General features: G+C 39.5%; 2 protein-coding genes and 1 pseudogene across 10 annotated transcripts, besides 11 other annotated features; 2 read left to right on the top strand and 1 right to left on the bottom strand.

Annotated features, from left to right (window-relative positions):
- On the bottom strand, positions 36,503–101,217 carry SLC25A24P1 (SLC25A24 pseudogene 1; annotated as a pseudogene).
- Positions 38,731–38,908: a silencer, noted in NCBI's record as "fragment chr1:108878070-108878247 (GRCh37/hg19 assembly coordinates)". NCBI's record gives its function as "represses an EF-1alpha promoter that drives an FKBP-Casp9 reporter gene in an ReSE screen in HepG2 liver carcinoma cells {active_cell/tissue: HepG2}" and the evidence as "EXISTENCE:reporter gene assay evidence [ECO:0000049][PMID:32094911]".
- Positions 100,826–101,325: an enhancer, noted in NCBI's record as "H3K27ac hESC enhancer chr1:108815653-108816152 (GRCh37/hg19 assembly coordinates)". NCBI's record gives its function as "activates a minimal SCP1, AML or CMV promoter by ChIP-STARR-seq in primed H9 embryonic stem cells {active_cell/tissue: H9 hESC(primed)}" and the evidence as "EXISTENCE:reporter gene assay evidence [ECO:0000049][PMID:30033119]".
- Positions 101,326–101,827: an enhancer, noted in NCBI's record as "H3K27ac hESC enhancer chr1:108815151-108815652 (GRCh37/hg19 assembly coordinates)". NCBI's record gives its function as "activates a minimal SCP1, AML or CMV promoter by ChIP-STARR-seq in primed H9 embryonic stem cells {active_cell/tissue: H9 hESC(primed)}" and the evidence as "EXISTENCE:reporter gene assay evidence [ECO:0000049][PMID:30033119]".
- On the top strand, positions 101,443–151,892 carry NBPF4 (NBPF member 4). Of its 8 annotated transcripts, XM_047446896.1 has the most exons (21): positions 101,443–101,552; positions 111,566–112,825; positions 114,061–114,138; positions 115,074–115,114; positions 126,675–126,681; positions 127,651–127,754; positions 130,302–130,457; positions 130,560–130,772; positions 132,183–132,282; positions 133,192–133,406; positions 134,450–134,528; positions 135,397–135,608; positions 137,018–137,069; positions 137,947–138,086; positions 139,069–139,120; positions 139,945–140,114; positions 141,145–141,196; positions 141,928–142,100; positions 145,200–145,436; positions 147,463–147,677; positions 150,610–151,892. In XM_047446896.1, the coding sequence occupies exons 6-21, from the start codon at positions 127,736–127,738 to the stop codon at positions 150,649–150,651; spliced, it is 2,127 nt and encodes a 708-aa protein (XP_047302852.1). In that variant the 5' UTR covers positions 101,443–101,552; positions 111,566–112,825; positions 114,061–114,138; positions 115,074–115,114; positions 126,675–126,681; positions 127,651–127,735; the 3' UTR covers positions 150,652–151,892. The 8 variants fall into 8 exon arrangements, with proteins under 8 accessions (XP_047302852.1, XP_047302851.1, XP_047302850.1 ...); XM_047446895.1 differs by lacking the exon at positions 114,061–114,138 and having other exon boundaries at positions 126,675–127,754; XM_047446894.1 differs by lacking the exons at positions 114,061–114,138; positions 115,074–115,114 and having other exon boundaries at positions 126,675–127,754.
- Positions 111,753–112,271: an enhancer, noted in NCBI's record as "H3K27ac-H3K4me1 hESC enhancer chr1:108804707-108805225 (GRCh37/hg19 assembly coordinates)". NCBI's record gives its function as "activates a minimal SCP1, AML or CMV promoter by ChIP-STARR-seq in primed H9 embryonic stem cells {active_cell/tissue: H9 hESC(primed)}" and the evidence as "EXISTENCE:reporter gene assay evidence [ECO:0000049][PMID:30033119]".
- Positions 173,795–174,089: an enhancer, noted in NCBI's record as "tiled region #7876; HepG2 Activating DNase unmatched - State 1:Tss, and K562 Activating DNase unmatched - State 1:Tss". NCBI's record gives its function as "activates a minimal TATA promoter and a strong SV40 promoter by Sharpr-MPRA in HepG2 and K562 cells {active_cell/tissue: HepG2 | K562}" and the evidence as "EXISTENCE:reporter gene assay evidence [ECO:0000049][PMID:27701403]".
- Positions 173,795–174,229: a biological region, named in NCBI's record as "Sharpr-MPRA regulatory region 7876".
- Positions 173,890–174,229: a silencer, noted in NCBI's record as "silent region_1133". NCBI's record gives its function as "represses an Ori minimal core promoter by ATAC-STARR-seq in GM12878 lymphoblastoid cells {active_cell/tissue: GM12878}" and the evidence as "EXISTENCE:reporter gene assay evidence [ECO:0000049][PMID:35858748]".
- On the top strand, positions 174,013–240,313 carry SLC25A24 (solute carrier family 25 member 24). 2 transcript variants are annotated; one of them, NM_013386.5, is made up of 10 exons: positions 174,013–174,400; positions 188,402–188,528; positions 192,328–192,415; positions 213,063–213,174; positions 216,736–216,894; positions 219,221–219,373; positions 225,970–226,077; positions 230,646–230,813; positions 235,148–235,298; positions 237,519–240,313. In NM_013386.5, exons 1-10 carry the CDS (start codon positions 174,218–174,220, stop codon positions 237,701–237,703), a joined length of 1,434 nt encoding a protein of 477 aa, NP_037518.3. In that variant the 5' UTR covers positions 174,013–174,217; the 3' UTR covers positions 237,704–240,313. The 2 variants fall into 2 exon arrangements, with proteins under 2 accessions (NP_037518.3, NP_998816.1); NM_213651.3 differs by lacking the exon at positions 174,013–174,400 and adding an exon at positions 181,521–181,860.
- Positions 214,022–214,960: an enhancer, noted in NCBI's record as "NANOG-H3K27ac hESC enhancer chr1:108702018-108702956 (GRCh37/hg19 assembly coordinates)". NCBI's record gives its function as "activates a minimal SCP1, AML or CMV promoter by ChIP-STARR-seq in naive and primed H9 embryonic stem cells {active_cell/tissue: H9 hESC(naive and primed)}" and the evidence as "EXISTENCE:reporter gene assay evidence [ECO:0000049][PMID:30033119]".
- Positions 248,487–248,626: a silencer, noted in NCBI's record as "fragment chr1:108668352-108668491 (GRCh37/hg19 assembly coordinates)". NCBI's record gives its function as "represses an EF-1alpha promoter that drives an FKBP-Casp9 reporter gene in an ReSE screen in phorbol 12-myristate 13-acetate-treated (for megakaryocytic differentiation) K562 erythroleukemia cells {active_cell/tissue: K562(+PMA)}" and the evidence as "EXISTENCE:reporter gene assay evidence [ECO:0000049][PMID:32094911]".
- Positions 252,130–252,629: an enhancer, noted in NCBI's record as "H3K4me1 hESC enhancer chr1:108664349-108664848 (GRCh37/hg19 assembly coordinates)". NCBI's record gives its function as "activates a minimal SCP1, AML or CMV promoter by ChIP-STARR-seq in primed H9 embryonic stem cells {active_cell/tissue: H9 hESC(primed)}" and the evidence as "EXISTENCE:reporter gene assay evidence [ECO:0000049][PMID:30033119]".
- Positions 252,630–253,131: an enhancer, noted in NCBI's record as "H3K4me1 hESC enhancer chr1:108663847-108664348 (GRCh37/hg19 assembly coordinates)". NCBI's record gives its function as "activates a minimal SCP1, AML or CMV promoter by ChIP-STARR-seq in primed H9 embryonic stem cells {active_cell/tissue: H9 hESC(primed)}" and the evidence as "EXISTENCE:reporter gene assay evidence [ECO:0000049][PMID:30033119]".

Below are 265,826 nucleotides of genomic sequence, written 5' to 3'. Positions count from 1 at the left end.
TTCTTCACTTTAAAAATGATAAAACTGCAGGTTCACAAAGTTACTGGTTTACTTGAGGTCACACAGGGATGCATTTTGAGCACTGCCAATAAAAGGAATCACAATAATTATTCAGTAATTATTTATAGAATCCATGTAATTCAATAAATAAACATAATTATTTATTGACCAATTCATACTAGGCATTTTGTTCAAAACTGTACACATACTTGGATATCATATTTTCATCATAATCCTTAAGGCAATGTTATTATCCATAAGAAACAGGTAAGAAACCTGAAGAAGAGGGATAGCAAATCATGTATTTGGCTATATTTCTATTTTTTGGTTTCTGTGATGCTGGAAGAATGACCAGAATGAGTCATGGGAAGAGCATTCATTCCTGTGTCATTTTCCAGGACAGAGGTGTGCCCTCCTTCAGCATTGGGACCGAAATTCAGAAGTGCCTGCAATCTTGCTTTAACAGTGTGGGAAATAACCTCTATTACCTGGAATTTCACTGGAACTTTGGAATATACAAGAGAAATATGAGACTTGGGTCTTCCCTTGGCTGTATTTAATGCACTATTCTATTGAGTACCAATGATTCTCATTAAGACTTTTGCCTTTTTATAACTTTTCTTTCTGACACAGAATGTCAGGTCTCTGAGACACCAGAGAATAGATAAATTTATAGCCTTTGCTACATCTCAAAGCACTGTCATTACACAGTGTAGGTGGAGGATGGTGCGGGCTGCTGAGAAGCACGCTTTCCGCTGGGATTGATCCAGTCCTCTTCCTTCACTTCCACATGAATGCTGGGTAGTCCATGGTCACACTCATCACACCCTGAACTCAGATACAATATATATTTTATGTATAGATACAATATATATTTTATGGAGAAGATTTTACTCTTAGCTCTATTTAAAATGAATAAATCTAAGCACTGGTTTAGGTTTTATGCCCTGGACTTGCTATTTTTTCTGATTTCTGTTTTGAGATTAAATTCTCATGTAGATAGAAAAATGCTTCTTATTACTTATAAGAGCAAATTAGTTATTGATTTGAGTTTCTGAAGTCGAAGCACAAACTTTTGTTTTTAATCTTTGTCTGACCCCATCAGTGCCACTCATTGTCTCTCAGAATGACCTGGCCGTGATCCTGCACTTACCCTCATCCTGCTGAACCATTTCCACGCACTGTCCAATTCCATCAGTGATCTGGGCTCTTCCCAAAGCTCCTTGAAATGGGTCCAGGTCTCAGGATGTCAGACACCTTCCAGACACAAAAGTAACCCATACTGTAGAGAGCGCAGCTGGGTTCCCACCTCCCTGAAGTTGGCAGGGATGTCCTAGGGCAGGAAGGAAGGCTTTCCCTTTTTAGCGGGTCTTTTCTTCATGTCTCAGTGCCTCTGATCTAGTGAACACGACTGTCCTGAATGTGAAAGAACTTGCTAAATTTCTGGTTTATTTTTAGGTGGCTAGAACAGATTTATAAGACTTCCTTACCCATGTCTGCTGAAGTTTGAATTCTTAGTAGTAGGATTTTGTTTTTTTTCCTTGTAAGGTAAGCAGCTTGCAGAAGACTGGCCTTGTTGCTGGACAAAAAGATGTAAACTTAATTTCTACTCAAAGCAAGCTTGAATTTGAAACTAGGGCTTCCACTGTTCCAAAGTTGGACTGTCACTGCCTCAGGCATGTGTCCCGAAGGGCTCGTGTCTCTGCCGTAGTCAGGATAAAGATAAGATGGAGCCCAGCAAGCCAGGTCTCCTTCACTTCTAGGTTCCCCCAAGAGATTTCTCTGCTTTAGAGACTGCATTGAATATATTCTTGTTCTGCTTTTGTGTTTGGGCTTTGGAATGATGTGATGCAGCTCAATGGTTCCTACCCCCAAGTTGATCAGAGTAAGAAACACCTGGAAGGTCAGTGCAAATACAGGTTCAGTGTCCTCCTTGCAGGGATTCTGATTCAGCGTGCTCAGGTGGGGCCTGGAATGTGTTTGTTAACATGACTCAGATGTGCAGTCAGTTTGGGGACCCTCTGATACCACGGACCTTACAGTTTATGGGATGATTCTGTTTTGCTGATGAAGAAACCAAGGCACAGAGAGTCTGTAACTCACCCAAGTTCCCTTTGCTGTAAGTACTGGAGCCAGATCTCAGGTAGATTCCCCCTCCTACAAGCCCCATTCCAAGTTCTCCAATTCAGTTGTGTGGTTCTTTCCAAGTAGGTGTTTCTCTCCCCTGTACCTCATTTCTGCCCCCCGCCTCAAAAAAAGTTTTTGAATTTAATTTGTTTTATCTAATACATTTCCTCTAGACATGCTGTCAGCAACCTATTCTGGCCACTTACTATGTGACATGCCTCTTTGTGAGACAGGGTCTCATTCTGTTACTCAGGCTGAAGTGCAGTAGTGATTACTGCTCACTGCTACCTGAAACTTCCAGGCTCAAGCGATCCTCCTGTCCGAACTTCAGAAGTAGCTGGAACTCTATGCACACATCACTATCTTGGCTAAGTTTTTTAATGTTTTGTAGAGATGAGGTGATGCTATGTTTCTCAGGCTGCTCTCAAACTTCTGGCCTCAAACCATCCTCCCACCTAGGCCTCCAAAATTGCTGGGATTACAGGAGTGAGCCACTGAACCTGGCCTTAAAAAGCCTTTTTTTTTTTCTTTCTTAATAAAAATACAGGACATGGAGGTGTGGAAAGATACCTCTCTTTATTACTGTTGCTATTATTACTTCTAAAGTATAATTCATATATCACAAAAGTCACCATTTTTATGCATACCATTCAGCGTCTTTTACTATATTCCGAAGGTTTTGCAACCATCACCACTACCTAATTTCAGAATACTTCAGCAATGCTGGAAAGCATTCCTGTACTTACTGGCAGTCACTCTCCAATTACCCCGTTTTTGCAGTCCCTGACAAACACTAATCTACCTTCTCTATATATAGATATATTTGATCTGGGCATTTCCTGTATATGGAATAATGCAACATTGCCTTTTGCATCTGCATCTCTTACTTAGCACAATGTTCTCAAGGTTCATCCTTGTTGTAGCATGCAGCAGTACTTCAATCCTTTTTGTGGCCAAATGATATTCCATTTTATAGTTATACCACATTTTGTTTACCTGTTCATCAACTGATGGTGGTTTGGGATGTTTCCACTTTTTCACTATTATGAATAATGCTGCTATGAACATTTTTGTACATGTTTTTGAGTGAATATTTGATTTTAATTTTCTTGGTTATATACCTAGGAGTGCCATTGCTGCATCATATATGACTTTATGTTTAAGTTTTTGAGGAACCGACAGACTGTTTTCCAATCTCAGTGGCTACAGCATTTTACATTCCCACTAGTAATATATGAGAATTCCATTTTCTCCATAACTTTCCAAACATATGTTGTGTTTTTTTTAAAGTCACCCTTGTGGGTCTGAAGTGGTATTTCATTTTGATTTAAGTTTACATTTTCCTAATGAGGAAAAACATTGAACCTCTCCGTATGTGCTTGTTGGCCATTTGTATGTATCATTTACAGAAATGTCTATTCAAACTTTTTTCCCATTTTTAAATTGTCTTTTTTGCTCACTTATATGAATTCTTTATATACTGTAGATACTAGACCTTTGTTAGGTATATGATTTGCAAATAGTTCTCCCATTACATGGATTATCTTTTCACTTCCTTGACAGAGTCCTTGGAAGCATGAAAGATTTTTTATTTTAATGAAGTCCATTTATCTTTCTATTTTGGTGTTGCTTGTGCCTACTTAAGCAGTGTCTAATCCAGAATCACAAAGATTTATACCTATGTTTTCTTCAAGACATCGCTTTTGGAATGAGAACTTTCCTGGGTTTTAGTGGAGGACAGACATTGTTTATTTATGCCTCTTGTCTATTACTGATATTTCCCCTGATTGGTACTGATATGCCCACCACCCCTCCAGGGAGCATCCCGTGGCCTGGAACAGAGCTCTGGGGACTGGCATCCTTCCACTGACTTTGATGCTGATGACAGCCCTGATCGTGTGATTCAGCTGGCCTTAACCCGACCCACGTGCACGTATTCCTCAGCACATCTAGAGCTGAAGTCGAGAGCCTCTGTGGGAACGCTTGGCAGCCCATGCTGTTCTAAGGCTGGAGCAGAATTTCTTAGTCTATTCCAGGTAGACAGGCCTGCAGGGGGTCCAACCCCTACAAGCCCCTCTGTCTGGAATAGACTGCTTTCATCTCTGATGTTAGAAAGCAGACCTGTTTCAGGGTTTGGGGAAGGTTGTTCGATATGAACTGGGTCCTCTCTAATTATTTTTACTGTATGTGTGACTTCTTCCTAGAAAGAATGGAAGAATGTTTATGTTAGAACATTTTATCTATTCTTTGTCAATTGTTGTTTGTCTGCAATTTTAAAGTAGATAAAGGATAGCTCAATGTAAATATATTCTTAATAATTAACTATGGTTGATGTCCACTGCCATGAGATCATATTCACTTCTACATATGATCTATTACTTAGGAATTATCCTGCTCCTGATGAGAAAACAGACTCAGAAAGATTACAAAATTACCTAGGCCACAAGTCTAGTGGGGAGAAGAATAAGAATTAGAAACTAGTTTCTTTTGGCCTTCAAAGCTAACCTCATACCATTAGATTGAACTGAATGACAATACTTTCGCTATAATAAGTCTCAGAGTTTGTGGTTCTGCATTGTGTTTCCAAGGAAACAGGGTGTCACTTTAATATTATTTCAAACTTTTAAATGTCAAACTCTTTTTTTAAATAAAACTTTTTTGTGTTTGTTCTATTCCATTGTTTTTGTTTTTCTTTTTTTCTCAAGTGATCCCTATTATTTATCTGCTGAATATTTGTTACCTATCTTCTGTCAATTTTTATTTTTTGAGTGTTTGCCATCTGTCACTTTGTTTTATGCTACCAGCTATTCACTAAGATATAATTTGCATGGAGTAAACTACAAAAAACCTAAGGGTACAGACTTATGACTTTTAATATAATTATACCTTATATAATAACACCCACATCAAGAGAGGGAACATTTTCCTCTATGCCAAAAAGTTCTGACGTGCTCCTTGCCAGTCAATACTCATCCCCCAAATGAAGAATATATTCTAAATTTTGTCACTATCTTAGTCCTTTTGTCCCTTTGCGTTGCTATAAAGGAATACAAGAGGCTGGGTCATTTATAAAGAAAAGAGATGTATTTCGCTCATAGTTCTGTAGGCTGCAGAAGAAGAATGGCACCAACAACTGCTCTTAATGAGGGCCTGAGGCTGCTTCCCCACCCTGCAGAAGATGAAAGGGAACCAGTGTGTGCAAAGATCATATGGTGAAAGAGGAAGCAAAAGAGAGAGGAAAAGCTCAAGACTCTTTTTAATAAGCAGTTCTTGCAGGAACTAATAGAATGAGAATTCACTCACTACCTTCTCCCAGGGAGGGGATTAATCTATTCACGGGGGATCCACTCCCATAACCCAAACACCTCCCATTAAGCCCCACCTCCAACATTGGGGATCAAATTTAAACATGAGATTGGGAGGGGACAAATATCTAAACTATAGCAGCCACAACTGATTAATTTTGCTTATTTTTGTGCTTCATAACAATGAAATCATTCAGTATCTTCTCTTGTTTTGACTTCTCTTAATCAGTTGGATATATCAGTATGCTACCAATTTGTTTGTGTTTTTCTTTCATTTCATTTTGTTTTGACCTAGTAATATCCTATTTATTGCATAATTATCACACAATTTCATATCCATTTTTGTGATGGTAGACAGGTTTACTTGTTGGCTCTTATGCATAAGTAACTGAATATTCTTATACACTTCTTTCTGTGAATATACATACTCATTTCTCCTTGGTATCGATAGCTAGGGATGGAATTTCTTGGTGAAAGGCTGAAAACGGACACAGAGTTTTGCAAAATGATTATATTATTTTACATTTCTATGAAAAACGTAGGCTATTTCCAGTCGTTCTACATTCCTACACACTTAATATTTTCAGTCTTTTAAATTTTAGCCATTCTACCAGATGTGTAGGGATATTTTGGTTTTCACATGCTTATTGGTCATTTGGATATCTTCTTATGTAAAGCACCTTTTCAAATTTTTCCACTCATTGATACACTGGGTTGTTTATCATTTTCTTTGTGATCTATTGGAGTTATTTATATATTTTGAATGAGTCCATTGTTTCATATATGTACATGTGAAGCGTTGAAGTTGAGACCCTCTCTGAGAATGCCTGGCAGTCCATGCTGTTCTAAGGCCAGAGTGGACTTCCTCACCCCATGCCAAACAGAGGGGACCATAGAGGTTGGACCCACTCAAGACTAATATATATATATATATATATATATATATATATATATATATATATATATATATATAAATATATATATATATTAATATATATAAATGTATTTATTTGCAACATGCATATATGTTGCAGATAATTATTCTTGGTCTCCAGATAGGTTTTGCCTTGTTAAACACTAACCTATAATAAGCAGAAGCTTTTTAAAAATGAAGTACAATTTAACTGATTTCTTATTGTGGTCAGTGCTACAGTCTAAGAAATATTTTCTGGTCTAAGAAATATTTTCCTATGTCAAGTTCATGAAAATAGTTTGTATTTTTTCCTTTAGAAGGTTTCTAATTCTAACTTTCACATCTTAAGTTAATTTCAATGTATGGTAGAAAGTGGCTGTTACTATTAACTTTTTAAAACAACAAATATTATTTCACTCGGAAACTTTCTATTGAAAAGTCTCTCATTTCCCCAATGAAGGGCATTGGTGTCTTTGTTTCTAAAAAATTTAAATAACTGTACATAGGGGGTGTATTTTTTGAATCTGTATTCTTTTACTTTATTTATGTATACTTACACCCGTACCATAGCTTCTAAATTATTGTTGCTCTAAAATGAGTTTTGAAATCTAGTAGAGTAAGTCTTCCAACTTTTTCAAGACCAACTTGCCTATTCTAGATTATTTGATTTTCAAATACATTTTTAAATTAGCATTTACATTTCTTTAAAACTCCTACTAGAATTATTAATCAGAATTATGTTGATGTGATATCCTCACAAAATTGAGTCTTCCAATCCATGAACATGATATACATTTCTCTATTTACTCTTCTTTAATTTCTCTCACCAATAGCTTTCAGGGGCTTTGAATCTGCTTCATTATATGCATTCTTAAGCATGCAATGATTTTCGACATTAATCTCTATTATGTTTTATTGAATTTCATGTTCTATCTGGTAATTGCTAGTATGGAGATATTAAGATTATTAAGTCAATGTTATAAAGGTATAAATTAAGTACAATAGACTGCAGCACTTTAAAATGTATAATTAAATGCATATTTACAAATGTATACACAAATGGAACAACTGCTATAATCAAGACATGGGAATTTCCATAAGCCTAAAGTTTCTTGTAAGGCTTTGCAGTTCATCACTCTTTCAACCCTCCACCCCAGGGAGCAAGTGTCACGTTAGGTCAGTTTGCATTTTTAACCATTTTCTGTAAATGAAATTAGACCTGTGTTCTTTTGTGTCTGCCTTCTTTCATGCATCATATTAATCCATCTGTATAAGTATTTTCATCAACTGTTAATACGCTGTAATTACTGAGTAGTATTCCTTTGTGTGGCTACACCATGCTTGTTTCCTAGGCTGACTAAGAATCCCTAAGCCTAGTTGTGAAGGTGACCGCATCTACCTTTAAACAAGGGGCTGGCAACTTAGCTCACACCCGGCCAATCAGGTAGTAAAGAGAGCTCACTAAAATGCTAATTAGGCAAAAACAGGAGGTAAAGAAATAAGCAATCATCTATTGCCTGAGAGCACAGTGGGAGGGACAATGATCGGGATATAAACCCAGGCATTCGAGCCAGCAACAGCTACCCTCTTTGGATCCCCTCCCTTTGTAGGGAGCTCTGTTTTCACTCTATTAAATCTTGCAACTGCACACTCTTCTAGTCCGTGTTTGTTACAGCTCCAGCTGAGCTTTCACTCACTGTCCACCACTGATGTTTGCCACCATCGCAGACCCACCGCTGACTTCCATCCCTCCGGATCCAGCAGGGAGTCTGCTTTGCTCCTGATCCAGCGAGGCACCCATTGCTGCTCCCTAATGGGCTAAAGGCTTGCCATTGTTCCTGCATGGCTAAGTGCCTGGGTTCATCCTAATCGAGCTGAACACTAGTCACTGGGTTCCACGGTTCTCTTCCATGACCCACAGCTTCTAATAGAGCTATAACACTCACTGCATGGCCCAAGATTCCATTCCTTGGAATCCATGAGGCCAAGAACACCAGGTCAGAGAACACAAGGCTTGCCACCATCTTGGAAGTGGCCCACCACCATCTTGGGAGCTCTGGGAGCAAGGACCCCCCGACTCCCTGCCCCCCCCACCCCCCATAACAGAAAGACTGCCCATCTGATTTGTATGTGTTTAAACTTAGAAGAAACTGTTATCCAGATTTTTAAAGAAGTCAGACCATTTTTCATTCCCACAAGGGTAAGACTTCCAAGTGCTTTATATCCTTACCAACATGTGTTATTTTCAGCCTTTTTAACTTTATTGTTCTCATAGATATGTAATGGTATCTCATCATTGTATTGACTGATCTCCCAGATGACTAAAGAGTTGAGCATCTTTGCATGTGCTAATTGACCATTCACGTAACTTCTTTTCTGAAGTATCTACTCAAGTCTTTTGCGAAATCATTTCATTGTGCTGTTTATATTATCAGACTGCATTATATACATACTATTAAAAAATCCTTTGTTGGATATAAATATAGTATCTCCTATATTGTGGCTTCTTTTTAAGTTCTCCTAATGTTCCCTATTTTGGAGGTAAAGATAGATAATCATCAAAAAGGTGATTATATATATACATATAACTATATTCATGTCTAAGAATCATTAAACATATATGTAAGGATCTATTTCTGAATTCTCTCTTCTCTTCCATTGATATATGTTCTATTTTTTCCAACAATACACATGATCTTTATTTCCATAGCTGTATAGCTTCTCCTGATGGTGTAAAACATTCCTTCAGCTTCTCAGACTGCAGCAACCCTTTCCAGTGTTGACCTGCATCCTCTGTGTGTGAAAGGAAAAGGAGGTGACAGGACATGGGGGAGTGGGAGCAGAAAGAGGAAGGAGGAGTGGTGACAAAAAGGCTGAAGGACAGAATGAGGAGGAAGGGAGGAGTGGGAGGCAGGATGAGCAGGACCAGGAGAGGAAGAGGACCAGAGCCTGAATACCAAGGAATCCATATTCTCAGCCCCAGAAGGCAACCCTGTCTCTCTGGAACTCCACTAACCTCATCCTGGACACACACACAGACACACACACACACACACACACACACACACACACACACACACACAGAGTTCTCTGATCCTCCAGCCACCTTTCTTTCTCTAAGAAGAGCCTCTCACCCTTCCTCCCATTCCTCATCCTGGGGATTCTTTCCTTTTCCACTGGGTCTTCCAGGACTGGTTCACATCCTTCACCTGCAGCCAAACCCTTGCCTTGTGGTTCTGGAGAGTCCAGAGCAGTGAAAGCTCTCAGGAAAAGGAAGTGCAGGGCACGTGAGGTCACAGGGTCACCCCGCAGAATCTGAGTGCAGTTGTCCAAGGTCAGATATCAAACTTTTTCCAAAGAAAATCAAAGAAGATCCTTGATCCAGGTCATTCTTTCTTGTGGACAATTAAGCTATGAAACCATAAACTTATGACCAAGTTTCTTTCTGAAGACCAAGATCAGCCTAAACAAGGGTAGAGCAGGTGTGGATGCAGATTACAGAAACTGAGCACTGAGCAAAACCTGGGCTGCTCCCACAAAGGCCCATGTAAAAGCTGCCTAGGCCACTGTCTAAGAAACCTTCTGAGGCAGTTCCAAGATGGCCGAATAGGAACAGCTCCTGGCTACAGCTCCCAGTGCAAGCGATGGAGAAGATGGGTGATTTCTGCATTTCCAACTGAGGTACCGGGTTCATTTCACTGGGGCTTGTCGGACAGTGGGTGCAGGACAGTGGGTGCAGCGCACTGAGTGTGAGCTGAAGCAGAGCAAGACATGGCCTCACCTGGGAAGCGCAAGGGGTCAGGGAATTCCCTTTCATAGCCCAGCAAAGCTGTGACAGATGGCACCTGGAAAATCAGGTCACTCCCACACTAATACTGCACTTTTCCAATGGTCTTAGCAAACGGCCCACCAGGAGATTATATCCTGCGCCTGGCTCGGAGGGTCCCACGCCCACGGAGCCTCACTCATTGCTAGCACAGCAGTCTGAGATTGAACTGCAAGGTGGCAGTGAGGCTGGGGGAGGGGCGCCCACCATTGCTGAGGCTTGAGTAGGTAAACAAAGGGGCCGGGAAGCTGGAACTGGGTGGAGCCCACCGCAGCTCAAGAAGGCCTGCCTGCCTCTGTAGACTCCACCTCTGGGGGCAGGGCATAGCTGAACAAAAGGCAGCAGAAACCTCTGCGTACTTAAATGTCCCTGTCTGACAGCTTTGAAGAGAGTAGTGGTTCTCCCAGCACAGAGTTTGAGATCTGAGAATGGACAGACTGCCTCCTCAAGTGGGTCCCTGACCCCTGAGTAGCCTAACTGGGAGGCACCCCCCAGTAGGGGCAGACTGACACCTCACACAGCCGGGTACCCCTCTGAGATGAAACTTCCAGAGGAACGATCAGACATCAACATTTGCTGATACCCAGGCAAACAGGGTCTGGAGTGAACCTCCAGCCAACTCCAACAGACCTGCACTTGAGGGTCCTGACTGTTAGAAGGAAAACTAACAAACAGAAAGGACATCTGCACCAAAACCCCATCTGTACGTCACCATCATCAAAGACCAAAGGTAGATAAAACCACCAAGAAGGGGAAAAAACAGGACAGAAAAACTGAAAATTCTAAAAATCAGAGCACCTCTCCTCCTCCAAAGGAAAGCAGCTCCTCACCAGCAACAGAACAAAGCTGGATGGAGAATGACTTTGACGAGTTGAGAGAAGAAGGCTTCAGATGATCAAACTTCTCCGAGCTAAAGGAGGAAGTTTGAACCCATCTCAAAGAAGTTAAAAATCTTGAAAAAAGATTAGATGAGTGGCTAACTAGAATAACCAATGCAGAGAAGTCCTTAAAGGACCTGATGGAGCTGAAAACCATGGCACGAGAACTACATGATGAATGCACAAGCTTCAGTAGCCAATTCGATCAACTGGAAGAAAGGCTATCAGTGACTGAAGATCAAATGAATGAAATGAGGCGAGAAGATAAGTTTAGAGAAAAAAGAATAAAAAGAAACAAACAAAGCCTCCAAGAAATATGGGAATATGTGAAAAGACCAAATCTACATCTGATTGGTGTACCTGAAAGTGACGGGGAGAATGGAACCAAGTTGGAAAACACTCTACAGGATATTATCCAGGAGAACTTCCCTAACCTAGCAAGGGAGGCCAACATTCAAATTCAGGAAATACAGAAAATGCCACAAAGATACTCCTCGAGAAGAGCAACTCCAAGACACATAATTGTCAGATTCACCAAAGTTGAAATGAAGGAAAAAATGTTAAGGGCAGCCAGAGAGAAAGGTCGGGTTACCCACAAAGGGAAGCCTATCAGACTAACAGCTGATCTCTCGGCAGAAACTCTACAAGCCAGAAGAGAGTGGGGGCCAATATTCAACATTCTTAAAGAAAAGAATTTTCAACCCAGAATTTCATATCCAGCCAAACTAAGCTTCATAAGTGAAGGAGAAATAAAATCCTTTACAGACAAGCAAATGCTGAGAGATTTTGTCACCACCAGGCCTGCCCTATAAGAGCTCCTGAAGGAAGCACTAAACATGGAAAGGAACAACTGGTACCAGCCACTGCAAAAGCATGCCAAATTGTAAAGACCATCGATGCTAGGAAGAAACTGCATCAACAAACAAGCAAAATAGCCAGTTAACATCATAATGACAGGATCAAATTCATACATAACAATATTAACCTTAAATGTAAATGGGCTAAATGCTCCAATTAAAAGACACAGACTGACAAATTGGATAAAGAGTCAAGACCCATCAGTGTGCTGTATTCAGGAAACCCATCTCATGTGCAGAGACACACATAGGCTCAAAATTAAGGGATGGAGGAAGATCTACCAAGCAAATGGAAAACAAAAAAAGGCAGGGTTGCAATCCTAGTCTCTGATAAAACAGACTTTAAACCAACAGAGATCAAAAGAGACAAAGAAGGCCATTACATAATGGTAAAGGGATCAATTCAACAAGAAGAGCTAACTATCCTAAATATATATGCACCCAATACAGGAGCACCCAGATTCATAAAGCAAGTCCTTAGAGACCTACAAAGAGACTTGGACTCCCGCACAATAATAATGGGAGACTTTAACACCCCATTGTCAACATTAGACAGATCAACGAGACAGAAAGTTAAAAAGGATATCCAGGAATTGAATTCAGCTCTGCACCAAGCAGACCTAATAGGCATCTACAGAACTCTCCACCACAAATCAACAGAATATACATTCTTCTCAGCACCACAATGCAGCTATTCCAAAATTGACCACATAGTTGGAAGTAAAGCACTCCTCAGCAAATGTAAAGGAACAGAAATTATAACAAACTGTCTCTCAGACCACAGTGCAATCAAACTAGAACTCAGAATTAAGAAACTCACTTAAAACCAGTCAATTACATGGAAACTGAACAACCTGCTCCTGAATGACTACTGGGTACATAATGAAATGAAGGTAGAAATAAAGATGTTCTTTGAAACCAACGAGAACAAAGACACAACATACCAGAGTCTCTGGGACACATTTAAAGCAGTGTGTAGAGGGAAATTTATAGCACTAAATGCCCACAAGAGAAAGCAGGAAAGATCTAAAATTGACACCCTAACATCACAATTAAAAGAACTAGTGACAAGAGCAAACACATTCAAAAGCTAGCAGAAGGCAAGAAATAACTAAGATCAGAGTAGAACTGAAGGAGATAGACACGAAAAACCCTTCAAAAAATCAATGAATCCAGGAGTTGGTTTTTTGAAAAGATCAACAAAATTGATAGACTGCTAGCAAGACTAATAAAGAGGAAAAGAGAGAAGAATCAAATGGACGCAATAAAAAATGATAAAGGGGCTATCACCACCAATCCCAAAGAAATACAAACTACCATCAGAGAATACTATAAACACCTATATGCAAATAAACTAGAAAATCTAGAAGAAATGGATAAATTCCTGAACACATACACCCTCCCAAGAGTAAGCCAGGAAGAAGTTGAATCTCTGAATAGATCAATGACAGGCTCTGAAATTGACGCAATAATTAATAGCTTACCAACCAAAAGAAGTCCAGGACCAGATGGATTCACAGCCGAATTCTACCAGAGGTACAAGGAGGAGATGGTACCATTCCTTCTGAAACTACTCCAATCAATAGAAAAAGAGGGAATCCTCCCTAACTCATTTTATGAGGCCAGCATCATCCTGATACCAAAGCCTGGCAGAGACACGACAAAAAAAGAGAATTTTAGACCAATATCCCTGATGAACACCGATGCAAAAATCCTCAATAAAATACTGGCAAACCGAATCCAGCAGCACATCAAAAAGCTTATCCAGCATGATCAAGGGGGGTTCATCCCTGGGATGCAAGGCTGGTTCAACATATGCAAATCAATAAACATAATCCAGCATATAAACCGAACCAAAGACAAAAACCACATGATTATCTCAATAGATGCAGAAAAGTCCTTCGACAAAATTCAACAACGCTTCATGCTAAAAACTCTCAATAAATTACGTATTGATGGGACGTATCTCAAAATAATAAGAGCTATTTATGACAAACCCAAAGCCAATATCATACTGAATGGGCAAAAACTGGAAGCATTCCTTTTGAAAACTGGCACAAGACAGGGATGCCCTCTCTCACTACTCCTATTCAACATAGTGTTGAAAGTTCTGGCCAGGGCAATCAGGAAGGAGAAAGAAATAAACGGTATTCAATTAGGAAAAGAGGAAGTCAAATTGTCTCTGTTTGCAGATGACATGACTGTATATCTAGAAAACCCCATTGTCTCAGCCCAAAATCTCCTCAAGCTGATAAGCAACTTCAGCAAAGTCTCAGGATACAAAGTCAATGTGCAAAAATCACAAGCATTCTTATACACCAATAACAGACAAACAGAGAGCCAAATCATGAGTGAACTCCCATTCACTATTGCTTCAAAGAGAGTAAAATACCTAGGAATCCAACTTACAAGGGATGTGAAGGACCTCTTCAAGGAGAACTACAAACTACTGCTCAACGAAATAAAAGAGGACACAAACAAATGGAAGAACATTCCATGCTCATGGATAGGACAAATCAATATTGTGAAAATGGCCATACTGCCCAAGGTAATTTATAGATTCAATGCCATCCCCATCAAGCTACCAGTGACTTTCTTCACAGAATTGGAAAAAAACTACTTCAAAGTTCATATGGAACCAAAAAAGAGCCCGCATTGCCAAGTCAATCCTAAGCCAAAAGAACAAAGCTGGAGGCATCACGCTACCTGACTTCAAACTATACTACAAGGCTACAGTAACCAAACCAGCATGGTACTGGTACCAAAACAGAGATATAGACCAATGGAACAGAACAGAGCCCTCAGAAATAATACCACACATCTACAACTATCTATCTGATCTTTGACAAACCTGACAAAAATAAGAAATGGGGAAAGGATTCCCTATTTAAAAAATGGTGCTGGGAAAACTGGCTAGCCATATGTAGAAAGCTGAAACTGGATCCCTTCCTTACACCTTATACAAAAATTAATTCAAGATGGATTAAAGACTTAAATGTTAGACCTAAAACCATGAAAACCCTAGAAGAAAACCTAGGCAATACCATTCAGTACATAGGCATGGGCAAGGACTTCATATCTAAAACACCAAAAGCAATGGCAACAAAAGCCAAAATTGACAAATGGGATCTAATTGAACTAAAGAGCTTCTGCACAGGAAAAGAAACTACCATCAGAGTGAACAGGCAACCTACAGAATGGGAGAAAATTTTTGCAATCTACTCATCTGACAAAGGGCTAATATCCAGAATCTACAATGAACTCCAACAAATTTACAAAAAAAAAAACAAACAACCCCATCAACAAGTGGGCGAAGGATATGAAGAGACACTTCTCAAAAGAAGACATTTATGCAGCTAACAGACACATGAAAAAATGCTCATCATCACTGGCCATCAGAGAAATGCAAATCAAAACCACAATGAGATATCATCTCACACCAGTTAGAATGGTGATCATTAAAAAGTCAGGAAACAACAGGTGCTGGAGAGGATGTGGAGAAACAGGAAGACTTTTACACTGTTGGTGGGACTGTAAACTAGTTCAACCATTGTGGAAGTCAGTGTGGCGATTCCTCAGGGATCTAGAACTAGAAATATCATTTGACCCAGCCATCCCATTACTGGGTATATATCCAAAGGATTATAAATCATGCTGCTATAAAGACACATGCACACATATGTTTATTGCGGCACTACTCACAACAACAGAGACTTGGAACCCATCCAAATGTCCAATAGTGATAGACTGGATTAAGAAAATGTGGCACATATACACCATGGAATACTGTGCAGCCATAAAAAATGATATGTTCATGTTCTTTGTAGGGACATGGATGAAGCTGGAAACCATCATTCTCAGCAAACTATCCCAAGGACAAAAAAACCAAACACTGCATGTTCTCACTCATAGGTGGGAATTGGACAATGAGAACACTTGGACACAGGAAGGGGAACATCACACACAGGGGCTTGTTGTCAGGTGGGGAAGGGGAGAAGGATAGCATTTGGAGATATACCCATTGTAAATGACGAGTTAATGGGTGCAGCACACCAACATGGCACATGTATACATACGTAACAAACCTGCACGTTGTGTACATGTACCCTAGAACTTAAAGTATAATAAAATATATATATATATATATATATATATATATATATATATATATATATATAAAAGAAACCTTCTGTATTAGTGAACTCAGGCTGCCATCACAAAATACCATCAAAAGGGTGGTTCGAAAAGCAGAAATGTACTGTTTCAGAATTCTGGATTCTAAACGTTCAAGATCAAGATTGGATACCAGTGAGAGCTCTCTTCCCAGCTTGTAGATGCACACAGACTCTGTGTCCCCACATGGCCTTCTCACTGTGTGTGATTTGTGGGAGGAGGAGTGGTGTGAACAAGCTCCCTGAGTTTCCTCTTAGAAGGACACTAATCCTATCAGATCAGGGCCCCATGCTTATGATCTCACTAATCTTAATCACTTCCTTAAAGGCCTTGTCACTATGTAAATCACCCTGAGGTTAGGCCTTCAACATGTACGCTCTGGAAGGCTGTAAACCTTCAGTTCTGGCTGCTCCTCAGCCTGCTCCCCACATTTAGATATCAGCAGCTCCCAGCTCTGTGGGAGCCTCACAGGCACTGGATCATCAGGTTCTTCTCCCTCAGAGTTTCTCCTCCTCTCTCTGATTCAGATCCCTCTGCAGTGGCACTTGCATGGTCTTTCTTTATATTTTCCCCCTTCCTTGCATTCTTTTCTTCTTTCTGTTTTCCTTCTATGTAATTCTATACTTGTAACATTAAGGCATTTGTCAAATGAAGAGACCACCTCATAATTTCTGCATTAATAAACACAAGTCTGAATTTATTGCTTCTTAAAGGGAGGGAGCTATGCTGATCACTCAGTCTCTCTGAGACTGGACTTAGAATTTGTGGAAAGTGTGGAGTTCAGAGACTGGTTAAGGGCACAGACATCAGTGAGCTGGTGTTGATTGGTTGGCACTCAGAGCTGCTCATTGGACAGAGTTGCTTTCAACTGGCTTACTTTCAGAAGTGAGGGGCAAGCACTGACTGAGGGGCTTGCAGAAATATGTTCACCAAGGTGAGTGGCTGTGGTAGGCAGAGTAAACTCCCCTAAAGGGTTGCTGCTACCTCTATTAGTAAGAGGAATTGGATTTCACTCTCCTGCCTGGTAAAACAAAGAAAAAAATAAAACGGACAAAATATATGAAAAGAATATTTTCAAAATTACGGACATCAGGCGAAAAAGGACATCAGGCAAAAAAGTAATCCCTGAAGAAAGGCCCCAAACAGGTGAGCCCTATAATTGCTCTAACTTACTGCCTTGAGAGGGTTTCCAACTTAGGCACAGGGAGGGGAAAGTGAAGAGGAGCTCAGTGAGCCTTTTGAGTTGAGGACACTGAGCTGAGAGTCCAGGGAAGCCAAGATAGCAATGAGTCCATAGAGAGAGTAGCGGGGTGGAGCGAGCTGTGGAAAGTAAATCAGAAAGAACTGCAGAACATGACCCAGCATGCAGCATAGTGCTGATCCACATGAGGATGCCACTCAGGTTCAGAGGAAAAACCATTTGAAAAGATTAGAGAGAATAGTGCCTGGAACTCATACAGAGCTAGAATCATGCCTATTTCCCAAAGGATGACTGAAAAAAAGGCCTCATAATTCACAAGGCATAGAGTAGCGAACTCAGGAAGGTTTTGTCTCAGTAGTAAGAACTAATTGCCCCTAGACTGAGTACTGCTGTGGACCTCTTGAAACAAATTGTAAAAGCAAGACTTGAAATGATCAAACTGTTTGACAGCAACTTGACTGCCTTCCTGAACAAAACTCAAAGTTATAGGGACACAAAAATATGCAGCAACCAACAAAGTAAAATTCACAGTGTCTGGTTTTCTATCAAACTTTTGAGCCACACTAAAACAGGGAAATGACCATAATGAAGGGATAAATCAATCATGTTAAACTGACTCAGAGCTGACACAGGTGTAAGAATTACCAGAAAAGAACATTAAATCAGTTTTTATAACTGTATACTGTACATCCCCCAAATTAAGTAGACAAAAAAAAAAGATATAAAAATATTCAAGCTAACATTAAGAAAGAAAAACTGGGGCTTGGTGCTGTGGCTCATGCCTATAATTCCAGCATTTTGGGAGGCCTATGCAGGAGGATCACTTGAGCCCAGGAGTTCAAGACCAGCCTGGGAAACATAGTAAGACCCCATCTCTACAAAAACTAAAAAGAAATAAATAAAAACTGTGATATGTGAGAGGAAATGTCCTGCAAGGGATTAACAGAAAATTAGAAAATAAAGAAAAAAATATTGTAAATGTTAAGGCATAGCAAAGAAAAGTAGCCAAAAAGAAATACTGAGAAAAAAAAATAAAGGGAAAAGCATCAATGAGCTGTGGAGCAATTCAGCTGACCTCATATGTGGGTGATTAGAGTCCATCAAAGACAAACACAGTGATGGCAGAAAAACTCTTGGAAGAAATAATAATCCAAAACTCACCAAGCGAGGTGTGGTGGTACGTGCCTGTGGTCTCAGCTATTCAAAAGGTTGAGGCAGGAGGATCAGTTAAGCCCAGGAGTTTGAGAACAGCCTGGGCAATGTAGCAAGATCCTGTCCCAAGGGGGAAACAACCCCCCAAAAAACAAAAATGTAATCTTACCAAATGTAATAAGAACTATAAATCCACATATCCAGAAAGCTCACTAGAGCTTTCAAGCACTAGAAATATGAAGAAATGACATCAAGGCATATCAAAAATTGCTCAATGATGATTAAAAACATCTTAAAAGAAACCAGAGGAAAAACACGCCTTATCTACGCTGGAACAAACATATTTAAGGATGACATCAGATCTGTCACCAGCAACAATGCACACAAGAATACAGAGGAGTCACATCTTTAAATACCCACAGACTAAAATTGCCCACATAGAATTCTATACGCTGCAAAATTAGCTTTCAAAAAACAAAGGTGAAATAAAGATACATTCAAAAATATAAAATGTGAAAGAATTCATCACCAGCAGACCTGTGCTCCAAAAATGTTAAAGGACATCCTTCCTACAGAAGGAAAAAGGTATGAGATGGAAATCTGGGTGTCCACAAAACAATGTCAAGCACTAGAAATGGTAACACGTGAACAAATACACACATTTCATTTTCTTATTTGTTAAAACTCTTTAAAAGAAAATTGAGGCCCTGAGCAGTGGCTCATGCTGATAATCCCAGCACTTTGGGAGGCCGGAGCAGGTGGCTTGCTTGAGGCCAGGAATTTGAGACCAGCCTGGGCAACATGGTGAAACCCTGTCTCTACTAAAATACAAAAATTACACAGACATGGTGGTGTGCACCTGTAGTCCCAGATACTTGGATGAGGTACAAGAATAATTTGAACCCAGGAGCCAGAGGTTGCAGTGAGTTGAGATTGCACCACTGCACTCCATCCTGGGAAACAGCAAGACTCCTCAAAAAAAAAAAAAAAAGGAAAATAAAAAGAAAATCGATTGTATAAACAATAATAGCAATGGATTGTGGAATTTTTTAATTTTTAAAAAATTTTTATTTTTTTATTTCAATAGGCTTTTTGGGGAACAGGTGGTGTTTGGTTAAATGGACAAGTTCTTTAATAATTACTTCCAAGCTTGTGGTGTACCCATAAACTGAGCAGTGTACACTGTACCCAAAGTGCAATCTTTTATCCCTCACCACTTCTCATCCTTTCCTCCCAGTCCCCAAATTCCATTATATCATTATTTTGCCTTTCTGTCCTCATAGCGTAGCTCCCACTTATAAGAGGGAACATACTATGTTTGGTTTTCCATTCCCGAGTTACTTCACTCAGAAAAAATGTCTCCAACCCCATCCAGGTTGCTGCAAATGCCTTTATTTCATTCCTTTTATGGCTGAGTAGCATTCCATGGTGTGTGTGTGTGTGTGTGTGTATCACATTTTCTTTATCCACTCATTGACTGAGGGACATTTGGGCTGGTTCCATATCTTTGCAATAATCAAATTATGCCACTATAGACATGCATGTGCAAGTGTCTTTTTCATATAATGAGTTCTTTTCCTCTGGGCAGATACTCAGTAGTGGGATTCCTGGATCAAATGATAGATCTACTTTTAGTTCATTAGGGAATCTCCATACTGTTTTCCATACTGGTTGAACTAGTTTACATTCCCACTAACAGTGTATAAGTATTCCCTTTTCACCACATCCAGGCCAACATCCATTATTTTTTGACTTTTTAATTATGGCCATGCTTGCAGGAGTAAGGCGGTATTGCATTGTGGTTTTGATTTGCGTTTCCCTGATATTTAGTGATGTTGAGCAATTTTCACATTTGTTAGCTATTTGTATACATATTTTGAGAATTGTCTATTCATGTCCTTAGCCCACTTTTTGATGGGATTTTTTTTCTTGCTGATTTGAGTTCCTTGTAGATTCCTAAAATTCATATGGAGCCATAAAGAGCCCACCTAGCCAAAGCAAGATGAAGCAAAACAAAAACAAAACAGGAGGCATCATATTATCTGACTTCAAACTACACTAAAAGCTCTTAGTCACCAAAATAGCATGGTACTGGTATAAATATAGGCACATAGACCAATGAAACAGAATAGAGAACCCAGAAATAAAGCCAAATACTTACAGCAACTTGACCTTTGACAAAACAAACAAAAACATAAAATGGGGAAAAACACCGTATTCAACAAATGGTGCTGAGAAAATTGGCAAGCCACATGTAGAAGAATAAAACTGGATCCTCATCTCTCACCTTATACAAAAATCAGCTCAAGATGGATAAAAGACTTAAATCTAAGACCTAAAACCATAAAAGTTCTAGAAGATAATATCAGAAAAATGCTTCTAGACAATGGCTTAGGCAAAGACTTCATGACCGAGTACCCAAAAGCAAATGCAACAAAACCAAAGATAAATAGATGGGATTTAATTGAACTAAAAACCTTCTGCACAGCAAAATAAATAGCACAGTAAACAGACAACTCACAAAGTGGGAGAAAATCTTCACAAACTATGCATCTGACAAAGGACTAACAACCAGAATCTACAAGGAACTCAAACAAATCAGCAAGAAAAAACAAATAATTCCATCAAAAAGTGGGCTAAGCAACATTCAAATTCAGGAAATACAGATAACACCACTAAGATACTCCTCAAGAAGCGCAACCCCAAGACACATAATCATCAGATTCTCCAAGGTTGAAATGAAGGAAAAAATGTTAAGTGCAGCTGGAGAGAAAGGTCAGGTTACCCACAAAGGGAAGACCACCAGACTAACAGTGGATCCCTCTGCAGAAACCCTACAAGCCAGAAGAGAGTGGGGGCCAATATTCAACATTCTTAGAGAAAAGAATTTTCAACCCAGAATTTCATATCCAGCCAAGCTAAGCTTCATAAGTGAAGGAGAAATAAAATCCTTTCCCAACAAGCAAATGCTGAGGGATTTTGTCAACATCAGGCCTGCTTTACAAGAGCTCCTGAAGGAAGCACTAAATATGGAAAGGAGAAACCATTACCAGCCACTTTGAAAACACACCAAAATATAAAGATCAATGACACTATGAAGAAACTGCATCAACTAATGTGCAAAATAACCAGCTAGCATCATGATGACAGAATCAAATTCATACATAACAATATTAACCTAAAATGTAAATAGGCTAAACACCCCAATTAAAAGATGCAGATTGGCAAATCAGATAGAGTCAAGACCTGTCGGTGTGCTGTATTCAGGAGACCCATCTCATATGCAAAGACACCCATAGGTTCAAAAAAAAAAAAAGATGGAAGAATATTTACAAAGCAAATGGAAAGCAAAAGAAAGCAGGGGTTGCAATTCTAGTCTCTGATAAAACAGACTTTAAACCAACAAAGATCAAAAAAGACAAAGAAGGGCATTACATAATGGTAAAGGGATCAATGGAACAAGAAGAGCTAACTATCGTAAATAAATATGCATCCAATACAGGAGCACCCAGATTCATAAAACAAGTTCTTAGAGACCTACAAAGAGACTTAGACTCCCACACAATAATAGTGAGAGAATTTAACACCCCACTGTCAATATTAGACAGATCAACGAGACAGAAAATGAACAAGGATATTCAGGACTTGAACTCAGCTCTGGACTAAGTGGACCCAATAGACATCTACAGAACTCTCCATCACAAATCAACAGAATATACATTCTTCTCAGCAGCACATAGCACTTATTCTAAAATTGACCACATAATTGGAAGTAAAACACTCCTCAGCAAATGCAAAAGAATGGTAATCATAACAAACAGTCTCTCAGACCACAGTGCAGTCAAATTAGAACTCAAGATTAAGAAGCCCACTCAAAACAGCAAAACTACATGGAAACTGAACAACCTGCTCCTCAACAACTACGGGGTAAATAACAAAATTAAGGCAAAAATAATGTTCTTTGAAACCAATGAGAACAAAGAGACAATGTACCAGAATCTCTGAAACACAGCTAAAGCAGTGTTTAGAGGGAAATTTATAGCACTAAATGCCCACACAAGAAAGCAGAAAAGATCTAAAGTCGACGCCCTAACATCACAATTAAAAGAACTAGAGAAGAAAGAGCAAACAAATTCAAAAGCTAGCAGAAGACAAGAAATAATTAAGACCAGAGCAGAACTGAAGAAGATAGAGACACGAAAAGCCCTTCAAAAATTCAGTGAATCCAGGAGCTGGTTTTTTGAGAAGATTAACAAAATAGGCTGCTAGCCAGACTAATAAAGAAAAGAGAGAAGATTCAAATAGACACAACAAAAAATGATAAAGGGGATATCACCACTGATCCCACAGAAATACAAACTATCATCAGAGAATACTATAAACACCTCTATGCAAATAAACCAGAAAGTCTAGAAGAAATGAATAAATTCCTGGACACATACATACACACGCCCCCTCAAGACTAAACCAGGAAGAAGTCAAATCCCTGAATAGACCAATAACAAGTTCTCAAATTGAGGCAGTAATAGCCTACCAACCAAAAAAAGTCCAGGACCAGACAGACTCATGCCAAATACTACCAGAGGTACAAAGAGGAGCTGGTACTATTCCTTCTGAAACTATTCCATACAGTAGAAAAAGAGGGACTCCTCCCTAACTCATTTTATGAGGCCAGCATCATCCTGATAGCAAAACCTGGCAGAGACACAACAAAAAAGAAAATTTCAGGCCAGTATTCCTGATGAATATCCATGCAAAAATCTTCAATAAAATACTGGCAAACTGAATCCAGCAGCACATAAATAAGCTTATCCACCACAATCAAATCAGCTTCATCCTAGGATGCAAGGCTGGTTCAACATAGGCAAATCAATAAATGTAATCCTTCACATAAACAGAACCAATGACAAAAGCTACATTGCTACATTATTATCTCAATAGATGCAGAAAAGGCCTTCAATAAAATTCAACACCTTCATGCTAAAAACTCTCAGTATTGCGGCACTATTCACAATAGCAAAGACTTGGAACCAACCCAAATGTCCAACAATGATAGACTGGATTAAGAAAATGTGGCACATATACACCATGGAATACTATGCAGCCATAAAAAATGATGAGTTCATGTCCTTTGTAGGGACACGGATGAAATTGGAAATCATTCTCAGTAAAATAGCGCAAGAACAAAAAACCAAACACCGCATATTCTCACTCATAGGTGGGAATTGAACAATGAGAACGCATGGACACAGGAAGGGGAACATCACACTCTGGGGACTGTTGTGGGGTGGGGGGAGGGGGGAGGGATAGCTTTAGGAGATATACCTAATGCTAAATGACGAGTTAATGGGTGCAGCACACCAGCATGGCACACGTATACATATGTAACCAACCTGCACATTGTGCACATGTACCCTAAAACTTAAAGTATAATAATAATAAAATAAAAAATAAAAAGAAAAATAAAAACTCTCAGTAAACTAGGTATTGATGGAACCTATCTCAAAATAATAAGAGCTATTTATGACAAACCCATAGCCAATATCATACTGAGTGGGCAAAAGCTGGAAGCATTTCATTTGAAAACCAGTGTAAGACAAGGGTACCTTCTCTCACCACTCCTATTCAACATAGTATGGGAAGTTCTGGCCAGGCCAATCAGGCAAGAGAAAGAAATAAATCGTATTCAAATAGGAAGACAGGCAGTCAAATTGTCTGTTTGCAGATGACATGATTGTATATTTAGAAAACCGCATCATCTCAGCCCCAAAACTCCTTAAGCTGATAAGCAACTTCAACAAAGTCTCAGGATAAAAAATCAATGTGCAAAAATCACAAGCATTCCTGCACACCAATAATAGACAAGCAGAGAGCCAAATCATGCATGAACTCTCATTCACAATTGCTACCAAGAAAACAAAATATCTAGGAATACAACTTATAAGGGACTTGAAGGACCTCTTCAAGGAGAACTACAAACCACTGCTCAAGGAAATAAGAGAGGACACAAACGAATGGAAAAACATTCCATGCTCATGGATAGGAAGAATCAATGTTATGAAAATGGCCACACTACTCGAAGTAATTTATAGATTCATTTCTATTCCCACCAAGCTACCATTGACTTTCTTCACATAACTAGAAAAAATGACTTTAAATTTTATTTGGAACCAAAAAAAGAGCCTGTACAGCCAAGACAATCCTAAGCAAAAAGAACAAAGCTGGAGGCATCATGCTACGTGACTTCACACAAGGCTACAGTAAGCAAAACAGCATGGTACTAGTACCAAAACAGATATATAGACCACTGGAACAGAACAGAGGCCTCAGAAATAACACCACACATATACAACCATCTGATCTTCGACAAACCTGACAAAACAAGCAATGAGTAAAGGATTCCCTGTTTAATAAATGGTGCTAGGAAAACTGGCTAGCCATATGCAGAAAACAGAAACTGGACCCTTTCCTTACATCTTATACAAAAATTAACTCAAGATTGATTAAATACTTAAATCTGAAACCTAAAACCATAAAAACCCTAAAAGAAAACCTACGCTGGCATTTAGGACACTGGCATGGGCAAAGACCTAACGACTAACACACCAAAAGCAATGGCAACAAAAGCCAAAATTGACCAATGGGATCTAATGAAACTAAAAAGCTTCTGTTCTGAAAAAAAAAAAAAAAAACAACAACAAAAAACAAAAAACTATCATCAGAGTGAATAGCCAACCTACAGAATGTGAGAAAATTTTTGCAGTCTATCCATCTGACAAAGGTCTAATATCCAGAATCTACAAGGAAGTTAAACAAATTTACAAGAAAAAAACAAACAACCTCATCAAAAGTGGCCGAAGGATATGAACAGACACTCGTCAAAAGAAGACGTTTATATGGCCAACAAACATGAAAAAAAGCTCATCATTACTGGTCATTAAAGAAATGCAAATCAGGCCGGACAAGGTGGCTCACGCCTGTAATCCCAGCACTTTGGGAGGCTGAGGCAGGCGGATCACGAGGTCAGGAGATCGAGACCATGCTGGCTAACAAGGTGAAACCCCGTCTCTACTAAACAAAATACAAAAAATTGGCTGGGCATGGTGGCGGGCGCCTGTAGTCCCAGCTACTAGGGAGGCTGAGGCAGGAGAATAGCGTGAACCCAGGAGGCGGAGCTTGCAGTGAGCCGAGATCACACCACTGCACTCCAGCCTGGGTGACAGAGCAAGACTCTGTCTCAAAAAAAAAAAAAAAAAGAAAAGAAAAAGCAATGCAAATCGAAGCTACAATGAGATACAATCTCATGCCAGTTAGAATGGTGATTATTAAAAAGTCAGGAAACAACAGATGCTGGCAAGGATATGGAGAAATAGGAACGCTTTTACACTGTTGGTGGGAGTATAAATTAGGTCAACCATTGTGGAAGACAGTGTAGTGATTCCTCAAAGATCTGGAACCAGAAATACCATTTGACCCAGCAATCCCATTACTGGGTATATACCCAAAGGATTATAAATCATTCTACTATAAAGACACATTGGCACGTATGTTTATTGCAGCACTATTTACAATAGCAAAGACTTGGAACCCACCCAAACGTCCATCAATGATAAATTAGATAAAGAAAATGTGGCACATATTCACCATGGAATACTATGCAGTCATAAAAAAGAATGAGTGCATTTCCTTTGCAGGGACATGGATGAAGCTGGAAACCATCATTCTCAGCAAACTAATGCAGGAACAGAAAACCAAACACTGCATGTTCTCACTTATAAGTAGGAGTTGAACAATGAGAACACATGGACACAGGGAGGAGAACATCACACACCGGGGCTTGTCAGGGGGTTGGGGGAAAGTGGAAGGAGAGCATTAGGACAAATACCTAATGCATGCAGGGCTTAAAATCTAGATTATGGGTTGACAAGTGCAGCAAACCACCTGGGCACATGTATACCCATGTAACAAACCTGCTTGTTCAGCACATGTATGCCAGAACTTAAAGTAAAATTTTAGAAAAGTGGGCCAAGGACATGAATAGGCAATTCTCAAAAGAAAATAAACACATGACCAGGAAACATATGAAAAAATGCTCTCAACATCACTAATTATCAGGGAAATGCAAACCAAAACCATAATGTGATACAACCTTACTCCTGTAAGAATGGCCGTAATTTTAAAAATCAAAAAATTATAGATGTTGGCTTGAATTTGGTGAAAAGTGAGCACTTTTTACACTGTTGGTGGGAATGTAAACGAGTACAACCACTGTGGAAAACAGCGTGGAGATTCCTTAAAGAACGAAAAGTAGATCTACCATTTGATCCAGCAACCCTCCTACTGCGTGTTTAGCCAGAGGAAAAGAAGTCATTATATGAAAAAGACACTTTCACACTCATGTTTATAGTAGCACAGTTTTCAATTGCAAAAATAGGGAACCAGCTCAAGTGCCCATCAATCAACAAGTGTATAAAGAAAATGTGGTTTATGTATACCATGGGATACTACTCAGCCATAAAAATGAACAAAATAATGGCATTCACAGCAACCTGGATGGAGTTGGAGACTATTATTCTAAGTGAAGTAACTCAGTAATGGAAAACCAAACATTGTAAGTTCTCACTCATAAGTTGGAGCTAAGCTACGAGGATACAAAGGCATGTGAATAATATAATGAACTTTGGGGACTCCAGGAAAAGGGAGAGGAAGGGGGAGGGATAAAAGACTACACATTGGGTACAATGTACAATGCTTGGGCAATGGGTGCACCACAATCCTGGAAATCACCACTAAAAAACTTCTCCCTGTAACCAAACACCTCCTGTTCTCCAAAAGTTATTGAAATAAAATAATTTTAAAAAGGGGAAATTAGAAATTGCTTTGAACTGAAGGAAGGTGAAAACCTGAAAATGGAGAAGGGGGATTTATAGCATTAAAAGCCTATATTTATAAAGCCTATATTTATAAAAGCCCATAAAAATTTAAAAATTATTTCAAATCAGTGATTTCTGCTTCTACCACAAGAACCTGGAAGAATAAATTAATCTCAAAGTAAGAAGAAAATAAATTACAAAGATAAAGATGGAAATCAATGAAATAGTGTTGTGGGTAGAGAGTATGTTCTCATTTTGTACTATTAGTATATAGCAAAAGTTCATAGCAGTTTTTCTCTCTGCTGCCTTCTGTTAACCAAAAGGTTGCTGGGTCAGACCACACAAGAAACAAATCTCCTCAAATCCCACCAAAGATTTTTGAGCAGCTTCTGTTTTGAGCAACCCCCTCATTCTGCAGCCCTCACTTCTTCCCCATGATTTTTTCCTTTTGTCACCCAAAATGTCCGCAGAGCTTCTTCCAACAAACTGACTCTCCCCAGACCTTTATATGGTGCAACTGGTCTCCTTGCACTACCTGAGAGGCAGAGGCTGCCTTCATTTACCACATCTACTATCTGGATTCTGCGGGAGCTAGCAGGGCCAGAGACTGAAAGCCCAGGAACCCCTTCCTCAAGCATGTGACATCGGAGTCACCACCTGCTCTAAGTAACCATCTGCTGTTGACTCAGATTGTTGCACCTCAACATGCAGTGATCGTCACAGGATCACAGGACACCCAACCCTTTGATTCAGCACTTTCCTGTCCTTACTTTCATATCAGATTTTTATATAATGAAATGGACCCATTGTAAATATATGACTCAATTTATATAGAGTGTCTCAACCAGTACCATAATACACTTTTAGAACATTACCTTTACCTTCCCAATTTTTTCCAGTGCTCTTGTAGCGAATCCTACTGTCTCCTCCAGCCCCAACAAAACAATTAATCCGTTTTCTGCCTACAAATGTCAATCTTTCTGGACATATTACATAAATGGCATCAGACCATAGGCAGTCTTTTGTGACTAGCATCTTTCATTTAGCCTAGTGTTTTATGATTCATCCAGGCTGTAGCATGTATCAGATTTCTCTGCTTGTTAATTGCTGACTAGAATTCCATTGTGCAGATAATACCACATTTTATTTATTCATATAACAGTGATGGACATTTGTTTCCAGGTTTTGCTATCATGAATAACACTGCAACGAACATTTCAGAACAAGTTTTTGGTGGACATATGTTCTTGTTTCTCTCAGATTTCTAAGTGTGAAATAGCTGGGTTATATGGTAAACTTATGTTTAACTTTTTTTTTTTTTTTTTTTTTTTGTTGAGATGGAGTCTCACTCTGTCGCCCAGGCTGGAGTGAAGTGGCGCGATCTCGGCTCACTGCAAGCTCCGTCTCCCGGGTTCACGCCATACTCCTGCCTCAGCCTCCCGAGTAGCAGGGACTACAGGTGCCTGCCACCACGCCTGGCTAATTTTTTGTATTTTTTTTTTTTTTTTTTTAGTAGAAACGGGGTTTCACCGTGTTAGCCAGGATGGTCTCGATCTCCTGACCTCGTGATCCGCCCGTCTCGGCCTCCCAGAGTGCTGGGATTACAGGCCTGAGCCACCGCGCCCAGCCGTTTAACTTCTTAAGAAGCTGCCAAAGTGGATTTCAAAGTACTTCTATCATTTTACATTGTTACCAGCAATATACGAAGGTTCCGGTTCTCCACCTTCTCAGCAAACTTGCTGTTCTCTTAATTTTTTTTTCTTTTTTATCATAGCTACACTAGTGAGTGTAAAGTGGTATCTTATGTTGTTTTTATTTGCATTTTCCACTGACTAATGATATTCAGCACCTTTTCATGTGGCAATTACCCGTATATATGCCTTTAGAAAAACACAGCGTTAGACTAATGGTTTTACTTCATGTAGTCACTGCATTATTTCATTCTCTTCTTCATTTTTGTATTTTGTTTTTTATATTTGTTATGTATTACTTCTCAAAAGCTCTAAGGATCTTCCATTGCTGATTATGCTAAAATTTAAGAGTGATTAAGGGGAACCGATTAATATGTTTTTTCATTTTTAAAAAAATAAAGTAAAATTTTAACATTCCTTTGATCATTCATCACTACATGTTATGGCTTAGTCTTTTTCTTATGTGGACTTATTTTTAATAGACAATATATCTTCTCTTGAGTAACCTTTACTTTTCCAAATCAACATTATGCAAAATTATATATATACACATCATATGTACACACATATATACATATATATACACACAGATATGTCTGTGCATGTGTGTGTTTCATCCGATGCACGATGGAAGACAGTAGCAACATTAGTTTTGTACAGAGTTTTCAATTTAGAGAAAAAATATGTCATGTGGGTTAAAATTTTATTTTATATTTCCTTTTCAACTTTTATTTTCGGTTCAGGCAGTACATGTGCAGGTTTGTTACATGAGTAAGTTGTGTGTCAGTGGGGTTTGGTATACAAATGTTTTTGTCACCCAATTAGTGAGAATAGTATTTGATAGGTATTTTTTCCACCCCCACCCTCCTCCGACCCTCCACCCTCCTCCTACCCTCCACCCTCAAATAGACTCTGTTGTCTATTTTTCCTTTGTTTCCACGTGTACTCAATGTTTAGCTCCCACTTATAAATGAGAACGTGCGGTATTTGGTTTCCTGTTCCTGCATTGATTTGCTTAAGACCTTCGTCTATGTTGCTGCAAAGGATATGTTTATGCCTTTAAAAAAAAAAGGCATAGTATGTTATGGCTGCATAGTAGTCCATGGTGTTTATGTATCACATTTTCTTTACCCAGCCCACCACTGATGGGCATCTAGGCTAATTCCATTTCTTTGCTATTGTGAATAGTGCTGTGATGAACATATGAGTGCATGTGTCTTTTTGGAAGAACAATTTATATTCCTATGAGTATATACCCAGTGATGAGATTGCTGGTTTGAATGGTAGTTCTATTTTAAGTTGCTGGAGAAATCTCCAAACTAATTTACACAGTGGCTGAACTAAGTTATATTCCCACTAGCAGTGTTTAAGTGTTCAATTTTCTCTGCAACCTCACCAACATCTGTTATTTTCTGACTTTTAATAATTGCCATTCTGACTGGTATGAGATGGTAGCTCATTGTGGGTTTGATTTGCATTTCTTTGATGATTAGTGATGTTAAGCATTTTTTCGTATGCTTGTGGGCCACATATATGTCTTCTTTTGAGAAGCCTTTGTTCACCTTGTTTGCCCAGTTTTTAATGGGGTTGTTGGTTTTTGCTTGTTGATTTAAGTTCCTTATAGATTGTGGATATTATATCCTCGTCAGATGCATAGTTTGCAATTATTTTCTCCTTTCTGTAGGTTGTCTATGTACTCTGTTGATAGTTTCTTTTATTATGCAGAAGCAATTTAGTTTACTTACATTGTACTTGTCTGTTTTTTCATTGCTGCTGTTGTTGTTGTAATTGCTTTTGGAAACTTAGGCATGAAATCTTTGCCAAGGCCTATGTTCAGAATGGTACTTCCTAGGTTTTCCTCTAGAGTTTTTATAGGTTTAGGTCTTACATTTAAATCTCTAATTCATTTTACATTGATATTTGTATGGTGAAAGGAAGGGATTCAGTTTTAATCTGCATATGGCTATAGCCAGTTATCTCAGTGCCCTTTATTGAACAGGGAGTCCTTTTCCCATTGCATGTTACTGTCAGCTTTGTCAAAGATCAGATTGTTATAAGTGTCATGCTTTATTTCTGTGTTCTCAAACCTGTTTCATTGGTCTATGTGTCTGTTTTTGTACCAGCACCATGCTGTTTTGGTTACTGCAGCCTTGTAGTACAGTTTCAAGTTAGATAGTGTGATGCCTCTGGCTTTGTTCTTTTTGCTTATGATTGTTTTGGCTTTAGGCTCCTTTTTGGATCCATATGAATTTTACAATATTTTTGTCTAATTCTGTGAAAAATGATGTCGGTAGTTTGTTAGCAATAGCGTTGAATCTACAAATTGCTTTATGCAATATGGGCATTTTGACAATATTGATTCTTCCTATCCGTGAGCATGGAATGTTTTTCCACTTCTTTGTGTTGTCTCTGATTTATTTCAGCAGTGTTTTGTAATCTAGTTGTAGAGATCTTTCTACTCCCTGGTTAGCTGCATTCCCAGGTATTTACTTCCTTTTGTTGCTATTGTGCGTGGGATTGCCTTCTTGATTTGGAGCTCAACTTGGACGTTATTGTGTATAGAAATACTACTGATTTTTGTATATCAATTTCGTACCCTGAAACTTGACTGAAGTCATTTACCAGTTCTAGGAGCATTTGGGCAAAGACTATGGGGTTTTCTAGGTATAGAATCATATTGTCTGCAGAGAGAGAGTCTGACTTTCTATCTTTCTATATTAATGCCTTATTTTCTTCCACTTGTGTGATTTCTCTGTCTAGGGCTTCCAGTCCTGTCTCTACTACCGTGTAGATGAATATGAATAATTTCATATTCATCCAAAGTAAGCTCCATAGTGAAGGAGAAGTAAAATCCTTTTCAGACATGAAAATGTTAAGGAAATTCATTACCACCAGACCTGCCTTACAAGATGTCTTTAGGGAAGTGTTAAACATGGAAGCAAACAAATGTCACCTGCCACCACAAAAACACGCTTAAGTACACAGCCAATGACACTATATTCTACCGTGTTAGCCAGGATGGTCTCGATCTCCTGACCTCGTGATCCGCCCACCTCAACCTTCTAAAGTGCTGGGATTACAGGCCTGAGCCACCACGCTCGACGGATTGGTAAATTTTTTATTACTGATTAAATTTTGGAACTCATTACTGGTCTGTTCAGGATTTCTGTATCTTCGTGATCCAGTATGGTGTGTATATTCCCAGGATTCATCCCTTTCTTCTAGATTTTCTATTTTGTGTGCACAGAGATATTCATAATAGTCTCAGATGGATTTTTGTATTTCAATGAGGTCGTCAGTGATGTCACCTCTGTCATTTCTGATTGTGTTTATCTGGATCTTCACTCTATTTTTCTTCATTAACCTAACTAGCACTCTATTCATTTTATTTACTCTTTCACAAAACCAATTTTGGTTTTGTTGATCTATGGATTTTCACATCTGAATTTCACTCAGTTGAGCTCTGGTTGTGGTTGTTTCTTTTTTCTGTTAGCTTTGGGGTTGCTCTTGTTTTTCTAGTTCCTCTAGGTGTAAGGTTGTTAATTTCAGATCTTTCTAACTCCTTGGTGTAGGCATTTAGTGTATAAACTTTCATCACTGCTTTAGCTGTGCTCAGAGGTTCTCATATATGTTTGTTTTCATTAGTTTGAAGGAATTTTTTTAAATTTCTACCTTAATTTCATTCCTTACCCAACGCATTCGGGAGCAAGTTGTTTAATTTCCATGTAATTATATGGTTTTGAGAGATCTTCATGGTATTGTTTTCAATATTTATTGCACTGTGCTCTGACAGTGTGGTAGGTACAAGTTTTCTAGTTTAATTAGGTCCCACTTATTTATTTATTTAAGTCCCATTTATTTATTTCTCTTTTAGTTGCATTTGCTTTTGGGGTCTTAGTCATGAATTCTTTGCCTACAGCAATGTCCAGAAGAGTTTTTCCTAGGTTGTCTTCCATAATTTTTATCATTTCACACCTTAAAGTCTTTGTCCATTTTGAGTTGATTTTTATATAAGGTGAGAGATAGGCTCTGCCTTCATAAATGGATTAATGCCATTATCACAGGAGAGGGTCCTTATAAAAGGGGGTGTTTGGCTTGCTTTTCTCCCTCTCTCTCACAAACCAGTGTGATGCCTTTGCCATGTTATAACATAGCAAGACAACCTTCACCAGAGACAGTCCCTCAGCCTTGGACTTCCCAGCCTCCAGAATCATAAGCCAAGTAAATTTCTGTTCTTACAAATTACACAGGCCAGGCATGGGGGCTTATGCCTGTAATCCCAACACTTTGGGAGGCCAAGGCGGGCAGATCACAAGGTCAGGAGTTTAAGACAAGCCTGGCCAATATGGTGAAACCCCGTCTCTACTAAAAATACAAAAATTAGCCGGGCGTGGTGGCACACACCTGTAGTCCCAGCTACTGTGGAGGCTGAGGCAGGAGAATCGCTTGGACCTGGGTGGCGGAGGCTGCGGTGAGCCGAGATCATACCACTGCACTCCAGCCTGGGCAGCAGAGCAAGACTCCATCTCAAAAATAAATAAATAAATAAATGAATAAATAAATAACACAGTCTGTGGTATTCTGCTATAACAGCATAAAAAAAGACTAGGACAAGGACTCATAGTTGCTTTTTGAGTTCTGCAAAGGTTTATAACCCTCCTTTAGCATATTATGACCAATATGCTATGACTTTCTCGGCTGCTTTCTTTAAAATAAATGGGTCAATAAACTAATTTTTAAAATATGCAGTCTGAGCAGAGTGAGAGTATCAAAACATCCAGCAGTGCCTTCAGAAACACGGGCTCTGCATGAAACTAGGGAAGTGGGCACTCTACTACAGTACTCTAGAGATCTGAGGGCTTACTGTTTTGCTTCTGTGGACTGCAAATACATTCCTGAAAGGATTCTGTACTTGTCCAGAGAGTTCTTTATCTTTCTGGATGAGGTGCAGATTTCTTGGAGTCAAAAATTTCAATAGGCACTTAATCCCAACCATCTCCCAGATGACAACTGCTATGGTCTTCTTTATATTTAATTCCTAGCCAAAAATCTTAATCACATAATATAACATTCTACTACGCTCTTCTGGTGGTCTCTGGCTTAATTTAGCTCAAGTTCCACAATTTTCTCCACTCTCCTACTTTAGGTCTCAGGTCCTCTTCCCTTGTATACAAGGTTCCTAACTCTTCTCACCTTAATTGGGATGGGCCTGAGTGAAACACAGTAACCCAGGGGCCATGAGACAGAATTTTACTAATTTGTGTCACAGGCCTGCAAGGTAACCCATGGGGAGGCTGATCTTTAAACTGTGCTATCTGAGAAACCACACAGAAATGTGCCTCTGTGTTAAACTCAACTTCTGATACCACAGATCTTATAATATTATCCAGTTATTTTCTCTCCAATGCTTAGAAAGAATTGCTGGCATTTCTTCTTGATTCATTCTAGATTCAAGTCTCAGTGTTCATGTTACATTGTGATAACCATTTTTACATAAAGGTTATCTGTCAAGCGTTCTCAGTACTTAAGAGCAAGAAGAGTATCAGTCAGGCTTGGACTCAAAGAGAACTGAGAGGCTGCACACTAAGAATGTGGGCTAAATCATCATTTTTAAAGTTTTTTACAAAATATCCAAGTCACAGCCAAGATTATGGCTGACAGCAGGATCTTACGCAAAATGAAGGCCCTGAAGGTGAGAAATGAGCACAATCCTTCATAAAGGGGGAAATGTTAGGAGATTTGCTTAGGGCACTTACCTCTCTAAACTTAGTTTCTTCATTTGAAAATCAGGATAATAATCTCAACCTAGTAGAGTTGATAGAATTAAGCAAGAGAATCTTTAAAAGTGCTTTGAAAGGGTACTTGGCACATATCAGGCACTTAATAAATTTTAATTTTCTAATTTCAAAAAAGACAGATTAGACTTTGACCTCGATACAATAATCAAAAAGCCTAGACTTCTACCTACTCTAAAGAGAAGTCTTTTACTTAGAAGCCAGCATTTTCTAACTAGATCTATGGTAATAATGTCTGAATTGATCTCCTTGGCTCTATTATCTCCTTTTTTTTTTTTTTAACTAGATGGATTCTTGCTCTGCTGCCCAGGCTGGAGTGCAGCGGCACAATCATAGCTCACTGCAGCCTCTAACTATTGGGCTCAAGTGATTCTCCTGCCTCAGCCTCCCAGGTAGCTGGGACTCCACACATGTGCCACCATGCTAATTTTTTATATTTTTTTTGTAGAGGCAGAGTCTCACTTTGTTGACCGGGCTGATCATGAACTCCTAGCCTCATGTGATCCTCCCATCTAAGCCTCTCAAAGCATTTGGTCTACAGGTGTGAGCCACCACACCTGGCCCTATCTCTTCTTTCAATGGTTTCATTCTATTGTCAAAGTTACCTTCTTACACTAGAGAATGTTATTAGCATATATAATCCAAAGCCCCTATTGCCAACCTACAGCAGTAGCCTTGTAGCTCACTATATCTTCCTATATACTATACATTTTCAAATGACCAGGTTACTTGCAATCTTCCCAATGTTCCATGAACTCCATTTTCATGTTACTGTTCAAGTTGTTTCATCAACTTGGAATGCTTTTTAAAACAACTACTGCCATCACTCAAATTTCTTACACACCCATTCCCCCAGGGTTCACATAAGATTTACCTTTCTCTCTTCTGTTGATCTGTGGCTTAATTTAGCTCAAGTTTCACAGTTCTTTCCACTCTCCTACTTTAGTTCTCAGCTCCTCTCCCCTTGTATGCAAGGTTCCCAACTCTTCCCACCTTAACTGGGATGGGCCTGACTAAAATATTCCTCAAAAGTATCTTCTTCTCTTTGTTCTAATTCCACATCAGTCTTCTTATTACCTATTAGGTTTCCAAGTAGTTTGACACTAGGAAACAGTGTGCCCTGGAGAAGGGATGAAAGTTCTTTGGTTAATGGAAAGTATTAAACACCACTATAAATTAATGGGTTTGCTTTGTGATCTATATCTCAATCCTGTGAGCAATTTTTGTTAATCTAGTACCAAAAAACTGATCATTTTAAGGAAATTAATGAGGTCAAACTTTTGGGCCATCAAGGCTAAAAATCAAAGCCTGGACTTCAGTCAGTTGAGCCAGGCGTCCTTCATTTGAGGCCTGTTAGTGTCCAATCAGCCCATTACCACTGTCTCTCCACTCATTTATTTAATCCCAGGAAAGAATATAATTTTTTTTATAAAAGTGAAGAGAAGATATTTAGGGCATCAACGCTGAAGTAAGAATTGCTTCAACAACTATAAGATAATGGATTTAATATATAAAATTCTTTCACTTGAATGTTTTCAACCAGAAGATAAATAAAATTTGTCCAGTGTTGGATTTGTTATCAATGCCAACTTCCTTATATAAGCTGAAAATATCAAGAATTAAAATGAACCAACAGTGTTCACATTTACAAATAAAAAGGCCCGGAGATGTAAGAAAGATGTTATCGTTATTCCATCTAAAATGTGATAGAAGGAATTAGAAACCAATTTTCCATTTTGCTTAAGTAAAAGAAACAGACTCCAAATTATTTGCTATAACATCAATTTTAAATGCACTGATTTTTCTGTTAGTGTATAAAGCATTTTCAAGCTCAGCTTTTTTAAAATAAGTTTTCAAATGTAAAAACGTTTTCAAAGATAAACTCCTATAACTGACCAAATGTTTTATGTTACATTCAAATCAAATCAAGAACAAATTTTAAATTAGGATTCAAGGGAGAGTAGTAGAAAATGTAAATAGTATTCTTTGGATATTAAATATTTTAACTTATTCAAGAACTTTATAAAAATTATTATTTAATTTATGTATTTTGTAATAATGAAAAAATATTTTAACAATTATCTGACATTTCTTTCCTCTTAGGAAAAGATAACATCTCTTTATAACACAGGTATTATCTTACAATTAAGTGATTACAATGACAACAATTTTATATATCACTTCCAGGTTAATCCAAAAAGTGGCTTCACTTTCTCATAGGCCACACAGCCAACGCCTACTGCAGGAAGCACCTTTATGATGTTTGAGGTGAAACCCCTGTAAAATCCCAATTTTCCTTCTTTGGTATATATTTCTTGAATGAGCTGAATCATAGAAGTTGTTTTTCCTTTTTCCACTGGGGCTATAAATTGGAAAAAAGTATAATTCAATATTTAATATTTATAAATTAAGAAAATCCAATGATAAATGGGAATTTACAGAGATTGAAATTACTTCAGAATATACCTCTCTCCCTACCTGTAGAATGTCTTGTGCTGTTCAATATGGTACCCACTGGACACATGCAGCTATTTAAATTTAAATTAATTAAAATTAAATAAAACTAAGAATTCATTGCCTCAGTTGCACTGGTAACAATCCCAAGTATTCACTTGGGAATAGTGACTATCATACTGAATAGCACAGATATAAAATATTTCCACCATCACAGAAAGTTCTATCAAACAACACTTGAAAGTCTTTCATGAGGGACCTCAAAGGAATATTTGGAATTGGATTTGACACAAATAGTTAGAGAGGAAAGGATGGGTGATGGGATGGATAGAGAGATTCTCCACCTGGAGAATGTAAATTAAAACCAAAAATCTAACTAAAAAGACAAGAAGAAGGAGAATGTAAAATAATATCACTTAACACATGACCTTTAAACAGTTTAGTCAAGAAGATAACAATAGGATTGTGTGGGGGTTTTTGCCTTCTTGAAAAGTGATAAAGATATTTTCTTAAAAACTAAATTCCTAACATTTCACTAAGACAAAACAGATATCCTCCCTTTTCTTAATATCTCTTCCTTAAGTAAATTGGAAAAAAAATTGAGTTCAATTCCACAAATGTATTAAGTTCCAGTTGCAGAATATGACAATAATAACAGAACTAGGGTAAAATTACACGATCATATGGAATAACTGTTTATTTGAAAAAACTATAATCTTTTCTATTGTTCTGCATGGTACTTTCTAATTGTAAACTCCTTAAAGAGATCATTAGTAACTGAAGAAAATGTGGAGAATTCCAAACAATACTTTGAGAGGAAATAAAATCTAAAATGCACAAAAAGCTTTAGTCAGTAAAATAATAAATTCGGGATTCTTGCTTATCAATTCTACAGTTTTTGTCTTTGAAGTCATTAATTTATACTCATTTAAAACATAATTTTAAACTTATTATTCATTCTTTTAAAAAAAAAAAAAACTCACCTGAAGCCTGCATGCGAGTTCTAATAAGGTTCACAGAGAAACTGGCTAACTGACCACAAGTATTAGACAATGTACTACATCCCACCAAAATCATTATCCCAGGATTCACAGAGTTTCCTGCATAATTTTCTAGCCAAAAATTCTTCAAAATCTGGCAGAAAAGAGAGTAGTAAATATATTACTGCACAAATACTATGAAATAGAAAACAAAACCTACTACTATGCAACTCTAAATGGAATAAAGTTTTAGTAAGGTGGGGGCTATCCCTGTAGTTTTTTTTTTGTTTTGTTTTGTTCTGTTTGTTTGTTTGTTTGTTTTGTGAAACAGAGTCTTGCTCTGTCGCCCAGGCTGGAGTGCAGTGGCGCAATCTCAGCTCCATCTCCCGGGTTCACGCCATTCTCCGGCCTCAGCCTCCTGAGTAGCTGGGACTACAGGCGCCCACCATCATGCCCGGCTAAATTTTTTGTATTTTTAGTAGAGACGGGGTTTTACCGTGTTAGCCAGGATGGTCTCGATCTCCTGACCTTGTGATCTGCCTGCCTCAGCCTCCCAAAGTTCTGGGATTACAGGCGTGAGCCACCGCGCCCGGCCTCTATTCCTGTAGTCTTATCAGGGACAGGGAGAACTAATGTTTTCAAACCAACATATTCATACAGCCTCAGTTTGAGTTCCCCTGCGTTTTGTTTTGGGTTTTGGTGTTTTTGTTTGTTTGTTTTTGTTTTTTTGTTTTGGGGGGGGGGTTGCTTTGCTTGTTCTTTGGTTTGTAATTATATTCAAACAAAAACCTGGAGATTCTCACAGGGATCAACACAATATTTTAGAGAGGAAGACTACACAATCCACTCCAGGTTAACAAAATCACATTTTCTCAACTTTTAAGAGTCCTCTTTCCCTATTTTCTTTTTCTTGCATAAAAGTGACTGGAAGAAATTAAGAAATATTGAGTTTAAAACATCACTAAGTGCTTCCAGAACTGTTTATTTATTAAAGGACAGCAACTTTACCATTATGCACTGCAATGATTACTACAAAATGTATAATTTGATGCTTTTGAAAAAATAAATTTTGAAATGTCTTTACTCAGTATGCACTTATTACAGTCATGTAACAATACAAAGAGAGATGTGTAATGGCATCTGGCAAATGTGTAAAGCAGAAGATACTGAACCATAGAAATCAAAGAATGAAGGCAGCCCAACACAAACAGCAGCAACAAACTTATTGTAATAAGATCATAGATGCAAGAAAACAAAAAGAAAAATAAATGCCTGCTATAATATTCAATACTTTAAACATCTACGAAAATATAAGTGTACTTGTAAAAGTGCTAAAGGAAGTTATCTGTCTTTCACTTGATGATGACACCACTTGCCAAAAATTCCACTGGGCTTGTATCTAGAGAACTGTCCTTCCTCCACTGAGAATGAATTTATTCTAATCACACACCTTCACCTGGTTCTTATGACAAAATGGTATATATATTGCTAAGATGCTCTTCCTGAAACAGATGTATGGCCATAGAAATGAAATGATCAGTTGAAAGGGGAGTAAGCTGGCATCCTGCCTCTGCATTACACTATCAGCTTTTTTGTCCTATCTCCATCCTGCCTTTCTTCCTCAAGCCACAATTACTCCTATCCTCCATTCTCATTTTTACAGCTGTGTGATAATATCTCAGCTTTCACAGTCTTACTTATACAACAGATTTTTCTGGGCAGTTAAAAAACCTGAATCCTAGGCCTCTCCTCAGGATAATTTTTAAAAAATTTTAAATCTATTTATTTATTTTGAGACCAAGTTATGAGACTGGCCAATTTTTGTATTTTTGGTCAAGATGGGATTTCACTATGTTACCAAGGCTGGTCTCAAACTCCTGGGCTCAAGGGATCCAACCCCCTCAGCCTCCTGAAGTGCTGGAATTATAGGCCTGAGCCACCGCACTCCACCTCCTCGGGATAATTAAATGAGAATATCTCAGGATGTGGCCCAAGAATCCTATTTTTTAAAGATCCATATGTATGTGATTCTGATATGCATCCAGGATTGAGAACCACTGTTTTATCAGAACTTAACATTATTATTACCAAAAACTGATTCACAAAAAAAACCAAATAAAAAATTATTACTAGAATACCAGATATGTAACATATAAAATGAAAAATCAAATAAAACCATTCAATTCACTCTTTGTCAGAAGCTGTTTTAATGAAAAGTCATTTATAACCATATTTCTACAATAAAAATTGTTGTTCCATATTTGCAAATCTAACATATAATTGTCATATTATGAGAATAAACTCACCTCATAAACAGCAAGATCTATGCCGGCATAAGGTACAATGCCTAGCAAGTTAGGAGTATAACCTTTGAAAAAGGATCTGACACCTTCTTGTTTTAGAAGCTTCTTGCCACAATCAATAATCCCTGAATACTCTCCAGTTTTACCTATAGCCAGTCTGGTCTTTAGTACCTAAATGTGAAAGAATATAAGAAAGATATATTGATCAGATTCACCCATCTTATTTAGCAATCCAGGGATTTGCATTATCTCATGATGTTTATAAATCAGAGAAATCATAAAAGAAAACAATTGTAAACATGATTGTAACTTCTCAATAACTGGCTCTTACTTATGAACAACTGATACAGTACAGAGATATTTTAAAATTATTCAAGCAGGAAAATAAAATCAATCCCAGTGTCTTTGAGTGATATATCCATGCAAATTCCTTTAATGTGCCGAAAGGCAACATGTTCTGAAATAAATTCATCATTGCTTCGGAAAAAAGAAAACAGCCAAAATTCAAGGTAAAACATATATGGTCATGTTAAAATAAAGAACCAGTATGAATAAAACATTCTACATATGCTTAAAGTACATACTCTGGTAACTATTTTAACAGTGAGGCCCATAGACTGCAATTTTATATAACTTGGGCTCATTCTGTGCTCATAAAGTATTGATATTCCAGAAGCTATAAGGACAATAGTAGGCCCAGGTAGGCTGTATATGATCAATATTCCTATGCACAATTTCATTCTCCTGATAGAGTCTCACTCCTTGTCATCTTAATTCTATTAATTTAAAGGTGCTTTATACATGCTTGGAGAAATGGCTCTCTAAAACAGCCAGGACATGTACCTCTCGTATCTAAAATAAAAGCTAAAATTTTTTTTAAGTATAAACTTTGTCTTGATTGAGAAAACTGTGTATCTTGACGGGGCTGCCTCTGAGTGGTCAGTAGGAAGCCTTTTGTTTTATGGACTTCTCTGCGGAACTAGACACGTTGGGTAGTCCCATTTTTAAAACTCTATCCTCTCCAGGGCAGTGCACTCTCCTCTTACCCAAGTAAATCTTTTCTGTCTGCTTCACTGGCATGTTTTTCTCCTCTCACTCCCTAAATTAAGGCCTTCTCAAAAGTCATCTTCTCAGCATTTTTTAAATCATTACTTTTTCATAGGCAATCTCCTGGCCTCAAATAACACCTCTCTCAGGTGACACACCAACACTTGAAATCTTAAGTCTCAGTATCACATTTGCAACGGCCTACTGAAAATCATAACTTGGTGGTCCCATCAACAGCTCAGTTTAAATACGCATAAATCTGAACTCATCACCTCTCTTGAGTCTGGCTCACTTCCTCCCGTTCTCTACCTGTTTTCAAGATGTAACTCAGATGCAACTCTCCTAAACACTCAGGCACAGGACCCAAATAGAACTTCGCCCTCTTCCTTTCCCCTGCTTTCTACTTTTCGAGTTGACAGTTCTCAAGACAGCTCTATCATGAGTTAATTTCCCCTAGTCACCATCATATTTCGAACTCTTATTATCAGTTCCCCGAATGATGGTAATATCTTGCATCTGGTCTTCCCATCTTTCTAGTCTTTTTTGCTGTGTTGCCCAGGCTGGAGTACAATGGTGCAATCATGGTTCACTGAAACCTTCACTTCCTGACAGAAGAGTGATCCTCCCACCTCAGCCTTCCGAGTAGCTGGTGCTACAGGCACACTTCATCACACCTGGCTAATTTTTGTATTTTTTGTAGAGATGAGGTTTCACCATGTTGCCCAGGCTGGTCTCGAACTCCTGGGCTCAGGCAAACCACCTGCCTCACCCTCACAAAGTGCTGGGATTACAGGCATAAGCCACCACACCCAGCCTCTATTCATGTCTTTCATGAGATCCCCAGCTTGAAATAATTTCTCCCCTTCTCAATTTCCATAGCACTTCATATTGATCTTTCTATAATTTATCATTTTTATTTTAGATTATTATTGATGTGCATGTTTTATTTCCCCTTCTAGACTACAAGCTACATGGCCAAAAATCCCTGTATGACTCTTCTCTCGATCCTGCATAGCGCCTAGCAAAATACCTTAAACTTAGTAGGTGTACAATACAAATTTACTCACTGAATGAATAAGTGATTCTATCAATCAATCAATCAATCAACAAAATTGTTTATCTTCTTGGTTCATATACAGTAATACCTGTGTCCTAAACAACAACCATAAAATCTACTGAGGCTGACTTTTTTTTTTTTTTTACAGACATGCACCACCATGCCTTGCTAATTTTTGTATTTTTAGTAGAGGTGGGGTTTCACCACGTTGCCCAAGCTGGTCTCAAATTCCCGAATCAGGTGATCCACCCACCTTGGCCTCCCAAAGTGCCAGGATTATAGGCGTGAGCTACTGTGCCTGACCACCAACTCACTCTTGATATAAGATTTTAATCCTATGGCTATAAAGCTGCTTATTGTACAAAATACTTACCTGAGATTCATTTATAAAAAGTTATAATTTGCATTAAAAGTATGACTTTAGTTAAAATTTTATAATACATACCTCCATGGGGTAAATACAGGTCTGGGCAGTTACACCAGCCAATGAGCCAAATATAAATCTTTCAAGAATTCCTAAATGAACACCATCAAAACTAAGCAATTTCTTATACTGTATAAAAAAATTGAAATGTATAATATTAGTGAAACAAGATATATATTGTTTCTATATTTATGACATTAATTAATTAGTAGTATAAAATTATATTTAAAAGTATACTAGATACCCAATATTAGCACAACCTAGCAGAATTCCTTTCATTTTTATGCAATTGATTATCTAAGATAATAAGTAAAGCCCTTTCATTTAGTCTCGCTTCCTTTTTTTGGTAGAATAAGTTGACAATATTAAATCACTTTATGCATATTTATGAATGTTCTATTACATAAGAGGCATATAAATGACACAAATGAGACGGAGATCATATCTTTTATCGCTTTTCAGCACCACACTTTACATACAGAAAGCACTCAATATTGTTTAGTTACTGGATAGTCAGGAATAGTAACTTAATGTGAGAGCCTTTTTATTTTTATTTTTAGAGAAACACTTTACTCCTTAGCCTAAGTAATAGCTAGTATATCACAAGAACACATGTGGAGAAAAAGAAAATGTAAATCTAACCTTTAGATAAGGCTTCACAGGAACTAAAGTCAACTTTCATTGAGATTAAAACTGGAAAACCACTTAGAATCCAAGATAGCTCTAGTAAGCATATTCTTTATAATGAATACTAGATATAATATTCCTTTTATTCATTTATATGTCTTCCTTTTAGTAACAGGGCTGACTCGGCTACACATTACATTTCCTTTTTCTCCTTCTTAGATAGGTTATGTGGCTAGGTGTCTAATTTTGGCTAATGAGCTATGAGGGGAAGTTGCATATACAAATTCTGAGACATCACCTTAAAGACACTTGTCTTTCCTCTACCTAGGAAATGGTAAAGACAGGTACAACCTTTGAAGCCAAATTGTATTGAAAATGGCAGAGCTGTAATGTTAACCCTGGATCACTTGCCTCTATCTTATTGAAGTTACTGTATTTTGGAATCTTTTTGTTACAATAGCTTAGAATAAACCCTAACAAGTATAGAAATTTGTTCATGGATATAGGGTGCTGCCATAACTGAAAGCTAAAATATGTGGCACTTGCTTTATTGTTAGGAAAGGACACAGACATTACAGGCTAAGAAGGTGATGACCTTTTTGATGTTTTATGGAAATGCTTGACTGAACTGCCTCCTGTGATAATTTTGAAGGTAGACTGTGTGAGCCTGAAGTTCTAGGAAACCTCACTGTAAAATCTCAGAATGTTGTTAGTGTTGTTTGCTCCTTGCTGCTTTAAGGAAGATCTATGAGACAATGCTAAAACATTGCTCTAATTTATGCCCCAAGGCCTTCTCCAAAGCCACTTTACAAGCAGAAGTGGGAGGAATAGAGCTCTGCTAAGGGAGCTTTCTTTGCCTGGATTGAGAGTCAAGAAACATGGCACTTCAGATTTGAAAGGCACCTGCTTCTGTAACCCAACAGAAGAAAATAAGGTTATACTAAAGAGCTTGGCTATCTGCAAAAATCAGATGTTGCTATAATAATCTCAAAGATCACTGACCACAGATCACTGTAACAGACATAATACTAATAGATTCTTGCAGGACAAGTCCTTTGATGACCTTGACAACCAAGCTCTTCCCTTTCTTGCTTGTAGTTCTCAAGAATAACTGTAGAATGTGCTGGAAATGCAACATCCTGAGATAGGGGTAACTGGCCAGACTAGCCTGGGCTCAGTCACCAAGCCTCCTAAAACAGGATATTCTACAGCACTAGCCCACATGCCAAGTTGCCCCTGAATATAAAACCCAGAGCTGAGTGCCTTTCAGAGTCTCTCAGCTGCAGTGTAACATGGGACACATGTAGACAAGACTCCATCCACCCTGGATGGACTTCCTGAGCTTTGGGGGACTGGCTTGCCATGAATTCTACGCTACTGTTGGCCCTTACTGCCTATCTATGAGTAATAAAGTTCCTTCGCTTAATTTATTGTGTGTGTTCTGTCTCACCAGAACCATGCAAGTGGTAGAGTAACCAATGCACAGTGAACCTGCTTCACAACCCTGAGACAAGGCATTGGAGGTGATGCTAGAACATATTGGTAGGGGACTGAGGATGTGAGAAAGGGAATAGCGAAAGCTGATAAAGTATGTGTTACTAAGCAAGCTGCAATGATATGCAACTGGGGCTTAATCTTGTTAAGAACTTCTGGGGAATAATATAGACCATAGACTTCAGAATTATCCTACCCAAGTGAACAAGGGCATTAGGGTATTCATCTACTAATGCCCATCACTTATTAGTGAAAGCTGCTCCCAGGGGCCTTCATTCCCTATCATTTCCAGCCTGCCATTTCCAGAAACAGAACAGGCTCCAGAGGCCAGAGGAAGACCTTAGGCAAATAGATTTTAGATGCTGGAAGGTAAAAGTCAGGTCACCTTTCACTGATATGGTAAAGCCCAAGGATACATAGGTGAGCACTTATATATATGGTATTTTACTGCATAGTGGTAACAGTGAATGGGGTAATGATAGCAAACAAAAAGAGAGAAGAACAAAGCAACTAAAAGTTCAGATTCCTCAGGGATAAAAGCCCATGTTACCCACCAAACAAAAAACTAGCCAAAGTACTGGCCAAATGAGATAACAAATATCAAGTATAGCTTTGAGAACAGTTACAATAGTATTGGTTATAATTCCCTCCTGTTGGGTAGAGGAAACAGCATATGAGAAGGACCTGAAATAAAAAGGAGCATAGTGTACTAGAATAAGTGAAAAAAAAGCCAGTTTGGCTGCAAAGAAGAATGAAAGTGAAGAAGAGGGCAGAGGCCAAGTCATTTTGCACCTTGCTAGTCAAAATAAGGATTTTAGATGTTGCAATTAAGAGAAATGAGTGACCAGTGGAGGGTTTTAAGGTAGAGAGATGACATAACCAGATTTATCTTTTTAAGAGACTACTCTGGTAGCAGTGTGAAAAATGGATTGGAGATATGAAGATACCAGTTGGGAATCTATGGCAGTAGTCCAGGCAAAAGATGACTGGCCAGCAATACTGATTAAGAGATAAGAAATAATAGATTTCTGGATGTGTTAGCAAGATGGTGGACTAAAAGGTCTCAACATTAGTCCCCCACAAAAACAATGTTTAAACTACCTACCGATTAAAATAGCTTTGAGAGAGCTCCAGAGTACAATGAAGGAGCTGCAACAACCCAATGGAGCACAAAGCTGAGACTGACCACAAAGGAAAACACAGGAAGCATTTTACCTTTGTCACCCTAACTCTCAGTCCTGTCCAGCTCTGCACCAAGAGAGATCTCCCAGGTCATAACTGCCCTCTGGTGGGAGGAAACAAGAGCAGAAAGACCCCAGCAGCCTTCACCACCAAGGACTACCACAGCCTTTGCCAGTGCTTCCCTCAGCTGACAGCTGCCTGAAGTACACATTTCTGTGCCCCACAACCAGAAAGTGCTGCCACTGTGCCCCGTCCAGGCCAGAGCCATGTACTATCCAGCACATACCCCCATACCCCAGCTCGGCAACTGTTCCACTCATGCCTGCATTCCAAACATTAGCACCACCACTGCCCCACACATACTTGTGCCTCAGATTCCGATAACACACAGACAGTTTGTGTGTTCTACACTCCAGATCTAGGCACCACTGCCACTCTGTGTGTCCTGGACAATGGCACCACCACCACTATGAGTACCCTTGTATCCCAGACCCTAGTACAAAGAGGGATCCTCTCAACCACAACTTCTCCCCATGAGTGAAAAGGAGAGAAGGGCATGCCAGCAGCCTTCACCACAGAGGACCTAATCAGCCCTCACTGTCACTGCAGGCACCTTTAACCTTGGTCGCCAGGGACCACTGCAGTCTTTGCTGATGTGGACCTAAGCTGATGGAGATGCCTGCAGTCTATGCTGCTATACTTCCCCTTTAACCAAAGCTGCCGCACTCCAGCCATCCACACCCTCACACCTACCTGCAGACGATGGTTTTCCCCCACCAAAGCCAGTCTGTAAAGCCTAGAAGTGACTCTTCCTTCAAATGTTTAAATGCAAACACAAAGTTACAAAGAACACAGGAAGAAATCATGGAAACTTTTCATCACCAAAAGAATATAATAATTTTCTAGTAACTGGACCCAAAGAGATGGAGATCTACAAATTGCCTGACAAATAACCCAAAGTAATTGTTTTAAAGAAGTTCAGCAAGCTAGAGAAACATATGTCAACTTGAAGACAGGTCATTTGAAATTATCCAGAAGAGAAAAAAGAAAAAAGAATGAAAAAAGAAATTCTATGGAATTTATGGGACACCGTCAAGCAAATCAATATATGCATTATGGAAGTTCCAGAAGGAGAAGAGAGATAAAAGGGGAGAAGAGAGATAAAAGGGAAGTAGAGAGCTTATTTAAAGAAACAATGGCCGAAAACTTGCCAAATCTTGAAAGGGAAATGGACATCCAGGCTCCTGAAACTCAAAGATTCCCCAAACAGGATCAACCCAAAGAGGAATACACTAAGACACTTTAGGATCAAATTAAATTGCCAAGGTGAAAAACAAAGAGAATTCTGAAAGCAGTAAAAGAAAAGTGACTCATCATATATAAGGTGACCCTTATAAAACTATTAGTTAATTTCTCAGCTAAAAGATGTATAACAGCAAAGTGTGGAATGATACAGTCAAAGCACTAAAGAAGAAAAACTCTGTCAATCAATAATACTATACCTGGAAAAATTACACTTTAAAATGAAAGACAGATAAAATATTTCCCAGGCAAACAAAAACTGAGGGAGTTTGTCAACACTATACCTGTTGTACAGAAATGCTTAAGAGAATTCCTCAAATTGAAAAGAAAATATGCCAAACAGCAATGCAAAAACATGTGTAACAATAAATCTCACAGGAAAAGGTAAATATATAGACAAATATATATTAATGTAACATTGTAATGGGGATGCACAAATTACTTTAAGTGTAATATGAAAGTTAAAAATATAAAAATTTGTTAGCAAAATAAACTATCAACAGATCAACAACAGATCAATAGAGTAAACAAACAACCTAGAGAATGGGAAAAAATTTTTGCAAACCACACATCTGACAAAGGTCTAATATCCAGCATCTATAAGGAACTTAAATAAATTTACAAGAAAAAAAAAAACAAACCACCCCATAAAAAAGTGGGCAAAGGACATGAACAGATACTTCTCAAAAGAAGATATACATGTGGCCAACAAGCATATGAAAAAAACAACTCAACATTATTCATCATTAGAGAAACGATCAAAACACAATGAGATACCATCTCACACCAGTCAGAATGACCATTATTAAAAAGTCAAAAAATAACAGATGCTGGCAAGATTGTGGAGAAAAAGGAACACTTACACTGTGGGTGGGAGTGTAAATTAGTTCAAGCATTATGGAAGACAGTGTGGTGATTCCTCAAAGACCTAAAGATAGAAATGCCATTTGACCCAGCAATCCCATTACTGGGTATATACCTAAGGGAATATAAATCATTCTGTTACGAAGACACATGCACACATATGTTCATGGCAGCACTATTCACAATAGTCAAGACATGGAATCAACCTAAATCCCCATCAATGATAGACGGGATAAACAAAATGTGGTACATATACACCCTGGAATACTATGCAGCCATAAAAAAGAATGAGATCATGTCCTTTTCAGGAACATGGATGGAGGAGGTGGAGGACATTATCCTTAGGAAACTAATGCAGGAACAGAAAACCAAATACTACATGTTCTCACTTATAAGTGGGAGCTAAATGATGAGAACACATGGAAACATAGAGGGGAACCCCAGTGTTCCCCTCTGGGAACCTGGGGCCTATTAGAAGGTAGAAGGTAGGAGGAGGGAGAGAATCAGAAAAAATAACTAATAGACACTAGGCTTAACACCTGGGTGACGAAATAATCTGCACAACAAGCCCCCATGACACACATTTACCTATGTAACAAACCTGCACATGTGCCCCTGAAGGTAAATGTTCAAAAAAAAATAAAAAATAAAAACTTTTTAAAAATTAAAAAAGTTGTTAATGAATACACAATACAAAAAGTATCAAACTCTGATTATAAGAACACAGAATGAGAGAGGGAAGTAAAGTGTAGAGTTTTTGTATGTGACTGAAGTTAAGTTGTATCAACTTAAAATAGATTATTACAATTACAAATATTTTATGCAAGTCTCAAAGTAACCACAAAAGAAAAACTCTGATACACAAATGACAAAGTGAAAAGAGTCAAAACAAATCATTGCAAAAAAAATCATAAAATAACCAAGAAAGACAGGAAGAGAAGAAAACAACTGCAAAACAGAAAACAATTAACAAGATGGCAATAGTAAGTTTTTACCTATTAATAATCACTTTAAAGGTAAATGCATTAAACTCACCAATCAAGAAACATACAGTGGCTGAATGGATACAAGAGACCCACTTTATATATATACATATGTTGGGTTTTTTTTCTCTTATTTTCGAGATAAGGTCATCTTCCTCTGTCATCCAGGCTGGAGTGCAATGGTATGATCATAGCTCACTGCAGCCTCGAACTCCTGAGCTCAAGTGATCCTCTTGCCTCAGCCTCCTGAGTAGCTAGGACTACAGGAAGGGCTTTTTTTTCTTTTTGTAGAGATGGAGGGGTCTCACTATGTTGTCCAGGATGGTCTTGAACTCCTGGCCTCAAGTGACCCTCCTGCCTCCGTCTCCAAAAGCACTGAGATTACAGGTGTGAGCCACCATGTCTGACCTCACTTTATATTTAAAGACACATATGGGGTGAAAGTGAAGGGATAGAAAAAGACAGTTCATGCAAACAGTAACCAAAAGAAAGCATGCATGGCTATACTTAGACAAAATAGACATCTCCAGACACAAAGAATGACACTATATAATGATAAAAGGAGTGATTGAACAGGAAGATATAACAAATATAAATATATGTGCACCCAACATCAGAGTTCCTAAATATATAAAGTAAATATTGACAAAACCGAAGGGAAAGATAGCAATGCAATAATAGTAGGGAACTTTAATACCCCACTTTCAGTCATGGATAGAACCCCCAGACAGAATATCAATAAAGAAACAGGTGATTTAAACAACAAATAAACCGAATGGACCTAACAACCATATATAGAACTTACCACCCAACAGCAGCAGTAGAATACTCATTCTTCTCAAGCATACATGAAACATTCTCCAGTACAGACCACATGTTAGGTCACAAAACAAGTCTTAACAAATTTAAGAAAAGTAAAGTCATTCCAAGTATCTTTTATGACCACAATGGAATAACACTGGAAAATAATAAGCAACAAGAAAATGAAAAAAATTCACAATATATGCATACTAATCAACATACTCTTGAACAACTAATAAGTTGTTTCAAAAGCAATTTAAATTCCAATTTCTTTCTTTTTTTTTTTTCTTTGAGATGGAGTTTCGCTCTTGTCGCCCAGGCTGGAATGCAGTGGTGCAATCTTGGCTCACGGCACCTCCACTTCCAGGGTTCAAGCAATTCTCCTGCCTCAGCCTCCCAAGTAGCTGGGATTACAGGCGCCCGCCACCACGCCCGGCTAATTTTTTGTATTTTTAGTAGAGACGGGATTTCGCCATGTTGGCTAGGCTGATCTCAAACTCCTGACCTCAGGTGATCTGCCCACCTCGGCCTCCCAAAGTGCTGGGATTGTAGGCGTGAGCCACCGCGACCAGCCAAACCCCAGTTTCTAGAAGGAAACCAAAAGAGAATTTTAAACATATCTTGAAGAAAAAAAAAACTACAAGATATCAAACCTTACAGGATGCAGCAAAAGTAGTACTAAGAGGGAATTCTATAGCAATACATGCCTGGATTAAAAAAAAAAAAAAGATCTCAAGGAAGCAACCTAATATGAAGAAACTAGCAAAAGAAAAACAAACTAATCCCAAAATTAACATAAAGAAGGAACTCATAGAGATTAGAGAGTAGAAATAAATCAAATAGAGAATAGAAAGGCAATAAAAGAAATCAATAAAGCTGAGTTGCTGTTGCTGTAGTTGTTGGTTTTTTGTTTGTTTTTGAAGATAAACAAAACTGACAAAACCATAGCTAGACTAAGGAAAAAAAGAGAGAAGGCTTAAATAACCAAAATTATAAATAGGCCGGGCTTGGTGGCTCACGCCTCTACTCCTAGCACTTTGGGAGGCCAAGGAGGGCGGATTACCTGAGGTCAGGAGTTCAAGACCAGCCTGGCCAAAATGGTGAAACCCCATCTCTATTAAAAATACAAAAAGTTAGCCAGGCATGGGGGCGGGCACCTGTAATCCCAGCTACTCCAGAGGCTGAAGCAGGAGAATTGCTTGAACTCGGGAGGCGGAGGTAGCAGTGAGCCGAGACCGTGCCATTGCACTCCAGCCTGGGTGACAGAGCGAGACTCCATCTCAAAAAAAAAAAAAAATAGTGGCCGGGCGCCGTGGCTCATGCTTGTAATCCCAGCACTTTGGGAGGCCAAGGTGGGCGGATCACGAGATCAGGAGATCGAGACCATCCTGGCTAACACAGTGAAACCCGGTCTCTACTAAAAATACAAAAAAATTAGCCGAGCGTGGTAGCACGAGCCTGTATTCCCAGCTCACGGGAGGCTGAGGGAGGAGGATCACTTGAACTCGGGAGGCAGAGATTGCAGTGAGCTGAGATGGTGCCACTGCACTCCAGCCTGGGTGACAGAGCAAGACTCTGTCTCAAAAAAATAATAAAAATAAAATAAAATTAGAAATAAAAAGGAGCATTATGTTACAAAAATAAGGATTATAAGAGACTTATAAGGCTTGTAAGAATTATATGCCAACAGATTGAATAACTTGAGAGAAACTGATATATTCCTAGGAAAATACAATCTACCAAAACTGAATGAAGAAGAAATAGAAAGCCTGAACATACCAATAACAAAAAGGAGATTGAATCAGTAATCAAAAACTTCCCAACAAAGAAAAGCCAAGGGCCAGATGACTTCATGGACAACTTCTACCAAACATTCAAATAATTAATACCAATCCTTCTCAAACACTTCCAAAAAGTGGAAGAAGAGGGAACACTCCCAAATTTATTTTATGAGGACAGCATCATGCTGATTCTAAACCAGACAAAGATAACACAAAAAAAGAAAACTACAGGCCAATATCCCTAATGAACACAGATACAAAAATCCTTCATAAAGTACTAGCGAACTGAATTCAACAGCACATTAAAAGGATCACACACTATGACCAAGTGGGATTCATCCCTGGGGTGCAAAGATGGTTCAGTATACTCAAACAATCAATGTGATACAACACAATAACAAAATGAAAGGAAAAAAACACACATAATCATCTCAATAGATGCAGAAAGAGCATTATTTAACATTCACTTATAATTAAAATGCTCAGCAAAATAGGCATAGATGGAACTTACCTCAACACAATAAAGTCCATATATTAAAAGTCCACAGCTAACGTCATAATAAATGGGAAAAAATTGAAAGCTTTCCCTCTAACATCCAGTATAAGGCAAGGATGCCCACTCTTACTACTTCAACATAGTACTGAAATCCTAGTTGAAGCAATTAGGCAAGAAAAAGAAAAGACATAACTAAAGAAAGAAGTAAAATTATCTCTGTTTTTGATGACATGGTCATATATATGGAAAATTCTAAAGACTCATCTCCCCAAAAATGTTGTAATAAACCAATTCAGTAAATTTTCAGGATAGAAAAATCACCATACAAAATTCACTAGCATTTCTGTACACAAACAATGAACTATCTGGAAAGGAAATTAAGAAAATAATAATCTTTAATCTTTTTGCCATTCACAATAGCACAAAAGATTAAAATATGTAGGAACAAACTTAATCAAAGAGGTTAAAGACTTGTACACTGAAAATTATAAAACATTGATGAAGGAAATTAAAGAAGACACAGATAAATAGAAAGACATCCATGTCCAATGATTGAAAGAATTAACATTGTTCAAATGTCTATACTACCCAAAGCTATCTACAAATTCAATGCAATCCCCAAAAATTCCAATGTTATTCCTTCTATAGAAATTTTTTAAAAATCCTAAAATTCATCTGAAACCACAAAAGACCCTGAATAGACAAATCAGTCTTGCGCAAGAGGAACAAAGCTGGGAACATAACCACTTTCCAATTTCAAAACATACTAATTATAAAGCTATAATAACCAAAGGAGGATGGTAGTAAAGACAGACAACTAGACCAATGGAACAGAAGAGAAAGCCTAGAAATAAACCCATTTATCTACAGTCAACTGACCTTTGATAAGATGCCAAACACATGGAATGGGGAAAAGATAGTCTCTTCAACAAACAGTGTTGGAAAAATTGGATATTCACATGTAGAAGAAAGAGACCCTTATGTCACACCATATACAAAAACCAACTAAAAATGGATTAAAAACTTAAACATCAGGCCTAAAACAATACCACTACTAGAAGGAAACATAGGGGAAAAGCTTCTTGACATTCATCTGGGCGATGATTTTTCAGATATGATACCAAAGCATAGGTAGCAAAAGCAAAAATAAACAAGAGCAATTACATCAAACTAAATATCTTCTGCATAGCAAAGGAAATAACTGGCAGAGTGAAAAGGCATCCTACAGAATGGGAGAAAATATTTGCAAATCATATTTCTGATAAGAGTTTAGTATGCAAAATAGGTAAGGAACTCACGCAACTCAATAGCAAAAGAAACAAACTGATTGTAAAATAAACAAAGAACTTGAGTAGACGTTTCTTCAAAGAAGACATACAAATGGCCAACAGGTATATGAAAAGCTCCTTAACATCACTAATAATCAGGGAAATGCAAGCCAAAACCACAGAGAAATCACCTCACACCTTTTAGAAGGACTACTATCAGAAAGACAGAAGATAACAAGTGTTGACCAAAAAAAATGTGAATTAAAAAAAGAATTCTTATACACTCATGATGGGATATAAATTGCTATATCCATATAAAGAACAATATGTAGGTTCCTCAAAAAATTAAAAACAGAACTACCTGATGATCCAGCAATCACACTTCTGGGTATATATCCAAAGGAAATGAAATCAGTATCTCAAAGGGATAATTGCACTCCCATGTTCATTTCAGCATTATTCACAATAGCCAAGATATGCAGGCAACCTAAATGCCCATTGATGAATAAATGGTTAAAGAAAATGTGGTATATAATGGAATATTACAACGGAATACATACAATCCATATGATGGAATATTATTTAGTCTTTAAAAAGAAGTAAATCCTGCCACTTATAACAGGGATGAACCTGGAGGACATTATGCTAAGTGAAATAAACCAGATACAGAAAGACAAATACTATACAATCTTACTTATATGTGGGATCTAAAATAGTCAAACTCATAGAAGCAGAAAGTAGAATGGTGATTGCAAGGGCCTGGGAGGAGGGAGAAATGGGGAGATGTTGGTCAAAGAGTACAAAGTTTCAGTTATTCAAAGTGAATCAGTTCTGGAGATTTAATGTACAACATTGTGAATATGGTTAACAGTAATGTATTGTACCCTTGAAATTTGCTAAGAGAATAGATCTTAAAGGTTCTCATCACACATTTCCAAAAAGACGCTGGTAACCATGTGAAATGATGGGTATGTTAATTAGCTTGATTTTGATGATTACCTCACAATGTATAGGTATATCAAATCATCAAGTTGTATACCTTAAATATACTATTTTTAATTGTCAGTTATACCTCAATAAAGCTATAGGGGGAAAGAACAGGCAAAAAAAAGATATAAGAAATAATAATAATAAAAATAAATAAAAGAAAGAAGTAATAGCATCCCTTGATGCCAAATAATTAGTTTGTATTTTTTTCAAGCTACAAGTTTACAAGGAAATTTCTTACCCTTCATGGTGACATTTCTAAAATGGTTTGTGTAAAGAAAAGAGTTAATACAGCAGGACTAAAACTGCTACCTTTAGAAAAGACTGCCTGCAAAGTTGGCCCTTGGCTGGTATTTGGTAACTTGGATTTGGGAAGGGTTCCCATCATTCCCTGATAAGAATGGCTCGCTGTGCCTAAACTTTTTATGCAAGCAATATTATTTGAGCTGAATATCTGCTTTCCTTGTAGGAGTCTGAAATATTGGAACATGCCATGCAGAGAGTACTTATGTGAGCAATCCCAGTGAAACTTTGGGCACTAAGTCTCTAATGGGATAGACATTTCATGTGTTATTATAACTAATTGCTGGAGGATTTAAGCGTGTGGCATGTGACTCTACAGGACACTTGAAAGCTTACATCTGGTTTCCTCTGGTCTTCACCCTATGCACTTTTTCTCTTTGGAAATTTTGCTCGTATCCTTTCACTGTAATGAATTAGAGCCACAAGTGTGACTATACACTGAGTCCTGTGAGTTCTCCTAGCAAATCACTGAACCTGGGGGTGGTTTTGCAGACCCTGACAGTCTAAAGTATCTGTTAATTTTTTAGACATTCTAACCATTTTTCCAGCTTAACACATGACAGTTGACATTCACATTTGCCACACATTTCCATGGGTTATGTTTTATGTACAATTCCATGCATGCCAGTATAAGGCCCTCTTTTCTCTCCTAGTTGCAAGTAAGTAAAAGTGCCCATTATGTTAAAAATATAGTCTTGTCTATTACAAAAAATAGAAATGTGTATAAATGCTTGTGTCAGATATTGTTCTAGGCACTTTATATACATGTTAATTCATTTAATTCCCACAACAACCCTAATCATTATTTCTTCTATTTTAAGTTAAGGAACATGTAAGAAAACTGAAGCACACAGAGGTTAAGAAGCTTGCTGTATTTTGCATAGCTAGCAAGTGGTAGAGCTAGGATTTGAACTTAGAAAGCCTGGTTCCAGTACCAGACCTTAAGTACTACCTTATAAAATCTCCCTTTTGAGTAAATCACTCATAAACTTTGGTATTTAACTACTATTAATCATAATTTACAACAAATCTCAGTTAACCATTTTAAGCCACACTGATATGTCCTACCAGTCTGACTGAGAACCTGTACTCTAACATAGTATTAGAAACATTGTCCCAAGGTAGGAGAACTGGGACCAAGGACAGGATTCTAACTGTGACTGTATTGCCAACTAAATGTGTAACTTCAAGTAACTTATCCTCTCTTGCCTCAGTTTTTACATCTATAAAATGATGACACTAGGCTCTTAGTAACACTCACTGATGTGCTGTCACTATTCTGGGAATGATGCTATGGTCCCTATTCTAAACAAGCATAATATTTTTCTGGAAGACATTGTTTAAAATATAGGTTTTAAAAAAGAGGACACAAACTGGTTAAGTGGCAGAGGCTGCTAGTGGTATCCCAAGAATCAATCTTCCTTTTTTCCTAAGAAACAAAAATCTACAGTTGTACCTATTGTTTCCCAGTTAAAGACTATATACTTAGATTCCTCTTCAACTAGATGTGTTCATGTGTCCAAGTTTTGGTTAATAATATATAAGCATAAGTATTGTATGTCACTTTGGGGAAGTGTCCTGCATGGAATGGGACATGCCCTTCTTTGCTTCTTCCCCTAGTTGTTACCTGAAACTTAGATGTCATTGCTGGAGTTCCAGCTCAGACTCATGGAGACAAGGATCATACCCTACAGAGGGTAGACAGTGAGCTGGTTGCAAGTGAGTTTCTTTTCACCTTCAAGGCACTTCCATACCAGTCCTAAATTCCCTATCCTCGGACTTTGTGAGAAAGAAAGAAAGTTCTATCTTATTTATGTCACTATTGTTTGGGGTTTTCTGTCACATGCATCTAAACCTAATTCTAGTTTACATAAGTGGTACAGGCAATAAATATACTAGGGCAGAAAGAACAGACACCAAAATAGGTTACTTCTCAGGAAGGGAAACACTTTAGTTCTTGAAATAATTTCGATATGTTAGAAGGAGAAAAAGGGTAACTCAATTAGAAAGAAAGTGTGAGCAAAATCAAGGAGATAGGAAAAGCACAACTTGTTAAGGTATAAGAAAAAGATTCTCTTACTTGAAAAGCAGTATTTGTCAAGCAGCAGTACTGGACATGTTAAGTAGGGATAAATTATGGTAAGTTTTAATGCTGGGATAAGAACTTTATAGAGGGTCCGAGAAGTAAAATAAAATCTCTATTACAACTTAAAATATTACAGCTTATTTTACCTGACCCCACACAACACTCCTCTCATGATAAGATGCTCTGCTATGGGTTAAGGAAAAAACCTGAGTCTTCAAGAAAAATCTAGGGAAGTGGAAAGTGGGTTAACCAGAGAAGGTAGGGCTTCTAGACAGTGAGGAAACAAATGAGATTATATTAATAAATAAAATTGGGCAGGAGCAACTTCTGTTTTTTGCATCTTATGTGGCATTTCTTTCATTCTCTTTTTCCCCATAAGGTGGCGTGCCCTTGGAAAGCTATCAGGAATCAGGATGTGTCCTAAGGGAGCAGAAGTATGAAATGGGCTGCTTCAGTCTGACTCTAGTCAAGTTTGGCACTAAATAGAGAAAAGGGTGTCCTTTGTTGCAGATTTTTGATCCACTCCAGCTCATCAGGGTTGAAGACAAGAAAGAAATTTGAAGCCAAAGTCCTGTTAGTAGTAAACAGTACATTTATCTGGAGTGCCCTTTATGCCACCTGTGTATCACCATAAATAGCGAGGATGACATACTGATGATTTAGGGTCCAGGCCATTTTTTTCCATCTGTGCCTTACCTCACAAATAACAACGCACATATTCCTAGTAATAATCATGAATACACAAACTGGTATGCTTCTTTTATACTTTGCAACAGTTTTCTTTTCTTTTTTTTTTTTTTTTTAAAGAAACAGGGTCTCACTCTGTCACCCAGGTTGGATTGCAGCTGCACAATTACAGCCCACTGCAGCCTCAAACTCCTAGGTCCAAGCAATCCTCCCACCTCAGCCTCCCAAGTAGCTGGGAATACAGGAGTGTGCCTCCACATCTGGCTAATTTTATTTTTATTTTTTGTAGAGACAAGATCTCACTATGTTGCCTAGGCTGGTCTCGAATTCCTGGGCCCAAATGATCCTCTCACCTCAGCCTCCCAAAGTGCTGGGATTATAGATGTGAGCCAATGTGCCTGGCCTAAATTGATATTGCATTTAGATAAACACTTCTTAAATTTCAACATCTAGTTTTGATAGAATGTAAGGTCTAGAAGGCCAAAGACAGTATCTATCTTGCTCTTTCATGTATTCCCAAACATAAGACCTAGATAGCCCATGGTAGGCACACAATAAATATTTAAATCTATGAAACTGCCAGAGTTCAAAACCTATTGAAAACAATATTTTATAGCTCTACATGCTGCCTGATATCACTTTAAATTCATGACTACTGACTTCAACTGTACCTTTGCCACCAGAAATCTTATTTTGTTTCCTCAATCCATTTACTCTCCCACTCTCCTAGAAGACTATTTCATACCTTCTGTTTCTTCAAACATCCAACATGTCCTTGCTTCCCATTTCATGGAAGAAATTGAAGCACTAGGAAAAATGCTTCCACAAACCTGCTACGACTGTGTCCACATAGTAGCACTTCTCCTATAACTATGGATAAAATGCTTAACCAAGGCCAAACCCTTCCATGAGCATTAGCTCCCATCTCCTGTCACTCACTCAAAGATTAAGGACAATCCCCTACCAACACTCCCCTCCTTTCCTATATTATCACTTATACCCCCTCCAGTGGATTATTCCCCTAAGCATACAAACATCACTTCTTCAATTTCTAGAAAAACATTCTCTTAATCCCATACCTCCTTCAGTTACCATTGCATTTCCCTTCTTCTCATCACAGCAAAACTCCTTGAAAGAGTTGTCAATTTCTATCTCCAGTTTCTATCCTCTGTTTTCCCCATAGCCATTGTCACCACCTGGCATACCATGTATTTCACTTCTTTAGTTATTGTCTCCTCCTATCTATATTCCAATACAAATCTGAAAAAGGAAGTCAGGTTTTTGTTTGTTTGTTTGGTTGGTTGGTTGGTTTCCTGTTTTATTTGCTATGGCATTTCCGTTACCTAGAAGAGAAACTGGACACATCAGTTATTCAAGAAAAATTAGTTAATAAAAGAAATACTTGCTGAATGAGTAAGCCAATCCCTGTTTAAGTAAGAGATGTATGTTTTTAAGATATGCATGCATTACAACTAAGTCCAGAGTCCTACTCATCTATCTATTTGCTTTTCAACTGTTTGGGTTGGAAAAGGATATGATCATTGTTTAATATTTTCTTAAAATGTTGAGGTTCTGGTGACCTTATAAACAAGAGTCTATAAAATAAGCACTTTAATGCTATATGCTATAAAAATGTTTAAAGAAAGGAGAATTACTATAAGATTTTACAGTGAAGATGGAAAACTTGAGAGACACACAGAGCACTCTTGGACTCTTATGTGACACTAATATTTTATAATATTTGAAAATAGACATATTTCAAAGTGAATAATCTAAATGAGCTTAACAAATTTTAAAATTAAGTGCATTTTTTAATCTCTTCATCACTTGACTAAATTAAGATGTTGATCCTCTATTCATTAACAAACGAACTGAAATTTCTGTAAAATTTTCAAATTTTTCAAAGAAAAAATCAATGATGAAATGTTTTGTGAAGACTTCGCACACTGTGACATTGAAATTAAAAGATTTACTAATAGATATCAGTTATGATAATATAGAGTAATTCATGGAACTTCTCTTGTAAACAATAGTAATATGAAAACACAAAAAATCAAATGAGAATGCACAAAGTCATTAACATTTACATTGAAACCTACTGCTTGTGCACACTCCAGTTTTCTCTTTCATGAGAGTCTGAATTTTTGAAAATTAAATTTAAAACCTGATTTTTGTTTAAAATTCTACAGACAAAAACGTTTTACCTGTTCATAGGCCCCAACCTTGAGTGCTGTCTCTGGTGCAATTTTTAAAACATTTACACCATTTCCTCACCAAAGGGAAAAAATCCCTCCTTCTTTCACCAACTGCTCAAGGCCACTAATCAATCTCATTTTCCTTGACTTTAAACTATGAACCTATAAATAAATAGCACATTTATTTACTTTTCAATTCATTTTACTGGCTTTATGGCATTGGTATTGCTATTGCTAATAAAAATAAATATACATATACGCATAAATTCATGATTTTCAAGATATTTTTAATTTTCCCTCAGAGACATCTAAAACTAATATATTAATATTTCTTGTCACGAAATACATACTTTAATTAATCTGACACATCAAAGAGAAAAGGACAACTTAAAAAAACAGAAATAACTTAATTACCAGGGAATTTGAGCATAAACAAGATGCGTTGATGGTACAAATATGTTACAAGATTATTAAAGAGTACATTGAAATATGCAACGAGAAAAGGATAAATGAAAATACATCGAACTTTCAACAGTGGATATTCCTGGGTGGCAAGGTGTTATGGGTTAATATGTGTCTCCCAAAATTCATATGTTGAAGTCCTAACCCTCATTCCCTCAGAATGTGACCTAGAGATAGGGTCTTTAACAAGTTAAAGTGACATCATTAGGGTGTGCCCTACTCTGACTGGCATCCTTATGAAAGGAAATTTGGACACTGAGACATGACACACACAGAGAGGAAACAATGTGAAGAGACAGAGAAGACTGCCTTCTGCAAGTCAAGGAAAGAGACCTGGAACAGATTATTCCTCGCACCCCTCAAAAGGAGCCAACCCTGCCAACACCTTGATTTTTGACTTCTAGCCTCCAGAACCAAGACAATAAGTTTCTGTTATTTAAGCCAGTCAGTTTATGGAACTTTGTTGTAGCATCCCTAACAACCTCATACATGAGGAGTACAGGTCATTTTAACGTCTTCCTTTATCCTTTTCTGTGTTTTCCCATTTTTCTAGTGTGCTATCTTACAATAAGAAAAAAATGCTATTTTTAAGAAAGTACAGTTAAAACATTAATTAAAATGCCCTTCTGTCTATAAAGTAAGAGAAAAATCATGGGAGAACAAGGCAAAATGAACATTCTCTTCTGTGGGTAGAACAAATTTAGAAAAAAATTCAGTAAAATATTTACAGCCTTAAAAATGTTCATATCATTACTTAAACCAGGAATTTTTCAATCAAATAATCTTAACTAGGAAAAAGATTAATAAAGAATGGTGTTCATCATAAAATTATGAATAATTGCTTTAAAAAAAGGAGGATTAAAAACCACCTACGTGTCTATGGATCAGAAAAAGTGATTAAAGTATCAAAAATTCCAACCCAGGGCTCTCTGACTGTAAAGTCTCTGCTCAGGAATCATATTAAATTACCTCTGACCACAACACATATGTCTTCCTCTGTTTCACAGAATTCTTTTCCAGTTGTGTGAAGCTCACACAATAATACCTCTATCAATAGAGTGGACAAGTTCTAATGAACCCATTTCACTGTCAAATATAAGGATAAATGAAAGCCATGAGACCCAACCTAGAACAGCATAAAAGGGCAGCGACTCTTTCCTGCTTTCCGTTCCTTCCTTTGCTTCTCATTATAGTACTCTCCTCACCCCACTTCAAACTCGCTTGTATCTATCATCTTCCCTCCTCTTTTTTCCCCTATTTTCCTTTTCTTTTTTATGTTTCTGTCTCCCATCCTCTTCCTACTTTTCTCTATCCACCTCCCTTACCCCTTTCTCTTTTTTCACTCTTTTCAGGTCTCCCTATTTGCCCCCTCCCTAATCCACTGACTCATTTCCATCCCCTCAGAGAACTGAGTGCCCTTACCCTGTGTCCTTACAATAGCCACAAATACAATTTTCTATCTTGTACACGGTGATTATGTGCAATTAATTGACAACTATTGTTTTCAATATTATCATCACCATCACATAGATATGTTGTTTGTGTCTCTGTAAGGTCCTGGAGTATAAGAAATATGCTTTTTCATCTTTGTATTTCTAGCACCTAGCATATGATGGGCGCACGACAAATACATTGTCTTTATTTTTCCTCTTGGTCCCATTCCTGTGTTTCTCATCTCCCTACATGTCTCCATCTCTGTGTAGCACTGTATCATGTCTGTATATTTCTCCTTTAAATTTCATTATTTAATTTTCTGACAGGCCCAGTTACTGAGGAAGCTGTTTTATATTTCCACCTGCAACACAGAATTTTCAGCTCCTGCTCTTACCTAAGGACTGACTGAACTGAGTCACCTATCTGAAAAGAATATAGATCACAGATGGAATCAAACATGCGGAAGGATGATGGGTTATGTGTCTTACCATCTAATGCCATTCAAAGTATGTTCCCTACACTTAGCCCACTGAATTAAAGGTTTATCTCCATGGGATGCATTAACCAGAATCTCAACCTATATTTATGTAAGAAATATTAGGCATGGGGGGAATAGTATTTACTCCCCTTGGTGCTCCCACAGTACTATGTGTATCATCTGTCTGGGTAGATAGCACTTATATCACATTTTATTATTACCTATCTAACTAACTATTGTCCAAGAGAGCTTGTAAATTCTCTAAGGACAAAAACTATGTCTAACATTTTCCTATAGTCCCTAATGCCTATTAAAGCAGCTAGTACATAATTGGCCCTAAATAAATATATGTGGAATTAATGAAGTCTTTTCCCTTGCAAAACCTATCCTTCTAACAACCTATATTTTCCATAAATGATATATTTATATAAGTTTAATTCCTAATTAAGATAAATCATTTTTTAGAATGAGACAGAAGTATAAACTAAATAGTTCTTAAACATGTGACACTAAAGTTATTACACAATTAATTCACATTGTATAATAACTGTTCATAATGCATTACTAAAATGTCACCAACATTACCGAAAAGCAAAAGATAGTAAAACACCCACATATGTGAATTTAATTTGAAATTTAAGTTAATTAGGTTGTGGATGATTAATTTTTATATCCTTGCAGAGAAAGTATTCAGCAAATATCAAACTTTAATTGTGGATTCTACTTATGATAATTAACACATTAAGCCATGCACTATTTTATAACTACTGTTGACAATCCATTATTCAATGAAATAAATGTAATTAAACAAAATATAATAATAGACTCTAAACTTATTTTCTGCCTCTTGGAAATATTTTTAGTAATTAAATGGTAGAATAGAACCATGCTATTATGTTGGTGCCAGGGTTAGAGATAACCAATACAAAGTCTAATGGTATCTTCTCATTTCTTTCATAAATTTAGTTCCATTTTTGAAAAAAATTCTAATAGAGTGGTTCTATTATTATTTAAAATAAAAATTAACTTGAATACACAGTAGCTTCTTTAAGAAAATTAAGAAATCTTTTAATATTGAAAATTAGCATTTACATTTTCAGGAAAATGTAAAATTTTAATGAGAAGTAGTATATGAGAAAACATTTTTTTAAAACCTTTTTTGAAAGCTGCCAAAGACTTTTCAAGTTACTTTAACTCTTAAAGGGTAGGTAAGGCGAGCAAAAAACCTGCATCATGACTTTCAAGCGGTCTAAAGGTGCCGTGCATGTCCGTGCAACCGCACTAGCTATTCCTGCTGACACCAAACGCTTCCACCAATCTCCAGACTGCTTTTCTTGTTCGGTAAATTCATCTGGAATAGCTATACTCTCTCCTATATCAATTAACTGATAAATAGGAAGAATTATTAGACAATAAACAAAAGTGTAAACACTTGATAAATTATAAGGATAGCTTTCTACAAGGAGCAAAGATAACTTTTTACAAGGACCAAAAATCCAAAGATTTTTTTCATGCCACTTCCTGTTACTGAAGATCAACAATTTTCTTAGCACCTGTACTACATCAAGTGATTTTTAATAATGCATTGACATATAGATTTAATGTAAAATCAATTAAATTAGAGCAATTATTAATTTAAAATTCTCAAACTATTTAGTTAATCTGTTCTCTGAAAAATGTAAACCCTGAGTACAGGGATTACATACCAGCCACTCATCACAATGTCTGCCACATACTAGGCAAGGAATAAATAATAAATATTCCTTGCTTTATTTCAAATTCTCTCAAACTCCTTTAATTACTTAAACCTAAGTCAAAATTCAAGAGTAGCATCTTATATGATTTGATTAAATTTCTTTATTATTTGCATTGACTCCTTCTTCAAATGTCAGTTTCCTTTTTAAAAGTCTATACTCTAACCACTTTTGCATTTTACTTTATTTTCAGTGATCATACTTGCTTATGACAAGATGATCACTTTTTTCTAAATGATGAGGCAATGTGGTTTAGTGCAGAAGTTAGTTTCTGCCCTCTAGGAATTTACAGAGTAATAAAAGAGATAGGAAAGGAAAAAAAGCAATTATAATACAGAGAAAATAAGTAAAATAACAAGGGTAGCAAATAAAGGTGTCTTAAGAAGACAGTATAGAGGCTGGAGGCAAAGCAAGAAGGCAGAAGACTCTACCCATCATCCCCCTGCAAGGACACCAATTCAACAATTATCTACCCAAATAAAACACCTTCATAAGAACTAAAAATCAGATGAGCCCTCATAGTAACTGATTTCAGCTTTGTATCACTGAACGAGGCAGTGAAGAGATAGAACAAACAGCCTTAAATCGCTGGCACCATCCCTGCTACACCCCAACAGTGGTGGCAAGGTACGGGGAGTGTCTCTGGGCACTGGGGGAGGGAGAGCACAGCAATTGTGAGGCATTAAACTCAGTGCTGTCCTGTTAAAGAAGAAAGGAAAAGTGAACTGAACTCAGCGGACACCCACCCATGGAAGAAATAAGATGTATGTGTGTGCAAGTGTGTGTGTGTGTGTGTGTGTGTGTATGTGTGCATATGTGTTTTTGAGACAGGGTCTTACTCTGTTGCCCAGGCTGGAGTGCAGTGGTGTGATCATGGCTGACTGCAGCCTCGATCTCCCTGGGCTCAGGTGATCCTTCCACTTCAGCCTCCCAAGTAGCTGGGACCATAGGCATGCGCCACCACAAGGCTAATTTTTGTATTTTAGTAGAGATGGGGTTTCACCACGTTGCCCAGGCTGGTCTCAAACTCCTGGACTCAAGCAATACTCCCATCTTGGGCTCCCAAAGTGCTGGGATTACAGGTGTGAGCAACTATGCCCAGCCAGAGAGAGCATTTAAACCAGCCCTAGCCAGAGGAGAACTATTAATACCAGTGGTACAAACTTGAGTTCCCACAAACCTTACCACCATTAGGCCACGCTGCACTGGGTCTCTAAGTAAACTGGAAACACAGTGTAGACCATAAGGACTTCAATTGCTAGGTGAATCCTAGTGCTGAACTGGGCCCAGAGACAGGACTAGGGGAAATCTCAAGACCTACTCAGACAGCAGCTGAGGTGGCTAAGGGAGGGCTGACATCGTCCAACCCCTAACCCCAGGCTGCACATCTTATGGCACCAAAAGAGACCCCTTCCTTCCACCTGAGAAGAGGAGAGGGAAGAGTGGGGAGGACTTTATCCTGCATCTTGAATACTAGCTCAGCCACAGGAGGATAGGGCACCACTCAGAGTTGCAAGGCTCCTGTTCCAGGCCCTACCTCCTGGATGACATTTCTAGACACACCCTTGGCCAGAAGAGAATCTGTTGCCTTGAAGGGTAGGACTCGGTCCTGGCAGCATTCATCACATGCTAACTGAAGAACCCCTAGGCCCTGAATAACCAGTAGTGATACCCAAGAACTATGTCAAGAGCCTTAGGTAAGCCTATGAGACTTCAGGTGAGACTGAGTATATTACAAGCTGTGGTGGGTACAAGGCAAAACTCCTTCTGCTTGAAAAAAGCATAGGGAAAAGTAAAGGAAACTTAGGCACCGGCATGGCCACAGTGGGGGAAGGGGGTAGAGCACTAAATGGGCTCTTTAGGCCCCTGATTCCAAGACTTGACTCTTGGATGGCATTTCTTGACCTGCTGTGGACCAGAGCTGACCTGAAAGATCAGGCAGCATTCACCACAAGTGGACTTAAGAGACCTTGGGCCTTAAGAGAAAACTGGCAGTAGTCTGGCAGTATCCCAGTATTCCCCATGGCCTGTAGTGGTGGTGGCCTTTGGAAAGGGGAGGGAAGAGTGGGAAAGACTGTATCTTGTGGTTTCACCGCTTTAGGTGGCTCAAAACAGAAAAGAGACTTTGTTAGTTTGGGGAAAAGTAAAGGAAGAGAAGAAGAGTCTCTTCCTGGTAATCCAGAGAATTCTCCTGGATCTTGTCCAAGACCATTAAGGCAGTACCTCTATGAGTGTGCAAGAACCACAGGCTTACTGGGTTTTGGGTGCCCTCTAAAACAGATACAGCTTAGATCACAACACTCAAGTTCTTTCAAATAACTGGAAAGCCTTCCCAAGAAGAACAGGTACAAACCAGCCTAGACAGTGAAGACTATAATGAAAACCTAACTTTTCAATGCTGAGACACCAAAGAACATCTGCTGGCATCAACACCATTCAGAAAAACACAACCTCACCAAATGAACTAAATAAGGCACCAAAGACCAATCCAGAAGAAACAGATATGTGACCTTTCAGACACAGAATTCAAAATAATTTTCAGGAAACTCAAAGAAATTCAAGATAACACAGGGAAGGAATTCAGAATTCTATCAGACGAATTTAACAAAGAGATTAAAATAATTAAAATGAATCAAGAAGAAATTCTGGAGCTAAAAAATGCAACTGGCATACTGAAGAATGGATCAGAGTCTTTTAATAGCAGAATTGGTCAAGCCGAAGAATTAGTGAGCTTGAAGACAGGCTATTTGAAAACACAAAGAAGAAACAAAACGAAAAAAAAAAAAAGAATAAAAAACAATGGAGCATGCCTATAGAATCTAGAAAAATAGCCTCAAATGGGCAAATCTGAGTTATTGGCCTTAAAAGAGGAGATAGAGATAGGAATAGAAAGTTTATTCAAAGCAATAATATCAGAGAACTTCTCAAACATAGAGAAAGATATCAATATCCATGTACAAGAAGGTTCTAGAACACCAAGCAGATTTAACCCAAAGAAAATTACCTCAAGGCATTTAATGATCAAAATCACAAAGATCAAGGATAAAGATCCTAAAAGCAGCAAGAGAAAAGAAGCAAATACTGTACAATGAAGCTCCAATATGTCTGGCAGCAGACTTTTCAGTGAAAATCTTACAGGCCAGTAGAGAGTGGCATAACATTTTTTGTTTATTTGTTTTTTTGAGATGGAGTCTCGCTCTGTTGCCCAGGCTGGAGTGCAGTGGCGTGATCTCGGCTCACTGCAAGCTCTCCCTCCCGGGTTCACACCATTCTCCTGCCTCAGCCTCCTGAGTAGCTGCAACTACAGGTGCCCGGAGAGTGGCATGACATGTTTAAAGTGCTGAAAGAAAATAACTTTTACCCTAGAATAATATATATAGCAAAAATATCCTTCAAACGTGAAGGAGAAATACTTTCCCAGACAAACAAAAAGCTAAAGGATCATCAATACCAGACCTGTTCTACACAAAAGGATAAAAGGAGTACTCCAGTCAGAAAGAAAAGGACATTAATAAGCAATCAAATCATCTGAAGGTACAAAACTAACTGGTAGTAGTAAGCGCACAGAAAAACACAGAATGGTACGACACTGTAATTGTGGTGTGTAAACTATTCTTATCTTTAGAAAAACTAAATCATCAACCAATCAAAAATAACTACAACAACTTTACAAGTCATAGACAATACAATAAGACATAAAGAGACACAAAAAAAGTTAAAAAGTGGAGGCATGAAGTTATAGAGTTGTATTAGTTTTCTTTTTGCATATTTGTTTATGCAAACTGTTAAGTTCTTATCAGGTTAAAATAGTGGGTTATAAAATAATATTTTCAAGCCTCATGGTAACCTCAAACATAAAAACAGAATGGATACATAAAAAAATTAAAACCAAGAAACTAAATCATATTACTAGAAGAGATAACCTTCACTAAAGATAGGAAGTAAAGAAAGAAGGATGAGAAAATCACAAAACAACCAGAAAACAAATAACAAAACAGCAGGAGTAACTCCTTACTTATCAATAATAACATTGAATGTAAATAGACTAAACTCTCCAATCAAAAGACATAGAGTGGCTAAATGGATGAAAACACAAGACCCATTAACCTGTTGCCCACAAGAAACACACTTCGCCTATAAAGACACACATAGACTGAAAATAAAGGGATGGAAAAAGACATTCCATGCCAACGGAAACCAAAAAAGAGCAGAAGTAGCTATACTTATATCAGACAAAATGACTTCAAGTCAAAAGCTGTAAGACACAAAAAATGTCATTATAATGATAAAGGCGTCAATTCAGCAAAAGGATATAACAATTGTATATATAAATATATGCACCCAACACTGGAGCACCCATATATATATAAAGAAAATATTATTAGAGCTAAAGAGAAAGAGAGGCCCCAATACAATAATAGCTAGACTTCAACATCCCACTTTCTCATTGGACAGATCTTCCAGACTGAAAATCAATAAAGAGGCACTGCTCTCATGAAAAAATAGAGAGGGTGAGTAAATAAAGCACCTTCAACTGAAACATCCAGGTACACACATTGAGATTCATCAAGAAAACAACTCAACCCATGGAGAATGAAGAAAAGCAACGCAAGATGACCACCCACCCAGGAGTGACATGGAGCCAATGGAGCCTCCCCTGCCCAGGAAAGTGGCGAGTGAATGCGTGACCCTGAGAACCCATGCTTCTCTCACAGATCTTTGCAACACTTGGGTCAGGAGATCCCTTCATGAACTCACTCCAACAGAGCTTGCAGTCTGACACACTGAGCTACATGGAGTCTTGGCAAAGCAGCTGCTGAGGCATACACAGAGCCACAGGAACTTCAGATACCCAAGCTTCCTGGTGAATGCAGCTGCAACTCCAGCAAAGTGGGAGGCTGGACCCCTCTACATACCCCTAAGGAAAGGGACTGAATCTATGGGGCTGAGCAGCAAAGGTCTGCAGGTCCTGCTTCCATGGCACCTCACAGGATAAGACACACTAGCTTAGAACTCCAGCCCGCCACCAGTAGCAGTGTTATATTTCCCTGACATGGATCTCCCAGACGGAGGGGTGGGCCACGATCTTTGCTGTTTTGCAGGCTTAGCCATTGTTGCCTTCAATGCAGCTACCCTACGAAAAAGTGGCCAGACGGCTACTTTTTACATGGATACCTAACCCCACTTTTCCTAATTGAGTAGGACCTCCTAACTGGAGTCACCAGCTACCCTCACCTGTATTTTCCAGCTGGCAGTGGTTCCCAGCCTCCCTGGGATGGAACTCACAAGCAGACAGACCACCATCTTTGCTGTTTCACAGCCTAAGCTGTTGTTACCTTCAGGCTCTAGGACTGACTAGTGACTAGTGACTGGAGCAGGTCCCCCAGCATGGTGCAGCAGCTCTGTGGAGAAGCAGCCAGATCGCTTTTACATGAGGGTCCTGGATACCACTTCTCTTCACTGGGCAGAATCTCCTGATGGAGGTCTCTAACAACCTCCACTGGTGTTTTCCAGCCAGCAATAGTTTCAAACCGCCCTGAGATGGAGCTCCCAGAGGAATGGATGCACTCCCACCCTTGCTGTTTCTCAGCCTTAGCCATTGCTGCCTTTGGGATTTAGAGAGTCCAAAGAGACTAGAGACTGGAATGGAGCCCCATCACAGTACAACTGCTCATAAAAAGCAGCCAGACTGTTTATTCACATGGGTCCCCAATCTTGTTCCTCCTCACTAAGCAGAACCTCCCAACCGAGATATCTATCCACCCCGCTGGTGTTTTCCAGCTGACAGCAGCTTCAAAAGTCTGTGGGACAAAACTCCCAGAGGGAGGGCTGGGCTGCCATCTTTGCTGTTTTGCAGCCTTCACTGTTGATACCTTCAGCTGCTGAAAAATCTGAGGTGGTTATGGACTGGAGTGAACCCCCAAGAGACTGCAGCAGCCCTAGGAAAAAGTGGCCAAACTCTTTATTATGTGGGTCCCCAATCCTGTACCTCCTCACTAGACAGGTCCTCCCAGACTGGGTCTCTAACCACCCCTGCTGGGTCTATCAAGCCAGTGGCAGCTATGCAACTCACTGAGACAAAGCTCCCAGTGAGAAGAGTGGGATGCCATCTTTGCTGTCTCCAGGCCCTGGAGAGTCCACAGGAACCATGGCGTGGTTTGGACCCCTAGCACAGAGCACTCATCTGAAAGAAAGGTGGCCAGACTTTTCTCCATGCAGGTCCCAGTCCTCACTTTTACTCACTGGACAGGGGCACCCAACCTGGGGTTCCAAAACAATCCCCCTGCCTCCACCTGACCACTTCAATCAGTGGCAGCCCAGCAGTTAAAGGAACACTCACACACAGACACACAGAGATGGGGAAAAAACCAATGCAAGAACTCCGGCAACTCAAATGGCCAGAGTATCTTATGTCCTCCAAATCACTGCACTAGTTTTCCAACAGGCATTCTTAACCAGGAAGAACTGGCTGAAATGACAGAAATACAATTTGGACTATAGATAAAAATTATTGACATTCAGGAGAATGGCAAAACCCAGTCCAAAAACACTATAGAAACAATAGAGGAGCTGACAAATAAAATAGCAAGGAAAAAAAACCCTAATTGACTTCATAGAGCTGAAAAACACACTACAAGAATTTCACAATGCAGTCACAAGTATTAACAGCAGAATAGACTAACCAGAGGAAAGAATCTCAACAGGTGAACACTGGCTCTCTGAAATAAGACAGACAAAAATAAAGAAAAAAGAATGAAAGGGAACAAACAAAACCTCTGAAAAATATCGAATTTTGCAAAGAGGCCAAATCTATGAATCATTGTCATCCCTGAAAGAGGAGGAGAGAAAGCAGCAACTTAGAAAACATATTTCAGGATATCATATATTAACACTTACCCAACCTCACTAGAGAGTCCAAAGTTCAAATACAGGAAATGCAGAGAACCCCTACAAGATACTACACAAAAGATCATCCCCAAAACACATAATCATTAGATTTTCCAAGGTCAAAATGAAAGGCAAAATGTTAAAGGCGGCTAGAAAGAAAGGGCAGGTTGCCTACAAATGGAAAACCCCATCAAGCTAACAGCAGACCTCTCAGCAGAAACCCTACAATCCAGAAGAGATTAGGGGCCCATATTTACCATTCTTTAAAAAAAAAAAATCTTCAACCAAAAATTTCATATCTAGCCACATTTAGCCTCATAAGTGAAGAAGAAAAAAGATCCTTCCCAGACAAGCAAATGTTGAGAGAATTCATTACCACCAGATCTGCCTTACAAGAGCTCCTAAAAATCACACAAAATATAGAAAGGAAAGATGATTACCACTGAAATACCCAAACCAGACACTACAAAGCAACCACACAAACAAGTCTGCATAACAACCACCTAACAACGTGATGACAGGATCAAATCCCCACATATCAATACTAAATGTAAATCAGCAATACTTGAATGTAAATGGGCTAAATGTCCCAATTAAAACACACAGAGTAACAAGCTGGATAAAAGAGCAAGACCTAATGGTATGCTATCTTCAGGAGATCCATCTCACATGGCATGAGATCCATCTCACACCAAGAGGTTCAAAGTAAAGTGATGAAGGAAAATCTATCAAGCAAATGGAAATCAAAAAAAGCAGGGGTTACAATCTTAATTTTAGACAAAACAGACTTTAAATCAACAAAGATAAAAAAAGACAAGAACATTACATAATGGAAAAGGGTTCAGTTCAACAAGAAGATCTAATTATACTAAATATACATGCATCTGACACAGGAGCTCCCAGATTCATAAAGCAAGTTCTTAGAGACCTATGAAGAGACTTAGACTCCCACACAATAATAGTGGGAGACCTCAACACTTCACTGACAGTGTTAGACAGATCATCAAGGCAGAAAATTAACAAAGATACTCAGGACCTGAACTCAGCAATTGACCAAATGGACTTAACAGACATCTACAGAATGCTCCATCAAAAAAACAACAGAATATATATTCTTCTCATTGCCACATGGTACATACTCTAAAATCGACCACACAATTGGACGTAAAACAATCCTCAGGAAATTTTTAAAAACCAAAATTATACCATCCACACTCTCAGATCTCAGGCTACAGAACAATAAAAATAGAATATGAAGAAAATTGCTCAATCCCATACATTTACATGGAAATTAAATAACCTGCCCTTGAATGACTTTTGGGAAAATAATGAAATTAAGGCAGAAATCAAGAAGTTCTCTGAAACTGATGGGAACAAAGATACAACATACCAGAATCTCTGCAACATACCTAAGGCAGTGTTAAGAGGGAAATTTACAGCATTAAATGCCCACACCAAAAAGTTACAAAGATCTCAAATTAACCACCTAAAATCACAACTAGAAGAAATAGAGAAGCAAGAGCAAACTAACCCCAAAGTTAGCAGAAGACAAGAAACAACCAAAATCAGAGCTGAACTGAAAGAGACTGAGACACGAAAAACCATACAAAAGACCAACAAATCCAGGCGTTGGATTTTTGAAAAAATTACTAATATAGATAGACCACTAGTCAGTCTAATAAAGAAAAAGAGAGAAGACCCAAATAAACACAATTAGAAATTACCAAGGGGATGTTACCACTGACTCCACAGAAATACAAACAACCATGGAGATTACTGCAAACACCTCTAGGCACACAAACTAGAAAACCTAGAAGAGATGGATGAATTCCAGGACAGACATACATGCTCAAGACTGAACCAGGAAGAAATGGATTCCCTGAACAGGCCAATAACAAGCTCTGAAACTGAAATTAAATCATTAATACATAGCTTTCCAACCCCCAGCTGCCCAAAAAAGCCTAGGACCAGAAGGATTCACAGTCAAATTCTCCCAGATGTACAAAGAAGAGCTGGTACTATCCTTACTGAAACTTTTCCAAAAAATTGAGAAAGAGGGATTCCTCCTGAACTCATTCTAGGAAGGCAGCATCTTCCCAATACCAAAACCTGGCAGAGACACAATAATAAAAGAAAACATCAGGCCAATAACCTTGATGAAAACGATGCAAAAATCCGCAACAAAATACTTGCAAATGGCCAGGCACAGTGGCTCATGCCTGTAATTCCAGCATTTGGGGAGGCCAAGGTGAGCAAATCACTTGAGCTCAAGAGTTTGAAACCAACCTGGACAACATGGCAAAACCCCATCTCTACCCACTCACCCCCCCAAAAAAAATATAAAAACTTAGCCAGGTACAGTGGCACACACCTATGGTCCAAGGTACTCAGGAGGCTGAGGTAGGAAAATTGCTTGAGCCCAGGAGGACAAGGCTGCAGTGAGCCAAGATCACACCACTGCACTCCAGCCTGGGTGACAGAGTAAGACTCTGTCTCTAAAACTATATATATATTTGCAAACTGAATCCAGCAGCACATCAAAAAGCTAATCCACCGTGATCAAGTAGGCTTTATCCCTGGGACGCAAGGTTGGTTCGATATATGCAAATCCATAAATATGATTCATCATATAAACAGAACTAAACACAAAAACCACATGATTATCTCAACAGATGCAGCAAAGGCATTTGACAAAATCCACCATTGTTTCACGTTAAAAACTCTCAATAAACTAGGTATAGAAGAAACATACTTTAAAATACAAAGTATTGCACTTGTACAAAGAAGAGCTGGTATCATTCCTGCTAAAATGATAAGAGCCACCTATGACAAACCTACAGCCAACATCATACTGAATGGGCAAAATCTGGAACCATAGCCCTTGAAAACTGACACAAGACAAAGATACCCTCCCTCGCCACTCCTATTCAACATTGTATTGGAAATCCTGGCCAGAGCAATGAGGCAAGAGAAAGAAATCAAGGGCTTCCAAATAGGAAGAGGGAAAGTCAAACTATCCCTGTTTGTAGATGACATGATTCTATATATAAAAAACCCAAAAGTCTCAGCCTAAAAGCTCCTTGAGCTGATAAACAACTTTGGCAAAGTCTTAGGATACAGAATAAATGTACAAAAATCACTAGCATTTCTGTACCCCAACAGCATCCAAACCAATAGTGGAATCAGTAATGAAATGCCATTCTCAACTGCCACAAAAAGAACAAAATACCCAGGAATATAGCTAACCAGGGAGGTGAAAGATCTCTACAATTAGACTGCTCAAAGAAATGAGATGACACAAACAAATAGAAAAACATTCATTCTCATGGATAGGAAGCATCAGTCTTGTTAAAATGGCTATACTGCCCAAAGCAATTTATAGATTCAATGCTGTTCAGTCAAACTACCAATGACATTCTTCCAATGTCAAACTACCAATGACAGAACTAGAGAAAAACTATTTTAAAATTCATATGGAACCAAAAAAGAGCCTACATAGCCAAGACAATCCTAAGCAAAAAGTACAAAGCTAGAGGCATCACATTACCCAACTTCAAACTATGCTACTGGGCTCTTGTAACCAAACAGCAAGACACTGGTACAAAAACAGACATACAGACCAAGGGAACAGAATAGAGAGCCCAGAAATAAGGATACACACCTACAACTATCCTGATCTTTGAAAAAGTTGACAAAAACAAGCAATGAGGAAAGGACTCCCTATTCAATAGATGGTGCTGGGATAACTGGCTAGCCATGTGCAGAAGATTGAAACTGGATCCCTTCTTTGCACCGTATACAAAAATCAACTTGAGATGAATTAAAGATTTTAAATGTAAAACATAAAACTATAAAAATCCTGGAAGATAGCCTAAGAAATACCATTCTGGATATAGGAAAGGGCAAAGATTTCATGATGAAGACACCAAAAGCAATCGCAACAAAAGCAAAAATTGACAAATGGGATCTAACTAAACTAAAGAGCTTCAGCACAGCAAAAGAAACTATCAACAGAGTAAACAGACAACCTACAGAATGGGAAAAAGTATTTGCAAACTATACATCTGACAAAGGTCTAATATCTATCATCTATGAGGAACTTAAATTTACAAGAAAAAAAATATAACTTCATTAAAAAGTGGACAAAGGACATGAACAGGCACTTTTCAAAAGAAGACATACACATGGCCAACAAGCATATGAAAAAATGTTCAATATCAATAATATGGTTTGACAGTGTCCCTACCCAAATGTCAACTTGAATTGTATCTCCCAGAATTCCCATGTGTTCTGGAAGAGACCCAGGTGGAGGTAATTGAATCATGGGGGCTGGTCGTTCCTGTGCTATTCTTGTGATATTGAATAAGTCTCACAAGATCTGATGGGTTTATCAGGGGTTTCCACTTTTGCTTCTTCCTCATTTTCTCTTGCCATTGCCATGTAAGAAGTGCCTTTCACCTCCCACCATGATTCTGAGGCCTCTCCAGCCATGTGGAACTGTAAATCCAATTAAACCTCTTTTTCTTCTCAGTCTTGGGTATGTCTTTATCAGCAGTGTGAAAAAGCACTAATACAATAAATTGGTACCAGTAGAGTGGGGCATTGCTGAAAATATACCTAAAAATGTGGAAACAACTTTGGAACTGGGTAACAGGCAGAGATTGGAACAGTTTGGAGGGCTCAGAAGAAGATAAGAAAATGTGGGGAAATTTGGAACTTCCTATAGACTTTTTGAATGGCTTTGCCCAAAATGCTGATAGTGATATGGACAATAAGGTCCAGGCTGAGGTGATCTCAGATAGAGATGAAGAATTTTTTGGGAACTGGAGTAAAGGTGACTCTTGTTATGTATTAGCAAAAAGACTGGAGGCATTGTGCCCCTGCCCTAGAGATTTCTGGAACTTTGAACTTGAGAGAGATGATTTAGGGTATCTGATGGAAGAAATTTCTAAGCAGCAAAGCATTCAAGAGGTGACTTGGGTGCTGTTAAAGGCATTCAGCTTTATAAGGGAAGCAGCACATAAAAGTTTGAAAATTTGCAGCCTGACTATGCGATAGAAAAGAAAACCCCATTTTCTTGGGAGAAATCCAAGCCAGCTGCAGAAATTTGCATAAGTAGCAAGGAGCCTAATGTTAATCCCCAAGACCATGGGAAAAATGTCTGCAGGCCATGGCAGAGACATTCAAGGCAGCCCCTCCCATCACAGGCCTGGAGGCCCAGAAGGAAAAACTGGCTTCCTGGGCCAGGCCCAGGGTCCCCATGCTGCATGCAGCCTAGAGACTTAGTGACCTGTGTCCCAGCTGCTCCAGCCATGATTGAAATGGGCCAATATACAGCTCAGGCTGTGGCTTCAGAAGGTGGAAGCCCCAAGCCTTGGCAGCTTCCATGTGGTGTTGAGCCTGCGGGTGCACAGAAGTCAAGAACTGAGGTTTGGGAACTTCTACCTAGATTTCAGAAGATGTATCGAAACGCCTGGATGCCCAGGCAAAAGTTTGCTGCAGGGGCAGAGCCCTCACAGAGAACCTCTGCTAGGGCACTGTAGGAGGGAAATGTGGGGTTGGAGCCCCCAAACCGAGTCCCTACTAAGGCACTGCCTAGTGGAGCTGTGAGAAGACAGCTACTGTCCTCCAGACCCCAGAATGGTGGATGCACTGACAGCTTGCACTGTGTGCCTGCGAAAGCCATAGACACTCAATGCCAGCCCATGAAAGCAGCTGGGAAGGAAGTTATATCCTGCAAAGCCACAGGGGCTGAGCTGCCCAAGACCATGGGAACCCACCTCTTACATCAGCATGACCTGGATGTGAGACCTGGAGTCAAAGAAGATCATTTTGGAGTTTTAAAATTTGACCGCCTCACTGGATTTTGGACTTACATGGGCCCTATAACCCATTTGCTTTGGTCAATTTCTCTGATTTGGAACAGCTGTATTTACCCAATACCTGTACCTCCATTGTATCCAGGAAGTAATTAGTTTGCTTTTGATGTTACAGGCTCATAGGCGGAATGGACTTGCCTTTTCTCAGATGAGACTTTGGACTGTGGACTTGTGGGTTAACGCTAAAATGTTAAGATTTTGGGGGACTATTGAGAAGGCATGATTGGTTTTGAAATGTGAGGACATGAGATTTGGAGGCACCAGGGGCAGAATGATATGGTTTGGCTGTTTCTCTACCCAAATCTCAATTTGAATTGTATCTCCCAGAATTTCTATGTGTTGTGTGAGGGACCCTGGGGGAGGTAATTGAATCATGGGGGCTGGTCCTTCCCGTGCTATTCTCATGATAGTGAATAAGTCTCACAAGATTTGATGGGTTTATTAAGGGTTTTTGCTTGTGCTTCTTCCTCATTTTGTCTTGCCACCACCATGTAAGAAGTGCCTTTCACTTCCTGCCATGATTCTGAGGCCTCCCCAGCCATGTAGAACTCCAAGTCCAATTAAACCTTTTTCTTCCCAGTCTCGGGTATGTCTTTATCAGCAGTGTGAAAATGGACTAATACAATCACCAATCATTAGAGAAATGAAAATCAAAACCATAATGAGATGCCATCTCACATCAGTCAGAATGGCTATAATTAAAAAAAATAACAGATGCTGGTGAGGTTGTGGAGAAGAGAGAATGCTTATACACTGCTGGTGGGAATGTAAATTAGTTCAACCATTGTGGAAAGCAGTGTGGCAATTCCTCAAAGAACTTAAAACAGAACTACCATTCAACTCAGCAATCCCATTACTGGGTATATGCCCAAAAAAATATAATCATTCTAAGACACATGCACATGTATGTTCACTGCAGTGCTATGCACAATAGCAAAGACATGGAAACAACCTAAATGCCCATCAAGGGCAGACTGGATAAAGAAAATGTGGTACATATATATCATGGAATACTATGCAGCCCTAAAAAAAGAACAAAATCATGTTCTTTACAGAAATATGGATGTTGCTGGAGGCCAATATCCTTAGCAAACTAATGCAGGAAAAGAAAACTAAATACCTCACGTTCTCACTTATAAATGGAAGCTAAATAATAAGAACCAGTGGGCACTAACGGGACAACAGATACTGGAGCCTGCTTGAGGAAGGAGAGTGGGAGAAGGAAAAATAACTATTGGGTACTATCTTAGTACCTGGGTCACAATATGGTCTCTACACCATACCCCCATGACAATAGTTTGCCTATATTAAAAAACCTGCACATATACCCCTGAACCTAAAATAAAATTTTAAAAAAAGAAATCCATAACTCCTGTAAAAAGAAAGACCACAAACTGAACCTCTACTACATTATCTATTAGGATTAATAGGTAGACAAATCAAGAATTTAAATACACATAATAAATATAATAAACATTCTCCAAAATATTGGAGCTATATTGCATATTATTCACAAAATGCAGGCATTAAGGTATAAAGAAGAACCAAGTAGAAATATTAGACATGAAATATATAATAATAAAACCTACCGATGGAATAAATAGCCGAATGACTACAGCCAAAGAATGGTCAAGTAAAGGAACTCTCCCAGAAAACATCAGGCAGGAAGAAAGGCACAGAGATTAGAAATGAAAAGGTAAGAGACTGTGAAGATAGAACAAGAAAGGTTAACTTCTATGTAAGTCTTTAAAAAGTAGAAAAAATAAATGTCAAGAAAATATAAGAATAATAACCAAGAATTTTCCAGAATTGGAGAGAGATGAAGCACCTCATATTGGAAGGGCTCAGAAAAAATATTTGAGAAAAGCTTACCTAAATGTATTATATACATTATATATATACACATATTATATATACACATTACATATATATTATAAATACATTATATATACATTATACATATACATATATACATTATATACATACATTATAAATATATAGTTTTGTTGTTGTTGTTTTGTTTTGTTTTCTTTTTTTTGAGACAAGGTCTCACTCCCATCACCTAGGCTGGAGTGCAGTGGCACTATCATCGCTCACTTCAGCATTGACTTCCCTGGCTCAGATGATTCTCCCACTTCCCCCTTCTGACCCTCCTGACCACCAGGCCTGGGTAATTTTTGTATTTTTTTGATGGGGGTGGGGTTTCGGCATGCTGCTCAGGCTGGCCTCCAACTCCTGAGCCCAAGAGATCTGCCCACCTTGGCCTCCCAAAGTGCTGGTATTACAGGTGTAAGCCACCACTCCTGACCATCCAAATGCATTGTAATGAAATTTTAAAACATCAAAGACAAGGAGAGAAAAAGTTTTTTAAGTGTTCTGAGATAAAGAACAAATCAGCTGACCCTTGAACAACACAGGTTTGAACTGTGTAGGTCCACTTATACAAAGATTTTTTGCAATAAATACAGTTGGCCCTCTGTATCTGTGGGTTTGTGTCTACAACCAAACAGACTGAAACTACAGTATTCATAAGATGTGCAATTTGCTAATACCAAAGGCTGACTTTTCATATACCAGGTTCTACCAAGGCAACTTCGGGACTAGAGTATGCACAGATTTTGGTATTGACAGCAGGTGTTGGGGTGGAGAGTGGGATCCTGGAACCAATGCCCGTGGATACCTAGGGACGACTGTACAAACAAGAATCCAATTGAGGTCATACGATGTAAGAAGGCAATGCAATAATATTTTCAAACCAATCAATTAAAGAAACTTTTAATCTAGAATTTTAAACAAAAATACCGGGCTGGGTGCGGTGGCTCACGCCTGTAATCCCAGGACTTTGGGAGGCCGAGGTGGGCGGATCACGAGGTCAGGAGATCGAGACCATCCTGGCTAACATGGTGAAACCCCGTCTCTATTAAAACTACAAAAAATTAGCCAGGCGCGGTGGCGGGCGCCCATAGTCCCAGCTACTCAGGAGGCCGAGGCAGGAGAATGGCGTGAACCTGGGAGGCGGAGCTTGCAGTGAGCTGAGATAGTGCCACTGCAGTCCGGCCTGGGTGAAGGAGTGAGACTCCGTCTCAAAAACAAAAAAAAACAAAAAAAAAAATCACCTAAAAGCAAACATACAAGAACAGTATCTATTGAATATCTCAGCAGACTTAGCGCCCAAAGACCCTCTTTGAAAACACTCTTGGAAGAGGCACTCCAGCAAAGAGAGAAATAAACCCAGAAGAACATTAGAAGATAAATGAGAAGTAAAGATAAATAAAGTAAGCTAAAATTTATTATTTTTTTAAAAAAGGCAAATATACACACCATACAAACGCAACTATATCCAATAAAATCCACTAAAATTCTAGATAATACCAAGGAAATATGGGTTATGGCAAAAAACAAATGGAAGTAAGAGTACATTGAAGTACACCTATATTGTTTAGGAGAAGATACAGATTGAACTTCAGAAGAAAAACCATCATGAGAGATTGTTAAAAGGAACAACTAATCAAAAAGATATAAAATTTATGAACATATATACACGTTAACCACACAGGCTCAAAATATTTTCAGCAACAACCAGTGGAACTACAGGAAGAAATAAATTAGCAACTATACTTGCTAATTTTAAAATATTCTTCTCAGAATTTTATAGATCAAACAGAATAAAAATTATAATGCATATAAAATAATAAGGTTTAGCTTAATTGATTTATATAGAAATTTACATCCAACAAGCAAAAAATATACATTATTTTTTAGGACACATGCATAGAACATATTTTTTAAAACTGACCATTTAATAGGCAACAAATGAAGCCACAATAAATTCCCAGGAATCTATATCATACCCTCTATAATTCCTGACTATATTTCAATATCATACATAACAAAAGGATGTCTTTAAAAGAAAACCCTCAGCCAGAAAATTATGCACACACATAAAATAAAGATATTACCTAATTAATCCTAGGATTAAAGAGGAAATCTCAGGGAGAAGTTGTAAAATAAATGGTGCCTGAATGACAATAAAAACACTATATATCAAAATATATATGGTATCAGTTGGACCTAGGAAAGAAAAACTCATAGAATACAGGTACTAGTAGTTTGAAAAAAACATAAAATACATCCTTCAGAAAACATGAAATGGTGAAAACATGGAAGCACTCTGTATTAGTTAGGGCTCTCCAGAAAGACAAAACCAATAGGATGGATGGATGGATAGATATAAGATAGATAGATAGATAGATAGATAGATAGATAGATAGATAGATAGATAGAGTTTATTACAGGAATTCATTCATTGGGCTCATGCAATTATGGAGGCTGAGAAGTCCAAGGTTGAGGGGACACATCTGTGAGAGCCTGCTCGCTGATGGGGACTTTCTGCAAATTACCATTCTTGTAGGTCAAAAATAGTTGGATATCAGAAATTTCCTATAGTTCAACTAATAGATAGCTATCATTATTCTCATTTTACTGAAGAAATTGAAGCACAGAGAGATTCAATAACTTGCCCAAGTTACACAGACAATCATTGTCAATGTTATAATTTGAGCCTAGGAAGTGTAGTTTCAGAGTCTGTCTCTCAACCAGTATGCTATACTGCACTGCTTCTTGGAAATTATCTCCATGGATGCAAAAAAGTTATTTAATAAATCTCATCACCGATTTATCATTAAAAAATATGTATCTGACTGAAAGTAAAGAGCAGTTGCCCAGGGATAGGTGGAAGAGTAGAGATTAACTGTAAACATGTACCAGGAATTTTGGGGATAATGGAAATGTTCTAAAAATGGATTATGGTGATTGTTGTACTGTTCTCTTAATTTACTAAAATAATTGAATTTATTTGCACTCTTAAAATGGGTGAATTTTATGTTATATAAATATATTTAAATAATTATATTTTTAAAATTCTGAAAACTTCCTTAGTTTGCTAATAATTATAAGAACAACAACATAGCAAGCATCATACTTAATAGAAGAAATTTTAGAAGCATTTAAAAAAATGCTTCATGAATAAGAAATAATGATTGCCATCCCTGCTGCTATCTAACACAGTACTGAAGATTCTAGCCAAAGATATAAGCTAAAAAGAATTGTTTTCATATGGGAACTAAAATAAAAGAAATAATATTGTTATTAAAAGAATATGGTCATAAACAAGGAAAAACAAAAGTATTAGGTGGCAAATTGTTATAATAAATAAGAGAGTTCAGCAAAGTACCAGATAGAAGATCAACTTACAAAAAGGAGTTTCTCAAAGCAGAAATAATCAAGTGGAAAATTTAATAGGAAAGAAGATACATTCACAAAAGTGGCAAAATCTATACAGCATCTAAGATTTAACCTAACAAAGAGGACAGAAGACCATTTCAGGGAAAAAAATGTAACCTCTGTTAAATAATATAACAAGAAATCTGAATAGAGATAATTTGATCATGTTTGTGGATAGAGTAACTTAAAATTATGAAGATACCTGTTTTACCCAAATTATTCTATAAATTCACTGCTGCAATGGACTGAATGTTTGTGTCCTGCTTCACCGTCAGTTCAAATGTTGAAACCCTCATCCCAGTGTGATGGTATTTGGAGGTGGGGTCTTTGAAAAATAATTACATCAGAAGCCTTCATAAGAAGCCAGACAGCTAGCTAGCTACCTTTCCATACTGTATGAGGATGGCAAGAAGACGGCTCTCTGTCAGCCAGGAAAAGGGCATTCCCCAAGAACCCAACCATGCTGGCAACCTGATCTAGGACTTCCAGCTTTCAGAACTCTGAAAAATAAATGCCTGAACTTTAAGTAGCCCAGTACATATAGCAGCATGAACTGGCTAAGACAGAAATTGGTACTGAGAAATGAGGCACTGCAATAACAAGTACATGAAAGTGTGGAAGCAATCTTGGAAGTGGGTAATGGGTAGAGGCTGCAAGAATTGTGAAGTACATGCTAGAAAATGTCAATGTTGCCATGACGGGATTTTAAAGGCAATTGTGATTATGGCTCAGAAATAAAAGAGGAGAGCTGTACAGAAAGCTTCTGTCTTCTTAAGACAGTACATAATTATGAACCATGTTAGTAGAAATATGGATAGTAGAGGCCATTCATGACAAAGCCTCAAATGGAAATGATGAAACATGTTATTAGAAACTAGAGGAAAGCCCATCCTTGTTATAAAGTGGTAAAAAACTTGGCTGAATTGTGTTTATGTTCTAGTGTTTTGTGGAATGTAGAACTTGTAAGTGATGAAACTGGATACTTAGTGGAGGAAATTTCTAGGCAAAGTGTTGAAGGAGTGGCTTACTTCTTCCCGATCACTTATAGAAAAAGGTAAGAGAGAAATAAGTTGAAGATGGAATCATTAAGCAAAAAGGAACCAGAACTTAAATATTTGAAAATTTCTGAACTGTTAATGTTACGAAAAAATTTTTAAAAAGCATGTTCAGAAGAGAACACTAAGGGTGTGGTGAACTAACCACTTGAAAAGGAGATTCGTGTAAGTGTGAACCATGGACTTCATCAGCCATCTCAACAGAAACCAGGAACAGAGATGGGGCAATTCTAGCAGAAATGCCAGCTGAGACTAAAGGAAAGAGAGAAAATAGGATACAATTAAGGAAGACCATCAGACTTCTTAGAACTTCAGGACTACAGGACTCAACCACTGAGCAGAAAACATGCACTATCCAAAACAAGAGAAGAAGGACCCCAAAGGAGATTCAGAAATCCACAGAGCTGCCACTTCCACCATTGGCCCAGAGTGCCATGGGCTGAGCCAGAGAATGGGGCTGCCTCCACCTCAGTTTCAAACGGTGGGACCAACACGCAGCAGAGCCATGGGGCAGGGCTGTTGGGACCCACTGGGACACCACCCCCACTGGGCAGAGGTATAAAAGAGGAACCATTGCCACCATGAGTCCAGAGAGTAGAACATCAAAATGATTATTCTTGAGCCTTAAGATCTCACAGAGCTTGCCTTGCTATTAACTTGCCTAGGACCCATTTTTCCTTTCCTTCTTTCCTCTTTCTCCCTTTTGGAATGGGAATGTCTCTCCTATTCCTGTATATTTTGGAAGCACATAAATTGCTTACTTTCACAGGTTCACAGCTGGAGAGGAATTTGCCTCAGGATGAATTGTACTTCAAATCTTACCTATATCCAATTTATGTGATATTTAGATGAGACATTGTACTTCAGACTTTTAAAGTTAATGCCAGAACAAGTTAAGTATTTGGGGGCTGTTGGAATGGAATGGGTTTATTTTGCATGTGAGAAGAACATGAATTTGGGGGAGCCAGGGGCAGAATGCAATGAATGAAACGTATGTCTCCAAATTCATATATTGAAATCCTAATCGAAATGTGATGATATTTGGAGTTGCGGCCTTTGGGAGATAATTAGGTCATGAGAGTGGATCCACTATAATTGGAATTAGTGCCCTTAAAAGATGACACCAGAGGTCTAGCTAGCTCTCTTTCCACTATGTGAGGGAATAGAAAGAAGACAGCCCTCTGTACACCAGGAAAAGTGCACTCACCAAGAACCTGACTATATCAGCACCCTGATCTCAAATTTCTAACCTCCAGAACTGTGAGAAATAAATGTTTGTTGTTTAAATCACCTAGACCATGGTAATTTTTTATAGCAGCCCAAACCAAGACAAACGTAATTGCAATCAAGTTTCTAAAAATATACAGTTGAAATTAAGAAAATCAAAAATTCAGTTGAAATTAAGAAAATCTAAAATCTAAAATAAAAGTTCTTCTTTAAAAAAAAAAAACTAGGCTAATTTTGATAAGAAAGATCCTTTCCCCATTGCTTGTTTTTGTCAGGTTGCTGAAGATCAGATGGTTGTAGACGTGTGGTGTTATTTCTGAGGCCTCTGCCCTGTTCCATTGGTCTATATATCTGTTTTGCTATCAGTACCATGCTGTTTTGATTAGTGTAGCCTTGTAGTATAGTTTGAAGTCATGTAGTGTGAGGACTCCAGCTTTGTTCTTTTTGCTTAGAATTGTCTTGGCTATACAGGCTCTTTTTTGGTTCCATATGAACTTTAAAGTAGTTTTTTCTAGTTTGGTGAAGAAAGTCAATGGTAGCTTGATGGGAATAGCATTGAATCTATAAATTACTTTGGGCAGTATGGCCATTTTCATGACATTGATTCTTCCTATCCATGAGCATGGAATGTTTTTCCATTCGTTTGTGTCCTCTCTTATTCCCTTCAGCAGTGGTTTGTAGTTCTCCTTGAAGAGGTCCTTCACGTTCCTTATAAGTTGTATTCCTAGGTATTTTATTTTCTTTGTAGCAATTCTGAATTGGAGTTCACTCATGATTTGGCTCTCTGTTTGTCTGTTATTGGTGTATAGGAATGCTTGTGATGCTTGCACATTGAATTTGTATCCTGAGATTTTGCTGAAGTTGCTTGTCAGCTTAAGGAGTTTTGGGGCTGAGACGATGGAGTTTTCTAAATATACAATCATGTCATCTGCAAACAGAGACAATTTGACTTCCCCTCTTCCTATTTGAATACCTCTTATTTCTTTCTCTTGCCTGATTGCCCTGGTCAGAACTTCCAGTACTATGTTGAATAGGAGTGGTGAGAGAGGGCATCCTTGTCTTGTGCTGTTTTTCAAAGGGAATGCTTCCAGCTTATGCCCATTGAGTATAATAATGGCTATGGGTTTGAAATAAATAGCTCTTATTATTTTGAGATATGCTCCATCAACATCTAGTTTATTAAGAGGTTTTAGCATGAAGTGGTGTTGAATTTTATTGAAGGCCTTTTCTGCATCTATTGAGATAATCATGTGGTTTTTGTCATTGGTTCTGTTTATGTGATGGATTACATTTATTGATTTCTGTATGTTAAACCAGCCTTGCATCCCAAGGATGAAGCCGACTTGATCGTGGTGGATAAGCTTTTTGATGTGCTGCTGGATTTGGTTTTCCAGTATTTTACTGAGGATTTTCACATCAATGTTCATCAAATATATTGGCCTGAAATTTTCTTTTTTTGTTGTGTGTCTGCCAGGTTTTGGTATCAGGATGATGCTGGCCTCATAAAATGAGTTAGGGAGGATTCTGTCTTTTTCTATTGTTTGGAATAGTTTCAGAAGGAATGGTACCAGCTCCTCTTTGTACCTCTGGTAGAATTTGGCTGTGAATCCATCTGGTCCTGGGCTTTTTTTGGTTGGTAGGCTATTAATTACTGCCTCAATTTCATAACTTGTTATTGGTCTATTCAGGAATTCGACTTCTTCCTGGTTTAGTCTTGGGAGGGTGTATGTGTCCAGGAATTTAACCATTTCTTCTAGATTTTCTAGTTCATTTGCATAGAGGTGTTTATAACATTCTCTGATGGCAGTTTGTATTTCTGTGGGGTCCATGGTGATATCCCCCTTATCACTCTTTATTGTGTCTATTTGATTGTTCTCTCTTTTCTTCTTTATTAGTCTGGCTACTATTCTATCTACTTTGTTAATCTTTTCAAAAAACAGCTCCTGGATTCATTGATTTTTTGAAGAGTTTTTTGTGTCTCTATCTCCTTCAGTTCTGCTCTGATCTTAATTATTTCTTCTCTTCTGCTAGCTTTTGAATTTGTTTGCTCTTGCTTCTTTAGGATCCCCTATTTAATAAATGCTGCTGGAAAAACTGGCTAACCATATGCAGAAAACTCAAACTGTTACACCTTATACAAAAATTAACTCAAGATGGATTAAAGACTTAAACGTAAAACCTAAAATCATAAAAACCCTAGAAGAAAACCTGGGTAATACCATTCAGGACATAGGCATGAGCAAAGACTTTATGACTGAAACACTAAAAGCAATTGCAACGAAAGGCTAAATTTACAAATGGGATCTCATTAAACTAAAGATCTTCTGCTCAGCAAAAGAAACTATCATCAGAGTGAGCAGGCAACCTACAGAATAGGAGAAAACTTTTGAAATCTATCCATCTGACAAAGGTCTAATATCCAGAATCTACAAGGAACTTAAACAAATTTACAAGAAAAAAACAACCACATCAAAAACTGGGCAAAGGATATAAACAGACACTTCTCAAAATAAGACATTTATGCTGCCAACAAAGATATGAAAACAAGCTCATCCTCACTGATCATTAGAGAAATGCAAATCAAAACCACAATGAGATAGCATCTCACGCCAGTTAGAATGGAGATCATTAAAAAATCAGAAAACAACATGCTGGAGAGGATGTGAAGAAACAGGAACGCTTTTACACTGTTGGTGGGACTGTAAATTAGTTCAACCATTGCAGAAGACAGTGTGGAGATTCCTCAAGGGTCTAGAAGCAGAAATACCATTTGACACATCAATCTCATTACTGGGTATATACCCATGCACACGTATGTTTATTGCAGCACGGTTCACAATAGCAAAGACTTGGAATCAACCCAAATGCCCACCAATGATAGACTGGATAAAGAAAATGTGGCACATATACACCATGGAATACTATGCAGCCATAAAAAATAATGAGTTCATGTCCTTTGCAGGGACATAGACGAATCTGGAAACCATCATTCTCAGCAAACTAACACAGGAACAGAAAACCAATCACCACATGTTCTCACTCATAAGTGGAAGCTGAACAATGAGAACACATGGACACAGGGAGGGAAACATCACACACCAGGGCCTGTCAGGGGGTGGGGGGCAAGGAGGGGGAGAGCATTAGGACAAATACCTAATGCATGCAGGGCTTAAAACCCAGGTAATGGGTTGATGGGTGCAGCAAACCACCATGGCACATGTATACCTGTGTAACAAACCTGCACATTCTGCACATGTATCCCAGAAATTGAAGCATAATAAATAAATAAATAAATAAAATGAATAAATTTTTTTAAAGATAAGAAAAATCAGTGAGGGAAGGGGGACAAAGAGGAAGTATTTACTTTACCAGGTCAGTATTATACTACACAACCATAGTCATAAAGACAGTTCAATATTGGCATTAAAAAAGAAAACAATGGAACAGAAAAGGAAGCTCAAGAAAATATCCAAGTATTTATGGAAGCTTGATGTGTGAGAAAGGTGGCATCACAAATGAATGTGAAAAGAATTCAATGTTTAGTAGGGTATACTGGGAAAATTCCCTCTACATATAAAAATAATAAAATCAGAGCCCTGCTTTTAATCATGTAGAAATGTGAACTAACAGATGCATTAAAGGCCTAAATGTAAAAGCAGAAACCATAGAACTAATAGAAGATACAGAACGTCTTTGTGACCAAGAGGTAGGAAAGTACTTCTTAATAAGATACCAAAATTGTAAACCATTACATATTTTGTGGATTTACTCACCAAAAATCAAATATTTCTGTTCAACCAGGAATATCATGGACAAAACAAAGAAACAACAGACAAATGGCATACTAGAAAAAATATGTGCACGTCAAAGTACAACAAAGATTACTATCTAAGATAAATATGTAACTCTTATGAAACATTAGGGACATGATAGAAAATCCATAAAAAACTAGATAAAGCATATAAACAGACAATTCATAGAAAAGAACATGTGAATGTCTAATATTCCTATGAAGAGATGTTCAAAATGTACTAGGAATCAAGGAAATGCAGGTTAAAACAATGAAATTCTACTTTATGCCCAACAGAACAGCAAATGCTATAAAACTGAATAATACCAAGTAATAAACAATACATAAAGAAATGGGAACCTTCATACATTGCTGGCAGGAGTGTGAATTGCTACGGCTAGCCATTCTGGAAAAAAATTACGGCAATATTTCATGAAATTAAAACAAAATTGAAACTGGATACCTTAGTAGTTGTAAAAGGTACAAATGCACATTCCCTATGATGGAAAACTGGGTGAAATTCTCTAAGGTACATAAAATGAAAGCATTTTTTATGGGTGAAGTTGGAGAAAAAACTAGATGTCCATTTCTTGGGGAATAGACAAGGAAGAAGTGATAAGTGCATACTATGAGTATGTTAGGAGCAATAAATTAGATAAGCATATAACATCAAGGACAAATCATAAAGTCAGAAATCAGATGTGGTCTCTAGCACAATACTAGCTATACAAATCAAAAACACATGTGTGAAACAATACTACATGCTCCCTAAGAATATGCAAATATATAAATCCAAGAACACAGATGAAACATATCAGATAGAATAAGTGCCTATCGTAACAACTAACATTTATTGAACACTTATGTGCTTAGCCCTGTTTTAAATCTACTAACTAATGTACTAATTTAATTCTCAAAACATTTATCATTTTTATCCCTACTGTATAACTGAGGAAAATGATGCACAGAGAGGTTGATAGAGCAAGTGGGTGGTAGATGTGGAATTCAAGCCTAGGCAGTCCAGAGCCTGTGCTCTTTGCTTCCCCTATGTTCTCTGTGGAGAGGAGGCAAAAACTCAGGAGGGTAAATGAGAATAGTATGCCATGAATAAATAATTAACCCCCACACCTGAGATCTGCTAAAGGAAACAAAGTCTTCAATTACAGGATCTCCTTATTACAACTCCAAGTCAAGGGCTTATATAAAATGAGCAGGCAGATTATTAAATATTTGACCCTTTCTGGTTCTAAAATTTTCAAATCCTAATATTTGACTTTATGTTTTCTATGATAGAAGACCCAATCAGATACAGCATATCTGTGAAAAAAGAAAAATATATTATTTTTCACTTTTCTAGGGCAATCTAAATACTATGTCATAGAAATTAATTCTTAACACAAAGTAGGCACTTTCAGCAGGTAGATTATGATTTTAAGTTCTAGATTTTGGCAAACAAAGAAACTGGTTGCTCTGTTTATACACACAATACTAATACCACTAGCTAAATTAGCAGAACATTATTAGGGGGGAAATATTGTAACTTTAGCCCCTGAGGCTGCAAGTATTGTAGGGGTTATGTTATCATAACAGCTATGACATTTAGAGCAAAATAAAAACAAAGTAAAATACAAAGTAATCTTACAGTAGAATGCTTCCAGAAATGAATCATTTCAGTGATATTTGTTGCAGGATGCAGTAAAAAGTAGTACTTCCATTCATCCCAGTCTACTGTCATTGATCCATCACTATCCATGCTGAAATTTAAAAAAAAAGAAAATAGTACTTGTAACATTTATATCAAAGTTAGCACCACTATAAAAATAAATACTTCTTAAATATTTATTGTTGGAGTCACTCCTTTGGACTTTGTGAAATGACTGTATTTTCATATTGTTATTTAAGTGGACTTTATTTTTTAAGTAGTTTCAGATTTTCAGAAAAATTGAGACGATAACACAGAGAGTCCCATATGTCCCCACACTCAGTTTCCCCATTGGTAACATTTCACATTATTATTGTTATAATTAATGAACCAATATAGCTACATTATTATTCACTAAAGTCCATACTTTATTCAGAGTTTCTTAGTTTTTAACTAATGTCCTCTTTTTGTTTTAGGATCCCAGCTGAAATGGCACATTCTATTTGTCATCACATCTCCTTAGGCTCCTCTTGGCTATGATAGTTTCTCTTTCCCTGTTTTTGATAACCTTGATAGCTTCAAGGAGTGCTGATCAGGTAATTGGCAGAATGCCCCTCTAGTGGAATTTATTCCATATTGCTTTTTAATTATTTACTTGTATGTATTTCTCCCATATTTTCCTATGATGTTTTGAAGGGAAAGACCAAGTCATCTGTGTATCTCCAACACTTAGCATTCAATAAATATCTGTTGAGTGAATAAATAAATGGGTGAAAAGTGAATAAAACTGATTGAAGGGTAATTTTATGTCTTTTGGCTCTTCAAATATTATTTTTACTTCTTATCCTCTTCTCCCTATTTATAGCTTTTTAATCAAGTTTAAAACAACCTTTTATTTATGAATTTAAAGAGAAGACTCACTTTTTACCATGGAAAATTTAGGATTTACTCAATTTTTAAGCCTCTCAATTTTTTTTAAAAAAGGATCAGAAGTTGTTTCATTGTGTCTGACTAAAAGGTGGAATTAGTGAAATGCTTTTTAAGTAGCATTCTTGTAAATACAAATTCTAAAAAACAAATTCCATCCTGCCAACGAAAAGATTAGTACAATTTCCAGTTCTAGCCAAGACAAAATAGTGGCTATAGAACTTAGATTGCCACTGTAAACCAATCTGAAACTGGACACAATATATGAAAAATTGTTTTCAGGCATTGGTCTACAAACAGGACAGGGTTGTGATACTTAGAGAAGGAAACCGAGAAGTTGAGCTCTCCACTGATTCTCGTTTCCTGCTGGGGACACTCCAAATTGTAGCATAGATAAGTAGAAGCCTAAATAAAGAACAGGTGGGTAGAATAAACAAAGATTGGAGCTCAGGGCTGCTGAGAGGGCAGGATTTTCAGGTCAAATTTTGGACAGTGTTCCAGAAACTATACCGGTAACCTTGAATCTTTGGCTGAATACTAAGCTACACTTGACTCCATCAGCCTGACAAAAATAGCTGCTGGAGGACTGTGAGTTTATAGAAATTCAGTAGCTGAGCAATATTGGAGTCCAAAAAATAAAGCAAAGATGGAAGTGAGGGCAAGAAACATTACATACAGGAGGAACTGAAAAAAGCAACCACTGACATCAGAGTCAGCTCTTGATAGCAGACACCTTTTTTTTTTTTTTGAGACAGAGTTTGGCTCTTGTCGCCAAGCCCAAGCTGGAGTACAGTGGCACAATCTTGGCTCACTGTAACCTCCACCTCACAGGTTCAAGCGATTCTCCTGCCTCAGCCTCCTGAGTAGCTGAGATTACAGGCACCCGCCACCACACCCAGCTAATTTTTGTATTTTTAGTAGAGACAGGGTTTCACCATGTTGGCCAGGCTGGTTTTGAACTCTTGACCTCAGGTAATCCACCTGCCTCGGCCTCCCAAAGTGCTGGGATTACAGGCATGAGCCTCTGCGCCTGGCCGATAGTAGACATCTTTAGTGATAACTTCAAAGTGCTGAAAGAAAAAAAACTGTCAACCTAGAATGCAATTGCAATAAAAATAACCTTCAAAAATGAAGGTGATATAAAGACATTTTCAGGTAAACTAAATATTCCCTACAAAATTCACCTGTGGGCAATGTGCACCGCTTCAATCTGCTTTGCCTTATGACACTACATTGTAATCATCTGGAATTATCTACTAGCCTGAAACCCTCAAGTGGGGACTTTGGCTTGTTCACAACTGCATCTTTTGTAGCTGGAGCTATGACTGACATTTATAAAAGTTCTATAAATAAATTTTGAATAAATCATTGAGATCAGGAATTCATAATTTATCTTAGAGTATGATTCAGCAGGGTATTTCCAATTTTCCAAAAACAGTATAGCAACATATAAGTTTGTGAGTAAAGGCTTATAAAATATCACTTGTCATATCAATGAAAAAATCCATAGATTGACAACACTCCCAAGTTTTTATCAAACTTGTCCTGTTATTTCTTTTTTTAAAAAAGCTTTTTTTAATTTTAAGAAAGCTTATTTCTTGTTTAATTACTTATGAATACAGAACATATTCTGTATGATTCCAGTTCTTTATTAAAATCTTTTGCATTTCCTTTATGACCCAATGTATGGGCAATTCTTATAAACGCCCTATGTGTGCTTTAGGAAACACATATTCTTCAGTTTTTGAGTGCAATATTCTATGTATGTTTGCCAGGTAAAGGTTAGTGATGGTATTGCTATATTTAATCTTTAATGGTTAAATCTATACAAATTAGGAACTAGCTTGGGTCCCAAGACAGCTAGTCTTTCTGCCCAGCCTCAGAGGCTCCCAGTGACCCCAACCAGGCAGGGAGATGCCTACCTCTACCCATTTCAAAGAAGCAAAGGGACACGACCAGCTTGACTACGTAAGTCAAGCAGCAGCCATACCCTACCAAAAGCCCATCCCATGGATTCACCCTTAAAGGGAAATAATCCTCAATCATGCATTTCTAAGGAGCATTGCCCCTAGTCCCACCTATCACGAGCAGCAACTCTGCTTAAACTCAGAGCCCAGCTTATGGTCCTGCCCAACTAAAGAACCCAAATAGTGAAATTGTTCATTAAAAAAATACACTGTGACTGGCCTGACCAGAAGCCATCACAGTACTGCCTGATAGCAGAGCCCAGCCAGTGGTCTCATCAGATAGTGCAGCCCAGCCAGTATCTGATACCAGATGTTGATATCAGATGACATCAGAGCAAAGGCAGCATCTCAGCCAACTAGAGAACCCACAACAAGTTCTGCCTGCCAGGGGTCATCACCAGCTGGTCCTTCCAGAATCACAGGCTGGACTAAATAGTGAAGATTTATCCCTGCCTCAAAACAACTTTAAAGGACAGAAGAGAGGCTGCCTTGCAAATATGCAGATAACAATACAAGAACACAAGGATTACAGAAAATCAAGGAATCATAACACCTCCAAAAGAAAGTAATAAAGTGCCAATGATAGACCCCAAAGAAAAGGAGATCTATGAAATTACTGACAAAGAATTCAAAATAATCCTCTAAAAGATCAACATAAAAGTATACAAATATAACATTTAATGAAATTTGGCAAAACAATACACAAAGTGAGAAGCTCAACGATGAAATAAAAACATTAAAAAGAATCAAGTAGAAATCCTAGAGATGAAGAATACAATGACTGGACTGAAAAATTCGGTAAAAATTATTAACCACAGATTCTATCTTTCTTCTGATAGAATCAATGGGCCAAAAAATAGAAAATTTGAAATTATCCAGTCAGAGGAACAAAAAGACAAAAGACTGAAAAAGAATGAAGAAAACCTACAGGAACTATGGGATACCATCAAAAGATCAAACCTGGCCAGGTGTGGTGGCTCACACCTGTAATCCCAGCACTTTGGGAGGCCAAGGCGGGTGGATCACGAGGTCAGGAGATTGAGACCATCCTGGCTACCACGGTAAAACCCTGTCTCTACTAAAAATACTAAAAAATTAGTTGGGCATGGTGGTGGGTGCCTGTAGTCCCAGCTACTTGGGAGGCTGAGGCAGGAGAATGGTGTGAACCCAGAGGCAGAGTTTGCAGTGAGCCAAGATCGCACCACTGCACTCCAGTATGGGCGACACAGCGAGACTCTGTCTCAAAAAAAAAAAAAAAAAAAAAAAAATCAAACCTTTGCATAATAGGATAAAGGGCAAGAATTATGTATTTAAAGATACATTGGCTAAAGACTTCCCTAATTGGGGATAGATGCCAACATCCAGATATAGGAAACACAGAGATGTTCAATCAAATTCAACTCAAAGAAGAGTTCACCAAGACACATAGTAATCAAACCACCAAAAATCAAAGACAAAAAATTCTGAGAGCAGCAAAAGATAAGAAACATATCACGTAAAAAGGAGTGCCAATACAACTATCAGTAGATTTCTCAGCAGAAACCCTACAGGCCAGGAGACAGTGAGATGATACATTCAAAGTGCTAAAGAAAAAAAAACTGCCAACCAAGAATACTTTATCTGCAAAACTGTCATTCAGAAATGAGGCATAAAAACTTTCCCAGAAAAAAGCTAAGGGAGTTCATTATCATGAGACCTGCTTTGCAAGGATTGCTAAAGGGAGTTATTTAAGCTGAAACAAAAGGCTGGTAATTAATGACACGAAACAAATGAAAGCACTAAGCTAAATGGTGTAAGTAACACAGATACATATTTAGAATATTCTGGGAATGTAATGGTGACAAAGCAATTTTATCCCTGGTGCAAGGGTTAAAAGAAAACTATTAATAACTGTAGCTAAAATAAATTGTCGAAAGAAACACATTATAAAATGACATAAATTCTGACATCAAAAGCATAAAATATGGGGAAGGGGCCATAAAAGTACTTTGCTATGTACAAAGTTGAGTTGTTATCAGCTTGAAATAGGCTATTACAAGTATAAGATGCTCTATGTAGGCCTCATGGTAACCACAAATCAAAAATCTTTAGCAGAAGGACAAAACAAAAATAGAAAGCATTCAAAGCATTCCACTACAGAAAAATATCAAACAATAAAGGAAGATAGCAAGAGAAGGAGAGAGAAACAAAGTAACTACAAAACAAGCAGAAAACAATTCACAAAATGGTAGTATTAAGTCCTTACCTATCAAAAATTACCTCGAATGTAAATGTATTAAATAACTGAATAGAAAGATATAGAGTGATAAATGGATTTTAAACGTCCTGTTTTTTTTAAAGAAATTTTTTAAATCGAATGCTGTGTACAAAAGACTCTTCTTACTTTTTTTTTTTTTTTTTTTTTTTTTTGAGACGGAGTCTCGCTCTGTCGCCCAGGCTGGAGTGCAGTGGCGGGATCTCGGCTCACTGCAAGCTCCGCCTCCCGGGTTCACGCCATTCTCCTGCCTCAGCCTCCCGAGTAGCTGGGACTACAGGCGCCCGCCACTACGCCCGGCTAATTTTTTGTATTTTTAGTAGAGACGGGGTTTCACCGTTTTAGCCGGGATGGTCTCGATCTCCTGACCTCGTGATCCGCCCGCCTCGGCCTCCCAAAGTGCTGGGATTACAGGCGTGAGCCACCGCGCCCGGCCGACTCTTCTTACTTTTAAGGACACATATAATTGAAACTATTTTGGAAAACAAGAGAGCAGGGATAGCTAAACTTATTTAAGACAAAATAGATTTTAAGTCAAAAATTGTAAAAAGAGACAAAGTAACACATTATATAATGACACAGGACTCAATTCATCAAGAGAACAGAACAGCTATAAATATGTACTCACCCAACACTAGACCATGATTTATAAATTATAGGATCTGGAGGGAGAGATATTGCAATATGATAATACTCAGGAGCTTCAATACCCCAGTTTCAACAATGGATATCTAATCTAGAAAGAAAATTAGTAAGGAAAGATTGGACTTGACCAACATTTTCAACCAAATGAACCTAACAGACAAATATGAAACCTTTCATCCAACAGAAACAGAATACACATACTTCTCAAGGGCACACAGAACATTTTCCAAGACAGATCATGTTAGGGCACAAAACAAGCCTCAGCAAATGTAAGAAGACTGAAATAGTATCAAATCTCTTCTGACCAAAATGCCATTAAACCAGAAATAAATAGCAACAGGAATTTTGGAAAATTCACAGATCCATAGAAACTGAACAGGCCCTAAACAACAAACGAGTCAATGAAGAAATTAAAAGGAAAATTTTAAAAATATCTTGAAACAAACTAAAATGGAAATACAACATACCAAAACTTGTGGGATACAGCAAAAGCAGTTCTAAAAGTGAAATTTACAGCAATAAATCCCTAGATAAAAAAAGAAGAAACATCTCAAATAATTAACCTAATGTTACACCTAAAGGAACTAGAAAAAGAACAAACTAAATGAAAAGTTAGCAAAGAAAAAAAAAGAAATATTAAAAATCAAAGCAGAAATAAATGAAAGGCCAGGCGTGGTGGCTCACCCCTATAATCCTAGCACTTTGGGAGGCTGAAGCAGGCAGATCACTTGAGGTAAGGAGTGCAAGACCAGCCTGGCCAACATTGTGAAACCCTGTCTCTACTAAAAATACAAAAATTACCTGGTGTGGTGGCACACGCCTGTCATCCCAGCTACTCAGGAGGCAGAGGCAGGAGAATCACTTGAACCCGCGAGGTGGAGGTTGCAGTGAGTCGAGGTCACACCACTATCCACCACTTTCCCTCTGATGCATCACTAATTACTTTAAACCTAAGTGGATTAAACTCTCCAACCAAAAGATAGAGATTAGCAGAAAAATGAGAAAATGGTCCAACTATCTGCTGTTTATAAGAAACTCACTTAAGAGCCAAAGACACAAATACATTGAAAGTAAAAGAATGAAAAAAAATTCCATGCAAATGGTAACCAAAAGAGACCACTGATAGCTATACTAATATGAGATAAAACAGACTTTAAACTAAAAAAAAAAAAAATGAGATAAAGGACATTATATAATGATAAAAGTTTCAATACATCAAGAAGATACAATAATTACAAATATTTTTTGCATATAACAGGCCATCAAAACATATAAAGCAAAAATTGGAAGAATAGAAGGGAGAAATAGTTAGTTCTACAATATTAGTTGAAGAATTCAATACCCCAAACTGAATAATGAATAGAATAACCAAACAGAAGATAAGTAAGGAAACAGAGAATTTGAACACCATAAACCATCTAGATCTAACAGGCATATACAGAATATACTATACAACAGGAAAAAAATACACACTCTTCTCAGTAACACAGAGGACATTCTCCAGAAAAGATCATACTCTAGGTCACAAAACAAGTCTTAATAAATTTTAAAAGACTGAAATCATGCCAAGTATCTTTTCTTACCACAGTGGATGAAACCGGAAATCAATGACAAAATTAAAACTGGAAAGTTCATAAATGGGTAGAAATTAAATAACACACTCTTGAAAAACTATGGGTCAAAGAAAAAATAAGAAAAATTAGAAAATATCTTTAGACAAATGAAATCAAAAGTACAAGATACCAAAACTTACGAGATATGGCAAAAAGCTGTACTAAGAGAGAAGTTTACAGAGATAAATGCTTACATTTAAAAACAACAAAAAAAAGAATAAAGATCTCAAATCAGCAACCTAACTTTACAACTTAAGGAACTAAAAAAAAAGAGCAAATTAAATCCAAAACTAGCAGGCAGAAAAAATAAAGATTAGAACAGATATAGATGAAATGAGAAAAGAAATATAATAGAGAAAAACAACTAAATCATAAGTTAGTTCCTCAAAAAGATCAACAAAATCGGCAAACCTTTAGGTGGATGGACTAAGAAAAAAGAAAGAAACAAGAGTCAAATTACTAACATCAGAAATGAAAGTGGGGACATAACTACTGATTCTATGGATATAAAAAGGATTATAAGAGAGTACAATACACTATATGCCAACAAATTGGTTACCCTGGATGAAATAGAAAATTCCTAGAAACACAAAACCTACCAAGACTAAATTATGAAGAAATAGAAAATCTGAATAGTCTATAACTAATGAGGAGGTTGAATCAGTAATCAAGAATCTCCCAATTAAAAAAAAAAAAAGAAAAGCCCAGGATCTGATAGCTTCACTGCTAAATTCTATGATTTAAAAACTAACCCCACTACTTCTCAAACATTTCCAAATAAACTTTTAAAATTTGATTCATCCTATGAGGCCAGTATATACCCTATGAGGCCTATGAGGCCCAATACCAAAGCCATACAAAGACACTACAAGAAAAGAAAATTACAGACCAATGTCTCTCATGAACACTAATACAAGAATCCTCCAAAAAAATGATAGCAAACTGAATTTATTAGGTTAAAAAGGTTATACACCATCCTCAAGTGATATTTATTCCTGGAATACAAGGAGGGTTCAACATTTTAAAAAATCAATCAGTGTAATACATAACATTAACAGAATGATGGCAAAAAACACAAACATCGCAATTGATGCAGTAAAAGCATTTGACAAAAGTCAACAACCTTTCATGATAAAAGCACTCAACAAACTAGGAATACAAGAAAACTATCCTCAATATGATAAAAATCGTATGTGAAAAACCTACAATGAACATCATACACAATAGTGAAAGACTAAGAGCTTTTTTCTCTAAGATTAGAAATAGGCAAGTATGCCCACTTTCATCACTTCATTCAACGTAGTACTGGAAGTTCTAATCAGAGCAATTAGGTTAGAAAAAGAAATAAAAGCCATCCAATTTGGAAAGCAAGAAGTAAAATTATCCCTTTTTCAGATGATATGACTTTATATTTAGAAAATCCTAAAGACCCACCCCCCACACACACACACAAAATGTTAGAATAAACAAATTCAGCAAAGTGGCAAGATGCAAAGTCAACACAAAAAAATCAGTTGCATTTCTATACCTATATGCTAACAATAATTAATCCGAAAAGGAAATTAAGGAAACAATGCCATTAAAGCATCAAAAGAATAAAGCACTTAGGAATTAACCTAACCAAGAAGGTAAAAGACTTATGCAATGAAAACTATAACACATTTCTGAAACAAATTAAAGAAAACATAAATAAATGGAAAGATGTCCCACGTTCATGGGCTGGAAGACTTAATATTGTTAAGATGTCTATACTACCCAAAACAATTTACAGATTCAGTGCAATCCCTACCAAAATCCCAATGATGAATTTGCAGAAGTAGAAAAACCCATACTAAAATTCACATGGAATCTCAAGGGACCCCAAATAGCCAAAACAATTCTGAAAAAGAAGAACAAAGCAGGAGGACTCACTTCTTGATTTCAAAACTTACTGCAAAACAAGAGTGATTAAAACAGTGTGCTACTAACATAAAGACAGAAATATACACCAGTGGAATAGAATAGAGAGCCAAGAAATAAACACTTAGGCATATGTGCTCAAATAATTTTTGACAACAGTGCAAAGACCATTCAATAGGGAAAAGACAGTTTTTTCAACAAATGAAGCTGGGAAAACTGAATATCTGCATGCAAAAGAATGACATTGGACCCTTAATTAACACCCTATTAAAAATTAATTCAAAAAGGATCTATGACCTACATGTAACTCTTAAAATTATGAAACTTTAGAGAAGACGACACAGGGCAAAATCTTCTCGACAATGGATTTGGCATTGATTTCTTAGACATGACATCAAAGGTACAGGCAACCAAAACACGACAAATTGGACTTCATGAAAATTTAAAACTTTGTGCATCAAAAGTAAAAAGGAGACTCATAAAACCGAAGTAAACATTTGCAAATCATATATATAATAAGGGGTTCATATACAAACTATACAGAAAACTCCTAAAAATCAACAACAAAAAAAAACCTAATTTGAAAATGAACAAAGAACTTGGACATTTCTCCAAAGAAGTTATACAAATGGCTACTAAGCACATGTAAAGATGCCCAGCATCACTAAAGAGGAGTCCAGATGGTTTGGACTTCTAGCAACAACCAAAAAAAAAAAAATCTCACCAATAAAGAGCTTTACAGTCTTCAGACCTAACTCCTAAAATTCAATAGGAGTTATATCTGAAGACTGCTAAGCATTGACAGAAAATAAATAAAATAATTTTTTTCTCTTGATATTCTGAAACTTCCATCTAAATAGTTTAAAAATAATCAAGTCAAGACTGGCCTAGAGAAGGAAGGTATTCCTAATTTAGATGAGGTTCTAAAACAATCAGCTGAAGTGTACACCCATGGATCAAAGTCTGACTTCCCCTAGACCTTGGTGTGGATGTCAGAAAGAGAATAGCTCTGGGGCTCTTATCTGTGCCTGTCGTTTGGAGACGACCCTGAAGCACACTGCCCTGGGCAGAGAAACCCCTAAGAAAAGAGATGTTCCTTTACTTCTGCACAAAGGCTAACATGGCGCCTGACGTTGTGTGCTGGTTCCATAAATTTTGAACGAGTCACCAGAAACAGCATCTCCCCAAAAGCCCCCTGAAGGTCTTTGTCACTACGGAAAGTGGCTTTTTTTTTTTTTTTTTTTTTTTTTGAGATGGAATCTCGCTCTGTCGCCTGGGCTGGAGCGCAATGGTGCTATCTCGGCTCACTGCAACTTCCGCCTTCCGGGTTCAAGCGATTTTCCTGCCTCAGCCTCCGGAGTAGCTGGGATTACAGGCGCGCGCCACCACGCTCGGCTAATTTTTGTATTTGTTTAGTAGAGACGGGGGTTTCACCATGTTGGCCAGGCTGGTCTCGAATGCCTGACCTCAGGCGATCCACCCGCCTGGGCCTCCCAAAGTGCTGAGATTACAGGCGTGAGACACCGCGCCCGGCCGGAAAGTGGCTATTTTAAGAAGATTGAGAACATGTTTCGTTGGGTCGCATTATTCTGCGTGACGAGGCTCACAGAGGAGAACCCCACCCTTACTCCAAAGGCCTTTGAAAGCAGCTCTGGAAAGGGCAGGGTTTGCTTCTCCCTCTGCCCAACGTCTCCCCAGGCTGCCTGTGCCACCTTCCGGTCTCACCTCCTCGGAGTTGGGGTCAAACGCGGAGCTCCAGTTTCTCAGCCCCTCCTGGAGCTCAATGATGTCCACCACGCCGTCCCCATTGCAATCCAGGTCTTCGAAGAGGATCCCGTAGCGTAAGTAGTCATCGTTATCCTGGCAGGCCACCGCCTCCAGCACGAAGCCCTGCATCCAGAGCAGCATGGCTGGGTCCAGAGGCTGCGGGGACCACTCGGCCACCCAGCCAGCACCGCAGCACTCGCCGCCGCCTCCTCGACGCCTGGCTGCGCAAGGCAGGGGGTCCCGGCCGTCCGCCAGCTTCTGCAACTGTCTAGCGGAGCCGCCGCAGTTCGGAGCCCACGCGGGCCAAGCCACCCGCGCCTGCGGGCTCTTGGGCGCCACGGAAAGGCTGCGCCACCTTGTGGGACCTCTGGCCGAGGCGCCACGCGACAGTTGAGACGCCAGATGTGAGTTGAGGTGCCAGACGTGAGTTGAGGTGCCAGACGTGGCGGCGTTGGGTACCCAGGACCCTCGGACGGGTAGGTCGACGGGGGAACCAAGGGACGTTTGGGGAAAGGGAGCGCATTCCCCAGCAGGCTTGAAAGGGCACTCGCGGGTGTTTAAGATTCTCGCGGTACAGACTCAGTTCCTGCCGGAAGTCACTGCTGCGGGAGATGTGGCATGGAGTGAGCTGCTCAGACTCGCTCTTATGCCAGCATCCAGTACTCTGGTGCCACCCTTCCTCCCAGGACGACCTGCACCTGGGGGTCAGGACCCCGGCGACCCCCAAAAGAGGTCTAAAGAGGGAAGGCCTCCTGAGGAGCCTCTGCCCTGTCCCTGTCTCTTCCCTCCTTACCGGCCTAGCCCATGTTGGCAAACCTATTTTGGCCATACTGGGATTAGACTTTTCATGTTCTTATATGACCTTTTTCCAGTTAATTGGATTGGGTGCAGAAATACTTCTATCTCTATTAATAAAAGAAAAATAAAAATAAATAATAACTAAAGGGAAGATACATACAGATTAAAATTAGAACATGTCTCCAAATCCAGAAATATGAAACACACATCATAACAGTTCCAATTTATATGCCACATTTCTATTCATAAATTTTGTTCTAAAATAAAGAGAAAAAATAAATAGCAAAATACTTTAAAGTAGATCTGAAGCATTCAAAGTATTTTTTGGTATGCATTTATTTTAAATCAATCTCTGATTTTTATTATCTATAGGGCTATTAAGGGATCCAGTTGCCGTTTATTTTTCCTCTATATTTTAGAAGTTCGTATAAACAAATTTAATTTCTAATTCCTTGTTAATTATGAGGCATGATAACACATACTAATTTATCAAGATGTGCTTTATATTAGTCACATTTATGTGAACTTTAGGAGTTGATTATATTTAAGTTTCAAATCTTTCTAGTAATCCTATTAAGAAAAAAAGGGAGAATCTAACTAAAAATTGACTTTGGTTACTCAAATTTATGTTAATTGTGCATTTATATTCATTTCAATTTTTAGAAAATTTAACAACTTAATCCCATCATTAATCATTTATTAAGTACCCTATCCCAACCTGAGAAAATTAAATTTCTCTAATTTCACAGCAAATTCAAACATGGCATTTAACAAGAGGGAAAAAATGGTATCAAATATTCTTCTGAATTTTAACACTTTACAGTGAGAGCAGATTTTAACTACATTTTAATAACCTTGAGAAGTATGTTACAACCCCAAATATTAAAGTAACTCAAAATCTTTAATTTATAAAATGGCAGAAATATCTGTGTCCTGAAAAACTGGAAAAATGGACTGATCTAATGTATTACTAGTTGTTTGGTATATTATAAATTATATAATTATAGTTACATTTATTAAATCACAATTTTAGAACCCATCTAATCTTTATAATGTAGCTATACATAGACATCTTAAAATATCTTTGGCCTAGTCTCTTTCAACATAAATTGAAAAGATAGAGGCAAAAAAAGTAGGGATGGATGAGAATACTATTCATCCTTCATGTAAGTTTAAGACTGTAAAGGGAAGTTCCAGTCAGCCTTTGTTCTAGTAGATCGGAGCTTGAAAGTAAAGTATAAAGTACATAGAGAAAAAAAGAAAAACTCAGTCTTTTTTAACACAGATTTAAGTATAAGAGCTCACACATTTTTCTGAATTACTTTGGTCACGTTGGTGATTTCGTGTAATGTTTAAATATTAAAAAAAAAAGCAAGCGTAGCTAAAAATGTCTGTATCTCTAAATAAGAGTGCTCAGAAAAGGAATAAGAGGTCACCATTATTCCATTGACAACACTGGTAGGAGACTGAGGTATTCTGATGCCATGAAATTCTGTTTAGGACTTTCTATTTTGTTTTGTCTATTTTAGAGAAAGAAAAGGAGCCCAAACTTGACTGTTTTGCTATGAATTATAGTTTTAAATGCGTGAGTTTTCTATTAGTGCTTTCAAACATTTTAAATGTTCGCATATGGCAAGGAGAGGTGAAAAAATAAAAATAAATTTAAAATGCACATAAAGCACTAAAATGTTAGCTTTTTAAAATACAAAGTAGAGAATTCAGGAAAACTTCAAAATATTCCAACTGTTTAATATGAAATACTAGGTTAATTATATACTTAGGTTATATTCTGTATTATAAATTGCATTCTAATCCACTTAAATGCAAATTTCTATGACTGTTCATTAAAATTTGGAGAAATATAAATAGATTTTATGAATGTTGAAGATTTTAATTCACCAATAAATTAATAAACTGTTTCTTGTTTACTTAAAATTCAATATTTAATTTGTAAGTTTACCTCTTGGGAAAATGGATATAGCATCTTTTCATACAGACCTTTTGCAAATTAAGGAAAAAGCCAAGACATTTTCATGTTTATAAACAAGTGTCCAGATAATGACGGTTCAAGATTTCATTTCTGCTTTTTATTTTTGAGACGGAGTTTCACTCTGGTTGCCCAGGCTGGAGTGCAGTGGCACAATCTCGGCTCACCGCAACCTCTGCCTCCTGGGTTCAAGCGATTCTCCTGCCTCAGCCTCCTGAGTAGCTGAGATTACAGGCGTGTGCCACCATGCCTGGCTAATTTTGTATTTTTAGTAGAGATGGGGTTTCTCCATGTTGGTCAGGCTGGTCTTGAACTCCCGACCTCAGGTAATCCGCCCACCTCAGCCTTCCAAAGTGCCGAGATTACAGGCGTGAGCCACCATGCCCGGCCTCAAGATTTCGTTTGTAAAATATTCCCCAAGAGCGGTTTTGCTGATTCATAAACCACACAGTTTACAACACACTGAAGTAAGAAACTTTATGAAATATGGAGTCATGCCTCTGGAAAATCCTGTCACTCCACTCCTTTTATAAATTTAAGAAAATAAGCTGATCATATTTAGCTGTGGGACTCATATCATGGCTAGAGAATTCAAGGAAAGGGAAAAGTCCAATTAATTTGATATTTTAGCTTTCTTTTAAATAGTAAGCTAAAACTTGCTAAAACAGATAATAAAATAAAATTAATTAAATTACTTCACAAGGATCCCCAAGGGAAAATCTCTGGTTAATTACACTTTATAGTCGGAGGCTCTCATGGAACTATGTGATGATCATCACTATTTAATTTTCATTCCTTTTAGGAACAAAGTCAGTCCACTAATGGTGAAATCTACTTATAATTATTGTGGAGTTACAATTTTAAAAATTCTCTAGGCATACACAGATACCTTCATTCAACCTCTCATGTCTTAAGAACATCTCAAATTCAGAAACAAAAAAAAATATGTTTCTCATTCCATGTTTCACTTTTCAGGGAATGGCTGCACCATTCATATAGCTTCTGAAACTGAAAACCTGGAATGTATCCATGACATTTCCCTCTCCTTCATCTTACACATCTAAACCATCACCTACCAGTTTCACTCTCCAAGTTTCTCTCAAATCCATCCACTTATCTTCATGTCCACTGCCACACCTTCTGTCTCCAAACTACCATCATCTCTTGCCTAGACTGTTGTGATTACCCTCCTCTTTCCATTTTTTTCTCTATCCTTTAACCAGAGTAAACTTCCAACAATGCAAATCTGATACTTTCCTTCTTCAGTAATTTCCCATTATGCTTAAAGACAGTATCATCTGACCTCTGTTTCCTCCTCCCAACTCACCTGTACCACTCTTGCTTTCTGTACTCCAGCCATACAAGCTACTTTTCAGTTTCTCAAAGTGTCCCATTCTTCTTCCTTCTTCAGGCTCATTACACATGCTTTCCCCTTTGCATGAAAGTCATTCCCTGTTCTTTGCTCATTTAACTCCACCTCAGTCTTCAGCTCTCAGTTCAGTATTTTTCTCTGTTCATATATTTTTTAAGAAACTCTTTCCAGAACTTCCTCATTTCCCCTATTAATGGCCCTCAGAGAACCCTATTTTTCCTCTGTAGCTATAATCGCAGTTTATAACTATATATTTGTATAAATGTTTAATTAATTTCTGTCTTCCCTACTAGACTATCAATTCTATAACAGCAGGGTCTCTGTTTGCTCACCCGAACCCCATGTGTTTGGCACATTGCACAGTACCTGGCTACCTTAAATTCTCAAATTACAATAGCTAGTATTTTTCTTTCTAATCTTTATATTTTGCTAGCATTTTTCTCTCTAATCTTTATATTATATTCCCAAAGTTGATGTAGCTAAATAGAGTGAAATCAATAGACAATTGAAAAGTAAGTCTTTCACTGTTTTAGTCTAAACATTCTGTTCCCCCCTCCCACCCACCCCTACAAGAAATTAAATAACTCCTTTAAAATGTAGAGAAGATCCCTTGAAAATTTAGAAAATATTTACTTGCCATGGAATTTCTTGGAAAATGTTCTATTGCTATATGCGTCTTTTTGTTTTTTTAATCAGAAACTAGTAACATCCCCTCCAGTTTTTATAGTTTTGTAATTAAATTGGAAACTTTCTTACTTTTTTCTAATGTTGAACTTACTTTGCCCATTGATTTTCTCCCAACTTATTATGAAAACTGTAAACTCTAAAAAGGATGGCACAATGAACATTTATATATTCACCACCTATAAAATTTAACATTTTGCCATAATTACATTTTGTCTCTCTCCATTCTACTTAAACATATATATAAATGTGTGTGTGTCTATCTGAGCCATTTGAAAGTAAGTTACAGATATGATGACACTTAACCATAAAGTACTTGGACATATCCTAAAAACAAGGAGATTAGCTTACATAACCACAATGCCATAATTATATTTTAGAAATTTAAAAATAATTCTCTATTACTTGAGATGCTAAGGCAGGAGGATCACTTGAGCTCCAGAGTTTGAAGCCAGCCTGGGCAACATAGCAAAGCCCTGTCTCTTTAAAAATAAATAAATAAATAAATAAACAAACAAACAAATAACCTCTATACCATCAATACTTATTCTATATTCAAATTTTCCCAATTGTCCCCAAAATGCCATTTACAGATTTTTTCAAACTAATATCCAAATAAATTTACCCATTGCCCTTACTATGTTTATTCTCTTAATCAAGACTAGTAACAGTCCACCACCAACACTGTTTTTTCCACAACAATGACTTTTTGAAGAACCCAGCTCAACTGTCTTGTAGAATATTCCACAATCATGATTTGTTTGATTGTTTCTTAATGGTATTGTTTAACTTGTTCCTCCATCACCTGTATTTTCTACAGTTCTAAAGACATGGTCAGATTCTAGTAAAAAAATCTGGGCAAAAATACTTCATAGGAGAGGCTATGAAATTTGCTGTCTCCTCAGTTTAATAACATCTTTGTTTTCTTTCTAAAATATTTACCATCTGTCCTGTAACTTGGACCCTATTCACCTAAGCTGAAATTTGTTAAATATCTAAGAAAAAAAAACAGGGTGAATGAAGTTCTTATGTCAATGTACTTTTCTTCTCTCTCTTTGTTTTTCTTGCATTGTTTGCTCTCCCATTGTTTGTTCTCCCATAACTTGAAGCAGTGACTTTCTTCCTTATTACTAGCAATAAGGAAGGACATCTTATAATAATAAAAGGGTCAATCCTAAATTTATGTACACATAATAATATAGCTTCAAAATACATAATGCTAAAGTGGCAAACGTAGAGGAGTAATAGGGAAATCCACAATCATGGTTAGAGATTTAAACATACCTTTTTCAGTAGCCAGTAAGACAAGCAGACAAAAAAATTAATAGGAATCTAAAACATTTGAATAACACATTTAACTAATTGATCTTATAGAACACATATATAGAACACAAAATACAACTTCAAAATCCATTTATTTGAAAGAACAGAAATCATACAAAGCACATTCTGATGGCAGTGCAATTAAAACAGGAGTTCACCGTCAGGAAGGTAATTGGAAAAATCCCCAAATGTTTGTAAATTCAGCAATATATTTCTACATAACTGATGGGTGAAGAAGAAATCACAATGGAAACTGGACATTTTGAAATAAACAATAATGAAAACATTACATATCAAAATTTATTGAGTGTAGGGAAAGCAGAACTTAGAGGGAAATTAAAACTTTAAATTAATATACTAGAAAAGAAAAAAAAAGTCAATTATTTAAGACAGGGATTGGCAACCTTTTTCTGTTACTGTCCAGATAATAAATATTTTAGGCTCCGCAGGCCATGTGATCTCTCGCAGTTACTCAACTCTGCCCTTGTAGCCATAGACAATACAAAAACAAATGGAAGTGGCTGTGTTACAATTAAATTCAATTTACAGAAATAGGTGGCAGGTCAGATTTGGCCCTCAGGCCAAAGTTTGCCAACCCATGACCTAAACTTCAAACCCAGGAAACTAAACAGGAAAATAAACAGAAAGAAAGGAGGATGAAATAGTAAAGATAGGAGTAGAAACTAATGAAACAGGCCAGGTATGGTGGCTCACACATGTAGTCCCAGCAATTTGGGAGGCTGGGCAGGCAGATCACTTGAGGTCAGGAGTTCAAGACCAGTCTGGTCAACAAGGTAAAAAATTAGCCAGGCATGGTAGTGCATGCCTGTAGTCACAGCTACTTGGGAGGCTGAGGTACATGAATCCCCCATATCATTTCTGATTGTGTTTATTTGAATTTTCTCTCTTTTCATCTTTATTAGTCTTGCTAGTGGTCTATTTTATTGCCTTTTTTTTTTTTTCCAAAAAACCAGCTCCTAGATTTGTTGATTTTTTGAAGGGTTTTTCATGTTTCTATCTCCTTCAGTTTCACTTTGAGCTTCATTATTTCTTTTCTTTTTTTTTTAAATTATTATTATACTTTAAGTTTGAGGGTACATGTGCACAATGTGCAGGTTAGTTACATATGTATACATGTGCCATGCTGGTGTGCTGCACCCATTAACTCGTCATTTAGCATTAGGTATATCTGCTAAAACTATCCCTCCCCCCTTCCCCCACCCCACAACAGTCCCCAGAGTGTGATGTTCCCCTTCCTGTGTCCATGTGTTCTAATTGTTCAATTCCCACCTATGAGTGAGAATATGCAATGTTTGGTTTTTTGTTCTTGTGATAGTTTACTGAGAATGATGATTTCCAATTTCATCCATGTCCCTACAAAGGACATGAACTCATCCTTTTTTATGGCTGCATAGTATTCCATGGTGTATATCTGCCACATTTTCTTAATCCAGTCTATCATTGTTGGACATTTGGGTTGGTTCCAAGTCTTTGCTATTGTGAATAGTGCCGCAGTAAACATATGTGTGCAAGCGTCTTTATAGCAGCATGATTTATAGTCCTTTGGGTATATACCCAGTAATGGCATGGCTGGGTCAAATGGTATTTCTAGTTCTAGATCCCTGAGGAATCGCCACACTGACTTCCACAAGGGTTGAACTAGTTTACAGTCCCACCAACAGTGTAAAAGTGTTCCTATTTCTCCACATCCTCTCCAACACCTGTTGTTTCCTGACTTTTTAATGATTGCCATTCTAACTGGTGTGAGATGGTATCTCATTGTGGTTTTGATTGAACTTCTCTGATGGCCAGTGATGGTGAGCATTTTTTCATGTGTTTTTTGGCTGCATAAATGTCTTCTTTTGAGAAGTGTCTGTTCATGTCCTTCGCCCACTTTTTGACAGTGTTGTTTGTTTTTTTCTTGTAAATTTGTTTGAGTTCATTGTGGATTCTGGATATTAGCCCTTTGTCAGATGAGTAGGTTGCAAAAATTTTCTCCCATTTTGGAGGTTGCCTGTTCACTCTGACGGTAGTTTCTTTTGCTGTGCAGAAGCTCTTTAGTTTAATTAGATCCGAGCTTCATTATTTCTTGTCTTCTGCTAGCTCTGCGGTTTGTTTGCTCTTGGTTCTCTAGTTCTTTTAGTTGTACTGTTAGGCTGTCAATTTGAGATCTTTCTAGCTTTTTGATGTGGGCATTTAGTGCTATAAATGTCTCTCTTAACACTGCTTTTGCTGCACCCCAGAGGTTCTGGTACGTTGTCTCTTTGTTCCCATTGGTTTCAAAGAACTTCCTGATTTCTGGCTTAATTTCATTATATACCCAGGAGTCATTCAGGAGCATATTGTTCAATTTCCATGTAGTCGTGTGGTTTTGAGTGGGCTTCTTAATCTTGAGTTCTAATTTGATTGCACTGTGGTCTTAGAGACTGTTTGTTATTATTTCAGTTCTTTTTGCATTTGATGAGGAGTGTTTTACTTCCAATTATGTGATCAATTTTCGATTAAGTGCCATGTGACACCAAAAAAAATGTATATTCTGTTGTTTTGGGTGGAGAGTTCTGTAGATATCTATCAGGTCCACTTGGTCTAGAGCTGAGTTCAAGTCTTGAATATATTTGTAAATGTTCTGTCTCAATGATCTGTGTAATATTGACAGTGGGGTATTAAAGTTTCCCACTATTATTGTGTGGGGGTCTAAGTCTCTTTGTAGGTCTTTAAGAACTTGTTTTATGAATCTGGGTGCTCCTGTATTGGGTGCATGTATATTTAGGATAGTTAGCTCTTCCTGTTGAATAGATCCATTTACCATTATGTAATGCCCTTCTTTGTCTTTTTTGACCTTTGTTGGTTTAAAGTTTTTTCTGTCAGAAACTAGGATTGCAACCCCTGTTTTTTTTTTCTGCTTTCCATTTGCTTGGTAAATTTTCCTCCATCCCTTAACTTTGAGTCTGTGTTCATCTTTGCACATGAGATATGTCTCTTGAATACAGCATACCGATGAGTCTTGTCTTTGTATCCAACTTGCCATTCTGTGTCTTTTAATTGGGGGCATTTAGCTCATTTACACTTAAGGTTAATATTGTTATGTGTGAATTTGAACCTGTCATCATGATACTGGCTGGTTAATTTTGCAGACTTGTTAATGTAGTTGTTTCATAATGTCACTGATCTGTGTACTTCAGTGTGTTTTTGTGTGTGATTTTGCTATCCATGTTTAGTACTTCCTTCAGGAGCTCTTGCAAGGCAGGCCTGGTGGTGATGAAATCCCTCAGCATTTTCTTGTCTGAAAAAGATTTTATTTCTCCTTTGCTTATGAAGATTTGTTTGGTCTGATATGAAATTCTGGGTTGGCATTTCTTTTCTTTAAGAATCTTGAATATTGGACCCCAATCTTGTCTGGCTGGTAGAGTTTCTGCTGAGAGGTCCGCTGTTAGTCTGATGGGCTTCCCTTTGTACGTGACCTGGCCTTTCTTTCTGGCTGCCGTTAACATTTTTTCCTTCATTTCAACCTTGGAGAACCTGATGATTATGTGCCTTGGGGTAGATCTTTTTGTGGAGTATCTTACTGGGGTTCTCTGGATTTCCCTGATTTGAATATTGGCTTGTCTTGTTAGGTTGGGGAAGTTCTCCTGGATCATATACTGAAGTGCGTTTTCCAACTCGGTTCCATTCTCCCCAACTCTTTCAGGTACTCCAATCAGTCATAGGTTCCATCTTTTTACATACTCCCATAGTTCTCATAGGTTTTGTTTGTTCCTTTTCGTTCTTTTTTCTCTAATTTTGTCTGCCTGCCTTATTTCAGCAAGATAGTCTTCAAGGTCTGATATCTTCTCTTCCACTTGGTTGTTTTGGCTACAGATGCTTGTGTTTGCATCATAAAGTTCTTGTGCTGTGTTTTTCAGCTTCATCAGGTCATTTATGTTCCTTTCTAAACTGGTTATTTTAGCTAATACCTCCTGTAATCTTTTATCATGGTTCTTAGCTTCTTGCGTTGGGTTAGAACATAATCCTTTGGCTCAGTGAAATTCATTATTACCCACTTTCAGAAACCTGCTTCTGTCAGTTCATCAGTCTCAGCTTCAGCCCTGTTCTGTGCCCTTACTGGAGAAGTGTTGAGATCGTTTGGAACAAAAGAGGCATTCTGGCTTTTGAAATTTTCAGTGTTTTCGCATTGGTTTTTCCTCATCTTCATGGTTTTGTCTACCTGTGATCTTTGAAGCTGTTGACCTTTGGATGTGGTTTTTGTGGGGTCTTTTGTGTTGATGTTGTTGTTGTTGTTACTTTCTGTTGGTTTTTCTTCTAACAGTCAGGCCTCTCTTCTGCAGGTCTGCTGCGGCTTGCTGGGGGTCCACTCCAGACCCTGTTCGCCTGGGTATCACCAGTGGAGTTTGCAGAACAGCAAAGATTGCTGCTTGCTCCTTCCTCCAGAAGCTTCTTCCCACAGTGGCATCAACCTGATTGATGTCAGCCGGAACTCTCCTGCATGAGGTGTCTGGCGACCCCTGATGGGAAGTCTCACCCAGTCAAGAAGCACGGGACTGGAAGGGGGACCTCCTTACGGAGGCAGACTGACTGTCCCTTAGCAGAGCTGGTGCACTGTATTGGAGGAATAACCCTCCTTGGGATCAGCTGGTCTCTTCAGAGCCAGCAGGCAGGAAAGATTAAGTCTGCTGAACCTCGGACCATGGCCGCCGCTCCCCCGAGGTGCTCTGTCCCAGGGAGATTAGAGTTCTTGTCTGTAAGCCCCTGACTGTAGCTACTGGAATTCCTGCAGGGATGCCCTCCAGGTGAGGAGGGATGGCTTCGGGTCCCACCTAGGAAGCAGTCTGGCCACGATCTGCAACAGCCACTTTGCTGCGTTGTGGGGAATTCCACCCAGTCCAAACCTCCTAGTCTCCTTAGCACTGTCAGGGGAAAACCTCCAACTAAAGCCTCAGTAATGACGGTCGCCCCTCCCCCTGGGAACTGAGTTGTCCCAGGCGGACTCCAGACTGCTGTGCCGGCAGCGGGGATTTCAAGCCAGTGGTTCTTAGCTTGCGGGGTTTCCGTGGGAGTGGGACCCTCTGAGCGAGACCACTTGGCTCCCTGGCTACAGCCCCCTTTCCACAGAAGTGGACATTTCTCCTGCCTCACTGGAGTTCCAGGTGCTGCCGGAGTATGTAAAAATTCCTGCAGCTCAGTGCCTGCCCAAACAGCCGCCGACGGGAGCAGCTGTCATTGGTCTGCCCAGTTTTGTATTTGAGACCCAGGGCACTGGTGGTTGTAGGCTCCCGAGGGGATCTGCTGATCTGTGGATTGCAAAAATCTGTGGGAAAAGCTTAGTACCCTTGGTGGGTAGCACTGTCCCTCACCACTTCCCTTGGCTGGGGAGGGAGGTCCCCCTGCCCTGTGCAGTTCCTGGGTGAAGCAATACCCTGCTTCTTCTCGCTCTCTGTGGGTCATGCCGACCATCTAGTCAGTCCCAGTGAGATGAACTGGGTATCTCAGTTGGAAATGCAGAAATCACCCACATTCCTCGTTCCTCTCGCTGGCAGCTGCAGACCAGAGCTGCTTCTAGTCGGCAGTCTTGGCCCCTCCCCGCCGAGGTAAGTTTAATAAGTCTTCTAAATTTGTCCTTGCCATAATGATCAGTGATGATCTGTCTTTTAATAAGTTAAATGCTTTCCAGACTTCAAGACTCTCACCCACATCAAAAATAAAATTATATATCGGCCATATTACCAGGATTTTAGAATGTTGTATTTTATCCTCTAATTATAGGTCAAATAACTAAGGTAGAAAGGAGTAAAGCAACTTCCATGTATGTAGTGAGGATGTTGGGGGGTCTGGGACTAAAATTCTGCCTTGGGATTCCCAAGAGGTTGGTGATTATGATTTTTGTACTCTTAGACACAAAATAAAATAACATTCTGTTTTGTTCCTCTGCTTACCCTATTCAGTTCTCTAAACTACAAAATCTCTGCTTATCAAAATAAGTTGGATTGTCAATTTGTTGAGCTCAGCAAATGCATTTCCTGAGCCCTTGTGAGTAAAGCTCTGTGCTGGTTACACTGCGTAACTAGTGATACAGAGGATGAGTAGAGCATTCTTTCCTGAAAAGAGCTTAAGATTTCTGTGCCCAGGTCAGCTTGGGTTGCCTGTAAGTGAGAAAATTGACAGCCAACACCCACAGGCTTATTCTGATAAAATGGGAGATGATAATAAATGGTGGGGTTTTTTTCTTTTTCTATTTTCTTTTTTTTCGAGATGATGTCTTGCCACGTTCCCCAGGCTGGTCTTACCTCCTGGGCTCAGGCATTCTTCCCTCCTTGGCCTCCCACAGTGCTGGGATTACAGCGTGAGCCACACACCTGGCCTTGTGAATGGTGGTTCTGTCAAGACTGGGCTTTCAACCTCCCAAGGATTCTGGTCAAACAGCCTCAGGAGAATCTTCTGCAGAGAGTGTCTGCCTGCCAACTGTCAGAGCTGAGTGTCACAGAATCTTGGCATGGGTCTCCTCCCTCTGTTCCATTTCACAGATTACATGTTGTTAGTAGGAACATCACCAGAAGGAGCATGAGGATGTTCCTTCTAAGAACTAGGAAAGATATAATAATGCTGCTGGCTGGGCTATTTTAAAAAAGTAATCAAGGGCCTTCTCAGAAAGTGATTTTAGGAACTATAATGCATAGATGGGATCAATTATAGTGTAAGAACTGAAAAATTATTGCACTGAACAGCACCTAACAGCTTCTGGAGAAAACATATTTCCCAACTGACCCTGATGATGGACTTAAATACCAAAAAACAGAGAGAACCACTAACTTCCATTGTCTTGCAGAAACAGGAGAACCTTAATGCACTTAAAGCTGGAAAAATGTCTCTGCCTCTAAGGCCATGCAGTGAAACAGATTGCATGGTAGGTGACATAGGCAGGGGCAGAATGGAGTTTATGACAATGGCCATAAGATGATGAAAAAAATTATTTGGGGCCTTTGAAGCAGCAGATGAGCTGGCTCAGAGGAAAGTTGCACAACTGTAGAAAAACAACTTTTGCAAAATTTTCCTCCACTCAGTGGGCACTACATACTTATTCTAGGATTTGCATTCATTCTTTCACAGACTGTTTACTTATTGGCTTGGGCCTACAATGACTTTTCTGAGAGAGGTGAGGGATTAGCACAACAGCACACACACGCCTGAAAGAAATAGTGAATTTCTAATTTTCAGATTTTAGTCTCTGACCTAACCAAAGAATTGACCATTGTAGATTTTATCTATTAATAATATTAATGATGCTCACAAATATGAAGATTTAAGTACATCTTATGATAATAAGAGATGCTTTCAAAAAAAAGAAATGGTAGAACTGTAGTCCAGGGATGTTAATAAAAGTGGCAAATAACATTACATCATCTTTTTTAAAAAAGAAGATGAGGTCTCACTGTGTTGTCCAGGCTCATCTCAAACTCCCAGACTCCAGTGATCCTCCTGCCTCAGCCTCCCAAAGTGCTGGAATCACAAGCTTGAGCCATCACCTTCAGCCCATATCATCTTAACATCCAATAGGAACAGGTAAAAGAAGGAAGAAGGCTGACAACCCAGTGTACAGAATCATATGTAATAATGAAACTGTTGATTGGTTATAAATCAGCAGAATTAAATCTATGTTTATACTGGCCCTTGGGTTCTGTCGTAGAGGCAGAACATGGAGAAATAAAAAACTGGAGTAGAAGATAAATTCATTTGAGTAACTAGACTTTATAGATAAACATTTGAGAAAACACCTTTAAAGCTGTTTGTGAGCCATGTTTTACATAATGACAAATGAATGCTTTTGTTTTTTTGTGACAGTCAACTGACCCACTGGGAATGTGACCTTGTGAATCACCCAGGTGAGCAAGCTTAACATGATTGGATGTAAACCTAGGTCAATAACTAAAGAGATACTCAAATGTGCTACACGTGTCAATTGTGACATAACAAACTGAAGGCCATTCATTCTCCCTTGAGGGAATGAAGCTGATAGTGCAAGGGACTGCAGATACTACTGCAGAATCAGGGTCCTGATGCTCACATACTGAAGTGAGTGGACTCCTACTTCAGATGTGTAATAGGATCTACTGTCTCCTAAGGCTGAGTATCCCACAAAGAAATCCCCTCAGCCCAACATTATTAGTTATTTTAAAGCTTTTGGTCTCATTTTATAATAGATCACATCAGAAATAAGACTAGTCAGGATCAGGTACAAACTCATGATAACTTGATAGATATATCATTGAAGACCATCCCAAAGTCTCTGATACTACATAATGCTGGGATACATTATTGAATACTAAATTTTAAAATAAGGGATAACATTGCAGATAAACAGACACGCACATGGGAAGCCTCATCAACTGCATGAGCACTCTTAAGGAAAACCTATTGATGAACATACAGAACATTTCACATGCATTGGTCCACAAGGTACACACTCTGCCCAGCCTGAAAACTGAATATAGGTTGGGACGTTCCTCTTCCTTGGGCTGATGATAAAGCTCCAAGTAAAATGAAAAAGATTCTTTTCACCTGGTAAATACGCAGGACCCCCACCCCCCGAAAGATATTGTCACTGCCAAATGTAACTTCAGTCTGAAAAGCATTTGTTTCTAGCAGGATACAACGTCAATATACAAAAATCAATTCTATTTTATGTAATTCCAATGCACAATTGAAATGTAAAAAGCAATACCACTTACAATAGTGTCAACTGTATAAAATGCATAGGGATAAATCTGACTGCAAATTATAAAATGTTTCACAGAGAACATAATGAATACCTAAAAACTAGAGAGAAATTCTTTGTTCATGGGTCAAGAGACTTAATATTGTTGAGGTGTTACTTTTCCCCAATCTGATCTATAAATTCAATGCAATTCCACTCAAAATCTCAGCGAGCATCTTTGGTAGAAAGTGATCAGCTGATTCCAAAATTAATATGAACTAGCATAATCAAAATGCTACTAAAATGAAGAACAAACTTGGAGGACTAGCTCTACCTGATTTAAAGAACTATTATAAAGTTATAGTAATCAAAACAGAATGGTGTTGGGATATGATCTCACACCTGTAATCCTAGCACTTTGGGAGGCCGAGGTGGGTGGATTGCCTGAACTCAGGAGTTCGAGACCAGCCTGGGCAACATGGTGAAACCTCGTCTCTACTAAAAGCACGAAAACTTAGCCGGGCATGGTGATGCACTCCTGTAATTCCAACTACTTGGGAGGCTGAGGCACAAGAATCACTTGAACCCAGGAAGTGATCACACCACTTCACTCCAGCCTGAGTGACAGAATGAGGCTCTGTCTCAAAAAAAAAAAAAAAAAAAAAAAGAAAAGAAAAGAAAAAAAGATTGATAAAATAGGAACAAAATACACAGTCCAAAAATAAACCAATGCATATATGGATAAAAAGATATTTGACAAACATGAAAAAGAAAAATATTTAAAAATGTATGTACTTTCAACAAATGGTAGAGGATTTTCTTTTAACAAATGGGTATGACATCTATATGTGTATAAAAATAAGTAAAAAATCAGATTCGTGTGTCACTCCATATATAAAAATTAGTGTGTACCAGAGGCTGGGAATGAGAGTGGGGAGAGGGTAGAAGTTGGTTAATGGGTACAAAAATACAGTTAGGTTGAAGGAGTAAGTTCTAGTATTCAATAGGGTAGCAGGGAGACTACTGTTAACAATAATTTGTTGTATATTTTTAAAAATAGCTATAATAATTGGAGTGTGTGTAACACAAAGAAAAGATAAAAGTTTGAGGTGATAGATATCCTAATTACCCTGATTTGGTCATTACACATTATACACATTTATCAAATTATCACACATACCCCCAAAAGATGTACAACTACTATACATCAATTAAAATATGAATGAAAAGTAGATCATGAACACATTTATGATGATTGAAATCACATCAAGTATTTTTTCTGAGCACAATAGTAAGAAACTAAAAATCTACAGAAGGAAAACTGGAAAATTTCACATATACATGGAAATTAAATAACATGCTTTTGAACAGCTGATGGGTCAAAGAACAAATCAAAAGGGAAATTTAAAATATCTTGAGACAAACAAGAATGAAAACAAACATAATGGAACCTCCGGAAACAGCAAAAGCAGCTCTAAGAGGCAAGTTTGTAATGATAAATGCCTACATTGGCTGGGCACAGTGGCTCATGCATGTAATCCCAGCACTTTGGGAGGCCAAGGTAGGCACATCACTTGAGGTCAGGAGTTCAAGACCACCCTCACCAACATGGTGAAACCCCATCTCTACCAAAATGTACAAAAATTAGCCCAGCATGGTGGCACGCACGTGTAATCCCAGCTACTCAGGGAGGCTGAGGCAGGAGAATTGCTTGAACCAAGGAGGTAGAAGTTGCAGTGAGCCAAGATTGTGCCACTGCACTCCAGCCTGTGCAATGGAGTGAGACCCTGGGAAGGAAGGAAAGGAAGGAAGGAAGGGAGGGAGGGAGGGAGGGAGGGAGAGAGGGAGGGAGGGGAGGGGAGGAGAGGGAGGGCAGGGGAGGGGAGGGGAGGGGAGGGGAGGGAGAGAAAGAGAAAGGGAGAAAAAAGAAAGAAAGAAAGAGAAAAAGGAAGGAAGGAAGGAAGAGACCCACATTAAGAAAGAAGGTCTCTAATAAGTAACCTAACATTATACCTCAAATAACTAGGAAAAGAATGAAATAAAGTTATCAAAAGGAAGGAAATAATAAAAATCAAAGCAGGAGCAACTCAACCAAAGAATAGAAAAACTAGAAAAATTGACAAAACTGAGTTAATTTTTTGAAAAAATAAACAAAATTGACAAACTTTTAACTAGACTAAGAAAAAAAGAGAAGAGTCAAATAAATAGCATCAGAAATGAAGTGGAGGTATTTCAGCAGATGTGTCAGAAATAAAAAGTATCATAAGGAACTATTATGAGCAACTATATAGCAACAAATTGGATAACCTAGAGAAAATAGATAAATTCCTAGACACATACAACCTACCCAGATTCAATCAAAAAATAATAGAAAGCCTGAACAGACCAATAACAAATAAAAAGATTGAAGCAGTAACTATAAACCTCCCAAAAAAAACAAAAGCCAGGACCAGGACTCAGGACCAAATGGCTTCACAGTTGAACTCTACTAAAAATTAAAAAAAGAATTAATGCATTTCTTCTTAAGCTCTTCTCAAAGATAGAAGTAGAGAGAATACTTCCAAAATCATTTTATGAGGCTAGCATTACTCTGATACCAAAGCCAAAGACACCAGAAGAAAATAAAACTACAGGCTAATATCTCTGATGAACATAGATGCAAAATTCCTCAGTAAAATACTACCAACCCAAATTCAACAACACATCAAAAAGGATATATGTCTTAACCAAGTGGAGTTTATCCCTGGGCTGTAAGTTTGGTGTAGTATATGCAAATCAATGTGATACAGAATGAAAGATGAAAACCACATGATCACCTCAGTAGCTCCAGAGAAAGCAGATGACAAACCTCAACATCCTTTCATGAGAAAAACTCTCAACAAATAAGGCATAGATGAAAATTTCTTCAACATCATAAAGGCCACTTATGAGAAGCCCACAGTTAACATGATACTCAATCAAGAAAAACTGAAAGCTTTTCCTGTAAGATCCAGTCCAAGTCAAGGATTCCCACTCTCACCACTTCCATTCAACATGGTACTGGAAGTACTAGCAAAAGCAACCAGGAAAGAAAAAGAAATTAAAAGATTCAAATTGGAAAGGAAGAAATGAAATTATCACTGTTTGCAGATAATATGATCCTATATGTAGAAACCTCTAAAGACTCTGCAAGAAAACCCTGTTAGAACTAATAAATGAATTCAGTAAAGTTGTAGGATATAAAATCAACTAATAAAAATCAGTTGCATTTCTGTACACCAATAATGACCTATTCAATAAAAAATTTTAAATCCTATTTATGATAATATTAAAAAGAATAAAATCAGCAATAAGTTTAACCAAGGAGGCAAAGATCTATACACTGAAAATTATAAAATGTTGTTAAAAGAAATTGAAGGTACAAATAAATGGAAAGGAATCCCATGTTTATGGTATGGAAGAATAAATATTGTTAAAATGTTCATACTGCCCTAAAGTGATCTACAAATTCAAGGCAATCCCTATCAAAATTCCAATAGCATTTTTCACAGAAATAGAAAAAAAACTCTAAATTTGTATGGATCTGCCAAAAAACCAGAATAGACACAGCAGTCCTGAGGAAGAAAAGCAGAGTTGAAGGGATCATACTAGCTAGTTTCAAATTATATTACAAAGTTATAGTAATCAAAACTGTATGGGACTGGCATTAAAATAGACACATAGACCAGGAACAGAATAGATAGCCCAGAAATAAACCCAAGTACATACAGTCAACTACTTTTTGACCATGCCCCCAATAACATACAATGAGGAAAGGATAGTCTCTTCAATAAATGGTGTTGGGAAAACTGGATATCCACATGCAAAAGAATGAAATTGGACTCATATACAAAATACACAAAAATCAACTCAAAATGGATTAAATACTTATGTGTAAGACAAAATCATAAAACTCCAAGAAGAAAACAAAGGGGAAAGGCTCCTTGACATTGGTCTTGGCAATGACTTTTGTGGGGTGGGGGTTGGGGGTGCAGGGGGATAGGACACCAAAAGCAATAACAAACAAATGGGACCAGCTGGGCATGGTGGCTCACACCTGTAATCCCAGCACTTTGGAAGGCCGAGGCGGGTGGATCACCTGAGGTCAGGAGGATGAGACCAGCCTGGCCAATATGACGAAGGCCCATCTCTACTGAAAATACAAAAAAATTAGCCAGGCATGGTGGTGGGAGCCTGTAATCCTAGCTATTCGGGAGGCTGAAGCAGGAGAATCGCTTGAACCCGGAAAGTGGAGGTAGCAGTGAGCCAAGATTGCACCACTGCACTCCAGCCTGGGCAACAAGAGCAAAACTCCGCCAAAAAAAAAAAAAAAAAAAAGGACCACATCAAACCAAATAGCTTCTGCACAGCAAAGGCAACAATCAACAACATGAAAAGGCAGCCTATGGATTTGGAGAAAATATTTGCAAGCCATATATCTGTTAAGGAGTTTCTATCCAAAATATAAGGAACTCATAGAACTCAATCACCAAATAAATAAAAAATAGACAAAGGACCTGAATAGATATTTCTCCAAAGAGAGCAAACAGATGGCCAGCACATATATGAAAAGTTGCTCAATATCACTAATCATCAGGGAAATGCCAGTCAAAATCACAGTGAGATATCACCTCACACTTGTTAGGTTGGCAATTGTATAAAAGACAAAGAGAAGTGTTGGCAAGGGTGTGTAGAAAAGGAAACACTTGTACACTGGTGGAAATGTAAACTGGTACATTCCTTATGGAGAAGAGCATGGAGTTTTCTCAAAAAGTTAAAAATATGACCCAGCAATCCCTCTTCTGAGTATATATCCAAAAGAAATGAGATCAGCACCTACTAGAGATACCTGCACTCTCATGTCCATTGCAGCATTACTTACAATAGCCAAGATATGGAAACAACTTAAATGTCCATCACAAATGGTGTTTTTACTTACATGTAAGAATGTGCAGTATTTGGTTTTCTGTTTCTGCATTAATTCGCCTAGGAGCATGGTATGTTTTTCTATATGTTTGTCTTGTCTCTGATTTCCTTCCACAGTGTTTTGGAATCCTTGTTGTAGAGATCTTTCACTTCCCTGGTTAGCTGTATTCCTAGGCATTTTATTCTCTTTGTGGCTATTGTGAATGGGGTTGCATCCCTGATTTGGCTCTCAGCTTGGATGTTACTGATGTATACAAATGCTACTACTTTTGTACATTGATTTTATATCCTGAAACTTTACTGAAGTTGCTTAGCAGTTCTAGCCTTTGGGGAAAGACATTCAGTCAGCTACATTTGACCATGCTCCCAATAACACACAATGAAGAAAGGATAGTCTTGGGCAAAAAAAATGGAGTGTTCTAGATATAGAATTAAATCATCAGCAAAGAGACATAGTTTGACTTCCTCTGTTTGTATTTCAATGCCTTTTATTTCTTTCATTTGCCTGATTGCTCTGGCTAGGACTTCCAGTACCATGTTGCATAGGAATGGTAAGAGTGGGCATTCTTGTAGAAGTTAGAAAGAGCTCAAATGAACAATCTATGAATCAACAACTCTGTGCTGAAATAAAAAAAGAAAAAAATTAACAACCTAACATTAGACCAAGGGGAACTAGAAAAAGAAGAGCAAACCAACCCCAAAGCTAGCAGAAGAAAAGAAAACCAAAATCAGAGCTGAACTGAATAAAATTGAGATGTGAAAATGCATACAACAGCTCAACAAATCCAGAAAAAAAAAAAACTGGAAGAAATGGGTGAATTCCTGGAAACGTACATTCTCCCAAGATTGAACCAGAAAAAAGCTGAAATCCTGGAACAGACCATAAGGAGTTCTAAATTGAATTGGTAATAAAAAACCAACCAACCAGAAAAAGGCCCAGAACAGGTGGATTCATTGCTGAATTCTTATATAATAAAGAGCTGGTAACAATTCTACTGAAATTATTCCAAACAACTGAGGAGGAAGGACTCTACCCTAACTCCTATCAGGAGGCCAGCCTCATTCTGATACCAAAACCTGGCAGAGACACACAACATTAAAAAAAAACTTCAAGCCAATATGCCTGATGAACATAGAGACACAAAACTCCTCAACAAAATACTAGCAAATCCAACCCAGCAGCACACCAAAAGCCAATGCACCATGAAGAAGTAGGCTTCATTCCTGGGATGCAAGGTTGGTTCAACATATGTTATGTGATTCATCACGTAAATTGAACTAAAACTGAAAACAACATGATTATCTCAATAGATGCAGAAAAGGCTTTTGATAAAATTCAACATCCCTTCATGTTAAAACTCCCAACAAACTAGACACCAAAGGAACATACCTCAAAATAATAAGTGCTATCTATGACAAACCCACAGCCAACATCATACGGAATGGGCAAAAGCTGGAAGCATTTCCCCTAAGAACTGGTAAAAGAACAAAACAATAAATTACGCTTCAATAATACTTTTAAAAAATTGCTCTTCAAAGGCATTGGTAAGAGAATGAAAAGACAAGCCACACTTAGGTAGAAAATATTTGGAAATTATGTATCCGATAGAGGACCTCTGTCTGCAACACTAAGGGAACTCTCAAAATTTATTAATAAACAGGCAATCAAATTTTCAAATGAATAAAAGATTTGTAGAGATATTCCACAAGGAAGATATATGGAAGGCACATAACAATATGACAAGATATTCAATATCATTAGTCACTAGGAAAATGCAAATTTAAACCACTGTATACCAAGTAAAATGACTGAAGTTAAAAGAATCACCGTTCCACATATTGGCAAAGATATATGGAAACAAAAACACTCATACACTGTTGATGGGAATGTGAAATTTTACAAGCATGTTATAAAACAGTTTGGCAGCTTCTTAAAATAGTAAACCTGTACGTATCATATGATACTGCTATTTCACTCAAATGAAAGGAAAGGATATGTCCATACAAATTCGTTGATAAAAGCTTTAGTTTTAAAACCAGAGCCATCCAAATCTATGAACAGGTGAATAAATAAAATAAACTGTGATATAACCATCACATGGAATATTAGCAATATAGCAGAGTGATCTATTAATACACATGACAACAAAGCTACATCTCAAAATAATTATTCTGAATTAAAAAATGAAACCAAAATAATGTACATAGTATATAATTCTATTTATAGAAAACTTGAGAAAATTTAAATTAATCTATTATGACAGAAAGCCAACCAGTGGTTGTCTGAGGTGTGGGGAGAAAGGTGAGGGAGGAATTACTACGTAAACAAGGACACTTTGGAAGTGGTAGATATATCCACTATCTTTTTTGTTTGTTTGTTTTTTGACACAGGGTCTGGTTCTATCACCCAGACTGGAGTGCAGTGGCACACTCTTGGCTCACTGCAACCTCTGTCTCCTGGGCTCAAGCCATCCTCCCAACTCAGCCTCCCAAGTAGCTGGGACTACAAGCACATGCCGCCACGCCTGGCTAATTTTTGTATATTTTTTAGACACAGGGTTTCACTACGTTTCCCAGGCTGGTCTTGAACTCTGAGCTCAAGCAATCCACCTGCCTTGGCCTCCCAAAGTGCTGGGATTACAGGCATGAGCCACCATGCCCGGCCTGTATTTACTAATCCTGATTGCAGATGTGTACTATGCTCAAACTTTTTAAATTATACACTTTAATTATGTGCAGTTTTTTGCATGTAAGTTATATATCAATATAATTGCTAAAAGTTTAAAACATTATTTTAAAACTGCCATAGCTTGATTTAATACATCTTTTTATATTTTAAAAAACTGATAAAATTCTGTATATTATCAGGACAAAAGAGAAAAAGCATATGATTACCCTGACATACACAGAAAAAGCGTTTGGCAAATTGAAAACTTTTTTCATCATTAACAAAAACAAACTCTCAACTTGGTAAGAACAGAAGGCAACACTTCCAACCCTGCAAGGGCAGATTTGAAAAACCCACAGGTAACATTAATAAGATTGAATGCTTTCTATTAAATAGCGAAAAAGGTAGAATATCTGCTGTTACTCTTTCAATCCAGCATTAAACTAGAGATGTTATCCGATGCAATAAAGTAAGAACATAAATAAACAGAAACATTGAAAAGATTGAAAAGAAAGAATTGAAGCTGTCTAGAATTGAAGCTGTCTTTATTCACGGATCATGATTATGTATGTAAACAATTCCAGAAATCTACAAAAATATACCAAAACTATTAAGCGAGTTTGGCAATGTTGCAGAATATAAGTTCAATATAAATAGTCTGTTGTATTTCTGTATATTAGCAATGAGTGTTTGGAAAATAAAATAAAAATACAATTTCATTTAAAGTAACATCTAAATACGTGATGTGCTTAGAAATAAATTCAAGAAAATTTATGTAAGGCCAGTACACTGAAAACTACAAAACATTGCTTTGAGAAATTAGATATATATATAAACAAACTAAATTGGTGGGGAGATAAACCTTGTCACGGATCAGAAGAGCTGTTATAGTTAAAAAGTCAGTTCTTCCCAAATTGATCTCCAGATGCAATGCAATTCTAACAAAAAATTCCAACAGGCAATTTGGTAGAAATTTACAAGCTGATTTATATGAAAATGTCAGTGATCAAGAATAATAAGAGAGCAATATTATAAAAGAACAATGGTGAATGAATTCACTACCTATTTCCAGATTTACTATACAGCTATGGAAATCAAGACCATGTGTATTGTTGAAAAAAATAGAACATATATCAATGGAAGAGAAAAGAGAACTCAGAAATAGACCCTTACATATATGTCTAATAAATTATTCTTAGACGTGAATATAGTTATATGTATATATACATAATCACCTGTTTGATGATTTCTATCTTTATCTCCAAAACAGGGAACATTAAGAGAACATAAAAAGAAGCCACAATATAGGAGAAATTATATTTATCTCCAACAAAAGATTTTTTAATGGTATATATATAATGCAGTCTGATAAGATAAACAGCACAATGAAACAATTTCTCAAAAGACTTGAATAGATACTTCAGAAAAGAAGATATATGAAGGGTCAATTTGCAAATGAAATGATGCTCAACTCTTTAGTCATCAGGGAGATCAATCAATACAATGCTGAGATACCATTACATGTCCATGAGAATGGCTAAAATTAAAAAGACTGAAAATACCACATGTTGGTGAGGATATAAAGTACTTGGAAGTCCTATACTTGTGGAAATGAAAAATGGTACAACTCCTTTGAAAATCTGGCTAACAGTTTCTTATAAGACTAAACATGTACAGATCAAATGGACAGTCCTTGCACTCCTAGGAATTTACACTCTATGTCCACACAATGATCTGTATGTGGATGCTCATGATACTTTATGCATTATAGCCCAAACCTAGAATGACACAAATGTCCAATAACAAGTGAATGTATAAACAAACATGGTGTAGCCACACAAAGGAATACTACTCAGCAATTACAAGGCATTAACTGTTGACGAAAATGCTCACATGGATGGATTTTCAAATTAATATGATGCATGAAAGAAGGCAGATGCAAAAGAACACAGGTATAATTTCATTTATAGAAAATGGTGAAAAAGGCACTGCCAGAAAGTGACAGTGGCTCCTTGAACCTGAGGGTTGAAATACTGATTAACTGCAAAGGGTTACAAGAAATTTTGGGCTTATGGAAATTCCTATATCTTGATTATGGCAGTAGTTCCATTAGTGTATACATTTGTGAACATGCATTGGATTACATAGTTTAAAGTGGTGCAGTCTATTGTACTTAATAAATACCTTTATAAAGTTTATTTAATCATCTTAATTTCTCCATACTAGCAATTAGCTGCTAGAAAATGAAATTCAATAAAACATAATAGAGATTAATATCCAAAATCATTACATATTTAAGAATACATATAATGAAGCAGGTACAAAGCCCCTGAAAGCTATTGGTGAGAGAAATTAAAGAAGACTAAATAGAGAAATATATATTACATTCATGGATTGGAAGATTCAATTTTGTTAAGATATTACATCAACATAATTCTGACTAATGTTTCCAGTAGGAATTTTTAGAGAAATGTAAAAGCTAATTTCAAAATGTATTTGAAAATCAAAAAAGCTAGAACAGGCAAGTTGGTCTTGAAGAAGCAGTAAGTTGTAGGAGTTATTCTGCTGGATTTCAAAACTCATTTAGAGCTACAATAATTTAAAAACTATAGTACTAGTGTAAGTATATAGAAGTATATCAAGATAAAAAGAATACAGACTCAAACATTATGCTCACATATATACAGTTATTTAAAGTTTTTAAAAACAAACACGCCAGTGCCTCTCATTGGGGAAATGAAAGACTTTTCAATAAAAAGTTCTTGAGTGAAAGAAGTTTAAGACCAGCCTGAGCAACACAGCAAGACCTTGTCTCTACAAAAAATTAAAAAAAAAAAATAGCCAGAAATGGTGATGTGTGCCTAGAGTTCGAACTACTTGGAAAGCTGAGGCAGGAGGATCACTTGTGCCCAGGATTTGGGTATGCAGTGAGCACTCCAGCCTAGATGACAGAACGAGAACCTGTCTCAAAAAAAAAAAAAAAAAAGCATCTCACACTCATAGTAAGTGGCCAGAACATAATGCTGACTGCATGTTGTGAGGAAATGTATTAAATGAAACAAATTGAATTCAAGAAGGTTTTTTGTTTGTTTGTTTGTTTTGTTTTTTAATGTGTGTTTGTTTGTTTGTTTTGCAGAAATGAGGTACAGGGGAGAGAAACACCTACTTGGAAAGCACCGAAACAACTGAATTGGAAAATGTGGAAAGGGGATTGGGGGAGGGGACTCTTTCTGAGATCTGGCTCCAGTACTAACAGCAAAGGGAACTTGGGCAAGTTACAGACTCTCTGTGCCTTGGTTTTGTCATCAGCAAAACAGAATCATCCCATAAACTGTAAGGTCCGTGGTATCAGAGGGTCCCCAGTCTGACTGCACATCTAAGTCGTTAACAAACACATTCCAGGCCCCAACTGAGCGCACTGAATCAGAATCCCTGCAAGGAGGACAATGATCTTGTATTTGCACTGACCTTCCAGATGTTTCTTACTCTGATCAACTTGGGGGTAGGAACCATTGAGCTGCATCACATCATTCCAAAGCCCAAACACAGAAGCAGAACAAGAATATATTCAATGCATTCTCTAAAGTGGAGAAAACTGTTGAGGGAACCTAGAAGTGAAGGAAACCTGGCTTGCTGGGCTCCATCTTAACTTTATCCTGAGTACGGCAGAGACAGGAGCACTTTGGGACACATGCCTGAGGTAGTGACAGTCCAACATTGAAACAGTGGAAGCCCTAGTTTCAAATTCAAACTTGCTTTGAGTAGAAATTAAGTTTACATCTTTTTGCATAGCAACAGGGCCAGTTTTCTCCAAGCTGCTCAATTTACAAGAAAAGAAATCATATGGCTAAGAATTCAAACTTCAGCAGACATGGGTAAACAAGGAACTCTTACAAATCTATTCTAGCAACCTAACAAGAAACCAGAAATTTAGCAAGTTCTTTCCCGCTCAGGACAATTGTGTTCACTAGATCAGAGGCACTGAGACATGAAGAAAAGACCCGCTAAAAAGGGAAAGCCTTCCTTCCTGCCCTAGGACATCCCTGCCAACTTCAGGGAGGTGGGAACCCAGCTGCGCTCTCTACAGTATGGGTTACTTTTGTGTCTGGAAGGTGTCTGACATCCTGAGACCTGGACCCATTTCAAGGAGCTTTGGGAAGAGCCCAGATCACTGATGGAATTGGACAGTGCGTGGAAATGGTTCAGCAGGACGAGGGTAAGTGCAGGATCACGGCCAGGTCATTCTGAGAGACAATGAGTGGCACTGATGGGGTCAGACAAAGATTAAAAACAAAAGTTTGTGCTTCGACTTCAGAAACTCAATAACTAATTTGCTCTTATAAGTAATAAGCATTTTTCTATCTACATGAGAATTTAATCTCAAAACAGAAATCAGAAAAAATATCAAGTCCAGGGCATAAAACCTAAACCAGTGCTTAGATTATTCATTTTAAATAGAGCTAAGAGTAAAATCTTCTCCATAAAATACATATTGTATCTATACATAAAATATATGTTGTATCTGAGTTCAGGGTGTGATGAGTGTGACCATGGACTACCCAGCATTCATGTGGAAGTGAAGGAAGAGGACTGGATCAATCCCAGTGGAAAGCATGCCTCTCAGCAGCCCACACCATCCTCCACCTACACTGTGTAATGACAGTGCTTTGAGATGTAGCAAAGGCTGTAAATTTATCTATTCTCTGGTGTCTCAGAGACCTGACATTCTGTGTCAGAAAGAAAAGTTATAAAAAGGCAAAAGTCTTAATGAGAATCATTGGTACTCAATAGAATAGTGAATTAAATACAGCCAGGGGAAGACCCAAGTCTCATATTTCTCTGTATATTCCAAAGTTCCAGTGAAATTCCAGGTAATAGAGGTTATTTCCCACACTGTTAAAGCAAGGTTGCAGACACTTCTGAATTTCGGTCCCAATGCTGAAGGAGGGCACACCTCTGTCCTGGAAAATGACACAGGAATGAATGCTATTCCCATGACTCATTCTGGTCATTCTTCCAGCATCACAGAAACCAAAAAATAGAAATATAGCCAAATACATGATTTGCTATCCCTCTTCTTCAGGTTTCTTACCTGTTTCTTATGGATAATAACATTGCCTTAAGGATTATGATGAAAATATGATATCCAAGTATGTGTACAGTTTTGAACAAAATGCCTAGTATGAATTGGTCAATAAATAATTATTTTTATTTATTGAATTACATGGATTCTATAAATAATTACTGAATAATTATTGTGATTCCTTTTATTGGCAGTGCTCAAAATGCATCCCTGTGTGACCTCAAGTAAACCAGTAACTTTGTGAACCTGCAGTTTTATCATTTTTAAAGTGAAGAAACTAGACAGATTTTCATTCTGACACAGAATGTCAGGTCTTTGAGACACCAGAGAATAGATAAATTTATAGCCTTTGCTACATCTCAAAGCACTGTCACTACACAGTGTAGGTGGAGGATGGTGCGGGCTGCTGAGAGGTGCGCTTTCCACTGGGATTGATCCAGTCCTCCTCCTTCACTTCCACATGAATGCTGCGTAGCCCGTGGTCACACTCATCACACCCTCAACTCAGGCAAGTCCAGCAGCCACACTTAGGAGACCTGGGCTACAGGACAATCTCCCAAGTCCTAGCCTCACAAGACCTAGTTGAAGATGGAAGCTGAGAAAGTGAGGAGGTGGTTTGGGGGAGCACACTCCCCTACTCATCCCTCTCATCTCAAACTCACCTTCTACTGCACAGGAACACTGAGGATCACCAACCACCCGTGACCATGAGCTTGATCTTGCCAGGTTCGGTTAGTGGAATGCAACCACACATCAACAGTGTTAGAGCAACTCTATATGTGTGTGTATATATATATATATATATATATATATATATATATATATATATATATCTCCAACAATATTCCCTGAGAAGCGTTCAATGCCCTGTTCTTTTCAATATATGGGAAAACTAAAAACAACAAAATACCATCAGGTTTACAAGACTTCCCAAGATAGATGGTCACACATGTTTTCAGGGGATATATACAAATGATTTTGATCACTTGATACCTTGAAAAGAGCTATTTTGGGACGAGAATGATATTCGTAAGTGACAAGTATGAAACGAGTGTTCAGTGACATTAAAAAAGCAAACCGACCCACACATAGAGGAAGAGCTTTGGACGTAGGGATGTGAAACTGGTCTTAAGTGTAATGAAAAGCCAAGATGCTGCCCCAGTAAGAGAAAAGAAATCAACATAACAATGGGATGCAGCAAGAATACTGAGACAGGGTAGAAAATCTTTTTTAAAAGTGAATTATTCCTTCATTTTCAGTCGATACAGAAAAAACTGCAGAAGACCCAGAGGGATATCATAGCAGACTAAAAGTTTGCTATCTTTCACTTGTGGAAAAGCATTAAGATCATTTTACCTTAAAAAGAAGGTGAGGTGACTTGATGACTACCACTAAGAAAATATAACCTTCTGGAAAACTATCCCTACCTTGATGATTTTATACACACAAGAGATGAACAATGAGGAATATGCTTATATGTATTGAGAAAGAGGTGGGCCTGTAGCATTGTCACAAGGGTGCACAAATACTGAGAGTGACTGCTGAAGAAATGGTCCCCATCAGTGACCCTCAGGTGAGACCAGGGGGCCTAGTGTTTCAGCACAGCCTGGGCAATTGGAATGCAGGGTTTCTAAGATTCCATGACACCCCCACCTTCTAATTCTGTTATTGCAACTGCAGACCGTTACCTGGTACGCTGGCTGCTACCTCCCTCACTCTTGTCAGAGTCGGAGCTACAGGCAGTGCCTTCAGCTCTGAGCTCAGGCATCCCGGTCCCTGTTTTTGCGGTTAAGGACTCTAAAGTGTTGTGTCGTGTTCATCAACTTTTTCTCAACTGTAAGTTAACAATTCCAGTAATTGTCATCTCTCAGTCCTGATTAAACCTAATTGATTTCACTATTTTTTGACCCATCATGTGTCTGGGTTTCTTCTCCCCAGTCCCTGGCTCTACCTCTTCTGCCACAAACGTCAGCATGGTGGTATCTGCCGACCCTTTGTCCAGCGAGAGGGCAGAGATGAACATCCTAGAAATCAACCAGGAATTGCGCTCGCAGCTGGCAGAGAGCAATCAGCAGTTCCGAGACCTCAAAGAGAAATTCCTTATAACTCAAGCTACTGCCTACTCCCTGGCCAACCAGCTGAAGAAATACAGTAAGTTCTATAGATTCACAATGATGAACGTGATGAATGATCACCTGTGTTCTGAGAAACTGAACAGTCTTTTCATCGAAATTAATTTCATCCTTCCCATACTTCTAGGAAAATAGAAGTGGATGTTTTAACCTCATTTTGTTAAACATGGAAAACAGAGGCACAAAGTATTTAGCAACTTTTCCACATTGGCAGTCTGGTGTGAGGTGGGACTAGACTTAAAATCCTACTTATTGTCTTCTGACACAGGCACAGAACCACCTGTTTTCCTCAGTAAGAGGCTAAATCATGTTTATGAGAATCCTCTCTGTACCATATAAGATTCTACAGACAAGTAACATCTAGTCTGTTGGTCTAAATGTCTGGGACTAATGAACTTCCATTCAGTTCAAGCTTCTTTGAGGCCCAATAGGCAAAGCTCCATCCAGAGGACCCTGGGGGAAACATGGCAACTGTACAGAGTACCCACTCTAAGGAGCTTAAAGAGGAGACTGCCCCTAACAGAAACTGTGATATCTGTGACACCCTTCAAAGCAGGGAGTGTCCCAGTGAGAGGGAAGTGCTGCTTCCTGGGGCACAGGCTCTTATTCCTGAAGAGGAAGAAAGATGGCACATGAGACATTGTAGAGGTAGCAGTGTAGTGTGCAGAGCAGGGACCCTGGGCCAGTCTCCTGGGCTCCATCCAAGTTGCCTATCTTCTCTGTGCCTCAGTTTCCTCATCTGCTCATTGAGTACTATAATAATACCTACCTCTGTAAATTACTGCAATGAATTACATGACCTATTTCTTGTAAATTTCCTAGAACAGTTCTTGGAACAGAGTAAACACTATCTATTAGTTCTTCATTCTACTATTTCTAACTTAATTCAAACTTTAGTAGTATTTGGGCATATTTCTACTATAGCCTCACGGTCTTGTGCCTCATATTTTATGCAATTATATCCAGATATGATTTTTTAAATGTTTGACATATTCGCACTTGAAATTCCCAGTACAAGGGAAACTTTGGGTCCCATAGTCCTAGGGCCTTCCTGACTGTATAGAAAATCACTACTTCATGCACCAGTGCAGTGTTTTACAGGAGAGGCCGCAAGGCTTGGGAAAGTGGCCCAGGATTCAGAGTCAGACCTCAGGGGCTGTGAATTCTGACTCCGCCTTCTTCCAGGTGAATCATCTTGTCAAGTTACTTGATGTGCCCTTGTGTTTCTTTCTCCCCATCCCTGAGTTGGGGAGTATCAGATGCCAGAAAGTTGGGAGGTTGATAAATAAAGATGTGGAAATGCCTGCCTGGAGCCTGGTACTGGAGCTGCTTTCGTCCTTGGGATGGATGCTGCCGCCTGCCCTATAGACAGTGACCCCAGCAGCATGTCCCACCTTCCACTGAGGCAGGCGTGTCTGTCTTTTCTCAGAGTGTGAAGAGTACAAAGACATCATAGACTCTGTGCTGAGGGATGAACTGCAGTCCATGGAGAAGCTGGCAGAGAAGCTCAGGCAAGCTGAGGAGCTCAGGTGAGCGGGCCCCACTGGGGGCAGGCAGATGGGCAGGGGTGTGAATCTCTGAAGTGCAGCAACTCAGCTGGGAGAACTAAGAGCTGAGCTGGGCCAGGACAACGGCAGGCATTTACATGGCAGGCACGTGTCACACAAATATTTATAAAACAGAGAACAGTCATCTTAGTAAGTTATGGGTTGTAGTTGTTTCTTAAGCCTTGTTTTCTCTTCTTAAAACCACTGATTGTTGAGGTAAAATTTGCATAACACAAAATAAACCAAAAAAAGTGAACCACTCAGAAGCATTTAGGATACTCAGAATGGTGTGCGATCACCACCACCTTTACTCTTAGTCAGAATCACCTCTTGACTGACTGTGGCGTTTCATTTGTTCAATCAATATTGCCTTCTTAACACTGTCATTCTTTTCTTCTTTCATCTTTCCAATTCACCCCATCTGCACCTGGCCACATTTCTGTGCATGGCTTTGTATCTAGTCACTGCAAGATGCGCTATGTGAATTTTCACATAGAGATGCCCATGGCCAAAGTGAGGAACTGAAAGGACATCCTTGTGGAACTGATTTAGGAAGACACTAACTTTTGTTTACAGAAGAAAAAGATGAATGGAACATCTGCGAGGATATTACAGAAGCAGTCTCTCATATATCAGAAGGCTGTGTGTGTGTGTGTTTGTATATATATGTGTGTGTATGTTTGTATATATGTATGTGTGTGTGTGTGTGTGTGTGTATATATATATATATATATTCTTCTTTCTCTTGGCCACAGACATTTCCCCAAACATGTTCTGACCTTCTGCTTGGAGGTCTCCTTGAGGACATTCTCAGAGAAACCTCTGTTGCGGTATTAGAACTGATCACTCATCCCTTTCCATTATTAAATGTTCTCTACTATCTCACCTTAGGCAGTATAAAGCCCTGGTTCACTCTCAGGCAAAAGAGCTGACCCAGTTACGGGAGAAGTTACGGGAAGGGAGAGATGCCTCCCGCTGGCTGAACAAGCATCTGAAAACCCTCCTCACTCCTGATGACCCTGACAAGTCCCAGGGTCAGGACCTCCGAGAGCAGCTGGCTGAGGGGCACAGGCTGGCAGAGCACCTTGTTCACAAGCTGAGCCCAGGTAAGGTGGCCATGGGCCCTGATGACACACAGCTTCAGGCTTATGAAAGTCCCCAGACCTCCACACCTCCACAATGACAATTGTATGGGTAGTGTTTCTTTCCAGTAAACTTTTGTGGCCACGACATGATCAGAATTTCTTGGGTGGGAGCAGAGATGGGAAACCCATGGGGTGGAGGTTACAGAATGGCAAATGTATCCTCCTTTCTTGATGGAATGTGGTCTTTAGAGCAAGAGGCAACATCCGTCCAGTTTTAAAGAACAGGAAGGAGGCTGTGACAGGAAGCAGCTTTTAGAGTGAAAGGAGCCCTGGACTAAGAATGAATGTTCCCAGGATCTATCTTCAGCAATGTCTTTAGCAACTGTGGGCAACTGATTAATTTATCCTTCCTGGGTTTCTGTCTCTAAATCTGTAAAAGCAAACAAATTGTCTCTTGCATTCAAATGTGGGAACACTTATGACTATATTTCACAATGAGATAAAGCCCCTTGCTGTGTGGTGTTGGAGAAGGCACTTGATGTGGTGGCATTTGGTGGTAGGAAGTGGTTTAGACTGGAGCACTCCCCATGGAGAGATTGTCCCCGGTTAACACAGTGGAAGCCACTTGGAGGGCCCATGAAGTCCCTAATGTATGGAATACTGTGGGACAAGGTTGTTTGTCCTGTTCGAAGAGAAAGATATAGGTTCTAAATGCGAACTGTGACAGGATACAGAGCCTGTGCGTGGGAATCAGATCTGTGGCAGGATTGGGGAGACAGCTGCTGAAGTTCAGAGAGAGGCTGGGCAAGCCTCCAGTGATATGAAGAGGAAAAGGTCTTTTCAATATTTGGCCACATCTTGATGGTGACCCTCCAGATCAGAAACACATTGCCTCATGGATCAGGAAAACATGCCAGGGCATTTTTTTAGAGATAAAACATGAGAGCTTTCAGCACAGTGTGGACTTATACATGTAGATGTTTATGTCCCTGTGCACATAGGGCTCACTGTGCTTGCAGTGGGTGAAATGGGAAATATTTCAATGGACACATCTGTATTTGCAGAAAATGATGAAGATGAAGATGAGGATGAAGACGACAAAGACGAGGAGGTTGAGAAAGTACAGGAATCACCTGCCCCCAGGTAACATTGAATAATCAGGAGCGGGTAATGGGTGGTAAAATATGAAAAAGGTCTCAGAAAGAATAAAAGGGAGGTGAAGGTAGTCACAGATTCCAGAGGCAGGATAAAGAAAGCTGCAGAGTGCACTGATTTCATGTGCTCACCCAACAAGGAAATAGCCCCATTAACGTGCTTGTCCATTGTCTTCCTGGTGCCTGTAAGCATGACCCTAGATGAACTCACCATCCCTAGGGACTTCCTGCACACACAGAGGAGACCTGTTCTCCCCTGTAGTGAAAGCCAGGATGAGATGTAAAGCTGCTTTCTACACTGTTGTCTTTAGGTTCTTTTTAGGAAAGATAAATAGCAGAGAGGCAACAAGCAGAGGAAATAGGAAGCACCTAGCAAAGTTGAACACAAAGTACAGTACCTAGACAAAAAAATTTACATTTCATGTCACAATATTAAAATTTTAAAAAAACTAGAAGGCACACCATCTCTGAAGTCTACAATGGCTCAAATGCCTGTATAGCCATGGCCACAGTATGTTAACTACAACCCAGCTTAGACACACCATGTGGCAGCTGTTTTTGGTTCTCTGTGTGTGCTGTCAAGACTGTACCATACAGGGACAGCTGAGTCTTCCTCCTCCTCAGCTCCTATCTGCCCAGTGCAATGATCACTAGCTGCTGTCTTCCTCTCTGGTTCCCATGGCAGCCACGCTCTGTTGCAGACAGAAAAGGATTGCCTGTTCCCTCTTAAAAGGAACCTCTCCTTTGCATTCTGGGACCACTCTCTTAAGCCTCCTTTCAAAACCACCTAGGACTTCTTGGGGTGCAATGCCTTTTGGATTAATCTTCTGTCATCTCTATCCCACTGGGCTCATCAGAGAGGTGCAGAAGACTGAAGAAAAGGAAGTCCCTCAGGACTCACTGGAGGAATGTGCTGTCACTTGTTCAAATAGTCACAACCCTTCTAACTCCAACCAGCCTCACAGGAGCACCAAAATCACATTTAAGGAACACGAAGTCGACTCTGCTCTGGTTGTAGAGAGTGAACACCCTCATGATGAAGAGGAGGAAGCTCTAAACATTCCCCCAGGTAGCCTCTCTATTCTTTGTCCCTCCTAGCTCTGTCTAGGCTGAGGAAGATCAATTCTGAGGACAGACTGTATACATACATATTGGTTTGAATCACAAAGTATAGTGGAGCCGGGGGCGGTGGCTCCCACCTATAATCCCAGCACTTTGGGAGGCCCAGGCGGGTGAATCACTTGAGTTCAGGAGTTCAAGACCAGCTTGGGAAATGTGATGAAACCCGTCTTTACAAAAAACATGAAAAACTAGCCAGGCATGGTGGTGCGTGCCTGTCATCCCAACTACCCAGGCAGCAGAGGCGGGAGAATCACCTGAGCCCAGGAAGTAAAGGCTGCAGTGAGCCACAATTGCACTCCAGCCTGAGTGACAGAGTGAGGCTGTGTCTCAAAAAAAGAAAAAGAAAGAAACAGAGAGAGAGAGAGGAGAGAGAGAGAGAGAAAGAGAGGAAAGAAAGAAAAAGAAAGAAAGAAAGAAAAAGAAAGAAAGGGAGAGAAGGAAAAGAAAAGAAAGAAAGAAAGAGAGAAACTATGATAGAATATTAAACACAGTTATGTGAGGGTCAGAGAACATTCCTCTCCTCCTAGGCCCATGGCATGGACTTTGTCTTCCTGGCCCCAATATTAGCATACTGGACCACAGGCAGGTGTGACAAAGTCATAGCCACCTGTGTACAGGAGGTATCTGTCAGGCCTCCTGGCTCGGTTCCTATGTCTCTTGTCACATGCAATAATGATTTGTGTCCCTGAACAATGTCCATGGAGTTTCTATGCCTGTCACAGGCGACTGACAGTCTTGCCTATGTAATTGGAGATGTGTCTCTGGATTCACTGTTCTCGGCCCCAGGCTTGGTCTCCTTTAGGTCAGCTTGTCCCAGCTAAGCAGTCACCTTGAAAGCAGGACATAAACACTTCTACCTTTATCTTGCTTATAAGTTTCCCTAAACGAGGCTGGGCCCTGAGTTCTTCACCCCATGAGCGGTCAATGTTTCTGTGTAGCACCGCAGACTCTTTTTTATGCAAGGATTGTTAGAATTTATCCATCAGTTCAGTCTCCTATACAAATTTCTCTAACCATTCGTTGACCATGATATATGATGAGATAAATCAGTATTGCAACAACACTTCTGGAGAGTGGTTAGGGCAATTTTTGAAAATCTTGGGGAAAAAGTTTTGTTTAATTGTTTGCACAGACTTAGGTCAGAGGATAGGTGATTATGATCTACCAGATGAGGGAGATTTTGTCCTATGGGTCTGGAAAGCAGGCACATCTACTTCTGAAAATAAGTCAGAATGATCCTGTCAAAATGTCACATTCTTACACTGAGGATATTTATGTTCTTGTGCTATGACTGGACACTTATTTGCTCTTGTGTGATTTCCTTACTGTGACCTGCTCTTCTGAATTTGTTTACAGAAAATCAAAATGACCATGAGGAGGAGGAGGGGAAAGCGCCAGTGCCCCCCAGGTAACTGTGGATTTGTGGGCTGTTAGTTCAATAGTGACATCTGGACACCACGGATCAAGGGAAAATAGGAAGTGACGAATAGAACTGTCTCATCCATTCATCCAAGTGCAAATTGCCCCTTTAACAATGTTGTCTTCTTTATTGTGGTACTTGAATAGGTTTCAATTTCTTAATCCCTCTCAAGCATAGGAACCGACAATCACTTGAACCAGGTGAACTGACCAACCTCAGGGATTTCCTGATCTCACCTGTGGTCTCCCATGTGGCTAATCCAGGGTGAGATGCATATATGCTTTCTGTATGTTTTGTGACAGCATGTTGGCAAGTATTTGAATGCAATCGAGAAAATTAAAAATAAAAATTTCATATTATGTCAAAATATTGAAAAAAAAGGGGGACCTTAAAAACACAGGATCTGTGCGTTGGGAATGCCTCAAGAGCTGTGTTCACTTGGATGCTGCATGTAATGTCAACGCAATTTGTGTAAAGGAAGTGAAGTCCCAGCTTAGTTCTCAGTGCTGCAAGTCATGATGCTTGATGCTAGCTTACAGGGAGAGTCTGGGTCCTCCTGCAGCCGCTCGTTTGTGGCAAGTGCACTGAGCACCTGCTGCTCATGTTTGCTCTGTCTCCAGGACAGTCACACTCCACCCCACATTTAGAAGGATAGATTTTTCTCTCTTGGAGGAGACCCTCCTTTGCTTTCTGTGACCACACCCTTTGTGTCCTATCAAATCACCTGAGATACTATGGTGTTGAATCTGTCTTGGTCTAACCTTCTGTCGTTCTATCCTACCTGGCTCATCAGAAAGCTGCAGGATTCTGAAGAGAAGGGAGTCCTGCAGGACTTGCCAGAGAAATGTGTTTTGTCTCATTCTAGACACCATGACAAGTCCAACTCTTACCGGCATCGTGAAGTCTCTTTCTTGGCATTGGATGAACAGAAAGTTTGCTCCGCTCAGGATGTTGCCAGGGATTACTCCAATCCCAAATGGGATGAAACCTCACTTGGCTTCCTCGGTAGGCTCCCTATTGTTTGTACCCCAGATTTGTCCATAGTGACGGATGTCATACCTTCAGGAAGACTCTATGCTTATATACTGGTTAGAACCAGGCTCTAGGATTGAGTTTGAAGGAAGGCATCCTATAAGTCAGAGTTGTGCTCCATTCTAGTCCAAAACCACACATTGTCTTTCATCATTGCCCCATTGGCAGATCACTGTACCCAAGGTTGACCTGACAAATTCATACCCACCTCTGCAGCCTGGGTGCAGGGTGTATCTACCAGTCCTCCTGATTTAGATTTAATCTGTCATCTCACATGAAATCTAATTTTCCCTCCCAAACAACCTGAGTTTCTCTGCCTGTCCAAGGCCACTGGCAGCCTTATCGATATTCTTGGAGCTGTCATTTCCCTCGTTCACTTCTCTCAGGCTAGACTCCCTCCCCTTTTAGTAGGCTTGTCTTAGCTAAGAAGTCTCTGAGTACCAGAACATGAACACCACTATTAAATTTTGTATGTTTCTCTGAAAGGAGGCCGGGCCCTGGAACTCCCTGCCATATGAAAGGCCAATGTTTCCATGTAGCATTAGAGATTCTTTTGATTTAATCTGTCCCTCTAAATGCAAATTCTACAAAAACACTGACAACAGCTTATCAGAAGGAAACATGCTGAATACTGCAGTAACCTGCTAAGAAGCATTAAAGTAGATCCCCAGGATCTGTTAGTAAACAGGATATGGTTAACAGTTTGCTGTGACTCAAGACAGAAGGGACTGTGATGATGACCTGTCAGATCAGGGAGATTTGCTCCATGACTCAGGAAAGCAAACCTAGTGACTTCTCACAAGGCTCACCCTGAGACCTCCTGGAAAGTTTCTCTCACAATAGCCTGTTCTCGCACTGCGTGTATTTATGCCCCTATGTAGATTTGGACACAAGGTTGTGCATGTGTGAATGTGATCAGGTTCACCTGGCTGGTCTTCTCTTAATTTATTTACAGAAAAGCAAAGTGATCTTGAAGAGGTGAAAGGACAAGAAACAGTTGCTCCCAGGTAATTGAGAAAAATCAGGGGCTGTCTATTCAGGGGTGATATCTGTGAAACTCATCTCCACAGAAAACCAGAAAGTCCTGAATATACCTAATTCATCCCTTCAGCCAACCGGAAATGATCTTTTTTAACCATGTTTTACATTTTCATTGTGAAACTTTTAATGTTTGCATTTCTTATTAACTTCTTAAGTTCAGTACATCAAACCACTTGACCTTGTGAACAACTAATCAGTCACACAGATTTCCTTAAAGTAAGTATACTCTTCTTATGGTGTCAACCAGCCTGAGATGCATATCTGCTTTCTGCTGGTTTTGCATTAGCACAGTGGTGAGCATTTCAAGGCAAGGAAATTAGGTAGAAAAAAATTATTGTTATACCATGCACAATATTGAGAGAAAGAGGACTTGATGCCATGCGATTTCGGGGATACGATTATGCCTCAAAACCTATGTTTACTTGGCCACTACACATAAAATTTAACATCATTTAAAAGAAAGGAATGAAACCACTGTTATAGGACATGATATTCAGTAAGTCACGACTCTACCATACAGAGAGACTCAGTCTCCTTCCTCAGAAAATCATAATCTGGCTACTTTGCTGAGCACCTGATGCTTCTCTCTCTCTCATCTCTCTCTTTCCCTCTCTCTGTATTGCAACCTACCCATGGCAACCACACTGTGCCCACCAAGAAGAGGAGAATATTTAACTGTTTAATGGGTTGACCCATTTGTTTTCTGCGATCACTCCCTCATGCCTCACGTGAAATCCAGCTAGGGCTCTGAAACTCCTTGGATTAATCTTTAGTCCTTCTTACCCTACAGGCTCAGCAGGGGACCGCTGAGAGTGGACAAGCATGAAATCCCCCAGGAGTCACTGGATGGATGTTGCTTGACTCCTTCCATCCTTCCTGACCTGACTCCCTCCTACCACCCTTATTGGAGCACTTTGTACTCTTTTGAAGACAAGCAAGTCAGCTTGGCTCTTGTAGACAGTGAGTACTCCATTGTGAACATGATAAATCTCCAATTGGTGTCCCAGGTAGACTCCGTAATCCTTGCACTTCACATCCCTGGCTGGACTGAGATGTGTCATTGGTGTGGGCGTGACTCACAGACACAGGATGATTTGCATCAGCATCAAAAATCAAGTTGGAAGCACAGACAGGGGTGGGTCAGTGAGCTTTGCTCTCTTCCTCATCTCAGACCATGCCTGTGTCACCCTGCGCCCACTGTCACGACATTGACAAATTCACACCAACCTATGCAGCACGTGCCCAACAGGTGTCTGTCAGGCCTCTTAATCTGAATAAGATTTGTCTTGCCAGCTATCGTGTTCCTTACAAGTTCCTTTCCCCAACCATGTCCTGTGAGATTCTATGCCTGCCCAACGCCTGTGGCATTTTTGTCTACTTTTCATTAAAGATATTACCCAGGTTTCAAAGAACCTAGCCTCATTCTCTATGTCTTTGATGTTATCCTGTTTTAGCTGAGCAGTCCATTACCTTTTGTTATGTTTCTAGAAACAAGATTGGGCCTTGTCACTCCTAGATGTCACGAATAGCCAATGTCTCTTTGTATTGAACCAAAGATTCATTTTCATTCAAGGGTCTGTAGATTCCCTCCTACATTCTAGTTTCAGTGTCTAAAATCCTTGTAACCATGAACAACGTGAGTATTTGATGATTGAAAGCTGAATATTGCAGTTTTCCTTCTAGAAAGCAGCTGGGGTATTTGCCTTCAACTGGTGTGAAAAATTTGCATAACTGTTTGCACAAAATCAGGACAGATGATGTTGGGATAATGATCTACCAGAACAGGGAGATTGCATTCCTAGGCCCAGGGAAGAAAACCAAGGCATCTCTCTCATGACAGGACCTCAGGCCTCCTGGAATATTTCTCTCACAGTGTCCTGTTCTCCCACTGAGGAAACTGACATTTCTATGTTAGGATTGCACAGTGGATTGTTTATGTGTGTAGGAGAACCTGCTTAATCTGTCTGTCCCTTTGTGAATTTATTTACAGAAATTAAAAAGGATCAAGAGGAGATAGAAGACCAAAGCCCACCATGCCCCAGGTAACTCTGAGGAATCCTGAACAGTTAATTCAGTGTTGATATCTGGAGTCTCAGATGCAGGGAAAATCAGAGTGTGCTGAATATACCTGTTCCATCTGTTCAGCCAACCATGAAATGCCATATTCATAAGGTTGACTCTTTTCATTGTACACCTGTATTTCTAGTTCCTCCTTATTAATTCCTTTCAATTCGTCTAATCTGCATTCAGTTGACTCTGTTGAACTGATCACTCACAGACATTTTCTGCAGTCCCCTTTTCTGTCCTTTTTGCTTAAAGTGAAGTTGAGTTGCACATCTGATGTCTGCCTCTTTGGCATTACCATGTTTGCAAGTATTCGATAGCAGGGAAGTGAATGAAAATAAATCATGCCATGCTACAATGTTGAGAACAAGAGCTGTTGAGGATACAGGAACTCTGTGAAGACTCAAGAGCCTGTATTCATTTGGCCACTGACGCTAATTTCAACAAAATGGATGCAAAAGTGCCGAATGCACTGTGTCCTGGCAGTTCCCCGCAGGGATCACTCCATCTGCTTCCTCCCCAGCTCATTGCCTGCCCAGTGCACTGAGAGCCTGTCGTGCTCTGTCTCCTACTCGAGACAGGGAAGGATGGTTGTATCTCTCTCAGGGGAATGTACTTTGCTTCCTCTGGGCCTTCCTAAGGGCCTCCCTATAGAACCAGCTGGGTGTTGGTTCTCTCTGGTGTTTATCTTCTGTCTTCTTTACCCCAGGCTCAGCCAGGAGCTGCCAGAGGTGAAGGAGCAGGAAGTCCCAGAGGACTCTGTGAATGAAGTTTACTTGACTCCCTCAGTTCACCATGACGTGTCTGACTGCCACCAGCCTTATAGCAGCACCTTGTCCTCATTGGAGGATCAGCTTGCCTGCTCTGCTCTGGATGTAGCCTGTGAGTACTTCACCCTGGAGATCACAAAGCTCCACTGTCCTCCCAGGCAGCCTCTGTATGTTTTGTTTCCTGCAACTTGTGCAGCTGAGACAGACCATCTCTGCAGCAGGCTCTATACACTGAGCTTGTTTTGAATCTGGCTCTTGGATCCAGTTTTAAGCACAGACATCCACTGGGTAGAACTTCCTCTTCTCCTGTTCCAAGTGCCTCCTCTGTCACCTGGCTCCTTCTCACAGGAGCAGGCTTTGGCTATCAAAACAGGCCAGAGAAGGGAGTGGTGAGGGCTTATGGCAAATTCCTGGCCACAGTAGCTCAGCTGGAGAAATTTATGTAACAGCCCTCCTTCTTTAAGATAGGGCATCTCTCTTTTCTGAAATTATCTTGCTAATTCCATGTCTTTATCTCTTCTCTGGCCATCCACATATGTTGGGAGTTTTGCCCAATTATTTGGAGGCCTGTTTCATGATTCCTGTGTCCCAAGCTAGATTCTCTTCTTCAGGGATCCCCAGCCCTGGGGCCATGGGCCATTATGGGTCCATGACCTGTTAGGAACTGGGCCGCAGAGCAGGAGGTGAGCGGTGGGAGAGCATTTCAGCCTGGATCCCACCTCCTGTCAGATCAGCAGTGGCATTAGATTCTCACAGGAGCTCGAACTCTATTGTGAATTGTGCATGCCAGCAATCTAGATTGTGTTTTCCTTACGAGAATCTAATGCCTGATGATCTGTCACTGTCTCCCAGTAACTGTCACCCCCAGGTGAGACCATCTAGTTGCAAGAAAACAATCTTAGGGCTCCCACTGATTCTGCATTATGGTGAGTTGTATAATTATTTCATTATATATTCCAATATAATGTTTATAGAAATGAAGTGCACAGTAAATGGAATGTGCTTGAATCATCCCAAAACCATCCCCCCCAACCTGGTGCCTGAAAAATGGTCTTCCATGAAACCAGTCCCGGGTGCCAAAAAGATTTGGGACTGCGGCTCTACTTCCTCTGAGGTGTCTTCCCTCCACTGACGCAGTCCAGCGACCCTTCCTTTATGTGTGGCCGGGCTTGCATCCTCTGCAGAGCTCCAGTGGTTTTCTCCATGTGTGGGTTTGTAGTGTCAATCAAGTTTTGGTCTCAGTGCTCTATTCTCATGAAAACCATCGACAACTAGTGTCCCTCATGAGGCTCTGGCCTAACCGATGAGCAAAGCAGAGTGGTTCCTGTCCCCATGAGGTCCAGAAAACCCTTCCTCTGAGCAATCGCCCCTTGAGATAGCAGCTTCACAGGATGTGTAAAAAGAAAATCCAATTTTCATTTCTTCTTGCTCATTCTCTTTTTTTTTTACTTCAATTCTGGGAATTTCATGTGGATTGTTGGGGGTTTTACCCATTACATTATCTTCTAGTAAGAGCAAGGAACTCTGTGATGTCCCCCAGTATATTGGATTATGTTGTAACGAGATTAGCAAAAATGCCAGGTGTGTTGATTCATGCCTGTAATTCCAGCACTTTGGGAGGCTAAGGAGGTGGATCGCATGAGCTCAGGAGTTTGAGACCAGTGTGGGTAACATGGTGAAACCGTATCTGTAAAAAAAAATTAGCAGAGTATGGGGGTACACACCTGTAGTCCCAGCTTTTTGGGAGGCTGAGGTGGAAGGATCACCTGAGCCTGGTTAGTTGAGGCTGCAGTGAGCCATGATTGCACCACTGCACTCCAGCCTGAGCAACAAAGTGAGACCCTGTGTCACACACACACAAAGAAAGAAACTAGCAACAAAAATGTTGGCCTCTATTCTATTTTGGTAAGTGCCTTTCATACTGGGACCAGCCCCTTTCCCATTTTGCATTTCTCCCTGAGTTTCAAAAAAGCAAATGCTTTTCTAGCATCACAGTGATTCATGAAACAATTAGGATACACACTGACCTTGCAAGTGCCTTTCATACTGGGACCAGCCCCTTTCCCATTTTGCATTTCTCCCTGAGTTTCAAAAAAGCAAATGCTTTTCTAGCATCACAGTGATTCATGAAACAATTAGAATACACACTGACCTTGCACCTGCTGTATGCCCTGCCCCTTTGCAAGCAAGCTCTGTCCTGCTATAAACCATTCAGGGATCAAGGGACACGCCCAAGTGGGCAGTGGCATCTCCATGTTGGAGCTGAGAACAATGAGGCATTTTTAAGAAAACTTAGAAAACCTTGGAGAGAATGAAGATGTGGAGAGGGGAGGAGAGAGAGGAGCCCCACAGCAACGTGGATCCAGTCTGCAGGCCCCGTCCCCATCTTGAGACCGACCTGGACTGGCGTGAGGTCATTGGAAGTCTTTTCTTAGTCCACTCAGAACGTGTATTCCTCTCCCTGTGGAAATGGAAACAATTTGTTTAAGGGGTGCCACCCGAACCCCACTGGAGGAGTGGGTAATGTGAGGATCGTGTCCTGTGTTGCCTTCCTAAGGAACCGCACATGCTGATCTGTAGCACTTGTGGCCCCTGAATTTGCAGGAAGGGACTGGTCCCTCTCCTACATTGCCTATGTCTGCTGACACCCACTATATGGCAAGAGGATGGATATGTGTGGGTAGGGGGTCAAACCATTATAGTCAATGGGAAATTCAAAATGTCCCCGAACCCAGAAAAGTTTGCCTCACTTAGCGTTTGGTCTGTAGCATCCCAGCCCCCTTTTTCGTGGTTCTTTCTCAAAGCCTCGCAGCTCTAACCCTTGACCCGTTCTTACACCCCTGTGTGTGGAGAAAAATAACCATTCCTCTCCTGTGCTCTGAGGCCTCTCTAGAACTTTCCCTCTGGGCACAGGAAAGAGATGAATAGTAACAGAATAATCGGGATGGTCTTGTTAGACAATCCAAAGCCCTCTGGGCTGAAGCAGAGGTTTTTCACCTCAGGGACACCCCAGCCTGGGCCCCTACCGTGTCAGCGTCCCCAGGCACAGGCAGGAGAGGTGACGTCACCTGCATTTACATGATGTCTGTCTGTGTGGCGTGGGTCACTGGGTGGCTTTACTGAGAGCAGGGACATCAGGGATGGGTGTTCTGGGATGACTTAACAAAGGGAAAACTGAGATTGTTCCTACTGAAGCCCCTTCTCCTTTCAGCCCCCACCGAGGCGGCCTGTCCCCAAGGGACTTGGAGTGGAGACTTGAGCCACCACCAGTCAGAGGTGCAAGTTTCACAGGCACAGCTGGAACCAAGCACCCTGGTGCCCAGTTGTCTGCGACTACAGCTGGATCAAGGGTTCCACTGTGGGAACGGCTTGGCCCAGCGGGGCCTTTCCTCCACCACCTGCAGCTTCTCAGCCAATGCTGATTCTGGGAACCAATGGCCCTTCCAAGGTAGGGAAGGAAACGGCGTCATGAAGCTCTAATCCAGGTGTTGGTGGTCACGACGGTGCTGTGGGTGGAGGAGAGAATGGGGCCTCCCATGCTTCCTCAGGGTCAAGTTGAAATCCATGATGCTCCAACCCAGTGAGGTGAGCAAAGGCCTGGAGCTTAGGACCGAATCTGCTCTCAGGACCTGGGTTTGCCACTTTCTGCTTGTTGACTTTGGCCAAGGTTTTTGTCTTTTTGCTCTTTATATCTCTGTTCCCTCATCTAAGATACCTGAAGAATAATATCTACCTGCAATCATAATTTCCAAAGGGCCTGATTCCATAAGAATTGCCCAATAAACCTATGAGTAGGTGTTATCTAATCCTTTTATCTTTCTGCTAAATTTACACTTAGCAAGTGACTTCACGGACGATGTCTCCTCTGAGGTAGAGCAGTTATGAAGATCTCTGCTTTCTAGGACCCCTCTTCCTTTCCTTTCTCACACAGACTCCTCTGCCAGTTTTCTTCCTCTCCTTCTCCATCCCTCATGAAGCCAATTTTCCCCTGTCAGGCACTTTCAATAACAACCTATGAGGCACATTGAGTAACAGTGTAAATCCTGGGCCCACACTCAGTCTCCTGACATGTCCAGCTGCTTCTGCTGTTTTTTCTGCTTTTTTTTGAAATAAAAGGGCAACTTTCACATGGAAAGTGTTCACATCAGTCTCTTTTATGAAATTCCATTTAGTTCACATTCTCCACTCATGTCCGTGGCCATGTCCTCGGTTTCTGTCTCACAGGGATCCATTTCTGCTCAGATTACCTTAAAATCCTGGGTCGTGTTCATTCTCACTCTCCATCCCACTCAATATCTCCTCCTGGAGCCCCTGGGGCTGCCTGGTGCTCATCTGTCAGGCGATGCCCTCAGCTGAGGAATGAGGGAACCCCTGTCCTCAGGGGGAGGGAGGGTTGCGTGAGATAATGAGCACCATCTGGGCCAGTGGAGAGGACACATGGAAGGTGCTCCGGGAGTGTCGGGGGATGTGCAGTCCCTGACACGTGCCATGATAACTTATTTAGACTGATTTCTTAGCACTGAACTCTCTTTTGCTTCTCTGTGGATTCTCACACCCCCAGCCAAGACTCACCCCACTGGCTCAGACACACTCCCTCTTGCTCACTTTCCCTGGAGTCCAGAGCCTGAACCAGGCTCCAGGTAAGAGGACAGAGTGAACGCCTTTCGTTTCATTAACACTTTCCTTCACCTGGTGATTTCTCCCTGCTGTCTACCAGGTCATTTGTTTCTCCCATACCTATTCTTTCTCATTCTTCTCATGTCTCCAATTATTTTTCCAATTTCGATGGACCAGAATAGTGACTCTACTCTTACATTCAATCCCTCCCAAATCCCTATATTTTTTTTCTTTAAATTAATGTGTACAGATACATGCATTTGTATCATTTGTCCTATTACGTGTGACTATGTATATCTGGTGTGTATGCTATATAGGGTGTATATATATATGCAGTAGATCATATAATGATGCAACTTTTGTAAATTCTCTAGGTTTAGTCTTCCTGGTTCTTTCCTCTCATCAGTTGCTGTCACCTATGTCTGGTCTCACCTCTGTGCCACATGGGCTGCCACCCTGCCAGGCCCTTCCATTCCCATCTCCTGTTTGAACCCAGTTCTTATTTAACTTTGATTTTTGTAATCTCTTCTCTCCCCAAAGCATAGCCTACATACAGTGTTATTTCCTTGCCTTTGCCTTATCTACCTGGAAGCTATTTGTGTTTCTGAATCCTATGTTTCTGGAATATTTTTGTGACTTGGCAGTGCCTTTGGATCCTGGCAATCTTGTCGTTACTGAGTAATGTAGGAAAGATCAACAAAAAAGAAAGTATTAAAGTGACTCTATCGGCTTCCCCTCACCCTTTGGACTTTCTTGTCCAAGGCTCTTTCCTGATTTGATGTCCTCTGGGTGGAAGAGAAAGTTACGGTAAGATCATGGATGGCAGCGGATCCCATTGGCTGTGGTTTTCTTTTCAGAGCTGGTTTTAGAGCCCTCTCTGGGGATGAAGAACCCTCCCCAGCTGGAAGATGATGCACTTGAAGGCTCAGCAAGCAACACACAAGGGCGTCAAGTCACTGGCCGGATTCGTGCCTCCCTTGTCCTGATACTGAAGACCATCAGAAGAAGACTCCCGTTCAGCAAGTGGAGACTGGCATTCAGATTCGCTGGCCCGCATGCTGAGAGCGCAGAGGTAATCACATCTATGGCTGATAGCTGCACTCACTTCTTATTTCTCCGTCTATGGTGACAGCTCATTCTCTCACTGCTTTTTCTCTCCCATTTGTTCTCTCCAACAGCTGCTCTAACCTCTGTCTGGTCTTAGCTCTGTGTCCCATGGGCTCCCACCCTGACTGGCCCTTTCTCTACCCATCTCCTCTTTACTCTCTGAACTCTGCTCTATTCCTTTTTCTGCTGTCTTGAGAGTCCCTCTCATGGCCACAGGAGAGCCAGGCCTCCTTGTCCCCATCCAAGTACATAGTTTAAGCTGCTGAACACAGGGTTGTTTGCCCGGAATCACACACTCCTTTGGGAAATTTACCTTTCCTTGCTGCATCCCCAACTCCATTGCCTCTTTCTGCAGAAGTCATTGCTTTAATACATCATTTACATGAAGATTTTCCTCTTGAGTCTTCTTTTGAGCAACACAACTAATTCAACTCTTAATCATCACTTGTTCCTCTGAATGAGAAGTGTTAAAACTAAGCACTAAGAGCCCCTCTAGGAAACTAAACTAGAACCAGGGTCACAGGTGGGAGTTCCCTACTGGCCTGGAGTCAGGTTTGTCTTTAGCCCCAGATGTGCAGCTTAGTGCCAACGTGGATGGAGTTGCCAGGGTCTCAGTGTTCTCACCTCATGGACTCACTTGAGCTGATGTTAACTGGGGAACATTTATGACATTCTAAAGGGACATCACTCCAAAAGTACATGCAGAGGGCAGGACTTGAAAACTGCATACATCATGAGGTACGTCATTCTAACCTCTCTCCTTTTTATTCTCATTTCCACTTTTCAAGTCCAGTTAAGGGTCTGAAATGCAAGTCAGATGAATCTTGAGGCCATTGTATATGAGAGAGCATTTTATGAATTAACTTTGAGAAAAGTGACTCCAGGACCAGCTTTATGCATACACTAGATGACAGGAATCTGTCTACAGGACAGTCTTTGCTTCGGTGCAGCCCAATTGATAAGACAGAGATTTAACTGAAATTGTCAGAGAGAAGGCTAAAATCCATGGAACCACTGGGAACAAAGCCAGTCATGAGATAAACGGGGAAAGGAAAGAAAATGATGGGAAATTGGGCTGGTCCATTTAGTATCTCTAAATCCTGCTGCCATGTAATAAGCACCCGGTGAGATTTCAATTAAGATGAATGCCTTCAACTTACACTTAGAGATGCTCACTTACATGGCCTGGGGTGTGGTCTGAGCATCTGTAGTTTCAAAATGCTCCCATGTGATTCTAATATGTGGCTAAAGACGAGAAGGACCCCTGGTCTACTATGACCTCAGGTTACCAACATGGAAGTGCCACATATGTGTGGCTACTCCACAGAAAAGGCTGAGCCTCTATCAGACTTTGATGGGATCTGTATTCCCCTCTCAATAGTACTCTTCGTATAGCATAGAAAAAAATCAAGAAGAAAAACAAGAAAATTAATAGATTAGACTTTTAGCCTCTGCTTGAAGCACACTTGCTGAATTTTGAATACAAGATAAGTAAGAAATAGTCATGATATTAACACCTAATGTACGGAAATAATACCTGCCATATTACATATAGTGGAATTCAGTATTTTCTTTTGCATTTTAAAATAAAACTTCCAGTTTACATTTCCCCACACCCATTTTATAGCCCACCAATGGTCTCACCACTGCAATGTGAAAATTTTACTTTTGGTCAATTATTGTCCTTCTGCAAAATCCCCAAAGAGAACTCATTGGTCCCCCTGTCCTGAAGAGCATACAATAACAAATTAAGACTGAAATGCTGCACGAGATTGTATATGAATACTTCTTCATGCCTCTCTTCACACTGGCATAAAATATTAAAAAGAAACCTTTCTCATAATGTACTTGGGGAAAACAATAAGCGGGACGGGAGACTGTAGTAAAACACAAACTAATCCTTTTCACTTTGTACTTCAGAGTTTTCTTGGTCTAGATATTGAGAATATTTCTAGAAATGCCTTAAGGTGGAACCGGATGTGGAATCAACTTCAGGGCATTAGGGAAAATAAGTTGGGCCATGGTTACAGTCCCTTTTCTCACTTTGCTAACTCCATTTTGAGTCTCTTTTTTTAAACTCCCTTTCTTTCCTGATGACCTTTGGACAAAAACTTATAATTATATATATTTTTTATTTTTTTTAACCAACCAAAGAAACAGCAGCACCATCATATTTATCTGTAAAACCTTATTCCTGTCCTAGCCAAGGTGACCCAACCACCACTCATGACTGTTGAGACCTCCAGATTGGAGCCTTTCCTCTCGCTTTCTCCAATCTTTATTGAAAGGCCTTAGTGGGTGGATTCTAATTCCTGGGTTGTCAATAGCAAGTCATGTGGCCTTAGTTCCATCTTACCCCTGTGGCATCACTACTCCTCTGTTGTAAAATGTGGACCTGGACGTGGATGTTGTCTGAGGTTTCTGCTGCTTCTCATATCCAGGGTTCTTCCCATGGCCCTCCCGCTCCTCCCTAGAAGACTAGGACATGGAGTTGTAAGGGGGTGGGTTTCTCTGCAGAGGCTCCTGTCCTTCTGCTCCCCTCTGTTTCTTGGCATGCATGATTGATGCTGAGTACATGCTCACTGGGAGGAAAAGCCCTCACTCTGCTCCAGACAGAGGGGATCAGGAGGAAAGGGGATGATGTTGCCCACTGCTGGTTGGGCATAGGTGGGGTCCTTATATCCTGCACCCCAGGCTGACTGGAAGTTCAGGAGTGTTTTCTTCTCACTTGTGGATGGTGCTTCCCCCTTCTGACAGCCCAGGACTCACCCTTCAGCTCATCCTCCCAGCAGGAGATCCCAGTGAGATATCACTGCTTAGCAATCCCTCCAGACTCAGCCATCAGGTGGACCTGACAAAAATGCTCATTTGATTTTTTTTCTCTCTCTCCCCTACAGATACCAAATACTGCTGGAAGGACGCAAAGGATGGCAGGATGAAAGAATGTCACAAAAAGCAGCTTTTCCACTTGATAAAAACAACTAAAACAGCAAAGCAAGTTTAAGTCCAAACACAATACTGCAGGGGTCCTTCACTGAGGATTGAATTTCAGACACAGAATACTCTTGATGACTTCAAGCCACTATGCTCCTTTGATTTGAGAAGCCACATTCCATCCCCCTCCAATTGTGATCAATACCTAGGGAGACCAATGCCCAGATGGACAAATAGCATTGACCGGCGTTAGCCCTGTTTCTCAATTCCCATCGTGTAGAGAACAGGAGTCCGCAGCTGCTGGCAGGAGACAGCATGTCAGCCGGGACTCTGCCAGGGCAGAGTATGAGCAATGCCATGTTCTTGCTGAAAACGCTTAGCCTGAGTTTCATAGGCGGTAACCCTCAGATAACTGCAGAATGTAGAACATTGAACAGGACAACTGACCTGTCTCCTTCAAACAGTCCATGTCACCACCAAGAACACAACAAAAAGGAGAAGAGACATTTTGAGTTCAAAAAGAGTAAAAAGCCTATGCAGCTTATGCTTTTTTAGTCATTTTGAACCCAAAACATCTCCTCATCTTTTTGTTGTTGTCATTGATGGTGGTGACATGGACTTGTTTGTGGAGGACAGGTCAGCTGTCTGGCTCAATGGTCTACATTCTGAAGTTATCTGAAAATGTCGTCATGATTAAATTCAGCCTAAACATTTTGCCAGGAACTCTGCAGAGTCCATGCTGTGAGCTTCCTACCTCAGCCCATCTGCAGGCAGAGAAGGCCCAGTGTGTCCATCCCCAGTGCGGTGATACTAGGATGGTCACTTGGTTAAGGAGGGGTCTAGGAGCTCTGTCCCTTGTAAAGACATCTTATTTGTAAGTAATTTGGAAAGTGGTTTGAAATAGTATAAATATCCTGTATTCTAGTGATCTTCTTCAGAACATTTTATCACCAATTAATCACCCCGTCTGTGTCAGTTATTATATTTAAGTTTGTACATTGAAAATTGTCTATCTCAAAATCTTACCTTATACTTGCTTTTGCTGGCATTCTTTGTAAAAAAGATCATTCCCTGCCCAAATTTTAACTTTCATCCAAAATTAATTTTAATTTCTTTTTGCTGGCATTCTGTTGTGAAAAAGAATATTCTCTGCCCCAATTATAACTTTCATCCAAAATTAATTTTAGTCCATCAGTTAAAATTTTAAATTTTAAATCTGTTTAATTAAAACATTTCTTGCCTCTCACTCTGGACTATTGGATTTTTTACATATAATGTTTTAAGCTTTTATTATTATGATTGATTTTGGCGGATAAGAATTTAGATTAATAAAAACATTCTTATTTCCTTGTTTATGTTCAAAACTCTTCCATGTTCTAGTCTACGTTTACCGTATGTGGTAGATTGTATTTCCTGTATTTCTTTGTTGATGTTATTTGTTTTCTTTTTGTGTTTGTGTAAGTGTGCGTGCTTTTTGTTTGTTATTTAGGAAGAGTTGTATAGCTCCCATTTAACATTGCACTGAAAAGGTTTTAACGTCACTAATCCCCTTTTAACTTGACACATTTCCACTGTTTGGTTTATACATTTTAAATTATTTCTTTGAATGTCAAATTTTTACCACTATGACAATCAAAGACATCATTTTCCTCTTCTCTAACCTCATTACCTACCATTTCTTATTTTTTATTTTAACCCAAACATAAAGTGACAGCCTATGTGACACCTTGGTTTTTGGTTGAGATCTACATTTAAATATGTTGATGCACATGAGCTGTTCAAAAGTGTGTCCTAAGCATCACTTGTTGAGTGGAATTTATCCTTAACAGAGTCCTCATGAGGGAATCAGGTCTCGCTGAGTTTTACCTACTTAATCATAAACTTTTCCCAATGTCCTGATACATGGATTGCATCACTGGATATAAGGTACTTGCCAAAAATGACTTTTGCTTGGGATTTTAGGAAATATTGTCTGGCTTTGGGGGACAGGCCTGTGTGCTCTCAGTCTGGGGTTCTATTTTGTTCAACCAGGACCTTTAATTTCTGCCAGTTACTTCATTCATTCTCTTCACCACAAGTCTCCAGAGGATGCTCCCTTTGTCCAGGCCTCCCCGTCTCCCAGCGATTCTGCCCTTTGAAGATTGGCCCCTCTGGTCCTCTGCACTGTGAAGCCCCTGCCTTTCAATTCCCCAGTAGCAGGGTTCTGACCCACCAGGTCTCAGGCCTGATCTGTGTTTCTCCACACTCGCTTTCTGAGAAAGGTTTTACCTGTGTTTTGTCATTAACAGGCCCTCGCTGCTGTGCTGGCCTCTATTTGCATGGTGTTTCCTGCTCCCTGTGCTGTTATGTGGCTCCCAGACCTGGCTAAATAAAATCACTTGGGGTCCCCAGTGTTCCCTAGCCCTGGTTGGGGGCAGGATTATGGGTGGTATTTTGGACTCTGTGTTAATCCCTAGGGCTTTGAAGTGTATGTGGAGAAATTCAGCTATTATTCTAACCTACTTCTTTAAATGCAGAACCTCAGCAGTATAAAAAAGGAGACAGAACCCTATACTAGAACATCCTCATAATCACTGGCCAGCTTCAACAATTATCATCGAATGGCTGAGCTTTACAAAATCCAATCCTTCCTACCTACCTATGAAGTGTGTGTGTGTGTCTATATGTATATATTAATATATATGTATGTATATGTATATGGCATATATGTGTGTGTGTATATACGCACAGTTTAGACATGAGATTCTGGAGGCTGAAATTCCCAAGATGGAAAGGGGGATACCCAGGAAAGTATTTCCTTCTTATTAGGCCTTTTACTTCTCCTCTGGCCTTTGGTTGATTGGTTGGGGCCCACTCACCTTAGGGAGGGCAATCTGCTTCACGTAGACTGCCTATTCCTGTGTTAATGTCATCCAGAACCCACCTCCAGTACAAACACAGAATAACATAGGAACGAATGTCCTGGCACCCTGGGGCTCAGTCACAGTGACACACAACCATCACACAAGTTCTTTGTCATATTACTGATTTCCACATTCTTCTCTCAATCTGTAGGATGTCTTTTTATTCTATGAATAGTGTCCTGTGCTGACCAAGAATTTTTAATTTGTATAAAGTTGAATTTACCAATGTTTTCTTTAATAGTTTTGTTGATGTGATAACTAAGAATACTTAGCTTAACTCCACATCATGAAGATTTTCTCTTATGCTTTCTACTGTAAGTTCTCTAGTTTTGCAGTTTACATTTAGTTCTGTAATTAATTTTGATTTAATTGTTGTGCATGTATGGAGGTTTAAGTGGATTTTTAAAATCGTTGTTTAGTTTTTTCCTTCAACTTTTAAGTTCAGGGGTACATGTGGAGGATGTGCAGGTGTGTTACATAGATGAACATGTGCCATGTGGTTTGCTGCACAGATCATCTCATCACTTAAGTGTTAAGCCCAACATCTATTAGCTACTATTCCCAATGCTCTCCCTCCCCCCTCCCCCATCCCTCACTTCTGACAGGCTGGGGCCAGTGTGTGTTGTTCCTCCCATGTGTCCATGTGATATCATCATTCAGCTACCACTTATAAGTGAGAACATGTGGTGTTCGGTTTTCTGTTCCTGCATTAGTTTGCTGAGGATAATGGCTTCTAACTTCAACTGTGTCCCTGCAAAAGACATGATCTCGTTCCTTTTTATGGCTGCATAGTATTCCATGATGTATATGTACCACATTTTCTTTATCCAGTCTATCATTGATGGGCAATGAAAACCATAAACCCCAAATATCCCAGAAAAATAGTGTATCCTAAGGACAAGAAACATGAAGAAAACTACACCAAGGAACACCATACTCAAATTGATCAAAACCAGTGATGAACAGAAAATCCTAAGAGGAATAAAAGGAGAAAAAACACATTACACACAGAGGAGTAAATGTAAGGATGACATTCAATTTCTTATCAGAACCATTACAAACTAGAAGTTTGCAATAGTTTTTAAATACTGAAAAAAAGCACAAGCAATCAAAACTGACATCTGAATAGACTTCTAAAACTAAAGAGATTGAATTAGCAATCAAAAAAACTACATGCCAACAAAAGCCTGGGCCCAGACGGATTCACTGCTAAATCCTACCAAATATCTAAAGAAGAGTTGATAACAACTTTTCACAAACTCTTCCAAAAATACAGGAGAGAACACTTCCCAGCTTATTCTACGAGGCCAGTATTACTCCAACACTGAAACCAAAGACATCACAAGAAAACTACAAATGAGTATCGTCTTTAAATACGGACACAAAATCCTCAACAAAATATTAGCAAACTGAATCCGGTAACATCTGCAAAAATTATACATCATGACCAAGTGGGATTTATCCCAGGGATAGAAGGTTAGTTTAACATCTGAAAACCAATTAAGGTAGCATCAGTAGAAAATAAACCAAAACTAATGTGATAATCTCAATAGACATGGGAAAGGCATATGGCAAAATTCAGTATTCTTTCAACAAACAAGGAATAGAAGGGAACTTCCTCAACCTGATAGAGGACATCTGTGAGAAAACTTCAGCTAACATCATGTTTAGTGGTGACAGACTGAATGCTTTCACCTTTAGATTAGGAATAATACAAAGATGTCCACTCTCACCACTTGTATTCAATGTTGTACTGGAGATAGTAGCCAGGACAATTAGGTAAGAGAATGAAATAAAAGGTATCCAGATTGGAACAGAATAAGTTAAACTACCTTTATTTGCAGATGTTATGTTCTTATATGTAGAAAACCTCAAGGAACGTACTAAAATACTACTAGAATTAATAAATTCATCAGGGTTACAGGACATGAGGTCAGTACTTAACAATAAATTGTGTTTCAGATTTTCAGATTAGGGATACTCAACTTATACACTTAAGTCTCTGGACAGTGAAATCATGAGTATTTTTTCTTCTGTGATCTCCTACATTTTCTATATGGTAAATACGTGCCAGTTTCATAATCAGAAATGAAATTACAAAGATCATTTAAAAACAGCAAAAGAAATTGGTATGAAGGAGATAAATTTAAGGTCGCTGAAAAAATCATTCTACTATAACCCAGTTAGCTAATGTAGTTTCTTTGTTTTTAAGATTAATTGCTTAGACAGCATGTAATCAGAATAAAACAGGTGTATTTTAATCTATTTTTAAAATTTAGTAATTTTATAATAGTTGATTTTCTTAGTCACCACTACTTTCATAAATAACCTTTGTTCTTCAAGGTGGAGCATGGTTAATATTTCCATGCAAGCAAAATGTTGTTTATAATGCTGTTCATTGATGCATCCTGTCGGGTCGCAAAAGGCTACCTGGAATTTGTGAAAGATGTTTGGTGGGTAGCAGGAAGTTGTGAGGTTTAACAAATAAATTTGGCTAAATAAAATTCTGATGGGTGCACATAGTAGCCAGTACTCCAATTCATTCATGTGCATTCTGGATTACTGCAGCCACGTCATAATTAGGGTGGTAATGACTTAATAAACCAAATAATTGAATGGGCTGGTGGCTCACACCTGTAATCCCAGCATTTTGGGAAGCCAAGGCGGGCGGATCACTTCAGGACAGGAGCTCGAGACCAGCCTGGCCAACATAGTGAAACCCAGTCTCTACTAAAAATACAAAAATTAACTGGGCGCGGTGACGCATACCTGTAATTCCCACTACTTAGGAGGCTGAGGCATGAGAATCACTTGAGTCCAGGAGGCAGAGGTGGCAATGTGCCAAGATTGCTCCATCGCACTCCAGCCTGGGCGACAGAGCAAGATTCTGTCTTGAAAAAAATAATACTGATAATCCAAATCGTTTTTCAGATTCAGCGATACAAATGAAGAACGATGGTCTTCATTTCTGTACTTCTATTTTTGGTAGCACTGTTATTGTTTTTAGACCAATATACCTTTTTTTAAATTAAAAAAGATCGTTTTAGAGTCGGTGTCTCACTCTGTCACCCAGCCTGGAATGCAGAGATGTGATCGTGACTCACTGCAGCCTCAAACTCCTGGGCTCAAATGATCCTGTCACCTCAGCCTCCTGAGTAGCTGGGACTACCAGGCATATGCCACCAAATCTGGCCAGCTTATGCTTATTTTTAAACATTTTTTCTTAAGAGAAGACATAATGACATTTAGTGTGATAGTATATTCTAAACAATTTATGATGATGATTTTTGATCCTCAAACACATGTTATTACTTCCAGTATAATTCTTCTGTCTGCAGAAGAGTGAGGACAAAAGATATTGCTCTCTTCCACCAATAATAGTATTCTTGAGTTAATGGAGTGCTTTAGAGTGTAGTGTGTGTATCTCATGATTCTTTCAATATTCTTTGGAGGATGGCAGAGCAGGCATTATGAATTTGGACTTGTACATAAGGAAACTGGAACTTAGAGATTTTCAGTTAATTTGCTAGAAGATGAAGATGTCTAAGAGAAGGAAATGTGAACTAAGATGATATTTAGAAAGGACAAGGTGGTTGGAACCAGACAAACAGGGATATGAGTCATGATTCTGTCATTTGGGAAAGTCACTCAATCTCACTGATAATCACTTTTCACATACGTAAAAAAAGGTATTAAGTCCAACTTTGAGGAAATGTTATAAGACTTAAATAAGAATAATACATGTTAAGCATCTAGAATTTAGGATGTTTCTTTAACAGCTATCTCCGTTCATTTCTCTTAAATATCTTCATGTTTAGGAGACAGTTGTAGCTGAATATTTTAAGTCTGGAAACAAGCATGACTGGCAGATGCAATTATAGACAATTTTAACTGTGATTCCCCGGGTCACTTTGAATTTCTTCTGTGGGATAAATTCTTCCCTTGCTCTAGATGAAAGGGCAACTCCTATAACTTACCACTTCCAGTTAATGAAAGCTTCTTCCAAAAAGGAATTCATATGTTAGACCCAGGGTGGTCATCAAACCTTTAACCTCAATTTCAAGCTAAAACTTCTCCCTGCACTCAGGCCAGCTCAGACCAAAAGCCTGCAGTGGAGAAAGTGGATGTGTTTGCCTTTTTCTTTTTTCTCCGTCTAGGATTCTTCCTTCTCTAGCTCGCTAACCACATCAGAGTCACAATAGGATAGCGAGGAGAGGAAGCGGGCAGTTAGCAGGTTCTTACTTGACACTAATATAGTTGTGAGTAGCCCTATGTTCTCTGCCCTGAGAGCTTTTAAAGCCCTCTCTTTCTCTTATGGGTCTGTTTTGTGAGTTATGTGGAGACTCCCTACCCCACCTGTTACTATGGATCTCTCATGTAGTTGCTTAGTGGGGATCATGTACTCTCCCCCTGGCTGGTCACTTACGTCTCCTTTTTCAGGTGCTAGACATCTGATGGTGCCTCAACATTTTTTCCCCTGCTGAAATCTGTATTTCTTCCAGAAATCCCTTTCAGAAAAAAATCTAAGACAACCCCACCCTGGCTGTCTTGCACAGCTCGCATCTGGTACAGGAGAAAAATTCACATATTCTTTGTTTCAACAAACTCTGAGCAAGTAACTTGCCCAAGGCAGCAGCTTCTCTTTCACTTTATTGTGAGAACTGTTAGCTGACATTTCTTAATTATATTTGCTGTGTCCTCAAAACCCATGATACTTGCATCAAACTTTGTGTCTGTCATGAAGAGGGGATAAGAAATGTGGTATATACATGCAATAGAATATGATTGCGCTTTTAAAAAGAAAGGAATTCTGACATGTTACAAATGAATGAAACTTGAGGACATTATGCTAAATAAAATATGCCTGTCACAAAAGGACCAATGTATGATTTACTTATATGAGGTACTTAGAGTAGTGAAATTCATAAATAGAGTAGAATGGTGGTTGCCAGGGGCTTCCAGGAGGGAGGAATAAGAAGTTACTCTTAATGGGTACAAAGTTTCCATTTTGTAAGATGAAGAGTTCTGGAGTTTGGTTGCACTAGTTTGAATGTACTTTATGCCACTGAACTGTACACTTAAAAACGGTTAAGACGGTAAATATTATGTTATGTGCATTTTACCACAATTAAGAAATAAGGCCAGGCATGGTGGCTTATGCCTGTAATCCAGGCAGTTTGGAAACCCAAGGAGGGAGGATTCCTTGAACCCAGGAGTTTGAGATCAGACGGGGCAAAATAGTGAGACCCAGTGTTTACAAAAAAAATTAAAAATTAGTTGAGCATCGTGGTGTACGTCTGTAGTCCTAGCTACTCGGGAGGCTGAGGCAGGAGGATCACTTGAGCCCAGGAGTTTGAGGCTGCAGTGAGCCATGATTATGCCATTGCACTTCAACCTGGGCAACCCCGTCTCAATAAAATAAAGCAAGAAAAGAAAAGAAAACTAACTTTAACCATCTCAGTCCATTTTTGCAGCTTAAAGTCACATTATACACTTCAGGCTTAAATAGATTACTGAGTCATGGATAAATCATTCACAGGAATCATAAAAGTCCTGACTCAATATGAACCTTTAATTTTATTATTGGTGGAAGGATGCTGATGTAATCGATTTTGCAATATATAATATAATTTTAAAAGATAAATGTATTACATTTCTTTTGTTGTTTTTTCATTATATTGTAGTGCACAGTGAGTGAATATGGACAGAGAATATTTTTTAAAACAAAAAACGTGTTACACTCAGGTTTAAAATCATATTTTAGTTCTGTATCATTTGTTGGTGTACTTCAAGGATCTATAACTGCAGTGATGTACTTTCAAAAAGTAAAGATCCACTTATTTTTCTTTCCTCTTACCTCCTCCTGCCTGCATTCACCTTTCAGCTTTCATAATCTATCCGAGAGCCATTCTTCAGCTTTAAGTTACAGCACCCTCTACTGAGCTGTTAGCAACATTACATTGTGGCCGTTTTTCTTTTTTCTTTTTTTTTTGACACAATAAATTTTATTGTTTCCATAATAATAGGCTCTGGACAAAGACAATGGAGACAATGACAACACATTTAATCTCCTATAACAAATTAATCTGTTACAAATTTCCAGTGGCTCAACATATTAAAATGCAAAATATATAAAGAGAAAAACAAGAAATATAAATATTGAGATTTTTACAGTATAATGAAATGTCCTTTAAATAAAGTTTGTTGTAACTGTGTATGTAATTCTGACAGTAATTCAAAACACAAAATCACACATTTTCCCTAACTTCCCACGATCTGGATCTGGGGATTGCAATACTACAGAAATATGCAAAAGTAAGTTTAGTGCTCAGAGATAAATAATTTTCCTTATTTCAATGCATCAATGTGCAAACATTTCAATTCAAAAAAGCCAATCACTGCTATATGCAGATAAATAAAACAGATTTGACAACACTTTAATAATCAAACCCAACACTATAAAAAATAATGTGTGCGCGTGCATGTACATGTGTGTGCATGTGTGTAGGCAATGCCCATTTTAGAAAAAAGGTGTCTTGATGAAAATGATTTTGAAAATAGTCACTGATACACATTATATACAAAACCTTTTATATAAAAAATTAAACTATTTTCAATGAAATTCCATGTTCACATCCTATCTGAAAACTGTAATAGAATCATAAATAGGTCTACTAATGGTTTCTCTCTGAAATCATGGCTAAGGCACTTCTTTTTCCAAGGGTTTTCTTATATATCCGCCTGATGTCACTAATACTAATGTAGTCAAGTATACAGATGCAACCTGACATGCCTATGCATTATTACCTGGAGCTCTGTTCACTGTTATAATGGGAGAATTTACAGTTTCTACAAAGAATATTTTTCTTTTTAAAATTATACTGGTTTCTGTATTCCAAATTAAGCACTTACTTAAGACATTAAGTTTTTCCATTAGTGGTTGCCTTTCTTTCAGAAGCAAAATATAATTTTCAAAATAATATTTTGAAAATGCACTACAGAGATGAACTCTCTGCAAATCCAATTGCTCTCAAACTATTTGAAACTTATTACAATTATACATTTACAGCCACATTACTGCAAAGATACAAGTAGTCATGAGTTTGAAGATACAGTCAGACTTTAATGTAAAGGACATTCAGTTTTTGGGTATATTTAGCAGAAAAGCACGAAAGAAAATAGCAAAAAGTTCTACTTTAAAAATGAGTAATAGACACTTTAAAATAAGAAATGTGCATTTAAAATTTTTCTCTGCAGAGTGTGTTAGCTGTTAAAATGAATGTTAGGGGAGCAATTTTTAGAGATTCTTAGGTTAATTGTTATTGATATGACCCAAATTTCTTCTAGCTATAAAACCCTTTAAGTGTGATAAAATTATTTCCTGTATCCCCTGACTAGATGATATGCTGTAGGAAGACTGAGAATTTTGTTGGTTTTCTTTACTGCTGCATCCCCTATATGAAGATCTGTGTACGGCACATAGCAGACACTCAATAAATATTTAATAGTCGAATGAACAAAGTATGTGGGAAGAAATGTCTATTCACACCTGCTTTGCACTTTAAAAGCACAAAAGACTTTATTACGGAACCACTTGTGATTAGTCCTTTTATTTCCATCTTACTTACAGCCCTTTTCTTCTTAGAACTTTGATCACCATTATTATAATATGGTACCGAACTCTTCAGTGTTTGGATCTCTTCTTGTAAAACTTTATATATGTAAGATGCGTGGGGGGAAGTAGTTTACATAAGATAATTCATGTAACTGGCCTTCTCTTTAAATAATTCTATGTAAACTTTTTATTAATATGGTAGCAATTCCTCTGTCTTCTCAAGCGAAGAATATAGATAATAATTAGCCTTTTTTGGAGTTATGCTTTCCTTGTGTTTGTTTTAATATTTCTGATTGCCTTGCATTGTAATGAAATTCTAGCTTGGATGTTAGCTCTTCCTCCACCCACTAGTCTCTTCTGTCACTGTGCCTGGCTCACACATTCCTGACCACTCCCCAGCTACCCTTTAGGTTTTCCTGCTTTGAATCTGCTCTTCTGCTGGAAAGCAATTAAGCAAATATGACAAGAGCCAGATATTAAATAAAATTGAATATGTCTCCGAATAAGGACCAAAAATCACAGTTTCCGTGCACAGCCTCTGTGCGGGGTTGAGAATTCCATCTTCATATGAATGAGGTGTTATCCCCATGTACCACCCAACAAATAGAACAAATTTTTCTCCTGGCTCATGATATCTTAAAATGAAAGCTGGGAAAGTTTGGAGTCTTTATGAACTTTTTTGTAGAATGTATTATAAAAGTACATAAGAAACAACATCAATTATGCTCAGTGCCCATTACATACATTGCATCTTGCCAGTGCTTATTTGAAATGTCTCCTACACAAGTAGGAAGAAATGTGGGTATCAGGGGAATTTGGTTTATTCTTCATTCACCCTTTCTTTTAGACATCTGGCCCCAAAATAAGCAGGAGGAAGGTATTCTAGAGGGAATTTTTGGAACGAATGCCAGCGTAATCTTAACTTGGGATTCTCTCGGGTTAAGGATGGATCATACGCTATGCACCTAGTATGCAATTCCCTTTTTCCTTAGCGACCTTTGTGGGTATGGAATAATCACTGCTTCCACTCACCTTTGCAGCCCTCTTCATGCCAGCTTTCTAACCCCTTCTCCGTGATGCTAGCAGCATCAGAGACAGCATCACAAGTGGAGAGATTGCAGGAAGGTAAATTATCTGCTGTAGCTTCATTCATGGCCATGAAACTAGGCAACAACGACAGGTATTCCATCAGTCTAGCATCACTTTGACCGCTTTTGCTATACTGCGCTGCTGATCTGATACAGTATTATAGGTTGGTTTTGTATAGATCACACAGAGGCAGTTTGCAAGGGAAAATATATCACAGGCAAACCTGAGGAGTGGTACAATCTGAGGAAGTTAGGGAGGGCTTTTTAAAGGGCGTTAGAAGTTTGTACGTTAAAAGAAATTAATTGACAAAAAATTTGCAAGCACACTTTAAGGAATGCCTACATATGTTCACCCAGAGATTCCATCCAAGTTTCACACCAAATGTCCCAACAACATCCTTTGGGATCACATATTACACTTACTTGTCAGATTTCTTTAGTTTCCTTCAATTCAGAACAATACAGTCATTCCTGATCTTTCTGGACTTTATGTATTTGAAGGTTGCAGGCTGGCTATTCTGTAGAATATCCTCAATTTTGTTTTCTCTGATGTTTCCTCATGATGAGATTCAGGTTATGCATTTTGTTGGGACTATCACAGAAGTGATGTTATCTCTATCACATGACCCATGATCTTATTTCCTGTTACTGGTGACGTTAAGTTTGGTCATTTGCATAAGCTAGTATTTGCTAAGCTTCTTCACTATAAATTCTTTGTTCCATTTGTAATATACAATATTTTATTGAGACACAGTTTGAAACAAGGTAAATATCACATTTCTTATCCAACTCTTACACACTGAGTGCTAGCATTTTTTGATATTTCTTGCCTGAATTAATTACTTTTACCATGATGATCACCAGACGGTGATATCCTAATTCCATCATTCCATTAACATTTATTAGTTGGCATTCAACTTTAGAGAAGGAATTTCTGTTGTCTCCTTGGTATGACATCCATGTGGATTGATGGATTCCTGTTTCATCTAATGTGATCTAATCTGCTAACACTATGTATTTTGATGCCCAAATTGTCTTAGGGTTTTCCAGGGAGAGCCCCTTCAAGCTGACTCTGTGTCCTTTTGACACTACTCCGTTCTTTGAGCACTTACTCTCTGGTGAAATGAGATGTTCTGTGCTTATTTTGGACCTTTGTTGTCCCTACCCTGCAATCAGCTATTTCTCCAAGGTCCCCTAGTTTCTTTCAGAGAGTGATATTTAGAAAGAAAGATCTGGGTACTGTATGTTCTCATTGCTACTAGGCCCTGTCAGTGGACAGAGGTAGAAAATATATGTATGTACGTGTGTACATACATACATACACGCATATTACACACACACACATCCCTTTATATTTCTATATCTAAAAATATTTAAAACCATGAACTCACACCACTACTACTAATTATAATCCAACACTATAGGGTTCATTCTAGCTTAACTCTTTTCATATTTGTAACTCACTTCTCTGACTTAGCTCTCATTATCCTCAACATATTTATTTGCTTAGTCTCCTTGTGTATAACCAATCCCTCAGCCTCATTAGGCTATTGCCCTTCTCAGCACCTTCCTTCCTGAGTTCTGACTCTGGTTGTGCAGCTTTCCTCATTCTAGCCTGCCTGATGACTTTAATCTGATGAGGAAGGAAGGAGGAAGGAAGGAAGGAAGGAGGGAAAGGAGGGAGGTGAGGGCTTTACATATAAAAAATAAGTGTAAAATATCAATTCAAGTTCCATGATTATTGATTCTTGGAAGTACAAAGTATTCTTTTAATTTAAATAAATTCTGAAAATCTAGAAACAGTCTTAATATAGTCTTTTTAATCATTTCAAAATACTGAGGTATGTGGTTTTTAAGGCAGTTTGAATTTAACACAACTATTTTGAAATGAGAAGTATTTACATATTTTAGTGAGGATGGCAATTTTCTGGTAACTAAGAGCCATATTTTTATGATTGAGAATTGTTTGCATTTATTTTGGAGGATGGAATGGGGTTAGGAGATAGGCAGAGCAAGAGATGGAATTTGTTTTACTTCGAATTCCATCTCCTAAATGACTTGGAAAACCTGATGAAATTTCCAATTAGCTTAATGTGATGTAAGTGAGCCAAAAACTTAAAATGATTGTTTCACTAAAGACTAGTAGGACACCCAAATTCAAAATTTATTGCACAATAAAATTATCCTCCCAGAGATCTTTTGTGGGGCAAGATGGCTGAATAGGAACAGCTCTGGTCTGTAGCTCCCAGAGAGACCAACACAGAAGGTGGGTGATTTCTGAATTACCAACTGAGGTATCCGGCTCATCTCACTGGGACTGGTTAGACAGTGTGTGCAGCACACGGAGGGCTAGCAGAAGCACGGTGGTGTGTCGCTTTACCCAGGAAGTGCCAGGGGCGGGGGAACTCCCTCACCTAGCCAAGGGAAGCCTTGAGGGATTGTGCCCTGAGGGACGGTGCTGTCTGGCCCTGATACTACGCTTTTCCCACGGTCTTCAAAACCCACAGATCAGGAGATTCCCTGGGGTGCCTACACCACCAGAGCCTGGGTTTGAAGCACAAAACTGGGCGACCATTTGGGCAAGCACCAAGCTAGCTGCAGGAGTTTATTTTCGTAACCCAGTGGGGCCTGGAACACTAATGAGACAGAACTGTTTCCTTCCCTGGAAAGGGGGCTGAAGCCAGGGAGCCAGTGATCTTACTCAGCAGATCCCACTTCCAAGCAGCCTAGCAAGCTAAGAACCACTGGCTTGAAATTCTCACTGCAAGCTCAGTACTCTGAAGCCAACTTGGAACTCGAGCTTGGTGCAGGGAGGGGTATCGGCCATTACTGGGGCTTGAGTAGGCGGTTTTCCCCTCACAGTGTAAACAGAGCCCCCAGGCAGTTTGAACGGGGCGGAGCCCACCAGAGTGCCGCAAAGCAGCTGTAGCCAGACTGCCTTTCTAGATTACTCCTCTCTGGGCAGGGCATCTCTGAAAGAAAGGCAGGAGCCCCAGTCAAGGGCTTATAGATAAAACTCCCATCTCCCTGGGACAGAGCACTTGGGGGAAGGGGCTGCTGTGGGTGCAGCTTCAGCAGACTTAAACATTCCTGCCTGCCAGCTCTAAAGAGAGCAGCGGATCTCCCGGCACAGCGCTGGGGCTCTGCTAAGGAACAGACTGTCTCCTCAAGTGAGTCCCTGGCCCCCAAGCCTCCTAACGGGGAGACACCTCCCACCAGGGGTTGACAGACACCTCATAGAGAAGAGTTCCTGCTGGCATCTGGCAGGTGCCCCTCTGGGACGAAACTTTCAGAGGAAGGAGCAGGCAGCAATCTTTGTTGTTCTGCAGCCTCTGCTGGGGATACCCAGGCAAACAGGCTCTGGAATGGACCTACAGCAAACTCCAGCAAACCTGCAGAAGAGGCGCCTGACTGTTAGAAGGCAAACTAACAAACAGAAAGCAATAACATCAACATCAACAAAAAGGAAGCCCATGCAAAAACACCATCCAAAGGTCACCACCATCCAAAGGTCACCAACATCAAAGATCAAAGGTAGATAAATTCATGAAGATGAGGAAAAACCAGCACAAAAATGCTGAAAATTTGAAAAACCAGAATGCCTCTTCTCCTGCAAAGGATCACAACTCCTCGCCAGCAAGGGAACAAAACTGTATGGAGAATGAGTTTGATGAATTGACAGAAGTAGGCTTCAGAAGGTGGGTAATAACAAACTCCTCTGAGCAGAAGGAGCATGTTCTAACCCAATGTAAGGAAGCTAAGAACCATGATAAAAGGTTACAGGAACTGCTAACTAGAATAACCAGTTTAGAGAAGAACATAAATGACCTGATGGAGCTGAAAAACACAGCATGAGAACTTCATGAAGCATACACAAGTATCAATAGCTGAATAGATCAAGTGGAAGAAAGGATATCAGAGATTGAAGATCAACTTAATTAAATAAAGCATGAACACAAGATTAGAGAAAAAAGAATGAAATGAACAAAACCTCCAAAAAATATGGGACTATGTGAAAAGACCAAACCTACATTTGATTGGTGTACCTGAAAGTGATGAAGAGAATGGAACCATTTGGAAAACACACTTCAGGATATTATCCAGAAGAACTTTCCAAAACTAGCAAGACAGGCCAACATTCAAATTCAGGAAATAAAGAGAATACCACTAAGACACTCCTTGAGAAAAGCAACCCCAAGACACATAATTGTCAGATCACCAAGGTTGAAATGAAGGAAAAAATGTTATGGGCAGCGAAAGAGAAAGGTCAGGTTACCCACAAAGGGAAGCCCATCAGACTAACAGCGGATCTCTCTGCAGATACCCCACAAGCCAGAAGAATGTGGGGGCCAATATTCAGCATTCTTACAGAAAAGAATTTTCAACCCAGAATTTCATATCCAGCCAAACTAAGCTTCATAAGCAAAGGAGAAATAAAATCCTTTACAGACAAGCAAATGCTGAAGGATTTTGTCACCAGCAGGCTTGTCTTACAAGAGCTCCTGAAGGAATCACTAAATATGGAAAGGAAAAACTGGTACCAGCCACTGCAAAAACATACCAAAATGTAAAGACCATTGACACTATGAAGAAACTGCATCAAATAACGTGCAAAATAACCAGCTAGCATCACAATGAGAGGATCAAATTCACAAATAACAATATTAACTTTAAATGTAAATGGGCTAAATGCCCCAATTAAAAGACACAATGACAAATTGGATAAAGATTCAAGACCCATCAGTGTGCAGTTTTCAGGAGACTCTTCTCATGTGCAAAGACACACATCCGCTCAAAATAATGGGATGGAGGAATATTTACCAAGAAAATTGAAAGCAAAAGAAAAAAAAAAAAAAAAAGCAGAGGTTGCAATCCCAGTCTCTGATAAAACAAACTTTAAACCAACAAAGATCAAAAAAGACAAAGAAGGGCATTACATAATGGTAAAGGGATCGATGCAACAAGAAGCACTAACTATCCTAAATACATATGCACTGAACACAGAAGCACCCAGATTCATAAAGCAACTTCTTAGAGACCTACAAAAAGACTCAGACTCCCACACAATAATAGTGGGAGACTTTAACATCCCACTGTTAATACTAGATTGATCAATGAGACCGAAAATTAACAAGGATATTTAGGACTTGATCTCAGCTCTGGACCAAGCAGACCTAATAAACATCTACGGAACTCTCCACCCCAAATCAACAGAATATACATTCTTCTCAGCACCACATAGCACTTATTCTAAAATTGGCCACACAATTGGAAGTAAAAGACTCCTCGCCAAATGCAAAAGAACGAAAATCATAAAAAACAGTCTCTCAGACCACAGTGCAAATTGAAACTCAGGATTAAGAAACTCATTCAAAACCTTACAACTACATGGAAACTGACCAACCTGCTCCTGAATGACTATTGGGTAAATAACAAAATTGAGGTAGAAATAAATAACACTTTGAAACCAATGGGAACAAAGACACAACATACCAGAATATCTGGGACACAGCTAAAGCAGTGTGTAGAGGGAAATTTAAAGCACTAAATGCCCCCATGAGAAAGTGGGAAAGATCTAAAATCAACACCCTAACTTCACAATTAAAAAAACCAGAGAAGCAACAGCAAAAAAATTCAAACGCTAACAGAAGACAAGAAATAACTAAGATCAGAGCAGGACTGAAGGAGATAGAGACACGAAAAACCCTTAAAAAAATCAATGAATCCAGGAGCTGGTTTTTTGAGAAGATTAACAAAATAGACTGCTAGCCAGACTAAAAAAGAAGAAAAGAGAGAAGGATCAAATAGACACAATAAAAATGATAAAGGGGACATTACCACTGATCCCACAGAAATACAAACTACCTTAAGAGAATACTATAAACACCTCTATGCAAATAAACTAGAAAATCTAGAAGAAATGGGTAAATTCCTGGACACATACTCTCTCCCAAGACTAAGCCAGGAAGAAGTCGATTCCCTGAATACTACCAATAACAAGTTCTGAAATTGAGGCAATAATTAATAGCCTACAAACTAAAAAAAAAAAATAGCACAGAACCAGATGGATTCACAGCCAAACTCTACCAGAGGTAGAAGGAGGAACTGGTACCATTCCTTCAGAAACTATTCCAAACAATGGAAAAAAAGAGACTCTTCTCTAACTCATTTTATGAGGCCAGCATCATACTGATACCAAAACCTGGCAGAGACACAACACAGAAAGAAAATTTCAGGTCAATATCCCTGATGAACTTCGATGAAAAAATCCTCAATAAAATATTGGCAAACTGAATCCAGCAGCAAATCAAAAAGCTTATCCACCATGATCAAGTTGGCTTCATCCCTGGGATGCAAGGCTGGTTCCACATACAGAAATCAATAAACGTAATTCATCACATAAACAGAACCAATGACAAAAGCCACATGATTATTTCAATAGATGCAGAAAAGGCCTTTGATAAAATTCAACAGCCGATTCATGCTAAAAACTCTCAATAAACTAGGTACTGATGAAACGTATCTCAAAATAATAAGAGCTATTTATGAGAAACCCACAGCCAATATCATACTGAATGGGCAAAAGCTGAAAGCATTCCCTTTGACAACTGGCACAAGACAAGGATGCCCTTTCTCACCACTCCTATTCAACATAGTATTGGAAGTTCTGGCCAGGGCAATCAGGCAAAAGAAAGAAATAAAGGATATTCAAATAGGAAGAGGGGAAGTCAAATTATCTCTGTTTGCAGATGACATGATTGTATATTTAGAAAACCCCATTGTCTCAGCCCAAAAACTCCTTAAGCTGATAAGCAACTTCAAGCAAAGTCTCAGGGTACAAAATCAATGTGCAAAAATCACTAGCATTTCTATACACCAATAAGAAACAGAGAGACAAATCATGAGTGAACTCCCATTCACAACTGCTACCAACAGAATAAAAAACCTAGGAATACAACTTACAAGGGATGTGAAAGATATCTTCAAGGAGAATTACACCAATGCCAAGGAAATAAGAGACAACACAAACAAATGGAAAAACATTCCATGCTCATGGATAGGAAGAATCAATATCATGAAAATGGCCATACTGCCCAAAGTAATTTATAGATTCAATGCTAATCCCATCAAGCTACCATTGACTTTCTTCACAGAATTAGAAAAAACTATTTTAAATTTGATATGGAACCAAAAAAGAGCCCGTATAGCCAAGAAAATCTTAAGTAAAAAGAGAAAAGCTGGAGGCATCACTTTACCTGACTTTTAACTACACTACAAGGCTACAGTAACCAAAACAGCATGGCACTGGTACCAAAACAGAGATATAGACCAATGGAACAGAACAGAGTCCACAGAAATAATGCCACACATCTACAACCATCTGAGCTTTGACAAGCCTGATAAAAACAAGCAATGGGGAAAGGATTCCCCATTTAATAGATGGTGTTGGGAAAACTGGCTAGCCATATGCAGAAAACTGAAACAGGACCCCTTCCTTACACCTTATACAAAAATTAATTCAAGATGGATTAAAGACTTAAACATAAGACCTAAAACCATAAAAACCCTAGAAGAAAACCTAGGCAATACCATTCAGGACATAGGCATGGGCAAAGGCTTCATGACTAAAACACCAAAAGCAATTGTGACACAAGCCAAAATTGACAAATGGGATCTAATTAAACTAAAGAGCTTCTGCACAGAAAAAGAAACTATCATCAGAGTGACCAGGCAACATACAGAATGGGAGAAAATTTTTACAATCTATCCATCTGACAAAGGGCTAATATCCAGAATCTACAAGGAACTTAAACAAATCTACAAGAAAAAAACAAACAACCCCATCAAAAACTGGGCAAAGGATATGAATAGATACTTCTCAAAAGAAGACATTTATGCAACCAAGAAACATACGAAGAAAATCTCATCATCACTGTTCATTAGAGAAATGCAAATCAAAACCACAATGAGATACCATCTCACACCACTCAGATTGGTGAACATTAAAAAGTCAGGAAACAACAGATGCTGGAGAGGATGTGGAGAAATAGGAACGCTTTTACACTGGTGGTGGGAATGTAAATTAGTTCAACCGTTGTGGAAGACAGTGTGGTGATTCCTCAAGGATCTAGAACCAGAAATACCATTTGACCCAGCAATCCCATTACTGGGTGTATATATCCAAAGGATTATAAATCATTCACATGCACGTTTATTGCACCACTATTCACAACAGCAAAGACTTGGACCCAACCCAAATGCCCATCAGTGATAGAATGGATAAAGAAAATGTGGCACATATATACCATGGAATAGTATGCAGCCATAAAAAAGGATGAGTTCATGTCCTTTGTAGTGACATGGATGATGCTGAAAGCCATCATTCTCAGCAAACTAACACAGGAACAGAAAACCAAACACCGCATGTTCTCAGTCATAAGTGGGAGTTGAACAATGAGAACACATGGACACAGGGAGGAGAACATCACATGCCGGGGCCTGTTGGGGGTGGGGAGGGGAGGGAGTGGGGAGGGGAGGGATAGCATTAGGAGACATACCTAATGTAGGTGATGGGTTGATGGGTGCAGCAAACCACCATGGCACATTTATACCTATGTAACAAACCTGCACATTCTGCACATGTATCCCAGAACTTAAAGTACAATGAAAAAAAATTATCCTTCCAGTAATGGTTATGGCTTTACACTGAACCAATCAAATTCTCTTACAGAGCCTAAGCTGTGATTACTCAAATTTGAGGGAGCAATGACCAGGATCTTTTTTTCCTTTCTGAATATTCTTGAAGGATTTTGAAATAGAATTGTTCCTTGTGGAGAGGCAGATTCTTTGGTCTTATTAGCACTACACAATAAGTAAGTGATTCAGTGGATAGAAAGAAGAAATGTGTTTATCAACTAAAACTAGCCAAATCCAGAATGATTATGAAAAGATTCCAAAGTAGGTGCTGAAAGAGGTCTTCAAGGACTGAAACTGGTCAAGTCTGAAGGTTATTCCAGTGGAAAATGGTAGTACATTAGAAGGCCAGAAGTTGGGGACAATAGAAGTAGCTAAATTGGGCTGAACCCTAGACTTCTGTTCTGACCAAGGAAATGAATTAAGGAAGTGTGAATTCTGGGTTTCTACTACTGCCCTCTAGGAACCACTGGTCTTTGGGAATTGCCAGTAGAATTAAGCAGGGGTGCCTTCTTTCGTCCAGATGTGTAAATGTCCATGTAAAGGTTTCTTCTCTTATGCAGGAAGTTGCTAGTGTTAATTACACCTTTTATCTTCATGGTGTTATCTCGATTCCTTGCAGACATAGTGTCGTAAAATACAGTAAAAATGCAATACTAGAAAATTGAAATTAAAAAGACAAGCTCTGAGTTTTATTATTAGATATAACAAAATTACTTTATCAAATTGCTATAAAGTTTCTAAATCCTTCCTCTCAATGTCTGACTCATTGCAGACAGGTAACAGGTTGCACTTCGAGTGGTTTGCTTCATACTAGCTGTGCTTTTCAAACTTTATGAAATGCTCATCCAGGGTTCTTGTATAAGTGCAATTCTTACTTAGTGGGCTTGGGCAGGCCTGAGATTATTTCTGACAAGCTCCCAAGTGACACTGATGCTGCTGGTCTGTGGCCCACACTTCATAAACGCTTTGATTTTCACAGTAACACTGATGTGACACCAATGCTGCTGGTGTGTGGCCCATACTTCATAACTATTCATAAACTGTTTTGATGTTCACACTGATCTTTTGAGAATTTTTATTCCATTTTACTCATGCTTAAGTCAGATTTATTGATATCCCAGAGTAAATTAACCCATGTTAGTGTGCAGTTCTGCTGGCACACACATGCAGTTGTGTAACCACTACCACCAAAAGCAAGATGTAAAATAGCTCCATCACCCCCACAAGCCTTCTGATGCTCTTTTGTCATCAATTCCCTTCCCGCTAGTCACAACTGGTAACTACTGATTTGTTTTCTGTCCCTATAGTTTTGCCTTTTCCAGAATGTCATTGTTGACAGGTATCAGTAATTCATTCCTTTTTATTGCTAATTACTATCTCACTGTATGAATGCAACACAGGTTGTTTACCAGTTCACCCGTTAAAGAACATTTTGTTTCTGCGCTTGACAGTTATGAATAGAACTGCTATAAACCCTCAAGTAAAAGTTTTGGTGTGAAGATAATTTTCTCAGCAAAAACGCTGACAGGTAATTTTTCTAAGTATTACTTTTTTAAAAAAGTAAAATAGCCTGTAGCCCCAGCTACTCAGGAGGCTGAGGCAGGAGAATAGCTTGAACCCAGGAGGCGGAGGTTGCAGTGAGTTGAGATTGTGCCACTGCATTCCAGCCTGGGCGACAGAGCTAGACTGTCTCAAAGAAAAAAAAAAAAAAAAAAGAAATAAATAAAAAGTAAAATGAAAGCATGTAAGTGTAAGATGACTAGTTCAAGCAACCTCTCTTCAAGTACAGAGTATTCAGAGTAGAGATTAAAAGAGGTTTTCAAGGACAGAGAAAATTTGAAGTTTGAAGGCAGTTCCAAAGGAAGGCAATGATTCTTAATAAGACTGGAAGTTGGAAGTAATATAAAAAGATAAATCAGTTTCAAGATGATTTTACTAAGCAGGCAGCCCTTAATTTACAAATTCTAGATTCATACATATCTTAAACATACAAAATGATATGAGGAGAGGTAAGTTCAGGGTCTGAGTTCCTGGCTGTTGTTGGAACTGATTTCTGTGTAGTGATTCAGAAGATGTGAGACACCCTAATTTACAAGTACAGAGGTATCTTCTTTTCTGCAAACAGCAGTACAACAATAGTTCCTCTTACGCAGCTGTGAATGAACAGGATTATTACAATTAATGATATCTCATTTGATTGGCGCCTTAGAGAATTAAGACCTTTCACACCTAATATACAACTTTGTTGTGAAGGCAGATATTTATATTCTCATTTTACTGATGAGAGACTACCCGGAGACGCTATGTCACACCTGAAGGATTAGGTACTTTCTCTGTTAAGTCCAATGTTCCTTCCGTTATTCCATGCTAGGCAGTAATAAGTTCTGTCTTGCCTGAGTAATAAGCTCCAAACCTCGGAACTGCACCCATCTTGAGAAGGAGGAGGGCGCTGTGGTTTTTTCTGATAAGTGCAGCTGGCAGACACTCTATACGCTTAATCACGGGCAAATCCTAGCTAAGCTGCCTACCAAACTAGTCCTTCTTTTCCCCGTTGCCCACGCAGATGGCTGTTGATCTTTTCTGCAACAAATCCAGGAGTTTCTCCTTTTTGTTTTATAATTGCTCCAATAGATGCTTTAGGATTTAACTCTCTGCTTTTTAAAGCAGAATCGCCATCCCAGGTGTGCAACCACGAAAAAATTAGACATCCGTGAGAGACAATGCCCTCCATGGCCCAGTTTCCAGGCAGAGAGAAGCAGCTCTGGGCTGACCGCCAAGGCTCCGGCCCGAGAGGGTCTTTAAGTGGAGTAACCAGTCTTCAAGACCCCGCTCCCAAGCCACCGACGCGCTGACGCTGCAGCCCTGGACCTGCTGGGGGCCTCTTCCTCGGACCCGCATGCTGACAGCGGGACTGGCAACTGGGCAGAGGTCGACCCCGGGTCCGCACAGCACCTCCCGAGACCCAGCTCCCAGCTCCCTCACTTCCGGCTCTCTGGAGGCGGGCCCGGCCAGTGCCGCCGAGGCCAGCGCGGCGAGCTCCTCCCCAGCAGCGGCGGGACGGCCACACCCTGCGCTCCGCGCGGGCTCGGGTGGGGTCTCCGCTCCTGCGCCCTGCGCCCTGCGCGCCGCAGCCGCAACCCCGACGGCGCCCCAAACGCTGTTGCGCCGCGCGCCCCGCCCAGCCCGGCCTCGCGCTGGTCCCGGTCTCGCCCCGCAGCCCTCGATCTCCCGTGACTTCCTCGGCCAGGCCGCCTGCGCCTCTGGGACCATGTTGCGCTGGCTGCGGGACTTCGTGCTGCCCACCGCGGCCTGCCAGGACGCGGAGCAGCCGACGCGCTACGAGACCCTCTTCCAGGCACTGGACCGCAATGGGGACGGAGTGGTGGACATCGGCGAGCTGCAGGAGGGGCTCAGGAACCTGGGCATCCCTCTGGGCCAGGACGCCGAGGAGGTGGGTCGCCGCCGGGGCGCCGCCTGAGCGTAGGGAGGGCTGCGGGCGCTGGGGACACTGCGAGGACCGAGGAGGGCGGCGGCTTGAGGCGTTGCCAGGAGAGGAAGGAGGAACTGTGGCGCCCAGCGCTCCGGTGGCTTCAGAAACTCGGGCGTGGGGCCGCGACCGGCGACCCCGGTAACAGAAGTGGGTCATAATACGAAAGTCTACTGGTATTTGTCCAGATAAAATGAGTGTTGTGGACACTCTGGCCCACGGGCACTGTTAAATTTTTAAGACACTTTTGTCCTGAATCCATCCCAGGTTCTTTGTTTTCTGTTTTAATACCTTGCAGACATGTAATCCGTTTTAGCTGTCAGACTTCAGTGGGTCCCAAGTTTTGTATAAAGGCGCACACATTCGATCTCTTTCGAAGCTGCTTTGTTACAGCAGCTATGTGTATTGTCTACTGTTTGAAAACTGTTTGAAAACCAATCGCGTGTTTCCCCCACTTCCTGTTGAGAAGGAATGGCGGCATTCCATTGTTTAAGACATTCCTAGGTTAATGCCCTAGGTACATAAATTGATCTGAAGGGTTGACTTGACCTGCGACTGAGCAATTTCATTTTCTCTGAGTCATCTTAACTGTGCCCCTGAACTTCTGCCCCTTTAGTAGGGTGGAGATATGTGGAACTTCTCCAACCCTGTTGAAGCGTTCCCTGACACTGGCATTCTCTTATCCAAAGAGGGAAAGTGATTAGGTTACTATGAGGGCCAACAACTGTTATATAGTTATATTTCACTTCTCTTTTAATGTCTTTGGTAGTTATAGGCCTCTTCAGTTTACTGTTTCTTCTAGAGTCAGATTTAGTAAGTTACAATTTTTTTTGAAACTGCCTGTTCTGTCCAAGGTTCATAATACTCACCGATGATTTTATAACACTTCTGACTGAATCTGTAGGTAGGTTCTCTATTTCATTCCTCATATCTATCCTTTTCTCCCCTTCAATCTTGCCAAAGTTTTGTGTATTTTATTCATACTTTGAAGGAACCAACTTTTGGTACTTTGTGCTGATTGTCCCAGAAATGGCCCAGTTGGAGTTCCCCACCATGTCCAATCATTGGCTGGAAGCAGCCCAGGAAAGGGACGACCTTGCTGCAGTGCATCAGCAGATGCCAGGGTTAGAGGCTAGAGAGTGGAAGTCAACTGTGTTCCTCACAGTAGGTGCCTTTGAAGGGAGATCTCAGTGGTACAACTCCATGGTCCCTACAATATACAAAAGCTCTTTGGAGTGCTCAATGATTTTTAAGATTGTAAAGGGATCCTGAGATCAAAAAGCTTGAGAATTGCTGCTGTATCACCATTTTTACGTAACTGCATCATATTCTGTTATATGTTTGTGTCATAGTATATGTTACCAATTCTTTTTAAATCACCTTTTACTTTATTGATAGTTTAAAAACGATTGTAAGTGAAATTGCAATGGATGTCCTTTGTATTCATTTTCTCATTCTGGTCCAGTTACTTTCGTAAGATAAATTTTGAGGAGTGGACATTGCTGAGTCTGAAGGTAACACACATTTTAAACTGGGATACGTATTGCCTTTCGGAAACCTTAGACCCATTTTCACTCTTTTGACTGACAGTGCTTGCTTCTCCACATCCTCGCTCATTCAGGGTATCAGTCTTTGTAAAGTCTCCTATTCTGCAGGTGAAATTCCTTTTCATTTCCTGTCTTAGTCCATTTAGTGTTGCTATAGTGGAATATCTGAGACAGGGTAATTTATAAAGAAAAGACATTTATTTAGCTCACAGTTCCGCAGGCTGGGAAGTTTAAGAAGCGTGGTGCTGGCATCTGCTGGACTCCTGGGGAGGGCTTTCCTGCTGTGTCACAACATGGTGGAAAGTCAAAGTGGAAGTGGACATGTGTGAAGAAGCAAAATCCGAGGGGTGTCCTGGCTTTATAGCAACCCAGCCTCGAGGGAACTGATCCATTACTGAGGGAACTAATTCAGTCTCATGAGAGAGAGAACTCACTCACTACTGCAAGAATGACACCAAGCCATTCATGAGGGATCTGCCTCCGTAACCCTGACACCTCCTGCTAGGTCCCTCCTCCCAACACGGCCACATCAGGGATCAGACTTCAACATGAGTTTTTGTGGGGACAAACAAAACGTAGCACTTGCTTTGCCTTTTGGTTCTATTCACATCCTCCACAGGATTGCATTATGCCTACCCATTTGGTGAGGGCAGTCTTCTTTAATTGGTTTACTGATTCAAATGCTACCCTCCTCCAGAGACATCCTCACAGACACACCCAGAAATCATGTTTTACCAGTTATCTGGGCATCCCTTAGTCCAGACGAGTTGATACATAAAATTAACCATCACACATGGGATAGAATTAGGATTACACAGTCAACCTTTATGGGAGAAAATTTCAGAGGCATGTCAGGGGTTTATGTAATGTCAAGGAGTGAGGACATTGGCTACTTGAGCATAGAAATGAGAACTGTGGGGTGACTCTTCGGTGGAAAGTTTCAAGGTAGTAGTTTGTATCTAAGCCAAATACTCAGCTTGAAGCAAAATCTCTATAAATTTTCATCTGATTTGATCTCATCTCCGTGTTTCCAAGCATTTGTAATGAATTGAGCATTTAGAAGAGAACAAATTTCTGTTTAAGTTTCTTTAGATTTTAGATGGAAAGAATGTAGAAATAAGAGTAGAATGTAGAAATAGGTATAAGGAATATAATAGCTAACCATTACTAAGTGTTCCAGAATTATCCAGGGAAGAGAAAAGAATTCAAGGCAAGTCCTGAGACAAAATTAAGAACCAATTGGAAGTGAAAGCGCTACATTTTTTTTTCTGGTATGACCTTTCTTTTCTGTATGTTCCAAATCTCCTCACTATGAAATTAGTGAAAAATTAAAGTTAAAAATTAGAGAAAATTCACATTAAGTTCTCCTAGGACTCAGTAGTATAAGGGTATAGACTGAGAGTAGAATGTAGTGTGAGAACAAGGAGATACAGTATTTAACCATTACTAATTCTCTTATACTTGTCTAGTAATCCTATTTCCTTTTAAAAGTCTTCAGTTATTTTCTCTTTACGCACCTCCTTCTCCCTCTTGTCTTCCTCCTTCTACCCCCATCTTCTTTCTTCCTGTGGAGCCTTCATGAATGGGATTAGTGCTTGTATAAAAGTGACCTGGAAGACCTTCCTTGCCCCTTCCACCATGTGAGGACACAGTGAGAAAACAGTGGTCCATGGAACCGGAAAGTGGGTCCTCACTAGACAGTAAATCTCCTAGCACTTCGATCTAGGACTTCCAGTGTCTGGAACTGCAAGAAATCAATGCTTATTTTTTAAGTAAGCCAATAGTATTTTTGTCATAGCAGCCCAGTTGGACTAGGACAATTATCAAGAGCAAGAAGGGAAGCAGCAAGCTACAAGAGAGTTCCGTCCTTGGTGTAAATTGACCGTGTAATCCTTGTCAAGTTTGAGCCTTACTGGAGCTTTACTTTCTTATTCTTAAAATGCAGATATCTTGCCTGCATCCTGGACAGAGCTTTTAACAAGGTCATATGTTGCAGAATATGAAAGTTCATGTTAAAAAACCCTTTAAAATGTGGTATCCCATTTACTAGCTGGTGAACTTCTTGAGGAACCTCTGTGCCCATGGGTATGAAGTGTATGCTGAATGATCACCCAATGTTAGAGGAGTGGGTGGACTGGTAACCTGATTTAAGGGCCATTCTAACTCTTACATTCTATGATTTTTTTAATTCTGTCTTTAAGTTTTTACATTTACAATCACAGAAAAAATAGTCACATAGAAGAATAGTAGCTTAGCAAATGTTTATTGCATTGAGTGGAATCAGGATTTCACTCCATTAAGTAATTCCTCTGTTAACAAAGAGGGTTCATTTCATTTTTATTTCATTAATATTGCTTTTTTTTTTTTTTTCTGGAGACAGAATCTTGCTCTATCACCAAGGCTGGAGTGCAGTGGTGCGATCTCGGCTCACTGCAGCCTCTGCTTCCTGGATTCAAGCGATTCTTGTGCCTCAGCCTCCCAAGCAGCTGAGATTACAGGCACATGCCACCACACCTGGTTAACTTTTGTATTTTCTAGTAGAGATGGGATTTTGCCATTTTGGTCAGGCTGGTCTTGAATTCCTGGCCTCTAGTGATCTGCCTGCCTCTGCCTCTGAAAGTGCTAAGATTACAGGCATGAGCTACCATGGCCAGCCCATTTCCTTAATATTTTAATTGTCAGACATGTTATGGTTTCTGGCACAATATTAAGAAGACATGATATGAAATCACAGGGTGAATTTTAGGGCATCACAACAGAAAGATTATGGTATAAGAAAAACAATGGAATTCCAACTACATTTCTGTCAAATGTTCTAAAATATATAAAATCTGTATCTTTTGTGTTCTCTCCTGATTTATATTCTAAATTTGATGTTATCCTTCTCTGCAGAAATAAAGTGTCTGAAAGAATGAAAAAAATGGAAGAATTCTTTAGTAAGGTATAAAATACCCTTTCTATCTTTGTAGCATTCTAAGCCTTTTGTCACCTTTCCAAACTCCCAACATGCCATATTCCCTGACTAGGCCACAGCCATGTACATTGATCCCTTTATTTTCTTCTCTCTGCCTGAGATTTCTCTCATTCCCCCTTCTCTGCCTGGTATATGATTGCCCATTGTTTAAGGCCCCAACTCACCTTTATAATCTTCCTAGCCCACTTTCTTTATCGGTATTCCAGAAAAAACAAAAGAAGCTTCCACAAGACAACATTCTGTAATACACTGCTTAACTTCTTTTGACCCTGCTGAGTTCAAAAATCTTATCTTTTTAAGGATTGAATGGAGTCCACCAAGGTATCTATATTTGACAGGATTTATGAAAACAAAAGGATTTGTTGAGAAAGTTTGAAGCCTAACTCTGAAACGTGGATCATAGTGTTTACTACACATTAACTGTTTTAGTGGATGTAATAGTTATTATTATAGGCTGTGGAATCAGAACAGGGTTCAAATGTTTTCACCGCTTGCTAGACTGTGGCCTTGGGCATGTTATTTAATGCCTGGAGGCCTCAAATGTTAACTAGGAATGGTAAGACCTACCCAGTAACTTAGCATAAATAGTAAATTCATTCATTTAATGTTTTCAAACAGTGCCAGACATTGTTTAATGAACTGGGGATATAGTGGTGAACAACACTGACAGCGTTCTTCATTGTATTCTCAAAACCCTCCCTATAGTAAGTAGGTCTGTGTGTGTGTGTAGGTGCATGGGGAATAAAAAATAATAAGCAAATAATGAACAGGGTAATTTCAAAAAGCAGAAAGAGCTATTCAACAAAACTACCTGCCTTTTATTAGATGAAACTCTCAACTCTATGGTTTGTTCTCTCCTGTCAATTCTGTTAAATGCTGTCAGCCTGTTTTCCTTATCACCCTGGCCACGACTTCTGTCTTTTCTGCTTGGTCCTGTAGACTCTAACCCAAGGCTCATTCTCTGCCTGGCTATCTGCCTTCTGTGGCTCTTTGCCACTACCTACATTTTCTGTGTTGCACAGGGAAGGACCATTCCCTGTGGACCATAAAATTCTCTTTTTGAAAGAATTCATTCTTGATTGGGCCACAGCACATCTTGTGAAACAGCATTAGACATTTGCCACTGCTCAGCAGCTCTGGGGGAAAATGTTTACTGAGAAGCGTACAGTAGTTTTTTTGACTAACCATGGTGCAACCTCCTCCCAGAGGGAAACCTATGAGTATTTCAAGGACATGTGATGGTCTGTTTTTGTCCCCAGTATCTGACATGATGGGTAGTGTAGAGCAAGAGCTTACAGATAATGGCTAAATTAAATTTTCTTTTTGAATTTTAATATTCAACTTTTTAGGGTACCCAATCTCCATATTTAGGAAAATAAATTACATAAAAAGTGGAGAGTTTTTATTGTGAAACTGCACCTCCATATTCCCAGTGGTGCAGGATGAGGGAGCACAGGTGTTGGTCTGGGGAAGCCAGGGCCCTCTGTGGTTCTGGAGGGTGAGGATTAAGAGGAAGCCTTAGATAGTATTTATGAGTATCTGCTGACTTCTCTCTGGGACCCAAGATCACTGAACTTTTGCCTATTTTGAGATCATCTTTCCAATCCAGCCACTAACAGCTGAAGGATAGGCTTGCCCTGGAGCCATTGTAGTGGTTGGATGAAGATAAAAGATAAAAAACTGTGAGGGGAGGTGTCACAGAAGAAAGGGCCCATGTGGGCAGATTTTCATTCAATTCCTAGTCTTTATTACAGCAATTCTCCAGTGCTGCAACCTTAGAAAAGGATTCCTACAACACAATGTAGGTACCCATCAGCAGCAGATTGGATAAAGAAAATGTGGTACATACACACCATGGAATACTATGCAGCCATAAAAAAGGAGCAAAATCATGTCCTTTGCAGCAATATGAATGCAGCTGGAAGCCAATAACTTAAACGAATTATTGTAGAAACAGAAAAACAAATACTGTGTTCTCATTTACAGGGGGAGCTAAACCTTGGGTAAATGGGGCATAAAGATGGGAACAATAGACACTAGGGACTCCAAAAGGGGGGAGGGAGGGAGGAGGGCAAGGGCTGGAAAGCTTCCTACTGGGTACTTTGTTCACAACCTGGGTGATGGCACGATTAGGAGCTCAAACCCCAGTATCACACAGTATACCCTTGTAACAAGCTGATGGTGTAACCCCTGAATCTACAATAAAATTATTTTATTTTAAAAAATCATTATAAGGATTTTTAAAAAGAAGGATTCCTAGACAGGTGCAGCCAAACAATTTTTTTTAAATGTTGGCAGGCCGCCACCGCCAGTCACTTATGCTGCAATAGCCCATGTCCCAACATTCCCAACCTACTTCTCTCCAAAAGAGAAGCTATACTTTCAGATGGCCCTGTGCTGGGTTCTCCCTGGAAGTTTCTGGGGAAAGGGGCTTGAGTTGCCCCGACTGGACTCTTCCTGGAGTGGGAGCCGGGGCTTCTGATCAGACGTGAGTGAGGCAGGAACTCCGCGGTCTCCCAGCGCAGCCCAGAGTGCGGTCCCACGCAGGTCCCGGGTCCTGCGCGCTCGCGCCTTTGCGCTGAAGCCGTTAGGATGAGCCCTCTCCTTCCAGAGCTTTAACCGATGAAGGTGCATTGTGTTTGGCGCCCCTGAGGAGGATGCTGTCTTAGGCCTCTTCCCACTGGACGTGTGTGGTGGGCAGAGATCCCGTTCGTCGGTCGCACTTCCACCCCGCTGGGGCTCACTCAGGCCGCGGAGCTGCGAGGGAGACATCCTCGATGGACTCCCTCTACGGAGATCTCTTTTGGTACCTGGACTATAACAAGGATGGGACCTTGGACATTTTTGAGCTTCAGGAAGGCCTGGAGGATGTAGGGGCCATTCAATCTCTAGAGGAAGCGAAGGTGGGTCTCACTGGGGCTGTAATCAGAGAGACGTTGGGGCTGGGAGCCCTGGAGAGGCATTGGGCAGAGAGGGCAAAATTTACATGTTGTCAAGCTTGACCTGGGCCCACTGCAGTGTTCAGGTCGTTGACCAGCGTTACCGTTTATTAAGAATAACAACACAGCTAACACATTTCTCAAGTATTTTTCTCCGTTTTCTCCTTGGCTGTAGTAAAATCTCCAACTTCAGATTGCTCTCAAGATGTTGGCTACATACAGCCTTGTCTTAGGAGTCACCTTGTTCAATGTGCTCACCTGTCATTAGTCACCCAGAGGGGCGTCTAGGCTAAAGATGCGCCCTCCCCAGTTCAGAGAACTGGAATAATCACTCTACGTGTATTTGGGAGTGGGGTGGTGATTGGAAATTTTCTGATGTTATGTTTCGGTTTCTGTTCCTGGAAGGGGGCAGTGGAAGTGGCTTTTACTCTCGGGTTTCACTAGTGCTGAGGTTTCCTCATAATATGCCTTAATTGATAGACCCTAGTTATCAGTACCGAGCTTAGGCTAACCCTTCTCTTCCCCAGAAGGCTAACCTACAGGCTCCTTCTCAGCATGTTGTGCTTCGTACATACTCCTATTGCAGTATTTCCAAGTCATTTTTCATTTGGAATTTATTATTGTATATAATAATTACTTTATAAGTATATTTGCTCTTTGGATGTTTGACCCGGTAGACTGGGAGATCATGAGCATGTGGACTATTGAGTTTATTTTGGATAATTGGTACTTCGTGCCCAAAAAACTGTCAGTTGAGTTCTGTCATGTTGAAATTTAGTAAAACTCTTTCTATTAGCCATGTGAACTTTGGGAATATTGAAGCATCCATTCAGTCATGGGTCAGTTCTAGTTTGAGCACATTCTATATTCCAAGCCCCATACCCTGGTATCCTCATCTGTTATATCAGAGGCCTGGACTGTGTACTTTCTGTGGACCAATTCAGTCCAAAATGTTATTTCTGCAAAGCTTATCTGGATTTTTAATTCCTAGAAAAAAGCAGTGTTTCTCCTTTTAAAGTTAAGTGTTCTTGTTCAGGTGCAGTGGCTCATGCCTGTAATTCCAGCACTTTGGGAGGCCAAGGCAGGTGGATCACTTGGGGTCAGGAGTTCAAGACCAGCCTGGCCAATATGGTAAAACCCCATCTCTACTAAAAATGCAAAAATTAACCGGGTGTGGTGGTGGGTGTGTGTAGTCCCAGGAGGCTGAGGCAGGAGAATCACTTGAGCCTGGGAGGCAGAGGTTGCAGCAAGCTGAGATTGCATCACTGCACTCCAACCTGGGTGACAGAGTGAGACTCCATCTCAAAAAGAAAAAAAAAAAGTTAAGTGTTCTTCATATTTGTTTAAAGACACTCTTATATTTAGATTTGCAAGTGTAAGTTGTATTTGTTTATTTGATACAAACTAGCCTTTCATAAGAAATTCTGGGTTAGCTATCAAGTCGAATCTTTTGAAACACATTTCTTCCTTATTGAAACAAAAGGTTTGTAGAGCTGTCTTGCATTTTTGGCAAGGACGCTTTGTGTACCTAGTGGTGACTGAGGAGGGTTCACATGTCAAAACCCAAGGGAGGGGTGTCCCCAGAGAATTCTGCACCAACCACACAGAACATTCTGTTTCAGAGGAGCACCATTGTGACTTTTCCTCAAGTGGCAGTCACATCGTTAGGAGGTTTTGATGTGAGGTCTCTTCCCACACGTCTCCACCTCCCCAGTAGGAAAATTTGTTTATATAGACAAAACTCAACTGATTAAAAAAAAAAAAAAGAAATGATACTTACATTGTCGTGTTAAGATACAAAAGCAATAACTTTTTATTGTGAAAATAGTCTGTTTTTGAACAATATATTGTTTTGTTTTTTCCTGTGAAAGTTGAGAAACTAAATATACGAAGAGATAATGGTCAGACCATAAATAAAAATAGAACTTTGACTCAAAATTTACAGCAGTCTGCCCAGAAAACCAGCCCTTTATCTAAAATAAACAGACCAGGAAACCAGCCTGTTATGTCAGACTTATAGGAAGTCAGGTTGCTATCTCTAGAGACAATACACAAAGCTATGCAATAACTGCTGTAACAGCCCCAAATGGTCAGAATTTGATTAATAACCGACAGCCCCCCTAATTTTTTTCTTCACTTCCAACTTAGGACGAACCAGAGAAAGCTAAATATGCACCACCTACTAATCAAATAGGGTGCCGCGTTTCTAATGAACCCTCCTACAGCTTCCCCAGGCCAGCAGCCCCCAATCAGGAAACGCCTGAAGCCTTCCCTTTTTCTCACTGTAAAGCTTTCCCACTCCTCTGCCTGGCTTTGAGTCTCTGTCAATACACAAGTGAGGGTGTCTGACTCCCTTGCTATAGCAAACTCGGGCCAAGTAGATTTTACTTTTCTCATTTGATTGGTCTTTTATTTCTAGAAGGAACATACAAGAAAATTTAAAGGGGAATCCATTCCTAATCTTTCATATTATAGTAGTCCCCTTTTATCTGCAGGGCATATTTTCCAAGACCCCCACTGAATACCTGAAACTGTGGGTAATATTGAACCCTATATATACTCTCTCTATATATACATATATATATATATTTTTTAATTTTTTTTTACTTTATCTTTAATTAGCTTTAGCTCTTTTTTTTTTTTTTGAGATGGAGTCTCACTCTGTCACCCAGGCTGAGTGCAGGGGTGCAGTCTTGGTTCACTGCAACCTCTGTCTACCGGGTTCAAGCAATTCTTGTGCCTCAACCTCCGGAGTAGCTGGGACTACAGGCGTGTGCCACCACTCCTGGCTAATTGTTTTAAATTTTAGTAGAAACGGGATTTCACCAAGTTGGCCAGACTGGTCTTGTACTTCTGACCTCAAGTGATCCGCCCACCTTGGCCTCCCAAACTGCTGGGATTACAGGCGTGAGCCACCATGCGCCCAGCCATAGACTATATATTTTTGATCTGATAACTGGTTCAGCTACTAAGTGACTAACAGGCAAGTAGCATCTATAGTGTGGATATGCTGGACAAAAGGACATTCACCTCCTGGGCAGGATGGCACAGAATGTTGAGAGATTTTATCATGCTACTCAGAATGGTGTGCAATTTAAAACTTATGAGTTGTTTGTTTCTGGAGTTTTCCATTTAATAGTTCAGACCATGATTGACCGCAGGTAACTGAAACTGTAGAGAGTGAAACTGTGGATAAGGGAGGACTATTGTATTGTTAAGTCAGACTCATTAGGCAATCATAACTCTTGATTTGCCATCAGAAATGCTGCAGAAATATGGGTTAAAAAAAACTGTTCAAAAATAGGGTCAGGGATGTCCTTTAACTTGTTACTTCCAAAATGTTAGTGAAAACTGTGGCCCCAAAGAGTGAAAGGAACAAATGACTAAGAGAAAATCTTGTTTTCAGGATGACAGATTAAAAAAGAAGCAACTTGCTGAAACACTGAAAATCTCTCCACTTGTAAGATAACACAAAACTGGCTAAAACTGGTTGGAATGAATATGGCCAACTCAAGTCTGCACAGAACTAACTTGGTGATGTTACAGCCCAAATTTCCACCACATATTTTATACTAACTCCCCCCGGATTTTCACACATGATCTGTGAGGTAGCATGAAGAGGTAACTATGCATGCCTAAGGACTTGGGAGACCTCCCCATTTCCTTCCACCAATCACCCACTAATCCCAGAATCCGCCCCCAAACCTTTTCTAATAACTACCTTAAAGCCAGCATAGGGAGACAGATTTGAGCTGGACTCCTGTCTTCTTGTGGGTCACCTTGCAATAAAAAGCTTTTCTTTTCTCAACACCTGGTATTATAGTATTGACTTCTAGTTCATCGGGCAGCAAGCCCCTTTTGGTCGGTGACTATTCTTGTTCGCTGATATTTCCATTGGCCAAAATATAAACCTCTTAGATGAAACTTCAGTACGTAAATGGCGCCACAGAATGCTGTGACATTTTTCTCTTGGATTATAACAGGTTACTTTACTGAATACCGTAGGCAGTTATAACACACTAAGTATTTGTGTATCTAAACATAGAAAAGATACAGTAAAAATATGGTAATTTTTTTCAACTTTTAGTTGAGATTTGGAGGGTGTGTGCACATTTGTTACAAGGGTATATTGCATGATGCTGAGGTTTGGGGTACAATTGAACCCTGTCACCCAGGTAGTGAGCATAGTACCCAATCGATAATTTTTCAACCCTTGTCCATTCCCTCCCCGTTCTTGTAGTCCCCAGTTTCTGCTTTTCCCATCTTTATATCCGTGTGCACCCCATGTTTTGCTCCCATGTGTATGTGAGAACTTGTGGTGTTTGGTTTTCTATTTCTGCGTTGATTCGCTTAGGATAATGGCCTTCAGCTGCATCCATGTTGCTGCAGAGGACGTGATTTTATTCTTCTTTATGGCTGTGTAGTATTCCATGGTGAAAATATAGTACTATAACCTTACTAAATCACTGTCATATATATGGTCTATCATTGACTGAAATGTATACAGTGCATGAATATATATATATATATATCTATAATGTCTTATCCATTTCGTGTATTATGAGATTTGATTTGCTAATATTTTATACAGGAGTTTTGCATCTTTTTCACTAGTTGACATTGCTTGTAATTTTCCTTTTTTTGTGATGTCCCTGTTAGGTTTTAGAATCAAGTGTATACCCGCCTCATAAAATGGGTTGGAAAATGTTCCCACCCTTTCTGTTCTCTGGAAAATTGGTGTTTTTTTCTTAAAGTTTGGTAGACATTATTGTTAAAACCATGGGGTCCTCGATTTTTCTTCATGGAAATGTTTTCAAATTACACTTTAAATTTCTTTAAAATCTGAGTATAGGGCTATCAGACTTTCTGCTGTCTTATGTCAGTTTTTAATAAGTTGTTTTTGTAGGCGTTTGTTATCTCACTTTCATATTTTTGATATAAAGCTTTTCATAATATCATTAATGTCTATAGTGTCTAGTAGTTTCCATCTTTACTTTCTGACATTGGTTATTTGCCAGTTTTAGGAGTTTATCAATTTTATTAGTCTTTTCAAAGAACCATCTTTTGGCTTTGTTAATCCTCCCAATGGTGTGTTTTCTTTCTCATTACTTTTTGCTCTTTATTTCCTTCAACTTCTTTTTTGCTTAATTTTAAAATAATTTCTTGAGATTGAGATAAGCCTCAATGATGGGTCACCGATTTCCAGTCTTTCTTCTTTTCTAATTATGCATTTTAAACCAGAAATCTTTCTCTAAGTGTAGCTTTAGTTGCAGCTCACAAGTTTCAGATCTGTCTCTCAGTCTGGAGGTTGGAGATCTGACCATGACCATGAAACCATCCAGTCACAATGTGGCATTATTTTTTTAATTTTTTTTTTTTTTTGAGATAGAGTTTCACTCTTATTGCCTAGGCTGGTGTGCAATGGTGCGATCTCGGCTCACAGCAACCTCCACCTCCCAGGTTCAAGCGATTCTTTTGCCTCAGCCTCCCAAGTAGCTGGGATTACAGGCATGCGCCACCATGCCCAACTAATTTTGTATTTTTAGTAGAGATGGGGGTTCTCCATGTTGGTCAGGTTGGTCTTGAACTCCCGACCTCAGGTGATCCGCCCACCTCAGCCTCCCAAAGTGCTGGGATTATAGGAATGAGCCACTGTGCCCGGCCCAACTTGGCATTATTTACCCAGAAGAGCATGACCATGAGAACAGTAGAATTTGTAAGCTTTGAGTGGGTGACTATGAGTGTCATAATAGGTAGATAGGTTATATTTTGGGTGGTGGTAGGAGAGGGCTTACAGTTTGCTATGACAGCTTTTTATATGGATCATCCTTAGTAAAAGATTATTTAATTTTTGAAATCAAAGGGGAAAACACTAGTTTAGGCTTTCTTCTTTCTTTCTTTTTTAGAGACAGGGTCTTGCTCTGTCACCAGGTTAGAATGCAGTGGTGCAATATTGCTCACTGTAACCTCAAATTCCTGGGCTCAAGTGATCCTCCTACCTCAGCCTCCAAGTAGCTAGTATTTACAGGCATGCACCAACACATCTGGCTAATTTTAAAAATTTTTTATGGAGATGAGGTCTCACTATGTTGTCCAGTCTGGTCTTGAATCCTGACCTCAAGTGATCCTCCCCCATCAGCCTCCCAAAGTGCTGCAATATTTTAAATCCTGTGGTAGGTCAAGTGGTTGTCTTCTATCTTGGGGTTTATAAAGTACATGTCAAGAAATTTAGGGTATGGTTAGATTAGCTTTAAAAATGTCATGTTTTATAAAAATCAATGCATCATTTTTCTGATTGAAAATTTAACACAAGACTCAGAATCTTTTTGCAGTAGTGGAATTACTTTTATTATAGATCTTTGCGATAATGAATGATGATACATCTGGCCAAAAATAGGTACTATAGTCTTTTAGGAAAACAGCTAATCTGCTTGAAATATGTGTAGAAATAATTTAGTGCATCAGCCCATATTGGCAATAACTTCTCTCTAATTTTTTTTTATAGAAAATTTTTACTACTGGAGATGTCAACAAAGATGGGAAGCTGGATTTTGAAGAATTTATGAAGTACCTTAAAGACCATGAGAAGAAAATGAAATTGGCATTTAAGAGTTTAGACAAAAATAATGATGGTGTGTCTTTCTTTTGTATTTATCACCAGCTATGAAGAAGCATTTATCATGCTTTCAAGAGTCTAAAAGGATGCTTATTTAATCTCTCTGGTTTTAGATGATAATTATTATTTGTGTTAATACTTTTTTTTAGTAATGTGATTTTTATGTAGAGTTTATATTATTTAGTGAAGAAAACTTATAGATAGCTTTTCTTTTTCATTACTTTGAAATGTAATGAATTACATTTCTGAATTAAAAACTGTGGGCAGGGCCTGTTGTAAATGTTAACTATGGAACATTATGCTGATTTGAGTTAAACCTGTAGGTTAAAAATAATAATTATATTTTCTTGTCCTCTGGGTAAAATGAGATTTCTTTTTATTTGTATAGAAGAATGACAGTTGTGTCATCTAAAATTTAAAAAACTTTCAGATTATCTTGCATCTGTTAGTTTTTTTGGAAGAATTAATTTAGAGAAGATATCTCTGATCCTGGAAATTAGGGAAAAATAGCATATAAACGTTTAAGTGTGTACCTTCTGGTTAAGATTATGACTTCTATATTTCGATTAATAGGTTGGAGTTTGTCTTAATCTGTTTTCTGTTGCTGTAATGGAGTACCACAGACTGGGTAATTTATGAAGAAATGAAATTTATTTCTTATAGTTCTGGAGGCTGGGAAGTTCAAAGTTGAGCCGAATCTGGTGAGGGCCTCTTACTATGTCATAACATGCTAGCAGGCATCACAGAGCAAATGCACTACCTCAGATCTCTCTTCCTCTTCTTAAAAAGCCACTAGTCCCATCATGGGGGCCCTACTCTGAAGACCTTATCTAATTCTAATTGGAAATAGGGTCTTGAAGCCCTCATCACTAGAGGTAACCTTTAACAGGAAGAGAGAATTTATAAAAATTATAATGCAGCACCAAATCCCTCCCTACTTGTGAATAGTCAAGGTCATTTCATTTACAGACTTGTTATTAAAGAAACAGGTTAAACAAATAGATTGAGAGGAAATGTGGTTCATGTCTGAGATCAGCAAACTTTTTTGTCCAGAAGTCCAGATAATAAATATTTTAGCTTTGTGGGTCATGTGGTCTCAGTTGTAGCTACTTGTCTCTGCTGCTGTACCTCAAAAGCAGCCATGGATAATATGTAAATGAATGGGGATGACTGATTTCCAATAAAACTTTATTTACAAAGATAGTTAATACACCTTATTTGGCTTGAGGGTTATAGTTTGCCATCCCCTGATTTACAATGAATATTAAAGTTTAATTCAAAGCAAGTTCCTTCAAACAAACAAACTAAACTCTAGATGATTTTGAAGATTATTCACATCTGTGACTCTCAGCCAGGAAGAGCTGAGTTTGGGTTGGAAAGTAGTACTATTGGAACATTTGTTGCCCATAAGCCTTACAATATATGCCCCTAAGTCTAGCCTTAGTCCAGTCTTCTAGCAAAACTCAGTTTTCTTTCTTCTCTGCAAACTTTCATTCCAACATCGACCCTCTGCAGTTCAGATTGTCTTGCAGGTCAGATTGTCTGTGTGCTGCTATGGCAGGCAGTAGCTGAGAGATGGAGCTACCTTAAGATCAATTGCCAGATAATCAGAGGTCAATTATCCCAGTGCATAAGTAGTGTACATATCAATTGTTCATTTTATAAAATTCTAAATGAACCAGAGGCAATAATTAAAGATGAAATTTTGATGGTATATTTGTAGGAAATCTACACAATGTTTCCCTAATTTCCCATGTTTGTGTATTTTAAAACAATGTGGCATTATTGGTTCATATTTTTATTTTTTAGACTTCCTTAATGCAAAACATATACAGTTGATCCTCATTATTTGGGGATTCTGTATTTGCAAATTTGCCTACTCAATAAAATTTATCCCCAAAGTAACCCCAAAATATATACTCACAGTACTTTCCCAGGCATTCATGGACATGCACAGAGCAGTGAAAAACTTGAGTTGCTCAGCATGTACATTCCTAGCTAGTAGAATAAGGCAATACTCTGCCTTCTTGTTTCAGCTCTCATACTATTAACTAGCAAGTATCCCTTTCAAGGTCTGTTTTGTGCCAGTTTTTGCATTTTTGTATTTTTGTTGGTAATTTCCTTTTTAAAATGTTCCCCAAAGGTAGTGCTGAAGTGCTGTCTAGTGTTCCTAAGTGCAAGAAAGCCATAGCATGCCTTATGGAGAAAATATATGCGTTTGATAAGCTTTGCCCCAAATTCAATGTTAGTGAATCAACAGCACACATTAAATGAGGTGCGTTCAAACAGAAACAGACATAAGACATGGTTATGTATTAATCAGTTGATGAAAGTGTTGTAATCAGAGGCTCACAGGAACCTAACCCTGTTTTTCCTGTAGGAACAATGGTTTGGTATTTGCTAATTCAGTGTTTGCAATGAATATAGAACTTTATGGAAGATGATTGCTGTGAATAATGAGAATTAACCATATCTCTTTAAGAGTGCATTTCTAAAGGAGAATATTCAGAAGGGTATTTGCATAATTTCTTTACTAACAGATGCTGCCTCTCACTGTCCTTACATGGTCCAGATTCTCATGCTGCTCCTTCCCTCTCCCCAGGAGGATTCTCTCAGAATCCTGTCATCTCTCCAGGGTCCTTTCTCCAAGAAAGTCTATCCTTTCACCACTAACAGTAATTTTGGTCTTCCTCTTTTTCTGGAGAAGTCAGCTGTTTATGCTGCTTCAGCACCAGACCCTCTCTTACTTTGTTTTGTTTCATTCTTTTTCATGTACAGTAGTCTTAGGATTCTCATGAGCCTGTGAGCTGCTAGAAGGAAATACAGCAGTGCTTACATTTATTGCTTCTATTTTATTTTCTATTTTCTCTTCCTGTCTTCTGATTGTTCTCCTTCTGTCCACAAACACGCTCTAATTTCCCTAGTATTAAAAATTTTCTGTCTTTTGTTGTTCTTTTATCCTTGCTCCCTTATTTTTACTGCCAGATTTTTATTTTTATTTATTTATTTTTGAGATGGAGTCTCACTCTGTCACCCAGGCTGGGGTGCAGTGGCGCGATCTCAGCTCACTGCAACCTCCGCCTCCCAGCTTCAAGCAATTTTCCTCTTTTAGCCTCCCAAGTAGCTGGGATTATGGGCACCTGCCACCATGCCTGGCTGATTTTTCTATTTTTAGTAGAGACGGGGTTTCACCATGTTGGCCACACTGCTCTCTAACTGCTGACCTCAGGTGAACCACCCGCCTCAGCCTCCAAAAGTGCTGGGATTGCAGGTGTGAGTCACTGTGCCTGGCCTTTTACTGCCAGATTTTTAAAAGAATAGTCTGTGCTTTAGCTCTATTTCCTCATTTACTACTTCTCTTTAACTCAGTCATATATGATGTTTTGCATAGTAAATGTCTAGTAATTTATTAAAAATGTAGAAATAGGTACTTTTAAAATGAATAGATCCTACTTTAATTGAATTTATCTTGGAGTTAGAATATCTTGATTTGGATTTTAGTTCTGCTACTTCTTAATTACATTACTTGGTAAGGCCACTTGTGAAGTCAGTCTCTTTGGAGGAATATTATTTATCTATAAGGCTGTTACAATTACTGAATTTTAAAAAATGTGTATTTATTTTTTAATGTATTTGTTACATTTTTAGTATTGATGTTGGGATAGGCATTTAAGCAAGTCTATAACTCACCTACATGCACAATTTTGCCTTAATCAGTTTAAAGCTTTCTCTTAAATGAGAGATTTGAAATTCATAATTTCTGTGGTTCTTACCAGTTCTGAGTTTTATTTTTTGCCCTTTTTATTTTTTTAAAGGAAAAATTGAGGCTTCAGAAATTGTCCAGTCTCTCCAGACACTGGGTCTGACTATTTCTGAACAACAAGCAGAGTTGATTCTTCAAAGGTAAGCTCTTCATGTTGGTCAACAATTGACTTTCACTTTAATATTCTGCATTAGAACTCTGTGTTTGTAAGTGTGGCTTTAAAACACCTCCCTAGTCTTCATTATGTATATCCAAGATCTTTTTGTCTTTTTTCCTCCCATTCATTTTGTATGTGTACATTTATCTAAAGTGTAAGAATGGGAAGTGTAAGCTCAGACTGGACTCTTTCTTTCAAGGCCTCAAAGGATAGTGGAATGGCAGGAAGTAAGGTTTTAACTCCATAGATGAGGAGCTGAAGAGTTTTGGTGTTGCTTTTTCTCCATTTGATTTCTAATGTGACAGTAAAACTCATTGATTCAAACTAAGAAGACTAGCAGATTCATCACATTATTTAACCTAGATGTGACTGGAAAAAAGGGAAATTACTAAGCTCTCCAAGCTAACAAAGAAATACCTGTTTAAACTTTCAGAAAACAGAAATGCAAATTTGAACCTTATTGTCTGGGGCAATCAGTTTGACTATTTAAGTCAGACTTTTATACTCTTAATGTTTTGTTTCATGGGATAGAGCAGTAATCTCTGCAGCCCAGGTGCTCTCAAATACTCTGTTGCTATAAACACAGGGCAGGAACTGATTTTTTATGATAACGTAAAACAGAAAGGACAATTATATTGTATTAATATTGTTGTGAATATTTTCAGTCCTCACATTGTCTAAAAATCTTTCTAAATGGCTTTGTTATTGAATTTATCTCATTTTATATCTGTGCCAATAGCATTTTCATCCTTTCTCTCTCTTCATAATTTCTTTTACAAACAGCTGCTCAAGAGGAAGGCTCAAAGTCTCAAGGCTGAGCACGTAATGACTTTTGTTAGTACTAGATGAGAAGGGCTTTCCTGAGGAAATGAAAACCTAAAACATGAAAAGAAGATAAACAGAATTTGGACAGTGAGATATAGAGCATATAATATTCTGCTTCTAAAGTAATATTCTTATAGGAAAGTGAGGGCTTTTCCCTGGCTGTTAGGCCAGAAATCATATTCCTATATTTTCTTTGATAGCTTTAGGAATAATGCAAATTCTAAGCCCAAGCTTCAGAATAGACTAAGAAGTATTAGCTTAGCTGCCATGACAAAATACCATAGGCTGGATGCATTAAACAATGGAAATTTAGTTTTTCACAGGTCTGGGAGCTGGAAGTTTAAGATGAGAGTGCCAGCATGGTTGGGTTGTAGTGAGGGCTCTCTTTCTGGCTTGCAGATAGACCCCTTCTCACTGTATTGTCATATGGCAGAGAGAGAGAGAGAGAGAGAGAGAGAGAGAGAGAGAGAGAGAGAGAGAGATCTTTCTCTTGCTTTCTATTATAAGGCCATAGTCCTGTTGGATCAGGGTTCCATTCTTATGACTTTATTTGACTTTACCCCCTAAAGATGCTATCTCCAGATATAATCACACGGTGGGTTAGGGCCTCAACATTTGGATTTGGGAGGGACACAGCTCAGTCCATAGCAAAGGATAATGCAGAGGGTTGGATATTTAAAAGTAGCTACACAATTTTTAATATAAATATTTTATGGTAACTTTTTTTTTTTTTTGAGATGGAGTCTAGCTCTGTTGCCCAGGCTGGAGTGCAATGGTGCGATCTCAGCTCACTGCAACCTCCGCCTCCCAGGTTCAAGCAATTCTCCTGCCTCAGCCTCCTGAGTAGTTGGGACTATAGGCACGCGCCACCACGCCTGGCTATTTTTTTTTATTTTTACTAGAGACGGGTTTGCACCATATTGGTCAGGCTTGTCTCGAACTCCTGACATCAGGTGATCCACCCATCTTGGCCTCCCAAAGTGCTGGGATTACAGAAGTGAGCCACCGCACCTAGCCAGCAGCTTTACTGAGATGTAATTCACATGCCATAAATTCACTTTTCTAAAGTATACAATTCAGTGACTTAAAACATTTATTTATTTTTAAATTGACAGAATTACATGTATTTATCATGTACAACATGATGTTTTGAAGTATATGTACATTGTGGAGTGACTAAGTCTAGCTAATTAACATGATACATCTCATACTTAATGATTTCTGTGGTGAGAACACTTTACATCCATTCTCTTAGTATTTTTCAAGAATATAATATATTATTATTAATTGTAGTCTTCATGTTGTATAGTGGAGCTCTTGAACTTATTCCTCATGTCAAGCTGAAATTGTGTGTCCTTTAACACAAACCATACCCGACTCCCAAAGTATTCTGCTCTCTGCTTCTATGAGATTAACTTTTTCTGATTCCACATGAGTGAGATCATGCAGTATTTATTTGTCTTTACCTGGCTTATTTCATTCATATTGTTACAGATAACAGGATTTCCTTCTTTTTTTAATGGCCGAATAGTTTTCTATTGTATATATATAGCACATTTTCTCTCTTCATGCATTGGTGGACACTTAGGTTGATTCCGTATCTTGGCTATCGTGAATAGTGCTATAATGAACATGGGAATGCACATGGCTCTTTGACATATTGATTTCATTTTATATATGTGTATATATATATGTATACACACACATACATACAGTGGTGGGATTGCAGGATCATATGGTAGTTCTATATTTAATTTTTAAAGGAACTCCATACTGCTTTCCATAATGGCTGTATTAGTTTAACTCCTCACCAACAGGGTGCAAAAGTTCCCTTTTCTCTACATACTTGCCAACACTTGTTATCTTTTGTCTCTTTGGTAATAGTCATTCTAAGTGTAGTATGAGGTGATATCTCATTGTGGCTTTTATTTGCATTTCTGTGGTAATTAGTGATATCGAGCTTTTTTTTTTTTTTTGTACTTTTTGGCCATTTGTATGTCTTTGAAAAATGTCTATTGGGGTTTTTTGGTTGTTTATTTGAGGTTTTTTGTTTTTATGTAGGCATTTACTGCCATAAACTTTGCTCTTAAAATTGCTTTTACTGTGTTCCATGGGTTTTGGTATTATGTGTTTCCATTTTTTTTCATCTCAGGAAATTTTTGAATTTTGCTTTCAGTTTCTTCATTGACCCACTGATCATTCAGGAGCATGTTGTTTAATTTCCATGTATTTGTGAATTTGCTGAAGCACCTCTGTTACTGATTTCTAGTTGTTGTTTTTTTTTTTGAGACGGAGTCTCACTCTGTCCTCGAGCTTGAGTGCTGTGGCCCGATCTTGGCTCACTGCAAGCTCCGCCTCCCGGGTTCCCGTCATTCTCCTGCCTCAGCCTCCCGAGTAGCTGGGACTACAGGCACCCGCCACCACGCCCGGCTAATTTTTTGTATGTTGAGTAGAGACGGGGTTTCACTGTGTTAGCCAGGATGGTCTTGATCTCCTGGCCTCGTGATCTGCCCGCCTCGGCCTCCCAGAGTGCTAGGATTACAGGCGTGAGCCACCGCGCCTGGCCTGATTTCTAGTTTTTTATTATTGTGGTCGGAAAAGAAACTTGATATGATTTCATTCTGCTTAAATTTGTTAAGACTTGTTTTGTGGCCTAACATATGATATCCCCTGGTGCATGTTCCATGTGCAGTTGAGAAGAATGTGTATTCTCTTGCCATTAGGTGAAATGTTTTATGTCTGATCTGTCCATTTGTTCTAGAGTATAGTTTAAGTCTGATGTTTCTTACTGATTTTCTGTTGAGATGATTTGTCTATTGCTGAAGGTAGGGTGTTGAAGTCCCCTACTATTGCTGTATTGCAGTCTCTCTCTCCTTTCAGACGTATTAATGGTTTTTATTTTATTTTATTTGTTGTTGTTGTTGTTGTTGTTGTTTTTGAGACGGAGTCTCACTCTGTCACCAGGCTGGAGTGCAGTGGCAGGGTCTCGGCTCACTGCAGCCCCCGTCTCACGGTTCAAGCGATTCTCCTGCCTCAGCCTCCCGAGTCGCTGGGACTACAGGCGCATGCCACCACGCCCAGCTAATTTTTGTATTTTTAGTAAAGACGGGGTTTCACCATGTTGGCCAGGATGGTCTTGATCTCTTGACTTCATGATCCACCCGCCTTGGCCTCCCAAAGTGCTGGGATTACAGGTGTGAGCCACCACCCCTGGCCAATGTTTGGTATTTATCTTTAGGTGCTCTGATGTTGGGTTCATATATATTTATAAAAAACAATAGCTACATAACTTATTAAGGGATATGCAATATAAAATATATAAATTGTGACACTGAAAATTTAAAATGGGAGGAGTGGAGTAAAAGTACCTTCATATAACTTACTATTATATCCTCTTATTGAATTGACCCTTTTATCATTATATAGGAACTTTGTTTCTCCTTTACAACTTCTGACTTAAAGTTTGTTTTATATGATACAAGTAAAGTTACTCCTGCTCTCCTTTGGTTTCTGTTTCCATGGAATATCTTTTTCCATTCCTTCACCATCAGTCTGTGTGTATTTTTACAGATGAAATGAGTCTGTCATGGGCAGCATATAGTTGGATCTAGTTTTTTTAATCCACTCAGACACTGTGTTTTTTGATTGGATAATTTAATCCATTCATGTTCAAGGTAATTATTGATAAGTAAGGACTTTGTACTACCATTTTGCTTATTGTTTCATGGTTCTTTTATAGATCCTTTATTCTTTTCTTCCTCTCTTGCTGTCTTTTTTTTGTGGTTAAGTGATTTTCTCTAGTGGTATGTTTTGATTTCTTGCTTTTTATTTTTTGTGTATCTCCTATTGGTTTTTGGTTTGTGGTTACCAAGAGGTTACAAAAAACATCTTAAGAGTTATAATAGTTTATTTTAACTTGATAACTTAATTTTTATTGCAAAAACCCCCCAAAACAAAAAAATCTACACTTTTACTTAATCCCCTGAAATTTTGAATTTTTGATGTCACAGTTTACCTCTTTTCATATTGTGTATCCCTTAAATTATTGTAGCTATTATTACTTTTAATAGTTTTCTCTTTCCTACTACAGATGTAAGTGATTTGCATACCATCATTACAGTATTATTTTGAATTTACCTGTGTACTTTCTTTTATCAGCCAGTTTTATACTTTCAGATGTTTTTGTGTTACTCATTAGCATCTTTTTCTTTCAGCTTGAGGAGCTCCTTTTACGTTTCTTATAAAATAGGTGCGGTCATGATTATCTCCCTCAGCTATTGTTTGTCTGGGAAAGTATCTCTCCTTCATTTCTGAAGGACACTTTGCTGGGTACATTACCCTTGGTTGGTATTTTTCTCCTTGAACGCTTTAAATATATCATCCCTTTCTCTCCTGACCTGTTAGGTCTCTGCTGACCAGTCTGTTTCCAACCATATTGGGACTGTCTTATATGTTATTTGCTTCTTATCTTTTGCTGTTTTCAGGATCCTCTCATTGTCTTTGATTTTTGATAGTTTGATTGTAATATGTCTTGGGGTAGTCTTGTTTGGATTGAATCTGATTAGAGACCTTGGACTTTTCCTGCATGTAGATATTTACCTCTTTCTCCAGGTTTGGAAAATTTTCTGTTACTGTTTCTTTAATTAAGCTTTTTACCCCTTTTATCTTCCTTTTCTCCTTCTTCAACTCCTGTGACTCAAAACTTTGCTCTTTTGATGCTGTTCCATAAATCTTGTAAGCTTTCTTCATTCATTTTCATTCTTTTTTCTCCTCTGTGTATTTTCAAATAACCTGTCTTTGAGTTCATAGTTTCTTTCTTCTTCTTGATCACTTCTGCAGTTGATGCTCCCATATTGCATTTTAATTTTGTTCATTGTATTTTTCAGCCCCATGATTTCTGTTTGATTTTTTCTTTTATTATTTCATCTCTTTATTACCTTTCTCTTTGTGGTCACTCGTTATTTTCCTAATTTCATTGAATTGTTTCTTTGTATTTTCTTGAAGTTTGCTGAGCTTTCTTTGAATTCTATGTCAGTTCATACATCTCTGTTTCTTTAGGGATGGTCGCTGGTACTTTATTTTGTTTCTTTAGTGGTGTCATTTGTTCCTGATTGTTGTTGATGTTTGTGGCCTTGTGTTTACATCTGTGCATTTGAAGAAGTAGGCACTTATTTCAGTCTTTGCAGACTGGCTTTGTCTGAGAATGCCCTTCAACAGTCAGCCTGTCTAGAGATTCTTTAATATTTAATTAAATATCTTTAATATTTTGAAGAACTTCCAAATTGTTTCTAAAGTGGCTGCACCATTTTATAATCCCAGCAGCAATGAATGAAGGTTTCAGTTTCTCCATAGCTATATGAATACTCATTACTGTCTGTCTTTTCATTTTTTGATTTTTATTTTTTTTTTGAGAAAGGGTCTTGCTCTGTCATCCCATCTGGAGTGCAATGGCACAATCATGGCTCATTGCAGCCTCAACTTCCCTGGCTCAATTGATCCTCTCACCTCCTGAGTACCTGGGACTACAGGCATTGTACCACAATGCCTGGCTAATTTTTATATTTTTTGTAGAGATGTGGTTTTGCCATGTTGCCTGGTGTATTAGTCCATTCTCATGCTGCTATAAAGAACTGCCTGAGACTGGGTAATTTATAAAGGAAAGAGGTTTAATTGACTTACTTTTGCTTGGCTGAGGAGCCCTCAGGAAACTTACAATCATGGTGGAAGGGGAAGCAAACACGTCCTTCTTCACATGATGGCAGGAAGAGCAGTGCCTAGCAAAGAGGGAAAAAAACCCTTATAAAATAATCAGATCTCATGAGAAGTTACTCACTATCATGAGAACATCAGAATGAGGGTAGCCTCCTCCATGATTCAATTACCTCCCACTGGGTCCCTCCTGTGACATGTGGGGATTATTGGAACTATAATTCAAAATGAGATTTGGGTGAGGACACAGCCAAACCATATCATTTTTGCCCTGGTCCCTCCCAAATCCCATGTTCTCACATTGCAAAACACAATAATGCCTTTCCAGCAGTCCCTCAGCGTCTTAACTCATTCCAGCGTTAACCTAAAAGTCCAAGGTTTCATCAGAGACAAGGCAAGTCCCTTCTGCCTATAAGCCTGTAAAATCAAAAGCAAGGTAGTTATTATACTTCCTAGATACAATGAGGGTACAGGCATTGATTAAATATACTTGTTCCAAATGGGAGAAATTGGCCAAAATGAAGGGGCTACAGGCCCCAAGTAAGTCCGAAATCTAGTGGAATAGTCAAATCTTAAAGCTCCAAAATGATCTCCTTTGACTCCACATCACACATCCAGTTCATGCTAATGCAAGAAGTGGGCTCCCATGGCCTTGGGCATCTGCACTCCTGTGGCTTTTCAGGGTACAGACCCCCTTCTGGCTCTTTTCACAGGCTGGCGTTGAGTGTCTGTGGCTTTTCCAGGTGCATGGTGCAAGCTGTCGGTGGATCTACTATTCTGGGTACTGGAGGATGGTGGCCCTCTTTTCACAGCTCCACTAGGCAGTGCTCCAGTGGGGACTCTGTGTGAAGGCTCCAACCCCACATTTCCCTTTTGCACTGCCCTAGCGGAGGTTCTCCTCAAGGGCTCCACCCCTGCAGCAAACTTCTGTCTGGACATCCAGGCATTTCCATACATCCTCTGAAATCTAGGCAGAGGATCTCAAACCTTAATTCTTATCTTCTGTGTGCCCGCAGACTCAACACCTTGTGGAAGCTGCCAGGGCTTGGGGCTTGCACCTTCTGAAGCCATGGCCTGAGCTGTACCTTGGCTCCTTTTAGCCATGGCTGGGATGCAGGGCACCAAGTCCTGAGACTGCACAAAGCAGCAAGGCCCTGGGCCTGGCCCAGGAAACCATTTTTTCCTCCTGGGCCTCTGGGCCTATGATGGGAGGGCCCTTCCTGAAGACCTCTGAAGTGCCCTGGAGGCATTTTCCCCATTGTCTTAGTGATTAACATTTCACTCCTTGTTTCTTATGCAGATTTCTGCAGCTGGCTTGAATTTTTTCCTCAGAAAATAGATTTTTCTTTTCTGTCACATCATCAGGGTGCAAATTTGACAAACTTTTGTCCTCTGCTTCCTGTGGAATGCTTTGCCACTTAGAAATTTCTTCTGCCTGATACCCCAAATCATCTCTCTTAGGTTCAAAGTTCCACAGATCTCTAGGGCAGGGGCAAAAAGCCACCAGTCTCTTTGCTATAGCATAACAAGAGTCATCTTTGCTCCAGTTCCCAACAAGTTCCTCATCTCCATCTGAGATCATCTCAGCCTGGACTTCATTGCCCATATTACTATCAGCATTTTGGTCAAAGCAATTCAACAAGTCTCTGGGAACTTACAAACTTTCCCACCTCTTTTTGTCTTCTGAGCTCTCCAAATTTTTAAGAAGTTCCAAACTTTCCCAGTCTTCTTCTGAACCTTCCTAACTGTTCCAACCTCTGCCTGTTACCCAGTTCCAAAGTCAGTTCCATATTTTTGGGTATCCTTATAGTAGCACCCAACTCCTAGTACCAATTTACTGTATTAGTTCATTCTCACGCTGCTATAAAGAACCACCTGAGAATGGGTATTTTATAAAGGAAAGAGGTTTAATTGACTCACAGTTTCGCGTGGCTGGGGAGGCCTCAGATAACTTACAGCCATAGCAGAAAGGGAAGCAAACATGTCCTTCACATGGTGGCAGGAAGAAGAAGTGCTGAGCAAAGAGGGAAAAGCCCTATAAAACCATCATATCTCGTGAGAACTCACTCACTATCATGAGAACAGCAGCATGGGGTTGACCACCCCCCATAATTCAATTACCTCCCACCAGCTGTCTCCCGTGACACATGGAAATTATGGGAACTACAACTCAAGATGAGATTTGGGTGGGGACACAGCCAAACCATATCATCTAGGCTGGTATCGAAATCCTGGGCTCAAGCAATCCACCCACCTTGCCCTACCAAAGTGCTGGGATTACAGGCATGAGCCACCATATCTGAACTGTCTTTTGATTTCTTTTGATTTTAACCATCCATTGTTTCTGCTTCTCTAGATAACCCTGACTAATATATAATTGGTATGAAGTGATATCTCATGGCTTTGATTTATATTTCTTTCATGGCTAGTGACTTTTTTTGTACTTTTGGGATATTGTTATTATTATTATTATTATTACTAGTGTTTATACTTCTTCAGTAAAAGTGTTAGAAACAATTTTTAAAGGCAGAATGTGACCAGAGTTTCCTGTAGTTATATAACCATCATGGACCTTCCCTCAAGTGCTAAGCCATTAGTGTTACTCATGTCACTCCAAATGTCAGCTTGTTTTCTTCCATTTCACTGTCTCTTTGTGTCCCAAACTTGAATTCATGGGAAAAACATCTGAATGGTGCTTAATATGGTTTGGATATTTGTCCCCTCCAAATCTCATGTTGAAATATGACCTCCAGTGTTGGAAGTAGGGACTACTTGGGTCACGAGAGTGGATCCTTCATTAATGGCTTGGTAATAAGTGAACTCTATTAGTTCATGAAAGCTGGTTGTTGATAAGAGCCTGGCATCTCATTTCTCTTGTCCTTCTCTCACCATCTGACACACTTGCTCACCTTTTTTCTTCAGCCATGAGTAAAAGCTTCCTGAGGTCTCACCAGAAACTGAGCAGATGTTGGTGCCATGCTTGTACAGTCTGTAGAACTGTGAGCCAAATAAGCCTCTTTTCTTTATAAATTACCGAGTCTCAGGTGTTCGTTTAAAACAACACAAAACAGACTAACACAGTGTTGATTGAAACAGCTGTGACTGGGTCATCAGGGTGTAAGAGAGGAGTCACTGAGTTGAAATATAGCCTCCTACTTACACCTGTTCAGTAGAAGCTGTAGATATGAAGTAGCTGAAGCAGGCATTCCCTCTGAAACATGTGTTTCACATATGTCATAATTATCTTCTGCTCTCATTTTTCTTTTAGGCTTTTGTCTCCATCTCATTTCCCCTGTTTACTCTCATTTTCATATCTTTACATTTCTTTCTCCAGAATTGTTCAGAAGCTTGGAACCCTTCACTCCAGTTATTCTTTGACTATGCAATTTGTTTCTGTGCTTCATGGCACTTATGGTTTGTAATCCTTGACTTGTTTGTATAGCTCAGTGGTTAGGAGTACAGTTTGGAGTTAGAATGCCTGGGTTGAAACTCTTAATTCTACTCTACTTACTAGTCTTGTGACTATAACAAAATTCTTAGCCTCTCTTTGTCTGTAAAATGGAGAGTATAGTAAATACATGGGCTTGTTTTAAGGATTAAATGAGTTAACATGTGAAATACTTAGAACAATGCCTGGCAAATGCTCAATGAATATTGAGTATTGCTTGCTTTTGTTTAGTGCCATGCCTGTTGTTCCCACTGAGGGCACAGACCATGTGTATCTGGTTAACAGTTCTATGTCCACCACGTTGCAATAATGGACTCTCAGAAAATATTGAAGAATATGTTAAAGAATGAGTAGAATTATGCTACTGAAAAGGGTGAGTGGAAGGTAGGTAGGGGAAAGGACATATACAGCCCTGGAGGCAGCATATATGGGGAATGGGTCACACAGTGTTTCTTGGTACTCTCTAGACCATAGTGGGCCACCTCTTAGCTAGTGGCCTATGGATTATTTCAGCAGTCTGTTGGAAACATCCATGAATATGATAATAATGACCCATTTGTGGGTTCTAAGAAAAAGGACAACTACAATACTAGACAATAATAGTATGTAAGTTAGGAGGGAAGGGGATGATTTGTATTAAACTGTTCTAAAATTCTTACCTTATTTAGGATGATGGGGTCAGACATTAACTTTAGACTTTGTTATATATATGTGGTAAAATTTCAAGGTAAACCATTGAAACTGTAGTAGTTGAGTATATAACTTCCAAATCAGGGGGGAAAGAAATGGAATAAGAAAATAAATACATAAACATAAGATTGAAACAATCCAATGAAGAGTAGAGAGAAGAGGGAAAAACATAGAAAGAATGAGATAATTAGAAAGCAATAGGTAAGATGTGAGAAATAAATTCAAGTACAGTAAAACTCCACTAAAATGTGCCCTGCAGTAATGTTGGGGCATGATTTCCCTTCATCCCCATTCTCAAATGGGGCAGCCTAAATAGAGTTCTTATCCTGTTTCCCTGGGGGTTTGAGGTGGGTGACGAGTAAGTTAGAAGATAATCACCTTCTGATCAGTTAGGACTTTCTCAGTTTAGTCTTCAATTAATAAAAATTAATGTAAATTTCATCAGAAGGCAGAGATTGTCAGATGAAAGAACAAGCAAAATAAAAGTCTTACTGAAAAAAAGCTGGGGTAGCTATGTTAATATCAACTGTTAATTATTATTAATAATCTATTAATAATAGATTATATAGTAAAAACATTAATAAAAATAGAGTGTCACTACATTTTAAAATTCAGTATGAGGATATACAATTTTTAAGCTGGTTGATAAAATTCTGGGGATTAATTGGCAAATCCATCATAGTGGTGAGAGATTTTAACACAATTCTTCCTGTATTTGATAGGTCAAGCAGAGAAAAACTTTAGTGAAGACAAAAACTTCTAAATACATAAGCTTGATTTAATGGGCATGTAATAGGACCTAGCATCAAAAAATTAGAAAAAATATTTTTTCTTAGGTATTTATGGAACATGTATAAAAATTGATTTCATAGTAGGCCATAAAGCCAGGTTCAACACATTTCAAAGAACTGGTATCACAAGAACTGCTTTCTCTGACCACTATGCATTAAAATAGAAGTTAATTACAGACATAAATTATAAAAATGCCAATATTTTAAAGTGTGATATACACTTCTCAACTTATGGGTCAAAGGAAATCGTAAGTGGAAATTCAAGGACACGTTGACTTGAAAACATTAAAACTTATGGAATATTTCTAAGATGGAACTTGTATGAATTTTATAGTCTGAAAGCTTTTATTAGAAAAGAATTAAGTCTGAAAATTAATGTGCTAAGTTAGGGGAGAGAAAATGGAATAATCTCGAAGAAGGTAGGAGGAAGGAGATAATAAAGAATATATAGCAAAGATGCAGTAACAGGATCAACAAAGCCAGAAACTGTTGGAAAAGACAAGCCTCTGGAAAGATTGATGAAGAAAAAAGAGAAATGAGATGTAAATAAATCATGTTCAGTTATAAATAGGCACATAAGGACTTTTAAAAAACTAATAAAATAATATGAATCATTAATGCCAATAAATTTGAAAACAGACAAAGTAGGTGAATTTCTAGAAAAATATAACTTACTGGGACTGAATGAAGAAGCAACAGCTTATAGTACCTAAGCAATTGAAGAGATTGGGTCAGTAATTTAAAATTTTCTCATAAACAAAACGTTAGCCCCAGATGGTTCTTGCAAATGATTAAAGAACAGATGTACAAACATTTCCAGAGTGTAGAAGTACACTGTCCTATCCTTTCTAGGAGATCATTATAACACCAAAAGCAGACAGTATATGAAACAGGGAAATTAGAGGCCAAGATACCTATGACTTATATGTAAAAATTTAAAGAAAATATTAGCAAACTGAATCAGCCATTTTAAAAAATATACCACAATCAATGCATTCATAAGAGCAGCTTAACAAAATTTGTTAGAAGGCTTTAAAGAAGACTCAGTATAGAAAAGATGTACCTTCTCTCCAAATTGGTGATAGAGATTCAATGCCATTAAAAAAACCCACCTGGTTTTTTTGAGGAATTTGTCAAGCTGAGTCTCAAATTTATATCAAAGAGCAAAGGCCTAAGAATATCCAGGACATTCCTGAAGAACTGTAAGGAGCCAGGGGCCTGCCCTATCAGATACCAAGGGTTGTTATTAAGCCATAACCAAGTCAGTGCTGTTTCTACAGAAACAGACAAGTTAACAAGTGAAACATAATAGAGAGCCCAGAAACAGACCCATCCATATTTTGGATTTGTCACGTGAAAGAAGTAGCTTTGCAAAACTTTGGGAAAAGGAGAGTGTGTGCAATAGATGATGCTCGTGCTCATGCAGACAAAAAGGAAATTGGGATACCTGCCTCTTACCGTACACAAACACCAACCTAAACGTGAAAGTTAAACTATAACAGCTTGAGGTGGTGGGGAAGAAATATCTTTATCTCAGTGTAGGGAAGAATTTATTTTAAAAAGAAGACACAAAAGGCCATACATAGGAATGAAAAGATTGAATTCAGCTGCATTAAAAAGATTAAATTCAGCTGCGTTAAAATCAAGAGCATCTGTACTTGGACAGCATAGAGTGGAAAGACAAAGAGAAGGTATTTGCCAGCTTATAACTTGAAGGATTAGAATGAATGATATAAAGAACTATGTAAATAAGAAAAAGACATACAACCGGTTAGAAAAACGGGCAAAGACATGAACAGCATATTTCACGTGAAAGAAACAGCAGTAGCAAATGAACATGGTAAGAGATGCTCAACACGTTTAGTAATTTGAAGGGAAATGCAAGTTATACCCACAGCAAGACTATCTTATCTAGGAAGTTTGTCAATACCCTAAATGTTCTGTGGTTTTAAGCTACAGAGTTTGTAATTCATTTATTTATTCAATAAATACTCAGTGGCAGGCACTGTTTTAGAAACCTTGGTTATAACTTTGAATGAAATTAAAAAAAATCCTTGCCTTGTGGAGGATGCTTATGTGTGGGGAGTTGGGTGGTGGGGTCAAACAACAATTACATTAAAATAGAAAATAGTGACATAAATAAACCTATAAATATTGCAACCCAGAGTTATATTATAAATGTAAGTAGTGACTAGGACTCTCATGCAGATATACCTCTGTGCTGGGACAAATGAAAGTTTAAGTGTAATTTCCCATATGCAAGTCAAAATAAAAAGTGACACTAGAAAACACAATAATGAATACCTGAAAATTGCATTTTATTTGACTGCCATCCTTTTGCATCATTTTCATACTAATTATAGAATAAAATTTGTAGGATGCACCAAAGCTTTTTTTAGAGACATCCATTAATTCAATAAATAAATGAGCACCTTCTTTGTGCCAGCAGCTGTAAGAGGTGGCCCAAGGAAGGGAATAAAACAGTCAAAATCCTGGTACACTCAGAGTTTCTCTTAGGAGAAAACAGATACAAATGGCATTAATTACCAAGAAACTTGTAAAACAAGCCAAATATTAATGATAAATATTTGAGTACAGTATGTTAATTTTAAGATTGAAAATGAGGTGCCAGGATTTCTTAAGACTCAAAGGCGAAGATGGCTGAATAGGAACAGCTCTGGTCTACAGCTCCCAGCGTGAGCGACGCAGAAGACGCATGATTGCTGCATTTCCATCTGAGGTACCGGGTTCATCTCACTAGGGAGTGCCAGACAGTGGGCGCAGGTCAGTGGGTGTGCGCACCGTGCGCGAGCCGAAGCAGGGCGAGGCATTGCCTCACTCGGGAAGTGCAAGGGGTCAGGGAGTTCCCTTTCCTAGTCAAAGAAAGGGGTGACAGATGGCACCTGGAAAATCGGGTCACTCCCACCTGAATACTGCGCTTTTCTGACGGGCTTAAAAAATGGCGCACCAGGAGATTATATCCTGCACCTGGCTCGGAGGGTCCTACACCCACGGAGTCTCGCTGATTGCTAGCACAGCAGTCTGAGATCAAACTGCAAGGCGGCAGCGAGGCTGGGGGAGGGGCACCCGCCATTGCCCAGGCTTGCTTAGGTAAACAAAGCAGCCGGGAAGCTCAAACTGGGTGGAGCCCACCACAGCTCAAGGAGGCCTGCCTGCCTCTGTAGGCTCCACCTCTGGGGGCAGGGCACAGACAAACAAAAAGACAGCAGTAACCTCTGCAGACTTAAATGTCCCTGTCTGACAGCTTTGAAGAGAGCAGTGGTTCTCCCAGCACGCAGCTGGAGATCTGAGAACGGGCAGACTGCCTCCTCAAGTGGGTCCCTGACCCCTGACGCCCGAGCAGCCTAACTGGGAGGCACCCCCCAGCAGGGGCACACTGACACCTCACACAGCCGGTTACTCCAACAGACCTGCAGCTGAGGGTCCTGTCTGTTAGAAGGAAAACTAACAAACAGAAAGGACATCCACACCAAAAACCCATCTGTACATCACCATCATCAAAGACCAAAAGTAGATAAAACCACAAAGATGGGGAAAAAACAGAGCAGAAAAACTGGAAACTCTAAAAAGCAGAGTGCCTCTCCTCCTCCAAAGGAACGCTGTTCCTCACCAGCAACGGAACAAAGCTGGATGGAGAATGACTCTGACGAGCTGAGAGAAGGCTTCAGACGATCAAATTACTCTGAGCTATGGGAGGACATTCAAACCAAAGGCAAAGAAGTTGAAAACTTTGAAAAAAATGTAGAAGAATGTATAACTAGAATAACCAATACAGAGAAGTGCTTAAAGGAGCTGATGGAGCTGAAAACCAAGGCTCGAGAACTACATGAAGAATGCAGAAGCCTCAGGAGCTGATGCGATCAACTGGAAGAAAGGGTATCAGCGATGGAAGATGAAATGAATGAAATGAAGCGAGAAGGGAAGTTTAGAGAAAAAAGAATAAAAAGAAACGAGCAAAGCCTCCAAGAAATATGGGACTATGTGAAAAGACCAAATCTATGTCTGATTGGTGTACCTGAAAGTGACGGGGAGAATGGAACCAAGTTGGAAAACACTCTGCAGGATATTATCCAGGAGAACTTCCCCAATCTAGCAAGGCAGGCCAACATTCAGATTCAGGAAATACAGAGAACGCCACAAAGATACTCCTTGAGAAGAGCAACTCCAAGACACATAATTGTCAGATTCACCAAAGTTGAAATGAAGGAAAAAATGTTAAGGGCAGCCAGAGAGAAAGGTCGGGTTACCCTCAAATGGAAGCCCATCAGACTAACAGCGGATCTCTTGGCAGAAACTCTACAAACCAGAAGAGAGTGGGGGCCAATATTCAACATTCTTAAAGAAAAGAATTTTCAACCCAGAATTTCATATCCAGCCAAACTAAGCTTCATAAGTGAAGGAGAAATAAAATCCTTTACAGACAAGCAAATGCTGAGAGATTTTGTCACCACCAGGCCTGCCCTAAAAGAGTTCCTGAAGGAAGTGCTTAACATGGAAAGGAACAATCAGTACCAGCCGCTGCAAAATCATGCCAAAATGTAAAGACCGTCGAGACTAGGAAGAAACTGCATTAACAAACGAGCAAAATAACCAGCTAACATCATAATGACAGGATCAAATTCACACATAACAATATTAACTTTAAATGTAAATGGACTAAATGCTCCAATTAAAAGACACAGACTGGCAAATTGGATACAGAGTCAAGACCCATCAGTGTGCTGTATTAAGGAAACCCATCTCACATGTAGAGACACACATAGACTCAAAATAAAAGGATGGAGGAAGATCTACCAAGCAAATGGAAAACAAAAAAAGACAGGGGTTGCAATCCTAGTCTCTGATAAAACAGACTTTAAACCAACAAAGATCAGAAGAGACAAAGAAGGCCATTACATAATGGTAAAGGGATCAATTCAACAAGAAGAGCTAACTATCCTAAATATATATGCACCCAATACAGGAGCACCCAGATTCATAAAGCAAGTCCTGAGTGACCTACAAAGAGACTTAAACTCCCACACATTAATAATGGGAGACTTTCACACCCCACTGTCAACATTAGACAGACCAATGAGACAGAAAGTCAACAAGGATACCCAGGAATTGAACTCAGCTCTGCACCAAGCAGACCTAATACACATCTACAGAACTCTGCACCCCAAATCAACAGAATATACATTTTTTTCAGCACCACACCACGGCTATTCCAAAATTGACCACATACTTGGAAGTAAAGCACTCCTCACCAAATGTAAAAGAACAGAAATTATAGCAAACTATCTCTCAGACCACAGTGCAATCAAACTAGAACTCAGGATTAAGAATTTCACTCAAAACCACTCAACTACATGGAAACTGAACAACCTGCTCCTGAATGACTACTGGGTACATAACGAAATGAAGGCAGAAATAAAGACGCTCTTTGAAACCAACGAGAACAAAGACACAACATACCAGAATCTCTGGGACGCATTCAAAGCAGTGTGTAGAGGGAAATTTATAGCACTAAATGCCCACAAGAGAAAGCAGGAAAGATCCAAAATTGACACCCTAACATCACAATTAAAAGAACTAGAAAAGCAAGAGCAAACACATTCAAAAGCTAGCAGAAGGCAAGAAATAACTAAAATCAGAGCAGAACTGAAGGAAATAGAGACAAAAAACCCTTCAAAAAATTAATGAATCCAGGAGCTGGTTGTTTTTGAAAGGATCAACAAAATTGATAGACCGCTAGCAAGACTAATAAAGAAAAAAAGAGAGAAGAATCAAATAGACACAATAAAAAATGATAAAGGGGATATCACCACCAATCCCACAGAAATACAAACTACCATCAGAGAATACTACAAACACCTCTATGCAAATAAACTAGAAAATCTAGAAGAAATGGATAAATTCCTCGACACATACACCCTCCCAAGACTAAACCAGGAAGAAGTTGAATTTCTGAATAGACCAATAACAGGATCTGAAATTGTGGCAATAATCAATAGCTTACCAACCAAAAAGAGTCCAGGACCAGATGGATTCACAGCCGAATTCTACCAGAGGTACAAGGAGGAACTGGTACCATTCCTTCTGAAACTATTCCAATCAATAGAAAAAGAGGGAATCCTCCCTAACTCATTTTATGAGGCCAGCATCATCCTGATACCAAAGCCAGGCAGAGACACAACAAAAAAAGAGAATTTTAGACCAATATCCTTGATGAACATTGATGCAAAAATCCTCAATAAAATACTGGCAAACTGAATCCAGCAGCACATCAAAAAGCTTATCCACCATGATCAAGTGGGCTTCATCCCTGGGATGCAAGGCTGGTTCAATATACGCAAATCAGTAAATGTAATCCAGCATATAAACAGAACCAAAGACAAAAACCACATGATTATCTCAATAGATGCAGAAAAAGCCTTTGACAAAATTCAACAACACTTCATGCTAAAAACTTTCAATAAATTAGGTATTGATGGGATGTATCTCAAAATAATAACAGCTATCTATGACAAACCCACAGCCAATATCATACTGACTGGGTAAAAACTGGAAGCATTCCCTTTGAAAACTGGCACAAGACAGGGATGCCCTCTCTCACCACTCCTATTCGACATAGTGTTGGAAGTTCTGGCCAGGGCAGTTAGGCAGGAGAAGGAAATAAAGGGTATTCAATTAGGAAAAGAGGAAGTCAAATTGTCCCTGTTTGCAGACGACATGATTGTATATATAGAAAACCCCATTGTCTCAGCCCAAAATCTCCTTAAGCTGATAAGCAACTTCAGCAAAGTCTCAGGATACAAAATCAATGTACAAAAATCACAAGCATTCTTATACACCAGCAACAGACAGAGAGCCAAATCATGAGTGAACTCCCGTTCACAATTGCTACAAAGAGAATAAAATACCTAGGAATCCAACTTACAAGGGATGTGAAGGACCTCTTCAAGGAGAACTGCAAACCACTGCTTAATGAAATAAAAGAGGATACAAACAAATGGAAGAACATTCCATGCTCATGGGTAGGAAGAATCAGTATCGTGAAAATGGCCATACTGCCCAAGGCAATTTACAGATTCAATGCCATCCCCATCAAGCTACCAATGACTTTCTTCACAGAATTGGAAAAAACTACTTTAAAGTTCATATGGAACCAAAAAAGAGCCCGCATTGCCAAGTCAATCCTAAGCCAAAAGAACAAAGCTGGAGGCATCATGCTACCTGACTTCAAACTATACTACAAGGCTACAGTAACCAAACCAGCATGGTACTGGTACCAAAACAGAGATATAGACCAATGGAACAGAACAGAGCCCTCAGAAATAACGCCGCATATCTACAACTATCTGATCTTTGACAAACCTGAGAAAAACAAGCAATGGGGAAAGGATTCCCTATTTAATAAATGGTGCTGGGAAAACTGGCTAGCCATATGTAGAAAGCTGAAACTGGATCCCTTCCTTACACCTTATACAAAAATCAATTCAAGATGGATTAAAGACTTAAACGTTAGACCTAAAACCATAAAACCCCTAGAAGAAAACCTAGGCATTACCATTCAGGACATAGGCATGGGCAAGGACTTCATGTCTAAAACACCAAAAGCAATGGCAACAAAAGCCAAAATTGACAAATGGGATCTAATTAAACTAAAGAGCTTCTGCACAGCAAAAGAAACTACTATCAGAGTGAACAGGCAACCTCCAAAATGGGAGAAAATTTTTGCAACCTACTCATCTGACAAAGGGCTAATATCCAGAATCTACAATGAACTCAAACAAATTTACAAGAAAAAAACAAACAACCCTATCAAAAAGTGGGTGAAGGACATGAACAGACACTTCTCGAAAGAAGACATTTATGCAGCCAAAAAACACATGAAAAAATGCTCACCATCACTGGCCATCAGAGAAATGCAAATCAAAACCACAATGAGATACCATCTCACACCAGTTAGAATGGCAATCATTAAAAAGTCAGGAAACAACAGGTGCTGGAGAGGATGTGGAGAAATAGGAACACTTTTACACTGTTGGTGGGACTGTAAACTAGTTCAACCCTTGTGGAAGTCAGTGTGGCAATTCCTCAGGGATCTAGAACTAGAAATATCATTTGACCCAGCCATCCCATTACTGGGTATATACCCAAAGGACTATAAATCATGCTGCTATAAAGACACATGCACATGTATGTTTATTGTGGCACTATTCACAATAGCAAAGACTTGGAACCAAGCCAAATGTCCAACAATGATAGACTGGATTAAGAAAATGTGGCACATTTACACCATGGAATACTATGCAGCCATAAAAGATGAGTTCATGTCTTTTGTAGGGACATGGATGAAATTGGAAATCATCATTCTCAGTAAACTATCACAAGAACAAAAAACCAAACACCGCATATTCTCACTCATAGGTGGGAATTGAACAGTGAGAACACATGGACACAGGAAGGGGAACATCACACTCTGGGGACTGTTGTGGGGTGGGGGGAGGGGGAGGGATGGCATTGGGAGATATACCTAATGCTAGATGACGAGTTAGTGGGTGCAGCGCACCAGCAAGGCACATGTATACATATGTAACTAACCTGCACATTGTGCACATGTACCCTAAAACTTAAAGTATAATAATAAAAAAAAAAGACTCAAAGGCACAGTCACTGACAGTTTGATTTTTTATAATAGCTGTTAATTTTCCTAACTTCGAGGAAGTTGATAGCATGTTTTGAGTATATTTCAAAACTACATTCAAATGTTGCAATAGAACATTAAGAATTATCTTCATGATCCACTAAGTGCATGAAAAAAATGGATAATGAATCTATTCATTACCATCGTTTAATATTTTATCTTCAAGTTTTTGTGTTTTGTAGCTCATTGGCAGAGTTTGACAGAGTGCTGAAAGTATTCTTTAGTGAGCTGGCTGTAATTTTTGGGCCCATTTTTATCTAGATAATTAAAACTATCTGACAGGACCATAAAATGCTTGCTGCCATTTCCAACAACCTATATTTGTGGATGGGGTTTTTTAATTTAATGAGAATATTATGTTAGAAAAGAAACTGTCATTCTGTAAAGTGGCCAATAATGTTAGTTTTATTTATCAATTTAGTTTTGTACTTTGATCATTTTTTTAAAATTTCAGCATTGATGTTGATGGGACAATGACAGTGGACTGGAATGAATGGAGAGACTACTTCTTATTTAATCCTGTTACAGACATTGAGGAAATTATCCGTTTCTGGAAACATTCTACAGTAAGTCTACTTTATGTATTTATACTTATTTGGAGCTATAAACCATAGGTACAGTTATCACCCAAGAACACTCTGTAACACTTATGGGCCAGGATACCTGAGTCCCAGTAGCTCCTTAACCTGTAGAGTTCTATTTATTCTATTAGGCATAGATTTATAGAGTATTAAACAAAAAAAAACAGCTCTCCCTCTCCCTCTCCCTCTCTCTCCCCCTCCCCACGGTCTCCCTCTCCCTCTCTTTCCACGGTCTCCCTCTGATGCCGAGCCAAAGCTGGACTGTACTGCTGCCATCTCGGCTCACTGCAACCTCCCTGCCTGATTCTCCTGCCTCAGCCTGCCGAGTGCCTGCGATTGCAGGCGCGCACCGCCACGCCTGACTGTTTTTCGTATTTTTTTGGTGGAGACGGGGTTTCGCTATGTTGGCCGGGCTGGTCTCCAGCTCCTGACCGCGAGTGATCCACCAGCCTCGGCCTCCCGAGGTGCTGGGATTGCAGACGGAGTCTCGTTCACTCAGTGCTCAATGGTGCCCAGGCTGGGGTGCAGTGGCATGATCTCGGCTCGCTACAACCTCCACCTCCCAGCCGCCTGCCTTGGCCTCCCAAAGTGCCAAGATTGCAGCCTCTGCCCAGCCGCCACCCCGTCTGGGAAGTGAGGAGCGTCTCTGCCTGGCCGCCCATCGTCTGGGATATGAGGAGCCCCTCTGCCTGGCTGCCCAGTCTGGAAAGTGAGGAGTGTCTCTGCCCGGCCGCCATCCTGTCTAGGAAGTGAGCGTCTCTGCCCGGCCGCCCATCGTCTGGGATGTGAGGAGCCCCTCTGCCTGGCTGCCCAGTCTGGAAAGTGAGGAGCGCCTCTTCCCGGCCGCCATCCCATCTAGGAAGTGAGGAGCGTCTCTGCCCGGCCGCCCATCGTCTGAGATGTGGGGAGCGCCTCTGCCCCGCCGCCCCGTCTGGGATGTGAGGAGCGCCTCTGCTCGGCCGCCCCGTCTGAGAAGTGAGGAGACCCTCCGCCCGGCAGCCGCCCCGTCTGGGAAGTGAGGAGCGTCTCCGCCCGGCAGCCACCCTGTCCGGGAGGGAGGTGGAGGGGTCAGCCCCCCGCCCGGCCAGCCACCCCATCCGGGAGGTGAGGGGTGCCTCTGCCCGGCCGCCCCTACAGGGAAGTGAGGAGCCCCTCTGCCCGGCCACCACCCCATCTGGGAGGTGTACCCAACAGCTCATTGAGAACGGGCCATGATGACAATGGCGGTTTTGTGGAATAGAAAAAGGGGAAAGGTGGGGAAAAGATTGAGAAATCGGATGGTTGCTGTGTCTGTGTAGAAAGAGGTAGACATGGGAGACTTTTCATTTTGTTCTGTACTAAGAAAAATTCTTCTGCCTTGGGATCCTGTTGATCTATGACCTTACCCCCAACCCTGTGCTCTCTGAAACATGTGCTGTGTCCACTCAGGGTTAAATGGATTAAGGGCGGTGCAAGATGTGCTTTGCTAAACAGATGCTTGAAGGCAGCAGGCTCGTTAAGAGTCATCACCACTCCCTAATCTCAAGTACCCAGGGACACAAACACTGCGGAAGGCCGCAGGGTCCTCTGCCTAGGAAAACCAGAGACCTTTGTTCACTTGTTTATCTGCTGACCTTCCCTCCACTATTGTCCTGTGACCCTGCCAAATCCCCCTCTGCGAGAAACACCCAAGAATGATCAATTAAAAAAAAAAAAAAAAAAACAACCCAAGACTGCATAAATGTCCATTCTGAAAACTTGGAAGAAGTACCACCTTGATGAATAAGCTGTCTAGCTTTTATTGGCATTTAAGTATTCTGCCATAGGGAAGTGTAAAAGTTGTAGGCTTTTACTTTTTATAGGTACTATATTGTCCAAATAATCTCAGCACCTCATGGTTGCTAAGGATCTGTGTCCTTGTTTGGTCAGATTATGTTTATCTCTGGCATAAGGCACTTAACAATATTCATTAAAGGTTACAGAATCTTTTTGCTTCATCTGCTTAGCATTTCATACCAGTTTGTTTTCCACCAAACTTTCAAATTTTGATTGTTTCATTAATATTCTGCATACTGATGTAAACCAAGTTCTATTATTGTGCAATCTGCTCCTGAAACCCTTAGGAACTCTCTGAAGGAGTTTTATTTATTTTTTGTTTTTGTTTTTGTTTTTGTTTTGTTTTTTTGAGACGGAGTCTTGCTCTGTTGCCCAGGCTAGAGTGCAGTGGTGCGATCTCGGCTCTCTGCAAACTCGGCCTCCGGGGTTCACGCCATTCTCCTGCCTCAGCCACCGGAGTAGCTGGGACTACAGGCACCCACCACTGCGCCTGGCTAATTTTTTTTGTATTTTTAGTAGAGACGGGGTTTCACCGTGTTAGCCAGGATGGTCTCGATCTCCTGACCTTGTAATCCGCCCGCCTCGCCTCCCAAAGTGCTGGGATTACAGGCGTGAGCCACTGTGCCCGGCCTTTTTTTTTTTTTTTTTCTTTATGGGCTTGTCTTCTACACTTCAGATTTGACTAAATTAAATATGCATTAAATGAAGTCAGGAGTTCACATTGCCACTAGTAACAATGCCTAAGCTTACATAAAGCATTATAAAATTGTTGGTGATTAGTGCCTTCTCAGCTATGAGTATAAGATAATATTATACTAGTAGTTCAGTTGCCTAGATAAATTGTACACTATGTGAAGTTTTATTTACATAATTCTTACGGTATTTTTTAAGGTAGTTGATAACAGTTGAGACTACAATTGTATCTCCATTTTATTGATAGTAAAATGAAGGAAGGGAGGGTTACTACCATAGGAGAGCTCCTCCCCGTTGCACTCTTGCCTGTAAAAATTTTTCTGCCAAAACAATTTAGATAATAGAATTGTAAAAATATTATTATAGAATTGTTTCTCTCAAACTATAGTAATGTAGAATAGGTTGAAGGGGTGATGATTTGAAACAATACCTCTCCATTAGCTAAATTTTATATAGAATCTATTGCATGTTTTAAATGATAAGTCAGATTTATAAAAATATTTTTATAAACAGTAGGAAATGAGTTTAGGGGTATTCACATACAGTTTTAATTTTTATTTACATATTTAAAACATATCATGGTATAAATATGATGTGGATATAAATTTGAGATAAAGGAAGTATTGTTTAAGAATTGATGAACGAATTTCTTAAAAGATGTCATCACCAGTTGGTTTTCTAGCCTTATGAAAAATGGTTGCAATAAAAAAGATTGACTATGATAAAATGCTGCCCTTTCATTTTAACCTAGACCAAGAGAAAACATACTGTGAATCTATGATGAATGAAAGAAAGTTGTAACTGTTGGTTTTGTATATTTGTAATTACTGTTTATTTTCATTTCTTGTGAACTGATACTGTACTTTGTTCATTGTGAGTAGACAACTTATAATCTATGTACTCAAATTGGTTTAGTATAAATTCTAGGGAATGAAGTTCATATTAACTGTAAAATAACATGATTCTTCTCTAAAACAAAACGTCTTCTGGGATTATTTTTAACTAAGGCGCATGGGGATCTTTTTTTCATTTTTACAGGGAATTGACATAGGGGATAGCTTAACTATTCCAGATGAATTCACGGAAGACGAAAAAAAATCCGGACAATGGTGGAGGCAGCTTTTGGCAGGAGGCATTGCTGGTGCTGTCTCTCGAACAAGCACTGCCCCTTTGGACCGTCTGAAAATCATGATGCAGGTGAGCTTTATTATCGTGTGTCCAGGTTTGCCCTAAATATTCTAAAACAATGAGAAATGTGGTGCTTTGAAAAAGAAGTTTTAAAATTTCTCAGTAATAATCTTTTATACCCTAAAAAATAAATCTATTTTGTTGCTGTTAACTCTAAATTCAGTCCATGTAAGTATGGCAGTGTACCAAACCTTAAATTGTTAGTACATGTGTGTAATGAACTTTTAATCTTTGGCATTCTATGACTATTCAAACATTTAATTCAAAAAATATCTCTAGCTATTGTTGTAGGATTCTCCTGATTTATAGTTTCCTTCTTTTTAATATACTTTATCAAAAGTAAAGTATTTTTGAAATCTAGAATCTTAGAGCAGCAATGTAATTTTGAAAATTATTCTAAAGCTGAGGTTAGCAGAAAAAGATCTGGCTTTATAGACTGACTTTGCTATTTACTAGCAGTGTAGCATTGGGCTGGCCAGAGTGGAAAGAGGGAATGGAAAAGAATTAATATGTATTTGCTCACTGTGGTAACCCAGTTAATCCTTGCAGCAGCCCAGTGAAGTAGGTATTTTATCATTTTTCCAGGGGGAATCTGAGGCCCAGAGAATTGACTTTTCCTTTACAACAAATGAGAGGGGGAATGCAGTATCTTTGCCTCCAGTGCTCCTGGTTCTCATGCTGCATGAAACCTCTGAGGTCTCATTTTCCTTCATTCTGGGATGGGGATAAGAATATCTAATAAGAATGGTTTAAGAATCAAGCAATATCAGGTATGTGATAATGTCTGGTACACTGGAATAACCTATTGGAACATAGTAGTTGTTTACAAAATATTTTTAAAACTTTGTTATACTTATGGTCAACACTTTTTATATTTGTCTGTAGATTTCTGTACAAAAAGATTCTGACACTGTTTTAAGCCAGCATTCCTTCAGAATGTACCCAAATCTCAAAATTTATTTAGGGGCAAAGCTAATGCTTTAAAGAAAAAGGAGAGGGGATTGGTGTGTGTTTTTCTTTAGGAACAGTAGTAACTTGACTTTTAGAGAACTTGAATAAGCATTTATTTTTTCCTTTGTCCTATTTTATTGTGAAGTTTATTTATTTAAAATAAAATGGATTTCTCTGGAATTTAGTTTCTGCAAATTTGAGGAGTTTCCAAAGTCAACCTTCAGGTTTGATACTTCTCTAGAAAGACTCACATAACTCACTGAAAGCTTATTACCCCTGGTTATGGTTTATTACGGGGAAAAGATGCGGATGAAAATCAGTCAAGTAAAGAAGCACATAGGGCAGAGCTTCTGTTGTCCTCTCCCTGTGGAGTCTCCATGTCTTACTTTCCTGGCACTGTTATGTGGCACTAGGCATGGAATATTGCAGACCAACCAGGGAAGCTCACCTGAGCCTTTGGTGTGCAGAGTTCTTATTGGGGCCCGTTTTCATACTGGCCACATGGCTGGCCTTCAGAATTCAACCCGTTCTGTGAGTGTGTGTGTGTGTGTGTGTGTGTGTGTGTGTGTTTAGTGGTAGTCACCCCTTTTATGTGAGCTGAAACAATCAGAAGAATAGCTGATTTGTTTAATTATTTTTGGTGTATTGGACTTAATCAGTTTTTATCTGTAGGTGGTCATAAGGTACAGTATTTTTAAGTGACTACCACATCTGTAGTATAAGCCAAGTAATTTATCAGTACTCACAGGATGGGTACATGTTGTAATGAATTTATTGCCTAGAGAGGGCCTCAAAATATGCCAAAGAGGGTGCAATTTTTATTTTTGGTTTCAGGCTGTATGCATTCCAGTGTTGGTAGCCCTGATATACACAATATCCAAACCATTTCAGACCCATTTACAGTTCATGTCTGTACTACTTCTTGAGGAGAGGGAGTAACATATTACTTTAAATTATATGTAATAATATACATACATTAAATTATATGTAATAATATAATATTATTATCTGCAGTATACTTTTTTATTTCCCTTTAACTGAGCCTGTTCATGTTTCAAAGGGTGTTCCATTGCCTGATACATAATTTAGTTAATATTATCTTATGAAGGTTGTTCATAATTTTAATACTCTTCTTGTCTTCTCTCTCTGCTTTCTCACACTGAAGATACCAATTATTCTTAGTTTTAGAGTCAGAGACAGGCCTCTAAAATCATGGCAATACTCCCTCTCATCATTATATATATTTTTCAACCTTTCTATATTTTATTTTCAAATATATCTTCTTGCAGTTAGAAAGGGTATTGAAAAAGATTGTGTGGTTGTTCTAGAAAAAGTAATAGTAATATGCCACCAGCATTTTATATCATTCTGCTTTTATTTTTAGGTTCACGGTTCAAAATCAGACAAAATGAACATATTTGGTGGCTTTCGACAGATGGTAAAAGAAGGAGGTATCCGCTCGCTTTGGAGGGGAAATGGTACAAACGTCATCAAAATTGCTCCTGAGACAGCTGTTAAATTCTGGGCATATGAACAGGTAATTGTTATCACCCGTGGAATTTATTAACAAAGAGGAGTTAGTAAACGGATTCAATAAATGTTAATGTATAATGCTTTTGGGATTCTTGTTTTAATACATGATAATCTTTCACATATACTCCATAAGGAGGATCACTTATAGGAGATTAGACTAAATAAAATCAGAGATTTCTCATGACCAAGTTATGGGATTCTTAATTCATCATATTATTTATAAAGTTTTTTTTTTCTAAGTAGTTCTTAAAGGAAGGGTAGAATTTTAGTTTATTCATTCTGAATCCTGAGCAGAAGCAGCACACTAACATAAGTTTTATGAAAGTGTCACAATCTAACCTCTGGAAGGAAAACTATAAGTTGAAGTCCTTTGTGTAATTTGACGTTGCTGTAAAATTGAGCTGAGTTTGGAGTGACACCTCCATGAAGGCAGGGGCGTGGCTTCTTCCCCATGTACTCCAGCACCTAGACAGAGCTTGGCATGTGATAAGTTTCAAGCGAGTGTTGAATGAGTCAATGAATGAACAAATGCATTTACCTCTGAATCACTTCTCTGTCGGCTTTTGTTAACTTGGATTATTTGAGCTATTGCTTCAGCCTAACTCAATGTAAAGGGGAAATACAGAGGTAAGTTTTAGAGTTTGGGTTCTCTTTATGGTCATTAGCAGAACTGTCTAGTTGAGCAGCCACAGATTATGTTTTCCATTATTTATTCCATCATTGTTTATCAAGGACTGTAAGGGCCTTGAAATTCAACTCCCCCCCCATAGTTTTTGTATTATTCCATGTAGATTTTAGATTATTCTGGAGAGTGTTTTGTTCTTGAGCAAGAGAATACTCTTGAGAAGTTTACGAAGTCCAGTGGTATCCTTTTCTTTGCCTAGGAAATAGAGAAGCAAAAAAAAAAAAAAAATTAAAGAAAATCTAGTCTCCAGGATTTTAATTAGAACCTATCCTTGGGAAGGCTATTTTCCTTATATGAAGGTTTGAAGATTCAAATCATGATTATTAAGGGCTAATGTTTGAGATACCCTTAGGTTATTCTGACCACATACTTGGATTTTATGATAGGAAAGCCACAGCCTAAAATAAATAAATACTCAATGCAGTTATTTCAGTATGCAAGAAGTTTGGTATTTTTGAAAAAGTCCATGGGTATTGCAAGCAAATATGCACATTTTGCTTTATGCCATTTGTCAGATTCTTACCTTGGATACCACCAACAGGCATCCTCTGCTTCTGTCCACCCAAGCTCCTTCCTGAGACCTCTTTATAGTATTGTGATTTCTGCACACTAACTTTCTTAGACATGAAGAGAAAGCTGTCTACACAGTGTGGTGTAGTGTTCTTATGGGCTCTGGACCTATGGTGCTGTTTTCTCTCCTCCTGCTGAAGGTCCATTCATCCCTCGGGGCTCTCTAAAAGCCACCTTCCTGTGACAAGCATATACTAAGCATCTCAATCAAAGCCAGTTCCTCCCCTGTCCAGCCTCCCTCGAGTGCTGAATTGCAGAATATCCCATTTTTCATTGGATGATGGAAAACCCATTGTTTTCCCAGTGGATTGTAAATTACTTCGGGGTAAATAGGCTGTATATATTCTCAAATTTCCCAGAGTATGTAACTAGGTCACTTTTAGATTCAGATAGATTTTGTTCCTTGAATAGCTAGTACTTTAGGAAACTAAGAAAAAGATCTTTTCAACCTGGTATGTAGCTCTGTCAAACACATCATCAGTATGGGGTAAACCTGTGTTCTCTGTGGGTTGTCATTACCATAGTAGTGTCATTGTATCATTGACAGTGTAATAGTGTGGGGTAGTGTTCTTGTGGTTTCAGCTGCCATCTCTGTACTGACTGCTTTCCACTCCAACATCTTCCTCTTTATCTCAACACTGTAGGTCTACCTGTGTACTGTGTGTTTCAGCATCTCTGCTTGCATGACCCAGGAGTGCCTCCCACTCAATATGGCCACCATGCATGGTCATCTTTCTGCTACTCCCTGTCTCCTGACCCTGCTCCAGCAACACAGACAGACACCCTTCCTCTTTCTATATGTCATATGGTGGGAAATGCCCTTTAGTACTTACTCAGGAGTTAGTTCCTCTGGGAAGCCTTCTGTTCTAGTTTCCTTTTGTTACAGCACTTTCACATTGAATTCTGACGTTCTCTGTACTTATCTGCTTTGTGAGACTGTGAGCTTCCTTAGGCAGTAGCTACTTGTATTCTTAGCACCTTGCCCAGTGCCAGGAAACCCTTATTAAGTAAATGAAAAGACAGAACTGACAGACTGGAATTAGAGCTCAAGCTTGCCTCAATCTCAAGCCATTAAGATGAAGGGGAGCCGGGCGTGGTGGCTCACGCCTCTAATCCCAGCACTTTAGGAGGTAGTTTGCTTGAGCCCAGGAGTTCAAGACCAGCCTGGGCAACGTGGCAAAACCCCATTTCTACAAAAAATATAAAAATTAGTTGGGCGTGGGGGTGTGTGCCTGTACTCAGGATGCTGAGGTGGGAGGATCACTTGAGCTCGAGAGGCAGAGGTTGCAGTGAGCTGGGATCACACCATTGCAATCTAGCCTGGGTGATAGAATGAGACCTTGTCTCAAAAAAAAAATAAATAAATAAATAAAGGGGAAGATAAGGATTGGAAACAGAAGGAGCAGCATGTGGACAGAAATGTAGGCACAAGAAGGCATCACTCACTGAAGAGACTGAAGGTGGTTCACTGTGCCTCAAGACTGGTGGAGTGTGTTTCCGGAAAGATAATGATGAAAGAGCTGGACAGATAAACAGGGGCCAAATGTAATAGGAGTCTGGATTTTATTCTGAATATGGTAGGGGCTATTGTAGCATCTTATATAGGGAAGTGAAATGAGTACATTCACATTTAAGGAATATCAACCTGAAAAAAGAGTGGAGACATTGTTGGGGGAGAGTGAGGTAGACTAGAGGCAGGGAGAATATTTAAATAATTGAGGTAAGAAATGATGAACACCAGTATAAGGTGATGTCTTTAAGGAATGGAGAAGGGAATGAACTGAGAAATATTTTGGAAGTAGAATCAACAGAACTCACTGACTGACTGGATATGGAGGTGAGAAAGAGAAGAGTCAAGAATGATATTCTAATTTCTAACTTGAGTGACTGCATTCAAAGAGAATACAATATCAGGTTCCATTTTGTGCATGCTGAGTTTGAGATGTGTGGGACATGTACAGGGAGCTGTCCAGTAAGCAATTGGGTATATCAGCTAGCCATTAAGAGAGAGATCTTTGATAGAGAGGTTGTTGCTGAGTTGAGCCATTGGAATGGGCAGGATCACTCAAGAAGAGCTTATAAATGAGAAGAATTCTAGGAATAAGTCCAAAGGGAGAAGTAAAAGAAGAAACTTGCAAAGGACACTGAGAAGAAATAGCTCGAGGGATGGGAGAAAATCCAGAGAGAGGGATGGCATAGGAGTCAGTGGAAGGAAACGGTTTCATGGGGGTCAGTACTACTGGGTAGTGAATATAATAAGAATATCTTTTAGGATTTCTCAACCCAGAGATAGGTAAGCTTAGTATAAATGCTTCTGTGAAGTAATGAAATGAGAAACCATGCTGAAATGAGCTTAAAGTGAATGGGAGGTGAAGAAACTTGGACAGTAGAGACACATTTTTAGGGAGTTTGACAGTGAAGAGAAGGAAACTAGAAGAGGGAGAGGGTGATAGATAAGAAAGATGTTGGGTGGAGGGGATTTGTTTTTTTGTTTTTTTGTTTTTTTTCTGTTTGTATGTTTGTTTGTTTTTGAGATGGAGTCTCACTTTATCACCCAGGCTGGAGTAAAGTGGTGCAATCTCATCTCACTGCAACCTCTGCCTCCTAGGTTCAAGTGATTCTTCTGCCTCAACCTCCTGAGTAGTTAGGATTACAGGAGTGCACCACAACACCCAGCTAATTTTTGTATTTTTAGTAGAGGTGAGGTTTCACCGTATTGGCCAGGCTGGTTTCAAACTCCTGACCTCAAGTGGTCCTCCTGCCTCAGCCTCCCGAAATGCTGGGATTGCAGGAGTGAGCCACCGTGCCTGGCCTGGAGGGAGGATTTTGATTTGACTTTAATGTGCCTGTTGCTGAAGGAAGCATGTCAATACAAATAAAGAAGTTGAAAACATAGGTAAGAGAGGTTGATTAACCCGGTAGGTGTTTCAAGGGAGTTTGTGTGTAGGGAAAGGGAGTGGGAGATGGAAAGGGGCTGGGGGAGACAGGTTCTATCCAGAGACTGTTAAAAGGATTAGTCTTTGATTACAAGAAGAACTCTTCTTATACGTGTTTGGGAAGAAAAAATATGTGAGTAGCTATGGATAATTTTGCAGGAGGTGGGCAGAATACCAAGATATTCTGCCTGGTGGCCTCTCTACTCTTCCTTGAGCTCCTGAGAAAGGATGTGATCTGAGAATGAGGGAGGAAGTGGTATTGGAAGCTGGAGGAGAATGGAGAAGATCAAAATGGTTAGTCTAACAAATGGGAGAGAACTGAGATAGACAAAAGGATTTCAGGGTGGTTTTGAGGGCTCAGTTAAGTCTCCTTTAGGAAGGTTCAGTTCTGTAGCCTTGGCAAGTTACTTAAAGTCTCTGTGACTATTACCTCATCTCTAAGATGGGGACTAAGCTTGGTGACATAGTTTTACATACCAGGCACAGTGCCTGACTTTTTGGCTCTGTCCTGAAGTCTTCCCTTTGTATATGGTATGTTTCGGGGAATAGGAGCCTCAAGCACTTATCCTTTAAATATTTATCCTCCATCAGTCACTAAACGTTTACTCTGTACTTTTGATAGGTGCTGTGGGGGTCCAAGGTATAAAAGGTACCTTCAAAGTTACTGTTAAAGTGCAGGAAGGTTTTTAAGCAAATTATGTTTAATGATTTTGACAATCTGACATGCAGGAAAATTAATAGGGCCTATGCAGAAGAGGAGTTTTATGTAACACTCTGTAGTTCAGGAAACAGAGCCCTTGGAAGCAGTGATCTCTCTGGGGAGGAATGTCTGGTATTTGGGAATCTCATGAAATGATAATATACTTAATTTTTATCATGAGCAGCAAAACACAGATTTGCTAGGAGAAAGTCATCGTATGTTGTTGCATTGGGCACTTTAGATCCCAGGGAACAGAAACTGGCTGGCACAGGAATGGGCATCACTGTGGGGATGGATCATGTAGGGGAAGGATCCCTGGAGAAGTCCAGGAGGTGAGACTTCCCCCTTCCCTTCTCCATGCATGAGTCCACTTCTCTCTGTTGACTTTCCCCTTGTCCCTCTGGTGACAGCAGCTGCTTACCTCTGGAGACCCCCTCACATTTCTGAGAGAAGGAATCTGGCTTGCCTGGCTAATTCCCATGGTCTATGTTTGGGCAGAATGTCTTAGCAAGTTGTGTAAAGATAGTGTATTCATATATTAATAATAATAATAACATCTACTGAACATTTGCTAGGTGTTCAGACCTGCACTAACCGTGTTACAAGTATTATTTTTTTGTAATCCTTTCCATAACCCTGTGAGGTAAGTACTGTTATCACAGACAAGGAAACCACAATGTGGACCTGTTCATGAACTTGCTCGAGGCCACGTGGCTCTGGAGTTCCAGCTCAGGTCTGCCTGACTCTCAATCCCATGATATTAATATACTGGCCAGTCACTATTTTGGCTGTATTGGGGTCATATTTATACCCTTGGTCCAGTTAGCTATGTTGGGTCACTTTAGTACTGATAGCCAGGGAGATGCTGGGCTTGATAGGTTAGTATAATTCTATGTATTACCTACAGAAACTGTTTTTATAAATTGTTTTGTTAATATTTGTTTGTCACCTATTTATTCATTTTATTTGCACTGGTGAAAATAAACTCATCTTTTAAAAACTGTGGGGAAAATATCCAAACATTGTGAAAACTTGATTAACCTTGTATTTTCTGTACACCTGGGGAGGGATGCTGTTATGCTGTTTCAGCAAAGGAGCAACTTGGTCCAATCTGGGAGACATCTGTGTTTTGTGGAAATCTGACTTGAAAACCACTGTCCAGTCACTGCGTGTATTAGCATTTAGGCCTTGCTCTTCTGCTATGTATTATTAATGTAGTGTATACATTTCGAGACACATCATCACATTTGTCAATTTATTGATTTCTAGGAGCTGATTTGTATTCTAGGATTGTCTAGTTGGCTTGGGCTGCCATAAAATACCACAGTGTGTGTGGAATCAACAACGGAAATTTATTTCTAACAGTTTCAGAGGCGGGAAAGCCTAAGATCAAGGGCCAAGCCAGTTTGATTTCTAGTGAGCGTTCTCTTCTCAGCTTGTAGACAGCTGGTATGTGCTCACATGGTCTTTTCTTGGTGCACATGTGAAGGGGGAGAGAGAGAGTGGGCTCTCTGGTGTCTGCTCTTACAAGAACACTGATCCTGTCATGAGGGCTCCATCCTCATGACCTCATAACCCTAATTACCTCCAGAAGCCTCATCTCCTAATACCATCACATGGGAGGTTACAGCTTCAACATATGAATTTGGTGGGGGTGCAGCTCAGTCCACAGCAGGTAGTAATGTGCATTTTAAAACTTGTTTATACAGTACAAGAAGTTACTTACTGAAGAAGGACAAAAAATAGGAACATTTGAGAGATTTATTTCTGGTTCCATGGCTGGAGCAACTGCACAGACTTTTATATATCCAATGGAGGTGAGTACCATTGTCAAGTCTGACTGTGTGATGGTGTTCGTGTTGGTTGTCTATTGCTCTCTAACAAGTTATCCCAAAATTAACAGTTTAAAACAAGCATTTATCATCGCACAGTTTCTCTGGGTCAGGAATCTGGAAGCAGCTTAGCTGGGTGCCTCTGGCTCAGGGTTTTTCACAGCCCACAGTCAAGATGGTAGTCAGAGCTTGGAATCAGCTGGAGGCGGATTCCAAGCTCACTCATGTTGCTGCCAGGCCTCACTGGCTATTGGCTGGAAACATCAGTTCCTTATCACGTGAGCCTTTCTGTAGGCTGCCTGAGTATCCTCAAAACACAGTAGCTGGCTTCCCTAGAGTCAGTGGTCCAACAGAGAGAGAGAGAGAGAGTGCCTAAGATGAAAGCTGGTATCTTTTGCCTCTTCTGCTGTATTCCATTGATCACACAGACCAACCCTGGTAGAGTGTAGGAGGGGCTGGTATAATGGTGTTAATAACCGGAGACAAATATCACTGGGGGTCACTTTAGAGGCTGGCTGCCACTTTAGAGGCTGGCTGCCATTCCTGTCCAAAGAGTTTCTGTACCATAAATTTAATAATGGAATCTCAGGATTTGATTATATGGTGATTATCCTAATTAGACATCCTTTCATTAGTGCATAGGTTGGCAAAACACAGACCTACGGACTGTTTCATACAGCCCTTGACCTAAGAATGCCTTTTACATTTTTAAAAAGTGGGCAACACAGGAAAAAGTGAGAAAGATCTAAAATCGACACCCTAAGATCACAATTAAAAGAACTAGAGAAGCAAGAGCAAACAAATTCAAAAGATAGCGGAAGACAAGAAGTAGCTAAGGTCAGAGCAGAACTGAAGGAGATAGAGACACGAAAAACCCTTCCAAAAATCATTGAATCCAGGAGCTGTTTTTATGAAAAGTTTAACAAAATAGACAACTAGCCAGAATAATAAAGAAGAAAACAGAGGAGAATCAAATAGACACAATAAAAAATGATAAAGGGGATATCACCACCAATCCCACAGAAATGCAAACTACCATCAGGGAATACTATAAACACCTCTATGCAAATAAACTAGAAAATCTAGAAGAAATGGATAAATTCCTGGACACATACACGCTCCCAAGACTAAATCAGGAAGAAGCTGAATCCCTGTATAGACCAATAACATGTTCTGAAATTGAGGCAGTAATTAATAGCCTACCAACCAAAAAAAACCCAGGACCAGACAGATTCATAGCCGAATTCTACCAGAGGTACAAAGAGGAGCTGATGCCATTCCTTCTGAAATTATTCAAACAATAGAAAAAGAGAGATTCCTCCCTAACTCATTTTATGAGGGCAGCATCATTCTGATACTAAAACCTGGCAGAGACACAACCAAAATAGAAAATTTCAGGCCAATATCCCTGATGAACATCAATGTGAAAATCCTCAATAAAATACTGGCAAACTGAATGCAGCAGGACATCCAAAAGTTTATCCACCATGATCAAGTTGGCTTCATCCCTGGGATGCAAGGCTGTTCAACATATGCAAATCAATATAACGGAATTCATCAATAAACAGAACCAGTGACAAAAACCGCATGATTATCTCAATAGATGCAGAAAAGGCCTTCGATAAAATTCAACACCACTTCATGTTAAAAACTCTCACTAAACTAGTTATTGATGGAATGTATAACAAAATAATAAGAGCTGTTTATGACAAACCCACAGCCAATATCATACTGAATGGGCAAAAGCTGGAAGCATTCCCTTTGAAAACCGGCACAAGACAAGGATGTCCTCTGTCAGCACTCCTATTCAACGTAGTATTGGAAGTTCTGGCCAAGGCAATCAGGCAGGAGAAAGAAATAAAGCGTATTCAGATAGGAAAAGAGGAAGTCAAATTGTCTCTGTTTGCAGTTGACATGATTGTATATTTAGAAAACCTCCTTGTCTCAGCCCCAAATCTCCTTAAGCTGATAAGCAACTTAAAGCAAAGTCTCAGGGTACAAAATCAATGTGCAAAAATCACTAGCATTCCTATTAACCAATAATACACAAACAGAGAGCCAAATCACGAGTGAACTCCCATCCACAATTGCTACAAAGAGAATAAAATACCTCGGAATACAACTTACAAGGGATGTGAAGGACCTGTTCAAGGAGAACTACAAACCACTCCTCAAGGAAATAAGAGAGGACACAAACAAATGGAAAAACATTTCATGCTCATGGATAGGAAGAATCAATATCATATCATAGGAAGAATCAGTGGCCATACTGCCCAAAGTAATTTATAGATTCAATGATATCCCCATCAAGCTAACATTGAATTTCTTCACAGAAATAGAAAAAACTACCTTAAATTTCATATGAAACTAAAAAAGAGCCTGTATAGCCAAGACAATCCTAAGCAAAATGAACGAAGCTGGAGGCATCACGCTACCTGACTTCAAACATACTACAAGGCTACAGTAACCAAAACAGCATGGTACTGGTACCAAACAGATATATAGACCAATGGAACAGAACAGAGGCCTCAGAAATAACACCACACGTCTACAACCATCTGATCTTTGACAAAAACAAGCAATGGGGAAAGGATTCCTTATTTAATGTATGGTGTTGGGAAAACTGGCTAGCCATATGCAGAAAACTGAAACTGGACCCCTTCCTTACACCTTATAAAAAAAAAATTAACTCAAGATAGATTAAAGTCTTAAACATAGACTTAAACTATAAAATCCCTAGAAAAAAACCGAGGCAATACCATTCAGGACACAGGCATGGACAAAGACTTCATGACTGAATCACAAAAGCAATGGCAACAAAAGCCAAAATTGACAAATGGGATCTAATTAAACTAAAGATCTTCTGCACAGCAAAAGAAACTATCATCAGAGTGAACCGGCAACCTACAGAATGGGAGAAAAATTTTGCAATCTATCCATCTGACAAAGGGCTAATATCCAGAATCTATAAGGAACTTAAGCAAATTTACAAGAAAAAAAAACCCACCAAAAAGTGGGTGACGGATATGAACAGACACTTCTCATAAGAAGACATTTATGCAGCCAACAAACGTGAGAAAAGGCTCATCATCCCTGGTTGTTAGAGAAATGCAAATCAAAACCACAATGGCATACCATCTCACGCCAGTTAGTTAAAAAGTCAGGAAACAACAGATGCTGGCAAATATGTGGAGAAATAGGAATGCTTTTACACTGTTGGTGGGAGTGTAAATTAGTTCAAGCATTGTGGAAGACAGTGTGGCAATTCCTCAAGGATCTAGAACCAGAAATACCGTTTGACCCAGCAATCCCATTACTGGTTATATACTCAAAGGATTATAGATTTTTCTACTATAAAGACACATGCACACGTATATTTATTGCAGCACTGTTCACAATAGCAAAGACTTGGAACCAACCCAAATGCCCATCAGTGATAGACTAGATAAACAAAATATGGCACATATACACCATGGAATACTATGCAGCCATAAACAAGGATGAGTTCATGTCCTTTGTAGGGACATGGATGAAGCTGGAAGCCATCATTCTCAGCAACCTAACACAGGAACAGAAAACCAAACACCACATGTTCTCACTCATAAGTTGGAGTTGAACAATGAGAATACATGGACACAGGGAGGGGAACATCACACACTGGGGCCTTTTTGGGGATGAGGGGCTAGGGGAGGAATAGCATTAGAAGAAATACCTAATGTAGGTGACAGGTTGATGGGTGCAGCAAACCACCATGGCACGTGTATACCTATGTAACAAACCTGCACGTTCTGCACATGTATCCCAGAACTTAAAGTACAATTTTTAAAAAGTAGGCAAAAACAAAAGAAAAGAAAAGTAATATACAACCGAGACCTAATATTTTAGGCTTGCAACGACAGATATTTTACTATTTAGTCTTTACAGGAAAAGTTTTCCAACTACTGCTTTATAGCAAAAATAATATTGTAGATGTGGAATTTATTGATATAGCAGAGGGGTTTTTAGTAACTGATGACTTAAGCAAGATAAATACAATTTTCACCGATATGTGGTATGCATGCTAATACAGCTTTTTTTAAGCATCTTAATATGATTGTTTATATTACTCCACACACCTCTCAAAAAAACTTAATACCTATTTTTCCTCTCATATCCTCCATATCAGTTAATAGTATCACCTTCCCAACTCCCCACTGCCCCATCCTGTGTTCCAAGCTAGAAGTATTGGGGTTATCCTTTATACTACCATTTCCCTCACCTTCCAGATGCAGGTGGTCACCAGTCAGTTTTGTTAAGACATCAATAGATTATCTTGCTTCCATTTCCTTGGTCACTTCCTTCATCAGATCCTCCTTGCAGTAAACGGGTCTCTCTGGCTTTGGTCTTAGCCCCCCAATAGAGGTAATACATGAAAGAGAATGTATCAACAAATTGTACAGTCTTTTGAGTGACAATATGTGCTAGGTATTTGTTCCATGTAAAATTACTTCATTTGAATCCCATGATGATAGAGTTAATATGAACAATCATATTTTGTTTTTTTTTATATCCAGGTTATGAAAACCAGGCTGGCTGTAGGCAAAACTGGGCAGTACTCTGGAATATATGATTGTGCCAAGAAGATTTTGAAACATGAAGGCTTGGGAGCTTTTTACAAAGGCTATGTTCCCAATTTATTAGGTATCATACCTTATGCAGGCATAGATCTTGCTGTGTATGAGGTGAGTTTGTAGAAATCTTTTGAATTGGAAAATGCAGTTAGATCTTGTTAGAATTGGACTTTATATGAAGAAGTAGATATATACCAGAAAACAGTGTGTGACCAGAAGTAAATTCAAGCATGTGTTATTTGAACTTTCAAGTAACTTGAGTGTGAATATGCATGGGGTCACTTTTGTATTAGATTTTCTTGGGAATTGCTTTTGTTAATGAAGAGTAGACTCAAAGTTAGGTATAGTTGTTCACCTTAAAAGGTGTTTCTAGAGATTTTTTCCTTTGTTTTGGATTTGCAAAAATCTGACATTAAGCCAAGTGACTAATGTGACTAACATGAGTAATACAGTTTCATTCCTTGTACGGAAGAATACAAATCTTGGATCAACCCTGCAATCTAAATCATTTAATAATTTATGAATCTCACAAACAATTATTGAGCACACACTATACAAACCACTAGGTTAGACACTGGATCTGGGGATTCAAAGGACTCAATGTGTGCCTTGAAGAAACTGAAGGTCTGGTGGGGGAGACAAACGACTAAAACTCAGCGTGGTTATCTGTGCTGCGACAGACATGAGCCAGGGTGCATGTTAGGATGAGACCTAAGCTACAGCGTAGAGGAAGAGTGGAATGTGTAATGAAAAGAAGAGTCGAATTTTTTTTTTAAAGAGCTTTATTGAGATTTAGTTCATATTCCTTACATTTCACTCATTTGAAGTGTACAAGCAAATGGTTTTTGGCTTCTTACATAATTTTTAAAAATTATTATAAAATATAAAATTTGCCATTTTACTAATTTTAAGTGTACAATTCAGTGGCATTAATTACATTCACAATATTGTGCAACCATCAACACTATTTCCAAATCCTTTTCCTCACTCCAAACAGAAACACCTTAACCTTTAAGCAATAACTTCCTACCCTCCGTAACTCAAACCTTTGGTAACCTCTAATCTGCTTTCTATGTCTAGGAATTTACCCATTCAAGATATCTTATAAGTAGAATCATACAGTATTTTTCTTTTTGTGTCTGATTTATTACTCTTAGCATAATGTCTCTAAGGTTTGTTCATGTTGTAGCATGTATCAGAACTTCATTTCTTTTCATGGCTGAGTAATATTCCGTTATGTGTATATACCACATTTTGTTTAGTCCTTCATCTGTTGAAGAGCATTTGGATTATTTCTACTTTTCCAACATTGTGAATAATGCTGCAGTGAACATTGGCATCTGCGTATCTGTTCGAGTCTATGCCTTCAATTCCTTTGGGTATATATCTCAGAATGGAATTGCTGAGCCATATGGTCATTCTGTGTTTAGCTTTTAGGAACTATCAGACTGTTTTCCATAGTGGCTGCACTTACATTCTCACCAGCAACATACAAAGGTTCCAGTTTTTCCACGTCCTTATTAACACTTAATTTCCATTTTAAAAAAGCTTATTTTTATTATGGCCGTCCTCTTAGGTGTGAGGTGGTATGGTTCAGGACTTTACTTCTTGTGCTGAGTTTTTTAAAAAATTGTGATTAAAAACACATAACATAAAGTTTATGATTTTAACCATTTTTAAATATATAGTACAGTAAGTGTTAACTGTTTGTGGTTTGTTGTGCAACAGATCTCTAGAACTTTTTCACTTCTCAAAACTTAAACTCTATAGTCATTAAACAACAGCTCCCAATTTCCCCTTCACCCCAGCGCTGTGTAACCTACTTTCTCGTTTTATGAGTTTGACTACATTAAATACCTTGTATAAGTGAAATCATGTGGTATTTCTCTTTCCGTGACTGGCTTATTTCATGTAACATAGTTTCCTCATGATTCATCCATATGATAGCATACAACAGGACTTTTTTGTTTTTAAGGCTGAATAATAATTTGTTGGGTATATATATCACATTTTCTTTATTCATCTGTTGATGGACATTTGGATTGTTTCTACATCTTGACTATTGTGAATAGTGCTGCAGTGAACATGGTTGTGCAAATATCTCTTCAAGATACTGTTTTCAGTTCTTTTTGACATATACTCAGAAGTGGAATTTCTGGGTCAAATGGTAATTCTATTTTTAAGTTTTTGAGGAACCTCCATGTCATTTTCCATAGTAACTAGACCTTTTTGTTTTTTAACATTTCTATCAATGTACACCAAGATTCCAATTTCTCCATGTCCTCCCCAACACCATTAAGTGGGGTGGTGGTCTACTACTATTGCTGTGTTGCTGTTTATTCCTCCCTTCAGTTCTGTAAGTGTTTGCTTCATATATTTAGGAGCTTAATATTAGGTCCATATGAAGTTATAATTTCTTCCTGGTAAAGTGACCCATTTATCATTATGTAATGTCCATCTTTGTCTCTTGTGACAGTTTGTGTCTTAAAGTCTATTTTGTCTGATGTAATTATGGCCACCCCTTTTCTCTTTGGGTTCCCGTTTTTATGGAATATCTTTTTCCATCCTTTCACTTTCAGCTTATGTGTGTCCTTAGATCTAAAGTGAGTCTCATAGATAAGGTATAGTTGATTCTGTATGTGTTATTCACTCAGCAATTTATATCTTTTAATTAGGGGATTTAATCCATTTACATTTAAAGCAGTTACTGATAGGGAAGGACTTACTGTTGTCATTTGGCTAGCTACCTTTTTATCTTTGTCCTGTGGCTTTTCTGTTTTTCCCTTCCTCTCTTCCTGGCTTCTTCTGTGTTTTGTTGATTTTTTTTTTTTTTTGTAGTGATATGTTCTGATTCCCTTCTCATTTCCCTTTGTGTGCATTCTATAGATGCTATTTTTGTGGTTACCATTGCAACTACATAAAGCATACTAAAGTTATAGCAACTTATTTTAAGCTGTTTACAACTTAACTTCAGTGGTATATAAAACTCTATTTCTTTACATATTTCACCTCCTCCCCACAAACTTTATGTCTTTTGATATTGTATATCCTTAACATAGATTTATAGTTACTTTTTATGCTTTTCTTCTTTAAATTCTGTTTAAATTTTGTTTTTGAAATTTAGATTTTCAAGTTATTTATATACCTTCATTACAATACTATAGGATTTTATAATATTCTAAATATTGACCTTTACCATAGAGTTTCATATTTTGTGGTTTTGTGTTGCTATTTATCATCCTTTTGTTTCTCCTTTTAGCCTTTCTTGTAGGGCCGGTCTAGTGGTGATAAGCTGTATCAGCTTTTGTTTGTCAGGGACAGTCTTAATTTCTCCTTTTTTGAAGGGCAGTTTTGCCCATACAGTATTTTTGTTTGGCAGTTTTTTTAAGTTTCAAAACATAGAATATAACATTCCATTTCCTTCTAACCTGCAAGATTTCCATTGAGAAATGCACTCAATGGATTTTTTAATCCATTGAGATAATTTTTTAATCCTGTAGGATTTAAAATTTTTAGTCTTACAGGATTAAAAAATTAAAAAGTTAAACTTGTTATATAACATATTAACATGTATTTTATACTTAAAGTATCTTATGTTTAAAAAGTTGATTATCATATATATTTTATACAGTTTCTCCTAATTATTGCCTTCTAATGAAATACAGGGACCTAGAGTAACAGGGATAAAGTATGGCCTTTTGATCAGCACGCCTGGTTCTGAGTCCTTCTTAAAAAAACTCTGGGCCTGGTGTGGTGGCTCATGCCTATAATCTCAGCACTTTGGGAGGCCGAGGCGGGCGGATCACCTGAGGTCAGGAGTTTGAGATCAGCCTTGCCAGCATGGTGAAACCCTGTCTCTACTAACAGTACAAAGATTAGCTGGGCGTGGTGGTGGGTGCCTGTAATCCAAGCTACTCAGGAGGCTGAGGCAGAAGAATCGTTTGAACCTGGGAGGCAGAGATTGGGCCACTGCACTACAGCCTGGGTGACAAGAGCGAGACTCCATCTCAAAAAAACAAACAAAAACTCCGCTGAGATGAATTTTTCTCATTTCTAAAATCAGAATAATAGATTTATGTAAGAGTTTCTGTAAGGCTCAAATGAAATATATGTAACGTGTAAAATGAGATACAATTAGTAGAATTATATTATTTTATTAATACTCACCATAAGAGGTGTTCTTTAGATCCTGCAGCGTTTGCTGCGCAGTTCACGTTTGTTTAGAAGAATGTCAGTAACCGGTGCAAACCTCATGTGTTCCGCACCCCCAGTGGCCTCCCACCTCTCCACAGAGTCACCGCCTCCTGCAGTGCCTGCTGCTTCTGCAAATGCGTGGCCTCATCCTGCAGAAACGGGGCTTCTCATGAGGTTGAGAATAGCTGTGAAAATGTTTACGTTGAAGTTGTAGAGTTCGTTAATTATTTTCTTCTTTATTTCTCTGGCAGCTCTTGAAGTCCTATTGGCTGGATAATTTTGCAAAAGATTCTGTAAACCCTGGAGTCATGGTGTTGCTGGGATGCGGTGCCTTATCCAGCACCTGTGGTCAGCTGGCCAGCTACCCATTGGCTTTGGTGAGAACTCGCATGCAGGCTCAAGGTGAATTTTTGATTACAGAACCACACCGATAAAAGTGCTGCACCAGTAATGTGCTTTTAGAACTCCAAGTTCTACTAAGATGCAGACTGTAGTTTTAAGACAGTATTTCTCAACCTTTTTTTCATTATTGCCTCCTTAAGGAATCTTTTCAGAAATTCTTTTTCTAAATGCTCCCTCGTCATGAAATTTTAATGCGACAGAAGCATTGCATATGTACTGTATGCATACATATGCCTTATAGATAAACAGAGTACTATTTTTTTTGACTGTGTTACATGCACGTTTTAAGATTATAAGCTTTAGTATCTGATGGATTTGGGTTCAGATCCTTGCCTCAGACTTCTTGGGGTTTTTAATGGGAATGAAAATTGTACAGTGTTGTAAGAATTACCAACAATATAAATAAAGCATCTTGGGTTTGTTAAATTTTTGGTAAATGGTGGTTGGAATCATTTTTTAGTGTTGCGTAGACCCTACAAGTTTTGAGCTGTGATTCCTCCTCACTGTGACAGTCTCCATTGTTGGCTTTGATTACACTGTACCATCCTGGTTGTTCTGCCAGCCCATTGATAACTTTTACCATTTGCTGGCTTTTATTGCTATCCCCACTCTATTAAAGTATGCATTCAAATGCCTTTCTTTTCTCTTTGATGCTTTCCCTGGTCAGTCTTATCCATTGTTTTCTTAAGTAGTACACCTTGGGCATCTACAGCTCTATTCCCAACCTCCCTTCCAAGTGCCAGCCACAGCAACCCCAGCCAAGCAGTCAGTAACTAATTGGCAAATACTCCCTGAGCCATTGTCCCATTCTAGACACTGCCAGATGCTAGGGGTAGAGCAGTCAACAAGTCAGGTGTGGCCCCGCCAGTGTAGAGTAGAGAAGACGTTATGTCCAGCAAGTAAACAACCTGGTTAAACCAACTCCTCTTTTGTTAGGGGAGCACAGAGCAAGGAGCTATAACCTAACTTGGGCGCTGCAGAATGCTGTCAGTGAAGCTGAGACTGGAAAGATGAGTGGGAGTTAGCTGGGCACAGGCCAGTGGAGTGGGAACAGAAAACATTCCAGTTGAGGGAAAGCATGTGTGAAGACACTGAGGCAGGCACCAACATGGTGTATTTAAGGAGCTGAGAGACAGTCATGGCTGTAGAGAAAAACACAAAGTAGTGAACTACACGTTTCTTGTGTATTCTCTCATTTCACCATCATAACCATCTTGGGGATGGGAATACTAACATTATCCCCATTTTTCAGATGAGCAACTGGGGCAGAGAGAATTTAAGTAACTCCCACAAGATTATACCTGTGGTAAATAGTGGGACTGAAATTCAGACACATGCAGTCTGATTCTAACCCTCCTGTCTGCCAGCTCTGATCCAGAACTTTGCATGACTGATACGGCTGATAGATTGTCTATGGCTGATAGACTGTCATTTCTGACCTAAAAGTCTGATCATTTTACATCTGTTCAGACATCTTTGCAGCCTTTCGGTGTCAGTTCCAAAGTTGTTAGTGGGAATTTCAAAGCCTTTAATAATCTAGCCCCACTTTGTTCACTCTCTGTGTAATAACCACATACAACAATTGGCTGCATCTCCATAGCACATGGTACTCCTCCCGTTGTCTTGGTTGTGCCAGCAACACTGGTTTTCGCTTTCTCTTCCTGCTTGTTGAGGTCATTTCCAAGGCCCAGGTCTTTGTGCTTTTTCCCAAGCTTCCCAGAGCTTCTTCCATACTCCCCTTACTTCCTGAGATTTAACTGTTCTCTCTTCAGCGCTTGTCTAGTAAGAAGGAGGCAGCAGCAGCACTGTGGGGTGGTGGAAAGTGTACCAGCTTTAGAGTCAGACCATTGGATCTCAGCCCTACCATTTTCTACTTAGATTTTTTTAGGACAAATTTCTCCATCTTTCTAAGCCTCCAATTGCTCACTTACAAAATTGATATAACATTTACCTTGCAAGATTGGTATGGAAGGTAATTAACCCAGTATTTAGAACATAGTAATTAATAAATAACTATTATTACCATCATTACTATAGTTAGGACACTCACTGTTAGGTGCTATACAAAGAGGATCATAAAAGGGATGTTGTCTTGGGCTTCTTGGAATAAATGTTGTCCTTTTACTGTATTTTAGAATATCATTCTGGGTCATAATTGTTTGTTGTCATAATAATGAAACATACTTGAATATTAAATTACCCTCTTTTTTTATTTTTTAGCCATGTTAGAAGGTTCCCCACAGCTGAATATGGTTGGCCTCTTTCGACGAATTATTTCCAAAGAAGGAATACCAGGACTTTACAGAGGCATCACCCCAAACTTCATGAAGGTGCTCCCTGCTGTAGGCATCAGTTATGTGGTTTATGAAAATATGAAGCAAACTTTAGGAGTAACCCAGAAATGATGTTGCATTTTTTGCTTTAGCCTGATAATTGAAACTTTCAACAATCTCTGGAGTGACTTTTTCTCCTCGAATTGAAACAAGTCTATGGCAAAAGAAGCTGCATTTTTTTCACAAAAGGGAAGATGGTAACAATGGTCACTTCAAACTTTTGGGCTAAATTATATGTACACAGAAATGTTCAAAATCATAGTTTTAATGTGTTTTGAAAAGGCCACACAATTATACTTTATCTTTTCTTAATAATCCTGCAAATCTCTGCCCTGAATCCGAAATCTGAAAATGTACTGGCTTGAACAAAATTTGTTTTGTGTGTTAGAGTTATAAATCATTAATCTTTATTTCGGGTGGTTTACGTTTATGCCAGTTCCTTTATATTTAAATTTCTTGTTTTATATATTTTGAATGTCTTTATAGATTTCTTTAAATTTCCTTATAGAACCATTAATAGAAAATCATTACATTTAAAATATACCTTACAGCAAAAGCATCCAAATAAGTATAGGGTTTATGTCCTTATTTTTCTTTCAGCTGAATACGAATGAACACAGTGGTGGAATTTCTGAAGGGAAGTGATGAAATTATATTTATTTCAGTGGGCACTTTTCCATTTTACCACTGTACCATTATTTGGTTCCTGGAGTTATACACTAATTTTCAGTATATTACTGTTAAATTACCAACACAAGGCAATTTATTTGAAAGATTCCGTTTATCCTGCCATTGCTTTGAAAAGCAGCAGGAAACGAAATCCTTTGACTTGTATCAGCTTCTGCAGAGCATCTTTGTTTTCCTTTGTCCTTTGTTTCCTACCTTTTGAATCAGATTCCGTTTTAGTCAGGAAGACTTCTTGGGACCATTCTTAGTAACCTGAAATTTCTTTTTTAATTGCATGAAGTGGATTGATCATGAGCAAATGATGTGCTTATTTCTCCCTCACTGTTGAATATCTTTGAACTTGCTGTTTTCAATATGGGCAGCACAAAGGTGAGAGATACATATTAATAGTAGTATGTATTACTCTTATACATTAGATACCTATATTTAAATGAAAGGCCCAATTTGTAAACATATACATTCATATTCTCTCTTGCCCCAAGTTTTAGGAACATGTTAGGATATAGGAGACTTAATTTATAATAATGAGAGCATTTTTTTATTTTACTAAAGCCATTTTTATAGTCAACTATCTTTTCTTATTTGTGTGATTAGAACTTAGAAAAATATTTACTAGTTGAAGTTATTATCAGTTTTTAATTTAGTTCTTAAACTCATTTCACTTCTAATAATTTCTGTTATAAATTTCCAGCATTTTAATGAAAATCTAATGATGTAATAGGCATTTTCTTTATTTGAACCTACCTCTTTTATTTTCTGAACCAAAGAGAAAGATGGACTGGTGTTTGTGAAACATTTTTAAAAATGTAGTTTCATTTATATTAGTTATGTTTGATAAATGTCTCAGTATTTTTATAATATGATAAGCCTGGGATTCTACTTTTAGGGTTATTTGTACTTTTGAGTAATATATAAAGTGACAATATTAAGGTACATGATCAGCTCTTTCTATTTTTACTCGTAAAAATTATGGAAATGAATAATTTTGCTAACAACTTTGAAATTTCAAACTTCTGGAAAATATGAAAATATTCATTGTTCATTATGAATTTAAATTGTAAGGTATGAATGTGATTTGTCTGTACATCTTGTATCTTTTCCAAAAAATGATTCTGTATCTTTTGGAAAAAAGCCGAGAGTTGAAGATAGTATATTTCTGGTAGTACTGAATATTTACTTACAGTTTCTATCAAAAATATATATTTGTTTCTAAAATTACTTGTTTTCCAGTTTTTATTTTTTTTAGAGAAAATTCTTAAGTCTCAGTTTCCTAATTGAAAAAAAAAAATTATAAATAAAGCAAAAATTGTATCCTACAGCTTAGCTAGCTTAGATGTTTGGCACCAGTTTGAATCATGCTTTTTACAGCTGGCTCCATGTAGTCTTTCCAAACATTTTGGCCTTTCCTGAGCAGCCCTTGTAGATATTGTCTGTATGATGCATTTTGACACAAGGTGATATTTTTTGTGATATCAAAATTCCACATTTACCCATTAGAGTTACAGCCCTGGGGTTCACAGTACCAAGGGGGACCCAGAGCCTCAGGATTGGCCAGGCTCATTTTGCCGTGGAGTATCAGTTTGTCTTGAAATTGTGGGAAAAAATTCTAAGTTGAATTCACTGGTAAGTAATTTTTTAAAATTTCATAATGCAGATTACATCCAAAATTTGATTTAAAAATTAAAACATAAGACTGCAGAGAAATTCTGCATTTCAACTCCAATACTATCCAGACTTCAGAAATAACTTATCAGTTATTTCTGTAAGCTTCTTGCTTACCTGGATACCTGACAGGTGAGATGGCTGTAGCAGACACTGGCAGTTCCCTGCCCACACACCTGTCCCTGTCCACAGCTGCACAAGGCAGCTCTGTGTGCAATTGCCAGCATCTGCTCCTCTGTTCTCAGGGAATCTTTGTTAGAAAAATGCTGCCATATTTGTTTCTCACCTATTAGTCTTGTCTCCCAGTCAAGAGAATAAATTTATGCAAGCAGAGATTGTACTTTACAGTATTTTGTCTTTGAGCTTGGCATTATGTTGCATTTGTAAAAATGTGGCATGGCTTCCTCATCCCCCAATAGGAACTTTGCCAGCCCTTTTGTTCTCATGGAACTTCCTTTTTTGAAAAGAGCACCAAAGGAGTAAAAATACTGTGGAGGGAGCAACCCTCCTTTGCCATATGCTCTCATTGGGAGACATGTGGAGCAGTCTGAAGTCATTTAGGCCACTCTCTGGGAGAGCACATCCTATGATGTTCTCCCAGCCTAGCCCCTTCCACTGTGCTCAAGTCCAAGCTGACCAGCTTTCTGACCACAGTGTAAACAAAGATGATTGTCAGTGGGCCCCAGAATCCTATACCCAGACACTAAGCCACAGCCACTAACCCCAGGCCACTTCAGCATTTATTCCACCAGCATTCACTCACTCATTTGTTCTTGCAGTGTGCATTTAGTAGGCACCTGTTATGGCTTGGCTTTATCCCCATCCAAATCCCATCTTGAATTGTAACTCCCACAATTCCCACATGTCATGGAAGGAACTGGTGGGAGGTGAATGAATTATGGGGGTGGGTCTTTCCTGCACTCTTCTCATGATAGTGAATGAGTCTCATGAGATCTGATGGTTTTAAAAACAGGAGTTTCCCTGCACAAACTCTCTCTCTCTTTGCCTGCTGCCATCCATGTAAGATGTGACTTGCTCCTCCTTGCCTTCTGCCATGATTATGAGGCTTCTTTTGTAAATTGTGCAGTCTTGGATATGTCTTTATCAGCAATGTGAAAATGGACTAATACAGTAAATTGGTACCCGTAAAGTGGGGCGTTGCTGAAAAGATACCTGAAAATGTGGAAGTGACTTTGGAACTGGGTAACAGGCAGAGATTGGAACAGATTGGAGGGCTCAGAAGAAGGCAAGAAAACGTGAGAAAGTTCTGAACTTCCTAGAGAGTTGTTGAATGGCTTAGCCCAAAATGCTGATAGCAATGTGGACAATAAAATCCAGGCTGAGGTGATTTAGGATGGAGATGAGGACCTTGTTAGGAATGGAGCAAAGTTGACTCTTGTTATGTTTTAGCAAAGAGACTGGGGGCGTTTTGCCCCTGCCCTAGAGATTTGTGGATCTTTGAACTTGAGAGAGATAATTTAGGGTATCTGGCAAAAGAAATTTCTAAGCAGCAAAGCCTTCAAGAGGTGACTTGGGTACTGTTAAAGGCATTCAGTTTTATAAGGGAAGCACAGCATAAAAGTTTGGAAAATTTGCAGCCTGACTATGCAACAGAAAGGAAAAATCCATTTTCTGGGGAGAAATTCAACCTGGCTGTAGAAATTTGCTTAAGTAGCAAGGAGCTGTTAATGTTAATCCCCAAGACCGTGGAGAAAATGTCTCCAGGCCATGTCAGAGACTTTATGGCAGCCCCTCCCATCACAGGCCCAGAGGCCCAGGAGGAAAAAGTGGTTTTGTGGGCCAGGCCCAGGGTCCCCATGCTGTGTGCAGCCTAGGGACTTGGTGCCCTGTGTCCCAGCCGTGGCTGAAAAGAGTCAATGTACAGCTCAGGCTGTGGCTTCAGAGGGTGGAATCCCAAGCCTTGGCAGCTTCCATGTGGTGTTGAGCCTGTGGGTGTAAAGAGGTCAAGCACTGAGGTTTGGGAACCTTCACCTAGATTTCAGAAGATGTATGGAAACGCCTGGATGCCCAGGCAACAGTTTGCTGCAGGGGCTGGGCCCTCATGGAGAACCTCTGCTAGGGCAGTGCAGAAGGGAAACGTGGGGTTGGAGCCCCTATACAGTGTCCCTACTAGGACACTGCGCAGTGGAGCTGTGAGAAGAGGGCCACCATCCTCCAGACCCCAGAATGGTAGATCCACAGACGGCTTGTACTGTGTGCCTGGAAAAGCTGCAGACACTCAACACGAGCCCATGAAAGCAGCCGGAAGAAAAGCTGTACCCTGCAAAGCCACAGGGGCAGAGCTGCCCAAGATCAAGGGAACCCACCTCTTGCATCAGCATGACCTGGATGTGAGACCTGGAGTCAAAGGAAATCATTTTGGAACTGTAAAATTTGACTGCCCTGCTGGATTTCGGACTTGCATGGGCCCTGTAACCCCTTTGTTTTGGCCAATTTCTCCCACTGGGAATGGCTGTATTTACCCAATAACTGTATCCCCACTGTATCTAGGAAGTAACTGCTTGCTTTTGATTTTACAGGCTCATAGGTGGAAGGGACTTCCTTTGTCTCAGATGAGACTTTGGACTGTGGACTTTTGGGGTTAATGATGAAATGAGTTAAGACTTTGGGGAACTGGTGGAGGCATGATTGGTTTTGAAATGTGAGGACATGAGATTTGGAGGGCCAGGGGTGGAATGATATGGTTTGGCTGTGTCCCCACCAAAATCTCAACTGGAATTATATCTCCCAGAATTCCCACATGTTGTGGGAGGTACCCAGGGGGAGATAATTGAATCATGGAGGCAGGTCTTTCCCATGCTTTTCTTGTGATAGTGAATAAGTCTCACAAGATCTGATGGGTTTATCAGGGGTTTCCACTTTTGATTCTTCCTCATTTTATCTTGCCGCTGCCATGTAAGAAGTGCCTTTTGCCTCCCTCCATGATTTTGAGGCCTCCCCTGCCATGTGGAACTGTAAGTCCATTGAAACCTCTTTTTCTTCCCAGTCTCAGGTATGTCTTTATCAGCAGTGTGAAAATGGACTAATACAGCAGCCAATGTGGGCTGAGGTCACAACATTGAACAAAAGACTCAGTACTTCTTGTCTAGTGGGGAGAGACAGATGATAAACTATTAAGTAAAACATGTAGTGTGTCAGATGGTGCTAAGTGCAGAAGGGAGAGCTGGGGCTGTGGCCAGGGCTGCAGTTGTACAGAGATTGATAGAGAAGGCCTTATTGAGGAGGTGCTGTTTGAAGGTGGTGCAGGAATGCTCTATACTGAGTCTGGAAAGAGCATCCAGGCAGCAGAGGGAAGCAGATGCAGTGGCCACAGGAGGGAGGAACCTGCAGGAGGCCCGTGTGGCTGCAGGAGAGGAAGCCCAGGGAGGCAGCAATCCAGGAAGCAGAGGGGACTCTGAGGGAGCCACATCATCATTCATTTCTCCATTTCTTGCTTTCTAGTTCTGCAATAGCAGCAGTTTCTTGGGGGTATTCCCTAAATAAGATTCAAATGTCTCTCCTCGGGGGGTGGGGGACACTTGGGGTAGTATCACTGGAAATGATGGAAAATACCTCAGTTTCTGGGAACTGTTATGTCCATCACAGACAGAATAGCTTACTGCTACCTGGACACGTGGGCCCATTCTCCAGGTAGCATGTCTATTGGCTTCTCTGTGCCTCTCCTCCTCCAGGGAGAATTGTAATTTTTAAAAAGAGAATTAACTTAGAAACCTTAAAATCTTTCTAGATATTTTCTGAGAATTACAGAGGATTTTAATCTTAGCAAACTAACAAGGCTCCCACTGTCCTCACTTCCTTCTCTGATCACTTTGTATCTGCCCAGGGTTGGTTGGTTTGTTTATTTGTTTTTAATTTACACAAGTTTGACAATGTTGGAAACAATCCTTTTATTTGATTTTTTGTTTTGTGTTCATTGATAATGTCCTGTTTTAAATTCACTTCCACAAAGTCAAGATAACCATAACAAACAAGTGATTTGTATTTTGTTACTCCAGAAAGAGAGGCTGGTTTGTCCAGGGATTTTAAAGCTTTCTAAAGTACGCTTCGAACCTAAGCTTATTATAGACTCCCAGTTTTCCCTAGTCAGCATGAGTTTACACTCATCTGATTACACCGATTCTACCACACAATCTCAGCCACGGGCTCAGGATGAAGTGGCCTGAATCCCAGCACCTGTAATCAGTGCCTTCTGTAGCTATGTGTCACCCAGCCAGTCTTTGCTGTACTGCAGGGGGTCCCCACATCAATCTTACTGCAGCAAATGGGATGGTAAAAATGTGGTTTTTTCTTTTTTAATTTAAATCAACTTAAGTCCAGCTCCTTAACCACTCAGTGTTGTGCCAATGATCTAGGATGTTGGCCCCTTTGGACACTGGCCATGGTCTACACCACTCACAGCTGAGGCGCCCTTTGTTCTAGCCTGCATGGTCCCTTGGTTCCAGCAGTTGTGCCATGCTTGGGATGGGAGGAGTTGGGAAGACATGGAGTGTCTGTGTCTGGGGTCCGGCCTTTCCATTCTGAAATGGTGATGAGTAGAATGTGGATCTCCCTTAGCCTTGGGACCCACTAACCTTTGTCTTCTTCCAAACCTCCGACCCACCTCTTTTTCTCTTTGCTCTTAAAATTATCCCTCTCCTCTTCCCTCTGAGGCCCCTGTCATCCTCTCTGCAGGTAGCTTCAGTGTTTGCAAAAGACAGAAAAGACTTTGATTGAAAGTGACTTCTGATTTCTACTTTAAAAAATCACCAAGGGAAGGAAATGCTAAAGGCCTGACTCCTGCTCTGAAATGAGAAAAAAGGGAAAATATAGGGACATAAATACAAGTTAGTATTTTACTCAGTTATCTTGCTATAGCCTCTCAAATTGCCTCCTGTCTCCTGGTACTCTGTCTCAGGAGTAAGCCTTGTGCCTTACAGCAGTAGGCTCTGCACATAAAAGGAGATGGCTGTTTTGTTTGTTTTAACATAAACAGATTGTTATACCTATTGAATCTCCAAGTTCCCACAACTATATTGATATGTGGCAATGCAGTTTCACAACCAGACAGTTCAATAAACGGTGTCCAGGTTGAAGGGTCAACTATGTACTTAAAATTCAACCCTTTTCAATGGCCTGGGGAGGAGATGGGAAGGATGGGAGAGGGTACAATTACTTGGAATGCTGAAAAGAATGATAAGGTGAGACTCCCTCTCTGCAAGGAGTCTAGAGCTGTTTCTAAATCTGTTTTGGTTTTGGATGTGTTGGTGAATATGAGTGCAAGCTCTCAGAAGACATGGCTGATAAAGTTGCAAGTGTAGAATTAGAGGTGAAATTGATGAGTTGGGTGCTTGAGTTTCTAAGTAGAAGAATCTGGTGGAATTCTACCAGAAGATGAGGAACATGGTTTAAAGCTCATCCTTTAGTGATCTTTGTTTTTGTCCTGATTTTATTCCCTTCCTGCTTTACTCTTTGTAAAGATGTTCCCCCTTAAGATATAGGGAAATGTTCTATAAGGTAATAAAGCTATATTAAGGCGAACAAAAAGTAAATGAATGGAGACTTTTGCTGGAGTTTGAAAAGTTAGCTATTTTATATGTATGTTTTCTTTGTCTAGTAAAAATGTACGACTATTGTTTTATGGAATTCCAATCAGAGACTGTGGGAGACTTTCTTTACTTTGCTAAGCCTTAATAATTCACTTACTCTTTTTATAAGGCAGTGAGAAACATTCATTGGTCAAATGGTTTGTTCAACAATGTTCTTTCTATTTTATTCACATAGCATTAACTAATAATCTTTCTATTTTATTCATGGTACCATTGACATCATCAACACTTTATTGAGTGTAACTGGATTTATTATAATTAATCACAATAAACTGCACATGTTTAAATTATATAATTTCATAAGCTTTGACATATGTACATACCCATGAACAAAAGATGGTGAACATACCAGTTTCTGAGTACATCAAGAAACCACTGATTGCTTTCTTTCTTTTTTTTTTTTGAGACGGAATCTCGCCCTGTTGCCCAGGCTGGAGTGCAGTGGTGTGATCTCGGCTCACTGCAACCTCAGCCTCCTGGGTTCAAGTGATTCTTCTGTCTCAGCCTCCTGAGTAGCTGGGACTACAGGAGCGTGCCACCATGCCTGGCTAATTTTTGTATTTTTGGTAGAGACAGGGTTTCACCATATTGGCCAGGCTGCTCTCGAACTCCTGACCTCGTGATCTGTCCACCTCGGCCTCCCAAAGTGCTGGGATTACAGGCGTGAGCCACCGCACCCAGCCTGATTTCTTTCTTTCTATCACTGTAGATTCATTTGTATTTCATAGAATTTTATGTAAATGTCTAGCTTTTCACTCTGCAAAGTCAATCAGAGTTATCTGTGTTGTTGCATGTCTCAATAATTTATTCTTTGTTTTGCAGAGTAGTATTCCCTTGTAGGAACATTCCACAGTATGAGACAAGGCCCTGCAGAGAAACTCTACATAGAAAGGGTCTCCATGGGGCTGGGCACTGTGGCTCACACCTGTAATCCCAGCACTTTGGGAGGCTGAGGTGGGCGGATCACAAGGTCAGGAGATGGAGACCATCCTGGCCAACATGGTGAAACCCCATCTCTAATAAAAACACAAAAATTAGCTGGGTGTGGTGGCACATGCCTGGAATCCCAGCTACTTGGGAGGCTGAGGCACGAGAGTCGCTTGAACCCAGGAGGTGGAGGTTGCAGTGAGCTGAGATTGCGCCACTGCATGCCAGCCTGGGTGACAGAGTGAGACTCCACTTAAAAAAAATTAAAAAAAAAAAAATAATAATAATAAAAAAAGAAAGAGTCTCCATGGAACACTTGATCCCTAATTGGCAGAAGAGGTCAAGGAAAAACACTAATGTGAAACAAGGGCAAAAGGTGCAAGAAAATTAAAAGGCAGTTAATAACTTCAGGAAAAATTAAAAAGCTCTAATATAAACGAAATGTGGCTGGGTGTGGCGGCTCATGCCTATATAATCCCAGCACTTTGAGAAGCTGAAGTGGGCAGATCGCTTGAGGCTAGGAGTTTGAGACCAGCCTTGGTAACGTAGCAAAACCCCATCTGTACGAAAAATATAAAAATTAGCTGGGCATGGTGGCCTGTGCTTGTAGTCCCAGCTATTGAGGGGAGAGCAGCTAAGGTGGGAGGATTGCTTGAGCCTGGGAGGTCAGGCTGCAGTGAGCTGTGATTGTGCCACTGCACTCCAGCCTGGGCAACAGAGCGAGACCCTGTCTCAAAAAAAAAAAAAAAGAAATGTAATTATAGTGAACACTAGCTCGGCAGTGAAAAATACTGCAAAGTCACATCATCAATGTGCTTTCAAAATCAAACTGTAGGCCTAAATATAGCTATAGAAGAATGTAAACAAGGAAGCAAATGTAATCAGAAGCTGAGCAGTAGGAGAGAGGAGGTGGGGTGAAAAGGGAAGGATGAGGAAGGTGGGGGTGTGCAAGGCTCTTGCTTACCTGGGTACCCGACAGGTGAGATGGCTGTAGCAGACACTGGCAGTTCCCTGCCCACACACCTGGCCCTGACCACGGCTGCACAAGGCAGCTCTGTGTGCAATTGCCAGCATCTGCTTTGGTGTTGCTCTTGGTGCTGGAGCTTACTTGCTGCCCATGTGACAGGAGCAGCTCTAAACCAGTGGTCGTGAGCTCTGTTTCGCACTGGCTCCCATTTCTACACTGGGTCTGGTGCAGGTGCCTATGGTGGCAGCTGGTGTGATGATTTGCCCTTTACTGATGGCCTTCTCCTCATCTTACTTTCCCATCCTGTCCTTGAATCATCCATTTCAGGATCTGCCTCTGAAAGAACCCAAACTAAGGCAGTCAATCCACCACAGACAGACAAGGAAATAGAAGCAGAGCGTTTTATTTAGAGATTATGGAGGAAAATACGAAAAGAAGCAACTAACAGAACTGCAGGTCATTACCTCTAGGGACCAAGACTAGAGGTGGGAAGGGGCGGAAGAGGAGACCATGCTTTTAAATATATGCATGGCATGTGCTACTTTAATATAATTAAAAACAATCACTTAAAGCAAATTGGAACAGTGTAACAAATGAAATCAAATGAAATCAAAAGGAGAGAGCACAAATATATCTGAGTAACTTGGTCTGTCCCCCAGCCCCCTTAATGTTGTTACCTGAATATGTCAATTGTTGTCAAAAGACAAGCATAAACTGAAATCGATTATTGTATGGATCTGAACCGATGGAAAATATTCTCTGTACAGCAATTTTAAAAGTATAATGGTAATCACTGTGTTAGGGATTAAGTATACTTCCCACCCTGTGTTTTTGCCATTGTATAGGAAAAATCATGCAGAATACATTGATAATCACTGTAGAAATGAGATGAGATTTATTAACTAAAACACTTAGCACTTCACCTGGCACTACTTTATGAAGAAGCACTTTGTATAGGGCACTATGTGTAGTTTATATATATAAAGAAACATTTGTGTATTGGGTTTGAATGTTACTTGTTGTTGTTGAATATTCTTCTGCTAGTCCACCCTGTCCCTGATGGAAGCTATGCCCCCGGATCAGAAACGCTTGATGCTCAAGCGGTCCTGGGAAACCACTATTGCAAGTAACTGTCAGTGCCCTCTACTTTCCACTAGATGGCAGACTTCCCCCAGCTCTGTGGACGGCAGATACCCAGGAGAGGAGGACAGAGCTTCAGATCTTTGCTTTCTCCCTTTCCCTTGACCTGGAAAATCACTGGGCTGCCTCTGAGGCCAGATTTAGATTTCCTGCACAAGCCATCATTACCTTGTTTAGAGGAGTGAAATTAGGGTCGACCTGTCCTGTCATTCCAGGACAGAAGGTGACAAATAAGGTCCTTTATGTGTAGCACTGAGGAGAAGGGCTTGTTCTTAATTTTTAAGATATTTTCCAAAAATAGAAAAATTCTGTTTTACAAGTCAAATAAGAAATGATTGAAAAACAAGTATCACTGTTCATATACAGAGTCGTAGGTAAATGTTCAGATACAAAAATTGTGACCATAGAGCATATTTTTGGATATTTGTTTTCATAGTGTGATGAATATTTTTGTTTGCTTAAAATTATTTCAGAAGTATAATCATAATTCAAGCTTGAAATACAAGAGTGGTAAAATGAGAGCAAAAATAAACAAGTAATAAAACGCACCACAAAATTTCTGACTCCATTCCCTTTTAGGGATTTCTTTTTTTACAAGAGTTATTTTTATTGATTTGTGTGACACACTGGCTGACACGTTTTAAAATAAATAAACTTTGGGTTTCAGATGAACACAGTTTGCATGCTGTCTCTCTGGAACAATACACATCAGAGGAAGAAGTTAATAGGAAAATCAGGCAACCCAAACTGTGTTTTTTAGGTTAATCAGGAATTTCCTTCAATTCTAGTAAACAGGTGGAAATAGAAATTTTGAGCTGAGAAAAGTAGGAATCAGGACGTGGAAGGGAAAAGCTGGGTTCTGCTGCGGTGATGTGGGTGACCCTTCATGATGAGCCAGCTGTCTATTCTCCCAGCTCTCTCCCGGCGGTAGGAACTGAGAAGAGGCGCCCCTCGCTGCAGGCCCTTTGATGCCTCTCCTCTCCCCTGTCCTTTCACCCCCGACTCTGTGAGTTGCTTTTAGATATCGTTCTTTACTTACCAATTGTCTCTTTCTCCCCTGCTTGTTAACGTATCATGAAAAAACTGTGACGTGATGACCCCCCATGAATGCCTCTGGAGGAAAAGTGCTAGAAAATTTAAAAAGAAAATTAAGGTGATAAAACTGGCCTCATTAATCTGTTAAACTCCTTCAACATTGCCAAAAACAGAGGTGAGCTTCTCAGCTCAGTTTCCCCAAAATTCACAGAAAAAATTACTGTGCTTGAAAAGAAAACACAGCGGGCCAGGCGCAGTGGCTCATGCCTATGACTCTAGCACTTTAGAAGGCCACGGTCAGAGAACTGCTTGAACCTAGGAGTTTGAGACCAGCCTGGGAACATAGTAAGACCTCATCTCTACAAAAAAAGGAGCAAAAATTAACCAGGTGTGGTGGTGCATGCCTGTAGTCCCAAGCTACAGGCTGGGAGGCAGAGGCAGGAGGATCACTTGAGCCCAGGAGGTAGAGGTTACAGTGAGCTGAGAGGGCATCACTGCACTGCAGCCTGGGCAACAGAGTGAGACCCCATCCCCTCCCCACAAAAAGAAAAGAAAAACACAGAGGATGTAAAATGGAGCTGAGATAGTGATATTCTGCCCAATATTTTAGGCAGTGCTGGGATTTTCTCACTAAATGATCAATATTGAAAACTAAAATATTTTATTAAAATGAGAAAAAATTATCAAAGTGAAGATTAAAATTATAAGGCTCATTCAAAGAGACGAGGGTGTACTTATATAATCTCCCAGTTTTAACTGCAAGATGTTTCATGACTTATGATGGGGTCATGTCACATCCTGATAAACCCATAGTAAGTCGAAAATAGCATAAGCCAAAAACGCATTTAATACCCCAATAAACCAATCATGAAGCTGAAAATCGTAAATCAAACCGTCACTAAGTTGGGGACTGTCTGTATTGTTTACTTTAATATTTTGGAAAGTTTTTTAGTGTGTGATACCAAAATCTACTTGACATTTAAGCACTGATTAACGCTAATGATTTTCACTGGGTCTTTTTTAAGCCCTAGCACAGCTGTTTGAAAACTTGGCTGAACATTAGAACCACCTGGGCGGGAGCTGGGGTTAGCTTTTAAAACTCTCAGGTCATATCCCAGACCAATTAAAGCAGAATCTCTGGGGTGGGACACAGGCACCAGTATTTTTAAAATTCCCCCAGGTGATTCCAACTGCTGCCAAGGTTGAGAACCACTGCAGTCTGGCTTCATTCTGACCACTGTCTACACATGATGTTAGTAATGGTTGGGATTGAAGGACTATAAATACAAGGACAGTGTTTCCCAGTGCCCTCCCAAGTGGAGGAGGCCAGGAGGGAGAGATGACGGGATTTGCTGACCAATTAGGTAGAGGTTTAAGAGAAGCTGTTAGGCCGAGGCGGACAGATCACTTGAGGTCAGGAGTCCAAGGCCAGCCTGGCCAATATGGTGACACCCCCATCTCTACTAAAAATACAAAAATCAGCCAGGTGTGGTGGTGGGTGTCTGTAATCCCAGCTACTCTGGAGGCTGAGGCAGGAGAATCACTTGAACCTGGGAGGCAGGTGTTGCAGTGAGCCGAGATAGTGCCGCTGCACTCCAGCCTGGGCAACAGAGCAAGACGATGTCTTAAAAAAAAAAAAAAAAAAGAAGAAGAAAAAAAAAGCTGTTGAGTCAAGGATGACTGTAATTGTTTGACCCAAGAAAGACAGAATGACGAAGTTGCTTTTGAGATGGGAAGGTAGCATGAATAACAAGGTGGGCAGAGTGGGAAATGGATAATTGGGTTTGGACACATGAACGTTAAGATGCTCATGAAATATCCAGGTTGAAAGTTCAAGTAGGAAGTTCTGGAATCCAGGGAGGGGTCCAGGCTAGTAGACACACACATTTGACAGTTATCGGCATTTAGATGGTGTTGAAAACCATGCGGTCAGATGATTCTCTAAGGAGTGAGGATAGATAAGGAGGGGATGAAGGCTGGCCCCTCTAGGAAACGGCCAGAGATGAGGAGGGAGCCGTGGAGGTGCTGAGAAGCAGAAGCCAGCAAAGTGGGAGGAAAACATGGGGAATGGGATGGGCCGGGGCCACATCAGGTAAGACGAGGACCCAGAACCGAACCTGCCTCACACTCCTCCTCGGAGGTCACCAGGGGAAGGAGAGGAGGAAAAGAAGCCGGTGGCAGGAAGGAGAGTCCTGCTCCACCACACTGGATTTTCTCCAGCAGCACTGATATTATCCAACGTGTGAGCACAAAGCCGGGTGCCTGATTGGCCCAGAGTGGAACCGGGTAAGTGCTGAGAGCAGAGGGGAGGGAGACTGAGAGTGCTTTGGAGGGACTCTGGTTAGAGCCATTGACTCCGAGTTAGGGGAAAGGAGGAGGTGGAGGCATAGAGAAGTGTAGTTAGTGGTCGATGGACAGGGCGGTCCCAAGGAATTCGAACAAAGGGCTGGGAATGATTGGCAAATAAATTGGAAGGGAAGCCTTGGGCCAGACAGATTTTGAATCATAAAGCTGACAGGAAACAGTTTGGGGTGATGACAATTTCTAGTGACCCAGATACCTTAAAGTCTTTAAGGGGTGAGGGGTGAGCAGCACGGGGGAATGTAACAACAAGGGGTGGGTAAGCGGTCAGACACGGGACCGTCGACGGTGCAGGGGTTTCACACGACGGTCTGTGGTGGTGGGTGGAAGAACTGTGAGGGAGAGGAGGGGGACAGTGAGGGGCACACACAGGCTGCCTGCCACTCTGAGGAGGGCGAGGGGCGTCCTCCTCGGAGGCCTTGGTTCAGTGAGAAGGGAGGCTGGGAGGAGGCACCTGGGCGAGGGCTGGGCGGACCTTTATGATGCAGAGATTTGAGGGCTGAGGAAGGAGGGTCCAGTGAAGACTGGTGCCACGCCTGTAGTCCCAGCTGCTCTCGGAAGGCTGAGGCAGGAGGGCCGCTTGAGCCCAGGAGTTAGAATCCACTCTGAGTAACACAATGAGACCCCGTCTCTAAAACCCAGAAAAAGGCCAGGTACGAGACCGTGCCGGTGCCCCACCAGTCCCCTCCCCTTCCTGAGGCTCCTGCTCCAGGCAGTTCTCCTAGGAGCAGGCCCGGCCTCTGGCTGCACTGGACGAGCGCAAGGCAGATCTGGAGGCCCCCTGCCGGCGGGATGCCAAGATCAGCTGGTCACTAAGTCCCAATGGAGTCATCATCCGTGTTACTAAGAAAGTGAGGGGCCCGCGGCACAAACCACAAGCGGGAGCGAGGAGAATCTGGAAAGCCGAGTGGGAGAGGTAGCTGGAAGGGCCGGCTGCGCGGGCCTGGGAGTATCCTGGAGGTCGGGCATGTACCGGCATTTTTGTGCGGTGATTTTTTCAATTCAGTCCCAAAGAAGTCCGGGGTGGGTGGGCGAGGCGCATCTAAAAGGGCAGGAATGGGATGAGCGGAAGGCACGGTTTCCTAAGAGGGCTATGCAGTAATTACTACAACAGTGACAAGGTTGGAAAGAAAAGAAGGAAACCAAACATTATAAAATATAGAGGCTGTGCCTTTTAAATCAAGAATAGCCAATTAGCCTATTGTGTTATGTAATATCTCATTCATTAGTGATTGAATTACCTCTGGCTGCATGTACTGTTTCCCTGAAGTTAATTTTTATTCCATTATGAAGGAATAAATCAAATCCATTGAAAGGAAATCTGACCTCTTTGCTGTCTACAGGAGGAAGGCCTTGAACCAAGTCTTTTTTGTGGTTTAATATTTTCGGTTTCAACTTAATAAAGAGGAGCCTGAGGGATAAGAAAAGAGGTCGGGTTTTGTCTTTTCCACTTGAAGTGCATAAACAGAATAGAAAGAAGTAATGACATGTAGTCAATTGTAAAGAACATGAAATCAACCCAGAAAATATGAAATGCTGATGGGGATGCACAAGCACCAAGTGTTCGTGGTACCACTGAGAATAATTAATTCAGAAAGTTTTTGCGGATGCCTGCTAACCATCTAGCAGAGCCTTTGCTAGGCGGGAGGCTTGTACAAAGGTAAACAATATGCTGTTTTTCCTTAGAGCTCACAGTCTGCTGGAAAGGCTGACGTGAGAAAATAGTACAGAGCGCTAAGTGCTGTAGCAAAAGCGTGTTCAATGATTTATGAGAACAATGGGCAGGGCAGTCGACAAGGTGTGAGAGGTGAGATGAAATTTTTGCTGTCTTTGGGGGACATGGAGAATATTTCCACACAAAGAAGGTAAGTGAGACATGTTCTGGAGAAAGGAGACGGCGTATGTAAAGGCATACAGACAGGCAGGATAGGTACATCTGGGGAAATTGCAAAGATGTTCTGTGAGGCTGGAGTGCTCCCTGGGGAGAGTGGTGAGAGCTTTGGTTAGAAAGATAGGTTAGTACCAGTTATATGGCACGCTGAGGCACTGGGTTTGATAAGAGAACCACTGGAGGATTTAATCAAAGGGGAATGCATGCTTAGCTGCATCTTTCCGAAAGGTGGATGGGTTGGAGAGGAGTGGATGGGAGGCAGGTGCGGACTGAAGGCAGAGGCTAAGTAAGCCCTTACCTCTCTCATGTCTGTATCCCCATGCGTTGTGTACATTATTTGGCACACGGTTGGTACTTGATAAATATTTGTTGGATGAATAACTGAAAGAAGGAAAATGAAATTTCTGATTTGGGGTGGTGGATGCAAGGTTTTGGGGGGAGCCGTATCTGGGAGAGTTGTGCCTCTCTTCTGCCCCTGCCAGATTTGTCAACCCATGACCCTCATGGCTTCACTGGCTCATAAAAGTGAAGTGTCAATTAGGGAGACTGAGAAGGAAAGAAACACCAAAGAGCTGATATCACAGTAGTTAGGGAATGAGTGTTTCCAAAAGAAAGGAGTGATCAACACCGTTCCATGTAGTACAGATGTCCAAAAAGAGCAAGGTCCTTGAGTTGTGCCAGGTCTGAGGCTTCAGTGAGAACAGTTTGGTGGAGTGGCAGCTACAGACTCCAGATGGCAGTGAGCTGAGGAGTGAAGGGGAGGGAAGGAAGAGGCGTTCAGGAGGGTAGACATTCTTTCTAAAAGCTGGGCTTGAAGGGAAGAAGGGGAGGAGGCAACCTGAGAGGGACGCGTGATCAAAGGGATGCTTTTTTTCAAGGGTGGTAGGCTTATGAATTTGAGAAAAAAACAGCGAGGGAAGAGGTTAAAGTCACTAGGGAGAGATGGAATAAGAGAGATGGACTCAAATATAGATAATTACAATTCAGATACCATTTTTAGTTTGAAGTTTGAAATCTGATTTTTGAAAGAATGAGTAAGTGACAGCTAGGGAAGCAGTAAGGGGTGGAGGGGAGAATGCTGGATTGAGGGTAGGAAACCCGGGTTCTGGTCCCTGCACCTTTCCTGACCAACTGGGAGTGTCCTCAAGCTATCAATCTGCTCTGCGCGTTCGCTGTTTCACCTCCCAAACAAGCCAAGTTCTCTGGAATGATTTCCTTCAGCAAAAGAATTCTATGATTCAAAGTATTGTAAGCTTGGCAATATCTACATTTGAAGGTAAGACTCTTCCCAAAGTACAGTTTGCTTCCCTCATAAATTAGCTACTTCATTTTTGGAATTTTTGCTTTATTTATGTTACCTTTAAGAAGAATTGACATAGTAGGTGAGAAAGAACTTTGGAGACTGAAGAAGTAAAACAGTATGAAAGTCACATTTCTGGTTATTAATAATCATGCTAATATTCTTGACCTACGGACCTCACATGTTTTTCCTATTTTGTATATATTACCCCAGAGTAAGAAATCTTAGCAAAAGGAGAACCAAAATTAAATTAGCTCCTTATCTAAAGCTTTTAGATGCCCTGCTACAAACCTCTCAAGGATAATAAATGAATCACTTCCCTGTGGATGGTGAATTTATGGTTTGCACAATTATTTCCTCATGATTTAATTGAAAATATGAAAGATTAAGCACACAGATACCAGGGATTCTAATACAGGATTACATACTTCCATCCTTTGTGTCTGCAGCACTTGTGGCCTGGAAGATTTAAATAGAAATGCTTGCGAAAGATGATGAGTCAGATGTGGGGCTGGGCCATTCTAGGGCATATTGAAGCACGTGATCACTGGCTGGTGGATGCCATTTTCCAGGGTTCTGTGGAGAGCAGAAGGCTAGCAGTTGCCTTTCCCTACCTCTAGCTTCTTCCTAATCTTGCCCATCAGATCACCCTGCAGGATCTGGCAACGCCACCAACCGTTCACACCCTCAGGCCTGGCAGCACAGGAATTGGCTGGCTTGTTATAATATCAGCCTTATGAACCCACCCATTGCACAGCTCTCTCCTGAACTCTGTATTTCAGAGGCTCAACCAGTTGCGCCAGCTGGAAGCCTGACAACCATCTTCAGTCCTCTTTTTCTTTCTTCCCCCATGTACCATGCATCATCAATGACTGTGGATTTTGCCTCCTCCACAGCCTGTCTTCTGTAACCCCTTGCTCTTGCTGTGTTCATGAGCTGACTCCTCCTCTTTCAGCCTACTCCCTTCATATCCACACACTGCTGCCAGGGTGAAGTTCTGCACCCTGGCATTCAAAGTTCCTCCTGTTTTTGGCCTCAGATGCTTCTGGAGTCTGGTCTGTCATCCCTTTTACTTTCACATCTATTAATAGATCCCCACAAATGTGGTGGCTCCATTTTTGCCTGAACTGTCCTTGGTACATGGCTTTTCCTGCTGCCAGAACTTCATGGTTAATGTCAGCTTCCCTTTGAAGCCTTCCTAGTCCAGTTTCTCCAACCAGCTGAAGAAGGAATTGCTAGTTTCTTTGTTCTACTCCTCTTGTTGCACAGATTAGAGGTTCTACATCATATTTAGAGGTTTAGTTTAATCTATCATCACAATTAGACTCTGAGCTTTTTAAAGGCAGGGGACTAGGTCCTACACATCTTTGTATCTTAACGTCTAGTATATAATAGGCACTCAATACATACATAGTAAATGGAGCTGAGTTTTGTCTTATTCTTTCCCTCATCAGCTATCTAACTTTTTCATTTCTATTTTGAAAAATATGTTAATTAGAATAGAGAGATTTTTACACATATTTTAATAATACTAATACTAATATTACTACTAATAATAATTACTTTTGTGTATTATGTGCTTCCAAAATGCCAGGCACCATTCTAAGAATTTCACATACATTATGTCTTTTATTCCTCACAACAGCCAGGTGAATGAGGCATGATTGCCCTTATGTTATCTACCTGAAGAAACTTAACCTCAGAGATGATGCAATTGGTCTAAAGTCCCACAGCAAATAGACACTGGAACAGGCCTGCAGACCTGGGCCCACCAGGAGCGTGCAGCCTTAGTTGTCTTGCATGGGACTCTTATTAATTGAACTTACCATTTCTTGAATGTACTTTAGCAACAAAATATTCATCAATTGTTTTAAAGAAGTTTTAAAAATTGCACAAAACCACAATGAGATACCATCTCACACCAGTCAGAATGGTGATTATTAAAAAGTCAGGAAACAACAGATGCTGGTGAGGCTGTGGAGAAACAGGAACACTTTTACACTCTTGGTAGGAATGTAAATTAGTTCAACTATTGTGGAAGACAGCGTGGCGATTCCTCAAAGATCTAGAACCAGAAATACCATTTGACCCAGCAATCCCATTACTGGGTATATACCCAAAGGATTATAAATAATTCTACTCTAAAGACAAATGGACATGTATGTTTATTGCAGCACTATTTACAGTAGCAAAGACTTGGAACCAACCCAAATGCCCATCAATGATAGACTAGATAAAGAAAATGTGGCACATATACACCATCGAATACTATGCAGCCATAAAAAAGAATAGGTTCATGTCCTTTGCATGGACATGGATGAAGCTGGAAACCATCATTCTCAGCAAACTAACACAGGAATAGAAAACCAAACACCACATGTTCTCACTCATAAGTGGGAGTTGAACAATGAGAACACATGGACACAGAGAGGGGAACATCACACACCAGGGCCTGTCAGGGGATGGGGGACAAGGGGAGGGAGAGCATTAGGACAAATACCTAATGCATGTGGGGCTTAAAACCTAGATGATGGGTTGATAGGTGCAGCAAACCACCATGGCACATGTATACCTATATAACAAATCTGCGTGTTCTGCACATGTATCCCACAACTTAAAGTAAAATAAAAAAAAATTGCACACTGTGTGAATACTTTCTCTTATTTAAAAGAAAAACATCACAGAGAGTTCTTTGACCACTGTAAGGGATAGAAAAAAGACAGTGTTTTTCCTACTCTCACAACACATCCTACTCAACACAGCGCATCCTGCTTCACTTCTCACTCCGGATGTGCGTGAAGTTTCCCCACACACCAAGCAGTTCTCCACTGGACTCCAAGGGGGTGTTCTGTCATTCAATTTAATTCTGACACTGTCTACCTGTAGTCAGAGTCAGATCCCACAGGTGAAGGGCTCAGTCCTATGAGACTACCTGCCATTTGAAAATGCCAACTGCAATTCCTAGCCTCTAGAACATCTGACTGACTGGCTATAAATTGGGGGTTTCCACAACCCCCTCTTCAGGTTTGTTCACTTGCTAGTGTGGCTCATGGAACTCAGGGAAACACTTATGTTTACCAGATGTTATATTAATAAACATATGATAAAGCATACAGATGAGCAGCCAGTTGGAAGAGAAACACGGGGCATGGTATGTGGGAAGGGTATGGCGCTTCCATGCCCTTTTAGGGAGTGCCACCTTCCAGGCACCTCTGTGAGGTCAGCAACCTGGAAGATCTCCAAACCCTGCCCTTTTGGGTCTTTGTGGAAGTTTTGTTACATAGGTTTGATTGATTAAATCACTGGCCATTGATGATGAACTCAACCTTTAGCTCCGCTGCCCTCCACAGAGGGGAATGTTCTAATTCTCTAACCACAAGGTATACTTGTCACTGAATTGTGTACTAATACAATTGTGTACTAATACTAACAGGGAAGGAACAAGCTATTTCAGCAAAGAGACCCCCAAATATAGCTGATTAAACAAAGTAGTTTATGTTCTCTCATGGAATAGTCCCAATGTGAGCAGTTGAAGAGGAACATTGGCTCCATTCACATGGCCATAGATCATGTTTTAGTCATGTCTGCAGGGTTGAAGCTAGGTGGAAGGTAGTTCCAAATTCTATCCTAAGTAAAGAGGAATGCATAGAGGAGCTCATGTTGGTGGTGTTCTAAGAAGCAGACCCCAAAAAGGTACACAGCGCTTTTCCTGATATGCTATTGGGGGGACATGGACATTTCATATCTTAATAGACGCTGTCAAACAACTTTCCATACTGGGTAACTCTACTTGTTAACACCGTTGCCAGCAGAATATGAGAATCTTCTATGTTCTCTTTATCACTTGATAGTAATGGATTTATTTTTTTGCTACCAGTTGAAAAGATGAAAAATGATACTCATTTTTCTGTTGAGACTTTTTCTTATTGATTTGTAAGTCTCTCTTTCTATTAGAGTCTGATCTTTTATCTGGGATATATATGCCAAACAACTTCTCTCAGTCTTTAACTTGTTTATTAACTGTTATGATTGGGTTTCTTAACCTTGGCACTACTGACTTTGGGGCTGAATAATTCTTTCACTGGGTGGGGTGGGGTCTGCCCTGTGTGTTGTAGGATTTTTGGAAGCATACTTGGCCTCTATCTATTAGATGCCAGTCAGACCCTGCCTCCCCTTCTGAGTTTGGCAACCCGAATGTCTCCAGGTATTGTCAAATATCCTCTGAGGTACAAAATTGCCCCAGCTGAGAACAACTGACTTACACAAAGTGTAATTCTTAGAGCAATCAAATTGATAAGGTGTTTCCTTAAGATTTTGCTTTTTGTGTCTTGTTTAGGAAAGTCTTTCCTACCCACGAATAAGGTATCTTATTTTTTCTAGTATTTTAATTGTTCATTTTTCTTTAAAAAAAAATAGGTCTTTAATGCCCCAGAATTTATTTTTGTATAAAGTAGGAGGTGGGGATCTGTAGCAAACTCAGTTTATGCACCACCCCAGATATGTCTGGGTCTGCCAACTGCCCTGGATCCTGGCCACCTGCCTTGTTTCCTGACCAGAGCAACCCTGGCAATGGTTCATTCATAGTCGTAAAGTTATGGCCCCCAATGCCACAGACCGAAGAGCCCCCTGTGCAGCATTGACTGACAAGCAGAGTTTGCCACACAGGCCACATGGGACCTGTGAAGCCTCTAACTTCCTCAGCAGCTCTCCAAGGGGTCAGGAAACATAACCAGGAAGTGCCAGGGAGTTAAAGCCTCAGCAGGTGGGCTTCTGCTAATGATAGCAAGGAGGGGAAGGGAAAAGCCAGCATTTAGATTGCTTCCTTTTCCCATGGTGTTCCAAGATGCAGTGGTTTCCTATGGCCTTCCCGAAGACATGCTGTGAGAGCAAGCAATGAGCTGTGTTGGTGGCAAAGCTGTGGCCAGCTCAGTAATTTGTTCTTCCTCCTTGCCGCAATGAAGTGTTAGCCCATAGGCTCTTCCTTGGGCCTGTTCTAAAGTCAAACTCTCACTTTAACATTTATCCCACATGGATAACTAGTTTTCCCCAAATTTTTTTATTGAATTGACCATGTTTTTTTCACCCTGGGGATGATTTTGGCTGCAAGTAAAAAAAAAAAAAAAAGAAAAAAGAAAAAAAGAAAAGAAAAGAAAAAGAAAATTGCAAATGAAAGTAACTGGGTAAAGAGTAGGGTGAGGTGAATGAGGGACCAGCCTTGGAAGAAAAATTTAGGAGGGACACCAACAAACTTAACAAGAAAGGTAAGTATTATTTTGATATAATATTCTTTTTAAATAAAAATCATTGCAAGAAACCCATGATGAACAAAATATTAAAATTTTAAATGAAGACAGAATTCAATCCTGCCCTTGCACAATCCTGCCTCACTTGCCTCACCCTAATCCTGGTCCTGCCAAGCAGCTTAGTCAATAAGGAATTACTGTATTCCATAAAAAGAAATCCACAGGAAGAAAAATACAGGCCCCAGGCATGTTGCTATCCTGAGCTTGATGATACCATGAAGAGACAGATGCTTTTCATCTTCTGTTCCATCATCCTCGGTATCAGCTTCAGCCCCAGGCTGGCTCCCAGTGGGATTGCAGCTCGCTGCATCGGTCCCAGGAATTACATCCAGAGGAGATCACATCCAGAGCCTAAAGGGGGACACATCTACTGGTGCTTTATTTCATGGCATTGTGGAAAGGCTTGTGTGATATGACACCTGGACGTTCAGTACTGTAATGAATTAAGATTTCTTAAACTCCTGCTCTGTTTTAAGTCACTCCACATATTTTCATTTTTAATCCTGGAAGTTCTGTAAAGTGTACACTACTCTATTTTAAATATAAAAAAACAGAGGCTTTAAATCATTATGGACTTTATTTAAGAACCAACTGCTGACCGGGTGCGGTGGCTCATGCCTGTAATCCCAGCACTTTGGGAGGCCAAGGCAGGCAGATCGCAAGATCAAGAGATGGAGACCATCCTGGCCAACATGGTGAAACCCCATCTCTGCTAAAAATACAAAAATTAGCTGGGCCTGGTGGTGCATGCCTGTAGTCCCAGCTACTCCAGAGGCTGAGGCAGGAGAATCACTTGAACCTTGGAGGCGGAGGTTGCAGTGAGCCAAGATCCCACCACCGCACTCTGGCCTGGCGACAGAGCAAGACTCCATCTCAAAAAAAAAAAAAAAAAAAAAAAAAAGAACCAACTGCTAACAAGTGACTGAGCAGCTATTCAAGTCCAGATTTTGCAGAATTTCAAATTTCATGCTCCTTCTACTATGCCACTGTGTAGATACTCGTTAAAAATTATTATCAGCCGCTTTTCCAACTCCCTTGGTGTGTGTGGTCCATGGAGGACCAGGCTGGGGCTAAAGGTGGTTTTTCCTGGTTGTGTCTGACTCCAGCTTGACTGGGATCCTTGGTCAGGTGCACCCCATAGGTCATTATTCAATCTCAGGAGAACAGAGGTATAGGGTTGGTCCTGGGCTCAGAAGGCAGCAGAATGGATTCAAGGAACTCATCTGATCCAATTGCCGTGTCAATCAGAGGAAGGAGAAAAAATAAACTGAAAAGGACAAAGAGGTGCCCTGTAGCTTTCTGGAGTTCCTGTTCTCAGGCAGGATTCTACCCTGGCCCAGGTGTTCCAGTGTGACAGATGTCCTTGCCCTCAAGTTGGGACACATGAGGAGACCAGGCTTGGGGAGTTCTAAGGCCATGGTTAGTTTAGGGCAGTGCAATGAGAGTTAAAAGATAAAGACTAAGGTGGACATACAGGAAGTTCTGTTTCTTTCTTTTGAAGAGAAGTTACCTAGAAACCACACAGATGGTCCTATCTCCTACCATTTCAAGGGAGAAACAAATACTATGCCTTAAAGGCTATGGCAAAGGCTCTCCTGCCCCCATTTACTCACGTGGTGAAATTCTACTAAGTTATGGTTTGGACAAAAAGAGGGGAACCTTTGTATGTGTTGATTCACTAAGATGTCTCCTTCCTAATATCTAGTTTGGCGTCCCTGAGGGAGACTGAGTTTTGGGAATGTGAGTAATCATGGGGAAAATGACCTAATTTTGTGATTTTTGAGACACTTCAGGGGAGGCAGGTCTGGGTGGGTTCTGGGACACCAGAGAACATGAGGTACAAGGGCACTGGGAATTCATGTGGGGAAATAGGGTGCCGGAAGGAAAGGGGAGAATGAGAGAGAGGAGCGGGAGAAAGAGGCTGAGTAATGACTGCTGTAAAAAGTGTGTAGGACCTGCCTGCTCCCCGACCCTCAGCAACCTTTTGACGAGTCCCATTTCCAGACAAGCTCAAGCTGTTATTTGACCTTCAGGATGTGCCTGGTTTCTCACTGGTTCCAGTGAGAGGCTCCATTGCTATTCACTCAGAACCTGGGGAAACTTCCCAAGCTGCCTGGGCAGAGGCCTAGCAACTTTTTAGTGCTCTGTGTATACGTGTGTGCCCAAGCACCCTCATGGATGCCTTTCCGACTTTGATGGTGCCATGGAGGCCATCATCCTCCCCATCCCCTGATGGAGCAGGCTGGAGGGCCAGGTCTGGAGGACTCTCTCTTGGTCCCATGTCACACTGAGTTGGCTGGCTCTTCGGAGGCTGAGCATCATAACCTTTGTTTGGGGCTCACTAGATTCCCGGTTGACTGACTGCTGTTCCAAATGAGCCTGGGCCTTTCCAGGATAAAGTGATGTGTCTTTACCCATTAGGCCAAAAGGAGAGGCTGGCCACAGCTGAGGGATATTGTAGTCTCTGAAAGGACATACTGTTAACTTTTGTTAGGGGAACCTCCATTTCACAGCCTCATGTTTCCCAGTGGGAAGACTTTACCTCAGTTAGCACTTCTGGCCTTGTTCTTAATCCATCCCTTAGCTCATTTCTCCCCAAGTGTGGAGGGTGGGAGGTGGCAACTTGATTTACTTGGGGAGGAGCTGAGCCTGTGTGACTCAGCCATCACCCTACTCTTTTTTTTTTTTTTTTTTTTTTGAGACAGAGTCTCACCCTCTTGCCCAGGCTGGAGTTCAGTGGCGCGATCTTGGCTCACTGCAACCTCCGACTCCCTGGTTCAAGTGATTCTCCTGCCTCAGCATCCTGAGTAGTTGGGATTACAGGCATGCACCACCATGCCAAGCTAATGTTTGCATTTTTAGTAGTGATGGGGTTTCACCATGTTGGCCAGGATGGTCTGGATCTCCTGACCTCATGATCTGCCCTCCTCGGCCTCCCAAAGTGCTGGGACTGCAGGTGTGTGCCACTGCACCTGGCTACTTTTTTTGTATTTTTAGTAGAGACAGGGTTTCACCATGTTAGCCAGGGTGGTGTCGAACTCCTGACCTCAGGCAATCCACCAGCCTCGGCCTCCCAAAGTGCTGGGATTACAGGTGTGAGCCACCACACCCAGCCCACTCTCCTCTTTTCACTCTCTGATATGGGTATATATCCCTGCCCAAATCTCATATTGAACTGTAATCCCCAGTGTTAGAGGTGGGGCCTGGTGGGAGGTGGTTGGGTCATTGGAGTGGATTTCTTATGAATGGTTCAGCACCATCCCCTTGGTGCTGTTCTCACGAAATATGGTTGTCTAAAAGAGTGTGACACCGTCCCCCTCCCTTGCTCCTGCTCCATCTTCACCTTCTGCCATAATTAGAGGCTTCCTGAGGTCTCTTCAGAAGCAGATGCCAGTCTATACAGAAAGTTATGCTTTCTGTATAGACTGCAAAACCGTGAGCAATTAAATCTCTTTTCTTCATAAATTACACAAGTTTCACGTATTTCTTTATAGCAATGAGAGAATGAACTAATACACTTTCTTTGAGAGCCACCTGTCCACAAGACAGACTTATTTTGATTTGCTTTTTGCTGTGTACAATACGGCCTGACCAGTCAGGGAGGCCTCCCTTTATTATTATTATAATAAAGCTATCTGATTCCTTTTTTTCTCAATGTTCTAAACTATTGGCCCCTGGTTATCAAAATCCCAACCTAAAATGGGATTCATTTCCAAGGAAAGAGAAATAGAATCTTTTCCTATAGGAACGTTTAAATTTGCTTAACAAATATTTATTGGTGAATACTAAGAATATTTATTGGCTCTAGGTGCTGGATATATTGTGGTGATCAAATCCAGCATTATGGAGGTAATAGTCCAGCATTTGTGTGTGTGTGTGTGTGGGTGTGGTGGTGGTGCTGGTGGTGGGGGAGGAGGGGAGTTGGTAGCGGGTGATTCCCCAATTAATTCATTACAAATGTTAAAGAATTTTACCATGGAGGAAAAGTGCTACAAGAGTCATTGTTGCTACTCAGCCAGATTAGCCTGCTCTCATATAGCCTTCCCACACCCCATTTCCCACAAGGCCTAGGGTACGCATGCAAAGTGAGTCTGAGCAATATCCTTCGTCACAAGGGAGATAGGCTAATAGTGATTCTCGGTTACAGAAATATCTTTAATGAGATATGTCAAATTGTCAAAATTAAGAGATGAGGGAACAACTGCCAAAGAAAAATTAAAAAAGAAATTGCATCAAGGAAATAATTGCTGAATAACCCCACACTGTCCTATTCTTTTAAGAATATGAACAGAAACACTGTTTTCGGTCTTTGAGAGTTTGGAGTGGGTGTTGGACTCCTCTCAGAAGTCTGGAACAGTTATTGAGCAACTCTACAACACAAGAGTGTGGAAAGAGGGACCAAAGAGCCAGGGAGAACCCCGTGTTCAAGAGTATTCTTACAATATCTCCAGTAATTAGAGATTTGTCTTGTTAACAACCTATTATTAGGGTTAAAGCTGTTAGCAATTTATTTGTTTAGGGTAAATTGCAGGTTTTGAAAGGTAATCTCTTTCCAAGTCCTGGAGAAGATAATCAGCATTGGGATAACAGGAATTTGAGTTGAGGAATTGAGGAGGTCCTATTACTATTCCATGGTATTTAGAGGAAGGACACGACTGCTTAAAGTTGTACCCCTATTAGTTGGCAGAGTTGGAATTGGAACCCAGGATGTTCTGATTGCAGAGTTGATGCTTTAGTTTTATGGAGCACGTCTGGAAAAATAGGGCTGGTGGTATGGTGCAGGGGGAGGAAGACCCAGAATCTGGTGAGAGTGGGATGGAATAATAAAGACACATTAATGTTATAAATTATTATTAGTATACAGATAGCTATAGTATATTGGGTACCTACTCTTTGCAACCTATAGGAGAAGAAAAATAATTTTCCCTCTACCTTTCTAAATTCTCAGCTGGGCCCCTGTAACAAAGGACAGATTGATAAGAGAAAAACAGCAGTTTATTAACATGTATATCACATATGTAACCCATAGGAGTACCCAGAGATGAGTAACTCAAAGGTTTGGTTAGAACTTGAGTTTTTACAAAATCTTAGCAAAAGGACAACTCATTTTTAGTGATAGACAAAGGAAAAGGATCTTGAGTCTCTAGGGGAAGCAAATTGTGGGATGGCAAATATATGGTAAACTAATAGCAGATGAAGGCTGGTTACTAAAATTTGTTGTATAGATTCCTCTGGTGCCATCCCTAGGCTGATAAAAGTTTAAATTTGCCCTCTCTGGGAGAGAGGGGAGGAGGGATACCTTTGTAAATTTATGTC

The sequence above is a fragment of the Homo sapiens genome, chromosome 1 (genome assembly GCF_000001405.40).
Source record: "Homo sapiens chromosome 1, GRCh38.p14 Primary Assembly".
Taxonomy (NCBI): domain Eukaryota; kingdom Metazoa; phylum Chordata; class Mammalia; order Primates; family Hominidae; genus Homo; species Homo sapiens.
The sequence above is the reverse complement of the archived record's forward strand: the minus strand, read 5'-3'. Positions and strand labels throughout refer to the sequence as shown.

Bases quoted from the DNA above. Each gene is read 5' to 3' on its own strand.
- NBPF4 (XM_047446894.1), top strand. The intron at 134,529-135,396 runs GTAACATTGAAT...TGGGCTCATCAG, and splicing joins CAGGAATCACCTGCCCCCAG to AGAGGTGCAGAAGACTGAAG. The intron at 142,101-145,199 runs GTGAGTACTTCA...TTCTCCTTTCAG, and splicing joins CTCTGCTCTGGATGTAGCCT to CCCCCACCGAGGCGGCCTGT.
- SLC25A24 (NM_013386.5), top strand. From the start codon at position 174,218: ATGTTGCGCTGGCTGCGGGACTTCGTGCTGCCCACCGCGGCCTGCCAG. The intron at 213,175-216,735 runs GTAAGTCTACTT...TCATTTTTACAG, and splicing joins GTTTCTGGAAACATTCTACA to GGAATTGACATAGGGGATAG. The intron at 216,895-219,220 runs GTGAGCTTTATT...TTTTATTTTTAG, and splicing joins GTCTGAAAATCATGATGCAG to GTTCACGGTTCAAAATCAGA.